Source organism: Biomphalaria glabrata, chromosome 14 (genome assembly GCF_947242115.1).
Source record: "Biomphalaria glabrata chromosome 14, xgBioGlab47.1, whole genome shotgun sequence".
NCBI lineage: Eukaryota > Metazoa > Mollusca > Gastropoda > Planorbidae > Biomphalaria > Biomphalaria glabrata.
This window is the reverse complement of record NC_074724.1, coordinates 7273858-7562215: the sequence shown is the minus strand read 5'-3', so window position 1 is coordinate 7562215 and position 288358 is coordinate 7273858. Positions and strand designations below refer to the sequence as shown.

The window sequence follows — 288358 nt, the reverse complement described above, 5'->3', positions numbered from 1 at the left end:
CACTGTGTTACCTACACTAGCAACCACCCACCAGAATCAAAGTACACTCTAGGTTATAAAGTCTGTAATAACGAAAAGAAATCAGAATTCTTCATCTGCAATGTTTCTAATGGTAAATTAATGCTACTCTAATATCGCATTTCATAATTAGAACATGAATTTATATTATACAGTAGCTACATTTAAATTATAATAAATTCTACTTTTCTTTATTATGCTAAATTTATAATAGTACTTATACTGAATTATAACAAAATAAATTGTCTTTTGTTTTCACAGCTTTTCCCTTAAGTGCTTACTCAGGTTCAATCATCTTTGTTTTAATTTTGAGAAAAGTGTTTATGACAATTTTTACATAAAGTCTGGTAAAACAAGGAATACTAACTAAACGAATTTCAAAGGTATTTTTGAGACTGTGATCATTGCATTAATTATAGGCGTAAAGTGAGCTGTCAGGTATTAGATTTTAAAAGAGAAGTGGATTTATTTTTGCATTTAACTATTGTTTATTTGATGAGGTGTTGAATTGATACCTTATGTATGTTTGCCTTTGTTAGACAGTGAAATAAATGCTATTGGGCCATTGTAAATTTTTTTTCGGTTCCAGACATAATGCTCTGCTATGATATGCAGGGACTTTTATATTATTTTATTTACCACTTAGTTTGATTTTGATACATTTATATAGATAGTATTCCTATAATTTGCTATTTAAAGATATTTTTTACTTGTAAAATCTGGCATACAAGGCTTTGATATGTGTCCCGAAGATGTAGGTATTGGCAGTATTTCACTTATACACGCCAACTAATTTTAGGCTTGCCTATTCTGCAACATCTGAAGCAGAAAATCCTTAGGCCGTTGACTTCGGCGTCTATTTAAGTTTTCCCTTCTACTTTTGCACTTGTCTTTGTGACGGTGTTTTCTTTGGGCCTCAAAAGTGTCTACAGTGACATTCTTGAGAGCACTTCATCTGTCTCTTTCAATGGCCGTGGACTGCTGCTTTTCTTTGCGCCAGTGATGACAAAATGATGCTTGAAAATCTTGGATATAATATTTTTTTATTAAATGTTTCTTAAAGACTTTTTTTTTCAACTTTGATGTATAAAATATATTGACAGAAATGTAAAATACAGGTGTGGGCATGGTTTGTTAATTTATCTTTATTTCTCTACTTTGAACAAATAAGTTTAATTTAAAGATTCTTATGCTTTCTTTAGTGAGAAACGGATTTAGTGCTTATATAGTGCACTCAAAAAAAGAAAGACAAAATTAACTAAATTAAAACTATTTTATGCATACCTTACATTACAATGAGCACGATTTAAAATGTATTGCCTAGTATATTTTAAAAAAAAACAAATCATGTCCTTTTTGCAAACAGAGTATTCTAAAGTTGTTGGTGTCAGAGAATAAAACACATTGATTATTTTACTTTCATACCCTGCCAAAAGATCATATTTCATTTTGGTGCTTCTATGTTACACATTTATATTATATATGAAATATATTTCAAAAAGATTAATTTATTAAATATTGAATGAGCTTAAATGCATTTCACGTAATGTACAAAGATAGTTTTGGGCTGACATTTTTAAAATTTGAGTATCCATTCAGATGTTATTTATAGAAAAATAAAGTGTAACGACTCTTTGTATCCGGGCTCATTGCAATCGCTGCTCAATACGACGCCATCACCCAAAGAACCTGACAACCTATGCTCCAAAAAACGTAAAAATTTAATGACCATTAAATCAATTTCAATACTGTACAATTGGTAACTGTAACACTGACTGTACAAATGCTTCAAAGTCAATATCCATACTGCCATATAGACTCTGCACTGCCGTATCAAATTGTGCTGACCGCCTCCTACTGGACAAGTATAAGATTCAACTGTTCCGGACAGACTTAACATTGGACTTACTGTACCGGTTTGGATCTTAAGTCGTGACTTCCTCGATAACGAATTGTGAAGTGGCTTGACACCTTCGCTTTTGTATTGCGTCCCCAAAGACCTTCTCGATTCTAACAGAAGATATTCAGTTTTTCTCTGGATGATCACATGACCATATTCGACGTGAATCGCGTGGGTAGAATTCACAACACAGATCTTTCCTGAAAGTCTCCGCGTCGCTACCCAAGATGGTTGGCCTCTTTTCTAGCTCTGGCCTGTTTTCATCCGTGTCCGCTGATTAAACACACACACGATTACCCTTGTCCGCGTCTACATCATAGTTATAATAATATATTTATGTTTGACCGTTAGTTGTATGGTGGTTAGTTCAGGTTGTTAGATCGTGGTACTGATAACGCGAACATTGTGGGCTTAATTCTCATACAAACTTTATTTAGGTCTTTATTTATCAATGATCCATTAAACTTTAATGAGAAAAAATAAATAAAATTAGAGTACGGTTAGTCAACATTCTGTTTACCACACAGAATTTTAATGTTATCTTTGTCAATTTCGTGACACTCTGTGGATTTCGAACTAGGGGACCCGGGTTAAAATCCTTGTGAACTCCTGGAATTTGAATTTCTGGTTCTTTAGGTCGCCTCTGAGTCCACCCAACTTTAATGTGTACCTGACGTTAGTTGGGGAAAATAAAGGCGTTTGGTCGTTGTGCTGGCCACATGCCACCTTCGTTAACCCTGTGCAACAAAATACAGATGACCTTTACATCATCTGCCTTATAAATCATAAGGTCTTAAAGGGACACTGTCTATTTTGACACTTATGTGATATGTTTATATTTTTATTTTAATTGTTAAAAAATTATGAAACATACAATTTTAACGTTCTACCCTACTGCAGTCAACAAGTTGTACTCGCTTTACTTTTAGAAGGAAACCAAAATGGTCACACAAAAACGACAGACAGACAAGAGAAGTTAAATAAATTGCCAATAAAAAAAAGTATTCTAGAGTTTAAACATTTTTAAGCTAGTCAAAAATGTCTTCACTCAAATTGTTGATATTGGTGTTATGTATATGTTTATATTTTGTTGTTGTTGTTTCAATTTTTTTGTAAAGATGACACCAAATTATGAGGCTTAAAAAGTGCAATTAAAAAAAAATTTAATTCATCAGTGTTTGATCTTTATTTATCTCCTTAAGTGCATCAGAAAGTCTTTGTTCATTTTTGTATTCTGAGTTCTCGTCTTATCAATCCATGTCGTTAATTCTGTTCAAAACTATGCACATCATTAGTCTAGTTTTCTTCCATGGCGTTATTGATGATCTTTTGTCAAGGACAGAACACACAAAAAAAATATCGTGCATACACCCAGATGCCATAAAGCAGGGATTTTCAACCTGTGGATCGCGACCCATTTAAGGGTCGAATGACAATTTTCCAGGGTTCGCCTGAGACCCACAGGAACAAAATACTATTTTCTCTAAAAAGAAACTTGACACTGTAAAAAATCTATTGTTAGTTACTATTTTGTTTTGTATTTTGTGTACTATCATTGGTATTTACGTATAGATGATTTTAAAAAAAAACTGAAACAGAATCATTTCTAGCATTGTAATCGTCGCAGCATTAACATTTGTAACAGTTTCAATGACTGTCAAACAAACGGCTCATCGAAATGCAAAATTGCGCTATTGCAGAATCAAAGGTAATGTTTCTATGGCGAAAATGTACCCACGTTATTAAAAAGCACACCCGTTTATTACCCAGTAATATGCCATTATATTATTGTAGATTATATTTTTATAATGAGATAACCCAGTTGCATCCATGGCGCGAAGGGGGTTCAATGAACCCGGGCCCACGACCATTAGGGGCCTAGAGACGCTGGTGTTGGAACCAGTTGGGGCTTACATGAGAACTTGGGGATGATATCAAAGTGAAAAGTAATTGCAATTTTGTCAAAAAAAAAAAAAAAAAAAGATTATAGAGCGTGTAACACGTTACACGAAGCTTTCGATTTGTCGTATTCCTTTTATTGTAGACTGACTAACTAACGTGAATAGCAATTATACTTTCCATGAAATAATAATGATACTCTAATACTTTAATGATATCCAAAGGAGCACAAATAATGGCATCAATTTCAATAGATATTTAATACACAAAACACAAGTCCAGGATAACAGAAACAACCGATTACCAATTTAACTCTATCATACAGGAAAACTCATTCAAAACATCACATTCATGTCTGGGGAAAATAAACAAAGGCATATAACTCTTTCATACTTAAATAGTAACAAAGAAATAACACATTTGTTCTCATCATACCTGCTCCTGACAAAATTCAATTAATAATAATTTACCCTTGTTTCGCGGATTGCATTTTCGTAGAGTAAGTTACTACTTTCACCAGGTTTCTGGTAATGGCCATCCATTTCTATGATTTATGGTTAACGAGGATGACATGTGGACAGTACAAACCCCTTTACTTTTCCCCATCTAATGTCGGGCACACATGGGAGCTCGGTGGACTCAGAGGCATCCTAAAAAATACAAGTAAACACAACTCTGCTTAAGTCGGGTTTAAAACCTCGAAGCCACTTCATAGCTAAGCCAAGCTGTGTTCAAGCGTACTTAGCCTTTCGCCCACGCTTCATAACTTTTTTTTCTTTATGCTGTTGTGGCACGATTTGGATTTTGGCGGGAAAACTTCTGGATTCGGAATGTAAACACTAATGACTTCTGACAAGCATTTAGTAATGTTGGCGTTAGTATCTGAAGTAGAGATTTAGCTTGATGACATTCGACGACTCTTTTGTTATTCTTTAACTTCTTGGTCGACATTCACTATGAGCGTCAATTAACTTATATTGTGGGTCTTTAGTCTGTGTTATTTCATTTTTGTTATTTGAGTGTTACTTTGACTTATCTGCCTAACACACAGCGGAAGTATTTCAGGAATTTGGGGAGCGGGGGTAGAGAGAGTTTGGTCAAGAAAATATTGATGTGTTGCACAGAAAAATGGAGGGAACGACAATGACAGTTGGGTCTATATGGATAGTCCTGATAGTCACGAAAAAAAAAATTGGCACAGCTGCTAAATATTCAATTTACTGTCCTCGTCCAATGTTAGTGAAAAAGCATTAACTATGTTTTATCACACTCACATCTGCAATATTTTAAGTTTTAATATGACTGCATGGTATGGCAAACTGAGCATAAGAAATAAAAATAAACTCCATAGAATACTAAATGCTGCTGGTAAAGTTATTGGCAAAAAACAAATCCCATATGGGCAGCTGTTTGAGACAAACATCTATAAAAAAAACTAATAGATTCTAGAAATAAAGAATCACCCTTTGGGTCAGGATTTTGTGATTTTACCATCACAAAAGAGATACAAGACACCGATAGCAAAGACAAACAGACACAAACACTCTTTTGTTCCCCTGGCAATCAAATCATTAAATAGAAACAATTTGATTTAAACTTTTTCCACATGTAAGCTATGAGTGAGACAGGTATGAATGTACATTTTTTTTTTAGTAACAATGTTTTGTTTGGTGTAATGCACAAATTGTAAGACAAATTTCCTTATGGACAATAAAGATTATTATTATAAAAGAACGAGTATTCATTCTCTGGCGAAGCCAGGGTCGAATTTCGTTAAAGGGAAACAAAATTCATCGCAGTCCCTTTATCAGTTTCCACCGAGGAATTTTCTGGTGATGTGGCAGGTCTGCAGAAGTATCACCCTCTGACAGGCAACGAGAATGTTCCTAGGAATGCCAAGGGCCTTAAAGGTATCTGTGAGGTCAGTTGTTATTATCCCCTCGGCTGATATGACAGTGGGGTATATTGTTGTTTTAGATAATTTCCATAAACGCTTAATCTCCAAGCCAAGGTTCCCATATTTTCGTTGTTTTTCCAGCTCTGTTTTTTTGTTAATTTTGAGATAGTGGTACGGCGATGTCAATAATGGTAGCGGCCTTTTCTTTTTTAGCGATGAGCAGCTAATCAGGGCGATTAAAATCTACCGTTTTGTCAGTCAAGATAGGCCTATCACAGTACAGTAGATGATGGATAGACTCGAGTACCTCTTGTGGTGAGTATTATTATTATTATTATCAATATTATTTGTATTATTATTATTTGTATTATTTTTTTAATTATTATTTTATTATCATTATTATTAAAATTACTCAAGGATCATTCTGTTTCTTTCATTTTCAAGTTTTCCTAACATTGTCGCGGCATACATGTTCTGTTTGACTTTGCGTCAATTTGTTCAGTATTAGGTCATGCTCAAAGTTTCGATTGATTAAAAATTATTTAAGAATTTTAATAACAGAAATCAAAGTTGGCTTCACTTGGTGTTCTTTCAATTGAACTAGAAACAGCAACAAGCTAATAATAGTTGCATTAGTTTCTAACTTTGCTTTTTAAAAGGCCAGAAATATTTAAGTAAATAAATGTTAGATCAATAGTTTTACACCTAGAAGTATTTTTGTAATGTAAATGTGTACAATGAGAAAAGAACTTATATGTTTGTTCATTGGAAACACATTTAAGTCGTTTAATTCTAAGACGTTTTACCAACATTGAATTTTAAGACACTATCACTGAATCAAATGTAATGACATTATTACTTATTTAAAAAAAAGGTACGCCTATTTCATTGGAATGTCATTTGATACCGATAAACTCAAAATACTCAATTGTTTTGGCATACACTGAATCCTATTGGGGGAGGAGGGGCCCACCAAGATATTCTTGAACCTGGGCCAATGTGTACCTTGCTACGCCACTGAAATAACCTTTAACATATAACATTAGCGAAAACACAGATAAATTTACGGCTGGGGGGTCGCCACATAGTGAAAAATTGTAAAAAGGGGTCGGGGAACTCAAAAGGTTGAGAATCACTGTTCTAAAATTTCCACCACCTCTCGATACCCTAGTTAAAAATAAATAACTTTTTTTTTGAATACCAGATAATATCTGCGAAATGAAAATTTAACACAAGTAGTTTTAAAAGACTTGACTTAGTCCTTTTGCTCAGTGGAGCAAAAGGCCGTATTTGACCATCTGACTTTGTTCTGGGCAATATCCCTCAGTTGGGTCCATGTCAATCCTGCCTCTTGGTCTACCACTCTCCTTTATGTTTGCTTTGGCCACCCAGTCTTTCTCTTCCCTTGTAGGTTTCAATTTAAAGACTGTTTTCTGTTGTTCTTTGGCGTTGTGTTCCCAATCCATCTTTATTTGCGTGGTTTGATTTCTTGTTCTATTTTTGTTTGCTATGAGTTATTTCTCACTGGATGTAGTTTGAAAATTTGTTAAGCAATCTGACACCAATTATATTACGCATATAGGCACAGACACTATACCCTCGTCAAAATGATTTTTTGAATCTTCACCTCCATCTTATCTCTGCCTGTGGTCCAGTCTGAGGCATAGGCCACCAACCAACCAGTTTCTTCCAGGCGTCTTGGTTCCGAGCAAGTCTCTCCAACCGAGATCAATTATTATAGAAGGCCTGAACACTAATCTAAACGTAATAACCTTGCAAGAAAAATGACTCATACATCCAGAACAAAGATATGGACTTGGCTATGTTGACTTTTGTATATTCAGATCTTGTTGGTATTATTAGACTATGTTTATTTAGTAAACTGTGTTATGTTTGACTTGGTTAGTCTTCTGGTATGTTGAAATAATCTCGCTAGAGCATTCTATGTAGACAAGAGAAAAAAATGTTTTCTGCTGAAATAGTTTAACAAAAGGGTGGAGGGGTAGTCAACCATAAGCGTTGTTCCTATATGTATATCTACTCCCAACAAAGATAAACAAACAAAAATTTAAAAAATCTACATAATTAAAGTTAATGCAAATATATATATATATATATATATATATATATATATATATATATATATATATATATATATATATATAAAAGAAATAAAATGTATGTATACTAGTATATATATGAACGATTTTATTTAAATTTTAATTTCAATTGCTTAATTATAAGAATATGTTTTGTTTCTAAGGTTATGAATTGATTTATTATATTACAACGATAACTAACATTCATCTTAATTTTCATTCTCTATGGCAGGACTATGTAAGATTTATAATGTATTTTTACATGATAATAAAGTGCCTATTATGCGCTGTCGATTACTTCGTAGAAATGGTTGTCTTGATCATTCTGGCGTTTCCGTAACCTTCTACAGATGACTGATAAAAAAAAGGATGAAAAAAAAAAAAGGGAAACAAAATGCACATAGCTCGGAATTCTATTGAAAGAAACAAAAGAATCTAAATCATTGTAATATATGAAATTTATTTCGACATATCATTTGCAATGAATATATATATATATATATATATATATATATATATATATATATATATATATATGTAATATATATGTATGTATTTAGACAATAAATTATAATAAAGTATAAATATATAAACGCAAAAAGTGTCAGAGTTTTTTGCAAGATGTATTGTACCTACCAAGTTTATGTACAACGAGTCCTAAGGACACAAGCATTACACAAGTTAAGCTAATCGTTACAAATGCGTGCTCGTTAATTAAATCTGTTGATTCAGAAGATTCCTCATGAGACGTCTTATCTGACAAAGAAATAATTTAAAAAAGATATTAATTTCCTCTCTCTCTTCATTTCCCTATCTATCTATCTATCTATCTATCTATCTATCTATCTATCTATCTATCTATCTATCTATCTATATCTATATATCTATCTATCTATCTATTTCTATATCTATATCTATCTATCTATCTATCTATCATATGTGCGTGTATATGTGATTGCATAATGTGTGTGAGTGGGTTTGTGTGAGGGGGATTGTAAGGATACATTATTTTTATAATACACATATGTAATACAAATTGTAATTTTGGATGTTGAGAAAGATATAGGTTAAAAATTAACTAGGATTAAAAATAGTTGCAAGTGTATAAAGAAAAGACGATATATTCCTATGTAAAATGATGAAAGTTATTTTTAATAAGAAAAACGTCCTGTAAAGTGTCTAATGTTTGATGATCGAGCAGCTGAATTCCAAATCGTATCATAATAGTATGTAGATAGATGTGTAAAATTCAAGCTTTTTAAAATTTCATTCTTGGAACATCTAATTGTAGCACACACACTTTATTTAGCTCTTAGATAGGGTAACTTAGTTCCTTCTTGATTCTCACTTGATGTTTTGGTAATTATCTCTAAATCGTGACTCGCAAGCTGAAAAGCGAGCAGCTGAAACTTGTATCTGAAGTATACGAAGTAAACTGTGTTGTTATGTCAAAATTAGCGTTGGAAGTTTGGTCTTGGCGGCCTTTGCATTAAAGTCATCCTGATAAGTTCAAGTAAACAAATAGGCCATCAAAATTGTAGTGTTCACAAGTGTCGAGCCAAAACCTTTGAGTTCCTTGACAAAAGGAAAGGTAAGGAGGCATGGATTAAATAAAACCCTCTGTCCGGGAGCACATCAACCTTTTAGGCTCGGTGACCCCTTTTTACCATCCCCCACTCTGCCGCGACCCCCCCCCCCCCCCCGCCAACACACACACAGCAATAGAAGAATAGACAATAACAATCCATTTTTTTCGATGGTCTTATGTGACCCCTGGCAAATCGTCAATCGACCCCCAAAGGGGTCGCGACCCACAGGTTGATAACCCCTGTGTTAGAGTCTAGATTTTCAATCGATCACCTCGTTTTTGTGGTAAATTCTACATTTAACAGCCTTTAATGCCAATAAACCAGTTTACATTTTGGTCCAATGTTTTCAGTTTATGTGGAATTCATTAGAAACTTTTTGAGAAGCAGAAAATAGGTGTAGGCAATATAAACTCCGTGGTGCAAATGTTAAATACCAACCTTCTGTTACTAATTTCGTAAACAGAGTGCTCTCTAATGGAAGGTTCATGTTCACCGTCTTTTGTTCTGCCTCAGGGGTAGTATCAACGAACTCTCGTACAGTACATAAAGTGTGTGTTTCAATTCCGTGTTGTTCTAGATAGAGAGATATTTTTAAGATGAAGCAAAATAGGCTGCACAAAAAATATAATAATATTAATAGGGGATAAACTGATAAGGAATTCATCAATTATAAACATACACATCTGGACAACATGGTTTAGTGATTTTTTTTACAAAACTCTGGTAAAAAGGCTGTACGCGTTATTTCTCACACATCCAATGTCGGATCAAGCTGAAACTTCGCACAATTATTTCGTTTACCTGACAAAAAAAAAAAATAAGAATAAAAAAAAAACACAATATATCAAGTATATCAAGGGAAAATAATCGTGTCTCGAGACTTAAAAATGCCACTGATTAAACTGTATGACTAGATTGAGATTGACACATGAAATGATTTAATTATCTTCTTAGTTGTTGTTTTTAAAATTAACATCTGTAATCTATAAGATAAGAAGACATGATTTGTTTTTGTCAAACTCAGCCTTGGAGTCTTCCGAAGGGAGGGGCAAGAGTTGGGGGGGGGGGGGGAGGGATTAGTATTCTTGAACTCTTTACTGTCTCTACTTTCCTACGCCTCTGAAACACATTTTTTTTTGTTTTTTTTCGCTTTTTATCATCTCAGACCAACGCTTCACTACATTCCAGAAGAACATTCAGGCAGGCCCGTTCAAAACTTTTGTAGATTGGTTTGCCATTTTTACTATCGTGTTTTTAATTGTTATTTTATAAGAACGCATTGAGCTTGACGCTTGTTAACAGCACTACATATAGTACTATAATTTTATTATTGTATCTGCAAAGCGAAAAATGAGAATTTTTATCAGCTTAATAAAATCATCTCACAAATGCTGCGGGACAAACATTTGAGACTCAAAGAAAAGCCATAAGTGAAGACGGTCGCCAAAGACGGAAAGAAAACTTAAATAGATCGCCAACTTACAACGGCTTTGTCCGCACGAGATGTGGGGAAATATCCAGGTCGCAACTGAGTTTGCTTAGCCAGGTGAAACTCTGCACTCATCTTCTATCTTCGGATACGAAGACATTGACATAATTATAGGCCTAATTATACCATCGCATCTTTTTTGGTCACACTAAACATTGTATTTACAATTAAATGAAATGAATTACCTATTAGGTTGTAGTGCAAAGACTTAACTTCTCCATAGTTCAAGTCCTGCGGTGTGTTAGTAACATTTGGGTACATTGTGACGTTAACGCCCAATTCCTTTGGAGCTAAGTTCGAAATATTTATAGATATAAAACATGTTGACCGAAAATAGGAGCTGGTATCTTCCAAGAATGATTCGTGTGTGTAATCTATACGTACTAGCTCATGTGTTGAATCCTTTTTAAGAAAAAAATAAAAAGCTTTTCAATCATCAACAGTGAAGAACAAAAGTTTTACTAATTATAATAAACTGCATCAGTATATATCATGGGCGTAGCCAGGATTTTTTTTTCCGGGGGGGGGGGAAGGAAAAATCCCCCCCTCCCTTGCGAAAACAAAATTATATGTATTTATGTGTGTGTGTGTACATAATTTTTATTACATTCTGACCCTTCATTCTTTCGGAAGACGTTTATTGTGCCCTAGAATAGGTTCTTCCATGAGTTAGTGGAAAAATTGTAGATTCCTTGCCATTACTAGCAAGGGGGTCTGGGGGAGCGCTAGCAGCTCCCCCAACGCGGGGCGAAGCCCCGCCACCAAGCACTATTTCTGGTATTGAAAGCCAACAAAATGCATATTCGGAAGTATCTACACTGCATTTTCCTGCTATTAAAAAGCTTTATTTCAAAAACCTAATGTGCTATTCTTACTGACTTACACCCTCCCGCGTCGATCGGAGCATTTGACGTCCAGCTGTTTCCATAAAAATCTGTCACTGGTAATGTCTAAAGCCTCTTCCCACCTGCCATGAGGACTATGAATGAGTGGCGTCAAGTTGTACTAGGATATCATTGCAACTATTCTTATGCGTAATTGATTTTGTCGGAGAACATGTCCCGCAAACCTCATGCGTCGCTCTCTCACAATCTTACTAAGGGGTCGACTCCCAGTTCAGCATAGGATTTCCTTGATTTAGACCCGATCTCTATAACTGACTCCTAAAATGTCTTAGCCATCTTTGTTGAGCCACATTTAGTGTTTTTCAATTTCGGCAGATGACTATTCACTGCAGTTTATTAATGGAGCCCAGCCACTGGTAAAAATGTGTAACCTCTCTTGAATACGCTCTTGGAATTAAGTGACTGTAGTTTGCTTTAGATTTTATATCGAAAAGAGAAGTTTTATCGTCAAAATCAACTGTTGTTGTTTTTTTTACCTCAAAATGCTCTGTAGGGGGATCTTAAACTCAAAACCATCTGGAGTGGTTTTAAACTTTAAAAAAAAAAGCGATCTGTAGAAGAGGGGTTTAAACTCAAAACTCCCCATTGACTTGGCTACGCTCAAATAATTTAAGTGTGTAATTTGCTTTCTTTTTATATTGAAGAGGTATTTTTAGCATCAAACCCCTCTGAATTGGGGGTTTAAACTCAAAACCCCTTTTGGCAACGCTCATAGCATTTTGAGTGCGTAATTTGCTTTTTTTTTTCTTACACTGAAGATGTATTTTTTTATCCTCAAACCTCCCTGGCGGGGGATTTAAACTCAAAACCCCTTTGGCTACGCTCATATATTTTAGAGTGAGTAATTTGCTTTTATTTATATTGAAGAGGTACTTTTTAGCTTCAAACTCCACTGGAGTGGAGTTTAAACTGAAAACCCCTTTGACTACACTCATAACATTTTGAGTGTATAAATTGCTTTGTTTTTATTATTAAAGAGGCATTTTTTACCTTCAAACCACGCTGAAGTGGGGTTTAAACTTAAATCTGAGCCAAAAGCCATTTAGCTACGCTCATAATATTTTGAGTGCGTAATTAGCTTTTTTTTATATTCAAGAGGGGGTTTATCGTAAATTGTAGAGGAAGTTTTAAAATTAAAATCTTCCTTAACTGTGCTCTTGGAATTAGGGGATTTTCGTTTGCATTTTTTTTTGTTTTGTTTTATAGAAGAGGGGGAGTTAACTGCAAAAACCCCAGGTATAGGATTTAAAACTCAATACCCCTGGTAGGGGGTTTTAAACTCAAAACCCCTGGTAGGGTTTTTTAAACTCGAACCCCCCTGGTAGGGGTTTTTAAACTCGAACCCCCCTGGTAGGGGTTTTTAAACTCGAACCCCCTGGTAGGATGTTTTAAACTCAAAACACCCTGGTAGGGGATTTTAAACTCAAAACCCCTTTGGTTGTGCTGGGGCAAGTGATGGTTTAGTATTAAAAATTCACCTAAAATAAAGCAAAAAATCAGTCATTAAATTCCGACTCCCCCCCTTCGGGGGGGGGGGGGATTTCATTTCGGAGGGGGGGGGGTTTGAACCCCCAAAACCCCCCCCTGGCTACGCCCATGGTATCTATGTATAGTATTATTACATACCTTTGATAATCTAACTACGCATAGAGCTTGTGGGAATGTTTTATGAGTGTTGCATCGAACGTCTAGTATTGCACCGTTGAGTTTAGCCTGACACCAAATGTCTTGTGGTTGGACTAAAATTATATAAATCGTGTTTTAAAACAAACAAATGTAAATGCTTGTTTAAAAATTGTTACAACATGAAAAAATGGCAATAAACTTAGCAAAAGTATTGATTTCAAAATAATCATAGTCTATAACAATGGTCCTCAACCTTTATAGCTCTGCTGCCCTTATAAAACTGTTCACCACAATATTTCGATCATAGTCGTACGTTTTTTTTTTCATTGGCCTGTGTAAAATGTATATTTAAAACAAAGTCCACATTGTAGGTTTCTGAATCTTTTCTCTTACTATTGCAGCATTACTTTTCCATAAAACGTAAGATGTATACACATGTTTTAAAGAGCGTGGTATGTCAACAAGTTAATAAGTGTGGGTCATTCTTGAATTCATAAAATGCGTATAACAGATGAATAACATCATGAACTTCAATCTTCTTAAAGAAAGCTCAATGTGTTTTCTTGATTTTTTCATTTATTTATTTAAAAATTTTAATCATTATCCACAAAACAAGATTTTTGCATCACAGTTTAAATCAACTAAAAGATGACAATGGATAAACGGGCTAGATTCGAACTTCAGATAGTCGTGATGACAGCCAAAAGAGCGGGGAGACATTACGACATAAATGCAGAAACGAGACAAAAAGTGAAAGTCAACTCAAAGTTGTCAATACTTTACTAAGGATAAAGTTCTTTTTTAGCGGCCCCCGAAAGTGGAAAAGACGCTATTAGTTTTGTGTGAAATGTCTGTCCGTCCGTCCCGTTTAGATCTCGTAAACTAGAGAAGATATTGAAAATCCGACATCACAATATTTTAGACCATTCAAAGTTTTGATGCAACGGCTACTTTTTTTTTCTGAAAGTGAAAAATCTAATTTTTAAAATCAGTTATGCAAGCAGTTTTTTTAATGAGAAAAAGCTAATTAGTATGCATCATAAGTTAGACCTAATTTAGCAAATAGTAATCTTATAAATTTAATTTTTATGAACATTTTTTTTATTGCGGATTTTTTTTTTTTTTTTGAGGATTCGAATAAGAGATTGAGCCTTTTTCAAAACAATTAGATCATAAGACTTAGGCCAGGGGAGGCGCGGTGGCTGAGCGGTAAAGCGCTTGGCTTCCGAACCGGGGGTCCCGGGTTTGAATCCTGGTGAAGACTGGGATTTTCAACTTTGGAATCTTTGGGCGCCTCTGAGTCCACTCAGCTCTAATGGGTACCTGACATTAGTTGGGGAAAAGTAAAGGCGGTTGGTCGTTGTGCTGGCTACATGACACCCTCCTTAACCGTAGTCCACAAAAACAGATGAACTTTACATCACCTGCCCTATAGACCACAAAAACAGATGAAGTTTACATCACCTGCCCTATAGACCACAAGGTCTGAAAGGGTAACTAGTTAGGCCAGGTTTACATCTAACTTTACATTCACTTTCACCTATCCTTTGATCTGCTGGACCGTTGGGGCACTACACAAGATCTGTTAACCTTTTTTCTCCATTCTTATCTCTCATTTGTCTGATATAATTTCATTCGGATGTTCTTTCTGAAAATATTGAAGACTGCCTGGGTGGACCACTTCGGGGGCCGATTTTGAGTTTGTGTTTCCACACAAACTGTCTTTTGTAACCTTGTTTTTTTTTAGATTTTTAATTTTGATTTTCGCAAGACATGGAAAGGCAGTGAGAAAAAAAGTAAATTACATGTTTGCTTTTACTGTTTAATGCATTTAGTTCGAGAAAAGGCATTTACTTACCAAATGTTTTCAGATAACAGTTGAGCTCGGGAGATTGATACAATCTACCATTATGTAAATAATTGGTTCTCCAGTTTCCTTGATCGTGCCTTGTGACATTGCGAATCGTGAGTCGAATCGAAATCATACCATCAAGAACTCTGGAAACATCAGTTTGAGCAATCGTCTCGAAATAGTCAATGAAGGAGGAGTCTGTATCGCCAACGGACACCACCACTTCATCTCTCATTATTTGTAACTCAGACAGGTCAAAGAGTCTTTGAATCAATTGGAAATCAAAAGTGTAGGTATTGGTTTCTTGAGCAGGCATACACATATCAATAACTGAAAATGACACCGATGTTCTTAAGGAGACGACAAAGACTAAACCTATTTTTTAATGTTGAAATACTTTTAAATATTTTTCTATAGCGAATCTTTCAAGCTTATAGAATGCTTATTGTGCTATAGTTTGTAATCTTTTGTTTTTTGACTAGTCGGGGAGGGGGTACATGTGAGAATTCTGCCCATTAACAAATCTGCTTGAGTCATGATGCGAGCTCGAAATCGCTTAATCGTTAGCAATTCATTTCAGCCACACAATTAGATGTTTTGTAATGAATATTATTACAATTTATTTCCACTAAAAGTTTCCTTAACAATTTTGTGATAATAAGGCGGAAAATTTTAATGGTCCTAATATGTGATATATGTTTTAGATCTTTGTTATTGGTCAACCGTAAACGTGACAGCTATTGTAGCAAATATCATGCCGAAATACTTGTCTTCCTTTTTACATAGCCTACATAAACTCACTATGTCGGTCTGTCTGTCTGTCTGTCCAGTACAAATTTTAAACACGTTATTTCTTTTACTTCCCTTTTTTTTTTAGATCAAGTTGAAACCTTGGACAATTATTTCAAACAAAACATGAATCAATCAAAAGATTAACCAATTAGTTATTGTAATAGTGTTAATTGATTAAAGTTGTTTTACATCGGAAAGTGCAAATAAATCTTACAATATTGAAATATATGACTTTAAAAATGAACTTTTCCCCTTCAAACAAGCTTTTGTTTTGTTTTAAGCATTTTTATATGCTTGTTTCTTTATAAATTTAAGGAAAAGATTTCTAAAGAACAACAAAAAAGGGGTTGTTTACATTGTATTTATAAAGAATCATATTTTAACAGGGATGACAATCTCACCTAACCGCACCGGGTGACACCGACCCAAGCGACGCCACTGGCTGTAGCTATTAATGCACTTCTTAAACGAATCAAGAGAAATGTATAACAAACCTTGACTTACAGAAGGATCTGTAAGGTGAGACAGCACATAGAGCATCAGCGTTGAAATTTCAATAAAATCCATCCGTGTAGTCTTTATTCTAGTCTTATGATTAGGTGGATATTATAACAGTAAAAGGAGTCACGTGTCATCAAGAAGCTCAATACATTCCTTTGATTTCCTACCAAGATCTTTTAGGACTGCCGAGGAGAGCAAGATAGTTGTGTCAGATTACAACAAAACGTTACATATCTACAAATCGATAATATTAGATTGTTTCTATTGACGATACAAGTTTAGGCAATGGTTTTTATTTCCTAGAAAAAAATGTGCTAAGATTTTAATATACATTTGGATATTTCTTTGAAAAGTTTTTTTTTTTATTTTTCAGTCCTTATCTTATTCAGTATCTGTTAGTTCCTAGTTACTGTAACAATATTTATGTAACATGCTATTTGCTTCTAAGCGTCCAAAGTAAAATAAAACTTACAAATAATAGGCCCCTATAGTACAATAAGACAAATTACTATAGTAGTTTTGATTAATTATACAAAGTCACTCTATATGGTATTTACATAAATAGATATATCATCATTAGATGCTAGAAGCCAAGTGGTCTGAGTGTCATATGAATATTTAGCCACAAAATTCATGATATAAAATATAATACATAAAGTTATCTACTTACATTATCCATACGGAATACACAAATATGTACACAAATAATGCAGTATATAAATGCAAATATATATATATATATATATATATATATATATATATATATATATATATATATATATATATATATATATATATATATATATATATACAACTAAGTAAAATGGTTCTCAAGCACTTTACTAAGTTACATACCACCAATCCAAAGTGTAAGAAATAGGGGGATGAAAATATGTAGAGCTCAAGCAAGAGATCTCAGCAGGTCTTGAGCGTAAATGAAATCTCGGACTGAGAAGTTTGTCCATTTAAAGATGGGTAGGAGGTGGAACAAGGGCGGTGGGGCGATAAGCGCAAATGTGATGTAGACTATCAGGCGTCTTCCATAAAGGATTCCCCGCTTGAACGAGGTGAAAGTTGACATTGAGTGAATTAAAAGACCAGGAAATCGGTCGGCTCGCGTCCCCCTTTCTTCCAGCCCAGGTGGTCAGCGAATGTGAAGGGGAGATTATTAGATCAAGGGAGATTACACCCTGACACTGGCTAGCGCTAGTAGACAGAGAAACTGGCCCGAGGCGTTTGAGCTGAGTGGGCTCTTAGAAGTGACTTGTTACTTCAAGTTCTATAAGTTAAAATATAATACGCTTATAGCGGTTTAGTTGTCTACTAGCAGTATGGTGCTACACGTCAACGGCCGTCAACACCATCCACCAAGAAAGGTGCCAGGCACTTTAAGAACCTTTCAACCAGTGTTTTCTTTATGCATATAATAAATAACTACCACTGAAGGGGATTTTTTTTTGTTTTGTGGTTAGTTTCAATCGATTTTCGATTCCTGGTCTGACTGATATATATATATATATATATATTAACGTTATCTTTATTTTTAGTCACAGTTTTATTAATTTGGTTTTCGAGAAATATTTTGTTTCTCTACATGTTCAGGTAGCTATTAATTTTTCTAAAAAAATTTTTTTATACAAATACTCGTCATCTTTCCAGAAAGCGGACGCACAATTCTTAAAGAGTTCGTGAGTAAATTGTAGTTGATTTTTAAGGTATTTTTTATAAAAGATGTATGTAGGGGAAGCAGTTGAATATCACAATATTTAATTGCTAACTTATTGTTTTTTTTTTTTAAAAACAGATTGCAAACTTAAGATGAAATCGTATAAGAACAAATGTCCAGTACGCCTGCAATCGGTTTTAACAATCTTCTCTCTAATCATCACTCAAGGTATTTATAAAATTACTAAATATTTAATAAATGTTTCGAAATTTATGGAAAAAGTTAAAGTAAACTAACACTGCAATGTTAAATTGTTATTGTCATAAATCTAATTAATGTAAACATAAACTGACTCCTACGGCTTTTTATATTCATGTTGTTAAAGTGTTTATTTACAGGTAAAATGGAAAAAAAAACATTCAAGTAAATGCACCTTATAAGATATCATTAATATCGAATAATCGTTTCGTAAGTAACAAGTTACAATGAAATATACATGAACTTGACTTTAATTAAATATCCTTTAAGAGCTTTTGGTAATGTTCAAAATCAAGAGTCTATAGTTGTCTATACCTATACTTTTTGAAAGAAGTACTAGATTCTTTCTTATCCAGTTAGACATATTCTGTCTATTTTGCTACTGCTACAGGTACAAACTGTTTTCATGCCATATAAGCACTGGCTAAAAATATTATAAGTAGTGGTAAAATGCATTGACTAGTTCTAGATGATTAGCCACAGTTCTTTTTTTTTGTGATGGTACGCACCGGTACAGCGTACCGGCACCTATTCAGTGTGGGGAAAAATATGACTTTTCTTGTATTTTAATGTTTATTATTAATTTATTTTATTATTAATTTGTTACATTTTTTTTAAAGCAATCCATTAGTGAGTACTGGCACATGATTAGACGTTATATTCAAATATAACCAAGAAAGAAAATAATTAAAATTATAATTAATTTACCTACTAATAATGGATGACAATCCAATTGACAAAGATTAGAACATAGCATCTAATAAATGGAATAAAGAGAATAAATGTGTAGCCGATATTTGTTTTTAAATAAAACATCCTAGTTATACGTATGTATAAATGTACCAGACTTTATATCTAAATATAAATTAAAACACGCAATATATAGATTTAGAGGACGCTGAACAAAATATTCGTAAACATTAATTTATTGCATTCTCCCACATTAATTAATAAAGCCTACATTTGGAAATACATTAAGACGTATCATTAGTAAAAGATACATATGTTCTAATTCTCTTGCCATATTTCACTTATTTGTTTTATTATAACGATCAAACTAGGGCTTTCCCAGTATGTCCTACTAGCTAGTTATTGTTTTCCAAACGATATACATCAACTATCAAATGTCTGGGAAAGTCGTTAGAGCCGTTTTCGAGATCCGTGTCCACCCAAGTTTGTGAGTGTTCCACACTTAAAGGTTTTCAGTTTATGGTTTTCATGCGCATCAACGTGGGTATCTAATTCTAAAAGAGTTTAACACTGTTAAGTCATTAATTTTAATTGAATATTCAGACAGCTGTATGCTCTAATGGCATTAGGAAAGGTGATGCACTTGTACGAATTTGTTCTAACATATGGTTTAGAAAATTGCTTTTTAATTGCGTCTTTCTGAATGTTTAACATTTTTTTTTTGTTTTTGTCTTTTGCCCTAAAGTGTTTTTCTATATTGAATAGAAGTATTGTAAAGATAACTACGACGATACTGACAGTGGCGTAGCCAGGAATTTACTGTCATTTGGGTACTCATTTGGCTTTACATCTTTGAGGGCCCTTGCATTTTCAAATTCTTCCCTAACCCTAGCTACGTTACTGGATACTGACAATTCGGTAATCTTTTATTAAAACAGGTGGCGGTGTGCATGGCCAGGACATCGTTATTAAGCCATACAAGCAATCTGAAAGTAAAACCAAGTGTCATTATGGGCTTATTAGTGGCATTGACACAATAGTCATGAAGGCTTCAGTTACATATTGGAACAGTAACCATGAATATGCTCTAAATGTTCAAATGTTTATAACTAAAGACAATAATACTTTAGTAAGTGTTCACATTAAAATAATGAACTGCTTATTTTAAACGTACAGGCAATCAGAGTTAATATTAAAGTAATACTTTTTTAAACTGTTTGTCCCTTTATCATCATTTATTGATTAGTAAAATACATCAGTAAATGTAATTACAATTAAATATAATTGCTTGGTCAGTGGTTCTCAAATTTTTTGACCCAGGCACCGCGTTACATAGTCGAAACAATCTCAAGGACCCCTAAATGAAAAACTATATAAATGTATAGTATATAAATAAAAAAACACACACATTTTGATCGAGTGTTAATTAAAAGTATATCATTTGTTTAAAATAAAATCTTAAAACAAGAAAAAAACTAAAAAATACTTTAAAAGAAAAGGTTATACGAAACGTTGTTGTATCAGTTAGTTTGGATCAGATTTCTAATTAAGTATGAGATAGATCGACACAACAACAAAAAATCTGTGCGATTAATAATATTTTACTAATTGTTTGTCGTATTTTTTTCACCGCTTTTTCATGCTTTTAGCTTTCACAATACGCTATCTGGGCCAGTTGGGAAAACGAAGGAGGTAGGGGAAGAGATATTTGAGTGGATTTTACCGTAATTAATTTATGAAAGCATGTATTTAAAAAAATCGAAAAAGGAAGGGGGGAAACTTTGTGACACAAGCCTCCTCATGTCTCGTACTATGAAATGACATGAAATGATTTTGATGGAAAGTTACTTGCAAAAATAAGAAAGACTGTTGCTAATTTTAAATTTGCTCATATTTTTAGTGCATAATTCACCAAGAAAAATTCTGCGCAGAGCAAATACAGTTCTAATATGCCATAAGACCGGTTTCAGTCGCTCTCAATTTTATTTGTACCCGTATTTTAAATCATCGACAGTTTCTGGATGAAATTGCACACCAATCAATTTGATTGTGTTTCCTACTACACAGAAGTCCGCTGGCTCTCATGTCAAAAAGTATTGAAGAGATTTTTTGCACTGCGTGAAGAAATAGTATTGTTTCTGAACATGAAAGGTGAACCTGTTAAGCATTTCCAAACTGACGAATGTGTTCAGGATTTGGCATTAGCAGTTGATCCCACTGGTCACCTGCAAGACTTGAATTTGAAACTTCAAAGTAAAGACAAAATGGTCACAACTGCGTGTGGTGATGTGAAATGCGTTAAAGCAAAATTACGACTGTGGATAAACCAAATGTCAAGAGAAAATCTTGTTCACTTCTCAACGTGTCAGGAACTAAAAAGATAAAATACAGCTACAACATTTGGTAAATATCTCCTTCACCTGGATTTGTTAGTAGATGCTTTCAATGACCGTTTTCGTGACTTGGTTTTAAGCAGATGAAAGTAAAATTAATTAGTCCTCTAATAGCTTAATGTTTTTAAACATTTTAAGATCTTTGTCAGACCATGCTGTGCGTTGACGCCTAAAGTCTTGACTATTTGTTTTTAAAGTTATCATTAAATAGTACATTGGAATATTTATAAATGCGAATTATGTCGTAATATCTAAATAACATTGAATACTTCTAATTTTTTAGAAGCATTACTCTGTTGACTTGAAGAAACATTGTAACAAAGGGAATAACTTAAATGAAGGATGTTTCTGTGAAAGTCTTCAGAAAGAAGTTTACACTGTGACTTGCAGAATCTACGCTACGACGGAGTTGAGTGAAGCCGAATTGCATGGTGTCCTTTATACATATACCAAATCTAAAATCAGAAGTAATGTAGAGAAGTTACCCAAGGTTTACGGTAGTATATATAGTCAAATTGTCTTTTTTTATTTTTTTTATTTTTTTTTATTTTAGATATATGATTTTAAAATAGGTTTTAATTATAAACTAATAAATATATCCCAAACTACTTTTAATAGTTTTATGGCCAAATCAATAAATCAATTTATATTTCAAATGCAGCTAAGTCTTTTGATGTTTGTATTTTAGATATTTCAAAAATAAGGATTACGGTCAATGATGAATATATTCAGAACAAGAACAGCTGCTCTTTTTTAATGGATAGCCAGAAACCTTCTATATTTTTCTGCTGCGACGACGCTCCATGGCCGTGTGAAACGTTTATTTATAGTAAAGGAATCAGGATGGCTCAAAAGAATCATTGTGTCACATACACAAGCAACGAAACTCCAGAATCAAAGTACACTCTAGGTTATAAAGTCTGTAATATCGAAAAGACTTCAGAATCTTTTATCTGTTATGTTTCTAATGGTAAATTAATGCTACCTCTAGATCTCATTTCATAATTTAAATACAGAATATATAGTAGGCTACCCTAAAATTATAATACATTCTTCTCTTTTGTTATGCTAAATCATAATGTATAATACTATGTTCATTTTTGGGTAAAGTGAAAATGATTCCGACTCCATTATCTATATATATATATATATATAATTCTCTTCTTCCCTCAACAGTTTAAACAAGAAGTAAAGGAAAGATCACTCTCTTACTTCTGCGGAGTCACCCCACGAAATAACAAGAAAGGGAGGGGGGGGGGGAAGAACACGCGCGCTGGACTGTCAAACCCTGCCCGCTCCCATCCCCCTTCGTTATGCGGGAGGTTTGGACTAAACAGTTAACTGTCCTCAACTCTGAAGGAACATCCGAAACATGTAAAACATTTTACAAACAAACATTTTACAAACACTAAATAGCAGCGCCTGACTTAAGCATTTCGGGGCCCTATTCGAAACGTATTTCGCGGGCCGAGTTTGGGTAGGGAAGCGGACAATAAGTGAAATTTAGGAGTTTGAATTAGAAAATAAATTCGTCTGTGAATTTTATTCATTCTTTACTACATACAGAATTACTTTACGAGCCTTGCGTGTAGCAAAGTCATACAGTCATAATAATAAATATGTTTCCTACATAGATCCCGCTCAATAGCAAGAATTACCAAATGTTTCAATCTATCTTTGAGAATTGTTGACCTCAAGTAATTCTTTATTAGTTTGAAGCGCGAGAAGCTTCTTTCACCTGATTACACAATTTCGGGAGATTTTCCCAGAGGTCCTGGTAAATCGACAGAAGGGCACGGGAAATCTGTTTTTAAGTTATAAAATGGTTTAATTTAATAATGTATACACCTTGGATTAGAGCGGGTCCTATGAAAGTGGAGGCCCACTGCGGTAGCATAGGTTGCAGTGGCCTAAGACCGGCCATGCAAAATAACGGCGTATGCTACGCCGCCGGTCGACTAGTTTCTTATGTTTCAAATGGTATGTAAATTTGATTAACACATATCGTTACATTTTTAGAACATATATCCATTTATTAAAAGACTGAAAATACTTTTTCATATTTTGTTATAAAAGCAATATATGATAACTTATAAATAATACACTATCCTTTGTTTCCACAGCATACTCGAAAAGATTTTGTTCAGCTCAACTGATATTAATCTTGGCTTTGAGCATTGTCTTTCCTGGAATGTATTTATAATGGTTGATCAGATATTCAAGTTCTTTGGGCATTTTTAAACACTTTCTTTTAAAAACAATTTAATCCACCCAAATATGTACAAACATTTAAAATTTAGTTTAAAAAGAATGTGTGCACTGATTAATTATGATGCAATTACGTGTGCATTTTTAGATTTTGTTAGTCTTTTTAATAAAGATGCCCTTTTTATCATCCCTCTATATTCGACAACTCCTTTAGGCACCACATTGTAACAAAATTTTAACACAGATTACAATGTGAATAAAAGGCCTATTACATTGTAACACATTAGTATGTAATTCTATATCTATCTATATCTATCTTCTATCTATCTATCTATCTATCTATCTATATATATATATATATATATATATATATATATATATATATATATATATATATATATATATATATATTAGTTTGTGTTTGTGTGTGTTTTCTTATAATGTTAAATATCCAATATATACATTATATATGTATATATATATATATATATATATATATATATATATATATATATATAAATTATATATATATATATATATAGTTCCATATGGTCATGTATTACTACAGTATAGTCACTACATATGGAATGATTTTATTATTTGAAAAATTGTACACATTCTAAAACATATGCAACTCGATTTTTAAGGCAGCTATGTTTTATTTTTTAATGAACTATATATACCTATATTCAATAATGCCGTCAGCGTTCTTGTTAATATCTAGGCGTTAGAGGTGTTCAGACATTAGAAATATTACAAAATCAAATGTCTTTCAAAAGGGCAATTATATTACAATGATTTAACTCTTTCTCTCCGTAGTTTTTTTTCCCCACGTTTTGACTGAATCCTTAATTTTTTATTTAAAAGTAATCGACAGCAGAACATATCTGTATAGGAATTTTAATATTAATATAATTTTCTTTCTTCTTCTTTGCGATGTTTAAAAGGTTAAGGCAGTGGGACTTCAACAAACGAGAATTATAAGAAAAAAAGAAAACTCGATATTAGTGCTGGAACTAATGTCTTTCAAAAGGGCAATTATATTACAATGATTTAACTCTTTCTCTCCGTAGTTTTTTTTTCCCCACGTTTTGACTGAATCGTTAATTTTGCTCATTACTATGTCACTCCCCTGTTATAATAAAGCTTCAATAACATTTTCGTTTGTTATCAGAAAATATTTTATTTGGTCTAGAATTCAAGGGGAACGCATTCTCTTATTATAGAACACAAGGAAAAAGTTTATACAATCAAACAAAAATTTAATTTATTGAGGTCAACTCAACGATGGTATCGTCCATTTAGGAGAGAAAGAGTTAAATCTTGGGAATTAATCTTATTGTTATTCAATCGGGTAATTATGTTAAAAGAAAAAATATATTTTCGTTTTTACTTTTTGGATCTTATTGTCTTTCCAATGGGCATTTAAGGAGACTCCAAAGTTCAGTGTTTGATCTTCATGTCTACTTCTATAATTCACTAAGTGTTTCGTACTTATAAACTGTGCAGGTGTAAAACGCTAATCGATTAGCTTCTTATAAAACTCATTTGAATTCACTCTTTCAGTCTTTCTGGTAAAAGTTTGAACACGTTATTTTTTCCCACACCCAATGTCGGATCAAGTTTAAACTTTGCGCAAATATTCATGGGCGTAAACGTAAGCAAGGCACGAATCAATACAATCAAATAAACCAATTAGTCTGCTAATTTCTGTTAATTAATTTTTTTGCTTGATACCAACAAGGGAAATTATCAACAGTTGATGTTCACTTTTCTTATCTTCATTTTCGAATTTAAAACTAATTGCTTTAATATTTTACTATCTGTAAAATGATTGTTGCAATTTGATTGTTATTAAATCCATTAATTATATTCACCTTCGTCTTAGGCTTTTTCTGTTTTAGAGATAGTACATAACGTTATTTTAATTATAGACATATCTTAAAAAATCAAAGCAATACAGAAAGTGAGACTCACAACATATATAATTAATAATGGCATTATTATTAATGTTACAATGGAATCGACTGAAACTTGTATAACAATGCTGCAATGTCACATCTGACAAAAAGTGGTTTGAGTGCTGGGACAAATCCCAAAAAACTCGTTGAGTCTGGGAGCGCATGAGGCGCCTTGACCGCACTTACCCATGTATTGGTTCGAGACGTTTTGGCGCAGGGTACCTTTTGATGTAAGATATTCTGACTATAATTTATGAAAAAACAGCCTTTATAATAAAGTTATTTCACTAAGCCTTATTTTTGTATGTATAATATGTATGATTCAATTCAACCCCCATCCACAGAATGTTTTTTAAAATTTTTTTGATTATTTCATGAATATGTGACAGATTTCTACCTGAGACTCTGGTAATATTATGCTTCCCTATTCCGAATAAATTAAATGCGATTTATGCCAAACGCATTAGATTACCAGAGACATTTCTAAAAAAATATTAGAATTATCTAAATGTCTGTAAAAGGTGAGAAACTTTTAAAAGATAGATATTAATTGATAAAATTAGTTTGGGTAAGTGTGATTTAGGTGACAGATCTTCTCTAGGCACAGATAAAAGCAAACAACTTAATACAAAACCATACATCATATATTAATTAAATAGCTGGATATATCAGAAAATAATTAAAATAAATAAACCATTTTTTGTGTAAATTAAAAATTGCTTTGATGTTTTTCTCTATCATTGTTTCACATAGTGTCAGACCATATATCAGAGTAATTACTTAAATATTTTTGAAAATAAAAATGTTCCATTCATAAGCAAACGTGCAAAAGTCAACATAGGTGAACCACAAACACACATATACGCGCAATAGATATTGTATCACATTTATTAATTAGCAGAGTGTTAACTATGGAGCTGTGGATGGGTAAACCCATTTAGATCTTATTACAGAAAATTATCTATAGTTTGCTTCAACTGCATAGTATTAGTATGTAAACAATAATCCTATAAAGACGTTAAAATATAAGATCTCATAAGAATGAACACATATTATTATGCACTAAGAGAATAGAGCTTATTCCTTGGCATAACGTTAAAACAATGTTTGCCGATTGCGTCGCAATCAATGGCTCCAACTTTCTTAGAGATTACAGTATACACAATCAGTGGCGTAGCATCCACGGCGCGAAGGGGTTTACTGAACCCGGACCCACGACCATTAGGGGGGCCAACAGCCTGTGGCGTAGCAGCAATGGCGCAAGGGAGTTGATTGCACTAAGTCCCATGACTCTTGACCAGTTGAGGCCCACGTGAGAACTTAGGGATGACAGTAATGGAGTAATACATATGTGCCATGTAGAACTGAAAAGCTCCTTCAAAATATCTTAAACGCTGCACGAAACTTTATATTAGTTTTAAAACAAAAAAAACTTGTTTTCAGCTAGAGTTACTGCACCAACGGCATGGATTACTTTAAAGTAAATATCTGCTCTCCATCAGGTTTAGTGTAAAGGTGGCTAGCCCTTACTGTACGTTTGAGGGGACTATTGCTGCCATTAATGGAAGGAAGAGAGAGAGAGAGAGAGAGAGAGTGTTTGGTTTAGAAAATATTAATGTGTTGTACAGAAAAATAAGCAAAGGGGCGAAGTAACAATACAATAAGGTCTATATGGATAGCCCTGGTGGTCACAAATTAATATTTCGACACATCTGCTAATGATTCAATTTTCTCGAAGGTTTATTTGTTTCTTTTATTTTGCGTATTTAAAATACATAATTTTATCATGTCTTTGTTCAAGTGAGCTTATTTCATTCTTATAACACTGTTACACTTTGCTATTAAAATTGACAGTGACCTGTCAGAGCCTCGATGGCGTCCCTCCTCGCCGCTTTGTGGCTCGGGCCGGAGGAGGTGGGTTCACTGTACAGTTTTAAGAACCCTTTCCTATGGTTCCTGTTTGTTTCCTCACCGGTGGTGAGGGAAAGGTCTTTGGAAGTGAAGACACCTTCAGAGAGGAAGCTACCACCCTGGAGGAAGAGAAAATAAAAGTGACCCTTTATTGGGTATCACCTGCAATTTCTAAAATTAAAAAAGAAGGAACGTTTCAATCAAATTAACTCCCCCCCCCACACACACACACATTTTTATGTTTAACATCATGCACACAAAATTTCAACAAGCATTGCTGTTATTTCTCTTGTCACTGGAAATCACGTATAAGCATCCTTGACTGTCCGTGTGCCTATGTCTATAAATAAACTGTCCTGTCCATTGATGATTACGTCATTCTTTCAACGGGCTACCTCTTGCACTGCCCAATATAAATGATGTCCTTTGAGTAACGTCTCACCATACTACTCTGATTGAGGCTCCTACCAGCAGGAGGTTGCGAAAAACGATCTGCACGACGCCAAAACTCTACGTAATCTGTCGTCATAGCACTGAAATGGGTGAGTAGGATTTTTTCCATAATATATTATAAATAAATAAATAAATAAATATATATATATATATATATATATATATATATATATATATATATATATATATATATATATATAAGGCTAGTCTTCGAGTCCGAAGATTGGTGAGGAATGCAGTATTTCCCATGGCTGCGCAGCCTCAGCTGCTACATATTTTGCCACATCCAGGGAAAGCTTAACCATTGTCAGCATTGTGGTCGATTTAGAATTTCTTTTCGCCGTCTACGTTTGTCCACGGCATCGGATTTTCTTTTGGTCTCAAATGTGTATCCCGCGGCCTGTGTGAGTGACCTCCAGCTGTCTCTTTCTGAGGCCACATGCTACCAGATGCTCTCTTCTATGTCATCTAAGGCAAGTTAACTAACCGGGGACCGGGGTTCGAATCCTGGTGAAGACTAGGATTTTTAAATTCGGGCGCCTCTGATTCCACCCAGCTCTAATAGGTACCTGACATTATTTGGAGAAAAGTAAAGGCGGTTGGTTGTTGTGCTGGCCACATGACACCCTTGTTAACCGTAGGCCCCGAAACAGATGACCTTTACATCATCTGCCCTATAGACCATAATGTCTGAAAGGGAACTTACTTAATGTCAACATCCTTCTCAGTCTAGTCTCTAACAGTGCGCACCTTCTGCACTATATTGAATGGCTTTTTACTTAATAAGCAATATTCATTATTACTTTTTGTTTTGTTTTTCAGTTTCCCTGGTTAGACTTGTACTACTTCTTGTCCTGATACACAGTGTGATTGCATCTCGCCCCTGTGACAGTTGTCCATCTTGCAATACGAAACACAACACAAGCCTTCTAGATCGGTGTAATTACGCTATAAATAGTTGCCGCTGATGTCATTCTTAAAAAGCGATTTGCTTTCTTCAAAGACCTCTTTAAACGTAATCGAATTCCGCACTTGACCATCCAAAAGAGGAATGAAGCCTCAGGAAATTGAAAGTTTTACATATAACATTTGTTAAGTTTCATTTAAGACCAATGGAGTGTACATCTGTACATACAACAATAAAGAAATCAAGCTTTTAAATTTAGTTTCCTCTGTTGTTGTTTATGTTTTTGGTTATTACACACAAGGTCGGATTTTAATTCTGTGGGGTGTGATTTTTTTGAAAGACAATTTTCAAAAGCTTAAATAAAGAAACACTAATGAATAAAAAATACTTATATCTAAAAGCATGCTATAGTTTAAAAAAAAAGAGTATTTGTAAATTAAATCCAACTTTCCTTTAAAAAAAATATTATGAATTTTTATAAGTAAAAAAAAAATAGGTTGAAGTTTGTGAAGGGTATAGCTCTTGGTAGATGCACTGTAGTAAATACCGGCTGTACGGGTATTTACATATTCCGAGCTGGCTACAACTACAAGCGGACACTTCAATCACAGCATTGTTGCTACCCGAGCTAAGATTTAAAGTGTTAGCGTTAAAAATGAGAAAAAAATACTTAAAATTTTACAACTCGTCGAAACTCCGATATATTTCTCTTTTGTGTTGGCCTCTTATTTATGGAGTTCCCGAGGCTGGAAACTTTTAGTTCTTTTGTTTAATGTCTACATTTATATCATTAATTAAGACAAAGAATACAATTAAAAAAAACAAGCATAATATAAAAAAAAAATTTAAGATAATCGAAAGGGGAATAACTCCGCCCTTTAAATTATATCTATCAATAATTTACACATTATTTCCCTTATTTGATATCAAAACAAAATAATTAATTACCAAGAATTAATCGACTTACTGGGTATTTTAAAAAATGATTCATGTTTTGTTAGCTATAAGAAATAATTGCTTTAAATATCAAATTAAGAATATTGTAGTAACTCCAGTGGCGGACCGAAAGGATTAATGTGTGTGCGGCCTACTGACACAAGAGACTAAGGCGAATGACACAGGTCAATGGCTGTTGGACAAGGGACATTACTGCTAGTATGCTAGTACACGCAAGTTTGACCCGTGTTGTGGTCATGTGACCGAGAGCCTTTACGGTCGAGATACAATGTGTTACAAATGACAGAGGAGTCCAGGACAGCAAGGCAGTAAGGACCGTGTGGTCGGACCTTGGGAGTCCTCGAGAATGAAGTTAGTGTAGCCAATTGTGTTGATTTGGCTGTTGATGTATTTGTAATTAAACTGCCCCAATGTTTATTGAAACTCTTGTTGGTTGTCAAGTTCTTGTGTTAGATGTGCTGTGTTGTGTTTAGCAGTGTTTACAGAAGGTCTGGTTGAGAAGATCGTAACAATATGAAAGACTCCTACATCCCTAGAAGACTCCTATATAGTAAATTAAAGAAAAGGAAATGATATATGAATCACCCTAGAAGTGTTTTTGAAAGCCTTCAGAAATGACCCTGCCACCTGGAAGACAGAAGCCCATGATAGAGCAACATGGCGTCACGCTGTGAAAAATGGGCTTTAAAGAATTAGAGGACAAAAGAACAGCGCTGGAAGAAGAAAAGCGCCAGAGAAAAAATCAAGGCAATTTAGCATAAAGAACTTGTTCAGTCTGGGTCGAACATTCCAGGCTCGTATACGTCTCACAAGCATCATATTTAGCCTAATCTCTGAATACTGAAGAATTAATTTCCTTTGTTGGTAGCAAACAAAATACTAGACTAATTGGGTAATTTTGTTTTATTGATTCGGAAATAAATAATAGTGTTAAGTTTCAACTTGATCTGAAAATGGGTGTCATCTTACAGATGGGTAATTGGTCAGCTTGGTCTATGACCTTCCCAAAAGAGAAGATAATTGGTTTTGGGAGAAATAACTTTATCAAAACTTTTACAAGACAAACAGGTAGAATTTTTTTTAAGAATTGTAAAAATAAACGTACATGAGATTATTTTTAGCGAATAGGCCTTGGAGATTTTTAATCACACTCACATCTGAGTTTTTAATATCACTGCCAGATATGGCAATCTGAACACTAAAAATAAAAAGAGACCCCAGAGAATCCTAAATGCTGCTGGTAAAGTCATTGGTAAAAAACAAAACTCCATACTGACAGCTGTTTGATAAAAACATACACAAGAAAGATAAAAATGTTCTAGAAGGGTCAGTATTTAGTGATTTTACCCTCACAAAAGAGATACAAGACACCGAGAGCAAAGACAAACATCAAAACTCTTTTGTCCCCCTAGCAATTAAATCACTAAATAAAATGTAACGATTTTATATACATTTTTCCCATGTAAATGATGAGCGTGTCTGGTGTGAATGTATATTTTGGTTTTCTATAGTTATCACGTTTTATTTGGTGTAATGCACAAATTGTAAGACAAATATCCTTATGGATATTAAGAATTATTATTATTATTCTTATTTAAGCAATTAGATTTGTATGGACAATTAAAACAAAGCAAGCTTTCTTTAAAAGCACGAAGAACCCCCAAACCCTATATATTGCAAGTAACCTAATATTACATGTAGATTAACTAAAACATTTTTACTGATAGTAAGTTCGAGGACTTTGTAAAGATGGAGAAGGAAAATGTTTGACATGTTTCGGATGTTCTTTCAGAGTGGAAGATGATCTACTTCCTAGTCCAAACCTCCCGCAGGACGACCAAGGATGGCAGCGGGCAGGGTATGAGCCTGGGACCATCGAGACAACCGAACGACAGTTCAGCGCGCATACCGCACGACCAGGCAGCTATTAACAGTAAGAAATACGCTTACAATAGTTAAATTGTAGCAGAGGATCTTTTTTTTTCTCTTTCTGCCAACATTGTTATTTTTTCTTCTTCTTCTTCTTTATTGTCATTGTTCTGTTGGAGTGTTCAGATGACTAGACCAATACATGAGATGAACTGCGCAGTGGTTTCCAAATCAGGAAGCTCTCCATATAGTTTTCTTTCTATTGGGGTGATTTGGGGCCAATGTCTTATACGGGCCTCTTGGTAAAGAGAGCAGTTTTGGAGGACGTGGTCGGCATTCTCTGGTGATACTCCACACGGGCAGATTTCACTGGTTCCAATTTTGAGCTTCCGGTACATGTGTTGAACATATTCATGAAGTTGTCATTCTTTATAGACAGATGCACGATGCAGTGGCAATAAAATGAATGATCTGTTGGCATATATTACAGCATCACTTATGTTTAATTTATATATTGTAATTTATTGATTGTAATGCAGTGAATCATTATGCAGCACAATGAATAACAGTTTAATATCTTGCGCTTAATAAATCTTCAAGTCCCCTTACATGACCTATAGGTTGAAGTTATTTTGTTATGTCATAAATTTATACAGAATATCTACATTAATGAACAACTCGAGATATTAAATATCAGAATTTACATTACAAATAAGAATGTAGGATTATGTGTTTAAAATGTGTTAGTTAATATAGTCTATATAAAGTAAACCAAAACCACCAGGCTGCATTCAAACTTGTTGAAAGATAGAATAAAAATGTCTTTACAATCTTTGTAAGAGCTTATTCCATAGTTTTTTTTTATTTTGTCGTTTATATTTATTATAATATTTCTATTCAGGTCACAACTTCATGGATATCGGGTTGAGGGAGGAATCTGGAACCTGGGCAAGCAACTCAAAAAAGGCTCTAACGATTTTCCTATAAATTTAAGAGTTGACGTTTCTCTAGAATTACTAGCTCGTTAAGCATACTAGAAAAACTCTGGTTTGTCCGTTATAGTTTTTTTTTATTAAAAAAAATTAAAATTAAATTTGGCTATAAAACATGGCAAAATTAGAGTAGTGTGCCAATAACTAGGATGTTCATTTAGTTTAATGTTACTTTCTGTTTATTGATCGCTTATTAAAGCTTTGCTGATATTTTTAGGTCAATATAATCTAGATTTGGCCTGCATCTTTATTCTAGATCTAGGAGTACATCTAGATCTAGACTAGATCGAGTTCTATATCAGAAGTTTTGGTAGATCTAGTTCTATATAATGAAATTACCAATAAATAGTTATAAATTTACACAATCGTAGCTTTAGCTCAGTGGCTAGCGGATTGAGACATCGAATTGACGGTGCGTAGTACAAGGTCTATCCAGGACTTGGGATTTTTTTTTTTTTTTTTATTTTAAGTTGTATGATGGAAGCATTGTCTTTTATTCAAATGCATTTTTTTAATGTTTTTTTTAAATTACAAGCCTACTGCTACATGCAATATAGTTTACCTAGAGAGGTTCAACGTATTGTACTGTTGATTGTTCTATTTTTTGTTAATGCTGTTTTCCTTGATGGTAATCCAACAATATACACGTGTATTATAGAATGTTTACTTTTAAAGAAAAGTTGATGTATCTATTAACAGAATGATGAAGCTGTTGGTTTGTATGGTCTATCTGGCGATGTTTCTTGTGACAGTCACATCTCACAGAGTCCTTGTACGTGATTTGTTACGTAGACAAGACGTAAGTATAATAAGATAACAATACCACACTCTTTGTTTCTAGATATTGTAGCCCTTTTATCTATCTTGATTCAGAAACTTTAAAGTACAGACTTTGTAATCTATAGTACTAATGATGTAAATCTTTTTCTGTGGCCCACGTTTAACGAGAGTGTCATGTGGCCAGCTCAACAATTAATTACCTTTTCTTTTCACCAACCAATGTCAGGTACCTATTAAATCTGGGTGGGCTCAGAGAAGCTCAAGGATCCCAAAATTTAAAATCACAGTCTTCATCAGGATCTGACCCGAGACCCCAGGTTCGGAAGCCAAACGCTTTACCGCTCAGCAACCAATATTAGTTTTTACAATTTGAACCACAGCTCAGGGGCATACGCTGAACGACTTTAAAAATTTACTTGTCATCATCATCATCATCATCAAACTTCATTTGAGTGACTGCTTGAGAGGCTCAAATCCTCTCTTGCAAAAGCCATGGACAGAAACCCTGCTGTCTTGCGTAGTGCATAAATGTCGCCATACAGGTCGAGAAATTTGGATTTCCCAGACCTGTCGAGACGGAGATCAGCAAGTCTGGGGAAGTCAAACAGAATATAAGGCAAGGTTTCCCTTCTTCCCCGCAGCGGGGGCACCATGAATCGAAATTTGACCATTGCCGTGAGAAATATGAGCCAACAGGACAATGGCCTGTCCTGCACTGTGCTATAATAGCTTGCTCAGGCCTGGACAGCCTCCACCACAGGGAAGTGCGGTCAGGGCACCTCATGCGCTCCCAGACTCCACGGATTTTTGGGACTTGTCCCAGCACTCAAACCACTTTTCCATTTTTGGAACGTTTACTCGTCTTCCTTTCAACACTACACTAACGCTTGGACAGCATAACAAATAAATAATTTGGTCATATCATTTATGTGCAAGTGTAAGTCAACAACATTGAGTCCTTTGAACGCAATGCCCTCTCCTGGCATCTTTATTCACTTATCCTTAAATGGCTTACAACAAAAATTCCAAACTAAATATTCAGAATAATTGCAATCTATAAGGAAGATGAAGTAAAGGTCATCTCTTTTTGTGGTCCATGGTTAACGAGGGTGTCATGTGGCCAGCACAACGATCGGCCTCCTTTACTAAGGTAAGACCTTAATACTAAGCGGATGACTACCCTGGTGTTGTGTTTCCATCACAATAAACACATTCACTAGCCCAAATTCTTAAGTATTTTTTTTTACTCGAGTAGATATGGTTTTCACCGAAACGTAAAGCAAAGGTATCTTTCTCAGTAGTCACATTGTGTGTATAGAGTTTTCCATCCTGCACAGTTTATTAATAAAAGGTGTTAAAAATTACAATATTTTGTTTGCTTTCTAACAGACTGATCTTTCTGAAAGTGAAGAAAGTTTTGAAAGTGAATTCCATGTAAGCTAACACTTGTACCACTTATCACATATGCTCATTATAAACCTGACGACAATCTATGTCAGACTAAATATAAATGTATTAATAATCTGAAAAAAATGTACATCTATGAATAATTAAGGCAATAGTATATCTTCTGACAGTTTGGGAGGTGCATATTTATTTATGAAGTGTACGATAGTATCACATTAAGAGGCGGATAGGACGCGAACAGCAAAATGTACACTATTAACTTTAGGTATTACAATTGACAAGGATTAGTTATTCTGATCATATTTGTCTAGTAATTATAACATTAAACGTGTAAAGTGAGACATACGAATTCTAGTCTAGAACTAAATATTGTGATATAAATAAAAACATTCTAGCAACAAGGTCTTTATTTTTTCTTGAAAAAAAGTTTAAATCCTAAATAAAATATACTTTTGTAATTAAATGTTAATATTGCATTTTACTAATTGCTAAAACTTACTTGAATATTATTTCTACCTACAGGTTCAACGCTAAATAGACTGGAACTACTTGCAGAGATCTCTAAAAATACATAATACGGATTTTTTTTCTGTATAAATATTGTTGAACGTCTTCACCTTTTCAATAACACAAAAACATGTTCAGGCGAGATATGATGTAATCACCAAATTGTTTGTTTCTATTTCAAAAGATAATAAAATGTGTACATTATTGTACAGAATACTGCGTAGGCCTATGTTTTTGTCTCGAAAGAAAATGGAAACCAGTTATTGCTTGTTTTTAATTTGTGTTTTCAATGAATGTGTAGCTCATCCTCTATATCTATCTATTCTCTATGTTTGTCCCATACGATTGTATCACGTGAAAAGGCCAGTAGACATTCTTCGTAATGACATGCTGCTAGAGATAACGTAAAACGAATCAGCGTATCAGCAGTTTAGTTTTATTTACAACATAACGAGATACTGAAATAAAAAACAAACAACTTTGAAAACAAAAAGCTTACACGAAGTATGGTTGTATCACTTTTCTTGGTGTAAATTATAAAGTGAGAATCAAGGAAGTTTGGTAAATAAATGAACAAATGTTTGTAGTCTTTTACATAATCTTGCTCTATCTATTTAACCGTCTTTTTAATTAAAGTGTGAAGTTTGGGAAGTTTGCTGTAGGCTTATAAAATAATAATTATTACAATTTATCTATGGCAACATAGGGACTTGGCAGACCAATCGCAGAGAGCACACAAAATTCATTCTCCTGAGTCACTATTTTAAGGGTAAATAAACAAGTGATTCTCCTACAAAAACAAATTGAAATTAAAAGGATGAAATTGACACCCAGTTAAACAAGAATAACTTTTAAATTAAATAAACATTATTTCAGTGCACTACAATGCTTTCAAAATTACTTTTAATCACCCTCTGTTTCTGCAAGGTATCTCTGATATTAAATCGTCGAACCGAACAGATATTTTAACTAACAAAATGATAAGAAAAGTAGACATACTTAGATTCTAAGAGTATGAAGATATTAATCTATATTTTGAAGTAAAACTTACAATATAAAGAAAAGAGAGTAGTCTATACATAATTTAATATAAAGAGTTTGAAGAGAAAAGAGTACTTATTAAACTTATTTAATACAAGAAATATGAAAAGAGAAGCGTAGACGATACGTTTGCTTCAGTCTTATGCGCCGCTGGGGCGACTTAATTAAAATCAATTAATTATTAAAACAATATAACTTTGGGGACGTTTGATCATTGTGGAGAAAGCTTGCCACCCAATGCGCCAAAAGGCGAGGAAGGATCTAAGTCAGTCAAAGGCGTTTGGTCTACTGGTTTATAACGACACCATTGACCAACGCCCATTACATGTTGGGAAATATAATGCATATGTGGAATACAATAAAGAAAATGGATTACTTTAGTTTTAAAGTCTAAAATATTTAATACTGTTACAAATGAACAGTGATATGTAGAGGTCAACGTATGACCCCGGCGAGATGACACAGCAGCTAGTGTTCCCTGGAATCTACATGTACAAACAAAGACAGGATGTGACGTGTCCACACGTGTTGTTCCAGGGGACGAACAGATCTAAGTAGGGGGACAGTTACTAATGAACAGTGACAGATAGAGGTCACTACGTGTGACCCCGACTTGATGACACTGCAGCGAGTGTTTTCTGGAATCTACATGTATAAATAAAGACAGGATGTGACGTTTCCTGACATGTTATTCCAGAGGATACTAGGAGTGTTTGTGCAACTTTGGAGAAGCGATTAGGGACTCTATTTAAGCCAGAAAGTTAATGTGAAAGTCAGTCGTATGGAGTCGTGAGTGAGCCGTTACAGTCGATACAGACTATGTAAGACGTGTGCGGCTCTGTGGAAGAGAAATGTGTACGACTCGATGCAAGTTAACTAGGGTAGAGTTAACTGGAGTGGACTACTGTCGTTAAAGTCTATACAGCAAACTACAGTGGACTTAAGCCGTTACAGTCGATACAGTCGATGTAAGACGTGTGCAGCTCTGATGTGGTAGACTTGAGTACGGCTTGGTTCAGCTTTGGGAGACCTGGAGCGACACTGGGAAGTGTGTCGTTGGTCTGTTCTGTGGAATACGGCTCGATGCAAGTTGAGAAGAGATGAATAGCAACGAAGTGAAGAGATGAATTGCAACGAAGTATAGCTAACTGTAAACTGACAGATATTGTACAGTCTTCTACGCTACATGTTACAGTAAGAAATTGTTAGAGTTAATAGTCATTAAAGTTATATGAAGCTGAAAGTTTAGTCGTCAAGTTCTTTGCAGTGTTTTTATTTGTGTGCCAACTAATACATCTAGCCAGAAGATTCAGAAATACGTAACAATACAATAATGGTCAAAGGGATGGGATTACAATGGTGTGGAGAATAATGATGAAATTCTAAAGTTACCTGTGTAAGGATAAGATAAGTGAAATAATCAAATCATCCCATTGACTGCTGATGGTACCAGAAGAAGAGTGCACTATAGTTTGTAAGACTTAACTCCAATGTTCAAGCGTTTAGTTGCTGTCCTCTTAGGTTCTTATCCAACTGTCTTGGTGATGTAGACTGTTCTAGTCCGTTAGCGTATCAGCGTTGGGAGGTGCCAGCTCCAGCTGAGAATTCTGGTTGAGATTAACTCTTTCTCTCCTAATTGACGATACTATCGTTGATGCTTAATTCTATAAACTTTATTTTGTGTTATATAAAAAGAGCATGCATACCCCTTTAATTCTGCACCAAATAAACATTTTCTGATAACAAACAACAAAGGTATTGAAGCTTAATCCTAACAGGGGAGGGGGACACGGTAACGAGCGAAATGAAGAAATCCGTCGAAACGTGAAAAAAATAATTATGGAGAGAAAGAGTTAAGGAGGAAAGTCGATGTTGTACGTCCTCAAGGTGTGATGGACGCAGCGATTCCGGGGTGAAATCAACAATAAAGAGGTAGGCTGCGGGGAATGGGAAATGACTTCAGATGTAGAACTTAATACTCAGTGCTCGCTAAAGTAGGGGGTTCCTTTCTACAGACACCGACATAAGGATGGATATATAGTCTAGTATATAGTCGCAGTTTTAGCTGTCAATCCCAAAAACAGAAATTCAGGAACTGGAACAGGAATTCTAGAAGTTAAAGGAATAAACAACAGGAAGGCTTACAGGAATTTAAAAACAGTAACAGGAATGCGTAAAAATCAGAAACAGGAATCAGCAGGTGTTTTGGGCCGCGATCGGTTTGAAATATATATTTAAAAAATACCGATCTTAATAATCTAATTACACAAAACAGCATTGTGTTATTCTCAGCCTTAACCGTCAATGAGACAATAAGTAAGGCTTACAGGAATTGAGATACAGTAACCAACAGGTTTTTGTGACAGCAATAGGGCTGAAATAATATCCTCTTTTGACAAAACAGCAGTGTGTTTATTCTAGGGCAAAGCTGTCAATCAGAAAATCACATATGGTCAAATTGAACAATGCAATTCAATCAGATCAGACCAATACAAGCGAAGGGAGCGACAATAATTCAGCAGGGAAGAGAAACAGAACCATGAACAATGGATGGTGCTAAGCGACCACGACGTCGTTGTTAACATATGGCCTTCGGCCATAAACAATGGAATGAAACTTAACAAAACAAATGCACAGAGTGCCCGTTCAAGAAGTTAAACTCTTCTATAAACGTAACAAACAAGGGGAAATAATGCTGGAGGTTATTTTCTAAGTAAAGAATCACTGCGTTAGGAAGATCAAGACGATGCTAATTGTAAATTGAGCAATGTAGAAATAATAATGTCGATATCTAGTGGACATAAGTAAATGCAATAAATTGATATGCACACATGAAATAAATAAGTCTAAGTGAATAGAATAAAAGAGCGAGATAAATAGAATCTGTAAATGAACGCCTTTAAACGTTCTACAGTGAATGGAGCGATGACTACCTCCTTGCCCAATAAAGGTGAAAATATGAAAGTATGTGATATCACTTGATTGGTCAAGATAGACAATGCGACATCCGGTTAAGATAAATATCCTCCAACCTATCCGCCAACAAGATCGTCAGAATACTAGAGGTTATGTGTGTCTTGCGCTAAGAGTCCAGACGAAGGAGAAGGGATGTGTCCAGGTAGGATTGTCTTTTCCACCTTGCAGGATGAAAGGATCTCATATCGTCTCGCGCTACGGAGTTGTCAACAAGGTTGATAGATATCATACCTAGACTAATAGAGACATTGCCCAGATGATCAAGCTGACAAGTTAGAGCATGGAATGGGTTGCCTGAGCTAGCCAGGAAAACCAGTGACTTGGCAAGACGCTTAGGACGTATTCTTTTTTGAAGTAACGTCTGTATTACATAAGATAAGATAAGGGTGAATGATAGAAAAATAGGGGGGAAAGGTAGAAAATATGAGGACTTTGGTGCTAATACACATTCTTTTCATGGCCAAATAAAATAATTAATCTTGCGTGATTTATTGATGTAGATTATTTTTGCTCAGTTATAGTACTAACAGTTACATAAATATATTTTATTTTGTTTTTGTAAATGCAATAAAATGTATTAATTTTTTTAATATGGCGCGTGATGGCCGAATGAAAATCTCCAGGCTTTTGGGTCATAGGTTTCTCGAGTTCTGGAGATCTTACTGATGCGTTTAAAAAACTGAAATAAAACATTTAAAATCAATGTTATATAAAGCAATAAATGTCTTTTTTTTTTTTAAAAAAAAACTTTGAAGTGTAATGTATACCCTATCAGGTCCTAGTATTTTTTTTTATTATAGCAACTATACACATTTTAAAGCTATTTTGATCAAACATTTACTTTGGAAATATTAACAGTTTCACCTTTATTGTACGAGAGTATTAAAGAATGCATAACAATAAGGCTTGTCTTTGAGTCCGAAGAATAATAATGAACGCCAAACAGAAAATAAAGTAACAGATTTCTCTTATTTCTTGGTGCTGATTTAACTATCCATTAGTCTGCTGGACCGTTGAAGCAGCACACAAGATCTGTTGACCATCTTTCTCTATTCCTCTTTGTCTTTGCATTTGATAGAATCTCTTTCAATGACAGGCCCGTCCATACTTTTGTCTTCCTATCGCTTTTGTTCTCGAATGCTTACCAGGGGGCTTGATTTCCAATACAGACTCGCGCTGAGTTGTGCAAACTGAGCGGAAACCTATGCCAGATACCTCTCCCCTAAAAATCCACAAAAGAAATAGGACTTTATTGCGCTGATTATATTTTAGTCTGCACTAGGTATAGGACAAGAGTTATTTTTGACATTTGTTTAACTGTACATAATAAGGCGTGTCTGTCCGAAGATAAATGTTGAATGCTGTATTTCTCGTGGCTAAGCAGCCCCATGTATGACCTACATATTTAGCCACATTGTCCACTGGTGGTCGATTAAGATTTTCTTTTCCCCGTCTGTCCTCTGCTACGGGTACTCTACATTTGCCTTTGTGTTTTTGTTCAAGGCGACACAATAATAATAATAATAATGTCACGCATTTCACCGAACAAAACATTATAACTATAAAAAAAAACTAAATGTACATTCACAAAAGATTCACTCATAATTTATATGTGAAACGTTTATGGCAATGAGCATATGGCCTTTGTGTTAATAGTCTGGAAGCTCATAAAATTAAGGAATAGTGTTCCGTTTTATTGCAGTGGAAAGGGTAGGTAATCATTTTTTTCTCTTTCATCCAACATTCTCATAAAGTTGTCATTCTTTTGACAGATGCAGAATGCTGTGGTCATAAAGGGAATAATTTGTTGACATGTATTATTTATATATATTGTAATTTAGTGTCTGTAATGCTGTCTGGCTTTGACTAATAGCATAGCACAATGGTCGTCAGTGTATTACCTTGCGCTCACAAACATCACATTTTACATTTGAAGTCCCCTAACATGACCTACATTTGACGTTATTTGGTTATGTCATAAAAATATACAGATAATCATCACTCATGAACAATACGATGTAGGCCCCTTTTAAAATCAGCATTTATAATACAAATAAGAATGTGCAAGCTAATATAAGCCTATATAAAGTAAACCAAAATAGTAAGGCTGCATTTAAATTTGTCGAAAGATACATAAAGAGGAATATAAAAAAACAACTTGTGGTTACAATAGTTGTAGGTAATTGTTTCATATATTTTGAAATTAACCTTTAACATTTTTATTGTTCATTGTTTACCAGTATCTACAAGTCTACTGCTACATGCTATTTATGTTATTTATAGTGGCTTAACGCTTTGCTAATCTTCTTTTTCTTCTTCTTTATTCTCATTTTCCATGTCGCAGGGTTCAGATCAATAATCGTATAACTAAGATGAACCACGCAGTGGTTTTCCAGATCAGGCAGTTCTCTGTATAGTTTTTGTTCTATAGGGGGTTTTGAGGCCCGACCCTTGTTCTGGCCTCTGATATAGTATGTAGCTTTGAATGATAGGATCTGCATTCTCTGTTGATGCTCCTCAAGGGCAGGTTTCTCTCGTCCCGACCTTAAGCTTGTCTTATTCTGTTATGCTATTATTCTGATTTTAAATACATTTCTTTTTTTTTACGGCTAACTAAAAATGTATCTATTTACATAGTGGCCTGAAAGTAGGTTTACAGTGCCGGACTATGTGTCAGAGTATCCTTGAGAGATTTGGAAAATGTCGCAATGCTGAAAAAGGACATTTTGAGCTTCTAAGAGATTCAATTGTTTTTGTATATGTTAACAGCTATTAAGAATTTCCCGCTGTTCTGGTGACGAATTTTCACACAAATAGTCTAAGTGATAACTGCAAAGCTACTTTTGGGCCACCCTGATATTTTATAATGTTTCACTTTAATATGTTAAAAGAAATGTCTCTTTAAACAGAATCATGAAGCTATTAGTTTATATGGTCTACATCGCAATGTTTCTTGTTATGATCAGTGCAAACAGTGATGTACTTAGACAAGATGTAAGTATAATGAAGGAAATAGACATTTATGTTGCCTCTGGGTTTTAGGTTGGGTTCCTTCTAATCTAGTGCAGATTATCATTGTAGGCTTTTACTTAGTTTAATACAGAAACTTAAATAAAGTTGGAACACACTTTAAAAAAATAATATTTAAATATATACAGCTGCCGATTTCTGAGTAAGTTTTCCCTTTTAGACTTTGTGGTCTATGAGTCTATAGGGCAGGTGTAAAGGTCATCTTTTGCCAACGGTCATGTGACCATAACATCGACCAACTTTACTTTTCCCACAGCTATTATCAAGTACCCATTAGAGCTGGGTGAACTCTAAGGAGCCTTAAAATCTTCAAGATCCAGAAATTAGAAATCCCAGTTTTCATCAGTATTTGAACCCGGGTCTTCCTGTTCGGAAGTAAAGCGAGTAACCCCTTCAATGTCACTGTAGAAATTTATAAAAACACGAGTAAATTCGAAATTTGGCCACCGACAACATCTATTCCTTCTTCTTTTTTGTTTTCTCTTCCATTAGTTAACATCGATAAGAAATAGTTTTCTTCAGAACTTTAATCAAGGATGTCTTTTTTTTTAAATTGTCGTCATTATGTGTGCATTGACTATGATGTAGTGTGTCTATAGTACATATAGTATGTTGCAATAAACATGTAATAATTGAACATATAAAACATATAAGTTATAATTTCGGTGTTGAAAATTAACATATTTTGTTTGTTTTCTAACAGACTAATCTCAAAGAAAGTGAAAAAGTTTTCGAGTAATGTAAGTCAACACTTGTACAACTTGTCTTGTAGGCTTACTGCGGTAAATAAATCATCCCTTGAAGCATTCTCCCTTATGTTATGTCCAACCCCCTTACACAGTGGCGTTCCTAGGAATTTTTCATCGTTTGGTGGCCCGGGGGACGTAGGGCTTGACCACTTTAGGGCCCCCCCCTGCATTTTTGACATTCGAAATCATAACATGAGATATTGGAGTAATATTTAATGTAACAAAAAATAGTTCGAACACTTATTTAGGGCCCGGTGTATTTTAAAATTCCCCCCCATCCTCCTGCCATAGCTACGCCACTGCCCCTACATCAGGATTTAAGTTAACTTAACGTTTTTTTTTTCTGTGACGAAATGTCTGAAGCATAGAAGTCATTTTAAATTAATTTTATATAGCACATTTTTAAGGCTTATAGCAACATCAATTCTTTCAGCAACAATGTTTCAAAATTAAATGCGGGAAAAATTTCGGTGTATATATATATATATATATATTATTATTATTCTATTTCTGAATGGTATTTACCGTTTCACATGTGGTGTATATTTTGAAAAAAGAAACAAAAAAGAAAAAAGTTGGCTAACTACTGAATTGTTTTCAGCCTGCGCAAAGTATTTTCAAAGTGATACTTGGCTCGCGCAGGCCAATACCGATGACAGACGATGACGGAGACATGAAAATCTAAATCGACCACATGCGGAAGTCAGATGGTTATGCTTGCCCTGGGAGTTGCAAAATATGTATGTTACAGCTGGGGCTGCGTAGCCACGGGAAATACTGCATTCCTCACTAATGACAATCGATGAAAATCATTATTATTATTATTATTATTATATAGCTTTGTCTGACTCTTTAAAATAAATACATTTTAAAGGCGAACTCTCACGTGGAACAATCAGCAGTGGAACCTTCTAGGCGGAAGTCAGATTGATTTCTGCGCGGTTGTATTCTCCTGCCCCCTTTCAACTACGATGCTTACCTTTTTTTTTTGGACTACGTTAAAATAAGGCCGAAACATTATCCTTGACCCTATGGCACCCCACAGTCAATTCTATTGCCTCGAATTTTCATATTGCTTCTTAAGGTTCAGTAAAGGAAAAATGTTTGTAAATGTTTGTAAAATGTTTTACATGTTTCGGATGTTCCTTCAGAGTTGAAGATAGTTTACTTCCTAGTTCAAACCTCCCGCAGGACGACGGGGGATGGGAGCGGGCAGGGTTTGAACCCTGAAATCCGAACGAAATCCGAACGACAGTCCAGTGCGCAAACCGCACGACCAGATATTCACTGTTAGCTAGTTCAGGAATAGCGCAACAGGACAGGACAACAATGAATGCAGGGTGTTATGATGTAAACATTTTCTAGAATAATGTCCCCATGCCATAAAATGGCTGTAAAGTATTTAATTTCTCCGCCCAAGCGGACGTATTGAGACGTGTATAATTGACAAATATCGACTTATGTTCTTCTCTCAAAGCCGCATGCTATAAATATATACATTTCAGCAACTGATTAACAATATCTAGCAAATTGTTTTATTTTCTGGGTAATGTAAAATCATAAATAATAAAATAGAGTTTGTACAAAAAAACATTTATATAACATTGTAAAAAGATATTAATATAGCATTGTACTCATTTCTAAAACTTTGTATATTGTTTCTATCTGCAGATTCTGTGCTAAATAGACTGTAACTAGATGCAGTCTCTCTCTAAAATAAATAATACTGATTATTTTTCGTTTTCTTTCTGTATCAATAGTGTTGTACCCCTTCACATGTTCAATAACAACAAACCATTTTCAGGCCAGATAGGATGTAATCACCAAATTGATTGTTTTTATATCAAAAGATAATAAAATGCATACAGAATAGTCCGTATGTTTTTTTTGACGCTAGATGATGGAAATCAGTTAATAATAATAATAATAATAATAATAATATTTTTTTTTTGTCCGTATGGAAATTTGTTTTACAATTTGTGCATTACACCAATCAAAAAAGCATTAAAACTATAAGAAACCAAAATGTACATTCACACCAGACTCACTCATAATTTACATGCGAAAAGTTTATATTGGATTGTTTCTATTTAATGATTTGATTTCCAGGGGAACAAAAGAGTGTTTGTGTCTGTTTGTTTTTGCTATTGGTGTTTTGTATCTATTTTGTGATGATAAAATCACAGAATCCTGACAAAAAGTGTGATTTTTTATTTATAGAATCTTTTTAGCTTTTTTTATTGATGTTTGTCTCAAACAGCTACCCAAATGGGGTTTGTTTTTTTGCCAATGATTTTACCAGTAGCATTTAGGATTCTGTAAAGTTTATTTTCATTTTTAATCCTTAGATTACCATGCCAGACAGTGGTACTAAAACTTAAAATATTGCAGATGTGAGGGTGACAAAACATAGCCAAGGCCTTTTCGCTAACCTTAAACGAGGACCGTTTTCTTAGTAACCGTAATCTTTGCTGCCCTTTGTTGCAGTCTGTCTTCGAGATTATTGAGGAAGAGATTATTTCCCGAGGCTAAGCAGCCATTCTTACTGAACCAACAGTGTATATATAGTTCGTCCATCGTGGTTCGATGATGACCACTTTGTCATCCAGGGGCTGAGCGCTTTGCACTGGGGTTTTATGTCTCCTCGTGTGGCTGGTGAGACCTATGTGAGCCCGGAATGTTCGGCTGCATACTGGGCAGGTTATTCCAGCTGGAGCTTGTGTCGTTTGTCTTGCTTTTCTTTTCTGGCGTTTTTCTTCTGCCATAGTTGTTCTTTTTTCCTCAGCAACCTGTGCGCCAGTTTTCACAGCGCGACGCCATGATGCTCTGTCATGTGCCTCTGTCTCCCAGGTGCCTGGGTCTATGCTGAACGCCTTCAGAGAAGCTTTGAGGGTGTCCCTGAAGCGCTTTTTTTGACCACCTTGCGAGCGCTTTCATTCGCTTAGTTGGCCATACAAGAGTCGTTTAGGGATGCGGTGGTCTTCCATTCTGTAGACGTAACCTGCCCATCGCAGCTGGGACTGCATCAGGATTGTGTGGATGCTTTGCAGACACGCTCTTCGAAGGACTTCTGTATCTAGTATTTTGTCTTGCCATTTGACATTTAGTATACCAACAGTGTACAATAAGCTTATATAGTTCTATATCTACTAATACTATTGTTCTCTGCAGTTGTCTATGATCTTAGAAATTCTTTTGATTCCAAGCATTGGACAAAACGTTTTAATAATATGCTTAAAATATCTACGAGGTAGTTTCAGGTCTGTGTGGATGCCTGACTTAAAATAATCTTCAATTAGAATGCTTATACTGATGTAATGTAACAAATATTAACTAAACATATAAATCATAAACAGGTAGGTTCTGGCCTCTGCTGCGCCGAGTAGGTAATTTCTTCATATACATGTTTGTCTTTGTCTTCGTCGTGTTGCCATATTTTTTTACAAAGTACTGGGGAAACGAAGATTTAATAAATCATGGGTCTAAATAGCTATTATTGTAAGTATCTCAATATTAGAATGTAAGTTATTTTAGGCTATATTGTATTCTAAAATTAACATTATATTATATTTTTTTAAAATTTGTATTAAAAATAATAGTAATTTAATTTTTCATTTATACTTTATTGAAAGTTATAATATTCTGTGCGGTAATATTAAAATATTAATAATATATTAGATCTTAAGAAAGGGAAGTATATTAAAATTATTAAAAATAGTTATAACAAAATTATGCATAGCCACAAACCTAAACGTACCAAACATTATGCAGCCTAGAAAAAGGACAGCAAATATTGTGCTGCAAGAAATAATTACCGTATTCAAGTAGTCAGATGATGTTTCATTACTTGTTTTTTCTGTCGAAAGAAAAATATCAATTAGTTTAAACTAATAATTACTATCAATTTATCTAGATAAAAAAGAGTCTTTCTTGAAGAGAACAATTCAGGGCTGCTCTATATAAATTGTTTATATTATCTATCTATCTATCTATCTATCTATCTATCTATCTATCTATCTATCTATCTATCTATCTATCTGTCTGTCTGTCTGTCCGTCCGTCCGTCCGTCCGTCCATCAATCCATCCATCCATCCATCCATCTATCTATCTATCTATCTATCTATCTATCTATCTATCTATCTATCTATCTATCTATCTATCTATCTAGTTTTTATGCTAAGTGTTAGCGACTATTAACCAGCGAAATGACTGTAAAACATCTACCATTCCCATCTCACCAGACTTCATAACAAACGTAATGTTCTTCATAAAAGTCTTCCCATCTTCTAAAGTCTTTAGAGTAACAGTGAAGATTGTGACACCGGAATGTAACAGATTTGGGCGTATGTTGAATCTGTAAGTAGTCTTGTAGGCATTTTGATCTTCTACAATCGAATCATAATTTAAGAATGTTGATTTTTCGTCAGCTGTTAAAACTTCAAGATACTGTAACTCAACAAATACAAAAAAGGGTCATTAATGATGTATCAGGAAATGCTTCATTTTAAATGAAACCTATTTTTATTACTATTATTTTTCTTTTTTCTTTTTATCTTCTCGATATTTTCCTTAACCAATATTGTTTCATACCATTTCATTTAGTATCATAAGATGGCTTGCAACTTTTTGATTAACTGTGTGTTTTACAAAGCAGGTCACGAAAACGTCCTCATCTGTATGAAGCTCACAACTCCCTATGACACCTGTTTAGTTCACATTACAAAAAAGGCTTTCAAATATTCTTTATCTCATTTACTAACTAAACTGCAATTTCCATTTGTACTATTCATGCAAACAATATAATGGATAATATATCACAATAACACGTAGGTATAGATTTGAAAAGCCCGAGAAGCCTGACAACGCTCGAGAAGCCCTAATCGGACATCTACGGCTTGCATACCTTACTAGGGGGGCTTGAGCTCAAATCCCGACTCTGGCTAAGTTCTGTTTGCTGAGCTCCTAAAGACAGTACAGAAACCTTCGCCTAATACCCTTCTCATACTTGTCTACTAACATGATTGGACCATAGGCGCAATAAACACGATAAAAGCTTAAAATATAAGCTATATAACGGAATTAAACAAAATTTTGAAAAGCAGGGCTTTGTCACTTTGGTTCGTAACTGATCTATTGCAATAGTAAAAGACCTTTTGCTATGATTAGTTTTTATTGTCTTTTGTTTAGATTTATTTTTATGGAACCTCGCTGAGAGCAAAGAAACAAATTTGCATAAGTCAAGAGAAAGAAAAGGAAAGCTGCCCTGTACGCTAACCCTAAAACACATGTATATGCATGCACGAACTGTGGCAAACTCTGCCGCTCCATAATTGACTTGATCAGTCACTCCAGATTGTGCCCCGTCGCAAGACGAAACCAAAACAGTGACTCATCTGGGAGCATCCATTGTCTTCCGAGACAGAAGAAGCCAAATACATACATTTTTATGTTTTTTTTTTGGTTTTTTTTTTTTTTGGGGGGGGGGGGTTTAAGTAGAAAATGATTGTCTGCGTGAGACAATATATGAACATCACAACTCGGAATAATTGCACTCATTCTTAATATTCTTGAGCCTCAGACTCGAAGACAAGAAAATTTGTATTTTTATAATGAGTATTATTATTTTAGTATCGGCTTTTCAATGTGTAATGAGTGACTTACTTGAAAGAGAAAATCAACAGATCAACAAAAATTACTTCATAGCACTGAACTTTTAAAACCAACCTTCTGCTATAAAGGTCGTTGGTATGATGTCTGTCTTGGAGTTCTCCAATGGAATGTCATACTTCATAGTCGAGCCTGCTTCTTCTGGTACAGTATCAATGATCTCTCCATAAGCACAGAGTAAGTGAGTTGAATTAATCGGTAGTTCTAAACAGTCTCTTGGAAGAGGAGTCTCTGCATCTGCAATATATTATGTATTATAGAGTTACAGTAAATCATTTGTAGAGAGCATTTTAGTGCAAAATAAGAAAGGATTATTTTAAGCTTTACAATAGTTTAATAACTATTAATGCTATGCAAAGGTTTATATGGAATGCATGTGTTTCTTTACTACACGATATGTGTTTAACATACTGTTGACTTAAGAAACTAATTTCTATAAGGATTTACTTATTAGTTTGTAGTGCAATGACTTGACTGCTCCATAGTGAATGTCCTGCAATCTATTAGTAATGTTTGGATACATTGTGATGTCAACATCTAAGTCTTTTAGGTGCCTAGTGGTCAGGTCTATTGATATGTGACAAGTTGAACGGAAATAAGAGTCGTTTCCTTCCAAAAACATTTCGTAGGTGTTCTCAGTAGTTAGTTCCTGCTTTGACGAGTTCTAACAGTGTTGTAAACGTTTATAGAAAAAAATATGTAAACAATCTCTTAATGATAACTCTTTCTCTCTCTGTCTCTCTCGACTCTCTCTCTGTCAATCTCTTTTTTTTTCCTCTTTCTCCTTTCTCTTTATCAATGACACTTTTTTTTTCCTTTTTTTCTTCTCTGCTTGTGTGTCTTTCTGTATGTCTCTCTCTCTCTCTCTCTTTATCTATCTATCTATCTATCTATCTATCTATCTATCTATCTATCTATCTATCTATCTATCTATCTATCTATCTATCTATCTATCTATCTATCTATCTATTTATCTATCTATTTACCTTTCTATCTATCTATCTATCTATCTATCTATCTATCTATCTATCTATCTATATATATATCTATTTCTCTCTCTCTCTCTCAATCTCTCTCTACTATATATATATATATATATATATATATATATATATATATATATATATATATATATATATATATATATATATATATATATATATATATATATATATATATATATATATAAACCTAACAACCTACTATGAACCAAAATATTGATGAAATATTAATCTGTACATATTACTTACTGCGAAGTCTGACACCCGAAACACACAAACAGCTTTTGGGAATACTTTATGAGTGCTGCATTGTATGTTGAGTCTTCCCCCATTCAGTTGATTTTGGCATGTAACATCTTGAGGTATAACTTTGGTTGTAGAAAAAAGTTAAGAATAAGAATGACAAGACGTAGAAGAATAACAAAACATAGTTAATAAGGACATAGATTGAATTGCTAAGCTTTCTTCCCATTGACGTCTTTTGGACCGTTGGCGGCACAAGACAAGAACTGTCAACCGTCTTCCTTTATTCCTCTCTGTCCTTTTCCTTGGATAGAATTTCATTCACTGACAGACCTGTCAGTTCTTTGATGTTCTCTTCCCATTGCTTTATATGTCTTCTTCCTCTTCTTCTTCCTGACACTGTTCCCTAAAAGAATGTCTTAGCGAGCCTCGAGGACGTTGTGATGTGACCATAGAGTTTGAGTTTACGTTTTTTGACAGTGGTTAGCAGGTCTTCCTTGAGTCTAATTGCTGTATTAATTCAGTTTCTTATCTCTTCATTCGTGATGTTGTCTTTCTAAATGAGAAGCTCATAACTTTCATTAAACTTACTATAGCAATAACATATAAACGTTATATCATAATAGTAATATACAGCCAAGTATAACAAGTTAAATATATGCAATACGTTTTAGAATCATTGTTTGAACTGCATGAAATAATTTGAATCGTGTAATTGTTAATTGAAACATAAGCCTCATTGAAGGGCAAAGAACGCGTTTTTGCAACTCAGCTATTCAAGAACTAATACATATTGAAGATTTTATTATTTCATTGTTAATTTGAATTTTTTTTATCTAACCATATAATTATAGCAGATTTTTTTTTATAATTGAGTACATTTTCAATGTAAAAAACAAAAAATAAATTGCAACTAAATGATTAACTAATAAGTTTTTTAAAAAATTCATTCCTATGTTGTCATCGACATTGAATAATGTGCAAAGTTTCAACTAGATCCTAGAACGGAAAGTGGGAGAACTAATGTGTATATGACTCCACTCAGACAGACAGACGCACTGAGTTCATGTAATAAGCACAGTAGGAAATAAGAAGCAAAATATCTCGCGTATTGAATCTCGTAATATTTAGTTGAGAACAGTACCTTATTGTAGTCACGTCAAGTGACATATTATCAATTGTTATTGCACCCTTCTTAATTCTAGTTTTAGACTTTAAGGGAAACAAAATTAGTAAATAAGGATAATATTAATAACACTCTCTTTATTGATCAAACAAATTTAAAAACTTTTACTCGAGGAAAATATCGGCCGATGAATTTACCCACGATTTCAAAGAAGAAAGTTACAAATCGATTAAATACCGAGAGTGTACTGTACTGGAGGCGCGGTGGCTGAGGAGTAAAGTGCTTGGCTTCCGAACCGAGTGTCTCGGGTTCGAATCCTGTTGAAGACTGGGATTTTTAATTTCGAGATCTTTGGGCTCCTCTGAGTCCACCCAGCTCTAATGGGTACCTGACTTTAGTTGGGGAAAAGTAAAGGCGGTTGGTCGTTGTGCTGGTGTTTAACAGAAACATCTGCAAGGTCTGAAAGGGAAACATTTTTTTACTGTATTTACAGAAGGTTTTGAGTTGACAGTTGAGTTCCCGAGATCTGTACAACCTGCCGCCTCGATAATACTTAGAACTCCAGGTTCCTTGATCGCGCCTTGTGACATTTTGAAGCGTCATTCTGACTGACACTCTCCCGTCACTTGCTCTGGACACATCAGTCTTGACTATAGCTTCGAAATAGTCTATGAAAGAAAGATCCGTATCGCCAGCTGACACCACCATATGATCTTTCAAGATCTGAAACTCTGACAGATCAAAAATGCTTGGCTGTAATATGAAGTCATTAAAGTTGTATGATTTGTTTTCTTGGGCAGGTCTGCAAAACTCGATAACTGAAATTTCAGAACAAGTTTTGATTTAGCTTCAATAGCTTCATGTTATTTTATAAAATAACAAGAATATTTTTAAAAATTTAAGTACAAAAAAAAAAAAAAAACATTCTTTATAAATATAAAGCTCTTCGGCATATTATAATAACTTGCTGTTTAGTTTTGGGTAATGCGATTGGCTTCCAAACCAAGGGCTCACGAGTTCAAATCTTGATTTATGAACTTGGGAATATGTATAGACGCCCTTGAGTCCACCCAACCTTAATGGGCACGTCACATTTTTCGGGGAATATATAGGCGGTTGTTCGTTTTGTTGGCCACAAAAACCTCATTCATTAACTGCCCATCGTATAAATAGATGACCTTTACAATATATGCCCTATAGATTGCAATGAGTAACGAAAAGTGTTATTGTACTTTTTGCTGTAAAGTTTAGTCCTTTAGCGGCCCCCGAAAGGGGAAAAGACGCTATTAGTTTTGTGTTGCCTGTCTGTCCGTCTGTCCATCCGTCCCGTTTAGATCTTAGAAACTAAAAGAGAAATTAAAATCGGACATCATGATATTTTAGATCATTCAAAGTTCTGATGAAAAGGCTACTTTTGTTTTTCCAAAAAGTGAACCATCTAATTTTTTAAATTAAATATTCAAGCAGATTTTTCAAAAAATTACACCACTTTTGAATAAAAAACTTCAGGGGAAGTAAGGCTTATTAAAAAGTTCACAAGCTTCTTCATTAAAAAATCAAGCTTCATTCAACTAAAGTCACGATTGAAAAAGTATCAATCGATCATTATAAAAAAAAAGATTTTTCATTTATTAACTAACTCTAGGAATAGAATACTGATTCGAATGTTGTTTTTAAAAAGAATTTTAATACGAAATTCGTTTCAATTGTAAGGAAAAAAAACCACAAAACAAGTACTTTTTACCGAGCAGTTTTCACACATCGTCATTAGTCAATACACTTCTTTTGACAACAATCCGAATCTAAATTACAATAAATAGAGGCCAGATCATCATAGATCTATATTCGAGTTCTAGTCTAGATATAGTAGAATATATATCAAGGTTCTATATCTAGATCTAGACTTAGATATAGATTTAGACTTAGAGTCTTAGATATAGACTTAGATATAGATCTAGACTTAGAGTCTTAGATATAGACTTAGATATAGATCTAGACTTAGAGTCTTAGATATAGACTTAGATATAGACAGACTTTGACTTAGAATGACTTAGACTTAGAGACTTAGACTTAGATCTAACTCTAGATCTAGACCTAAGAGTAATTTAGACTTAGAGACTGAGATCTATTTCTACTATTTCTAGATCTAGGCTTAGACTTAGATCTTGAATCTAGATTTAGATCTAAAACAAGGTCTAGATCTACTATCTAGGTAGATTTAGATCAATGTCTAGTTTGTATGAAACTGAAAGTATAAGGAGATTTCAAATATATTGATCATTCAAATAGTGTAGTGTAGTGGTTATCACATCTGCCAAACAAGCAGAAGGTCCTGGATTCGAAACCCAGGTGAGACTTTTTTCTAGTTAATAAATATTTCTACATTTTTTTGTAAGTCACATCCTGTAAAATAAATATGCATTTTTTTATTATTTTTTTTTTACAACCTAATATGTTCTATCCTCTACCAATGTCTAGATCTGTTTATCTGTCTCTTGGTTGACCACTTTGGCGGCCGATTTTAACTTTGTGTGTCCACACAAACTGTCTTTGTAACCTTGTTTTATGTTTAATTGGGTATGTATAACCTATCATTTTTTTAAAAAATATTCCTCTCTCTATGGTCAATGAAAAGTAATAAAATAACTTTCTCTTGTAGACAGCTCTCTTAATTGATGTAGCCTATGTAAAGAGTTCTTGAGATAAATACTTAAGAAAAAAAAAAGATCCGCTTACGAGATCTATAACACTTATTAATATATACACATAGTTCCACTTTCAGACCTTGTGGTCTATAGGGCAGATGATGTAAAGGTCATCTGTTTCTATGCCCTACGGTTAAAGATAGTGTCATGTGGCCAGCACAACGATTAATCGCCTTAACTTTCCCCCAACTCATGTCGGGTACCCATTAGAGCTGGGTGGACTCATAGGCGCCCGAAGATTTCGAAATTGAAAATCCCAGTCTTCACTAGTATTCAAACCCCTGACCTCGGTTTGGACGCCAAGCGCCTTACCGCTCAGCCCCCTAAGTCTGCCAATATATACACATAGACCTATACAAAGGTTACAATTTAAAATTATTACAGTTAACAAAAAAAAAACAAAAAAAATACTAAAATAGTAGTATAATATATACTGTATAATCTGACGGTCAACATTAAAACTTGGATTTTATTATCCCCAGCGTCAATCAAGATTTAACTATATTTCACTATCGTAATCTTCAACTATGATTAACCCTTTCAATTTACAATGATGATTAACTCTCTCAATGTACAACAATGATTATCTCTTTCAATATACGACGATGATTAACGCTCTCAATATAAAACGAAGATTGACCCGCTCATTTTACAATAATGATAAACGCTCTCAATATACAGTAATGATTAACTCACTCAATATACAACGACCATTAACTCTCTCAATGTACAATGATGATTAACTCTCTCAATTTACAGATTTACTCTCCCATTATTCTACTATGACTCACTGTTTAATTCTATAATGTTCGTTAATTGATTAAACATATAAAAAATATATAATTATGGCTTAATTTTTTTTTAATAAAGTACAAACCTTCAGCTACAGAAAAAGCTGTACAGCCTAAGAACACAAACACTAACATTACTTTCATTGCACTTTTTGTTTTTATGAAAAGCGCTATGTACAAAGCATGTATGATATATATATATATCAAGATATATATGGCTCCTTTTGTCTCGAAAGGCAATGGATGCGCCCAAGTGAGTCACTGGTTTTGGCTTAATCTTGAGACGGGGCAGAATCTGGTGTGGCTAATCAAGCCAATTTTAGAACGGCAGACTTTGCCACAATTTGTACATTTGTATGCCTCTGATTTAGGGCTAGCAGACATATATATATGTCACAATCCAGCAGATTACGACATACCTTACGACATAATAAATTTAAAGTTATATATTTTTATTTTTTTTTATTCTAGTAAAAGTAAGATTTATAAGTACCCTTACATTTAGTTCCTGGTTCAATCGATTTTTTGTGTGGAAATTATGTTAGCTTACTTAATCATATGTAAAAGGGGGACGTGGTCGGTGCTAATGCGCTCGGTTTCTGTAAAAGGGATTATGGGTTCAAAATCTGGTGAAGACTGGTATTTTAAATATCTGTAATTTTATAACGCATTTCGATTCCTCTCTATTCTAATGAGTACCTGACAGGGTCTTTAGCTTGCCACATGACACTCTGGTAAACTATGGTTAAAGAAACATATGAACTTTGCATAATTTTTACCACAGATCTCAAGGTCTGATAGGGAACTAGTCGAAAATGATACTGTTAGGGGTTCTATTTATATGCTTGGCTCTTGTGTTTCATGACTTTGTCTTGGCTCGCTAGGGGGTTCTTCAATACTTAATTACAATTACTTAACACTTGCTTAGTTACTCACAAAAGAACAACTACTACTAGATACACTGAAACTCCAACTATAGATATCCATTGAAATACGAATAATACTTTAATATTCAATAAGCACATAATGAAATCAACTCTCAAATATAATTAATCAATAATCACCAATCCATCGACTTTCATGTTATATACATATATAAACACCAGTCCAGGAAGCAACTATCTAACATTCCTGGACCGGGATTAAGACCTCACAAACTTAACACTCTCATGCACATTCAACGAAGACTAAATCATTCAGTTCATAACACGTGCAACACTTCGCAATCATAACAAGGGGATATAACAATCATACCAAAATATCAAAGTAACATTCATTCTCGCCATACCTCCCCCTGACAGATACCATAACTCAAGGAAAGGAAAGTATAAAATTAGTCCTTTTCTATAAAATATCTGAAATAATAATCAAACCGCAGCCCCATTTTTAACATCTCATTTTATGTTATGAAATTACATTAACTATCGGGAACAAAATACCAGGATAAGGCACTAGCTATAAGTAGCCTAAATTGTTAACGGATAGAAATTTGGAAACATAGAATACTTTTTACCAGTGTAAGTCCAGTCCGCAATCTGGTACAAATATAATTGCAGTACAAATTGAAAACGTAAATGGGTTATAATTTTTTAACATGGTTCTTTTGCTTTTCAATTCACCCGGTCAATCATGGAATTAGCTTTCAGGTGCACTCATCAAAAAAAAAGTTTTTTTGGTAGTTTTTTCGATTCAGGAATGCAATGCTTCTTTCACTTCTTCATTCGAGATTAATTTACGGCGTTTTAATGCCCCTTTGAGTGGACAAAACAAAACGGAGGTCTGTTGAGGCCACACATTATTCACGTACTGTATCAAAAGTCTTAGATGAATCATTTTTCGGCCCCTGATAAAACTTTGGATCAACAAAAAACGGATCACTAGACATGACTCTTCCTTGTTGCCAATCGAGAGCATAGCAGCTATTGTTAATAGCACGACAGAGACAACGGAAAAACGGATCTAAACTGTCAGGCTACATTTTAACAGCCCATTAGTCATGTACGCTTTACGACATTACTACCTACATAAATATCACCACATTGCGTATACTTCTTGGCTTACCTTCATGCTTATATCGATACGGAATTTACGAGAATAGGATCTTCCAAGAACAATTAAAACGTCAAATCAATTTATTTATATGTTTATATGTGGGAAGCGTGGTCGAGAGGCCAAGTGCGCTAGAACTTGGCTTGGCTACCTAGAAGGGGGCTCGAGGTTGGACACCCGACTCGGGCAGAGTTGTGTTTACTGAGCTGGCTAGAGGCAGCACGGAAACCCAACTCCTAGATACCCCCTCCCCCAAACTGGTCCACAAATGAGATTGCACATAGAACGCTCTGAGCATGCTAACGTAATCTTTATATTTGGATTTATAAGATTTTTTTTAAATTGATCTTTTTTTTTTTAATGAAATTTTAAAATACATATATTGGTGTTGTTTTTTTTATTTTTACAGTGTCATATCACTTAATGCAATTTTTAAATCTTTCGATATAGCAAGGTAATACTTTTTTTCCATGTGTCTCTAGTTGTGGCTTCATCATTGAACATTAAAGATATAGTTTTCGTTCTGTTGTATATAGTTTAGGAGTTATAGGTAATCTCTCTTTCTGAGACATCTTTTTCATTTTACAGCTTCTTGTGTGACTGAAGAGGGCGATCCACGATAAGTTATACGTAATACTTTAAACAAAATCTAATTCAAGGAACAGTTTAAGTTAAGTCTAAGATTACATTAATTAAGATTGAAGTTAATTTAAAAAATAAATCGTTTTTCATTCTTTTAAACTTGTTAAACATACCTTAAAAAAAAATAAGTGAAATATCCCTTTCTTTCCCGCCAGGTATTTCATGTTTTCAAAGAGTTGTTTTGGCTCGAGAGGGTCTGAAGAAAATAGATAAAATAAAAAAAAATTATAATAGATAATAATTACATATAGTAAACATTCTCCTCCAACCCCTCCGAAAAGAAAATTGTTATAAAATGTTTATATTATTTCATGAATTGCCAACTATGGATGGATGATATTAATCAGTTCTCTTTTTTTTTATTTAAGACAGAATAAAATGAAATATATCATAATGGTTTGCATTATAAATTACATCATTTTTTCTATCATTTTTTTTTCATTTCGTTTGTACACAAAACTAAAAGCAAAAAATATATTATAATGTTAAAGACAAAATAATAATAATAACAATAATATTAATAATACTACATTATAACTATAAAAAGTATCTTCTTCGAGTTCGAAGATTAATCAGGAGTGCAGTATTTCATGTGGCTACATAGCCCCAGCTATAACCGACATATTTGTCAATGATTATATTGAATCACTTCTTGCTAAATTTTGTTTTGTTTTTTTCTTCTGTAGATATTTGCTCTCTCACCATGAAGCTATTTCACCGTATATTATTTATCCATGTCATAATGTTTCCTTACATAAAAGGTATTTTTAAAAAATTGTAATAATTAATTTTACATACATAAGATATAAAAGATTTTTTTTTAATGTATCCATACAATGTTCTCTACCTTTCAAACAATAAACGTACATATGTAAATGTAAGAATGTTGTTTTTTGTTTGTTCCCACGCCATGAACGAAAAAAAAAACACCCCAATAATCTTTTTGTGTTATCTGTCTGTCCGCCCGTGCGTGAGATTAACATGTGCCAGCTCAATAATGGTAGGACAATGTTGACAACATAAACGTACAAAAAAGTCTTATAATATGTTTGATAAATCAAATTAGGAAACGGATGATGGAACTGTAAGATGTAACGATGTAAAATATTGTTAAAGTTGAAGACCTAAGACGAACAGGTGAGGCTATACAAGTTAAGGTATGAAATATTGAAATGAAATAACAAGATATGGCCGACGGCTAACGAAGGAGTAACATGGTGAGCCTAACAAACAACCTCCTTTACTTTCCCCAACTAATGTCAGAGTTGGGTTGACTCAGGGGACGTCCTGAAAATCCCCAAATTCTAAATCCCAGTCGTCGGCAATATTCAAAACTGAGATCCCTCGGTTCGAAGTTCTTTACCTCTCAGCCAACACATCTTCTACGTGTGATTTTACACTGCATACACGTTTCACATAATTTCAAAACTAATGCTTTTTATGCAAAGACATGCACACACAATCTATGAGATATTTATATACAGAACAGTGAGTTCAATAAGAATTTTTGATATCTCCGAAATATTCAGGTATGGACGTTGTGTTCCCGGAGATAGCGATTAAGCCCTACAATCAGCTTGACAGTATCACCAATTGTTTAGAGGGTCTTATCAGTAATTATGACACTCTAGTCATGAAGGTTTCTGTGACCTTTCCTCCAGAGTTAAAAGACTGGGCTTCTTATATTAAACTGTTTATCACTACTGCCTCTGAAACTTTAGTAAGTATATGTATTTAAAATAGTTCTGTTTTATTATAAGGTTATATCAACTCACTCTGTCAGTCTCTTTGGTAAAAAGTGTGTACTCGTTACTTATCCCACACCCATCGTCTGATTGGGCTGAAACAGTAACCAATTAGTTAATTAATTACTGTTTGTTAATTACTTTGTTTGATACCAACAGTGAAACTAATCCTTCAGTATTCAGATATATAACTAAATTTGTTGGGTTTAGACTCCTTAAATAAATGTTAACGCTATCATTCAAGCTCACGTGGACTGCAACTTTGTGTCTATTTAAGAAGGGGTGCTAGTTGTTCATATGCGTCTATTTTTTGAACTTTGTATTTCCAATCGTTATTGAGGACCGTTGACCATAAGATATGACTTATTTCTGAAATCAGGTGTCACACACAGGATCTTCAGATCGATCTTGATGAGGTGTCAATGTCTCAAGATGTTCCTGTGTTACCGGAGATTATTATGTAGATATTATCTCTAAAGATTCCAATAACGAAGATCCTTCAATTCAAAATACAAAACTTTAATTCAGGAACTGGTAATCACTTTCAATATACAAAATGTACAAACAAAAATATATCAAATGAATATCTTCTTTCAAGCTCGATAAGAAATGAATTCAAGAAAATTTTAATTCTACAACTGATAAATAAATGCGACTTGTCTACCCTAGTTTCATCTCCAAAACTAACGCTATTCTCAATTCCCTCAATTCTATCCCATAATTCTTAGGTCAAAAACCCACGTTTTCATCGCATGATCAGAAGACGTCATATGCTTTTTCCGTCCCCAAAATATTCTATCACAAAGGCGGGGCTAAATAGTAAGGCTACGTCTTGGAAGAGTTAAATTTAGATACAGCAAGACTGTTACGTGACTGCAGGAATGAGAGATAAATTCCTCATCACCCCTTAAGTCTGAATGTCACTTATCATCATATATTTATCTCTATTTATAATTCTCTACATGCGGTACACCACGCATACACGCCGACTCTCTAATTATCGGTGAAAAATTCATGGAAAGATATCTCTTTTATTTCTGCAAGTCGGACTAGATTTACTGTGTGCACATAGTCGTTCGCCCAAACCCACCCCATTAGGACAACTGTATGAAAAAAAAATATGACGGCATAGCGTTTTGAGACGCGAAGAAAAGATTGTTTAACTTCGCCCAGAGGTTGGAGGATCAATGGCAACCTTTGCCAAAAAGAGACCAGAAAATCTTCAATTTCGAACACATTTTAATTAGAGAACTAAAGCCATTTTTTCGCCGCGTAAATAAATTCCATAGCGATATTACAAGGTCTTCGGGGATCGCAAAGACCTTTCTTCAGGGAACAGTACTTTAAAAAAAGAGGAAGACGGAGACAGCAATGGAAAGACAAAATCAAAGAATTGACGGGCATGCCATTGTAACAGATTTTATCCAAGGCACATGGATAGGTGAAATGATAAACTTGAAATATCCCATTACTTAATGTAAGTACTAGATTCACAGGTTTTTAAAAATAGTTTCAAGCCAATTTCATTTAGTATTTGTACATTATCTTTTCATTCCATTCGTTTTTACCCCGAAACGGATTGAACATTGTAATGTGGGAGCCCACTGTCGGTTATGGTTCTTTTCCCGCCAGTTAACCAGTCCAACTGTCTCCCTTTCTCTTTCTCCAATCCATCGACTGCTTGTAAGTGAGACTGCCTTTGGTATTCCAAGGCGTGAACTGAATCGAATGACGGACTTGGTCTACAAATAATTTCATACTAGAAAGTGACGGGAACCCAAAATTGGACTTGGCATAAACTTAAAACTAAAATTGTGTGCCGTTAACGATTAAGCAATCAAAGAAGCAATTGTCGCCTAAATTTATTTTTACACCTAACTTAATTTTTGATAATATAATTTAAAAACAAAAACTATCCTGCATAGCCACACTAACGGAAATAAATACATGTATGTATTTTTAGATACCTTACCCAGTGAACTTAAAGAAGAGATCTTGCTACAAACGGAAACACTCTGGCCCAGAATGCTATTGCGAAAGACATCACCATCACGTGTTCAATGTGACGTGCAGATTTCTAGCTACTACAGATATAAGTGAAGCCGAGATTTATGGCGTCCTATATAACTATAACAACTCTGAATTTAGAAGCTCTTCAGAGAAGTTACCCACAATTTACGGTTAGTGTATCTTTTAACATCTTTGCAAATCTTATATCAAATTACTCTGTCTGTCTGTCTGGTCAAACGTTATTTCTTCGACACCCAATATCGTATCAAACTGCAGTTTTGCGCAATTATTTCTTTTACTTGACAACACAACAAATCAATTAAAAAAAAGATTAATTAATTATTGGTAATAAATAACTTTGGTAAATGAAACATGGTAAAGAAATAGTACTTGACTAAAGTAGTGGTATAACCTAAATTTGTCCCATTTATATTAGGCTTAGTGAACACAAACATGAAATAGAAACAATAGATAACTATACAATCTTCCATGTTCATCATGGGCGTAGCCAGAGTGGGGGAGCTCAACCCGATCCCCCCGAAATGAAATCCCCCCCTTCCCGCAGGGGGGAGTGTCGGAGTTTACTGACTGATCTTTTGCTTCAATTTTTGTTTATTTTAGGTGAAATTTTAATATGAAACCATCACTTGCCCTAGCATAGCCAAGGGGGTCTTGAATTTGAAACCCCCTACCAGGGGGTTTTGCATTTCAATCCCCCTCTTCTATAAAACAAAAAAAAATGCAAACGACAATCCCAAAATTCCAAGAGCACATCTAAGGAAGATATTGATTTTAAAAACTCTCTCCAAAATTTACGATAAATCCCTCTTCAATATAAAAAAGCAAATTTCACATTCAAAATTGTATGAACGTAGCCAAAGGGGTTTTGAGTTTAAACCCTCTCTTCAGCAATATTTGAAGCTAAAAATACCTCTTCAGTATAAAAAAGCAAATTATGCACTCAAAATGCTATGAGCTTAGCCAAAAGGGTTTTTGGTTTAACTCCCCCGCCAGCGGGATTGAAAGCTAAAATAAAAATCTTCAAAATAAAAAAAAACAACAAATTTCGCAATCAAAATGCTATAAGCTTAGCCAAGCCTATTGGGTGTTTTGAATTTAAATTTCCCTTCAGAGGGGTTTGATGCTAAAAAATACTTCTTCAAAAAAAAAAAAAAAAAAAAAAGCAAATTACACACTAAAATGCTTTAAGCGTAGCCAAGCCAATGAAGGTTTTTGAGTTTCAACTCCTCTCGTCCAGATGGCTTTTTTAAAAGTTTAAAACCCCTCAAGTTTTGAATTAAAATCTCCCTACAGAGCGTTTTAAGGTTGAAAGCCTCTCTCTTCAATATTATTTCTATCACCAAATTCTATGACCGTAGCTAAATGTGGTTTTAAATTAAAAAAAACAACTCCAAATATATTTAGCTTAAATCCCCCCAACAGATTATTTTGACGATAAAACTTCCCTTTTCGATATAACATCTAAAGCAAAATAGTCACCTAATTCCAAAACTCGTAGTCAAGAGAAGTTACATATGTCTACCAGTGGCTGGGCTCCATTAATAAGGTGCAAGAAATTGAAAAACACAAAATGTGGCAATACAAAGATGGCTAAGACAGATTTTAGGAGTCAGTTATAGAGATCGGGTCTAAATCAAAGAAAATCCTATGCCGAAGTGGGAGTCGACCCCTTAGTATGGTTGTGACAGAGCGTCACATTAGGTTTGCGGGACATGTTCTCCGACAAAACGAATTACGCATAATAAGAGTTGCGCTGACATCCTAGTACAACTTGTCGCCACACTTTCATGGAGGTCCTCTGAGCAGGTGGGAAGAGGCTTGGACATTGCCAGTGACAGATTTTGTGGAAACAGCTTGCCGGAAAATTCGCCGAACGGCGCGGGAGGGTCTAAGTCAGTAAGAATAGCACATTAGGTTTTTGAAATAAAACTTTTTAATAGCAAAATAATGCAATGTAGGTACCTCAGAATATGCATTTTGTGGGCTTTCAAGCTCTCAGCGCTCCCCCAGATCCCTTGCTGTAAACGGCGAGTAGTCTACACTTTTTTCACTAACTCCAGGAAGAAACTATTCTAGGGCACAATAAACGTCTTCCAAAAGAATAAAGGGTCAGAATGTAATAGAGATTAATTATGTACACACGCACACACACATCCATCCATACAAACACATATATATATATATATATACATATGTCTTTTTTTTTCGGGGGGGAATGAGAAAAAAATCCACCCACAAACCCCCCCCCCCGAAAAAAATCCTGGCTACGCCCATGATGTTCATAGACTATTCACTAGCAGAGTGGTTACCGCGTCCCCTTGAAAAGCCTCGGTGGGCTTTAGCCGACAAGTTTGAGTTCAAGTCGTTCCCTTTTTAAAATGTATTTGTATAAATGTTTGTTTGTCTAGATCTATTATACATTTAATTACATGACTGATCCAAAATAATTGATATTAGTAAGCAAATATAATGTTGTTTTTTTTTAATGTTTTTTTTCTATGAATTGCTTGTATTTCAGATCTCTCGAAAATGAGGTTGATAGTCAATGACGTGATCATTCAGGACGTGGACAATTGCTCTTTCCCAATAGACACCCAGAAACCAACGATTTATTTCTGCTGCTCCAATACCCCCTGGCCTTGTGAGACTGTCATTAAAAGTAAAGGCAACACCTTAGCGCAAACCAAACACTGTGTCACCTACACAAGTCAACAGCCTCCAGAACCAAAGTATACAATGGTATATACAGTATGTGACGAGGAAAAGAAATCAGAATCTTTTATCTGTTACATCTCTAATGGTAAATATGTTGTTTTTTTCCTCATCAGTTCATTGATATATGAAGATATATATATAATAATATCTGTTAATTTAACATCATTTATCTCATTTTTATAATGCATTTTATGATCAATTATAATTAATAAATTCGTCTTTGTTTTCACAGCGTTCACGTCAAGTAATTTCTCAAGACAATGGATCATAATCTTAGATTTGATAGTTGTTTTCCGATTAATTATTTGATAAAAGTCTGGTAGAGAAGGCCACTAACGTATTCAATATCCTTGGGCTTTTGCTAATTATTTTTTTTTCTTAATTGTAAAGCATACAAAATACAGGGAAACAATTTAGACAAAATATGTTTTGAAGTTACATGCTAAGAAGACTTTTGTACAGATGTTTATATGCAAGCAATTTATATTTGAAAATTTAGTAACTATATTTTTGGAATGATTTGTTTTGTTCACCTTTAGTAAAACAAAAGCAATGCATTTGTAATTTATACATATACTTAAAACAAATAAAAGATGTTTTGTTATAGTCTAAATAGGATCTTGATAATTAGCTGTTTAATATACTTGTATACCTATAAACATATGAAGGATGCTATAATGTGTGTAGCTTTAGGAAATATACCCAGAGCTCATCTATCTTTCTTCTCGCCCATTACCTTAATATACAACCCTAACCTAGTTTGATTACAGTGTGAGATGTCATGACTAATTTTACTGTAATTGGTTTTTAAAAGCATTTACAACCAAAAAATAACGATCTGGATTGGAAGTGGATGACTATAAAAGTATTTCCCTGAAGCTTATAACTCAACACGAACTTACGTTGGCTAAAAGTGGCTGTATTCGCCTGATGCCTGTTACCCTTGAGTGGTCAGAAGTGGTCCTGTGTTGGCCATAGGCCTGTGACCTTACATTTATTTTTTTTTTACTCTGATGCGTGATTTCCCAAATGAGACAATAGATTTCATTATGGTATATGATATGTATTTAATTGTAATATATGACTTGTTTTGTGTGTCGTAATTTACAATTAAAAAAAAGAGATAAAAGACACCGATAGCAAAGACACAAAAAACTTTTGTTCCGCTGGCAATCTAGTCATTAATAGAAACAATCCAATATAAACTTTTCACATGTAAATTATGAGTGAGTCTGTTGTACATGTACATTTTTTATAGTTGTATAATTTTGTTTGGTGTAATGCACAAATTGTAATACAAATGTCCTTACAATAAAATTATTATTATTTTTATTATTATTATTTTTGACCGTGTACTTTTGCTTTTATTGAGGCCTGTCAGCCTACAGTCAGTTATTTACACATTTATTAAAATTATTTATGTTTACCTAAGACTTTGTTAAGTGTTATTTTTCACATATTAGTGTAATTATATACCTAGAGGTTATACTTCATAACCTAGGAAAAATAAGTAGGGGCTAAAATACCACTGGTTGAACGTGCCAGCACATCTCAAGCACTGATCGGTTTGTCTTAATAACCTAATTCTAGCTAGAAGTCACAAGAGAACTCGTTATTAACCAAAGGTCACACAGGGACTGTTATTTCCGCTACTAGGAAACATTAATATTTTAAATTTGTTATGTAACATGAGGTGCTCTTTTAGAGGCAACCTCTTTTGTGTGTATATAGTTTTAAATCTTATCTTAGCTCTTTAAGAGCAGATGTAATAGCTTTATCGATGCCATAGAAATCGAATCATACCTCCTCTCGTTGAGTTGAATATAATCCCACTTCTGACACCAAAGTGAAAACTTAAGTGAGGCAACTCAACGAGGCACATATATGTTTATTTTCACGACATCATAGCAAAATCAAAAGCAAAATCTTCTCTTAGCACAGTCTCTGCATATTGGCTCTCTCCTTGGGCAGAAATCGTTCTTCTTCCTGATGTTGATATCCTTTTAGGTCTAGTCTATCACAGTGCGCATTCCAGAGTTATAACAATATTTTGCACACTGTACTGTAACGAACCGTTTTAGCTCACTCAAGGTATCACTCAGGTCTAAGTATTTAATTAATATATTTTCACGCTATTAAACATCAATTTTACTAATTTTGCCAACCAAGAGCTAAAAACACAGCCACCACCCCTCCAATCCACCCCCCCCCCCTTTTGGCATCGATGTCACATTTTACTATCCCCACCTTGACACGTGCCACACTAGACTCTTGACAAGAGTACGCTCCCCTTTTCCTATCTCGGCAAACATTCGTTGACCCCCCCTCCTTTCCGGGAACGGCTGGTCACTTCATTGTGGGGTGGTCAGCCACGATTTGGCTGACCAGTTCGCAAAAACCGCGGTCGCAACGGCGCTCGAACATAATGAACCGTGCATGTATGAAAGTGTACGATCCCTAGTCAACCAGCGCATGTTGACACTTTGGCACGACGGCTGGGATTCTTCGGACAAGGGACGTGAGCTTCACAGGGCAATGAGTAGACCAGACAAAAGGGATGCATGGTGGCAATTGAATCGTGCGGAACAGGCGGTCCTAGCCCAGTTCCGGGTCGGACACTGTCCAATTGGTGATTACCTCGGACGGTGGAAGGAGAATTACGACACACGGTGTCGCCATTGCATGGAGGACGATGAAACAATAGACCACATTCTTTATGAATGCAGAGTTCTGCACGAAGGACGATTGGGACAAGGTATAGATAGAGAGAATACTGGTTCATGTACGACACAGAGGCTGTCCTTGTACGGGGACAAGGCAACCTTAAGACTCACTGCTCGCTTCCTCTCACGTGCTCTAAGGGAGTAATTCTCAGCATGTTTTTCGTTGTCAATGGGGTTTCTGACTCGGTCACTTCAAAGAGCCCTATTCTACACTTCGGGCGGCGATGTCTCACCGATCGTCTAGCGCTAGCTATCATCAAGGTATAATCTCCCTTGATCTGGCCGAGCTCTGATTATCTCCCCTTCATATACTTGGGCGAGTATCAGACGTTGATCTCCCCTTCTCATTTATCTAAGCGATGTATGTACTTGCTATTGACCGTGACTGGTGAACATCACTTATCATATATCAATTATTACCGTTTGTTATCTCCCTTTATGGGAGTCCCCAGTATTTTATCCCTTGATGGGACACTATATTCATTTGTTAGTTCCTTTTGACAATTATGAAACTAGCTTATAGTTTCTCTACATCAGTCTGAAGATGTCCTTCACGGAAAGGCATCTACCTCCCAGTGTTATCATTATGGCTAAACCGACGTATAAATCATATCGTTGCAGCTTTTATTTATAGGCAACATCCGCCTGAAATCTTAGCAACTTAAAGCTGATAACAGATTTGCTGGCACCAGATCTGTAGACATCAGCCCTATTCATCCTTCAAGAGTCAGTCCAAGTAACAACGCTAGCCATAGACTCGTCACTGGCTTAACTGAATGGTAGACGCAGCTTAGCTCTGCAACCATACAAGTTGGACTGCACACGGAGCCTGGATCCACTACGCCAGCCCACCAGCAGACAGCATCAGTACCAGCCACACCAGTCTCACCAGTGCAGCACCGGACCTAAAGTTAAGCAACCAGCCTAATGACACTCAGACCACTTGGTTCTCATATCTAATGATGATAGTCTCCTACATGTAAATACTACATGTAAATGTCGTGCGTTAATTAATGTAAGTTAACTTATCGCTACTATTCGTGTTGAACAATTGTTGTTATTCACTAACTGTTCAGTTGAATGACATTTATTCGATGTTTAGCAAGTCACAGTTTCATATGCTGGTATTTTTGTTCTGGTTTTCACTGTTCAGGGGGGTGGGGGACACGGGAACTCAATGCAAGTATATCCACCCCTAGCTAAGTACACGGCAAACCCACCCGACAATAAAGTTACCATAATAAATACAATTTAAAAAATGGAATTTTTTACTTAAAGAAAGAAAAAGATATAGGTAGTCGGTTTTTACATAGAAATTTCATAACCAAAAACAAGCAATACAAACGAAGAAAATGTTAAGGTTCTCAGACATGATGATTATGAAGGTGGTGTCATTATTAATTATTACTATTGCAGATTAGTGAAGTTCCTTGATGTATTAAAAAAAAATTCTAACAAAAGCCATGTCATTACAACTTAGGAATTTTTAAAATATTATATATTGTTAATTGATTAGATATTTCAAGATGATTGCATCCCGAAAAATTATTTAGAAATAATCTAGATTTAAACACATGGAAAAAGAAGATGAAAACGTTACGTTATGTTCAGTGTAAAAAAATAATTATACACTTGATAATGATATGATTGATTCAAATGAGAATTGTCGTCCCTAGTAATACAAACTAAAACAAAGATATAAAATCAAGAAAAGGAAAAATAATTTCGCAAAAAGGCATGGAAAGACATACATCGACGTCTAAGCAATTATAAAAATATACATGATCAGAGAAAAGAAATATTTTTAAGTTAACACTATGCTAGCCTATATATTATATAATTTATATCAAGTTGTCTCATTGTATGCTGTCGATTACTTCGTAGAAGTGGTTTTCTTTGTCATTCTGGTGTTTCCTTAATTTTTTACAGATAACTGAAAAACAAAGGAAAAGCTTATTGCTCAAAAGTTCAAATGTGACAAATCCTACATTGCGAATTTTGTGTCGACATTTTTTTAGCATAACACATTTTCCTTACATTTATATATATATATATAATTAAAAGCTAATAAATCTATAATATAAACCAGAAAGTAAATCTTATGTATGTAGGCTTACGCATGTATGTATGTATGTATGTATGCATGTTCTTATCTATGTATGTGTGTCCGAATGAAAATCTCTCGTAGGCTAGATCTAGAATTAGAACTAATTTTAAGACGATAGATCTATACAACACTTTTACAAATATTCACTATTTATAGTAACAAACGTTGGAGTTTTTTTTAGTAGGGGAGATAACTATTGGCCGAATTTTTAACACATTTATGTAAATGGTTATATATTTTTTGTCAAAAAAATTGTTTTTCTAAGTTAAATAAGTTCAGTCATACTAACTACTACATTTACACAATTTTTTTTTAAAGAGAAAAATCTATTTAGTATGCATATAAGTTGGACATAATTGAAAACAACAATTAATAATTAGGTTTTTATATATTGTAGCCATAAGTCGTAGAACACTTAACTAAAAGCAATTTTTTTTTTTTTCGACGTAAATATGTTTTTCTCGAGGATTTGAATAACAGATTGACCCTTTACAAAACAATTAGATCAATAAGATATTCTTTATAAGACATTAGTTAGGCCAGGGTCACATCTAACTTCACATTCACTTTCACCTATCCTTTGGTCTGCTCGACTGTGGGGCACCACACAAGATCTGTCAACCTTCTTTCTACATTATTCACTGTCATTCTTCTTTGATAGAATTTCATTATGATGTTCTTTCTGAAATTATTGTAACATGCCTTTTTACTTGCCTGGGCGGACCACTTCGGGGGCCGATTTTGAGTTTGTGTTTCCACACAAACTGTCTTTGTAACCTTGTTTTTTAATACACAAAATCAGTGACTATATCAGTGACACGCGAATTAAGACCCGCGGCCCGTTGGTAATATATGGCTAGTAAAAATAAAGCTAATATAAAGGTAAGCTCTCCAACTAAAAGTTTAAAATATAAAAAGATATAAAGATATAGTTTATTTAACCTACCAAGTTTATGCACAATGAAACCTAATAAAACAACTATAAGGCAAATAAAGGCGATCACAATGACTGTATTCTCCTTTACTAAAGCTAATGATTCAGATGGTGTTTGATCAGGTGGGGTATCTGACAAAAAAGACAAAGCAATTAGTTTTATTTAACTGTTATATAATAAAAAAAATTATCTATCTATCTATCTATCTATCTATCTATCTATCTATCTATCATCTATCTATCTATCTATCTATCTATCATCTATCTATCTATCTATCTATCTATCTATCTATCTATCTATCTATCTATCTATCTATCTATCTATCTATCTATCATCTATCTATCTATCTATCTATCTATCTATCTATCTATCTATCTATATATCTATCTATCTATCTATCTATCTATCTATCTATCAATCTATCTTGTCACATATATGTGTGTGTGTGAGCAAAGTTAATTATTTTATTAGTTGTTTTAACGGCTCACCAACAGACTTGACAGTGTACAGACAAAGAGTAGGAATAGTGTGACACTTAGATGTATAGCTTGTAGGGCGACTCGATACCCGTAGTTCGGGACAGACATGGATGATTTAGTAGCGTTAGTTTAGGAGTGGGTTAGGGTCTCCCCTATATAGAGAGAGTGTTTAGGTCAGTCGGGACACAGCGCCATGTAGTGTTAGCAGGGGCGTGTGTCGTGTGCTAGGCGCTTTCTGGTGAACGACACATACAGACATTGGGAGCAAGTCGCCGAGGCTGGCTCGCGATCTTGGCCCCAAGAGGTGTGAGTTGTTTGCCAGAGACAACATGTAGGAATTATTTCTAAGGGACCAGGGTAAGAACAAATGTTTTTATTAGTCATAGCATTAGATGTCAGTTGATTATGAATATAAAGAATGGCGCTTTAGCGAGTTGTTAGCGATATTTTGATTATTTGTCTATTTAGAGTGACAGTCGTAGTGACAGTCTGAGTGGCAGCCATGAGTCGCATTCATAGTCAGAGTCAGTCAGAGTCCGAGGGGTAGACGGCAGTCTGGGTAGCAGTCTTAAGCATGTGACAGTCTAGGCGTAGAGACACAGAATAGATGTTAGTGACAGTGGTGAAGACCGGTCAGCAAGACAATGAACAACATGCAGTGATTGGCATCAGATGACATGGACAGCGGTACTGAACTCTAATGCAGTCTGCAGCGCTGGATCCAGTGAATGGAGGATAAAGTTGCCGTGATGGTCTGATTGGCATGGGTGATAAATTGATGTATTGTTGATTATGTCTTTATTGTTTAATATATTAACAGATACAATAGTTCTATTAGTATATAGTATTGAAGCCACTTGTCTTATGTTATTATTTTATGTTATTCATAATATATGTTTGTAGTTATCAATTCATTTCATAAATCAATCATTACAATTATTACATTATTTATTAGGTCCATCGATGCCCTATTTAGAATATTAAATATTAGTTTTAATTAGAGAGTTTGAGTTTATGAGTATTTCATTATGTGGTCATTGATGTTGTGACATTGTTGTTATTAGTTAATTTAAAACACATTCCAAGTACTCTAATAATCATGCAGAGAAAGTAATTGCACGCACCAAGAGTGAGAGTCATCACTAGACGAATAGAGCCAATGTAATAATGCTGGTATTTATATTAGAGATGAGGTAAAATGAGGTTGATCGTGATTAAACAATTATATGATATCAGATTTGGTTACTCGTATACAACTATATGCCCCGCACACCCTCCCACACTAATGCCGGGTAGCTATAAACACAGCGATCATGTTCCAGGAACGGTTTTGGGTGGCTAGCCTTAACAGGTTGACCATCTGACGTGCACAGGACAATTACTAATATTTGTAATTTCGCAATTTTTTTCATTTACCTCACAACACAAAAATCAATTTAAAAAAACCCAATTAGTTAAATAGCAATTTGTAATTAATTATATTGTTTGGTATGTCAAAGAAGGGAAAAAAAGCTATTGACTGAAGAGATGGTATAAGCTGAATTACCTCCCTTTATATTAGGCTGCCGTCTCGAGATTAATAAATAAAAACATGGAATAGAAACAATAGAAAACTATGCAATCTTCCTTGCTCATATACTTTTCGCTAGCAGAGTGGTTACCGCGTTGGTCTGAGAAGGCTTTAGCCCAAGAGTTCGAATTCAGGTAGTTCCCTTATATATATATATATATATATATATATATATATAAATGCTTTTTTATTAGTATAAATCTATATGAGTTGTAATTAATTGACTAATCCGAAATAATATATACAAGTAATATAAGTTACTTGTTTATTGTTCAAAACTAATTGATACACGTACGCTCAATATAAGCTTCTTTCCTTAAAAAAGTCAATTTAAAATGTTTTTCTTGTTTCGTAGCAGAAGACAGAGCTTATCTATATGAATCGCGTAGATGCTTACTACCAACCTGTTATTAAGTAATATATATTGTACGTCTTAGAGCTCTCTAAAGGGCCCCTGTTCACCTTCATGTGTTCCGCCTCGTTTACAGAAGAGACATTAGTCATATACGTCGATTTTTTTTTCAGCTCTATATAGTCATTTATAAGATGATAGTCTGCACCTAAAATGTATACAAACAAGTCACATAGAGTAAATTAATAAATCGATGTTGTTTTAAATCACTGGCAGATCTGTAGCTACCAACACCTGACAAACCCTTCCTTGTTATTTATACGGGAGTGGAATGCGTGCATATTTTTTTTACGTGCTATTAATTTTTAGTTAGGAAACATTTTAAATATGGTATAGATGCTTTTGAATAACTAGATTTTTGTAAATACAATTAGTAATCATTGTGGTTTTCGCATGTGAAACCTTAGCCGTTAAACTTTGCTTAATTTCACTAAGATGAGAGAAAACTAAAATGTACCGAAAGAGTTACGTCAAAGACTCATGAGACCCTTGTAATTTCTATTACACAAACAAGCAAAATAAAAAAAATACTTTAGAAAAATAAAGCTTATACTAAATGTATCATATAGTTTGGATGGCTGCCTGGTCGTGCGGTTAGCGCGCTGGACTGTCGTTCGGATTTATCGACGGTCGAGGGTTCAAACCCTGCCCGCTGCCATCCCCCGTCGTCCTTCGGGAGGTTTGGACTAGGAAGTAAACTATCTTCAACTCTGAAGGAACATCCGAAACATGTAAAACATTTTACAAACATTTTACATCAGTTATGAAATTACATTTGTAATAAATCTAGATTAACAATAATAAATCTGTATGATGGAAATATTTTTTACCAATTGTTTTTGATTGGGACAAATACATGACTTTAGCTTTCTAAATACGCTTTGATACATGTATTGCCAGTTGGAAAGGGATAGGGGTAGAAAGAACGGGGCATCTGGGTGATCGCTTTTAAAATGTATTAAAAAACGGAAAGACTTGAATTCGAACTTGTAAGCTAATATCTCATGCTTCTGAAACCAACGCGGTCCCCAATCTGATAGCGAAGAGTCTATGAACGTGGAAGATTGTAGAGTTATCTATTGTTTGTATTTCATGTTTGTGTTCACTAAGTCACAGACGACAATCTCTAAAGTTGACCAATTCAGCTTATACCAACACTTCAATCAAGTAATAATTATTTCCCTTATTTTCGAACAAATATTTTATTACCAATAGTTAATTTTTAAAATTGATTTTGTGTTGTTTGATAACAGAAAACAAAGTATTTAAAAAATTCAACTTAATCCGATATTGTGTGTGGAAGAAATAACGTGTACAAACATTTAACCATATAGACAGACAGACATAGTTGATATTAGCTTTGTAATATATATATCAAAAGTTAAGCATTTATTATTCAGTGTTCAAATCCCTACAGTTAGAAAAAAAGGTAAGAACACAAAACACATAGGTTTGATAAGTTTACGAAAATGTATTAACTATGCTTGGGATGTAATGAAAAGCTAGAAGATGGTATGAGGTCAACGAGACATAATGTTTGTAACTTTTATTCTTTTGATGTAGCTAATGCACATATTGCAAAGCATTTGGTGTTGTTGTTTTTTTGTAAATTTATTCTTTTACAAACAAAAAATGTCTTAACCTAATTTTATTATTAGTGATTGTAATGCTGGAATTGCAATAAGTGAAATTATTTACTTATCAGTTTGTAGAACATTGATTTCACCTCTCCAAAGTTCAAGTCCTGCAAAGTATTAGTGACGTTAGGGTACATTGTGATGTTAACATGCACGTCGTTTAGAGATGTATTCGAAATGTCAATAGATACATGACAAGCTGTCCGAAAATATGAGCTTGTACCTTCCACAAAGATTTCGTGTGTGTGGTCTATGCTTGCTAGACGATTGCCTATATCCTTATGAAAATGAATAAACATCATTTAAATGAGTAAACTGTGAAAAACAAGATAACTATATTCAGAGAGGATAATTTTTTTTTAATATATACATTCTACATATGATAAAGCTGCTAATCTCTCTCTCTTTCTTTCACTCTCTCCCTCTCTCTTGCTCTCTCTCCCTCTCCCTTGCTCTCTCTCTTTCTCTCTCTCACTCTTTATATATAAATATTTATATATTAACATATATATTATATACCTTTGAAAACTGAGCTACACATGCAGCTTCTGGGAATACTTTGTTGGTGCTGCAATTAATGTCAAATCTTCCACCATTGACTTTACTATGACACAAGATGTCTTGTGGTTTTACTATAGTTAAATAAATCATATTTTTAAAAATAGTTAAAAGCCTTTTTGAGCTTAATACCCCATGACCAAAATGTGAAAAAGATCTTTACTCAGTGGATTGGTAGACCCTGGTAAACGATATTTAACTCATTAAAATACAATTATGCTTTCAAAAAACAAAAGCCCTTATATTGTATCATTTTCTTTCAATAATTATAAAAATAATACTAGTACTACTACTACTATTAATAATAATTAAATACTAAACCAATAATGTTTTTACTTTTAATAGGTATACACTAGCAATGATATAATGATTTGAAATACGGAATACTTTTGCGAAATTTTATGCCTTTAGTATGTTCAAGTAGGCAAGTTGTTTTTTTTCTGAGAGGGGTGGGAAAGGGAGAAGATTACCATGCTGCATTTTCAGAGGCAACATAGAGAAACGTTGCTCAGTCTGTATTCAAACTTGAGGTCTCGAGCCTCTATGATAGAAAGCCGATGCATTCGCCGCTGAGCTATACTACTACTTATTAAAGTATTAGGTGTTAATTTTAGTTTCAGTTTTGTATCCGGCGATCTAATTTTCTACGCAAATCTTATCTCCCACTAGCTAAAAACTGTCTCTGTATACAACTAAATTTATTAATTACGACTAATTGATAAAATAATTAGTTCATTTTTCGATTGATTCATGTATTGTCAGTGACAATAATATTTTGCAAAATTTCAACTTGATCTTTAAAAGAAAAGTGGGAGAAATAATGTACAAAATTTCTACCAGGCAGAAAAATGAAAATATCAAGCAGTGACTTGGATAGAATTTCCATTCCCAACCAGCGTCTTCTTGTGTCTACATTCTAACTCAGGCTAAAGGCTGTACTGTCCTTTTTATAAAAATTAGTTTTCAGTAATATTTAAATACACAGGTGGGCAACCTTTTTCTATCAAGGGCTGAATTTTTAAAAAATTGAAGGAAGGGGGGGGGCGCCAATATATATATGAAGCTGTGAGGGGAAAGTCGAACGAGTCCTTTGAGGCCGACCACTCTACTTAAATGAAAAAGAAACACTTCCTTATTCAAAAGGCAGCATTTAACTTGGGAACATGGAACGTCCGCACTTTACTAGAACCAGGTAGATGTGCAAAAGTTGCCAAGGAAATGGCCAACTACAAACAACAGATCCTGGGAATGAGTGAAGTTCGATGGAACACATTGCGTGAAACAAGACTGCAATCAGGAGAAACCTTTCTCTTCTCTGGAAAGGAAAATGAGGACGATGTCCATGAACATTGTGTAGAAATATTACTAAACAAGGAGGCTTTCAAAGTCTTTTAGAATGGGAACTAGTTTCAGAACGAATAATTAGAGCCAAATTGTTTGTAAGTTTAAAAAAGTTCACATAATTATGTGCTATGCTCCCACCAAACTTGCAAAGGATACTGACAAAATAACATTTTATGACCATTTGCAAAGTATAGTTGACAAAATACCTATAAGAGATGTTTTGATCGTCATGGGAGACTTGAATGCCAAAGTGGGAAGTGACAACTGAGAGAGAGAGAAAAGTATGGGCATTCATGGACTTGGCACCATAAATGAAAATGGAGACATTTTTGCAGACTTCTGCACATTTAATGAAGGTGATAGGAGGCAGCACCCCCCCCCCCTAAAAAATGCCACTAAGTGACATGTGTCTTACCAGACAATAAGACAGAGATCAAATCGACCACATTATCATACGTCGCAACTGGAGAAACACATTACTAGATGTACGAAACAGAAGAGGAGCAGATATTGGCTCAGACCACCACCTAGTTGTTGCCAAACTAAAAATGAAGCTGGCCAGCAAAAAAACATAAATAAACAAAACAAAAGATTTGACCTAGACAAGCTCCACAACATCCAGATTTAAAAGGACTACCAACCACCCCTTTAAAATAGATTTGCTGTGCTACTAGATGAGGCCGAACAAAGCGTTGATAAATCTTGGCAAAATTAAAAGTTCAAAGAAATAATTACTGAAGTACTAAACCTTAACCCTAAGAAGAAAAAACAAGATTAGTGATGAGGCATGGAAATTTAACGAAGAGAGGAAATACACTAAACAGGCAGTTAACCAAGCAAAAACAAGAAACTACAAGCAAAAATCCAGAAACTTACAATCAGTTTCACAAAAAGTCACTTAAAGCTTAGACGGGAATAACGAGCATTGCGTGTCTAACTAAACAAACAAGCAGAAGAAGCAGAAGGTAATGGAGATATGAAAACAACTGTACAAAATCACCAAATTTCTTAGTACCAAAAGGCTAATTGGAATGTTCCAGTCCGAGACAAATATGGAAAACTTTCTTTAATAAATGAACAGCTTGAAAAATGGAAAGAATATTTTCAACAAGTGCTCAATAGACCCAAACCACTAAATCCACCAGATCCAAATGTAGGACCAACACTAGACATAAACATGGAAGAAGTAACAAAAGAATAAATAAGGAATGCACTCAAACAAATAAAGACAGATAAAGCAGCTTAAATTGACAACATACCCGGTGAGTGAAAAAAGGGCTTGCTAATAAAACCACTGATTAGTGGAGATCTATCACAGTGTGAGAAATGGCGAGGCATCAGTACCAAGCAAGATTTTCATCAAAATCCTGCTGAACAGAATAAAGGGAGCATGTGATGAACGCCTATGGGAAGAACAGGCCGGATACAGAAAAGGAAGATTTTGTGCTGGCGAAACAGCAGCATTCAGAATAATTGTAGAACAATGTGCAAAATGGCAATCTCCTCTTTATGCCACATTTGTCGACTTTGAAAAGGCTTTTGATAGTGTCGACAGATAATCCATCTGGACAGTAATAAGACATTACTGGGCATTACTAATAAAAACCTTTATGATGGTTTCACCGGCCAAGTAGCCCACTGTGGCAAGCTGTCAGATGAATTTTTATCTTATATTATACAGACGTTACTTCAAAAAAGAAGATGATTACGTCCTACGCTTCATGCATGCCAAGTCACTGGTTTTCCTGGCTAGTTCAGGCAACCCATTCCATGCTCTAATAGCACTAGGGAAAATGGAGTATTTGTACAAATTTGTCCTAGCATATGGGATTAGGAATGTGCCTTTATCTTTGTGTCTTTCTGAGTATTTTATTAAATTTTGTTTCCAGTCACAACAGGAGTCAAACAGGAATATCTTTTTTCAACACTCATGTTCCTTCTAGCATTAGATTGGGTCACAAAAGAAGCCTACTCTAATTCAGGGAAATGAATCCAATGGACTCACACAAAAGCTGGAAGATCTGGAGTTTGCTAATGACATAGTTCTATTATCACACAGACTACAGGATAGGCAAGAAAAGGTCACAGCTTTAAGTGAAGTAGGAAAAAGACTAGGCCTCAAAATAAACCACAAAAAAAGTACTTAAAGTAAACAACAAACAAATTGGAGACATAGAACTGGATTCTTAGACCATAGAACAAGTAAATAACTTTTTATACATAGTCAGTGTATCAGGTGGACAGATGAAGACATTGTACTTAGTATAAATCTAGTGCGTCAGACATTTACACAGCTAAAACCAACCTGGAAATCTCCCCACATCTCAAACAAGACTAAACTAAGAATCTTTAACTCTAATGTCAAGGCGGTCCTATTTTATGGTTTTGAAACATGGAGAACAACTGAAGCCACAACAAAATAAAAGTACAGACCTTCATCAACAGATGCCTGAGAAATATCCTAAAAATACACTGGTACGACAAAATAGAAAATAATAACAATAACTTGGCTGAGCGTATGGTTTAGGTATTGTTTTATTTAAAAAAAAGAAACTGTTTTTATTAGCCAGAGCACGAGCTCTTTCAGTTGTTACACTTACTAACAAGCCAACTCAACATTCTCAACACAGTTCTTCATAGCATTGAATAAATTCTGGCCTGAGTTTGTGTCTTGAACTGAATATTTCGAACTAATCTTCGTTTACTTTAAACTGTATTGGATGACATGAAGAGCCTATGTCTCTTTAGTTTCTTCATCAGAAGTGATACGAATCAGAAATTTAATCATTTATTTGGATATTTAAAATATTTAATTTTAGTAAGCCTACTTTTTTTTTTTAATATGTATTAATATGTATTTTCTGTGAGCTGAAAAAATATAACAAAGGCCGAATACGGTGCGCGGTACGTAATTTGCCCACCCCTGTTTTAATACCATTTTTATAGCCCTTCAAATATTTAAGCATAAAATAATTAAAAGGAATGAATTTTAGGATATATCAACATGTAGAATTGTGTCCTTTCATTGTCGTGATTAGAAGAAAAAAAATAATTGAGATCTTCGTCATGTGTTATGGCACGATTACGAATTATTTATTTGTTTCGGAAATAGGGGGAAGTTTTAACGTGACTAGTAATAATAAGGATAGGTTTTTAGGTAGAACGTATATCAGCCGATGTAAACAGACTACTTTCAGGACGCCTTAGAGATAAGAAGCCTTTTATGAACGTAGAGAATTATCTGACATTCGACTGTTCCCTTCAATGCTATTAAACTTGTTCGACATTCAGTATCAGCGTCGACTAACTTTTATTGATTATTCGGCCTTTCGCCGGTTTTATTGGATTACGTATTACGTTGAGTGTTTAATCACGGTTACCTCCATTTGGTTTATGTGCGTTAGACACTGCGTAAGTGCCTAACACATGGAATTTATTACAAGATTATACAAGAACTGAACAAGTTCGAGAAATTAATTCTGCTAGAAGGAATGACAGTTTGTTCTTTAATCACGCGAATAAAGTTTAAACTCCATATTATTGTGATGACAGTAATAAGCTAATGCCAAATGCCAAGGTAAATATTCTTTTAAGATTACAAGTAGTTTGTTATTGGCGTCGAAATCAACATCTGTTCAAAGTGATACATAAAATAAATTTATCAAGGTGTCCATTTTTTTATTTTTAATATGTTTTAAAATGTTTTACGATATAAAAACTAGTTAAAATAACAAAAAAATGTATCTTACCCAATTATCTTACCAAATGTTTTCAGGTAACAACTGAGCTCGGGAGAATAGAGTGATCTACCATTATGCAAATATCTGGTGCTCCACATTCCTTGATCGCGCCGCGTGACACTCTTAATTGTGAGTTTGACAGACACGTTTCCGTCACTTTCTCTGAACACATCTGTTTTCGCAGAGGTCTTGAAGTAGTCTATGAACTGTAAGTCCTCATCGCCAATGGACATCACCAGTTTATTTTTCATTATTTGAAATTCAGACAGGCCAAACATGCTTGGAAACATTACAAAACCAAAACTGTAGACTTTAGTTTCTTCAGCAGGCCTGCATATTTCCATAGCTGAAATCGGATTGCAAACCTTGAGAAATCCACTTTAGGAGATGCAAAAATGATTTAAAGACTGAAAGGGGCATTTTAAATGTTTTATGACTTTCAATAATTAACCCGTTTTAGTTTGGAACGATTATATTTATTTTAAGTTTACTAAAACAGTTTTAGAGCTGAAAGAGGGGGAAATTACAATGATCAAAATTCGTGACTTGTTAATTTTGTGTTGTCCGTCTGTCTGTCCGTCCGTCCCGTTTAGATTTCGTAAACTAGAACAGATATTAAAAATTCGACACTATGATGTTTAAGACCTTTCAAAATTCTGATGCAACGGCTGCTTTCTTTCTTATCAGAAAGCGAATTTTTTTTTTTAAATCAACTATGCAATTAGATTTTTTTTCATAAAAATACACCATTTTGACAACTTTTCAATATTAATATTAAAAAAACACGGAAGACATTTATGCAATCAGTCTTATACTTTTGTCAGTTTTTTTTTTTTATTATATTACTAAATCAAGTAATTTCTGTCATACTATTTATCTACATTTACAAACCAAAAAATGTGTCATTTTTAAAGAGAAAATGCCTATTTATTATGTATATATGTTAAATGGAATAACAACAATTATTAACTAGTGGTAGTAGCGTTTTACATTACACACATGCGCACTGCGGTTCACCCACTACATAAATCAATCAACTAAAGGGATTTTTTTTTTCGTTGTGTTTTGTGGTACTGAATATGCTCCTTTTACAAAGCAATTAGATCTAGATGAATTAGAAAATCATTCAATAACATCAGGCCACGTTTACATTAAACTTTATCTTCACCTATTCCTTAGACTGTTGGCCCATTGTGTTACCACGCATGATCTGTCAACCGTTACTCTTAGTCTCTTGCCTTTGATAGAATTTCATTCAGTGATTGGCTTGTCAATTCTTTAACGCTGTCTTCTCCCAAACTCCATCTCTGACTTTCTCTTTATCTTCTTCCGGATACTGCTTCCTGAAAGGTTTTTGCAAGCCCTGAGGACCTTGTGAAGTGGCCACTGAGTTTAAGTCTACATTAATTGACAGTTTTTTTCTTGTCTCCACGGAAATTCTTTCTGAAACTATTGAAACCTTTTTAACTGCTTGAGTGGACCACTTCGAGGACTGATTTATAGTTTGCGTTTTCACACAATTTGTCTTTGTAACCTTGTTATTGTGATCTAGCTTAAACAACTCATAAAAGCACATTTACTTACTATCTGTGCATTGAAGATAAACATTTTGTCTCATTTGATTATGAGATATTAAAATGTTTTGAACTAAAATTTAATTCGTTAATGAAAGAAGCGTCATTGACATGTGACTTTAATAAATCTGTAATATATCGAATTTCAGTTATTATCTTATCATATATACTTCGTTTATCTATAATTAAAACAAATCTATAATTAAAACAAATTAAAGTAAATGTAGTCTAACTCAAATCGCAAATGAATCTAAACTGGGAATACATTTTACTTTTACTTGTAATTAACTGTTTAAAACTTTTGAAAGACAAACAAAAAGTATTTTTTAAATTAATAAGCTTAGATATTTTTGGACACAATTTCTGGTAATTAAAAAAAGCATATACTATAAATATAAAAAAGCCAACGCTTAATATTGTAGACTTTCTAACAATGTAAAATAATAAGCTTAACTAGTTTTAATGACATATATCTGACATCTGACAACCAGTCCATCTACTGGCTCTCACGTGCGGCTCAAATATTGGCTCTAGCGGGACTGTTATCATTGAAAGAAAGTCGATGGAGGGAAACTGGAGCCCAAACCAGTAAGCTTCAGGGAAGAGGGGCTCATCAGCCCCGGCTGACTAACCAGCTAGAGGAAGGAAAAACTCTGAATTTATTACTATGCAATCTTAAGAAAAAAAAAACCCTGAGAGGATAAAAAAGTTGGAGCTAGCGATAATCAGGCAGTTTGCGATCTACGACGCCGTTAGTTTCAATCGGTGTTGTTACTTGCAATTTCCTTGGACACATCTGATGCGTAGAGAGGTTGAGTGGGAGACGGCTGTATAAATGACATCAACTCAATCACAGCTAAGGTATTTATATTATTTGACGACTGAAGGAGGCCATAAAATAATAATATAAATGCTAAATTACTTCCAAAAGAAATTAATTTAAATGCTTTACAAACCTTCGGTCATAACAGGAAACATACAGTTGGCAAATGCACAGAGAAACAGTACTTTCATTTTAAGCTTGTTTCAAACCTTTTTTTTCAATGCATGGTTTAATCTGGGTTTTATTCTGTGCAACTGACACTTGGCCAATACCTGTATTTATACCATTATTGATTGACCATTTCAATAAGCAAATCAAGACGATTTATTTTCCATTTTTTACAGAAAAAAATTAGCAAAGATTTAAAAATACATTTGGCATTTCTTTGAAAAAAAATTTTATTCAGTTCTTATCTTTTCTAAACTAGTCACTTCCTTAGTGAGAGCTAAAGTATTTACTTGACACCGTTATCAGTTAAAGTTACCTGTTTTCATACAAACAAAGACGTAGGCTTCTATTGAAAGCCTCACATTATGCCAAGTTACTATTAAGTTTTTGAATCATCATACAAAGAAACTATTGTGTTTACTATCGGTTAAATCACAGCCAGCTATTAAAGTGTTAAAAACGTTAGTCCATTCATTCAATTGTAGAAGACATAGCCTTAGACCGCACTAGTTGGAGAGAGACGGTGACCAGGAAAGCTATGGACAGCGAGGAAACACATAGTCTTAGACCGCACTAGTTGGAGAGAGACGGTGACCAGGAAAGCTATGGACAGCGAGGAAACACCTAGCCTTAGACCGCACTAGTTGGAGAGAGACGGTGACCAAGAAAGCTATTGACAGCGAGGAAACATGGGCCCCAGCTCTGGAAGAAAAGCTTAACACACGGAAAATGGCAATCTCCTCCACCACCAAAGCGAAATCCACCTTGACCGGCAATATATGTGGACGGGAGTGTATCTCCAAAAAAAAGTCTCCACAGCAAATAAAACAGTGTTCGAGATGAACTATAGTCGTTCTACGACTGAAAGATCCCAAAACCAAAATTATTTCTTTTTTTTTTCGAATAATAATGCTTACATTTTTCCATAGTTTGGTTCACAGACATGAGTTAAATATATATATATATATATTTTGAAACTAAACTTATGATTTTGTTAACAAAGGACTCAATGATCGGGACAAATCTAAATGTGAGAAATGGAGAATACCATTCTGCTACAAGATAGATGATTATTATTTTTTTTTACAGAAGTACAAAGGTAACTTTGTAAGGAATTTGATAATTGTATTAACAGATTTTCTTCTAGAATATATTTCGCTTCCTACAGATGCAGAGATAACTATGGACCATCATATGGAAATGTGATGATTGCCTTGGCATAAGTTATGGTCAGAGGGATGTCGCCCTCACATCACTTCACCTTCTAGAGTTATGATTTATTTAAAAGAACAATTGAAATAAAAAGTATTTTACTAATAAGTTTTATTCATGAGACTGTGCACTTTCCGTTGGTAATGAGAAATGACTTCAATTGTATAAACTCAATCTGACGAAACTGTCAACGAAAGGCTAGCGAAACCACGAACTCAGTCCAGAACAATAATGTCTTTTATTTAATTGATAAAATTATTTTAACTTATGCATAACGTAGCTGTTTGGTAATATATCTTTTTTGGATTATGTCAATTTAATCGATCTGTTGATTCCTTATCTATCCGTAGTTAATATATGTATTTACTGAATGCATAGCAACATGATGACGTGGTTGCTATTTTTATTCAGTCATATATTTTTTTCCCGAGAAATGTATATTACCCCTAATAATAGAATATTTTAAATTGGTGTATTGGAGTACTAATTTGGTCAGAGCTCTGCAGAAGTCATACACAAAATCGTTTAGGAGTTTGTGAGTAAGACTTAGTTGATTGTAAATGTGTCAATGTGAATTGCAATTTAATTCTAGTTGATTTATTGATATATCTGTTGTGTTTTTTACCAGCTGGTATAAATATGAAGATGGCTCCAAGTCTGATACCTAAACTCTTACAACTCTTTTCCATAATAGGTATTTACTATTTTTCAGAACATTTTAAGACTTATGAAATTTAATTTAAACAAAATTTACAAATAAAACTAAATCACGTAAAGTAGGATTATCTTAAGTGGTATCGCCCGTAGATTTCTGTCTTTTTAAGATATTTTCATCGAAGTCTCAAGCAAAAGTATTTTTAATGATCATCCAATGAGCTCATACTATGTATAGAAAACTAATACATGAAAAAAGATAAATAATACATTTTTTAAAAGACAACATAGACAACCTCCAACATATCACTTAAAACATAATATAAAATAAAAAAAAAAATTAATAAAAAGAAATTGTTCTAACCACATATAGAACTTGTGATTTTGACACCACCAGCTGCTTGAAAGAACGATGGTACTAATTTGGCCAGCGGGCAATGCAAACGTGTTCTATTATTAATTGACACTTTCATTATATCGACATAATATAAAACTCTAAAGATCTAGTTTAGATCTAGATCTATTTCTGTATCTGTAATCTGGATGCCAGTTGTATTATAATTTCGTAAAAATATAAGCAAAGCTGTGATGATCTGTCAATAAACTTAAAGCAACTTAAAATGTAATAAACAACTCGAATAGTTATCATTACATTGCTTCTGATTACGCTATAATTCTTTTTTTTTTATAATTCCTACGATATGCATTTAAATATAAACTTAAAAGACGATGCTAAAAATTTTCCTGAACTAATTAAATATTTTTTGGTATCAATTTTGCCATACACTGGAAACTCCCGAACGCGATAGGCATTTCATAACCGATCTTGGCTCTAGATCTAAGTTATTTTAAAGTCTAGTACTCAAGCCAAATTTATATTTTTTTTTATTTTTAACTATAAAAAATTTAAAAAGGTTAAATTAGGGTTTCCCCCGTGTTGCAAAAGTGCTTGTAATTCTTTTCTCAGCGATTTACATAAACAATAAAATTTCTAGGATAATCGTTAGAGCCGTTTTTGAGATCCGCGTCAAAGTTTCATGCAGGTTCCTGAAGGTTCCATGAAGTTCTAACTTGAATAGAGATATTGTAATAAAAGAACATGAAATTGCATGCAAAAAATGTATTTTTAAAAAGACAATACCGCCATTACATTTTTTTAATGCAATTAAATAACAAAAACATTATACAATAAACTCATCTGGAAGACCTGGATTCTGCAGACATCTACCTTCTCTCCCTCACACAACTAAATGCTCAGACCAAACTCACCAGACTCTTAGAAGTAGCGGAAAAGACTGTACTTCTAATCAAAATAAAGAAACAGAAGTTATGAGGATCAACAACAGACAAGAGAACCCAATCCTGCTACAGGGACAGAACATCCTTGATACGGACCACTTCACTTATCTGAGAGTTAGTAAAGTAGTAAAGACGTTAAAATTAAGGACGATATACTAAATAGAATTACTAAAACTAGATTTTCCTTAACAATTTTCAAAAAATCCGACGCTCCAAATTATGGTCTTTACAGAACAAGATCCGAATCTCTATACGATTCCAAGACATGGAGAGTCATGAAAACAAATGTGAAAAAAATCCAGAACTTCACAAACAGATACCTACACGTAATGCTGGAAATAGGTGGCCTGAAAATATATGTACTGTTAACTTGTAATAGAGAATCAAGCATTATTTTATATTACGGCATATGAAAAAGCAAAAATAGAGCTAAATAGGACCACTAGCGGATCCAGAACTTTGGAGTGTGGGGGCGATTTTTTTTCCAAACCCTAACCCTAACGCCCAGTAACCCTAATCCTATGCATACACGTGCGTACAGCATATTCATATATATATATATATATTTAAAAAGCAGTGTTTTTCAACCTTAGTCGAAAAAAACAAACAAAAAAAAAGTCATTTTGAGGCCTCTCTCTTGCAAGCTTGGGGGTCTGGGGGAGCGATGTAAGCTTCCAAAGTGGGGTACGGGGCAAAGCCCCGACGCCAAAAGCGTTTTTTTGCATTCTTCACTGAAGAAACAATTTCTCCTAACATCTATAGCTTGTTATTCATCAGTGGAAGTCGGGGCAAAGCATCGACGCCAAAAGCGTTTTCTTGAATTCTTCAATGCAGAAACGCATTCTCCTGACATCTATAGCTCATCATTCATCAGTAAGGTTCGACGCCAAAAGCGTTTTCTTGCTTTCGTCACTGCAAAAACGCATTTTTCTGACATCTACAGCTCATTACTCATCAGTTGAGTTCGGAGCTCATTATTCATCCTATTAAAAGAGGACCTTTTAAAATAATGTTGAAGAATATTCTAATATGAATGTACAGGCCCTTAATGCATTGCAAATAAAACTCTTTGAAAAGATAAGATACTCCACCTATTTAGATTAAGTTTTTGAGGCCAAAAAAAAAAAATAGTTAAATAATATTCAATAAAATTCAAGCAAAAATTGTGAGTTTTTGTCCCAAATTTATTTAACTAGAAAAATATCAGATTGAGTAATCGTTGGAAAAAGGCGACTAGGAAAAGTTTATCTTGGTTGAGAACTCATCGCTGGCCTTGGGCGATTCGCGTCGGCTAACTACATACACACACTACCCCTATTCGCACCACCATTACACTTTCATATTATTTTTAGTTATAATTAAATGTAAAAAAATAAATATATAAATTGTGAAATTTTTGTTTCCACAGGTGTCTGTGTGACGTGTCAACAAATCCATCTATCGTACAGTGAAACAAACAGTTTAAGTGGTCAGAACATTATAGTTATCAAAGCAATTGTAACCCTTAGTCGCAAAGATGAAAGCTGGGCCCTCTATTCTAGATGGTTTATAGTTAATGCCACTAATATTTTAGTAAGCATTTGCAGTAAAATGTATGCGTTTGTCTTTTTAAATTTGATAGCTTGTAGAAGTTGATAACATTATAATCCTTTTTTTGTCTTTTAATCATCAGCACAAATACGAAGAGGATGAAGACTACTATTGTATATATAATATTTATTCTTCCACCTTTCCCCTTACACTTTTTTTAAACGTCATCGTCTTTTGTTAAGCTAAAATATCTACGTTTGTAAAACTTTAGAGGAACTAAAACCTTCCTCTCTCTAAGCCGCCAAAAGCATTTTTTTTCTTTATTTCTTTACACATCAAATACTAGTCATGTTTTTCGACTGTCATGGCATTGTCGACAAGCCGAAACGTTACTATTTTGATGAAACAATTTTTTCTTCGCACCAAACTTTTAACAAAATATGTTTAATTATATTCTTACCATTTTTTTAATGGACTATAGAAAATACCCGATAAATTGTGATTGAAAAAGGAAATTCGTGTGTCCAGTGGCATAGCTAGGGATTTCGGAGCTTCAACTACTTAGGGGCCCCTGCATTTTGAAATTCGGAATCATGATTTAAAAAAAATAATAGCGTAATATTTAATGTAAAAACGAATTTGGAACATTTATTTGGGGACCTCCGGTGGGGGCAAGGGGGGATTTTCACATCTGGACCCCTTTAACTACGCCACTGCACGAGTGTTTATATCTTATAACTTTGTAACCAGGTTAGATGGTTGTTTAAGATAAGAAACTATTACACTTCACTATATGATTTTTACAAAGCTTACAGCAACTCACTCTGTCTTTCTAGTGAAAAATGTGTACACGTTATTTACCCAACCCCCAATCTCAGATTAACCTGAAATTTTGCACAATTATTTTATTTTACCTGACAAACCACGAAACATTTAATAAAATTAGCTAATTACTTAACTGACTATTTGTAATTATTTTTATTTATTTATTTATTTTGGTATGGAACAAACGAAAAAAAAAATTTACTTAACGGTTGTGGCGGTATAAATTGAAAATTCCATTTTAAACCTGCTGTTGAGAATTAGATGGTTGCTTAAAAGTAAGAGACTACTAATAGATAACTATGAAACCTTCTATTTTCATATTCACTTTCTTGACAAAGTGGTTTGTGTATTCGCTCGAGGAAGCTTGAGCTTTCGATTTCGATTTCAAGTCTTTTTAGCGGCCCCCGATAGGAGAAAAGACGCTATTAGTTAAATGTCTGTTAGTCTGTCCGTCCATCCCGTTTAGATCTCGTAAACTAGAAGAGATAGTTTAAATCTGACACCATAATATTTTGGACGAATCAAAGTTCTGATGAAACGGCTACTTTTTTCATTTCTGAAAGCGAAAAATCATTTTTTTAAATCAATTATTCAAGCAGTTTTTTTTTTTATAAAAATACACCGCTTTTACTAATATTCACTATTAAACGTAACAAACAAGGGAGGCTCTTTAGAAGACCATTTACCCTATTTTTAACATATTTATGCAAATGGTTTTAGATTTTTTTTGTCAAAATATGTTATGTTAGCTCTGTCTTATTAGCTACTACATTTACACACAAAAAATGTTTACATTTTTTAAAGTGAAATAATATATTTAGTATGCATATAAATTGGGAATTATTAAAAACAACAATTAATAAGTAGTTTTTCATATTATCTCGTGAACTGTATTTATAGCGGATACTATAGAACACTTAATCAAAGGAAAAAAAATACGGAAATGTTTTTTTCTTTAATGAGTAAGAGATTGACCATTTTACAAAACAATTAGATTTATTAAATATTCATTATACGTCATCAGTAAGGCCAGGTTCACGTCTACTTTAACATTCACTTTCACCTAAAGATCTGTCAACAATTCTACATTCTTCTCTGTCATTTGTCTTTCCTGTCTGGTTGGACCACTTCGGGGGCCGATTTTAAGTTTGGGTTTCCACACAAACTGTCTTTCTAACCTTGTTTTTTTTTATAAAACGCATTTAAAAAGCTATCACCATAAACTTTAGGAAGATACCTCCTTCTTTCTCTGTTTTTGGCGGTAGTTGACATTTAGCGCTAAACTGCTAGTAGACAGACAGCTAAACCGATATAGGCGTCTTATATTTTAAAATATATAAAACGTAATAGCATGAATAATTTATTTGTGAACAAGACTAAATATAACTTTTATAACAATTTAGGTAAATACAAGTAGAGATGAAATGAAATACGCGTAGTAAACAGCACACGACAGTGCCGCTTATCTTACATCATTAAATTCGCTTAGCCACCAATCACTCGCTAACTTCTCACCGTCATCTTGGAAAAACACACACAATTTAATAATCTTCCCCACCACTTTTCAAATTGGTGTCAGAAGTGGATCCCGCCCGCTCTACTTACAATGACTACTTCTAAACGCCTTCACGAGCTCCAGATTAATAAAATCCGAAAGGAGCTAAACAGGCGAGACATCGTAGCGTCAGGAAACAAAGAAGCCCTTGTTATATATTCATATTGATAAATAATTTCAATGTATATATATATATATATATATATATATATATATATATATATATATATATATATATATATGCGCATGTGTGTGTGTGTAAATGTATGTACGTATTCATATAATATAAAGAGAGAGAGAGAGAAAAAAGCATTGACATAAGCCATAATAGGAGCTATCTTGTCGGCGCATTTTGTCGTTAGTAATGTCGGGTAACGCATTTTAATTTTATTTTTATTTTCAGAGAAAACAATACATTTTGTCATTAGTATCTATTTAAACCTAAATACTTAAATAGCAGCTTGCAATACTTATTATTGAAAGGTAAAACATACATAAGATCTATTGGGGCCAATGATGTAAAGATTAAATGCGCTTAATTCGAACTAGAAACAGAACGACCAACCACCTTTAATTCATTAATGTATGTAAGGTAGCCCTTTTTATAGATATGTGGTCTCCAAGTATAAAGTCTTAGTCTTCACTGGATTTCAAACTCGAGGCCGCTAGATTTGGAAGCTAAGCGCATCAGTACCACTTCCATAAAATATCTAATTACAATGAATACATACATTTTTTTCAGGATGAGTACCACGTAGACTTCAACAGTTCTTGTGACAACGAAAAAAGTTCTAATAAGTTTGAATGCTACTGCGAACGTCGTTGTGATGATGAGCATTATGTGACTTGTAGATTCCTAGCTACTACAAGCTGGAATGAAGCCGAGATTTATGGTGTCCTTTATGACGAAAACGGTTCTGAATTGAAAAGCGATCGTCTAAAGTTTCCCAAAGTTTACGGTAGTGTATTTATAGAGAATATTAAAACCTTTTTTTTCTAACATTTTTATTTTAAAATATTTTCTTAATTCCCAAAACTTTTAGCAAATTAAAACTAAATATAGCTAGAGATTTCAAGAACAGCAATATTCTATTCCATAAATATAGTTTAATACTAGCAGTGCAGAACTTTTAATATTTTTTTTAAATTAATGGTTTGACATTTAGAACTTAAATCATTGTGTTTTTTTTTTTGTTTAATGGAGAGTAACAAAGAACGCCTGGCCTGGTGAAACTTTTATTGAAACAAAAAGGAAACACGCTAGCACACAAAGCACTGTTAAATACACGGGCCAACCCTCCGCATCAACTAAAGTAATCGCTAGGTTATTGTCTGTAATAAAGTATCTTTTATTTAAGTTGTCTCTATGGTGTCTCTAATGGTAAATAAATTGTACCCTTAACAGCTTAATACAAACCTACAAAATATTTATCTATCTATCCTTGTTTGTCTCTCTCTCTCTCTCTCTGTATATATGTATCTATCTATCTATCTATCTATCTATCTATCTATCTATATATATATATAAATAGGGTAAATGGTCTTCTAAAGAGCCTCCCTTGTTTGTTACGTTTAAAATATATATATATATATATAGAGAGAGAGAGGTAGATAGATAGATAGATAGATAGATAGATAGATAGATAGATAGATAGATAGATAGATAGATAGATAGAAAGATAGATAGATAGATAGATATAGATATATAGATATAGATGTATCAGTCAATCTAGCGACACATTGAAAACATTCCTAATCTTGCATAAATTAATTTAAGTTATAAACCATAAATTGTCCGATTTTTCCACAGCTTCCCCTGCAAGTTTTGGTTCAAGTCATTGGATATGTATCTTTGTTTTGAAAAGTGTATTTCTGGCAATTCTGATTTAAAGACTATTCATTTATTTAATTGCCTTGGGGCTTTTGAAATTTAAATTTGTATCACTTCAATTCATATAACATTGGGGATTTTCATGATAAACTTAATTATGTGAAGGTAGGAAAATTATGCCTTAGAGCTGACATCTAAATGTATATATATATTTTTAAATACGGTAATCTATGATTTTAAGATACACAAATATATTTTATGTTGCTCGTTTGATTTAAATCAGTTTTATTTGCGCTATACACGGAAGCACATAAATCAAACATGATTATCTATCTTTGTTTATTTTGTACCCCAAAATTCTATTTTTTGTAACTTAAGCACTATTAATGAAAATGTACAATATATGCCAAGAATTTAGAATCTATGTTTAATTCTACTTCGGGAAAACGACATATGAAATAATTATTTATTAATTATTTATATAAATTTATATAATAATTATAAGTAATTAGATTTTAAAATATTTAATAAAATAATTAGTAGAAGACTAATAAAAATTAAATTATATATTATCTATCAATAATAATAATTGTAAACGGTACAATATAAAAAAATCACCAGTATATCAATGTAGGATACCATTTTATATATAGGTTGATATGAAATCGAAATGATCATGTTTAAAAACATGTATTAATAATACTTAATTATCATAAAAATATTAAGTGAAGGCAGCCTACAAACCTAACGTTACTTGCTTAGAAAGTGTGGATTGGCGCCCATAATGTCTTATTTTAAATCGTGCTGATATATTTGTGCTTTTAATATTAACATGGGCTTAGCCAGGATTTTTTTTTCGGGGGTATGACGGCAATTTTTCTCCCTCCCCCCTCCTGCCATATAGATATACAGTGCTTTTTTTTTTAAAGAAAACAAAAATAGGTAAATAGGTGCCGGTTCTCAGTGATTAGGTGCCGGTACTCAGAAGTTGATTGCCTAACTTTAAACTACTAAACAAAACACTATTTCCGGTACTGAAAGCCAACAAAATGCACATTTAGATGTATCTACAGTACATTATCCTGCTATTAAAAAGTTTTATTTCAATAACCTAATCTGCTATTCTTACTTACTTAGATCCTCCCGCGCCGTTCGGCGCTTTAGGCGGGAAGCTGTTTCCACAAAAATCTTTCACTGGCAATGTTTGAAGCCTCTTCCCACCTGCTCTGAGAACACCCATGAAAGTGTGGCACCAAGTTGTACTAGGATGTCCCTGTTTGCACTTACCTCGTAATGGCCTCTATGTCATCGCAACTCTTATTATGCGTAATTTATTTTGTTGGAGAACATGTCCTGCGAACATCAAACGACGCTCTGTCACAACCTTACTATGGGTTCGACTCCCAGTTCGACATAGGATTTTCTTGATTGAGACCCACTCTATATAACTGTCTCCTAAAATCCGACTTAGCCATCTTTGTTGTGCCACATTTAGTCTTTCTCAATTTCGGCAGATGACTATTCACTGCACTTTATTTATGTGGCCCATATAGAAAAGGGTGACTTTATTTTGCTTTAGAATAATATTGAATAAAGAGTTTTTCAACCTCAAAACTCTGGGGATTTGAAACTCAAAACCATCTGGAGGGGTTTAAAACTTTTAAAAAGCCCTCTGGAGTAAGAGGATGTTTACTCAAAACTCCCTCTTAGCTTGGCTATGCTCATAAAATTTTGAATGTGTAATTTGCTTTTCTTTTATATATATTGAATAAGTATTTTTGGGCTTCAAATCCCGCTGAAGGAGGTTGAAACTCAAAACCCTTTTGGCTACGCTTATAGAATTTTGAGTAATCTGCTTTCTTTTATTTTTAAGAGGTATTCATTTTCTTCAAACCCCGCTGAAAAAGGGTTTAAACTCAAAACCCAGTTGGCTACGCTCATAAAATTGTATGTATCATTTGCCTTTTTTTTTAATTAAAGAGGTATTTTTTAACAGCCAACCCCACTGGAGGGGGGTTTTAAACACACAAAAAAAACCACACTTGGCTACGCTCAAGTAGACTGAATGGTTTGTTTTATATTGAAGAGCTGGTTTATCGAAAATTTCAAGTAGGTTTTAAAATCAAAATCTTCCTTAACTATGCTCTTGGAATATGGGGATTGTCGTTTGCACTTTTTTTTTTGTTTTGTTTTATAGAAGAGGGGGATTTATCTGCAATACCTCCTGGTAGGGGCAAGTGATGGTTTAGTATTAAAATTTACGTAAAATAAAAAAAAAAAAAATCAAAGCAAAAAATCAGTCACTAAATTCCGAGGGATTTCATTTCGAGCGTTGAACCCCACCCCCCAACCCTGGCTACGCCCATGAATAGTAATATCCCGTGTTAAAATGCCTCTTATTGTGTACATATTGTTACGATCTTTTCCTAATCAGGCATTCTGTAAACACTGCTAAACACACATCACATCAACACATCAAGAACCTGACAAGAGGTCCAAAATAATCTGATACTTAAATGAATGGATAACACCCAATACTAGACAATTGGCAATACAATCAATTACTAGAATGTTACACTGTACATCACCGTACTTTAATCTGATGTCTCTATCTCTTCCTGGACTCATGCGTTTACTCGAGGACTCTACCAGGACGGACATCATGGTCGACTCAGTCTCGGTCTCCTCCGTGTCCTGTCTTGAACTGCACTGCCTTACACCATTAACTATAAGACACACAAACACGTGAGGCTCTTTATTAGGGAAGACGAGTGTTTTCCATATTTGTAACAAATTTATGCAAAACAGTTGTATATTTTTTGTCACAAATTTTTGTTTTTAAATTTGTATTCTTAAGTTATGTAAGTTTTGTTATATTAAGTACTATATTTACACACTAACAAATGTTTACTATTTTTTTAAAGAGAAAATATCTATTTAGTATTTATTATAAGTTAGACATAATATAAAACGAATAAAAATCTTGTAAACGCATTTTTTAAAATACAGAAATGATATGGTCATTGTCACGGGTTAACTATAAAAAATTGAGCCTTTTCAAAACAATACATCAATTATAAGACATCAGTTAGGCCAGGGGAGGCGCGGTGGATGAGCGGCAAAGTGCTTGGCTTCCGAACCGGTGGTCACGGTTTCGAATCCTGGTGAAGACTGGGATTTTCAACTTCGGAATCTTTGGGCGCCTCTGAGTCCACCCAGCTCTAATGGGTACCTGACATAAGTTGGGGAATAGTAAATTTCATTGGTCGTTGTGCTGGCTTTATGACACCCTCGTTAACCGTAGGCCACAGAAACAGATGACCTTTACATCGTCTGCCCTATAGACCACAAGGTCTGAAAGGAAACTAGTTAGGGTTCACATCTAACTTTACATTCACTTGCACCTATCCCTTGATCTGCTGGACCGTTTGGGCATTACACAAGATCTGTCAACCCTCTTTTTCCATTTTTATCTGTCATTTGTCTTTGATATAATTTCATTCAGATGTTCTTTCTTAAATTATTGAAGCCTGCCTGGGTGGACCACTTCGGGGGCCGATTTTGAGTTTGTGTTTCTACACAAACTGTCTTTGTAACCTTTTTAAAATGTATTTTCAAATCTGTAATATAAAAAACAATAATAAATTAATCTTATAGTAAGTATAAATCAATATATATTTTTCTGCTGATGGTCGCCCATCGTCCCATGTCATTTTTGAAAACTGTTTCGCCAAAGTGGTTGTCTATTTAGCACATCGGTCAGTCAATGTTAGATTTAGAAAGTTAAATATCTGATTATTTCGAACGCTTTTTAATATTTTTTGACATGTTATTAATGTGTTTATAATATTTCCCTCTTTCACTTTACATTCTTGATGAGTAATCTTATAATATATTGTAAATCTAGGGGTGTACTTAGCTATAGCGTTTCTATTGAATATGGGGTATGTTATATTATAATATTATCCTGCGAATGCCGTAATGTTCAAAGGCCAAGGTGTGGTGAAAGTAGTGGAGATCATTTAAGAGACGAAAACGATTCGAATATTGATGATCAAGCCGCCGATAACTCCTGACGACCATCTTTCACTTAATTCTATTTTTCATTTTGCTCTATCTTGACAATGGGCGCGTCATTTTTAGCCTAGATATAATAAAGGCTGACTTCACCTATCCACAGGATAACATATAAATATATATATAATTTTTGCTTTAATTATAAACATTAAAGGTGTAAATTGTGTTCTCGGACTTTATCGGTATATATTTCATATTTCTATCAATATTTCATTTCTACATGTATATGTAAGTATGTATTTTGTTTATTGATTTCACTTTAGATAACAACACTGGCATACTTATGTTGACATACCTGTTTATACTATATTTCCGTCATGATGAAGTTTCTATAGCCTGACAATAGCCTTTAAAAATTGATTGAGTGCTTAATGGAAATAGTCTTGCATGTATATAAAGGGTGTGACTTTCTCTCTCTCTGCCAGTTGCCGTCGATCTGATCTGTGGAAATGATGTGTTTAAACACAAAAAAGACACCTCGTATACATGGCCTGTATATTTATGCATGTTACATTTTAAAAAGTTTTCGAGGGCATTAATTTTATTCTTATCTAATGCAACCACTTTTTTTCATGTAAATAGAAACGTTTATATTTACTATTGCTTGTTTCTTGATTTCTCACAGTACCATATGTCAGATAAAATGATTAGATGATCATGACAAAAGATGAAATGACAGGGGATAAAATGACAGGGGATGAAGTGACAGGGGAGGAAATGACCAGGGGTGAAGTGACAGGAGAGGAAATGACCGGGGATGAAATGACCGGGGATGAAATGACCGGGGATGAAATGACAGGGGATGAAATGACCGGGGATGAAATGACCGGGGATGAAATTACAGGGGATGAAATGACAGGGGAGGAAATGACAGGGGATGAAATGACAGAGGATGAAATGACCGGAGATGAAATGACAGGGGATAAAGAGACAGGGGATGAAATGACAGGGGATAAAATGACATGGGATGAAGTTGCAGGGGATGAAATGACAAGGGATGAAATGACAGAGGATGAAATGACCGGAGATGAAATGACAGGGGATAAAGAGACAGGAGATGAAATGACAGGGGATAAAATGACATGGGATGAAGTTGCAGGGGATGAAATGACAGGGGATGAAATGACATGGGATGAAGTGACAGGGCATGAAGTGTTTGAGGAGGAAATGACCGGGGATGAAGTGACAGGGGATGAAATAACCGGAGATGAATTGAAAGGGAAGGAAATGACCGTTGATGAAATGACAGGGGATGAAATGACAGTGGATAAAATGACCGGGGATGAAATGACCGGAGATGAAGTGACAGGGGAGGTAATGACCAGGGGTGAAGTGACAGGGGAGGAAATGACCGGGAATGAAATGACCGGGGATGAAATGACAGGGGAGGAAATGACAGGGGATGAAATGACATGGGATAAAGTGGCAGGGGATGAAATGACAGGGGATGAAATGACATGGGATGAAGTGACAGGGGATGAAGTGTTTGAGGAGGAAATGACCGGGGATGAAGTGACAGGGGATGAAATAACCGGGGATGAAGTGAAAGGGAAGGAAATGACCGTTGATGAAGTGACAGGGGAGGAAATGACAGGGGATGAAATGACAGAGGAAGAAATGACCGGAGATGAAATGACCGGGGATGAAGTGACAGGGGATGAAGTAACAGGAGATGAAATGACAGGGGATGAAGTGACAGGGGATGAAATGACAGGGGATGAAGTGAAAGGGGATAAAGTAAAAGGGAAGGAAATGACCTGGGATGAAGTGACAGGGAATGAAATGACAGGGGATGAAATGACAGGGGATGACATGACAGGGGATAAATTGACAGGGGATGAAATGACATGGGATGAAATGACATGGGATGAAGTGGCAAGGGATGAAATGACAGGGGTCGAAATGACATGGGATGAAGTGACAGGGGATGAAATGACAGGGGATAAAGTGAAAGGGGATGAAATGACAGGGGATGAAATGACAGGGAATGAAATTACATAAGATGAAGTGACATTGGATGAAATGACAGGAGATGAAATGACAAGGGATGAAATGACATGGGATGAAATGACATGGGATGAAATGACAGGGGATGAAATGACAGGGGATGAAGTGACATGGGATGAAATGACAGGGGAGGAAATGACCGGGGATGAAATGACAGAGAATGAAATGACAGGGATGAAATGACCGGGGATGAAGTGACAGAGTGTGAAGTAACAGGGGATGAAATGACAGGGAATGAAATGACCGGGGATAAAGTGGCAGGGTATGAAGTGACAGGGGATGAAATGACAGGGGATGAAATGACCCTGGATGAAGTGACAGGGAATGAAATGACAGGGGATGAAATGACCGGGGATGAAGTGACAGGGGACGAAACGACAGGGGATTAAATGACTGGGATGAAATGACCGGTAATGAAGTGACAGGGGATGAAATGACAGGGGATAAAATGACCGGTAATGAAGTGACCGGGGATGAATTGACAGTGGTTTAAATGACCCGGAACCTAAAAAATTGTACGATTTCCAGCCGTTTTCGAGATCTGTGTCAACCCACCTACGTTTTCTTTTTTAAGTTTTGAATCGATGAAGAATTTTCTAGCTGTTAAGAGGAATATTTATGGCAATATTTTTTTCAAGACCTATCTAGCGCCTTATTAAAACATTATGTACGTTAAAATTAAAACAAGCCTTTCAATAGATCAATCAGAGAAAAATACCAAAATATTGTAATGTCGTCTTTCAACGGTAAATGTTAACAGTCACATAGTCGCTTGGAGTCCAACATATTTGCTAAATACACTTATTTCTGACATACAGCGGCAAATGACAACATTCACCAATCACTAGAAAAGAATGTCGAATATGTCGGAGATACACATTTTCTACTCCGTATTTTATTCGCGATAAAACGTCCCAAGGGTTTAATAATTTGTTTTCCTCTCTTTCTGAGAGGTGTGACCAATCACGTTAAAGAGAAGGGTTCGTCACTCTGCAGAGGAGCTTTTAAATTCTTGACTATTGCCGGAGGGTTTAATTGCCGAGGTAAATATAGTGTGCAGTCCGGGATGTTTTTTTTGTGTGTGTTTGTTTTGTTTTTTGGACTTGCTCTTAGTATCTAGCATGAGAACAAGAGATGCTTGATATTATTTGCTTTTTCTTTGTAATGATAAGCACTGGCTCATGGATACTATTACACTTTAGAATTTTACTTTTAACTTAAGCCAATCTAGAACTTAGCATTTGTAACTTACTAGACTTTTCTTCTATAAAGCATACTTTATCATGCGTGTAGATTATTCAGGACTTTATGTGAAGACTAAGTATATTGCAGGCCCTCTTTAATATTTTTTTTGGAATATGGTTTTTTGGTATGTCCAACTCTAAATTTTTTAGAAGTATAAATAGTTTCTTCAAGTTGTTGTTTCGTTTTAAAAGTATTAGCAATTAGAGTTATTTTTCGGTTTCGGTATTTCTTCACTAGGCTTTGTCTTTTTAGCGGCCCCCGTAAGGGGAAAAAGCCGCTATTAAGTTTGTGCAAAATGTCCGTCTGTCACACTCAGATCTCGAAAACTAGAAGAGATATGAAAAATAGTATTTCACCATGCAATGCGGCTTGAATAGTTTAGGTGCAGCGGCTACTTTTGGTTTTCTAAAATCAAACCATTCAATTAATAAAATTAATTAGGCAAGCGATTTTTTCATAAAAATACACAAATTCTAAAACAATTACGTAAATGTAAGGGAGGCAATGTTATAATATGCTAACAAAGATGGACAATATATGTGTTTTTTCAGTATCACTAAGTCTAATATATTTATAAAATGTACAAGAAATGTTTACAACAAATATAAATAATACTTAATGATGTTTCTTCTGGTCAACTAGCTGCTAGTTTGTTTATAAAGGCTAATAATGCACTTTGTATGTAAATATCACGCACATTTTTTTAAATGGACTCTTTATGCAGAGACTTTCGTGCAGTAGCGTAACGTCGCAGCATGATACATTGACAAACTAATTTCTCAAAAATGTCTAAATAAGCAGATTTTATTTATTTGTTGTTTAGTGTCCCATCAGGATAAAAGCCTCTTATTTTTGTGCATTTGTCTGTTGGTCGGTCTATTCGTCACGTTTAGATTTAAAAAACAACACTAAAAGCAATTGAAAATCTGATTTAACCTTTAATGTTCCTTTGGAAACCTGTCCATTGTTTTAACTATCTATAATAGATTGTTCCAGATGGTTTGTGAAAATAAATCAATGTCAACGAATGTCTGTTTGCTCTTTAAATCTTTATTACATTTAATCTCCATACTTAAACGTTGCAAAAATACATTACCAATAATATGTTGTTCGTTTTTTTTTATGTAAATAACATATAAAGGCTAAATCAAAATCTCTATAATGACTTATATTTCATTAACTGTAAAAATGTTCCGGATATTGTTTTATAACAAATGAATTGATGATTGTTTGAAATCGCAAAATTGACTAATATTACACGTATATTCTTTGACAATCCGTCGTTATAGTTTGATGATCGATATCAAATTCTTCCATATTTACATCTTTAAAGAAATTTTAAAATATCAACAATAGATTGTTCAGGGCTTTAAAAAAAAGAGTAATTTACTAGAAACGATTATTGAAAATCATTTTTTAGACTTATTTTACATTTAATTTTCTTGCTGAAACATAACAAAAGTTTTTTAATCGATAAAGAATGTTCCGCATTTTGTTTTGAAATGAAAACGATCTACATTATTTAAATTTTCTTAAAAATCGTCGCCAAAAATTTTCGAATTTTATTAAATAATCTACTAACGCTAAATAACTGTTTGAAATCCCTCTTCTAATTAATAAAACAAATAATCTTCTCATTTACACTATATTTATGTAAAATCTCACTTCCCTCTTAAAGTACATTTAATTTTCTAGCTAAAACGTTACAAAATCAAATTATCCTAAACACAATATTCAAATGTAAAAGGAAAACAACTTCCGAACACCAAAGTGTATGAAAATATCTACGCAAGGCTGTGGTACATCTAATTTGTATACGAGACCATCTAAAAAATTCAATTAACGGTATTACATTTATCTGGAATTCTCTTTTTATCTTAATATTTATACAAACATTCGGAACAAGCTATTATATATATTAAATCTATTACGTTCATACTTAAAACTATTGCGATGTTTCGAAACGAAATCTAAAGGTTAATCACATTTTCAATAGCTTTTAATTGTGTTTTATATCAAGATGACGGACAGACCGACTGACAGACAAAACGCAAAAACAATGCGGCTTTGAACCTCTTTAAATAAATTCTATTAGATCTCAGTGCACCAATGTCTCTGAACCCTAGTTAAATATCTCGTGTTAATAAAGGCATTGATTATCTATGATTATTTTTTTTTTACATAAATCTTATTTTAATTACATCTACATTGTTCTACATTATTCCAAATTTACATTTTAGATCTAGATCTAATAGACAAAAATCGTAAGAGTGTTCAATCATAAATTTAATTTAGTTAGATCTACCTCATCATTCTAGTTCCATTTAAATGAAAATGCAAATAGCTCTTTAGGTAACTGTGCTTGGACATCGAGCAGACGTTGCCGAAGTATAAGTACAAATCAATACCAAAAGATTATCTAAAATCGCTTGTCTGACATGTTGTACATATCCGGTAGTTGTCATGCCGTAATGTGTAATATATCTCATTATCAATAAGAGGCTACTAGTTTGTTATTAAGTTAACAGCACTGCCTTGTGAATATGTGGTTCTGACAGGGATCCGACTCCGACGGGGCCGCCTCTGAGTTTGTGTAAAAACACAAACTCTCTATGTAATCTTATTTGTTTTTGGTTTATAGCCAAACATGTTTTCATAAGTATTTTGGCGTTTTTCTTTATTGAATGTAGTGTTTCCGCCAAACTGAACAAACGGCTAACATAGGACCCTTTATTATAAACGTATCACAATTGACCATTTCAACTGAGCCTGGTATATGAGTATGACGAGTGTCTCTATGATCTATATTCGCTCTTTCACTGAGTATTAGCCGTGTTTCAATATTCACAGGGGAAAGTCGACTATCACCAGTAACAGTTGTAATAATGTTTAGACGTTACAAAGACATGCATAATACCACAAAACTAAGAGCCACATATTCCTACATTTACACTTTAAAGATAAGGCAACAGACAAACATATGGTCCTAGATTTCTATATATTGACATAAATGTTTTATTACATTTTATTCATTAATTATTATTTTGTGTGGGATTTTTTTTAAAGATAAAGAGCAATAATTATGGAACTTCAACGAATGGCAATTAAGAAACTTATCATTATTATTGTTTGATGTTAATGTCTTCCAAAAGTGAAATTAAAAAAAAATGTTTTCATTCTAAAGGCTATTATATAAAAACATATTTTTTTATGTTAGTGCTAAATCTTATTGTCATTCTAAAGGCTATTATATAAAAAAATATTTTTATATGTTAATGCTAAATCTTATTGTCCAAACAAAATATGTCAATGATTGATATATATGTCCTTTTTTAAATGCTGCCGATATTTTTAAATTGTATAGACAAGAAAAACTGCCGCAAACGACATACTCCAAACATTGAATTGGCCAAACTGTGTTTCCCATGCAGAGATTTTTTTACATTCAAATTATTGATATTTCTGAATTCGATTTGATATTTTGATAACATGTTTTAATGTTATTATGAACATTACATTTTCAAGGCAAGCAATTCTCCGATGAAGTAAATAATTTCACATGTAGACATGATAAACGATATATTGAAGATAAACGAGACGTTTTTCTTTGTTTTCCTTTCACAAAATCGTTAATTTAAGGAAATAAAATTCCTTATTGACTGTAATGGATAGTTCTTCAAACCTAACCTTAAACTGACCTCGATTTTTACTCATAATTTTCCTTTTCAATGTATATGTGTATGTGAATGTTTGAAGATTGTTACTAACATTATTTTGTTCGCATGTAAAAAAATAGATCCTTTTTCAGACCTTGAGATCTTTAGGGCAGATGATGTAAATGTTCTCTGTTTCTGTGGTCCACGGTTAACGAGGGTGTCTTGTAGCCAGCACAACGACCAACCACCTACACCTTTTCCCCATCTAATGTAAGTTACCCATTAGAGCTGGGGGGACAGATGTGCCCTAAATCCAAGCGCTTAACCATTCAGCCAACGCGCCTCCCTAACATGTAAAACATTGCACGCATTTGTTACTTTTGGATTAATAATCACATCGTGATTAATAAATTTGAAATGCAATTGTGAGTGAATCTCATCCTTTTTCATTTCATAGTTCTAAATTGGCTTTTGAACAAGTACGATCAATCTGTATATTACAAGATATATCTAGAACGTTATGTAAAGTAAATGAACATTGATTTATAAATGCAACCTTGTAATCTTCTCGTGCAACAAAATGATAAAAAAAAAAACTATCAAAGTCTTCTTGTAATGATTTGATTTTTGTTTTTCAATGTACTCTTTATGTATTCTGTATTATTATTATAACAAAGCTTATATCAAATGTAAAAAGTTATTTCTCCCACACCCAATCTCGGATCAAGTAAAAATATTTACAATTTTTTCCAGCATCTGACAAAACAATACAAAAAAAAAAAAAAAAAATTAGCAACCTTAATTAACGAATGATAAGTTTTGTATGGTTTCGAACAAGGGAAAGTAGATGTATTTGAACAAAAAGAGAGATTCGAGGAAAAGATTCAAAAGCTTTTTCAAGAAAAATAACTCTAAAGCTTGTTGGGGTGGCTTGAAACAGATTACTTCCTACGAACCAAAGCGCCGAACCAATGTGTGTCGCTGACAATAACAAATTTGACAGCCACAACTATGAAAAAAAACACCATAATTTTTTGGCATCATTTGAAAACAGCAATTTAAACCAATCTCAAGAACTGTTTAATAAACAAAAAAAGTAAAAGTAAAAGTTTCCCTTTCAGACCTTGCGATCTATGGAGCAGATGATGCTAAGGTCATCTGTTTCTATGGCCAACGGTTAACGAGCAGGGTGTCATATGATCAGCATAACGACCAGCAGCCTTTAATTTCCCTAAAAATCCTGAGATTCAAACTCCCAGCGTTCACCGAGATTCGAACCCAGGACCTCAGGTTCAGGTCAAGTTACACTTTGAAGTGAATATTTTTTTTTTGTTAAATAAAAATATAACAAAAGTTTTTGTTGAATAAGGCGTTCTTGTTGTTGGAAAACAAAAATATGATGCAAATTTCTGCCAAAATATTCATTAAAACTTATATCTTATGAAAATACTTTTAAAAAAATGATGATGAGGTGACTGTATAAAACATTACAAAGTTTTTAATATTACCATTTTAAAATAAAATACGAGCGTGGTTGAAGGGTTACAAAGTTTGAGTCTTAAACCATCTTGCTGATATCAAATCTCGAGTAAAGACTACAATTATTAAAAATAATTATTATAAAATGAAATTATAATCGAACCATACATTCTTTTCTTTTAATAAAATACGAACTAATTATTTACCATAATAATTTATACAACAATAAAAGTATATTGCACACATTACATACTTAAGTCAGAATAAAATATTTTTAATGTCGTAAAAGATATTAACTGTCTGCCTTTAGATCCATATTCTCTGTAGTTTCTCTGTCATTGCTGAAAAATATATCATACATTTACATAAAGTTTATAAAACGAAGAAAAAATGACTTTTTTTTTTACTTAAGAGAAAAACAATTTCGTCTATTCATTATTTATCATTTAGTTTAGATTATTTAGATCATTCATGTAAAAATTAATAATACATCTAGACTTAAATATTAGGGTTAGCTACATTATTTCCCGATTGTGTTTGTTTAGCTAAACTAAACAAAATAATTAACGAAAATTAATAAACTAATTGGTAACTTTTTTATTGATTCAGGCTTTGTCAGGTACAGAAAATAAATGTGAATATTGTAAACTTGATCCGTGAGTTTTGGTTTCGGAGAAATAGCGTGTACAAATACTGTATCAGACAGACTGTCCGATTGACACACAGACAACTGACAGAGTGAGATGTTTTAAGCTTTCTAAAAACACCAAAGACAAATTAAGAAGCTGTTAAGGTTCAATGTTGTTTAGCCATGATTCATTTTAATCATCTTTCATTTGGTTACAAAAGAAGACAAGTGAGATTCCTCGATCTTTAAAAATCTCTCACATCATTAAAGAGCCTTGATTAAACTCAGTTTCATTTTTAAATTTTAGAGGCCCCAATACGCAACACTTTTGCTAACATAAACTAATGGCGTGTAGGTACTCACCTTGCTACTTTCTGGGTTAATTTGTATCGCCTTCTTCTTTTCCAGCTAAAATTAACGAAACAATAAAGTAATTATAAAATATACCGCATTATATTCAATCTACTATCAATTGGGATAAAGACAACATTAATCACAGTTAAGCTTGGCAACCGCTGCCATGAGCAAACTGTGAAAAAATCTTGAACATCAGTTTTCCAGTAAAATTACAACTTTTCTTCCTAAATGGTCTTTGTACCCCGATTTGGTTGTGAACGTTGGACTGAATGCAGAGGCTGAAAGAATAATTCGAATCTTAAAGAGCAAATGTTACAGAAAAACGTTGGGTATCAGGTACCAGGATAAGAAGACAAATTATTCTGTATTTTTAAAACTCAACACTGAAGTTGGCAAAGAGAAAAAGTTCCACAGAACTGTAAAGAGACGAAAACTGAGCTGGTTTGGTCAAGACATGACTCAATATCAAAATATATTCTTCAATGTACCGAGGAGGAAACACGAAGAGAGGGTCGTCCAAAGAAAAGTTGGATGGAAAATATAAAAGAATAAAAAGGCCTCTCTCTTGATATCCTTTTTAGAACAGTTGCTGTCCGAGAAAAGTGGGAGGGATTTGGTTACGCGAACAGTGTCTGGCGTGTCAGCACCCCTTCGACGAAAGTCAAGGACAGATGTTGATGATGCAAATCTGGAACGAAGCGGAGATGCCAGTAGAGTTTGATACGGCGGTAAGGTTGTGAAAAATTTGTACAGTTAGTGTTAGTGCCAAATTGTACAGTATTGTGTGTGATTTATTGGTCATTATTTAAATGTTAGGTTATTTTGGAGCACCGAGATGTCAAGTTCTTTAAGTTGGTGGTGTCGTGTGGTACAGTTTGTAGAGAGACTGGATAGTAAGAACCGTTATAATATATATATATATATATTTTCAAATGACCAGTGACAGGAAGAGGTTAACGTGTGACCCCGACGAGATAACACAGCAGCGGGTGTTCCCTGGAATGTACATGTATAAACAGAGACAGGATGTGACGTGTCCTTACATGTTATTCCAAAAGGTACTAGCAATGTCCAGTGACAGATAGAGGTCACAACTTGTGACCCCGGCAAGATGACACTGCAGCCGATGTTTTCTGGAATCTATATGTATAAACAAAGACAGGATGTGACGTTTCCTCACGTGTTATTCCAGAGGATACTAGCCGTGTTTGTGCAACTTTGGACAAGCGATTAGGGACTCCATATAAGCCAGAGAGTTAATGTTAAAGTCAGTCGTATGGAGTCGTGAGTGAGCCGTTACAGTCGATACAGACTATGTAAGACGTGTGCGGCTCTGTGGAAGAGAAATGTGTACGACTCGATGCAAGTTAACTAGGGTAGAGTTAACTGGAGTGGACTACTGTCGTTAAAGTCTATACAGCGAACTACAGTGGACTTGAGCCGTTACAGTCGATACAGTCGATGTAAGACGTGTGCGGCTCTGATTCGGTAGACTTGAGTACGACTTGGTTCAGCTTTGGGAGACCTGGAGCGACACTGGGAAGTGTGTCGTTGGTCTGTTCTGTGGAATACTGCTCGAGGAAAGTTGAGAAGAGATGAATTGCAACGAAGTGAAGAGATGAATTGCAACGAAGTATAGCTAACTGTAAACTGACAGATATTGTACAGTCTTCTACGCTACATGTTACAGTAACGAATTGTTAGAGTTAATAGTCATTAAAGTTATATGAAACTGAAAGTTTAGTCGTCAAGTTCTTTGCTGTGTTTTTATTTGTGAGCCAACTAATACATCTAGCCAGAAAATTCAGAAATACGTAACAATATATATATATATATATATATATATATATATATATATATATATATATATATATATATATATATATATACATATACACTGTACAATCAAAACATATATATTTTCTATAGACATATTTATGTAATCTTTATAGACAAACATATGTACACTTCACTCTAAAGGCTAAACATATCACTCAGTAGAAAAACATATATACTCTCTAAGGACAAATATATATATATAAATTCATGGTGTCAGATGGACAGACCCGCCACAACCGCTGCAAATTATTAGCAACGTAGCAGAAAATTGGAAAAGGTTCAAGCAATCCTTTCAGATATCATATATACACTAACAAGAGGACCGGATACCAAAAGCAGAGAAGTACAGTCTATGATATTATTGAGTGTGATAGGCCAAGAAGCAGTGCAAGTCTATAACACCTTTCAATAAACGGAAATGAGTGTAATGAATGTGAGATAAGCAAGTCCTTCCACACACTTAACTGCATTCTTAATAGGTTTGAGAAGTATTGTCTGCAAAGAAAAAAGGTTACTATTGAAAGACATGTTTTTTTCTAGCGATCTCAACACGAATGTGAGTCATTTGACAGCTTTGTCACTGACATCAAACTCAAGGCAAAGACACGTGAGTTTGATTTGCTTAAAGATTCCCTAATAAAGGATATGACAGATGGTGGCATTAAGAATGAGAACATCCGAGCAAGACTTTTGAGAGAAACAGACCTTATGAAGGCAGAAAATATATGTCGGGCTGCTGAGGCAACTGAATGGAAGCTTAAACTCACGAATGAAGAAAGCGGGGTACAAATCGTGAATTCAGATACCAAAAGCTTTAAAAGAACTAAAGGAAATGTGAGTTGTACCTATTGTGGAACACAAACCACGCCAGTGCCCAGCTTAGACAACCATAATAAAATTTTAAATTGTGGAGACACATTCAAAGCCAATAATGATGGGTCTACCAGGCTGCCAACAAATGAATTTAATCAAAACAGTTGACTTTATAGAGGACAATACACTCTCAGGCTAAGCAGACGTATTTACTGGCTTAGGCTGCATGGAAGAAGAATATACTATAAAGGTCAATTCCAACATTAAACCTGTTGTACAAGCAGTAAGAAAGGTCCCAGAGGCACTACGCGAGGAGTTAAAAAAGGAATTAAGAAGAATGGAAGATGGGGTGTCATAGACAAATATAAAACATATAAAACATGGGTATGTGGTGGTCAAGGGGTAAAGTGCATCCCTTCCGAATCGAGCTGTATTGGGTTCAAATCTTAGTGAAGGCAGAATAACTGAACTCAAGGCTTTTTAGGACGCCTTAGAATCCAGCATACTTTACTGTTTACCTGTCATTAGATGGGTAAAGTAAAGGTGATTGGTCGTAGCGCTGGCCAAATGATACCTTCGTTAATCACCATTGAAACAACCTTTACATCATCTGTCCATTACAGACAAGCATAGATAAGATAAAGATTATACTCTCAATAGAAGCAATACTTACCAAATCAAAATGATTAAAGTGGTAGCCAGTATTAGAATTACAACTAGAGAAATTGAAATAGAAACAATCGTCTTAATGCTGCTACTTTCTGCTGCATCTTCCTTGTACTCTGTAGAGAGAAAACATGAAAAAACGATACAATTATAACTGACATGAATTTATAAAAATCTATTTATGCAGGGGAGTGTTTTATGTTACGCGGGAAAAATGTATTCCCGTTTCTCCAAGCAAGCAAGAAAAAACAGGTTTGACCATTTTCCTTTGCTGAAACTATTTCTTGTGAAAGAGTTGAAAAGTACAGGAATTATTAGGATTCTTTGATCGTGGAATCTGAAAGGACTTTTTAAACAAATTATATATATATATTTATTATATATATATACTAGACAGATATTGCCCTCAGCCCGCGGATCTTAACTTGCGTATTGCTGATGTAATCACGGATATAGTGCATTAGACACCATTAAAGAAAATGATAATGTTATAAGTAAAGCGAATACATGCATTCATAAATAAAAAAAATATTATGAATGGAGCTAAAAATAGCTAAATAACCTGAATTCACGCGATTTTAAGAATAGAGTTGCACTCATGTTATAATGCTTTAGAAAAACAAATTTGAATGACCTAGGAATAGAGAGATGCGTAACCTTTCGGGTAATGTCTGATGAAAGAATGTACGTCAGGAATTCAAAATTCGCAGAAATTTATGTAAAAATGCTTTTGAAACACAAATTTAAAGCTTAACTTTATAAAATAATGATATCAATATACTAACAATCATTAGACCTTCTGGTCTATAGGGCAGATGATGTAAAGGTCATCTGTTTCTGTGGCCTACGGTTAACAAGGGTGTCATGTAGCCTGCACAACGACCAACCGCCTTTACCTTAACTAATGTCAGGTACCCATTAGAGCTGGGTGGACTCAGAGGCGCCCGAAGATCCCGAAATTAAAAATCCCAGTCTTTACTAGGATTCGAACCCCGGTCCCCGGTTCGGAAGGCAAGCGCTTTACCGCTCAGCCATCGCGCCTCAATATACTATATTCGGTATTTTCATATGTCAAAGTAAAAAAAAACAACTAAATGTGCAAAGTGTAGTTCTTAAAATTAGATCTAGTTCTAAATCCTTTCGATCTTTTCTCATGTCAACATGGTAAACATAGCCTAGATTCTTAAAAAAGCATACTTTCATAGAGTTGATCAACTTTTTTTAAGGGTCTTAAGTTTATTTTAGAGCTAGCTAGTACGCAAAGAACATTTCTGCAAAGTTTTATCAAGATTGGTCAAACGGTTTTGATTGCTATTCGGCAAATACATACGCCTTACATTCTACTTTATAGTATAGATATGCAAGCTTCACTCCCACAATTTTTTAAAGCGGCCCTCGATAGAAAAAATGTTGCCACTACTGTGTTAATGGCTATACAGCATAATAACAGCTTTAACTTGAGTAAGAGAAAAAAAACTACTTTTACTTCATTATGGTTGTAATGAATCCATCGTATTATTTATTTGCATATGCAATATACTTATTAGTTTGTTTAGTCGTGTGACCTTCTGATGCCGTAGGGTCCATTTCCACAAGAACTACTAGTAAAGCTTCACAATGTACACATAGTGACCTAGTAAAGGTGAGTGACTTACCTGACCTTGTTTGGATATGAATATGTATATACACACACGTGTCCAATAAAAATAGAGTCATTTTAAGCTAAATGATCCCTATTAGAATACGTAAAGATATGTGATAAAGAAGGCTCAAACAATAATTTACCAATCGACTGTTTAATCAAGTAACGAATACCAAAATGATATAAATTCAGCTATTATAGTTCATGTGGTTCGATGATGACCATTTTGTCATCCAGGGGGCTGAGGGCTTTGCACTGGGGTTTTATGACTCCTCATGTGGCTGGTGAGACCTATGTGAGCCCGGAATGTTCGCCCGCAAACTGGGCAGGTTATTCCAGCTGGAACTAGTGTCATTAACCTTACTTTTCTTCTATGGCGCTTTTCTTTTTGCCAGCATTGTTCTCTTTACCTCAGCAACCTGTGCGCCAGTTTTCACATCGCGACGCCATTATGCTCTGTCACGTGCCTTTGTCTCCAAGGTGGATGGGTCTATGCTGAACGCTTCAGAGAAGCTTTGAGGGTGTCCCTGAAGCGCTTTCTTTGACCACTTTGCGAGCGCTTTCCTTCGCTTAGTTGGTCATACACAATTCTATTAGAGATTTAACAGGGATAAATGGAAATCTATAGGAAGGCAGAAGGGTCCGTCCAGAATTTGTTTAAAGATTTATTGGTGTTGGCTCACACCTATCTTATACAACTAACTTCCGGTCTACAACTGGTAAAGAAATGTAGGAAATAGTCTCAGTCGAATTTCTTGATACTTCCTAGTACGTGAGTAAATAGAAAGCAACTGAATTTGGAAAAAAAAGGGCAACATAAGCAAGATGGACATGGACCCAGCTGAAAATTGTCCAGAACAGAATCCAATGTCGAAGTGCTGTTTCGCCCCCAGTGGCGTAGCTAGGTTGAGGGGAGTGAGACCTAATTCAAAAGTTCCCCTTGGTATTACTTGAGGGGAGCACTCAAATTTATGTCGTTTTTTAACATTAAATATTGAATAATACGCCACTGCCATGTAATCTTGGTATTCACATAGAATCAAAAATACTACACATCATAGATCTAGATGATGTTATAGGTGCCTTTGCTTCACAAAACAGGTTAACGTGAGGCGATAAGAATTGAGATTTGTCACGTGTGCATTATCTCGCCAACAAAATAAGGTATTATTCATTAAAAGAGTCTTAATGATTTTTTTTTTAAATTTTACTTACATGCAGTGGCGTAGCAACCATGGCGCGAAGGAGCTCATTACGCTTGGGCCCATGCCTCAAGGCCATTTGGAGCCCACATTAGAACTTAGGAAGAACATTTGTTTGTTCATTTGAAACATTTTTAAGTAGTTTAACTCTGTTTAGAAGTTGTAAAAACATTGACTTTTAAGACACTAATACTTATATGCGTTATGACATAATTACTTTTTTAACAAAAAGGTACGATCTTTACATTGGAATGTCTTTACATTTAGTTTACTCATTTTTTGTCCCACACTAAATTTGTCCTATTGGCTGGAGAGGAGCCCATCAAGATGTTCTTGAACCCGGAGTACTAGTGTGATATTTATTTGTGTAGCAGGCAGTGGTTACGTCGTCGTATAGTCCTCGCAGTAATGGTGTGGTATTTACTTGTGTAGCAGGCAGTGGTTACGTCCTATAGTCCTCGCAGTACTGGTGTGATATTTACTTGTGTAGCAGGTAGTGGTTACGTCCTATTGGTCTTATTCGCTGGAGTGGGGCCTACCAAGATGTTATTGAACCCGGGCCCACGGGTACCTTGATACGCCACTGCTTACATGCTGTGTAACAGTTGGAAATTTGACTTTTATATTTCTTAAGTACATTATCTCATGTCATGATGTTGATTGTTAAAATGCATGGGGGCCCCTAATAAAGGTCAAGCCCTCCAAATACCTAGCTACGCCATAAAATACCCCATTAAAAAAAGCTACAAATAAAACATTTTAGTGGAATTTCAAGGTTTATGTAGTCACTTACCTAAATAGATACTACACAGCGTCTCGTGGTCTGGAGTGCCCTGGCAGAAGCGCTTTTTAAACCTCCATGTTAAATTCGTGTCCTCACCAAAGGGCTTAGAAAATAGTAAAACATCAGAACCATGTGCTATCGATCTGTTAGACGAACCATCCAGTACTTCCAGATTACACGGCGAGGGCCAATCGATTTCACACTTGTATTGTATCACAACCTTGGAGCCGCTGACGTTTGCTCTACACTCATTCTCATTCATGAGTACATTGTTTATAGTCAAACTGCTCCAGACTTGACTAGGATCTGGAGAATATACGTTCAGAAACATCAATGGGGTACGGTCCATGTACACTGAGGACTAGGATGGTCCCTAAGATTATAAGTAGTTTTGTTTTTAAAAAAAAGATACTTTAGCGTTTTAGAAACAATAAAAAGCGATGGTATAATATTCAACATTGCTCTTAGTATTGTCGCCTTTGTCTTCCCTAAAATGTCATGTACCCATTTCAGATGGCTGGACTCAAGGGCGGCCTAAAATTCCCGATTTTCCAAAATCCAGCCTTAATTGAGATTCGAACCCAAGACTTTCGGCTCAGAAGCCAGGCGCTTTATTATTTAGCGAACACACTCTTAATAAAAATAATATGCATATCGATTTATTTATAATATTAAGAGAATGCATAATAAAATTTGAAACAGGCATGGGGCATCTACTTACTAAAATTCGGCTTTGTCTTCATCGCCAATCTAAACTATATCTTTTATGAAGCCTGACATTTACAAAGTTTATATCAACTCACTCTGTCTGTCTGTCTGGTAAAATGTTTGTACAGGTTATTTCTCCAACATCCAGTCTCGGATCAAGTTAAAACTTTGCACAATTATCGATTATGTAGACAAGACACGAATCAAGGAAAAAAAAAAGAAATCTATTCTATTAATTACTGGTAATTATATATTTTGTTTCAGACCAACGAGGGAAAGTAATCCTTCAGTATTCACAAATACTATTTAATATGTAGGGTTTCAACCCTTTAGATAATTTAATACGTTTTTCTCATGTAAAATTATCTGGTCAATTTGAAACTTTAAACAATTATTTATTGTACCTAACAAAACATCAATCAATAAAAAAATAACCAATAGTCAATAAATTAATTTGTTAATATCGAATAAAGAATATAATTTCTACATTATTGAGAGATATAGTTGTAGGTGCAGATAGATAAGCTTTATTTTTTTAGAAAAGGTTTTTCTTTATATATATATTGCTTCTTTTATCATACGGAACTAGAAAAGTCTAACGAAATATCTAGTTTATTGAAATACTAACATGCTTAAGGCTTTCTAAGACAAAGATTTTGTTTGGAAAATGGTCCTAGGTCGGTGCTGATGTTTACCGTATATTGAGGGCATTGTTATGCTGTCGCTGTGGAGAACTGATAAGTTTTTCAGCATTGCTAATACTCTGAGTTGACCTCGACTGTAGATGTCGTCTGCTGTGGCATTCAATACAAACAGGTAAAGATGACGGACATTTGTGCTTACACAGTAGCACTCTCTGTCCGAGTAGACGTCTCTACACATTAAGGGAACTTTAAGAAAACAGATCTGTGGAGTTCATTAAAACAAGCGAAATAAAACAAAAAAACTCCTTTAAAAAAAAAAAGCTTTTCTAAGAGAAAGAACTTCCCACTTACAGCTTTAACTCTTAATAAAGGTAGACGTTATTTCCCCTTTTCGATATCAAAATAAAGCATGAATTGCCAATAATTAATTGACTTAATGGTGAACATTTTTTTTTATTAATTCATGTTTTATAGGTACTATAAAAAGTGTGGTAAAGATTCAACTTGATCCGAGACTGGATGTGGGAGAAGTAACGTGTACAATTATTTAAGGACACAAAACTCGACATAATGAAATATAACAGAGAATACCGAAGAATTAATTTCCCTTGTTGGTATTAAGCAAATAATTAATAACCAGTATTTGATTGACACATTTTTTATGACTCATGTATTGTCTACGACAATAAATAATTATACAAAGTTTGAACTTGATCCGATAATCGTAGTGGGAGAAATAACGTGTTCAAACTTTTTAACAGACATACAGAAAGACAGACAGACAGAGTGAGTTGATATAATACAAATTATTAGTTATCTACCTCGTGATTTGTTTTTCCCTTTTATCCTGTGAACATACACCAACACACAGACACAACACAAACACATAGACACAAACACATAGACAAAAACACACAACACTAACCTTTTTAAAGAATGCACTGGAAGACTTTTTCACTTCATAAGCTACAGATCTCAGCGTGTCATTAAACACCGCTAGATTTATTCGAGTTTTATAGACCATCTTGTCCAGTAATGTGATGAGTCCCTTTCGACATGACGTCACGCTGTCTAGCTCAGAAAACGCTTGTAAGGTCACGCCATTAACAGCAGTAACGTTACCTGGAAAAAAAAAATAAGGCTAGTCTTTGAGTCCGAAGATAAACAAGGGATGTAGTATTTACACTGGCTGGAAATATAGGTAACTAACAAATAGCGATTATTTCTTTATATGCCAGTAATCTAGTACAGTGATGCCCAAAGTACGGCCCGCGGGTCAGATCCGGCCCGCAACGTGAGTTTATCCGGCCCGCCGAAAAGTGTCGAAAATCCCCCATTTTCCAAAACAAAAATTGAATTGTAAAAATGTATCTTTACTTACGTTAGGGGCTTAGGGCCCTCAATTTTTCTCCTGATGTTTTCCATGACATTTAACATTTGTGCGTTTATGAATTAGGTATCTGAGTGTAGAATGTACATTTTCTACCAGGAAAAGTGAACGGTTCTTTACTTTTTTGTGGAACATGATAATAAGCCAACATATTTTGTTTTATAAAGAAAGTGTGGTTATTTAATAAACAACAAAAACATATAAACGACATTATGAAACAAATATGACGGCATTCTTGGTTTGAGCCGCGAATAAAATATTGTTAAACTACGCCTAGAAATTGGAGGATTGGTGGGAATATTTACCAAAAAGAGACAGGAAAACGACTCGGATGTAAAGCTAGCTACAATGTTGCTGATATTTTAAGTAGAGAAATGAAGCCATCTTCAGACGCGGGGAAAAAGGATACATTTCAAATATCCCATTAATTAAGGTCAATATCGTTTTTGTAGGCCTTTTTGTTCATGTGGCCCGCGACACGACTGTCGGAAATAAAAATGGCCCGCAGGTCGAGTTGGGCTGGGCATCACTGATCTAGTAGATGCAGCAACGAGATGAGGAAAATATGCTAGTGGGTTGATGTAGTCATGTGAAACGCTGCACTCACCCTTAATCTTCGGAATCGAAGCCATTACCATTACTAGTAGGTACTGTATTGCTCAGTGGCGTTGTAACCATGGAGGGAAGGAGCTCATTGAGCCCAGTCCATGAATGTTAGGACACATAGGAACTTAAAGGGTCCCTATTAAAAATAAAGGGGAAAAATGTTTTACTTTAGAGTTTAGAGTTTATATTAGGCTATCCAATTAGTTCCCCTAATTCTCGTTAGACCTCAACCTGTATTGAATTTAATGACTTTTACCTGCACACAAGTTATGAATTAATATGCCTCATGTTGATGTCCCGGTAGATACATGTGACTAAATTTGACTTTTCGTCACACTCAATCTACGCGAGGGTGGCCCATTCTTTAGCCCGGTCACATCAATACCTTGCTACGTTACTTACTATTGCGAATCTATATAAGTTGGTGGGGGGGGGGGGATTTATTGAATAATTGGATAGATTAAATATTTTGTGTACAATGATTTGCATAAAAATGCTAAGCATTCGGCAATGCACTACAGAAAGGTATGGAAATTGGGTTACGTTTGGTGCACTGGCGGATCCAGGGGGGGGGGGCGGTAGGGGCGATCGCCCCCCCCACTCGGCCGACCCCCCCCCCCCGGGGGGGGGAGCGGACGAATTTTAGTATAGAATTCACACAATTTGTATACGAATTTATTACTTATGTTAATAATATATACTAATTATTTATATTTCAACCTATTTTTTAGATTATTTCGCCCCCCCCCTCTAGTATGTTGGCCGATTTGGTGGGGTCGGGAGGGGGCGATGGTATCAATCCCGCCCCCCCCCCCCACCCATACACTTTCGAGTGGGGGGGGCGGTCCAATTTATTTGTAGAAATCACAGCTTGCTAACAGAAACAATTAAATATATATATATATATATAGGCCTATATGATTAAAACTTGTTATTAATATTTTAACCGATCTTTATATTATGTCGTTCCCTGTTTGCCGATTGGGGGAGGGGGGGGGGCGAATACCTCTACTGCCTAAACCCTTTGAGTGGGGGGGGCGGTCCTACTTTTATGGAGAAATCATAGTTTGTGAACAAAATTAATTCAATTAATATATAAATTTTATATTATGTCAATCCCCTTCTGGTATCTTGGCCGATTCGGTGGAGTTGGGGGGAGAGTGATTGCGTGTACTGCCCTCCCACTCTAGCCCTCTGAGTGGGGGGGGGGGCGGTCCTATTTTTATGGAGAATCATAGTTTGTAAACAATATTAGTTGAGTCGCCCCACTCCTATTCTTTAATGCCAAATGCAATCTTTAGCAGAAATTATTAAAGGAGCGAGGATTAATCGTTTCCACTCTACCGCTCTCTCATTTCCAGACAAATTTTATGTAATTTCACATGAATTTATCATAATTATTTTAAGAAAGTTAGAATTCAAACGAAATTTTCAGTATAAGAGTCATGATTGAGAAGTTCTAAACTCAATTAATGAGAAACATAGTCGCCTTTTCCCAACCTTTACTCAATCTGAAATTTTTCTAGTTAAATAAATTTGAGACTATAATTCACAATTTATACTTTAATTTTATTGAATATTATTTATCGAATAATTCTTTTTTCGACGGCGATCCTCAAAGCCAAATCTAAATATGTGGGGTATCATATCTTCTCAAGGAACAATTCGGTTTTATTTGCAATGTATTAAGGGCCTATAAATTCATATTAGAATATTTTTCAAGTACAACATTATTCGAAAGGTCCTTTTTTAATAGTATGAAAAATGAGCTTTAGGTCAGGGAATGCGTTTCTTCAATGAAGTATGCAAGAAAAGGTTTTTGGCGTCGGAACCCCACTTATGAATAATGAGCTGTAGTTGTCGGGAGAATGCGTTTCTGCAGTGAAGAAAACGCTTTTGACGAACTCCATTGATAAATAATGAGCTGTAGATGTCAGGAGAATGGGTTTCTGCATTGAAGAATGCAAGAAAACGCTTTTGACGAACTCCATTGATGAATAATGAGCTGTAGATGTCAGGAGAATGGGTTTCTGCATTGAAGAATGCAAGAAAACGCTTTTGGCGTCGGGGCTTCGCCCCGAATTCTTTTTATGAATAATGAGCTGTATATGTCAGGAGAATGCGTTTCTGCAGTGAAGAATGCAAGAAAACGCTTTTGGCGTCGGGGCTTCGCCCCGAATTCTTTTTATGAATAATGAGCTCTATATGTCAGGAGAATTCGTTTCTGCATTGAAGAATGCAAAAAATACGCTTTTGGCGACGGGGCTTCGCCCCGAACTCCATTGATAAATAATGAGCTGTATATGTCAGGAGAATGCGTTTCTGCATTGAAGAATGAAAGAAAACGCTTTTGGCGTCGGGGCTTCGCCCCGAATTCTTTTTTGAATAATGAGCTGTATATGTCAGGAGAATGCGTTTCTTCAGTGAAAAAAGCAAGAAAACGCTTTTGGCGTCGGAGCTTTGCCCCGAAACCAACTATGGAACCTTATAGCGCTGCCCCAGTTGTTTTGTTTTTCGCCGAAGGTTGAGAAATACTGCGCTTTTTATCTCATATATATATGTATATATATATATATTATATATATATATATATATATATATATATATATATATATATATATATATATATATATATATATATATATATATATATATATATATATATGCTGTACGCACGTTTATGCATAGGGTTAGGGTTTACTGGGCTTTAGGGTTAGGGTTTGGAAAAAAATCGCCCCCCCCACTCCAAAGTTCTGGATCCGCTAGTGGTTTGGTGGGTCATGTGTGTGTGTGAGTGTGTATACTAGATAACCCTAGGGACCTTGAGTAGACCAGTGCGACACAATTTTAACTTGAATTGGTATTGCGGATAAACATGTTTTGTTAGAAGGTCATTGTTAGTAGATAAAATAATGAGTAATATACTAATGAACAAGCATAGTTTAAATGTGTACAAGAAAGTTTTCTTTTTAAATATACTTGAGTGAATTTTACATTTGAGAGAGTACTGTAGGCCTAGATACTATAGAAATTTACTGCTCGTAAAAGGACCGGATTAAGACTTGATGAGGCCCTAAGCTTTTTAAGATAAGTGGCCTCTGAAAATCAAATAAGGCTTTTTTGTTTGTTTTTTTTGTTTTTTTTTTGCTCTTTCTTAAAAATGATTGAAAATATCCCTGGAACTATTTCGTGGGCAAGTGCAAGCCATAAGCTATAGCAGCGGTTCTCAACCTTTTAAGCTCGGCGACTTCTTTTTACAATCCCCCACTCTGCCTGGAACCCCCCCCTTCCCGACACACACATACAGCAATAGAAGAGTAGACAATAACAATCCATTTTTTCGATGGTCGTAAGCGACCCCTGGCAAATGATCAAACGACCCCCAAAGGCGTCGCGATCCACAGGTTGAGAACCCCTGAGCTAAAGCTATAGTGAGACCTATAAATAAATCAGCCACTGTGGTCGAAGTAAGATTTAAGTTGAAACAGTTAAACAAGTAAAAGTTATCTTTGCTGATCAAGAATAAAAGAAAACGACTCGTACACCACAAATACAAATATATATAAACGTATAGTATAAACGATTTAATTAAAATTAACAATGGAATACTGCACTTTGCCTTCCCAATATAACTCTAGAACTTTCATTGCCCATTGTTTTGGAGTCGATCTAAAGCAGGGGTTCTCAGCCTGTGGAAGCGACCGACTTGGGGGTCGATTGAGAATTTGCCAGGGGTTGCCTAAGACCATCGAAAAAATGAATTGTTTTTGTCTATTCTTCTATTGCTATATGTGTGTGTGTAAAAGGGGGGGGGGGGGTCGCGGCAGAATGGGGGATTCTAAAAAGGGGTCGCCGAGCTTAAAAGGTTGAGAACCGCTGATCTAAAGGCATGGGTGTGTAGTAACTCTTGGAAAAAGCAACAGATTCTTAGAGGCTATCTATTTTAAAGGTTGTTCATGATTTAGATCTAGTTTTATTAACATATCTACAGTATTCTTAGTATTAGCATATAAACAGTAACCATATCAAGACGTTAAAATATATGATCACTTAAGAATGAACACATTATCTCGCACTAAGACAATAGTGATATAGAGATTATTCCTCGGCATAACCTTAAGACAATGTTCGCCTATTGCGTCGCATTCAATGGCTCTTACTTTCATAGAGCCCACTGTATACACAGTCACTCTCATTTACACACTAACAGCTAATCAATTGCATTACCTTTATGGAGAAAAATAAGATACGATAAATAAGCCAGTAGTGCTCCCTTGAGCGAGGAATTGTGCACCATTTTTTTTGTTTATTCTTAATTAAACACGCTGCTAAATATAGATCTAGGTGTGTTGTAGGTCTGTGACATCTGCACAGGGGAGCTCACACAGCAGGTATCGGATGCTGGTCTGCGTCGCAGAGTTGTCTCCCTTCGCTTTGTAGGCGAGAAATAAATACGTAACAATTGAATTCACGTCAAGGACGATAATTCTTCCATGTCGATCGAAAATAGTTAATTTAGATGGATTACTTCGCTTTATTTAACAGACATTTAAAAAAAAAAGTTCTCTGTAAGAAAAAACAAACTATTGATGTAAAAAACAAAACAATACAAAAGCTATGGATTCGCGATTTCTCTTTGTTTTAGATATTATAAACAATTTCTTCCTGGGTTTGAAAAGATTTTCAAATAATGGGTGCAACCTGGACACTTCGACATATCGAAAGTTGCTTTATCGCAATTACTTTAAAGTACTGTGTTAAATAGAAATTAGTTCAATTACTAAGGAATGTTACATTTTTTTAAAGTTACATTTTTTTACCCCGTGTGGCCAACGGAAAAGTAACTATTTTCCTACAGATATATATCAACTGTCAAATGTCTAAAAACAATGTAAATGACACATTTTGGAAATCCGTGTCCTGGTTTTTGAACTCTAGAGACACGCGTAGGACGTAGTCATCGTCTTTTTGGAAGTAACGTCTGTATTTTATAAGATAAGGCAATGGACCTCATTCACCAATCTTAAACAAACAACATTTAGTCACGTGATCTTATTGATAAAACAACGAAAAAAAAACTGTCACGTGACAATCATCATGAATTAAACATTAGATCGTAAATTATATAGAAGAGATAGAGCACCAAATGGCTAAATGTTGTTTGTTTCCGATTGGTGAATGAGGTCTATTGTCATTGGTATTTTTTTTTTTTTTTTGAGAATCACTGAAATAGCACATTTGTTCTTAATAGTTTTTGGTGCATTCGATTTTCACCATCATTTATATTGAAACATACAGTTTCTAAAAGATTAAATCCTTTTGACAAGTATATGTATATAGATACACCATTAGAGCCGTAGAACTCATTTATTACCTGATTAGTCATTCTATGTCTAAGCCCAACCAAAAGTCTGTGTAGTAAGTTGCAAATCCATTTCTGCTTTATTTTGTTAAAAATAAAACAACTCATCCTTGTACTTTCGTAGATCTTTTCTAATTTACTTTTAGAGCGAATATAGCTTAGGAGGTGATATCACGTGGCTGAGTGGCAAGGCGCTTGGCTTTTGAACCGAAGCGTCCCGGGTTCAAATCCTGGGGAAGACTGGTATTTTTCGGGATCATTAGAACGCTTCTAAGTCTACCCTGTTCTATTGGGAAACTGACATTATTTGTGGAAAAATAAAGGCTGTTGGTCTTTGCGCATGACACTTCCGTTACAGAAACAGCTGACTTTTACATCATCTACCCTAAAGACAGCGTGGTCTGTAAGGGAAACTTAATAGAAGTAAGTTCGGTAACAGAAGTAGTAGAAAGAATAGGATAATTACATATGCCCCACTGTTGTTTTTTTCTAGTTCTTGTCAAATGTCCCACTCTCAGTGGGCCATAATAATTAGGACCGATTGATTTTAAGTCGAATGTCTAACTTTGTGTTCCTTTTCGTAATTCCTAAATTTTAAAGAACTATATACTACATTTTAACAGCCAGTTATTTCCAAACAAAAAAAAAGGATCAACTTAAAATTGTTTTTCACAGCATCAGAAGCAGGGCTACGGGGTACACGTTCCTCATTAGACCACAACCAGGGACTAAACAAAGACATTTCGTAGATGAGAATTGGGGATGACACCCAAGTGAAAATATAAATGCACTTTTGTAAAAACCGATTAAAAAAATAGAATTTAAAAAGCTCCCTCAAAATATCCTGAACTTACTTAGACTTCGGTCCTCTCGCGCCTTTCTTATTCGGCACACTACTTCATGGTAGGCTTCCCCATCATTTGTTATGATGCTGCCAAGGTACGTGAACTTGTCCAACTCTTCAAGCTTTGACTCGCCAAGTCTGAAGGGGCACCCTTTGCCTTATATCCCACACGCAAAATTTTAGTCTTATTCAAGTTTATGCGAAGGCCAATTTTGGGTGCCTCTCTATCTAGGCTCTCCGTCATTTCTTGTATACATTTATTTGTAGCTCCGAGTAGTGCAACGTCATCGGCAAAGTCCAAGCCCGTCATTTGGTTTTGTTCACGCCATGGAATACCAAAGGCAGTCTGGTTCATTGCAGTCTTTATTATGTAGTCGATGGCTAGAAGGAAGAGGAAGAGAGATAAGATGCACCCCTGTCTCACACCTGTCTCGATGCTGAAAAACTCGATTCTTCCTCCTTCAGCTTTAATGCAGCAATTAGATTGACTATTTAAGTGTCGAAGAAGCTGGACACATTTTTTCTGTGATGACGTATTTTCTAACTATTTTCCATAGTGATTCTCGGTGGACACTATCAAACGCTTTCTTAAAGTATACGAAGCTGATCGTTAGCCGTTGTTGGTACTCGAGAGTTTGTTCTTTGATATTTCTTAGAACATAGATCTACTCTGCACATGATCTGCCTCTTCGGAAGCCTGCTTGTTCTTCTCTGAGTCTCCCATCTGCAGACTGTTGATGCCGTCTCAACAAAACAGTCCTGAACGTTGTATGAAAATATATATGAAATTCAAAACCAGTGTTTTAAGCTTTAATTTAAGGATTTGCTTTCCTTTAGGTGTTGTAAATTGTAATGGTGGCTAGCTCTAATCGTGCGTTTGATGTGACAATCGTTTCAATTTTGTCGCATTCTTTTTTCCATCATAAACTATATTTAAACAGATGCTAATTATTCAATTTTCTCAAAGCTTAATCTGTTTTTAATTTTGTTTAGTATTTAAAATATGAAATTTAAACTTATGTAGTGTTCCAATTGTACAGATCACTAATCTAATCCTGATATTGTAACTGTATTTGTAGTATGTTTAGTAGACATTAAAAGGTCTAAGCCAGTGATGCCCAAGATAAGCCCCGCAATATGATTTCATTGTGGCACAAAATGTTTAAAATTCTCTCTACACAAATAAAAAGTTTTGAAAACAAAATCTTTCCCTACGTTATGGTAAATGTATTGGCACCGATAGCAAGCTAACATATTTGGTTTATAAAGAAAGAATGGCTCTTTTTAAAGAATGTAACATTAAAGAGCTTTAAGAATAAATAAGGCAACATTCTTGGTTTGAGATGCGATTGTAAGGGTATAGGATTGATGAAAATTTTTACCAAAAAGAAACAACAGAATGAGTAGGCCATAAAGCTAGCCAGCTATAGAGCTGTTCACATTGTAAGTAGAGACATAATGTCGTTTTACGATAACGAAGGCATAAAAAAGTGCTTACTTGCAATGATGGGAGAAAAGATTCCTGAAAAAAAGAATACTCTCGAAGCCGTCAGACTTTTTCACAATTATTAAAAGGCAAGTAAAAGAAATGAGTAAAAATCTACATTCAAAACTAACAAACAATCCAGATTTCGAAGTTTTCTATTATCGACAGTTTTTGAAATTAATTAATAACTATGAGGAGCATTCATACATAAAACATGTACAGTACGGAGCTCAGCCTGAACCATGTGATGATGATCGTGTTCAGATTGAACAACGTTTGTGGTTTCCAAACTCCATCTGCGGCCAATGTGTCAAGTGTCCAGACAGAGCTGCAACTGGAAACTGATTGACTTAACAAAGCTAGACATTCCTGCTTAACAAATATTAAGTGATGCAGACAATTGATTTGTAATCTGTGTTGCTTGAAGAAACTTTTCTAAATCTCCAAAAAACAAAAGCTGTTTGTGAGGACAAATCTTTTCAGTGTTGAATCTTTTTAAATCCATGTTTTGTAATCATCCAACGGACGAGCCATCTAGAATTCTAGATTTAGTGCTCATCTCATGCAGCCCTGTATTTAAAACTTGGTTTAAGAATAAACTCATAAATTAATGTACTACGTTCATTGGGTTACATATAAACAAATGGTTCTAGATCTATTTCCTCTTTTTTAAACTTTTTTTGTTGACGTGGCCCGCGACATGTGTGTTGGAAATTAAAAATGGCCCTCAGGCCGAATAAGGATGAGCATCACAGAACTAAATTGTTGTTTCAAAAACTCGATGAAGTTGATATTATAAAGTTGTGTCACACATTCAATCAAGGACGACTGCGTCCTCGGAAGTCTTTATTACATTGTTTTGTTGTCTTCTGTATTGTGTATAAAATGTTTATGTTATCATTGTATCAGAATAAAAAGGAGATGAAATCTAAACAGAAACAAAACACAATAAAAATAACATGAAATATTAAGCAAGCCAAAGAAACATCAGAGTGTTACATAGGAATCTTCAAAGTTGAATAGGCTTGTGCACTTGCAATTAAAGAGAAAACCGCATTGAGGAGCAGGTTTATAACAAAGATCTTGAAGATAGAGAGATGACTAAATTGATCTTGAAATAGTGTCTTTCTCTGGCCAATGCTTAGTATTTAGTTGATATTTGGTTCAAAGCTCTCAAAAAAATTTAACACAATATCTTTATAAAAAAATCTAAGAAAATTGCTATGAATATTCAAATTTGACAGGAAATCAAAGCCTCACAGATTCAAGACGAAATAATAGACCTTTTGAGAAATGCAGTTCTAGCGAAAATAACGGTACTATATAGAACATCCATTCTGAACCATTTCTTTTTCTTTCATTGGTGACAGCAATCAGGACATATAAAAAGTTGATCAATTTAGTATTTTTTTAATACTGTTTAGTGATCCCCGATGTCATTACAAGGTTTTCATATTTGTGAGAACCAGACATATTTGTATTGCCATTATTATAGTAACATATCATATTTTCAGTCCAGGTTATTAATAATCCACTGTAGCATCGCGATATACTCCCTTGAGATAAGGCTAAGAGGTGGTAATAACAGATTGTGTGGACTTTATTTCTCACTGCGTGGCATTGCTTCGGGTCATGAGCCACACCAGAGTTCCCTTTGGCAAAATTGATCCTTCCTGTCCGAGCGAATAACGAATGAGTCCTTCAATGTTAGAGGTGAAAAATAATATTAAGTATGAAGTTACATTAAGTTTGTATATTGTTGCAATTTTTTTTTATGTGTGATGAACTAAACCAAAACGTCCCCCAGGTAAATTAAGAAATTATTTATTTTTCATTATGTTTCCCCGTACTCTGTAAATTATCGTTTTAATGTTGTTCCTCAAGTATATGTGATGTAGATACTGCCGTTGTAAAGCTTCAAGAACTTGAAATTATATACAATTAATCAACAATCCACGTCAAATATTTCAAAATAGTATAGAAAGAAATCACTTTTTTTTTCATTTGATTTTTACAGAGCTTAAAATCCCTAGTGATAAAGCGCTTGTCTTCCTAACCGAGGAGTCATGGGTTCAAACCTCAGTGAAGAATAGGATTTTCGGTATCTTTAGGACGCTCCAGATTCAGCCCAAAGCAAATGTTACATGGGGCTTGGTGGTTCTGCTGGTCACATCATCCCATGACACTCTCGTTAAACGTCAGCCATTAAAATCGATGACCTTTACATAGATCTCAAGATATGGAAAAGTACTTTACTTTACTTTGGGAACCAAAAATAGTTATTTTGTTGTAATTAGTGGTAAATAGCGTTACGAGTTCTAATTATATTCCCGAATAAAAACAAGAAAAGAAATATTTGTTATATTTTGTTTTCAAAATCTTTCATTTATTGTACACGTTTTTGCATAATATTATATATTGTTAGTTATAAATACAATTAAGTTCACAGATTATACTTTACAATGAGAAACCGTAAAGATACGTATATAGTTCTATGGAAAAACAAAAGTAAACAATATATGTATGTATACAGATTGAGTTGTGATGTGAATTCGCATCTTGGTGAAGAGTAATCTTTATCTGTTCAAAGTTAAGAAGAAAGCAACTGCATTGCCTTCGTAACAGATCTCAATAAATACATTGTGGAAATAGACAACTACTCTATTACACACACACACAAAATTGTGTAAATAGACAATCAACTGATTTGAAATATTTGCAAGCAAAGTCTAGCGAAAATAAATTAACTTTCTCTTTTTATTAACGATGTCAACTTTGATTCGACACCCATTAAACTAAATTGGTTTTCGGATTTATAAACTTTAATTTGCGTTGTGTAAAAAGAGGGTTCAATCTCCTATAATTCAATATCAAATAAAACGAGAAAACTATTTACGGAAATAAAAGAGTGAAAAAATAAATAAATAAATGCACAAAAAAAAGATATAACTTTTGGATAATTAAAAAAAAATAACTTTATAAAAAAAATATACAGTAACCAAGACTTCACATGAAAAACTATACATTTTTGTTTTATTAACCATTAATTATATCAGGTAATAAAGTGTTAAAGCCTTATACACATGTTAAAAATGGCGTATTCACAAGTCAGCTATTCACCTTTGCCCACATTAAACACATACTAACTACTAGACTAACTACACAGAATATTGACTAGCATGAAAAGGGATGTGCCAGCAAGATGTGAAAATGTTTTAACTAATATAGTAGAGTTGGCGTATAGTGAAGAGAGGCCTTCCCGTTTTTAATACCAGTACTTCTCTAGCATTGGAGGCGCAGTGGCTGGGCGTTAAAGCGCTTGGCTTCCGAACCGGGGTCATTGGTTCAAATCCTGGAGAAGACTGAAATTTTTAATTTTGGATCTTTGGGCGCCCATGGCTGCCTCTGAGTTCCCCCAGCTCTAATGGGTGCCTGACATTAGTTGGGAAAGTAAAGGCGGTTGGTCATTAGGCGCCTCCGCTCTGTGTCTTGCGTAGACAAGTCTAAACGCAGATAACACTCGAATAAGCAAACCAATAAACACAGGCGAAAGGCGATCACTATAAAGGTACTTGATTCTGATGTTGACAAAAAGGTTTAATACGTAATGAAGGGAATCGTTGAATGTCGACTATTTCAAAATATCTACTTCAGAAACTAAAGCCAAAAGTCTTCTGTGTTTAATTTCGCCTAGATTTAAATCTCGGCACTGTCTCCAGGCAAAACTTTTCCTTCTTATGAAACAAATAACTTTTCGCGCCAACTTCCTAATGAGGCCATAAGAACTAGTTTATTTGGTAGGGTACGAAGACAATGTTAATACAGATATCAGAAGACATAACATATCCATCCTTGATTAAGAGACTGCTTACTAAAATTGTCATCATGTTCTTTAAACCAATAAATGTCACAAAAGTAAACATGGTACAGAAAATAGAATAGAAAATGCAGATATAAGGGTAACATTCAATACTGGACGGCTTTTTGATCATGTGGTATGTGCTCTGGACAGTCGTTCGATGGTCAAGAAGGTATGGGGCTCAATCCCTGCCTTCAGCCATCCCCCACTGTCCTGTGGGAGGTCCGGGCTAGGATGCAATTATCTTCAAATATAAAGGTAATGCCAAAATGAGACACAAACTACTTGCATCTCGAATCAATTTTGGTTCACTAAAACAACATCGAAACCTTCAACATTTGTACACAAAGAAATTTTGTTTTATAAACAATAATGCTGCAAGAAAATGCTTTGTAAACAAATGTAACAGAGAAAATTGTGAACACTTTACAGCTGGAATAAACAGAAATAGAATAAATCAATGTACACAACCAAGATTGTTCAACGTCAAATTTCTGGCTGAGGCTTGGTAGGTTATATACTTGAAGATAGGTACTTTTGAAAACTTATACAATTTAAGGGTTTCAAAGTCTTCCACCTGGTGTTAATGGTGTATTTTTTTTATGTTAATTGCATACTGACTTCTTACGCATATTAACTCGAATGAAGGGGAAAAATCCAACAACAAACAAAAACCTGATTTTGATGTTGATTTTCTGGTCTTCTTTCTCTGGAATATGCCTTTCGTTTTGAATTATTTTAAGTTGTTAAGTATTACAATAAACATATACAGAGAAAGTGAGAGAGAGAGAGAGAGAGAGAGAGAGAGGGGAAAAAAGTGGGAAAAGAGGAAAGAGAGCTGTCAATCTGGTGGGCTGATAGTCAGAATGACATAACATATATAAAGATACAGATATGCAGTGGCGTAGCTAGAAATTTTGCAGCCCGGGAAGTTTGCTCTCATTTGGGGCCCCTGCAATTTGACATTCGATACCATGTTATGAGATAATAGCGTAATATTTAATGTAAAAAAAAACACATTCATTTGGGGGCCCCCTTCAAATAATGGCCCGTGGCTATTTTCCTCACCCTCCACCCATCCTAGCTACGCCACTGCAATACGTTATTGAGATATAAAGTGCATATCATTCTAAAGATATGGGAAGCGTAGTAGCGAAATGTTAGTATATAGTTCTGTTTACAAAAGTGTAGAACCATTGCTTTAGTGCTTTCACAACACATCTATTTTGTGTAGCTCTTGTCTGATATTATGAATATTGTTTAAGCAGATAGTACATCTTCATTATAATTGTATTATAATTGTATCCATGGACCAAAACTAAATCTTGGATTTTTTCTTAGTCATCATGAAGAGAGTCTGCAGCGTTTTATAGTAGTCTCTAAGATCTGAAGTACAATCAGTTCTTATGTTGAAATCACGTGACTGGGCTTTAAGTGACTGGTTTCAATCTCCTCTAAAAGAGTTTAGTTCCGTTTCCTCCTCATTGTTAATACTAGAGAAAAAAAATCATAAGCAAAGTCAGATAAATATGATAATGTTATTTAACAGTTTTTATTTTAATAATCGTTTCAAAAAGAGTCTAAATACAAGCTAGAGGTTATTCCAACATGTGTGAATCTCCAGTTCACATTATAATGTGACTATATATTGCCATTTCGTGTACTGTAGGTGTGGTAGAATTAAGAAAGTCAGTGTTTTGCTTATCTTTCAATGTTAAGATACACATTTTTGGCTTTGACTGTTTGCGTATTTATATTCTTTTATTACAAAACACTGCACTATCAACAAGAAACTAATGCATTTTCTGCATCAACCATTATCGATTTTGATACCACGACGGGTTACGGGTTAGTGTTAATAGGTCAAGGAGAAATACGGAGGTACCGGTAACTGATAAAGACTATTTATTGCTCCCAGACACCCATTTGCTGTCAGGCACTAAACCTGTTGAGAGACATTCTTTACTGTTCAAGTAGAATTTTTTTTTATGATCTGTTAAAATATTTCATTTCCGGTTTAACAAAAAAAATGTCAAAATTTAACTGTTGGAGCTTTAGTTTTCGGTGTATTTCCCAACTTTATTGCCTTACTTGACTTTCCACTGTCAGAAATAGCATTCTCCACTATAGTAAAATGCGGATAAATGAATAAACATTTTTCTAAATACTGATATTGTTTTAAAGAAAGTGTTCCTTTTCTTCACCTAGGTCCTATAAGCACCACTTAAACTTTTTTTCATTGATTTGTCGACTGCGGGCATCCTTTTTTTTTATGATGTCATTCTACTTTACCTTCAGAAAAAAAAGATCAATTTTACGTATGGCTAACTATTTAAACATTGTTTTATTTCAAAATTTCTCCCAAAAGTTTTAACTTCTCCTATTCTTATGTTTTTATTTAACTTAAATATCATGGCTAGCTGCTATTCGGCCCCACGATAACCCCTCACCCCAAACTACTGCCAAAACAAAAACAAAAAACAACTAATATTTGATGACCATATCACAAGGTCCTCAGGCCTCGCAAAGTCCTTCCTTCAGGGAACAGGATCAGGAAAACGAAGAGGCAGACAGAGAAAGCGAGGGAAACACAACATGAAAGAATGGAAAGGTATGTCATTGAATGAATGACAAAAGACATATAATAAAGACATGTAAAAAAAAGACTTTAAAAAAACATAACAAAGCTTATATAAGTGAAAGAACTTTACATTTATAACCATATCTCTCAAATGTAAAATATATTTTCCCTTTTTATACCAAAAGAATACAATAATTTAATACACAAAGACAGAATGTGTGAAAACACAAACTGAAAATGGGCCCCCGAATTGGTACACCCAGGTAGGTAAAAAGGCGGGTTTCTATATTATCAGAATGAAATTCTATCAAAGACAAATGAAAGAGAAGAATGGAGGGAAAAGGTTAACAGATCTTGTGTGGTGCCCCAGCGGTCCAGCTGACCAAAAGATAGGTGAAAGTGAATTTGAAGTTAGATGTGAACCAGGCCTAACTGATGACTTATAATGAATATCTAAATGATCTAATTGTTTTGTAAAGGGTCAATCTCTTATTCCTCAAGAAAAAAACATTTCCGTAAATATATATATTGTTACGAATCTCACTATCCAGGCTCTCTGCAAACTGTACCATACACCACCAACTTAAAGAACTTGACAACTCAGGGCTCCAAAGTAACGTAACACTTTAATAGTTGAATAAATAACAGCCAATACTGTACAATTGGCAACACGTACACTGTACAAATATCTCTCCGATAACACCGTACCGCCGTATCAACTCTTGCACTGGCCTCTCCGTCTCGTTCCGGGCTTACACTGGGTTCAACAGTTCAGGACTGACTTCACACACTAGGCTCGTTGTGTCGGACTCGATCACAGACCAAGATCAAGACGCCAGTCGTCTCAACTGTACTTGACAGTACTCCGCACTGAACCGTCGTAATGCTCCGTACAGAACCACACCGCTGAACTGTGCTGTAGTCGACCGGACTGTAGTGAACCGGGCTCTGAACCCCTGCCGTGAACCCGCTTTCTGAACCGTCTTGACTGCGTCGCCTCCGCTCTTATATACTGGCCTTCTCGAACCGGACAGAACGCCGCTCGACGTTTCTAGGTGGTTAGATGACTACAACTCTCGTGACGCTCCTGAGCTCTTGTTCACGACGGCGATCTTTCCCGAACTTTCCTGTTGACACTCGACTCGGCTGACCGTCGTAGCTCGTCACGGTTTACCGCTCGTCTAGCGCTGGCCTGGGGCGATTTGCGTCGGCTGACTACACACACACCACTACCCCTCTCTGTGCCACCACCAAGTTTATAACAATATATATATATATATATATATATATATATATATATATATATATATATATATATATATATATATATATATATATATATATTCCTTTGGTTAAGTCAGCGGTTCTCAACCTTTTTAGCTCCGCGACCCCCTAATACAGTTTCCACTAAGTGGCGACCCCCAACCATTAAAAAAAAACACCTTCCTTTGGGTAAGGTAAATGTTATTTAGCTAGTGTTAAAATCGTGTTTCTCAAAGATATATTGTTGGAAATGGAAGAGGAAATGACTGCAAACAATTGATCCAGAATTGAAGAGAAATCATATAAGACCACGATCTGTGCAGACACCACAACTATTTTTCCAAGAGGTCCAAGATCTCATTTACTTTTCCAAAAATTAATCAACTTTGTCAATTACTTCTAATGCTTTTGAGATCTTTAAGAGGTTAGCATTCTATCTTTAAACTCGTCATTATGTATGTATCTCGAGTAAACCAGTAACTGTGAACAAATTACAACGTCTGTGGACTCATCAAGCTGGATGCTAAATATTGAAGGAGGAGTAGGAGTTATTTCCTGAATTACCTGATAGATAATATCAAGCCATGTCTATTCTCCTGTAAATATTGTCATTAGATATGAAAATTAGATATGAAAATTGCAATGAATTTATTGGAAAATTCAGCTCTAATCATAACTTGTGCAATCTATTTGGCTGCTGACAGTAACTCAATGTTGTGAGGTTTCAGAACTCTGGCAATTCTGAAAGCCATGTAATAAGAAGCTCTTGGGCTGTTATATTTTAATTTAGTCTGAATTTCTTGACTCCATCAACCTGCAAAACTAAAATACTGGATGTCCTTATCGGCAAAGCTCTGACAATTGTTCCGCCTCATATATTCGACAGAGAGCAATTCTTTACAAATGAAGTATTGGGGTATTTCAATATCTGTTTAAACTATTGAAGTAAAACATGTCGCAAAGAATTGTCGTTTTGTTTTCTCAGCGTTCTTTTGTCCGTGGTCATGGGTTGTTCCATAATGAATGTATTTACTTTTAAAACATACGATGGCATTTTATTTCATAAACTTTCATTCACGACCTGATTAGATCTTCCCCATAGAAATTGTTGATCCCGCAATGGTGTTGCGATGCATTTAAAGGACAGATCTTACAATAGTTAAAAAAATGTATTCTGCAAGAACAGGCATTTTCGAATAACAATTATAAAAAACAAAAAAAAAAAAACAAAGAAGTAACTACCAAAAAAAAAAAGAATGTACACATTAAAAAAAATGTCATTTGTATCATGTGGCTTTATATCCATTCTCATAGATCTGTATTAATTTTGGTATTGTTAAGTTATGTAAGTTCTATTATACTAAGTACTATATTGACACACAAAAAATGTTTACTATTTTTTTTCCATATTTTTAACACATTTATGCAAACGGTTGTAGATTTTTAAAAAAATTAATCAATTGGTATTTATGATGGATTCATGTTTTTTTTAGGGGTAATGAGTAATCTTGCAAAAATTTAACTTAACTGTGAAAGGGAACGGGACAAATAAGGTATAAAAATTTTGTACCGACAGACAGAGGAGTGAATCACTATAAAGATAAGTTTTGAACCGTGCAATCAAATTTTTACAGGTTATGATTGTCAATAACTTTTACACCTTCAAAATGAAAAAAGTGCTTCTTTGTACTGACCTTTTTTCTTTTCTGTGACTTGCTCGTTTTATTTTCTTTTTCCAACTGAAGAACGTAAGTAGAAAGGAAAAAAAATCAATTCATTAATTAATATAATATGCATACGTCTATATAACTCACACTATTTCATAATTTTAAAACAAAGCATTTTATGTGCATGTTACTGTATGTCATATAACAGAGCTTTAAGTGTAGAAACATGCTTCCTTCACTAATATAGAGATCTAATTTTAAATATTCATTTATAATTATCTCTATATATAATTCTCTTCATTGCCCAACCATGAAAAATTCATGGAAAGATCACTCTTTTGTTTCTGCAAGTCGGACTAGAGTTACCCAACGTAACTTTCGAGGTAACCAAGAGCGAGACTCAGAAAAAAAAGAGGGGGGGGGGGGGGGGCTACGCCGCGGGTCGGCTCAGCCTCGTGCTACAGAAAAAAAAAAAGCTTGGCATGTACATTTATATTTGTGTAATACAAACAAACAAACAACAATATCACATTTTTATTTCGTCCAGTACACTTTCTACTTACCAGAGACATGAGACTAGTGTAACAACCAAGACTAAAACAAACAAGATGGCTACTGAATAAATTATGGTTAGTCCTGTGCTACTCATCATGACCTCTTCTCTTGATTCTGAAACATTCAATTCATATGTTTGATTTATATAAAAACATATATGGAATATTTCTTAATTAAAAAGGATCCCCCGGTTCAGTTTCAAGCCCTTTAACCCTTAGCCACCGCGCCTCCTACAAAATTTTACAGTTTAAATATAATTGCCATACAAATTTGTTATTTACAATTTCAAAGTCTTCAGAATAGCACGCGTGTAGGTTTAATCTATTTGAGACGAGAGCTTAGAGAGCCTATCGGATTACTTTTCTCCTGCAATACAACTTGAAATGAGTAAAGCACAGGACAAATAAGAGAATAGAAAATCAAAGTACATTAATTTATAATCAAACAAATATAACACTCAAAATATTGAATGATAACACTAAACATATTGAACACATAAAATATATTTCTGAAGCTAAACTAATAATACTAATTAGAGGCGCAGTGGCTGAGTTGTAAAGAGCTTGGCTTCTGAACCGAGGGGTTTCCGAGTTAAAATCCTGGTCAAGACTGGGATTTTTCATTTCGGGATCTTTAGGGCGCCTCTGAGCTGACATTGGTTGAGGAAAAGTAAAGGCGATTGGTCCACGTGCTGGCAACATGGCACTCTTATTAACCGTGTGCCACAGAAACAGATGACCTCTACATCTTGCTCATAGATCGCAATGTCTGAAAAGGGGCAATTTATTTAGTAATACCAATGAAGTGGCTGTTACGATGGTAAAATGATTTCTTAACGCGGCTTCAACATATAGACTCTACATCAATTTTTAAATGAAAACATATTCCAGAGAAAAAAATATAAAGGGGTGCCACAAAGAGCAATATGACATGCAGCTTAACTTTATTAGTAGATCTAATGTTAAAAATATTTCAAAATCATGTAATACATTAGTATATTTAAACTATTTTAGATTGAAATTTAATATGGCCTCTAAGACTGCATGCAGAAATTAAATACATTAGGTATTCCATGAATAAATAAAATTTCGATACTTTATCAAATTTTCCCTATGACATGAACGAAAGGTTACCCCTTATACGCCACGGTAGATGCAGAAAGGTAGTATGTAATGCAAGAGCCTATTTCGGCCACCAGTCCGCCCAAGCTGATAACTTTGTAGATATGACTGAAATCGAGCAGTTTCTCACAGTTCACCCCGTGGGTAGGCGCGAAGTATTCTCAAAGACAACTGGGGGAGGGGGGGGGTAAGGATGCACAGAGAGAAAAACGTTGTCATTGTAGTATCTGGGTTAAGAATTTTGAGAAGCACTGACCTACTGCTTACCTACATGAATGAAACAGTGGAACGTGTGCTCTTCAGTGCCATGACAGTACTGCTTCTTGAGAACCCACGTCAAATTTGTGGGACCGTCGAACGACTTTGTGCTTTTGATGACATTAGATCCTCGCAGTACGGTATCATTAGTAGATGCATCGAGTATTTCTAGCCTGCAGGGTGAAGGCCAATCAATATCGCATGTGTATTCTATCTTCACCTCTTTCCCGCTGACCATCGCCCTGCATTTTGTCTCCTGCAGGAAAACGTTGTTTATACTGAAACTACTCCATATATAGCTGGGATCTAAAAGATTAGAAAAATTATTATTATTGTTATTATTATTATTATTATTATTATTACAGAAAAACAAGCAGGGGCTAAACAGCAATTTCGCGAAGGTGTTTCATGGAATATTCCTCTGGTCAATAGGAACCCACATTGAAAACTTAATAATCGAAAGCAAAAGGTGTAAGAATTTAAGTGCATCAAATTTGCATAAAATGTAACTAAGTAATACAGCGTTATTTGAGTTTTAAATAAATAATAATGTGTTCAGACAGTCAGATGGAGGCAAGCTTCGATAGACCAAGAGTTCCAAAAGTCTTAGGCTCAACTCTTATGTCAATTATGAAGAAGAAGGACCCGGGCCCATGAGCACTTTGCTACACTCCACTGCAAACAAGCAAAGCTAATAGGAAAAACTAATGTCAACAAGTTTTGAAAACTTTCAGGGGTTGGCAAATTACGGTCGGCGGGTCACATGCGGCCCGCCGAGCCATTTCATGCGACCCTCGGACACCTACTAATATTAGGTGTGCTAACAGAGTATGCATATAAAATATGCCTGTATATTGCAAATATAACTATTAAAGCTTCTGACTCTTATGATGAAGAGACTAAAGAATCATTGTCAATACATGTCATTAAAATAAGTTTTAAGTACTCGAAGATTTTTTTTTTAAATTGGCACTATATCGAAACATTCAAAGATGCAAACTCAGGCAAGTATTTATTCGATGAAGAGCTGTGTGGAAAGTGTGTTGGCATGGGACCAGATAACAAGTGTAACAAATGACGGTGCAGTCACGAGAAGTACTTGAAGATGTTTGGTACCACAGTAGTATCAACTTGCTTAATATATATATATATATATATATATATATAGTTCGTCAATCGTGATTCAATGATGACCACTTTGTCATCCAGGGGGCTGAGGGCTTTGCACGTGAATTGCATATGCATGTAAAATCTGTTCCAACAAAGCTTTTCCATTTCTCCAGGCAAGCAAGGTTTTGTCATTTTCCTTTCCTGATATGTGAAACTAGTTCTAGTGAAATGGTTAAAAATTTTAATATTTATTTGGATTCTTTGATTGTGTAATTTGAAAGCAAATTTTTAGACGTGAAGAACTTGGAACCAGTTTACAAACCCCTCATTTCACCATTTAGTGAAGAAGCTGATTCAGCTCCAGAGGACATACCTCAAAGAAAATAATGACCTGAAAGAGAAGTTCAAATCAGTTCTTCCGCAGAAGTTTTATCGATCTTTGCTAGAAACTGCCTTCCCACACTTAAAAAACTTTACTTTTAAACTTTCACCATATTTGGGTCAAAGTACATCTGTAAAGAAGCCGTTCCTTGTTTGAAAGATAAATAAATGTAACAAGTAAATGCTGACTGACAGTCATTTGAAAACAGTCACGAGGACAACAACTATTAAGCTGATTTAACAGTTCTGGAACATTATGCAGGAATTCAAACAGTTCAATGACACAAGAATATAAATCTGAGTTATTATAAGGAATGTTTTCATCAAGTGTATATGTACAATTGTGATAAATTGTTATGATGTAAAAGGCAATATTATTGTAAAATACAAAAATATTAGTAAAATTTGTTTCAGAAATTGCTAATTCTTGTAGTACAACAATTAAATGTAAGCGTATAATGCAGTATAAATGTGAATTAAAAGACATTGTATATAGTTAGCTATCGTATTTTTCTAAGTAGTAAGTAGGCTACATATTTATATATATATATATATATATATATATATATATATGTGTATACGGCCCCCCCCTTTCCCAAAATGTGTATGCCGCCCTCGATAGAAAAAGGTTGCCCAGCCTGTCCTAAACAAAGTGTTGTTGTTGTTTTTTTTTAAGGTATCATAGCATCTGGTCTGGTTGTGTTACTTACCGTAAATAGGAGGTATGTTTATCGTATCAGTAGAAAGAATAGACAAGTTCTTCAGCATGACTGATACTTTGACGAAACCGCGGCTGTAGATCTCATAGGCAGTGGCGTTGAGAACGAACAGATATAAGTTCTCTGTTTGTGTGGGCTGACAGTAACATTCCTTGGTGTTATATCCTTTACACATTGAAGGAATCTTTAAGAAGCAAACCTATTCAATAGAAACGTTAGAATCCAGCGTCTTAATAAAAATAAATGCAGTGAATTAATGTATTTACTAAATAGTTTGGTCGCTTTGAGGAGTCAGCGCCAATACTCTGTTTGATAAATCTTTCTTCAACCCTTGTCTGATATTTACCCTTTCCGCGCGATGTAAAGGCCTATTGTTTGTGTGCGCCAAGGTTAAAGATGGTGTCATTTCGGCAGCACAACGACCAACCGCCTTTATTTTTCCCAAGCAATGTCATTAGAGCTCGGTGGACCTCAAGGAGGTGCCCGAAGATCCCGAAATTAAAAATACCAGTCTTTACCAGGATTCGAACCCTGGACCCCACTCAGCCAACGCACCTCCATGTCTTTAGATTTAAATATAGGCTTTGCATGTTTCATGCTTATGACATGTTCAGAGAGTTATCGACCAATCTCTTGTGGATCAGTGGGGGGAGGGAATATCTGGGAGAAGGTTTCCATGCTGCCATTAGGCCCTCAGAAAACACAGCTCGGCTCGAGTTGGATATTAAAATCGATCCCTCTTGATTTGTAGCCAAGTGGTTTTTATCTCTCAGTCAAACATTACTGGCAATGCTCTTGCCACAGTCTCGGTTGACATTGCCAGTTATATGTTCACCTCAGGTTAAGAGGGTGAAAAGACACGTGAAACTCCTGATATAGAAACAGGAAGTAAGGATGACTAAATGGACTTTTAATGAAGTCAGTAGTATCTTTTGGTCCGGTGCAGACAGTAATGACTTAGAGAGCGGAGTAGTAACTTTGAGTTAAGAAGTATCTTTTGGGCAGTTGAAGCCAGTAGTCTTTTAGAGACAGTACACGTATTTTGATAGTTTTTCTCTGGTCAAGTAATAACTCTGAAGTTTATTGTTACCCGCTGTGATGCGGATGTGATTTAATAAGATTTAGTATATTGGATACGTTTAATTTCGCTGTTATGCGGACGTTACTTGCAGTCTGTTCTGGAGAACTTAACATGTTTGATATATTTGATACCGCTGTTATGCGGATGTGATTATGTTTTTATTGGATGATGTAACTACCAAGAAGTGCGTTATTATTATAAAATAAACTTTATATTTTGTCTGCCAACGTGGATGTAAGTCAGTCTGTAATATCTATGTTGGTCACGTGTGACTCCAGGAAGCACGAACCCAGCATTCTAAGACATTCGCGACACACTAATAGTAACCGAGTCTCATGTGTAATATTATACTACTACGTCAACACACACTTATCGTTGACACACTTTATTCCGCTAGTTACCTTGATAGGCTAGGATACATTCGTACGACATGCTTTTTTTTTGTCTTCCCTGGTGACACTAGAGCCTGGATCGAGTTGCCAAAGTTTTCCAAGAAAACCAACGAATTAGAAGAATTGAAGTCCCAATTAACATGCAGATCTAGATAAGCACGGGGATACGTGAATGCCTATATATATATATCTATATTGTTGTAACTCTAGGTTAGGCACTCAACGAATAGGCATGCAACTCAACACAGTGTAACAGGAAATAAATACAGGTGTTTATTCACTAGGACAAACACATAGCATCCTTCAGCTTCCTCAGAGTCTTCCTGTTTTCGTTCACTAGTGCGCTAGTGCGCACCTCAAGCACTGGTGCAAGGCAGGGTTACAACACTACCCCCACCTTAGTCTTTTCGTCCCGAAAAGAAACATGTTCACGGTTGGCCAGTGCAGGTGGAGGTCGGTCAGTGGGAGTCACAGATTGCATTGATCGTGCTCCCCACAAAGCAATCCACACTGCTCTCTGCAGGTGTCGCTTTCTCCTTCTGCTCCAATTGACCTGCCTTTGGTTAAGGGGAAGTCGTTTTCGTTGTCTGGCCTTTCTCTTAGTTACAACCGACGGCAGACTCATGGCAAGAAGCGATGCAGTGGATGTCATAGCGTAGGTCATCAAGACCATTTGTCTTACACGTTGCTCCAGCAGGCTTTCTCGATGTGCCGTGGGCCCCCAGGAGGCCAGGTTGTCAAACACGGTATAATCTTTAAGCTTGTCTGAAAGACATATCTGTGGGGCACGTTTACAACGTCCTATGTGTCCATCTGCTGTACCACCATCAGCGCTTCTTTTGCTGATACTGGTATCAGGACAAATACTTAGTTGGCAGGTCTTCCGGTGCTCGTATTCTCCCTTTGAGGCGGTCCCGTCAGCACAGTTCTTATTGAACGTCTGAGTGCAGGCAGGAATCACGATGACATGATCAGATCTATTCTCAGCGCTTTCACAACAAATGTTAGGATTCTTGTCGTAGGAGCCAAGCTTGCACGGCTCGCTATTACAGTCATAGACAGCGCCACCATCAACGGCGTCTCCGTTGAGTAACGGATTGTTTATACCTGTCGACATGGTAGCCATCTGATCGTCGGTCCTGCTCATCACGGTATCAAACGTATCATCAGTCTTGTTCAGCGAGGTACTGATACCTATCTGTTTAATCATGGTACAGATCTGCTCGTTGACCTCTTTTAGCTGTACCTGGAACGAGTTCATCTGATCTGTCACGGTATTCATGAGCTCTCTGATATCTGGTTGTACTTCGAACAGATACGAGTCCGGATCTTCATCTTCGTCCAGCAAGGCTTGTCGAAGGCGTTCTCTCATTTTTTCTTTGGCACAGAAGATCCTCAGCTCCCTGGCTCGGAGCTCCTCTTTTAACTGTTTACAGCTAAGTTCATCTAGCTTCCTCAGCGTTGTCATTGTTTCCTTTCGTTGAGCTGCCTAAATCCCACTTCTGATACCAATTGTTGTAACTCTAGGTTAGGCACTCAACGAATAGGCATGCAACTCAACGCAGTGTAACAGGAAATAAATACAGGTGTTTATTCACTAGGACAAACACATAGCATCCTTCAGCTTCCTCAGAGTCTTCCTGTTTTCGTTCACTAGTGCGCTAGTGCGCACCTCAAGCACTGGTGCAAGGCAGGGTTACAACAATATTTATCTTATCTTTCTCTCTCTCTCTCTCTCTCTCTCTCTATATATATATATATATATATATATATATCTTTATGTATCTGGTTATCTATCCCTCTATCTATCCATCCATCCATCCATGTATCTATCTTTTTCTGTCACTATCTCCCTCTCTCTCTCTCTCCCTCTCTCTATATATTTGTCTCACTCTCTCTCTCTCTCTCTCTCTCTATCTATCCATATAAATGATTAGTATATGAATTATAATTCTATTTTCCCCTGGAATTGTCATTCTCCTGCAATGTCCCAATAAGAAGAATGACGCAATCACTTATTAATAGTAATTCGAATATTTGTTTCATAGCAAATCGCGACTTTTCAAGTAAAAACTACGTCACTAGATTAAACAGAACAATAAAAGCTTAAACTTAGACTGAAAAAGATGTGTTCAAACTAAAACTCCAACTCATTCTGACCTGTCCAACTAGCCTGGGAGGAAAAGGTTATTTCATGACCTTTATAAACGGCTGGTTTGAGTTGAGCATGTGTCTGTGTTGTTAAATTTTCGCTTCTGTTTCTCTTTTACTTAGAAAGTCAACAGGAGCCTCATTGGTGGCTTCGATTGTACTCGTGATCAGGGGCGGACTGGGTATCAAAATCGGCCCGGGCATTACCATATAGACCGGCCCACAAATGGCATGTTATATATTTTCGGTTTGGGGTGTGTGTCTGATTTGAATTTTTTTTCTTTGGGCGCGACCAGACCGGCCCATTTGGTACCGGCCCACCTGGCATTTGCCCGTTTGCCCATATAGCCAGTTCGCCCCTGCTCGTGATGTTTCTGTCCCAATTAGCGCCACCTGGCTATACACATTTGGCTGTTTTTAAATAGTCCACAATTATTAATGCGTTTATGCCAAACCACTGGCGATTGGGCAGATACTCAGTGGCGTCACTAGGGAGGGTGCTGGGGGGATGCGGTCCGCACCTGGTGACACCCACCCTTGTGACGCCACTGCAGATACTGACAGCGTTTAAGCTCGAGACAATGTTAACAGCAGTCTCAAACACACAGCATACTACTAGGCGCATGGGCGTAGCCAGGGGGGGTTCTTGGGGTTCAAACCCCCCCCGAAATGAAATCCCCCCCCCGCAGGGGGGACGGGATAAAGTCACTGATTTTTGCTTGCATTTTATTTATTTTAGGTGAGATTTTAATACTAAATCATCACTTACCACAGCACAGCCGAGGCAGTTTTGAGTTAAAAACCCTCTACCAGGGGGTTTTGAGTTTAAATCCCCCTACCAGGGGGTTTTGAGATTTTAAAAACCCCTATCCGGGGTTTTGAGATACAAATCACTCTACCAGGGGGCTTTGAGTTTAAAACCCCCTACAGGGGGTTTTGAATTTTAAACCCACTACCAGAGGTTTTTTGCAGTTAAATCCCCCTCTTCTATAAAACAAAACAAAAAAAAATGCAAACAACAATCCCCAAATTCCAACAGCACAGTTATGGAAGATTTTGATTTTAAAACCCCATCCAAAATTTACGATAACCCCATCTTCAATATAAAAAAAGCAAATTACACACTCAAAATTCTATGAGCGTAGCCAAAGGGGTTTTGAGTTTAACCCCCCTCCCCCTTCCAGTTGGGGTTTGAAGCTAAAAAGTACCTCTTCAATATAAAAAAAAAGCAAATTACACACTATAAAATCTATGAGCGTAGCCAAAGGGGGTTTTGAGTTTAAATCCCCCTCCTCCAGATGGCTTTTTCTTTACAGTTTAAAACCCCTCCAGATGGTTTTGAGTTTAAAATTCCCCTACAGAGCGTTTAGAGGTGAAAACCTCTCTCTTCAATATTATTTTAAAGCAAACTACAGTCACCAAATTCTATGATCATAGCTAAATGGGGTTTTGAATTAAAAACAAAACAAAAAAAAACTCCAGAGATTTCTTAGTTTAAAACCCCTCAACAGATGATTTGACGAAAAAACTTTCCTTGTCGATATAAAATCTAAAGCGAAATACAGGCATGTAATTCCAAGAGCGTAGTCAAGAAAGGTTACAAATTTCTACCAGTGGCTTGGTCGCCATTAATTAAGTGTGAATAGTCTTCTGCCGAAATTGAAAATCATTAAATGTCTCAACAAAAATGGCTAAGACAGTTTTAGGAGTCAGTCATAGAGATCGGGTCTAAATCAAAGAAATCATATGCCGAACTGGGAGTCGAATCCTTAGTAAGGTTGTGACAGAGCGTCGCATGAGGTTTTGCGGGACATGTTTTCCGACAAAATGAATTACGCAAAATAAGAGTTGCGGAAACAGCTTGCCGGAAAATGCGCCGAACGGCGCGAGAGGGTCTAAGTCAGTAAGAATAGCACATTAGTTTTTTGAAATAAAACTTTTTAATAGCAAGATAATGCACTGTAGATACCTCAGAATATGCATTTTGTTGGCTTTCAATACCAGAAATAGTGCTCGGCGGCGGGGCTTCGCCCCGCGCTGGAGGAGCGCTGCGAACTCACCCAGACCCCCTTGCTAGCAAGGGCGGGGAGTCTACAATAAACAATAAACGTCTTCCGAAAGGGTCAGAATGTAATAAATATTAATTATGTACACACACACACACACATATATATATATAATTTATTTTGCGGGGGGGGAATCCCCCCCCAAACCCTCCCCGAAAAAAAATCCTGGCTACGCCCATGGAGTACTAGCCATCAAAATGTCTGGGAATGAATGTGTTAGAATTTCATAATAAAATAATTCTCATTTGGCCAACTTTCAAACCTGTCTCGAACCAAATAAACACAAAAGTTTTAATCGGCTTACCGCTAGATTACGTTCCCCTTAGACTGAGTGTAGTAATGGGGATTGAAATAAATTTACAACTTATTTGCCCTGAATCTAGTGAAATCTGCCCTGGTGAAGTGTCACCAGAGAATGCAGACCATGTCCTTCAAAACTGCATTTTTTTATATTCAGGCCCGAACAAGACACTGGCCCTAAAACAAAACTAAAGAAAGAAACTATTTGGAGAGCTCCCTGATTTGGAAACCACTGCGCAGTTCATCTCATTTATTGGTCTAGTCATCTGAACGAAGAAAAAGAATTTTGTATAAGTTACAAATTCGAACAAGAAATAGCTGTTCAACGCTTGTGGTTATTCTGTTTCTGATTATCCGTTTTAGCCAGAACAATTTAAGTATTTTTCAACTGTTTCTATTGTTTTAAAACAAAAGCATGGATTTCATTACATCTCTTAATACAAAGGAATGAGCTGCAAAAAAAAAAAAAAGGAACGGCAATACACTGTTCGTCATTTAGTTTTTCTCGACATAATATAGGATCCTTTAGAAAAGGGGGGGGGGAGTTTAAAACAGCACACAATCTAGGGACAGATTTATGACAAGATCGTAGGCCCGCCGATTCGGCAACTCACTGGAAAGGGTTTAAACCCAGGAACAAAATGTAGGACTGGGGAACTTTGTGGAAATACGGATTGCAGGTTAGTGGCTTGATCCTCTACTTGTCTCAAGGGCGGCGGCTGAACAATTAAAGTATTAACTCTAAACCCAGACTGATACAGTTCTTACCCCTGACGAGTGTGCAAGTACCTTGTCATTGCGAAGTCATTTTAAACGCAAGATTATATAACGCCTTATAAACACTTTTGTATTGGTTGTTTTTTGTTCAAGGCAATTTAGACGGCCCAAAGACTTTGCGGCTTTTGAGTGGCTTCATCCGTTTTCTTTTCAATTAAGAAACAAACTTGAACCCTCTAGTCTAGACGAGTTACTTTATCTTTGCGTACCATAAAAATGCAATATAGAAATAATAACTCGTAATAAAAGGGGGAATAATCAAAAACACTATAATATAAATATTTAAATAGCAAAAATTAAAGTTCACTTTTCAGATCATAGGGTCTCTAGGAGAGATGGTGTAAAAGTTGTTTTGATTCCAAGCACAAGGTTAATAAAGGTGTCATGTGGGTAGCACAACGACCAACGCCTTTTCCAACTAATGTCAGGCCCCCAGTAGAGCTGGTAAAATGTAAAGTTACCCTTTCAGACCTTGTCATCTTTGTAAAGGTCAACTGTTTCCAGGGTGTCATGTGGCCATCACAACTACCAAACGATTTTAATCGACTAATGTCAGGTACCCATTAGACCTGTGTGAACTCAAAGGCATCCAAAGATCCAGAAATTAAAAATCCCAGTCTTCACCAGGATTCGAACCCGATTCAGATGCCGCGCAATTTACCACTCAGCACCACCGCGCTTCCAACTAAATTTAAAAGTTAAAATATAAATCTCTAACTATAAATCACTTGAAATAAATCACTAAACAAAAAACTAAAATTGCTCACACTTTTGAAATAGAATCTCGTGTGTCTCTTCACCTCGTAAGACACAGATCTCAGCGTGTTGTTAAACGCTGTGAGGTCAACAAGTGTTCTAAACACCATCTTGTCCTGCAAGGTGATGAGTCCCTCAAGGCATGACGTCACGCTGTCCTGCTGAGTATACTTTTGTAACGTAACACCGCTTACAGCGTTCGCTAGATCCAGATCTGTTAAATGAACATGCAAACAATGTTCAATCTTCACTGGCATAGATTTTGAAGTATATTCGTATAGGTCTAGATAACACTAAAAACTTATTTCTAATACCAATTTGGCAAGAGTCGTTCGGATTTATCGATGGTCTAGGGTTCAAATCCTTCCCGCTCCCATCCCCCGTCGTCCTGCGGGAGGTTTGGACTAGGATGTAAACTATCTTCAACTCTGAAGGAACATCCGAAACATGTAAAACATTTTACAAACAAACAAACAAACAAGAGTTGAAAAATAAATCTTTCTCATTAGAAGACACTACATCTAGATCTTATAGATGTATAAATAATTCCTTTTTAAATGTCATTGGTTAATAAGTATTTTAGTTCTAATTTATAATAATAATAATGAAAATGTCTTCGATTCCAAAGATTAAAGATGATTGCAGTGTTTCATATGGCTACGCATAGCTCCATTGGGAACTACATATCATTTTTTATGAAAACAAAGCCGTTCTCCGAAGCAGTGGGGGGTTCTATGTAAGTTTTCTCTTGAGATTAAGTTATATGGGTCTAGAGAAGTGTTTCACAAACTTTTGACCTATGTGTACCACTTCTATAATTTTTGTAATGCTGAGTACCCCTCGCCCCCCCCCCCCTTCACCACACTTTAATGTATTAACAGAACATAATCAATACGTATTTTAAACAATCTGCGTGGTTAATGAGGTGCAAGGCGTACCCCCTCCAAAGTCTTCCCCTACCACTGGCGGTACGCTTACTCCACTTTGGGAAACACTGTCCTAGAAGGCAAGAATGAGAAACTGTCATTTTTCTTACAAATATGAAAATATTCGAAAGTTAAAAAGCTATGGACAAATAGAGAAAAAGCGATATCCTAACCACTGGATGTAAAATGTTGCCTGCTTGAATCAGTATTGTTTATAAGCTTCAAATATTCCTCTAGAAATTGTTATTACATCTTCGCCCAAACCACCTGCAGGACTACATGGGATTAAAAAGGACAGGGTTTAAACTCGGGACCATCGAGAAAAACCGTCCGATGCGAATACTACATGAGCTTTACCACTGCCATTTGCCATTTTGTAAGCAAATTAGTAGAATAACGAGTGTTACTTGTAAATTTAACTCTTAAAGTGCTGAACTTTTTTTACAATGAGTATAAAAAAAACAATGCTAGTGTTTAGAGGCTAAAGTACCACACGCGTGTAAAGGGTTAAAGACATTTCAAGTATTATACAAGGTTTTCAAGTTAATTTAGATATTGAGGAGGATTAGGTCGGTGCGAATGCGTGAATTGGTGCGCATGGGTGAAATGGTGCAGATGCGTGGAATAGTGCGAATGCTAGAGGATGTAATAAATGAAAGAGAAACAGGAGAAAGGAATGAACAGACACATGCATTATTTACATCGCCCGAAATGTAAACAAGATATAATTACTTAAACAAATAGAAATTGACAGTTGTGTGTGGTTTTGATATTATGAGTTCTACGTAGTCCTAAAAAGGCTACACGACCAGTGCTAAATTTTTAGTTTAGTATATACACTTTATTTTACCCGTAGGTCCGGGTTTACAGTATAGAATGGCGCACCCTCTCCCAAAAGATGTATTTCAGTAAAAAGTTTGAGTGTGACAGAAAAAGTGTCATTCTGTATGTGTCAGTACCTTTACTAAAAGACATACAGACTGTTTTTTCAAATAATAGTGTCATGTCACCCCATTCAGTTATTTTATAAAAGTAATGCTGTCATAACAAAGTTATGTTTCTTCTTTAAAAAAATAGTTTAATGACACCCGATTCAGTTACTTCATAAAAGAAACAAGTGTCACCCAATTTTTATAAAAGTGATAGTATCATCAGACAATTCGGTTTCTTCTTTAAAAATGGTGTCATGACCTCCGATTCGGTTACTTCTTGAAGGTAATATTGTTATGACACGCGTGTACGTTGCACCTACTCTTAAGAGTACTAAATGATTATCTTTCAATGATCCATGTGAGAATCTGATCAGCTGGGGCGCAATGAACCCCACTGCTAGTAATAATACATCTTTGAAGGTTAGACTATACACACACATTCATTTGTAATCACAAATAAAATAACAAAAGTAAATAGTAAATCTCTATCAATTAGACAACATAATAAATTATATTTGTTAATGCTCGAACAACTATCTCGAGAAATACTAATTCTAGGTACATTTACACCAATATATGCACATTTGTGCTACTCAATTGACAATAACTGTTTCTTTTGGTTGTTTATATATACTAACAAATGTGTTCATATTACATAATATATATATAAGAAGTAAGAATTCTCTTTAGGAAGATTATATACGCTTACCTATTTGTAGTTTAACACAACTAAAAAAAATTCTCTTATAATTAGATTAATATAACAAACTAATTCAGGCTTATTTGTAATACTGAACTGTGAACTAATCAACTAATGTACTAATAGGCTATATATCTATAGGTTCAGTGTATATTTAGAAGCTCTACAACTACACATGTTATTATAGGTCTATATAAGACATAAGAGATTGCCTCAACTAATGTAATAATAAGCTACATCTCTATAGGTTCAGTGTATATCTAGAAGCTCTACATCTACACATGTTATTATAGGTCTATATAAGACATAAGAGATTGCCTTGTTTGTAAACACGGTACGCTCACGCGCGCACAGACAGCTGTACATTACCTGTATGAATGAATAGAACCAGCATGAGCTTAACTGACGGCAGGAGAGACAGTGTCATACAATGCACCATTTTATCCAACACACGTCTAAATATAGCTGTGTATAAGCTTGGAAAGTCAACACGGAGTTGACACACAGCAGGTAACATGGGAGTCTGTGACACAGACACGGCTGTCCACAATGAACAGTAGTGCGTGAATGAACAGCAATGAAAAATAAATATCCCGTTTCAATTACTTCCTTCTCTCTCGTCAGAGGACAGGTTGTAGTCACTGTAATACATTGACTCCATTTAAAGTCTTATTCGACCCCAACTGTTTCGTTAAAAAAAAATAAAATTCCTGCATCTTATGTTTTCCTCGAATTCCCCAGTAGACGCCACTAAAATCGATTCCTTTTTGTAGTATCGTTAACACTATCACTACAGATTGCCCACTTCCAATCTTAACATTTCAACTGAGATGAAACCATTGCCATTCTTATAAACACGTGGAAGCTAAAAACATTTGAGAAAAGTATCGATTCTATTGCAGTATTCAAAGTACACTGTTTCATTAGTTAGATCTATAGGGCAAAGGATGTAAAGGTCATGTTTCTATGACCCATGGTTAACGAGGGTGTCATTTGACCAGCACAGCCACCAACCAAACATAAGACTTTCGCAATGTTTACGTTTTAAAATAAAAATACTACATGCTTAGCTTAATATTTACGCTAAGAACAGAATTTTTTTTTATAGCGGTCGAGGGTCGCCGCTTACTGGGGAATGTAAAAAGGGATATCAGAACTTTGAGAATCGATGATTTATTTAGACTCCAGATCTAAATATATGCAGACCTACAAGCAAATGTTTTTATTTTAAAAACAATGGATTTAGGTCGATTAGCTATTTTGATAGCTCCATTAATACTATTTTTTTAATTCACGCATTCGCTTTCTTATAGCATTATTATTTCGTTTAATTGTTTCCAAAAAACTCTCAGCGACTATACTGACAGTGATACGCAAATTAAGACCCGCGGTCCGCGGGGTAAATTATGTCTAGTAACATTCTAAAACAAACAGGGGGGGGGGGGGGAGCATATTTCAGTCTACTAGAGAAAGGAACGAGGATTGTAGGGAAAACTGAAAGACCTAACTAAAACTTTTTGGAAGTTTGTAAATGGTCATAAGACTTCTGCGGCGTTTACGTCTCGACAGACCATCTTATCCCTTTGCAACTTCTTGTGTGACTAAAGAGGCCAATCCCTGATGCACAGCTGCGGTCACAGGTTGGGCATATGTAATCACCAGGCGCCGTTGCATTTTCACCCTTCTTTCTACTACTGATCTGCAATGCGGGACCATTCCTTTTCGCTCGCTCTCCGTGTGGATCTTTCCAGTACCACTTTTTCCCAGCTGCTAGTGTCGATTTTGAAGAGCTTCATGTCACGTTTTCATATATCCGTATAACGTAAAAGTGGATGATCAGCAGCTCTCCTGCCTTCTGTTAGATCGCCATGCCGAATGTCTTTTGGAGGTCGTCCTACTGGCATTCTATGAACTCGGCCAAGCCAGACAAGGTAACAGAGCTGATAAAAAAGCGTATGTCAATAGACTTAATTGTCATAAAACTGTTTCATGAGAATCAAGGCTCCCCTGGACCGTCTTGGATGAAGTCAATCTTATCACACGTTAAAAAATAATTAAAGACCTCTAGGCTAAATAGTTGATATTTTTAAAGCTTAGATCAACTCACTCTGTGTCTTGTACACTTTTTGTACACGTTATTTCTCCCTGCTCCAATTTTAGATGAAGTTGAAGTTTTGAACAATTATTTCTTGTACCAAACAAAATAAGAATCAATTAAAGAATTGGCCGATAAGTTAATAATTTATTGGTAATTAAATACATTTCGTTTGGTATCGAACAAGGGAAATAAATGGTTCTTTGCAGAATTGGAGGAATTGATTGAATTAGTTCCCTATAATAATAGTGAGTAATTTCAGGGAAATTGCCTATTAAAAAGTGCAGCCCAACCAAACATATTGAGACTCCATGGTATATCACTCCTGTATTATAATCATAAATCTTTTTTTTTTTCCATTTCGTTGAGTTGCAGACATCAAAGTGTCTCCTTCTATAGTTTGGTAACGTTGATAAAGTCTACAGGGCTATATCTCATCCACGAGTGACTAAATTGTTAAATAATTATACAAATATAAATGGAAAGAATCTTTAAAGTATTTATGATAAGATAGAATGCAAGGCAAGGATCATAATAAGATAAAAAAGCTTATATTAGGCGTACTTGTATCAATTAGTTTGGATCAGTCTTGTAATTCAATTTGTAAAATATCTACAATAATAATAAACAAGGTTATAAAGACTGTTTGTGTGGAAACACAAACTCAAAATCGGCCCCAAAGTTTTCCACCCAGGCAGGTAAAAAGACAGGTTTTAACATTATCAGAAAGAATATCACTATGAAGTTCTATCAAAGGCAAAAGACAGAGAAAAAAGGAGAAAAAATATTGACTGATCCTATGTTGTGCCCCAACGGTCTAGCAGACCAAGGGATAGGTGAAAGTGAAGGTGAAGTTAGATGTGAACCTGGCCTGACTGATGTGATATGGTATATAATAAGCTTTCATTCAAAGCCTCAAGAAAAAAAACATTATATAAAAAAAAATGTAGTTGCATATTAAATAGATTTTTTCTCTTTAAAAAAAATAATTTCTAAATGTAACAGTTAGTATAACAGAGCTTACTTAACTTAGCAATACACTTCTACAAAAAATGTTTTTGGACACAAGATCTAAAATCGTTTGCATAAATGTGTTAAAAATATGGTAAATAATCAGCACCCTTACTAAATAGCCTCCCGTGTTTGTTACTATTAATACTGAATAGTTGTACAAATGATGTATTTTTATGAAAAAAAATGCTTGCATAGTTGATTTTTTTCTGTAATTTAAATTTTCGCTTTCAGAAAAGAAAAAGTAGCCGTTGAACTTTAAAAGGTATAAAATATCATGATGTCCGATTTTCAATATCTTTTCTAGTTTACGAGATCTAAACGGGACGGACGGTGGAACGGACGGAAGGACAGACAGACCATACAAAACTATTAGCTCAAAATCCAAATTCGGGGGCCGTTACGGAGCATTTATAAAAATAAATAGATAAGTAAACGACCTGAATTCGATCTCATGGCTCAAGCCTTCTCAGGTCAACACGGTAACCACTCTGCCAGTGGAGAGCTTATGAACATGGAAGTTTGCATAGTTATCTATTGTTTCTATAATCCCGTCCTATTTATCATGTTGTGTTCATAAGACTCAGGGGTACAGACGACGAGGTATAAGGAGGACTAATTCCTTTATACCACCACATCTGTCAAGTACTAATTATTTCCCTTGTTTGAGGTACCAAACAATATATTTAATTACCAATAATTAATGAACTAGATATATATTTTTTAAAGGAGAAAAAAAGTGTACAAACTTTTGGCAAGGCAGACAGACAGACAAACAGAATGAGTTGAAATAAAGTTTGTAAAAAAAATATTTTTATCACTCTATGGCTTTGTGATAAAGCGATTTGCTTCTGAACGAGTTATCCCGGATTCGAATCCTGGTAAAGAGTGGGATTTTTAATTGCGGGATCTTTAAAGCACCTCTGAGTCCATCCATCTCTAATGGGAGCCAAAGTAAGGAAAAGGTAAGGGCGGTTTCTCTTTGTCTTGACCAAATAACACCCTTAACAACCTCTGAGTTTGTGTGATAGCACAAGCTCTCTTTGTAATCTTGTTGATAATGCTTTCATCCGTTTACGGTCTGAAACCTGTACAAGGAATATATCATGCAGGTCGCCATACGGTATTATATCCCATATAGCTATATCTACTTCTAATGTAATAACGTTTCTCTAATAAGTACAATATTTAAGATTGTTTTGTTATACCTATTTTTGGTAAACTTTTTAAAAGTATATGTTTTTTTTTTTTAAATGTTAATATCCCCTTTGTATTTCTTTTTTTTTTTTTTAGTCACACAAACACACACACACACATAGACTTTTGCTATGGGCATTGGATTATAAGGTAATTTATATGTCTTGGGCATTGGATTATAAGGTAATTTATATGTCTTGGGCATTGGATTATAAGGTAATTTATATGTCTTGGGCATTGGATTTTAAGGTAATTTATATGTCTTGGGCATTGGATTATGAGGTAATTTATATGTCTTGGGCATTGGATTCTAAGGTAATTTATATGTCTTGGGCATTGGATTATAAGGTAATTTATATGTCTTGGGCATTGGATTTTAAGGTAATTTATATGTCTTGGGCATTGGATTATAAAGTAATTTATATGTCTTGGGCATTGGATTCTAAGGTAATTTATATGTCTTGGCATTGGATTCTAAGGTAATTTATATGTCTTGGGCATTGGATTATAAGGTAATTTATATGTCTTGGGGGAAGGTAGTTGTCCGGAACAAATTGATCCAGCACTAGGTGATTGGACGAGAGGATTGATCTAACAAACATGTGCGTAAATATACATTTCGTTTTTCTTATTTAAAGTCAACATTGTGTTTGATTTATTTTCGAACAAGATTTGTGCGTCAGGGTGTAGCCGAATGTGTCAACTTAGCAAGACAGTCTGGTGACATTTATCAAAGATAAAAAGAGATAAGAATCAAGATATCACAATAATAACACTATTTTTTTTTCATTCTGCCGTAGAAGAGATAAGTTAGGATAGGGTTCGAAAAGGACCCTTAAGTCTGAAATATTTGTCCCGAGATCTGAACAAGAGTTATTCCTCTGCCTACTTCGGAAAACGGTGGAAAATAAAATTAAAATCGGCCTTATAATAATAATAATAATCTTTATTGTCCGTATGGAAATTTGTCTCACAATTTGTGCATTACACCAAACAAAAAACATTATAACTATAAGAAACCAAAGTGTACATTCACACCAGACCCACTCATAATTTACATGTGACAAACTTGATACCAGATTGTTCCTATTTAATGATTTGATTGCCAGGGGAACAAAAGCGTGTTTGTGTCTGTTTGTCTTTGCTTGTCTTCTTGTCTAATGAATGTATTCGTCTGCTTTATATTTGACAAAATATGCAGGTCATCGCCGACATTGTGTAGCTGCACTTAGTATTAGGACCTGAAGACAAGCGTGAACAATCTCCTCTTGCACAAAGCAAACATTTTCTTTTTACAAAGCTTGAATCAATTCTGTCTGTTTGTCTGTCTAGTTTGTACACGTTATTTCTCTATCACCTACTCTTCTTTCAAATTGAAACTTTGCACAATTAATCAGTGGCTTAGACAATACATGAATCAATAAGTAAATTAGTTTATCTTGTAGTTCATTATATTGTCAGATACCAACAAAGGAAATTAAAACTTTAGTATTTAAAGATATGGGGGCGCGGTGGCTGAGCGGTAAAGCACTTGACTTCCGAAGCGGGGACCTGGGTTCGAATCCTGGTGAAGACTTGGATTTTTAATTTCGGGATCTTCGGGCGCCTCTGAGTCCACCCAGCTCTAATGGGTATTTGACATTAGTAAGGGAAAAGTAAAGGCGGTTGGTAGTTATGCTGGCCACATGACACCCTTGTTAACCGTAGGCCACAGAAACAGATGACCTTTACATCATCTACCCCTATAGAGCACAAGGTCTGAAAGGGGGAACCTACGTTCACAGATATGATTAAATAAATAGGGCTTTCTCCCCTTAGAATTCAGCGGTTCTCAACCTTTTATGCGACCCCTTTTTACAACCCCCTATTCTGCCGCCCCCCCAGACACACACACACAGCAATAGAAGAATAGACAAAACAATTCATCTTTGCGATGGTCTTTGGCGACCCCTGGCAAATCGTCTATCGACCCCCTATGGATTCGCGATCCACAGGTAGAGAACCCCTGCCTTAGATAATTGAATTTCTCCCACACCGATTCTAAGATCAAGTTGAAACTTTTAGCAGTTATATTTTGCACCATAAGAAAATAGGAATCTATTTTTTTTTTTAAATCAATTATTCAGTTATTTGTTGTTAATTAATTATTTTGTTTTGATATCGAATGAGGAGATAACTTCTACATTCTTGAGTGATATAATTTGAAGTGAGGATTTCTTTCCCTTAGCTTTTCCTTTTATTTGTATTTTGTTGGGATGTTGCTATCAACGCACTGCCTGAAGTTGGAATTATAAAAGAACGCTGGGGTACATCTCTGACTTCTCTTACCTAGTAATAGTCACGCCCCTGCTTGTTGTGTTATTGTCAAGGAATAGTTTCAATAAATAGAATTTGTGTGCTTTGGGTATGTAATACATTACAACATAACTTATACTAATGCCAGCAGTATCTCTGAAAAACGTAGAGTGCCATCAAAGGGAGGGCGAAGAGCAGACGCAGATCAAAATCAGAAGCTTCATGGGAACGGACAGGTTGTAACACTCTTAGGTGCAAAGCTGCGCAAGGGTAACCGACTCCCGAAGATTTACAACATTGTAGTAAAACTGCCATTCAACGGAAACTTGGGTTCTGACTTTTCCTTCTCTTTGGCCAGTTACTAACGAATACCTCCTGTCTTCATCTTTTCATAAAAAAGAAACTATATTTGTATGTTTAATAATAATCTTTTTTTTTTAAATTATGGTTTAATAATTGGACTTGACGTTTAGACAAATACAGGTCTATAAAATCTTAAAGACAGTCCTGTTTAAGTATTTTGTTATTGCAAAGCTTATATCAACTCACTCTATTTCTCCCACACCCAATCTGGCACTTTGAAGAATTCGTTTCTTTTGCATGACAACACAATAATCAATTTAAAAATGTACCCAGTTAGTTAACTTACAATAATTAATTATTTTGTTTAGTATCTTTAACAAAAGGGAGAAATAGTATTTGATAGATGTGTTGGTATTAGTTGCATTAGTCCTCTTCAGGATCCTTGAACCCTTAGTGAAGATTTTGTATGCATTTAAAAAAACGATCATGTAAACATTCACCGAGAAACCCTCAACTTCCCTCCCCTTTCCCAGTGTTCCAGACAAGCGATGGGGCATTAAGAAAGCTAAAATTTCAACAAAAACAATTGTTAAAAATATTTCTAAATGCACTGATTTATTCTGTCAGTCAATAACGGACATAATTGCAAAACTGATCCAATTACACTTACTTTGTTTTTTTTAAAGTATTTTGTTTTGTATATGTTTTTTTATTTGAGTAGGCAATTTGGACTTTTATGGGCAAAAATAATTGTATTATTCTTAGTGTTAGACACTTTGTAAAAGAAACATCTTAAGGATTCAGTATTATAATTCTTGATATCATGTGTGTTGAAGAATATTCATTTATGTAAACACAAAAGAATACGAGGTGTCCTTTGGTCTGCACTGCATCCAAGATTCATTTATTTAGAGAGACTTTAAGAAAACACTTAAATAGACAGAGGTGTAGCCTACCTAGTGTGCTAGAGGGATGGGAGATTTAAAAAGCCCCTCTGTACCCCACTTGAGGGGGGCTTCCAAATGAGTGATATTTACATTATTATTAAATGTTACACAAAATGTAGGGGCCCCAAAAGAGGTCAAGGACACGGGCCCCCAAATGATGGCTAATTCCTAGCTACGCCACTGTAAATAGGGAATGTTTGATGTCTGTGTGTGTATGCTCGGATATGGGTGACACCAATAAACTTTCAAGTTGATTTACTACTCTAATTCTAGAGAGAGAGCCTCTTTGAGTGCCTCTTTGAGTGCCTCTTTGAGTGCCTCTTTGAGTGCCTCTTTGAGTGCCTCTTTGAGTGCCTCTTTGAGTGCCTCTTTGAGTGCCTCTTTGAGACATTGCCATCTATGGCGCAGGTGATATATAATGTCGTCTATTTTTGTGGCCCCAGAGAAAACGAGGGTTTCATGTGGCCAGCAGTCTTCATATTTCCATAAAGAATTTTAGGCAGGCCCGGTCCTACAGATTGTGGGGCCCTATGCGAAACGGATTGCGCGGGGCCCAGTCTGGGTAGGGAAAAGGATAATAAGTGAAAATTAAGATATTTTGTAATTATTCATACTTTACTGAGTACAAAATCACGGTCAAATTAACTTTACAGTAGATTGTAGTTTTCCAATAAAAAGCCGATAAACTTTAAGATCTTTTAGATTTACTATCGACTAGCAAAATATCGCTTTTGGTTCTTTAAAGAGATCGAAAATAGATGTATATTTATGTGCCAGTTGTGGGAAGCGTGGTCAAGAGGCCAAGTGCGCTTGAACTTGGCGCTCTTGAACTTGGCTTGACTACCTAGAAGGGGGCTCGAGGTTCGACACCCGACTCGGGCAGAGTTGTGTTTACTGAGCGCTTAAAGGCAACTCCTAGATACCCCCTCCCCCCCCCCCCCCCAACTGGTCCACAAATGAGATTGGACCAAAAGCGCTCTGAGCAAGTTATAAGCATGAAAGTAGAGCTATATAAAAGCTATAATAATAATTTTAAAAAAGTTGAGTTACATTATATTAATAGTAAATTATTGGAATTTCCTGTTTTGGGTTAAATATTCGGCTTATTTTTACATTTTATTTAACGAAAGCTGGCAATGCCTTTTTCTTTTAAATCGAGAGTAGGACTGGCGTTTTTCATATTGAATGACACCCCAATATGACAATTCGGTCTATTTTTCAGGACATTTGTGAGTTTTCAGAATATTTTAATAATTTCAGATTTTCATGAATTTTTTCATATACTTTTGCAATTTTTCCTGGAGCCCTTGAAAAATCAGGAGGCCGCGGAACACTGTTATAAGTTAAAATTGTTTAATTTAATAATTTAATTTACAACTAGAGTTAGTGCGGGGCCCGTGAAAGTGCAGGGCCCACTACGGCCGAATAGACTGATTTTAGGTACCCATTTGAGTTGAGTGGACTCAGGGGCGCCCTAAAGGTCTCTAAATTCTTTACCAGGATTCGAACACGAAACCAACCGCCATTACCTTTCCCTACCTAATGTTGAATAAACATAAAAAAATGGGTCAGGGGCGACCTAAAAAAAACTCTATTGGATTCGAACCCGATACACTCTCGATCCGGAAGCCAGGTACTTTTTCTCTAATCTCCAGCAAACTTCTGCTTGTTTGCACAGTAGTGTGTGGTAGTTCCAGACGTAAATCTGATACAACTTTGTAGTTGAGATAGTTCTGATATGAAACATTATAAGCAGACGATCTCAAATGTTCTATCATGCCATATTATACTCGTCGAATAGAACTAGAATTATCCAGAATCTCTATTTTTGCCAAAAATTATGTTTAATTTATCTTTTTTTTTAATTATCTTATTTTACATCAGTTTTCAGTTTGTTGTATGTTAATGTTTTTTTCTTTAATTTTCGGATGTTCTTTCAGATAAGAATATGACCACATCCTGACTCTAACCTTAGAATGTACAACAGGATGGAAGCGGGAATAATGAGGACAGCCAGATGTGCATACCATACGACTAGACAGACAAAACACACACATAACTCTAGTTGCGATTACAACCATGTTTAATTCATGATGGTTGTCACGTGACAGTTTTTTTTCCCATTGTTTTATCAATAAGATCACGTGACTAAATGTTGTTTGTTTACGATTGGTGAATGAGGTCCATTGCATGGATGCTAGTATAACTGGCTTTCAAAATTGGCTAGTAAACTTTATCAAGTGTTATGGTGTGTGTGTGTGTGTGTTTCTAGGTGAAAATGAAGAAAACTAGCATTAATTAAGCTTTGTAGAATGATGCAAGATATGCGGCTCTGTTATAATCTATGCTAAGAACGAGAGACGCCTCCAGTATGCCAGAGAGTAAGGACATGTTTTTAAAGTGAGTTGTAATCTTGACCTCTGACTCGAGAAGAGGATCCTAGCAATGGAAATAAGATGCTTTAGAAGATCTTAGCTGTCACTTACTAAAACCTCACCACGAATGAGAAGATAAGAAGCAGGATTAATACTGCTAACCACTGTCCAAAAACGTAACCTCGAGCTCTATGGCCATATCACAAGTTCCTCAGGGCTCGCAAAGACCTTCCTTCATGGAACAGTACCAGGAAGAAGAATAAGAATAGGAGGACTGAGAAAGCGATGGGAAGACAACACCCAAGGATGGACAGGCCTGTCATTGAAGGAGATTCTATCCAAGGCAAAAGTCAGAGAGGAATGGAGAAAGACGTTTGACAAATCTTGTGTGGTGCCCCAACGGTACTAAAGGCTAAGGGATAGATGAAGGTGAAAATGTTTTAATATCAGTTTAACAGACTTTTGTATCTAAATAAACAGACTTCTGTAACTGAATAAACATGGTTTTTTTAACTAAATTAACATTGTAACTGAATGAATAGGCAATTATGACCAAATTACCAACATATGTAATTAGATTAATAGAATTTTGTAACTACATTATAAGATTGTTGTAACTAAATAAACAGACTTTTGTAACCTAATTAACAGACTTTTGTAACTAAACTGACAAATTATTGTAACTGAATGAATAGACTTTTGTAACTAAATTAACAAGCGTTTGTAATTAAATTAACTAAACTAAATAATAACCTTATAGAAAACCCTGAAATATGTTTTTAAGAGGAATTTCTGGGCTCATCCAATGTCTCTCAAAACAGGCGGTTTCGTGATAATATTAGAAACAGGAAAGACCGAATAGTAATTCATTTGTTTGTCTATCTTTACTTTTCTAGAAAATATCTACAGTTCTACCCTTGTAAGACCTTAAGGTCAAAGAGTTTACAAAGACAGTGTAAGAGTGACTCTTTCCCATTATGCCCTTATCTCTCCTGTGATATGTGGTCATTAATTATGCAATTTTCTTGTAGTGTCTAAACATGTACCTGTTGTTACATCCTGTTTATGTGTGTGTCTGCTTACATTCTTTAACAGGGGTTCTCCAACCAGATGTCCACATGACGCCCGTAAGGGTTCAAAGAAAATTGAGCATTTTAAACAATCAAATTTAACTTCATCGTTGAAATCCAGATCCTATAACTTGAATAAATAACTTGTTCCTTACTACTCTTGTATATATCTATTCTATGACGTCCGAAATAAAAGATTTGAAGACATTCTTTCCTCGTATATGTTTGTTTTGTAAAATGTTGTTTTTACATGTTTCTGATGTTCCTTCAGAGTTAAAGATGATTACTTTCTAGTCCAAACATCCCGCAGGAAGACGGGGGATGGGAACCTCATCACAAACCTCATCACAACTCATCACAAACCTTATCACAAACCTCATCACAAACCTCATCACAAACCTCATCATAAACCTCATCACAAACCTTATCACAAACATTATCACAAACTTCATCACAAACCTCATCACAAACCTTATCACAAACCTCATCACAAACCTCATCACAAACCTCATCACAAACCTCATCACAAACCTCATCACAAACCTCATCACAAGCCTTATCACAAACCTCATCACAAACCTCATCACAAACCTCATGATAAACCTTATCACAAACCTCATCACAAACTTCATCACAAACCTCATCACAAACCTCATCAGAAAGGAAAGAAACCGACTAGAAAGTTTCACTTAGGCGTTCGTTGATAAGTTTTATTATTAAAAGGGTCCCTGGTCATAACAGCTTGAGAACCAATATTCTAAAAGAAATAAAATAGAACAAAGGCAGACCTCATCATTGAATTGCGCTTGAAAGACATTTGACTAATTTCAGTGTCAAAGTCAATGAATGGTTTATTGTAGTTAAACATGTCTAGTAATATGTTTCTTGTAGGAGAAGATACTTTCAGTGTCAAAGTCAATGAATGGTTTATTGTAGTTAAACATGTCTAGTGATATGCTTTATGTAGGAGAAGATACTTTCAGTGTCAAAGTCAATGAATGGTTTATTGTAGTTAAACATGTCTAGTAATCTGTTCTATGTAGGAGAAGATACTTTCAGTATCAAAGTCAATGAATGGTTTATTGTAGTTAAACATGTCTAGTAGTATGTTTTACGTAGGAGAAGATACTTTCAGTGTCAAAGTCAATGAATGGTTTATTGTAGTTAAACATGTCTAGTGATATGTTTTATGTAAGAGAAGATACTTTCAGTATCAAAGTCAATGAATGGTTTATTGTAGTTTTACATGTCTAGTGATATGTTTTATGTAAGAGAAGATACTTATCTTTCGTAGTGGTGGATTAAACTGATAACTTAGCGTTTTTGCTGAGCGGTAAAGCGCTTGGCTTCCTAACCACGGGTTAGGTCCCCGGGTTCGAATCCTGTTGAAGACTGGGATTATCTTTGGACGACTCTGAGTCCACCCTAAACCTAACCATACAGATTACAAGATCTCAAAGCGAAACTTTACTTTTAAATAGTGAACTACTAGGTAATTGTTTAGTTTATTGATTCGTTTGTTGTCAGGTTAAAAAAAAAATGATTAGGAAAAGAAAGATAATTTTGGCCGATTTTCAAATTCCTGTAAAATAGTTAATACAATTTACTCCGCTAACTGTAAAGAGAAGGTGTTAAATAACGTTGTAAATATCTATTTATTTATTTTTAATTTCATCTTTATAGAACATCATAGAGAATTAAATAAAACATTTTTTAGCTCAGTGTTTCTAAAACATTAGTTTTTCACGCTCCTTAAAAGAAAATGTTAGGTTCGCCCTACCTCCTTTTCATTCAATAGGTGGGCAGCATTTATCCGGAGGTCAGTTTACTGAAAATAAGCGACGACCTTTTTGTTTATTTTGCAGTACGATAACTAAGTATGGGGTATCTAGGAGGGGTAGCACATCTAGTGGACAGGCTTTTTGAGGATAACTTGGCTCACTTTTGGTTCCCACTCGGTACCCAACTCTCATCTGTGGCTCCCAGAAGCTGTAGCATGCGCAGCGCCACACCCCAGAAACGGCTTTAACTGGCCGGCTAAACCATCCTCTCACGTTCTCTAAGGGAGTAATTCCCAGCATGTGTTTCGCTGCCAATGGAGTTTCTGATTCGGCTAGTATCTATGTATATTAAAGTACACACCTAATAACAACGACGATCCACGTTGGTGCAGCGAAAGATCAGTGATTCTTTCTCTAGATAATAGTGGGCTACGCTTTTCCCTGGTATATATTATTTGATTTTTATGTTAATGTACGGCACGATACCACCATAGCAATTTTCTTTTAACTGTTGATGAAATGTACCAATTATAATATAACTAATTCAATTATCCGGGTTATCGAATATCTGGACAGGCAGGTTCCCAATTAATCCGGATAATGGATGTTATACTGTAGATGGTTTGGAGGAGTGTTCAAAGGGCCGCGGTAAAGAGAACGAGTTGGTCATCCTCTGTAGTGGTGCCTCTGTGGTTGTTTCTTGACATGAACAGAACGAAATTATGCCATTAGGGGAAATAATAAAATTATGGTGTAAGAAATTTGAATAAACTCTAGAATCACAGTATCGAAGACGTATAGAAATCTTTTCTGTTGTTTTGTTTTCTCAAATGCAAATTTCTCTCTTAAAGGACCTCCCTTTGCTTTCCCCATGTCCTGCCTTCCTACCTCTAATGAAAATACAACGGAATTTTGTCCTCTAAGGACCTCCCTTTCCTTTCCCCATGTCCTGCCTTCCTACCTCCAATGAAAATACAACAGAATTTTGTCCTTTAAGGGCCTACCTTTGTTTCATCCGTGTCCTGCCTTCCTACCTCTAATGAAAATACAACGGAATTTCGTCCTTTAAGGGCCTACCTTTGCTTTCCCCATGTCCTGCCTTCCTACCTCCAATGAAAATACAACAGAATTTTGTCCTTTAAGGGCCTACCTTTGCTTTCCCCATGTCCTGCCTTCCTACCTATAATGAAAATACAACAGAATTTTGTCCTTTAAGGGCCTACCTTTGTTTCATCCGTGTCCTGCCTTCCTAGCTCTGATGAAAATAAAATACAACAGAATTTTGTCTTTTAAGGGCCTACCTTTGCTTTCCCCATGTCCTGCCTTCCTACCTATAATGAAAATACAACAGAATTTTGTCCTTTAAGGGCCTACCTTTGTTTCATCCGTGTCCTGCCTTCCTAGCTCTGATGAAAATACAACAGAATTTTGTCCTTTAAGGGCCTACCTTTGCTTTCCCCATGTCCTGCCTTCCTACCTCTAATGAAAATACAATGGAATTTCGTCCTTTAAGGACCTCCCTTTGTTTTATCCGTGTCCTGCTTTCCTACCTCTAATGAAAATACAACAGAATTTTGTCCTTTAAGGACCTACCTTTGCTTTCCCCATGTCCTGCCTTCCTATCTAATACGACAGATGAAAAAAAAACATTGCTCTTCCATGTTGCACCTCCCAGCCCCCTTTTAGTTTCACGAGATATCTTTTCGTTCACGAGACGTCTTTGTTGTAGTGTTGCATGATCTATTACACTTTCTCAGAGGCTATAAATAAGTCCTGATCGTTGGGTCACAATGACACTACATTCAGTTATCGAGCCTTGACCTACTGACCTGTTTGCACGAAATATGCAGTTAAAAAAAATTGTTGTGTCTGGGCCCAGTCTTGGGGGTTTTTTTAACGAAAAAAAAAATATAAAATGGCCACTTTGTACACTTTATGGCCACTTTGTACCCTTCATGACCACACCGTTAACTACTTGGTCGCCTTCTACACTGCTAGGCCACTTTGTACACTACATGGCCAGAGGAATATTTCTTTTCTTTCGCAACCTCTCTACTCCCATAATTTCTAATTTTTATTATATATTATATTTATAAGGTCCTAACGCACACAAAAAATCTAATAAAATACTATGAAAGACACTAAGATAAAGGCTCATCCCTTGTCCCATATGCTAGGACAAATTTGTAGAAATACTCCTTCTTCCCTAGTGCTATTAGAGCATGGAATGGGTTGCCTTGAGCCAGCCAGAAAAACCAGTGACTTGGCAGAATTTAAGCTATTGGTTAACATGCATGACTAGATGCATGACGCTTTGGACGTAATCATCTTCTTTTGTGAAGTAAAGTCTGCATTTTATAAGATAACATAAGATTAAGTTAATATAAGCTTTATATAATATAACTTTCCTTTCTTTTGTTTTCTTAGACAATATCCGCAGCTCTACCCAAGTGATAGCCTGGGAATGAATGACCACGACTTAAACACGTTACAGAGACATTTGTTGTAGTGGGGTTTTTTTCCCACTTCACTTCCCTTCTATGTCATCATTAAATATGCACAGCATGTCGTGTCAAAACCTTTCCATGTTGTTATATCATAATGAAGTTGTGTTCTAAGACAAAGGCAATGAAGCAAGACAGCACCTAAGACATATGTTCATTGTTAATTATTTAATGGCATGGACAACGTTTGATTACTTGTGTCACGGTGTTTATTTGAAGAGATAGAGTTGCATCTTCTCCAAAGCATCTGACGTGCGGGTCAGGAGTTGCCATTGATAGGCCTATTAGATAGTTACTGCTAAGATGCACTAAAACAAACTAGAGTATATAATTTTATTGAGTGTGATGCTCTTAAACTTGAACTTGCAACAAAAATATAAACACAGTCATACAGGATACTATGATATTAGTAATGATCACATAAACTAACTTTGTTCATTAAGGAGAGGCCTCTAGTTTGAACATTTTTTTTCTCCCAATTCCTATTCTTGGGAATCAAGTTAAAACTTTTCACAAGTATTCCTTGAGTATGACAAGACATGAATCAATGAAAAGGTAACCAGTTAGTTAATTAATTATTGGCGATTAAATATTTCGTTTAATATTGAAACAAATGCTATTAAATGAGAAATGTGGATGTATATATGGAGTTAATCCCTTTCTTACGTTTGACACTATTTTTCTCCATCTTTCCTTTCTGGGATAAAATTGAAATTTTGCAAAATTATTTATAGTCAAAGATAATACAGAAATCAATCCCAAAATTCACCAATTAGTTAATCATTGAGCACGAATCAATTAATTTTGTTTCATATAGCTGAAATAAAGCTAAATCCTGTAATTCAGTAAATGTTAGTAATTAGCGGTTCTTTCCCTTAGATTAGATCCTTTTTGTTTCTTTTTTGTTTTTCTCTATTGCTATTTTTTTCATTTGTAAAAAATATTTTTCTCCAAGGGATTATCTTAGTCTTTCAGTTTAAAGATAAAAAAAGGAGAACAGACGTCGCTGAACATCACATAGGTTTCACAGATAAGATGAGAAATGGAAGAGATCACTGTCAGTTGAACAACTTTGGATGTTTTAAAGTAGGTTGTTATTGAACTGGTTAGCGATCAGCTTGTCATCTATAGGGCAGATGATGTAAAGGTAATCTATTTATGTGGTCTAAGGTTTACGATATGATGTGAATGCCATCTGTTTCTGTGGCAAATTACATAAAGAAAATAGTGTCTTTTTAGCGGCCCCCGAAAAGGGAAAAGACGCTATTAGTTTCATGTGGTCTGTCTGTCTGTCCGTCTGCCTGTCCGTCCCGTTTAGATCTCGTAACTAGGAAAGAAAGTAAAAATTCGACATCATAATATTTTATACCATCCAAAGTTCTGATGCAACTGCTAAATTTTTTTTTCTGAAAGAAATCTGAAAGTCTAATTTTTTAAATCAATTATATGCAAGCGGTTGTATAAAAAAATACACCATTTTTACAACTTTTCACTATTTATTAAGGGTGACAACTATTTACCATTTTTTAAACACATCTATGGAAACGGTTTTAGATATTTTTATACATTTTTTTTACAATTATATTGCTAAGTTAAATAAGTACTGTCATACTAATTACTACATTTACAACTAAAAATGTTTACTTTAAAAAAAAAGAAAAAAAAATCTATTTAGTATACCAATAAGTGGAACATAATTTGAAACAACAATTAATAAGTAGTTTTTCATATTATCGCGTGAACTACAGTGCTACATTATAACCATAACATAGATCTCTAAACTAAAGAATTATTTTTTTTTACCGACAGTTTTTTTTATTGTCGTAAGGATTTGAATAAGAGATTGACCCTTTACAAAACAAAACAATTAGATCAATTAGATACTCATTATAAGGCATAAGTTAGGTGAGGTTCACATCTAACCACATTCGCTTTCACCTAGCCGTTGGTCTGTGGACCGTTGTGGCACCACACAAGATCTGTCAATCTTCTTTCTCCATTTGATAGAATTTCATTCTGATACTCTTTCTGAAAATATTGAGACCCGCCTTTTTTTTACCTGCCTGGGCTGACAACTTCTGATATTATTTCTGAAAATATTGAAACCTGCGTATTGACCTGCCTTGGTGGACCACTTCGTGGCCGAATTTGAGTTTGTGTTTCCACACAAATTGTCTTTGTAACCTTGTTAAAAGTATTTTTAATGTTTATCTTTTCTTCTACTTGTGCAGGTAGTGAAATCATACCCTGATTGTCTAGTGTTTAGTTCGTACCTTGACTGGCCATAAACAGAAAAACATCGACATTAGGTGATTAATCAAGATTGATTGTAGTTCTTAAGATTGGATATTATAATTGTGTGGGCCAGGTTGTTGTGTCATTTGTTGATCCCAAGATTTTGTAGTCATGTTGATCCTAAGAATGTGTAGTCATGTTGATCCTAAGATTGTGTAGTCATGTTGATCCTAATAATGTGTAGTCATGTTGATCCTAATAATGTGTAGTCATGTTGATCCTAAGATTGTGTAGTCATGTTGATCCTAAGATTGTGTAGCCATGTTGATCCTAAGATTGTGTAGCCATGTTGATCCTAAGATTGTGTAGTCATGTTGATCCTAATAATGTGTAGTCATGTTGATCCTAAGAAATGCGTAGCCATGTTGATCCTAAGAAATGTGTAGTCATGTTGATCCTAAGAAATGCGTAGTCATGTTGATCCTAATAATGTGTAGTCATGTTGATCCTAAGAAATGCGTAGTCATGTTGATCCCAAGATTGTGTAGGCATGTTCGTGCTAAGATTCTGTAGTCATGTTGTTCCTAAGATTGCGTAGTACGGTAGAGCACAACAACGGGCCCCTAAAAAGAAATTAGTAGTTCTGTCAACGTGACCTTAAAACATTAAAAAATTGTGACCCTAAACTTAATTATTTAATCATAAAAAAAAAGAATTTAAAGATCTATTTCAAAATGTTCGCAACAGAGGGTTAACATGCTTACCTGAAACGGACTTCAAGACTTTTAGTAACACAAGCTCGACCTGCCTAAATTAGAGGAAGCAGAACATCCTCAGCGAATCTGGAAAGCGTCTCAACCAATCGAATCTGGCTTGTTCTTATCATCACAAACTTGTGCTAAAGGTGCTAAATGATGGCATGAAGGCTCGTGTCCAAGAAAGTGGAGAACCATCAGAGCCCTTCGAAGTATCAAACGGGGTAAAACAAGGCTGTGTCCTAGCACCTACACTGTTCAGTATCATGTTCTCCGCTATGCTGACAGATGCATTCACAAATAGAGAAAACAACGGGATAAATATATCATACAGATTTGATGGTGGCCTATTCAACCCGAGGCGGCTTAAAGCAAAATCAAAAACAAATGCAGCAGTAATCAGAGACTTGCTATTTGCTGATGACTGTGCCCTAAATGCCTGCTCTGAAAACGATCTGCAGAGCATCGTCAGTGACTTCTCAAGAGCATGCTCAGACTTTGGCCTTACCATCAATACGAACAAGACTGAAGTCTTATATCTACCTGCTCCTGGGAAAGCCTACTCGGATCCAAGCATTTCTATAAATGGACAGGATATAAACGCAGTGGACAAATTCACATATCTTGGCAGCACACTCTCCAGAAATGGAAAAATCGATAGTGAAATCGACCTGCGTATCGCCAAGGCCAGTGCATCCTATGGCAGACTGTCTACAAATGTCTGGAACAGACGTGGTATCACCACAAACACCAAGCTATGGGTCTACAGAGCCGTCATCCTCCCTACATTGCTCTATGCCTCAGAAACATGGACAGTGTACAGTAAACATGCAAAGAGACTAAACCGCTTCCACATGACATGTCTGAGAAAAATACTAAATGTCAAATAGCAAGACAAAATACCAGATACAGAAGTCCTTCGAAGAGCGTGTCTGCAAAGAATCCACACAATCCTGATGCAGTCCCAGCTGCGATGGGCAGGTCACGTCTACAGAATGGAAGACCACCGCATCCCAAAACGACTCTTGTATGGCCAACTAAGCAAAGGAAAGCGCTCGCAAGGTGGGCAAAGAAAGCGCTTCAGGGACACCCTCAAAGCTTCTCTGAAGGCGTTAAGCATAGACCCTGGCACCTGGGAGACAGAGGCACACGACAGAGCATCATGGCGTCGCGCTGTGAAAACTGGCGCACAGGTTGCTGAGGAAAAACGAACAACGCAGGCAGAAGAAAAACGCCACAAAAGAAAAGCAAGACAAACGACACTAGCTCCAGCTGGAATAACCTGCCCAGTGTGCAGCCGAACATTCCGGGCTCACATAGGTCTCACCAGCCACATGAGGAGGCATAAAACCCCAGTGCAAAGCCCTCAGCCCCCTGGATGACAAAGTGGTCATCATCGAACCACGATGGACGAACTATATAGACAGATAAACAACATAAGATTCTTCTGCACGATTTAGAGAACTATCATTTGAGTTAACTATGAGGCATTTGCGGTTTAGCGGTAAATCGTTTGACTTTCAAACAAGTCTCGAGTTTGAATCAGAAGATTTTTAATTTTGGGATTTTTAGTGTTTGTGTTCGTGTTTCTTTCGTGACGGAGAAAAAAAGTTAGCGATTGGTTGGTGTCTATGCAGTGTGAATGATGCAAGATTAGTGACACTGTCGTAAGCTGTCTTGGGTAATCCAGACGAGTTCAGGATGCCAGAATGTAAAGACGTATTTTTTTTTCTGCCGATTAGATTTGTTTAAGATATAAGTTTATTTCCTCTCAAGTTAAATTTGACTAAATTCTATTAAAAGTTAACGGTTGACAAGGAAGCTACTCAAGTTATTTCAAGTCTTATAAGTTAAAATAGTCTACGCCTACAACGGTTTAGTTGTCTACCAACATTTTGGTACTTTAAGTCAACGAACGTCTATAACATAACTGAGTCCATCCAACTCTATTAATACTTAATATTAGTTGGAGAAAGTAAAGGTGGTTGGTCATTGTGCTGGCCACATGACACCCCCGTTAACCGTAGGCCTTATAGACAGATGATCTTTACTTCATCTGCCCAATAAATCGCATGGTCTGAAAAAAGCAATTTACTTTTTACATTACTATCTAATCTAGCTGTTGATCAGGTGAAATTCTTATAAGTTTCATTTTTTTTTAAATGTTAACGATTAGGGTTCAGAAAGCAAATGTTGACCTTTAATAAAATTCAAAACGTTTTAAAATATTTACAAATAAATTTCATAACTTTAAATTTTAAAAAAAGTTTGCATTGTAATGTAGAGTTTTAAATGTTCTGAGGTATTATATGTCGTGACAAACAGTGGGCATTGTGTATTGAATGGTACATTTTATATGGTGATTTTTTGTATTTGTAAATGGATGTGTGAAGTGATTTCAATATAAAGATTTCTTGAAGCAGATAAAGACGAATAAAACGAAAAAAAAATGGAAGAAAAGAGTTTTAAGATAGAAAAATAAAATAAAAAAGTATAATAAAAGAGAGACAGAGAATGCAATAGAGAGAGAGAAAGCGAGAAAGAGAGAGAAATCGAGTGTGAAAATGAGACATAGAGAGACACAGAAAGAGAGAGAGAGAGGCAGAGAAAGAGAAACAGAGAGAGAGAGAAAAAAAAATACAACAAGAGAAAGATCATTGGTAAAAAACATATCTCAGAATCGAGAAAAAAATAATCTACTAAAAGAAAAATAAGCTCCTTAAGGCCAGGAAGTACTAAATGAAAAAAAAAATTATCAAAAAGGAAAGAAAGAAGCCAAATTTTAAAATGTGTCAACCAACCTTTAGTGACGTCAACGCTGACTGTTCGTCTGATAGCAAACCTACTTGAATGTGTTATATTGACATGCTCTGGGTATAAGTATGCAGTGACGTTCAACGCGTTTGTCTCAAGGTGTGCGTCCTTTAAATGCATACCACACAGAGTTGTATAGTACAGCGGATGCCTTGAAACAATTGTGTGCTTATAACTAACATTCTCTATTTGTCTTCTTGGTTTCTGTAAAACATCGAAACCAAGTATAACGGTTAAAATAAATATAACTTTTAATAAGAACATAAAAGCCATGTGTTTATGAAAATCTAAAAAGTAGGATTGAAACAAATAATAATAATGAAAACTTAATATTAAACATTGCATTCTCATTAAAGAAACCATTATTGCCTGTTGGTGATGTGCACGATAACTAATCAATGTCAAAGCGGCTAATTAAGCTTTCAATGACGCCAAATTTATAACAAAGAAAATATTAAACAAAAAACTTTTTAAAAACTAAATTTATATAGAGTGACGCGTGAGCACCCTTTAATCTCTGCCATATCTTTCAATAATGCAAGATTTAGCTTCCCTTAGCTCAGTGCTTTTTTCTATATTAACAAAATTAATCAGTTACATTGAATGGATGAACAAATTGGTTACTTTTTTTTAAATGGATATAATATAAGACTTACCTTATCTGTGTATTGGAAAAATTTACATTTGGCTCTTGGGTAAATTCTTCCTGTAGTGCAGCTAATGTTTGCTGATCCATCGTGATGGAGAATTGTGTCGCATGAAACGTTATGAATTTTAGCTGTAAGTGAAAGGTATGCCACTACATTTCTAAAGCTGAGATTAAGTATCAATCTCTGATATTACAGTGGTTAAAAAATTGATATCTTAAACGTTTCCGAAAATAAAATGACAACCTAATCAATAACTCTAATTATTTACCTGATTTTTATTTGGTGAAAGTAAATACCGTCGGTCGTTGTGCTGGCCACATGACAGCTCATTAGATGTGTAGCTTTTCCCAAGTAAAAATCAGATAACAAGTTAGTTTTTGGTGGACTTAGGGGCGTACTAAAAATCCCAGTCTTCACTGAGATTCGAACCCAAAACCCCATTGGTTCGTAAGCCATGTTCTTTACCACTCAGCCACAAAGCCCCTATTGTATATATATATATATATATATATATATATATATATATATATATATATATAATTGGACTGTAAATGTTGATTATAAAAGGCAACTTACAGACAACGAAAGGTAAAAAAACTAAAGCAAAATACTCCGTTCCTTGAAAAGCTTTAGCTACACAGGTTAATTCTGGAGAATAAATAAAACATTCATAAATTAGATATTACATTTATCAAAGTCACACAGATGTCTATTCACGAAATATTACCACGTCCACGGCTCATCTCTTGGAAGACGAAGTGAATGCCTGGGAATCGGATATGATCAGAAGTTTGTCACCCACACAGCATTACCCCAATCCCCACTTATCTGTTGGATATAAGTCAACGGATATTGCCGAGACAGCTTGTGTTCAGCAGCTTTGCAGACTCTGCCAGGGCTCACTACTGTGTGCTTCCAGCTGCTTAAATGTCGCAAGCCTCTGATTTTTCCCCAAGGTGGACTCCCAATGTTTTCCCCATGTTTTGATATTGCAGAAAGGCAGTAGACGTTTAAATACTGAGTTTTCCTTCATTTTTGAATACCCAGCAAATACAAGCCCGAATTCTACATTTCCTTAGTATGTGGATTCTAGGTATGTGATAATTTAGTCAATCCATTTAATAAAAAAAAAAGTGAAACTGTAATTAGTCATTGTTTGTCGTAGTAAAGTAAAATCCCCTCCAGATCTTGAGATTTATAGAATAGATGATGCAATCATTTGCTTTTATGACCGACGGTTACAAGGGTGTGATGTGTCCAGGACAACTACCAACCCATAAGAGAAGGGTGAACTCCTTAAAAATCCCAAAATAAAAACTCCCAATCTTCACTAAAATTCGAATCCGGGACCTCTTGTTTCAGAAGCCAATAGCGTTACCACTTAACCGCCACTCCTTCATTATATTTCTGGCTGGTATACATTTTTAAAAAGTCATAGGCTTGCACCTTGTTGGGGTATCCTAGCGATAAATGAAACTGTAGCTGACGCCTTCAGATTTAGTTGGTGCTGGCTGGTGTTCCAGGAGACAGCATGTTTGTTGGATGCCGATCGAGACAAGGTACATGTGCATGTAACAATTTCACCTTCTGCTACTAAAGTTGTACAATTTTCAAGCATCATTCTCGAACAGTTCTCTTTTTCAAAAAAAAAAAAAAAAAAAGAAATTGTATAAATAGACAATAAAATTTGTGTACTATGTTTAATAAAAATATAAGATGGCATTAATTTGATTGAAATTTATTTATTTGAAATTATAGACTAATCTTATACATACGTTAATTAAAAAAAAAAGAAAAGAAGTATTTCTTCCTGGGCTAATTGTTTTTAATCTAGCCTTGCATGTTAAAAAGAAACGTAAACTTTTGTTTTCCTGGATAATTCAGACAACTTGTGCCTTGCTTAAATGACATTAACGAAGAAGGAGCTCTTGTATGAATTTGTCCCATCATATGGAACAAGAAATGTGCACTTATCTTTGTGTCTTTTTCAATATTTTATTAAGTTGTGTTTTTGTATTTGAAGTTTATGTATTATTGCAAATTTACATTTGTCGTCTGACCTGGTGTATCTCTAACCTTTATTTATCACGTGTCTTAACGTTTTCTCGGCTTGAAAGTCATCGATAACTATATACCTGATCTTTCTCCATTCCTTCCAATACTACGACTCCGTAAACTCCGCATTGTCAGTCCATAATACTTGCATTAGTCATTTAACTGCTTACACTGGATTTCGTTTTGCGCTGGTAAAAAAGTGTGTACACGTTATTTCTCCCACACCCATTCTCGGATCAAGCTGAAACTTCGCATAATTATTTATTGACATAGACAAGACATGTATGAATATTAAAACGTACGATGGTGTAGACACTGTTACTGGTAATTCATTATTGTTTTTAATAGCAACAAAAGAAACTAATATTTTGGTACTCACAGAGATAGCTAAATTTGTTAAGTTTAGTCCCATTAAATAATTGTTTACGTTATTTCTCCTTCACGCGTTCACCGATCAAGTTGAGACTTTAAACAATGATTTATTGTACCTAACAAAATATGAATCAATAAACAAAAATAATTAATTAGTTAATTCATTATTGGTAATTAATAGTTTTGTTTGATATCAAATATGGGAAATAAATGGTAAATTCTTGTTAGATATAATTTTTAGGACGGACGGAGTTCTCCCCCTTTACGTAAGCTTTTTTTAAAATCTTATATTAAACTTTGCTAAAGGCGCTGCGAGATATGATTAACTATTTCTGACAAGATATACGTATTACTTAGTACTAGATAAACCAGATTTGTTTAATGATCACGGCATTAAGATAATGGTTTTGAAAGGTTTTCAGTCATGAAATACACATTCGTGAGATTATTGGTACTTGACCTGAAAATGTTCATTGCTAATAAGCTGATAATCCAAAAGTTGTAGCCATTCTGAGTAGGATAAAGTCAGGTGTTCCTTCACATTAGAAAACACTTACATCCTAGGCCAAACCTCCCGCAGGAATGCGGGCGATGGTGGTAGCCCAAACCTCCCGCAGGAATGCGGGCGATGGTGGTAAGGAGGATAGGGAGTTTGTCAAACTCGGAACCATCGAGACACAGTCCAGAGCGCATACCACCCATACAGAATATGAAATTTTTCCTCGTTGTTATTAGTTTCTGGCAGGGTTTCTGTCCAGGACTTTTGCAAAAGAGGATTTCAGCCTCTCAAGCCCTTACTCAAATGGAGTTTGATGATGATGATTAGTTTCGTTAATCATTTCATCAAAACTACATTTAAAAAAAGGGTCTCAGAAAATTACTTACTTGAAATCGCAGGAAGTTGTATTACTTGACTCTCTATGCAGACATCTTTATTTTTAGTATACAATTTTGCAGACAGCTTATTCTGGTCTAATAATGTTGTTGCTGTGATATTGATTGCAAACGAAATGTTTCTTTCTTCATTACACCAGCAGTAACAGTCTTGATTGAGGTGGTCCATGCATGTGTTTAAATCCATTCCACACAAAGTTATAAAAGTCTGGACAATAATATTGATAAATGTTAATTGTTAAAAAAATATGGGTATGCTTATTGTAATCAAAGTTTTACATAACAAATATAAGACACTTGTAAAACAGCTGATCGATAAAATGGTGGGATTATAATGATTTTCGCTGCATATGTATCTACATCCAATTCTTTTCAGTGCTGAATTTAGAAAGCACTCTTTGTTGTACTGTTTTTACTGTTTAGGGCGAGTATTTAAACCATTTCTACAAGATGTCATAGTTTTTTGTTTTTTTTTTACACAGGAATATTATAAACACTTTGTCTGTTTACGCCAATACTGGGAGTTAGTGATGGGACTGTAGCTTGGGCCCGCATTAGAACCAGCTGTGAGCTAATGTTGTGTCATTTGTTGTCTGGGGTGTTGAGGATGTGGTGACAAGGATGCTGAGTTTGACTTTGGTGCTGAATATTTTCTTGAATGTTATATTATATATAAATAAATATATCTATATCTAAATAGGGGCCTATATATATATAAATAGTTAGATTTATATTGACTTTGTTAACAGTTCATCAGTTAGTCATTATTAGTAAGATTGTGTATATTGAGTGTCAGAGTACCCTGGCAAACAAGCTAAGTTTTGTAAGCCAACCCTGACACTAATTAAGTCAAATACATTTGAAAGTATTACTGAACGTAAGAATTGTATAATGGGCTGAATTAAGAATATATATATTTTTTTTGCGATCATTACTAACGGTAAACTACCACATGATTTTAAAAGTATCGAGGCATGTTGTAGATGGCCCAACACCGGCACCATACTATAAGGTGTTGTTTTTATGACAAACTACTTTTATTTTTAATTTTTTACATAATTATATATTTTTTTATGTGTATAACTAGTCCCTATTGCTGGAGATGTCAACTGATCGATGACCTATGGTATTAAATTTCTGGTAGACAACTAAACTAAACTAATAAAAGTTCAAATAGCTTGAATAACTTCCTTATGTGAACAAAACTAAATTTATATTTATTATTTATATCGAACCCCCTTCTAGCCTAGGCAAGCCAAGTTCAACTGCAGTTAGCCTCTTAACCACGCTTCCCACCGTAACTAAGACCAAGTGACGCAAATGCCTCCTAGGTTGCATCATTCACAAACAATCGCTAACCTCTTCACACCGTCACCATATCAACACACACACACGCACTCCATAATACCCGATTAATAAGCGTAAGATAAAAACAAATACAAGATTAACTTACTCTGTTCAGTCCGATGATAATCTCAACATACCCTTTTTGAAAAACAGCACTCAACGTGATTCTACCATAAACTACTAATTTATCCTTACCAAGAATAAGACCACTTGCACATGATGTAATACTATCATACTGGCTGTATGGCATTACCTCAATGGAAGCATCTGGTGAACAATCATTACAAAATTATAAAAAGATATAATAATTTAGTTTGCATCATGCAGTTGTTATCTCTAATAATGTATTAAGTACTCCAGGTCACTATTGCGTCTGAGCTAATTTGAGCTTATGTTTCGTAAGCTTATTGCATTCTCCATAATTTACAAAATTAATTTATTAATAATGACAAATTGATTAACTAATTGAATTTTTTTTTTTATTTATTTCATGTGTTGTCATCGACTATAAATATTTATGCAACGTTTCAGCTTGATCGGTGTAAAAGAATTTGACCAGACAGAAGATGTCATTTGATTTTATCTTTGGGCTAAAAAAGAAAACAAACTAAATATATAGGTATGAAATTAAAAGACTAAAGTAAATGACTAAATCATTATACGACAGAAAAACGGTTCCCCGACAAAGTTGTAATGTACCTCTTACTTAACAGACGTCTTGCAGCTGTATTGCCAAAGTGTGAGAACAATCCACTGATGGGCTTTTTACGTGATATTGCATACACTTTAACTCTTTCTCTCCTAACTGACGATACCAACGTTGATTCCGCCAGAATGTGGTAAATAATTACGGAGAAAAAGAGTTAAGTTTGTGAAAAATTTTTTGCTGTTTGTGTGTAAATCTGACTAGTATAGAAGTATCTTCGCGTGTTTTTGAAACGCAATTTTGGAATATTATTAAATACTATATTTAGAAATTATTCATTCTAGCTTATTATAATTTCATTCATAATGTTTGCATATTTATATTTTAATATAGCTAAAGTGTTGCCGGTTAAATGACTGAAAAATAATGATAACATTAAAATATAGAAAAAAAACATTTCTTCTATTCTTATTTTAAATATCAAAAGTATTTCTAAACAATATTTTGTCGGGTCACCCAGAAAAACAATAATAGATAGATAGATAGATAGATAGATAGATAGATAGATAAATAGATAAAAAGATAAAAATATAGATAAAAAGATAGATAGATAGATAGATAGATAGATAGATAGATAGATAGATAGATAGATAGACATAATAACATAACAAAATAATGAAGAATGAGTCGCTTACCAGGTAATGAAATCTTTACCGTAATTTTAAAAGACACTAAATACATCAGAGTACCAAGGTTTCTCCTCGATAACATGCTGGCGATTGGTGCTAATTGTTACACTTTTTTTTTTAATTTCAAACTTTTTGTTTTTCATATACTTCAAACTTTGCAACAATTTTCATTTAGGAATATAATAAAATGAGTACTAATAAAACTAAATAGTTTAAACTGTGTTGATAAATAGGAAGTTTAAATTTTTAAAAATATATATTTATTGTCCTTCTTAATCACTAGTACTAAAAGTTCATGAAAAATATTCATTTGTATTATAAGTGAACTAAATATTTCATAAATGACTGTATACATTACCAGCTTTTTAAGTGTGCTGTTAAAGGATATCAATAAAAACTTTCACTATGACTAATGTTCATTGCAGTACTTGAAATCTTGAACAGACATCTAGAGACACTTATATTTTCAATTGGAATTAGTCAAAAAAAAACAACTCGATAGTGTTTTAAGTTTAGTAACTCGCAACTTTATGTAGGCACAACTCATTTTCAAGCTCATTAAATCTGTAGTGGTTATCACAAGCCGGGTGGTGGCTATGAAAAATACGACCCATTTAAAGTCAGCGTTGTGGTTGTCACAAGTAGGGGTTGCGGTTGTCACAAGTCAGGGTTTTGGTTGTCACAAGTCAGAGTTTTGGTTGTCACAAGTTGGGGTTTTGGTTGTCACAAGTAGGGGTTGCGGTTGTCACAAGTCAGGGTTTTGGTTGTCACTAGTTAGTGCTTTGGTTGTCACAAGTTAGGGTTTTGGTTGTCACAAGTCAGGGTTTTGGTTGTCACAAGTCAGAGTTTTGGTTGTCACAAGTTGGGGTTTTGGTTGTCACAAGTCAGGGTTTTGGTTGTCACAAGACAGTGTTTTGGTTGTTACAAGTCAGGATTTTGGTTGTCACAAGTCAGGGCTTTGGTTGTCACAAGTCAGGGTTTTGGTTGTCACAAATCAGGGTTTTGGTTGTCACAAGTCAGGGTTTTGGTTGTAACAAGTTAGTGCTTTGGTTGTCACAAGTCAGGGTTTTGGTTGTCACAAGTCAGGGTTTTGGTTGTTACAAGTCAGGATTTTGGTTGTCACAAGTCAGGGCTTTGGTTGTCACAAGTCAGGGTTTTGGTTGTCACAAGTCAGGGTTTTGGTTGTCACAAGTCAGGATTTTGGTTGTCACAAGTCAGGGCTTTGGTTGTCGCAAGTCAGGGTTTTGGTTGTCACAAGTCAGGGTTTTGGTTGTCACAAGTCAGGGCTTTGGTTGTCACAAGTCAGGGTTTTGGTTGTCACAAGTCAGGGCTTTGGTTGTCACAAGTCAGGTGGTTGTTACAAGTCAGGATTTTGGTTGTCACAAGTCAGGGTTTGTAGATCCTCGTGATATTTGAGTTATACTGTAATTCCTTTGGCAGTAAACTGGCCATGTGTCATCTGTTGTGGACAAAGGGTCTCCATATTCTCTTTTCAAGAACGAGGTACACAAGTTATCAGCATGATATTTCGTGAGAGAGACCAAAGTAGAGAGTAAAGAGCCTTAACTTTTTGAATGTGTGCCAGAAAAGCAGGACCGCTCTCCCATTTATTGACAGAGTATTTGTTTAGCCTTTACAACTTCTCTTATTTTCTTGCGAATTCATGTTTGGAACTTGTTTAGCATCTACCTGAGTGGACTCGGGATTTTGAAAACGGTTTAATGATTTTCCTAGAAATTTGATAGTTTATGTATATCTTTGGGGAAAAATACTTCTTAATTGGCCAATAATTAAAAAATTTGGTTTGATCGTAATAATTTTTTTTAAATATAATCATCCTAAAATTAAATGTGGTCTTTATTTAATACGATATTCAATAAAGACGTTTCATAAATTCCAGAGGGTTAGAAAAACTACGCAAAGCATTTTACGTCGAGTTCACTAGCTGTACTGCTAGAGTCTGTGACAATATACATTTGTATATGACACTATACTTTTTTTTTTTTAATACACAATATCAAAACTATTTCTTTAACTATGTCTATAAAAAACTATATTACTAACTAGATCCAGTATACTATTCTAGACTATTGTTTTTAATGTTTCCTAGTCTGTATCAATATCACCAAACTAGAAGATAAGATAATAAAAGAGATAAGATAATTTTTATTGACCCAATAAAATGGAAATTCAGTTTGACTACAATTGACAACCTCAGCGTAACTACTGTACAATAACAGTTTAGATGAAAATACGAACAACATTCACACACGAAACACATACACACTCAGAGCCAGCGCTTAATAAATTAGACTTCTATGTACTTCTCGATGACGACAAATGACCTTTAACACTCTGACCGAAAGTGGGATGAAGGAGTTTTTAAATCTTTCTGTTTTAAGTCCTAATGGAAAGTAGACGACCACTTCGTTTAGATCTTATGTAATGGGTGCAGGTTATTTATTAAGTATCGTGAGTGTTTTGGAAAGGCATCTTTCAAGAAAAAGCTCTTCTAGAAACGTTAGCTATTTTCGAGTGATATACGATGCTTTTTTAATTAGTCTATTTAGTCTTAGTCTTTGTGCCAGTAAAGTATTACCATACGAACAGGTGATGACAAAGTTAATTAGACTGCTGATAATTGCTGTATAAAAAAAGTTTAATTATTGTTTTGTCGATGTTAAATTTTTTAAACTTTCTAAGATAGAAAAACTTTGAGTAGATTTCTACATGGGCTTTACCAGGAGTCTTTAGGGCGGGGGATAAAAAAAATTTAAAAAAATCAACCAATAACATAAAACAATAATGCTTTTTAACTTTAGTAGGCCATAATAGAATATGCATTCTTGGTTTTAGTTCCCTAAACTCAAGAAAATATGAAGAGTCTAGAACTAATACAAAATAGAGCAGTGAGTTTAAAAAAAAAAAAAAAAAAAAAACAACGAATATTCCAATTCGATTAGAGTAAGACCATTAGTAAAATCCCCAAACCTAGAGACACCTTCAGGACAGAAGACTATAAAGTAGCTATAATAAATAAAACACTTAACCATAATTTTAAAAATAGAAAAACAAAACCTAATGAAATACTCAGTACATGCATGACTAGATTGACACACACATGAAGTGCGTAAGACATAACTATCTTCTTTTATCGTCTGTAATATATAAGATACTATATAGTGGTAGGTTATTTTTTTGTACTAGTTATTGAGAGTGAGCAAGCACTTTATTAGAAACGTATCAACTTTTTAAACTTTTTTTGTATGTTACTAGTTATTTGTAAATGCTAGCTTATATTTACTTAAATTACAACATATTGACTACATGGACGAGATGTTGTTTTTTTTTACAGATTGTTAACGTGCAGAAATACATTAATCTCATACGATTGAATCCTCTTGGCAAGCGATTGAACCGGTGCTTTCAAGCTATTATAAATTATAGACCTTGATGCGCCTTCAAAACTACGCCTAAAGAATATTTATTTGTGATGACAATGCGGCCACACAATCAAACAACTAGTATACTTTGACACATTCTTTCTCTTCCAGCCAGTCTAATACTTAAGTAAAACTCAATAGATCCAGCAGCTAAACCTCTCGTGACTCATTGATAAAAGTAATAGTTACTGAAAATCTTGTGATTGAGTCCAATATCACAGCTTGTAACGTCATAGTTATTCTAACATATATTTAAGAAAAATCTAGTAATTTTATGTGGCTAATTATTAGAATAGTTATAAGTCAATATTCGTTTCAGATAGGCTACCTGTTTCTTGTTTCCTTCTTCTTCTTCTTCGATCTCATTTTTATGTTGGACGTTCAGATGACCAATACATGAGATGAACTGCGCAGTGGTTTCCAAATCAGGGAGCTCTCCATATGGTTTTATTTCTTTTAATCTGTTTTGGGGCCAGTGTCTTGTACGGGACATGGTCTGCATTATCATAACCAAAAGGCAGGCGACCCAAAGGCAGACCCCGAATGCGATGGATTGATGATGTGGAAGCAGATCTGCATCAGTTTGGGGTTAGGGCGTGGAGACGAAAGGCCCAGGAGAGATCTGAATGGAAGAATGTGTTGAAGCAGGCCTAAGTCCTCCATGGACTGTAGCGCCACTGGGATGGATGGATGGATGGATGGATGGATGGTAAGCATTATCTGGTTACACTGCACATGAGCAGATTTCACTGGTTAGGATTTTTATACTTTTGGTCTTGAAGTGTTTTTACATTCTTAATCCCTGCTCCTGGCTCCACAGGCAGAGATAGAAGAACCACCAGCTCGTTTGTGTGGGTTCCTTCGAGGCGGAGAGCCCTCCCTCTTACCTGGTGGCGGGATTCCACAGGCATGACGCCAGATCTATTAGAATCGGTACAGTACAGTACTGTTATTATGCTACAGTACTCTGTATGAATGTATGATCGACTTACGTCGAAATTCGGTTTACGTCGCCGCGTAGGAACGGAACACCGTCGTAAGTCGAGGACTACCTTTATAATTAAATTCTTCTTCTTCTTCTAGCCAGCTTTATTGCTGCTGAGCTGTGAGCTCTTTATAATTGAATTCCAAATGTTTTTCCCATTATTGTAATGACTTTGCCAGAATATATCGGGAAAACCCTCAATCTATATAACTATTCACTCCTTTTATAGTTATGATGAAATCTGTAATTTTAGCTGCATTAAAGATCAATAGAATTAAATGTTTTAATTACAGCATTTACAGTTCAACTTATAAAACTAGGATAGGAACAATGGATGCCTTGAAAGTCTTATTCATTGTGTATATTCTATTTGGATTTACTATTGGTAAATAGGCCTATATGCCTCGACATTTATATATAAGCTTCAGTGTATATTCATATATTTATTCTTATGCAATCCTATGCTTAGTACTCTCTCTTAAACATAGAATAAACCTGAAAAAAAAAAGTGTCATAATGATATAATTAATAATATGAAAACTAATATTACAACTAATTATATAAGGAGTAATTAGATACATAAAAATATTAAAAATAATAAGATGTTTAAATAAAGTTTGTATAAAAAAGGTCAGGCCTTGACCTTCGTTGTCAAGTCAAACACAGTACTTTTCTTAATCCTCGTTGTTGCCTGGTCAGCGGTATGCGCCTCGACTGTCATTGGAATTACCTGGGTTTATACCCAGCCCACTGCCATCCCCCGTCGTCCTGTGAAAGGTTTGGACTAGGAAGGAGATTATCTTAAACTCTGAATGGACATCCGAAGCAAGTAAAGTATTGAACAAAACAAGCCAACATTTTTGCACTCGTATCGAAGAGATCAATTTATTTATTCATTTTATTCACAATTATTTTTTTTTCTCAGTAAATCTTTAAGTCCCTGAGTCTCATAATATTAGGTCATTAAGGCCTCAAGGAGACTAGCACCGTAGACAGACGAAGATGTAGAAAAAAGAACTTGATCGACCTCTGGCGAACAATGGTGTTGCCTACCATTCGTGTTGCTAAATAAGTAGATGATATATGGGTCTGCGTATCTAGACTTTCTACAGCATGTTTTTCAATAATAAAATTCAAAGACAAAGTATTGTAAGTGTTCAATTTATTATCAGAAGTGTTTTTACAAGCCAAGCAATCAGTGGGATAATGGCGCCTTCGGTGCCAATTCCATACTGGACTTTTTTCTCAAGGTACGTCTGTCAGATTTTATTTTGTGTGCATGTAGGTGCATTCTCATTAAAATTTGATCGATTAAAAACAAAAAAATGATTTTAAACTTTTTTTTTATTTCTAGGAACCAGTGGCCACTATATTAAGTTCTTTCCTATACAAAAGTCAAATGAGAACACATCTACCTGTAATGGTTTTGTTCAAGATGAGACTATATATATCCGAGGCGAGGCAAAAGTCAACGGGTATTCAGATACCACTATACAAATTATCATCCACAAGCATTTCCAATCTAATCAGGTATGTTGTTAACAACAAGTATTTTTACAATACCTCTATTCAACTCGCATCTTCGTGGAGACAAACCTTTCTGGGTGGAAACGTTTGGATAAGCAAAACCAGGACACGGATCTTGAAATTGGCTCTAATGATTTGCTGTATATTGTTGGGATAAGATTTTCAAGCACGTCGGTCGCAGTGGGAAAACTCTAGTTTGACCTTTCAAATTTTTCAAAGTAAAAAAAAAAAACAAAAGAAAGAAATTTTAATTTGGCTTGAGAACCTCCAAATATTTATCTTTAACGTCATCGGGTACTTCTGCTTGTAGTGTTATATTAGTAAAGAGTTTAATAGAAACATTTTGCGCATCGGCTTCTAAGATCTAAAGGCCTATCATTAGAGGATTATAAGATCTAAAGGCCTATCATTAGAGGATTATAAGATCTAAAGGCCTATCATCAGAGGATTATAAGATCTAAAGGCCTATCATTAGAGGATTATAAGATCTAAAGGCCTATCATCAGAGGATTATAAGATCTAAAGGCCTATCATTAGAGGATTATAAGATCTAAAGGCCTATCATCAGAGGATTATAAGATCTAAAGGCCTATCATTAGAGGATTATAAGGTGTATTATATTTATACATTCGCTTAACCATAAATTGTTTTCACCTAGAGGGTGGGGGTTGGGCCGGTTGAATAATGTTCCTTTTATTTAAAAAAATCTTACATTTATTAGTTATTTATATCTAAATAATCGATCAATAAGTATATAAATAGGTAATGTCTTTAAAAAAAATATTTTTCTTGTTGATTATCATGAATAATTCCGTCAAATAATCTATGTTGTCACCAAGAAAAAGTAGAAGTATTTGTAGAAATATGTCCTAGCATATGGAACAAGAAATGTGCCTTTATCTTTGTGTCTTTCTGAGTATTTTAATAGGTTGTGTTTTTGTATTTGAAGATTATGGTTAAAAAAATCTATGTTTTCATTTCATTTTGCTTAATGTAAACATATCCTTTTTATCTATAGTACTTATTTTGTGAGATTGAGTTAAAGTCCAACCATACGACCGAGGGCTGTTCTTACGATGTCACTGAACAAGACAATGTATTCAGTATCGCCGTTACTTTGAAAGCTACAACAGATTTAAGTTTTGGAAAGATTAGCGGCAAACTATTAAATAATAAAGAGATCAAAGATTCTTATGAAGTTGATCTGCCTGGTATTTACGGTAAACACTTACATATCTATCTATCTATCTATCTATCCATCTATCTATCTATCTATCTATCTATCTATCTATCTATCTATCTATATATATATATATATATATCTAAATATATATAAATATAAATTTAATTAATTTATATATAAAAATCTGATTTTCTTACATAAGTTAGTTATCTTATCTTATATAATACAAACGTTACTTAAAAAAAGAAGATGATTACGTCCTAGTTGACCTGAATGAGTGAATCACCGAAACTGTGATAGAGACCTGAGAGTTGTCCAGTTGATATTGTGTGATAGATATGTATATATATATGACATCACACAATATCAACTTGACAACTCTCAGGTCTCTCGGGTTACGACGGTCTCGACTTACGTCGTTTCATGGTTACGACGCTGTTACGACTACCAGTCATCTGGAAGTCTAATAGGAAGGCATGGGTGACAATTGCAGTTTTTGATGACTGGTTCATCAACCATTTTGTGCCAGGTGTGAAGCGTTATTGTACCTCCAAGGATATTCCTTTTAATATGTTGCTAATTCTGGACAATGCCCCTGGACACCCTGCCCATCTCGATGGCTGTAACCCTAATATCAAGGTGGTTTACCTTCCACCTAATACAACTTCCCTAATACAGCCTACGGACCAAGGAGTCATTGCTACATTCAAGGCCTACTACCTCCGAAGAGTCATTAATAATGCTTTAGCAGCAACTGTTACAAGGTGTTACAAGGAGATCTTGGAGGAGAAGAAGATGGTCTCCTTCCAAAGTAACCTGCAGCAGTACTTCAAGAAGGTAGACAGGCCTGCAGCAGAGCCTGCAGCAGTACTTCAAGAAGGTAGACAGGCCTGCAACAGAGCCTGCAGCAGTACTTCAAGAAGGTAGACAGGCCTGCAACAGAGCCTGCAGCAGTACTTCAAGAAGGTAGACAGGCCTGCAACAGAGCCTGCAGCAGTACTTCAAGAAGGTAGACAGGCCTCTAACAGAGCCTGTACTTGTACCCTCTACCTCACCTGCCCCTCTTGACTCACCTGCCCCTCTTGACTCACCTGCCCCAGTATCTCCGGCAAGTTCTGTAGCTTCCTCTCAATAAGCTTGTTCTCTCTTTGGCATTGTTTTTTTTTGTTTATTACAGTACACTGTTTATTACTGTTACAGCACTTACAGTACTGTATAGTACAGTACAGTATTTCATTATTAAAATTACTTTTCTGCACAATATTTTACTGTTTTTATTGATAATTATGTATTAGAACAGGTGTTTGCAGTACAGTACAGTACTGTTATTATGCTACAGTACTCTGTATGAATATATGATCTGACTTAGGTCGAAATTCGGTTTACGCCGCGTAGGAACGGAACACCGTCGTAAGTCGAGGACTACCTATATATAAATTAAAAAGAGGTTCTATCCAAGGCAAAAGACGAGAAGGAATGGAGAAATATAGTCGATAAATCTTGAGTGGTGCCCTAACGGTCCAACAGACTAAGGGATTGGTGAAAATAAAGGTGAAGCCGCGTGACTATCAAAAGTTATTCTTTAAGATACAGTGGAAGTAGTACGAAGAAAGGGTCGTCCAAACATGGATGGAGAACATAAGAGAATGAACTGTTCTGTCATTTGACAACTTCATTAGAACAGATGCTGACAGGAAAAAGTGCAGGGATTTAGTTTCTCCAACTGTCATGGCACAAATGACTTTAGCACTGAACAACATGACACAGCTAACTATAGGAACGCAAATTTAAAATAATGTGATACTTTATTGAGTCTAATGACTGTAACTGTGTAACCGTTGAGCTGTACTGAACCGTACTGTGGTTTTTCACAAAGCTGATATCAACTCAATCTGTCACTATATCTGTACACCTTATTTCTCCCACACCTAATATCGGATCAAGCTGAAATTTTTACACACTTATTTCTTTTCATAAAAAAAAAATAAATATTTACCAATCAGGCCTTTCTAAACCATCCCAAGACCGTGATTAGCATGACATGTTAAGACAAGTGTCCTCAATAGCACTTAGCTAAGCTTTGCTGCTTATAGTAAACTAGCCAGAGTTTTTTTATATTTCAGCCGGTCATACAAAAAACAGGCGTCTAACCCAGCGTCGCAAATTCAGTAATATAATAAAATTATGTGTATATTGTTTTTTTTTTTTCAGAACATGATTCAGTGAATGCTTCAGTTGTTATAAACCAACAAAATGTAGAAAGCCAAAATTACCTCAACTTTTCCGACAATGTCCTACAAATTTCCTCAACTTGCCAAAGTCTAGTAGGATCATGTCATCTACAGCTCAGGTTAAATGACACACCTACCTTGCTGGAAACAGATGATAAACTGCAATTTGAAGCTAGCTATCCCCAACCTAGATATGTGTCCATTATTCTGACGGTCTACAACTGCAACAGAAACAAGGTTCTAAAAATATATACATACCATGTACTAATAGGTAAGTATACGTACCGTTACAATTAGCTTCATTCCCTTTATTATAAATCTAAGAATAGGACATAATTCACCACACCTCAGATGTGTCCCATGAGACCCGAATAGGTGTTTCATGAACTCTTGAATAATTAACTAGTAGGTGTTCAAGAGAAAGACGTCCAACAACACACACCATTAGGGTCCGACGAGAGGCGCTTGAAGAGGTGGAAAGCTTCACCTATCTCGGGAATATTGTAGGCAACCATGGAGAAATAGATGCAGATGTCAGAACCCGCAATTTTGCAAAGCCCGAGCTGCCTTCCATCAGCCGAAGAACTCCTAGGGATCTAGGGAAATTAGCACCACCTGAGGTTCATTCTCTTCCGGGAACGCTGTTCTGCCTCAGCGTGGCGCCCGGGTGGAAACGGCTACTTGAGGTAGTAACTAGGCTAAATGAATGGCAAAAAAAAAACTCCTGTGGGAGTGTCCAAGGGTACGCGAGATTGGACCCATTGCACGGACGGAGTTGAAAGAGAGCTCTCACGACCCTGTCGATAATCCATGCGCCGTTCCTCAAGGGACCGTTACATGAATGGCGAGTTACCCCACGGTTAGCTTGGTAGAACATAGAAAGATGGCGGAGACTCCCGGTAAACTCGGTCCTTTGGCCATGTCTAGCCCATGCGTCCAGAGGCCAGTTTTGTCTGAAATAGCAATGCTTTATATAGGCATTGACTTGGGTCTCTTCCAGACAGAACTGCGGTTCACGCAGGTTTTTTTTTTTTTACTTTTTGACGCTCAAACAGGTTTTTTTTTTCAAACTTAGAGCTTGAAGAGCCTTCGGCTCATCTCTTAGACGATCAAACGATTCCTTCTCTTCACAACAATTATTAAGCCAATACTACTTTATCGAGCAGAGACCTGAATAGCCACGATCTACACCATGACAAAAAATCCAGGTATTCATCAATATTTGCATGAGGAAGATTCTTATTGTTAATTTAATCATACATACAATTAGAAATAGATAAACGACAAAGCCGATTTACAAAACACACACACAGGCTTTATTCAAACATATTAAATAACATACAGCAGCACACACTTCCATATCCGCTAAAGGAAACCTACTCTCACACAACATTACATCATATATCAACATCCTTCTTTCTCTACAAAACTAACATAATACATCTGATCACATATTCTATAAAATCAAATCACATACCTTCCCTTTTTTTATTCATTATAATATATCATGTATACTCTAATACTTTTATACATGTATCACTAGCACATCACATCGAAGAAAGAAGTGCAATAGCTTTTGTCGTCATTCTGGCTCCTATGTTGTAAGTATGTGCGAGAGAAAAAGTTTTAACTTCATGTACAAACAAGCAAACTATAAAAATCCTTTAAAAAATATTCTAAATAAGGGTAATAGTTCCACCCTCACTATACATATCGCAACAGAATATAAAAGTTATTTCTTATAAGCCACAGCAAACAAAATAATGTATTTTCAATAATTAATTTTTTTTTTTTTTTTTTTTTAATTGGTTCATATCTTGTTAGGTATAATAAATAATTGTTAAAAGTATTAACTTGCTCAGAGAATGATAATGGGAGAAATAGCTTTAACAGTCAATTAAAGGGACTAAACCCTAGAAACAGAACCATATCTGTAAGAACTGATAGATTTATTTCCCTTGTAGATATCAAACACAATAATGAGTTACCAATAATTAAATATATCCTACACTTTTCGTATAATATCCATATTCTCCACTCTATAACATATATATTTACAGGTGAATTAGATATGTTACAACTTGTCTTACCATTCAAACAAATTTTTTTGCAGCTATCCCTTGGCAATGATTATACTGTTTTGGGTTTGTTTCCGCAGAAGCTCAGTAAGTATGGCTTACCTCTTTCAAATGGTTTTAATATACAGTTGTTTGATGAAGACTATGTCTTTTTAGTTAAGTATGTTTTTGAGAGTCTTTAAATGCACACATTACATGTGTTAAAATTAAATGCTGCCAGTCAAGGAGAGATAAATCTTCCGGGATCATTTGAACTATTGTTTTTTTATAACTGTCTGTACTCTGGTAAAACAGTTAAGATATTTCTTCTTTCCAGCCCTTTACATATGATTCTTGAAAATGTCAAATAAAAATAACCTCCCAGCGATTGACTGTTACACATTGCAATCATGGGGGCTAGTAAAAAAGACATTGATTTCTATGTCGTCTGACTTTCATTAGTTTATTGTTATGTAGGGATCTTATCTTATTAATAAATATCAATTTCATTACTCATACGCAACTAGCAAATTGTTTAATTACCCAGAATAAGATTAGCTCTACTTTAGTCTTCATGTACTTTAAGTAACAAAAAATATATAGATTGATATTTTGCCGCTGGCAGAATATTTATGTTGAACATTATGGGGAAGGGGGAGTGCATATGTCCTGCATTTTCAGAATGTCTCTCTCTCTCTCTCTTTATACATATATATATATATATGTATAAGTATATATATGTATTAACGTCTGTCACTATTCAAAAAGAGAATAATTTCAAATCCATGTCTGAACGTCAGGTCTAAATCAAATTACAAGTCGAAATACAATGTTCCAAAGTCACTTCAAAATGCTTTCTATAAATGTAAAGTCTGCATGTCATATCTTAATGTCACGACATCTTTAAATATATCTTAATGCTATAAATAAAAGCCATGTCTTAATTTCATATGTATTTCTCATGCTTAAATGTCGTATCGAAATGCATTCTATAGATGTCATGTCTGAATGGCATGTGTAAACGTCATGTATGATTATGAATCAAAATGGCATGTGTAAACGTCATGTATGATTATGAATCAAAATGGCATGTGTAAACGTCATGTATGATTATGAATCAAAATGGCATGTGTAAACGTCATGTATGATTATGAATCAAAATGGCATGTGTAAACGTCATGTATGATTATGAATCAAAATGGCATGTGTAAACGTCATGTATGATTATGAATCAAAATGGCATGTGTAAACGTCATATATGATTATGAATCGAAATGGCATGTCCCACTCATGCTTTTAACATCATAATTAAGCTAACAACTTTCGAGACTCACATGGTTATGATAAAAAATTAAACTATTTTTTTTTTTCGTTTTCCATATCTTTGTAATAGAGACTAAACCATTCGCCATTGAATTTCCACAGGTTTGACTTTTGACATGGTAAAGCTGAAGACTGGAGTTTGTTTTTTTTTTTTGGTACTAACACGACTATTTGTGACTAATTGTTTAACCTTATAAATAATGTTTTATAACTGTAAACCGGTATAACAACTAACAATATTGAAACTATAAGAGCGTTTAGTTTGATATTTAACGTTTATTGTCTTAAATCAAATTATAATGTTTGTTAGATACCTTTGAATATAAATTGTGATCATTATGTACTTAAACAAAATATATATAATTCTTTTTTACTTAAAACTTGATAGAAAATGGGGCATTGACTAATTTTGTGTTATGGTTTATTAAGCTAAATCAAAGGCAAAAAGCTTTATAAAAACACTAAATGTGAGAATGGTATTATTTTTGTTCCTAATTTGGTGACCAATATTATATTCTTTATATATTTCAAACTTCACTTCTTAGTTTTGGTGGCTAAGCTCTTGCATAGTGATCATTTCAGGATGTTTGCCTTTTTTTGTAGTATGCGTTCTGGAGTGTCATTTTGATGGTCCTGGGTTCAATCTCTGCCCGACGCCATCTCCCGCCGTGCTGAAATAACATTCAAAACATTTAAAACATTCCTCAGAATGACAATTTAAATATAAAAAATAAGATTGATTTTACACAGATATATCCATATTTATACAATTGATAGTCAAAATTATGATGAGTGTAATCCATGGTGCGTCACAATGTGAATCAACCAAAGATGACGTCATAGTGTAACTAGTGAAATACCTTTTTATTAGTTAGTCATGACTAGCTGTCAATACGTTAATTTAGTTCACAGATAAATGAAACATAGGCCTATTAATACAATGTTATAGTCGTGTATATATCAACATTCTCTTAACCAGGATTTTTTCTCGGGTGAAGGGAAATAGGGCATTATAAAAAAGTACTTTTTTTTTGTATAAATAGAGCATTAATTAGTTATTAAGAGTAAAAAAAAAAACGCTCCCTAAAATCGTATTTTTTTTAAAAAGTATTTTGTTTAAGTTATGCATGTCTTGAAATTGTATTATATTTAAACAAGAATCATTATGCACATTCCATTATTTATAATTCGTTTTTGTATTTTTATACAATAAAATTTTTTTTAGATATTTTTTAAAATATGGCATTGTTTGTTGTATTTGTAGAAGAATATTCGTTTACATAAAAACACAGTTTCAACATTTTCAATTAAATTGTGTTCTGACTCAGTTAACGTAATAGAGTCCTCTAGATATTGTTTTAAAAGGAGGAAGGTAAAAAGTATTTTTCTGGAAATGTTTGCAGAGCTTTTCAAATAAACATAAAACGCTGAAAACGCCTCATTATTATTATTATTATTGTACTTCTCTACGCCTCACTTGCTCACACTGAACATGATATCTAGCTAGCGGTCAACGACTTTGCGTACGCTGCAGCCTCTTTTGATTTAACAATAAACCTCGGTAAAAAGCTTGGTGTTAGGGCGTGGAAGGATGTGTTGAAGCAGCTCATAGCCCTCCACGGGCTGTTTCACCACTGGCATGGATGGATGGCAAAAGCCGTTATAAACTTCTTATAGTCCGACGGTCAGGCTGGGCAGGGCACGTACCCAATATCGAGGACGAACATATTGTACGGCGTAACAGAGGTGCCCCACGGAAACGTTTCTTTAGAAAACTAATGCAAACATTTAAGTCTAGTAAGAAAATATACGCCATTTTACTTTGTTACAATGTGCCTGTTTTACCCTATAACGTAGAGATTTGCGTCATAATGAATATACTAATTGCATTATTAAATGTTTGAACGTAACCATCTCAGAAGTTACACTGCAAAGACTTTCTTCCAAGCCAATAATAGTATAATAATTGTATGCAAAAGATGCAATGTATAACTACACTACGTGAGCTGTGGTTAGTCTAGACTGTAGGAGGACTTAAGAGACTTTATATTGTTACGTATTTCTGGATTTTCTGGCTAGATGTATTAGTTGGCACACAAATAAAAACACAGCAAAGAACTTGACGACTCAACTTTCAGTTTCATATAACTTTAATGACTATTAACTCTAACAATTCGTTAGTGTAACATGTAGCGTAGAAGACTGTACAATATCTGTCAGTTTACAGTTAGCTATACTTCGTTGCTATTCATCTCTTCACTTCGTTGCAATTCATCTCTTCTCAACTTTCCTCGAGCCGTATTCCACAGAACAGACCGACACACTTCCCAGTGTCGCTCCAGGTCTCCCAAAGCTGAACCAAGTCGTACTCAAGTCTACCGAATCAGAGCCGCACACGTCTTACACCGACTGTATCGACTGTAACGGCTCAAGTCCACTGTAGTTCGCTGTATAGACTTTAACGACAGTAGTCCACTCCAGTTAATTCTACCCTAGTTAACTTGCATCGAGTCGTACACATTTGTCTTCCACAGAGCCGCACACGTCTTACATAGTCTGTATCGACTGTAACGGCTCACTCACGACTCCATACGACTGACTTTCACATTAACTTTCTGGCTTATATTGAGTCCCTAATCGCTTCTCCAAAGTTGCACAAACACTGCTTGTATCTTCTGGAATAACACGTGAGGAAACGTCACATCCTGTCTTTGTTTATACATGTAGATTCCAGAAAACATCAGCTACAGTGTCATCTTGCCGGGGTCACAAGTTGTGACCTCTATCTGTCACTGGACATTGCTAGTACCTTTTGGAATAACATGTAAGGACACGTCACATCCTGTCTCTGTTTATACATGTACATTCCAGGGAACACCCGCTGCTGTGTTATCTCGTCGGGGTCACACGTTAACCTCTTTCTGTCACTGGTCATTTGTAACAATATTTAATCGCCATGTACAATTACATTGAGAACTAGCAGAACATTAAAGCAACTCTTCAGATTGATAGTCTTTACCCGATCGTTCATTTCCGTAATTTCAAAAATTTTACCCAAATGACTTCGGGTTGATAACCTTCATTAAGAAATTATTGAACAGAGCGAGGCTCGGCCACCTGGTACTAACTATTATGAAAACTTGAAAATGTTAAATAGGTCAAGATTACGCCTACGACATTCCTTACGTATGATATATATTTACGGGAAAATCCGTATTTACTATTTCCCCCCCCCCCCCCAAAAAAAAAAAAAAGTAGGAAGTAGGTCCAAAATTTAACTCGTACTTTATGTCACTAAGATAAATGTAAATTATCACTAAATTATTTATTTTTTTTGCAATTATGTTTTAAATATAGATCTCTATAATTGTAATGCAGAATACATTTATACCACGTTCTTAATTTCCTTTTGGTAAAGTTACTTCCCTTTCTATGTTTCCAATGTAAATAGAACAGCGCCGGCCTGACCCACGTGTTACTTGATGATGCAATGACAACACGGCTTCAAACATGGAGTCCACGGAGGCTTTGATGTTTGTGTGCTGGCTGTTCGGATCGCTGCTTGGTAACCAATACATCATAGTTTAGTTTTAATACAATGTTTACATTTACAGTGATGTAACTTATACATATATCTTCAGTATCTAGTCTATACATTATTAAACTTTAAAGAGGGCATTAATTACGAAATTAATTAGAAATGGCTTTATATTTTAAAAGTGTATGAATTCAAACATTGAACATTCCAGGTACCAGATGTGACAATATTGAACTACAACAGCCAGAATGTCGCTATTCTAGCACTGGATTTTCACAAAACAACACAATACTTGTCAGAGGTGTGGCTAGAGTCCAGGACTATTCAAATGCCTCTATACAAATACTTATCAACACGCACGCAAGCTTAAACGCGTCGCTGGTAAGTAGCGTAAGTACTTCTATTCTGTTTAGTTTTGTTAGTAATACTATTAATAGTGTTACATCTTACGTATAGCCACTATCGCTTTTGACAAACCTTTTGGGGCTAATGACGTCATGACTTCGTGAGTCATTTCTTTTGTTGCAAAGACAGTACACAAATGAATGACGTCATATCTGTGTATTATCCTTTTGAGTTATGAGATACAAAGACCTAGTTCAATGCTATATTGATTTTTAGAAAAGAAGGTTTATAGATAATGATTTGTTGAGAGAATGGGAGAGAGGGGAGGGGGAGTTAATGAATGTAATGGGGGAATATAAAATGACAGTTAAACATTTGCCTACTCCCGTCTTAAGCTGCTACACTGATCAGACGCGCGCGCCCTGTTGAAGTGTTAATTCCACACAGTGATTTCATGGGCTAGTCAAGCCTCGTGTGTGTATTGATTTTGTTTCTTCCTGGCCCGTGCTGCGCGCTTGTGTTTATTAACTTTGTCCGCGTGCTTTGTGTTGACTTCCCGCCGTCAGCATCGTTCTGTTAAGTAACGCTAGACATCTGAGAGAAGAAGATTGGGGTCACAACACAACACATCATACGTCTCATTTTTTTTTCTTACATAAAAACGATTTATCACTATGGGGAATGGGGAAAATATGTATCAAGATGAAAAAGCTACGAATTTTCCAGTAATAATAGACATAAATAAAATGTAGTTATTTAATATCGAATTCAGTATTAGAGATATTATGTGTCTTTTTTTTGTGTGACATCTGGATGTGATTTTAACACTCCTCGTACGTTATATCCGGTTAGTAAGAACACAGATCCGGCTTAATGTGTTGCATTTGTTTACTTGTGTGCGAAAAGAGGCTTATAGCGTGTGGTCAACGATAGGTCAGAAGAGGTAACTTGTCATTGAAAACATAGTGGTCGATATGGTGTGGTGAGTAGGGAATAATATATATGTCTCGCACCATGATGGTTGTGGATCAGCATAAAAAAACCTGGTCGTCTCTTAGCACGCGGACAACAAACCGAATGACATGGGTTCAAGCCCTGGTGGTTGGGGGCAAGATTTACGATAACCCCTTGACCCATAAAGACATGAAATCGACCTAAGGAAATAAACATATCTGTGAAGGCTGGAAATTATCAGATATAATCCTAGTGCAGTGACCTACAAACATGCATTATTGATTCATTTGAATTGGGTGTGTAGTTTATCTGACAAGAGGGAGGGGATAAGGAGTTTCTACGTCAGTAGTTGAACACTCCCAGTCCCGGATATCATATACACAACAGCCCCAAACTGGATTATAAGCATGCAGAACGGGGCCTTGAAAAAGATTTTTTTTTATTAGAAAAAAAAAAAAGACATTTAAGAAGTCTGTCCTTTACAAGCGTTTAGGTTATGTATAATACAGTGTTCCTTGACGCCGGTAAACTGCAGAACCGTTTCAATAAAATGTAAAAGAATTTAAAGTGTTAGAAATACGTATTTAGCTAACGTGAAGTCTGTTTGCAATTTTAATAATCATAATTTGACTGTATGAAGTAACTATCAATACAATGCCCCCCCCCCCACTTACTTAACATTAGAAAAAAAATGACATTCATTTTACAGATATGCAACAATAAATTAATGTAGATAATGTGCTCTCTCTACCTGTCTGCAGTCTCTATCTCTGTCTGTCTGTGTCTGTCTCTCTCTCTGTCTCACTCTCTCGATCTCTCTCTGCCTATCTCTCTGTCTGTCTCTCTCTCTCTCTCTCGATTTGTCTCTGCCTATCTCTCTGTCTCTCTCTCTTTCTCTCTGTCTCTTTCTCTATTGGTCTCTCTGTCAGTCTATGTCTCTCTCTGTCTCTCTCTCTCTATTAGTCTTTCTTCTTTCAGTCTATGTCTCTCTCTGTCTCTCTATTGGTCTCTCTGTCAGTCTATATCTCTCTATTGGTCTCTCTGTCAGTCTATGTCTCTCTCTGTCTCTCTCTATTGGTGTCTCTGTCAGTCGATGTCTCTCTCTCTATTGGTCTCTCTGTCAGTCTCCATCTCTCTTTGCCTCCCTCTCTCTATATATACAAAGAGCAAATAGACGATATTATTTATTTGAAAAGTGTTAGGGGGTTGGGAAAACCAGAGCTAACAGTACCTGGCGACACCAACCCTTGTCACTCCACTGCCTGAAATCACAATTGGGAATATTGAAATTTTAGTTACATTGCAAAGCCATTTTTATCGTTTTTAATATTTTATTTATTATTATAAATTGTAATACAACTTTCCAACCTTTCGATCCATGGTAAACAAGTGTGTCATGTGGCCAGCACAGCGACCAACCATGTACCCATCAGATTTGGGTGGACTCAAGGGCGTCCTGAATATCTGAATAACAATCTCCACAGGGATTTGAACCCAAGCTACTCAGCCAGCATGTCCCCATTATAACTATTCATAATACTATTGTCGCTGGTTTTCACTCTTGAAATAACATATAATTGTGCTATATTGCAGTACTGTGTCATGAGGTTGGACGATTCCAATGCTACAGCCACTGTAGGGGATTGCTCTCTCCATGTCAGTGAAGGAAACAATGTAGTCACATTTACTATCACATTGCCAAGTAGCCCAGGTGTGTGTCTGGGTAAAATTGCTGCAAGATTGATAAACGATAAAGAGCATAAAGACTCAAATGAACTGGATCTATCAGGAGTATGCGGTGAGTACATTTATCTAGATAACATATTACAGAAACAAAAGGGTGCCAGAAGGCCAGGATATATATATATATATATGTTACGTGAGTTAGATGATAAGAAATGTAAAAAAAAAAAGAAGGTTTAATGTACATACGTAATTGGAAAGATAGTTTTACCTTTAATGAGTTTCATTCAGAGATTGTGTAAATACAATCTTGATCTATTGAGTTCAGGGTCGGTCCTAGCAATTGCGGGGTCCTATGCGAAACGAATTGCGCGGGGCCCAGTATGGGTAGAGATAAGGATAATAAATGAAAATAAAGGTTTTTATAAGAAAAAAAAAACACTCGTCTTTGCATTTTATACATTCTTAACTAAGTACATGATAAGTTGCTTCAACAGAATTGTGGACATTGTAAATTCAATCCATGCAGCCGAGATTTGGGTTTTGTGTCAGCTTCAAGAAGAAAGCTAAATTGCGCTCCGCTAGAAATTGTACAATCGCAACTAGTCTTTGAAAAACTTGACTCCAACGTTTAGTCTCAGAATAAAGCATCTTCTGGTGAACTTTGTCAATGCCTGTTGTTTATACTTATTCTTGTTTCAGCTTCACAGCAACTAGTCAAGGCGTCTAAATGCCCTTATTTAAATATGAAAGCTGACAAAGCTTTTTTTTTCGCGTAAGATTTGTATTTTCGACATTGAATGACACCCCAAAATAACGATTTTGTCTATTTTTTAGGAGATTTTAATAACTTCAGGAGATTTCCACGACTTTTTCGTACATTTTGCATCATTATACAATTTCAAATATAATTAGCGCGGGGCCTATCAAAGCGCGGGGCCCACTGCGGCCGCATAGGTTGCAGTGGCTTAAAACCGGCCCTGATTGAGTTATCATTCATATCATACAGCTGATCTATGAGAAACAAGGACATAGTCCTTGGCCTTGTGTAGTTGTGGTATTTATTGTATGTAGAAATAGGTAGCTGAAAGAACCTTGGTACTAGTAATGTCTTTATGTATTGTAGGTCATAGGTCAGCCTTCACACCAATTGTTCTTTGGACATCATTTTTTATATTACCTCTTTTAATGACAGTGATATACAAATATGACCTTTTGTGACCTATGTATTCACTTATAAAATTTTATCTTTAGAAGAAGAATGTGGCTTCCCATTGGCTTTTTAAAAACTTGAAGAATTTGTGAAAAATTAAATTATCCATTGCATGCTTTTATTTTTATTTTTTTTGTTAAATAAATCATTCATTGAAATATTTAACAAAGTTTTAGTTTTTAAAAAATTTGTACAAAAAGAATTCCTCATGCAAGAAATTCGCCAGTTTTTTACTGCTGTAAGAGGCCTACAGAGAAAGCTTAGGACAGTTTTCTCAACATTTTCCCTTAACTGAGAACTTTGCATATCATGTATTTAGCGGAACATGCATTTAGCGGAATACGTTGCTTATTTTTATTAGAGAGATAAATACACATGATTGTGTACTAGTTAATTATTTTAGTTGTTCGCGGAACACCTATTCAGGACTCGCGGAACACTAGGGTTCCTCGGAACACGGTTCGGGAAACACTAGCTTAGAAAATGACGGAAGAGTTTTAAAGTCATCTTTACAATATTTTTTTTAAGCAACAATTTTTTTCTTCCTTTCTTTGGTATATAAATAGGGCGTAACCTGTGGGTAAAAGTTAGTTTGAAATATTAAATTTTTTTTTTTTTTTTTAGAAACCAATCAGATCACAGCAGACATGCTTATCAATGGACAAAACGTCAGTCATGGAGGCTACCTAAAAGTCAACACTGACACTTTAAGTATTCGGGCAATATGTCAGAGTCCACTCTCCCCCTGCAAGCTACATCTTTCCTTCAACGACAGAACACAGATACAAGAAGCAGAGAGTATCTTACAGTATGAAGTCACTTATCCCATGCCCAAGTCTACGTCTATAACTCTGGCAGTGTACGTCTGCAATAACAATCAACCTTCCCAGAAGTATACATATAATGTCGCTGTTGGTAAGTTTTAAAATAATTTTCTTTCAATGAACATATGTTTTCTTACAAAACTAAACATTGAAATAATTTCTTGACAAAAAATCGAAAAGTTCATGTAACAAACAATATACTATTAGGCTGATAGCCTTAATGTTACTATAGTAAAAGTACTTATACTACTTACTGTACATTATACTGTATTCTCTCTTCATTCCAGACTTCACTAAAGACAAAGCTGGAAGTATCGTTGTTGTCGTTATTTGTTGTATACTAGGGCCTATCATGTAAGTAGTGTACACTAATAAGGTGTTTACAGTACCGTATCTACCCAACGTGTTAAATCTAAGACATTAATTACATAGCAACAACAGCTAATTTGTCCGTGAAATTCTATCACCGATTCCATTCACGTGCTCCTTCTTCTCAAGTCCCAATAGAACATAAAACTGGCTGTCTGAAAGGGGCCAGGTAAACCAGTGTCTATAAACAACATGCATAACATGGCAAAATATGCAGGTCGCAAATGGGTCGGCATAGTCACGTGAGATGCTGCACTTATCATTAATCTTCTTACACAAAGACAAATCTATTATTTGTATTAGTTTTAAGACTTCATTGCGTCACGTGTTTACAGAAAGACTTAACTGTTCATGCTTTCGAAATGATAGTAAAAAAAATTTATACTTGTTTAAGCTTGTTTTTTATAGTCATTATTATTAGTAAGGGCATTTATTAGCTCTGATTGACCCAATAGCATCAAAGCGTAATTGAGGTCTACTACTTTGACTGTGCTCAAATGTCTGATTGTGAGTAGGTTGAGTGTACTGTGTATATATCCAATCTGTAATCATAAATAATCTAAAATATTCATTAATTCTGTAATATAGTTAAGGTTTTCATGCTATTTTGTTCTTTTGTTTTTCAGTTATCCAATGTCTCTGGTAGTCATTTATTTAATACGTAATGCCCTATTTTAAGTAAGTACTTTCATTTTTGTTTCTAATATACTTATCTATATATCTTTTGAATTAAAAAAAAAGAATTACATAAATACATTAACAAACAGAAGAAAACTTAAATAATTATCTCTGTATTAAAAAGATGATTTATGCTATAGAGCAGGTGTGGGAAAATTACGACCGCGGGTCACATGCGGTCCGCCGAAATGTTTTATGCGGCCGCGGACACCCAAAGAAATCAGTGTGCCCACACATTACACATATATAAAAATGCAAATATATTAAAAATAAATAATTGTAAATATCTTTAATTTATTAAAACTTTTGATTATCACTTATAATGAAGAGACTAAAGAAACAATGTCTCTAAACGTCATTCTAAAAAGTTTAAAGTAAAAGAAGATTATTTTAAATGTCAATAATTCAAAAAATTCAGTCAAAGACACAAGTTCATGCCAGCTACATTAAATATAAAGTTAAAAGATGCAATCATTTCATGCATGTTAAAGCATAGGACCGACCTTAATCATAGGCAGCTGCCTAGGGCCTACGAATGTTGCGGGCCTCGTACGAAACTTTCATGCCCTGCAGATTAAGTGAAGAAATATCGAAACTAATCATCATTGTTATTGTTGAAGTACACTAGGTTTTTAATAAATTGCATACTTTTAGTTTTTTCACAGTTAATTTAAATTTTTAATTTTATTTGGTGCTGCCAAATTCACTTTGCCTAGGGCCTCCAATTATCTAAGACCGGCCCTGACTGGCTACTCCGAAAAGTAATTGAAGATTTGGTAACAAAACATTATGATGTTCGGTAACACAGTAGTATCCACTGGCCTAGCAATAGAATAATATGGAATCTCAATGAAGATAGTGTTAGGTTTCTTGAAGGATATTGACTGACTTTGTTACTAATTTTTCTAATGAAGAGTTGAAGGTAGACTTCATGTTTATCATCTGAAACACCTAAACACGTTGTTTGCACATGAAATGTATGTGCGTCTTAAATCTTTTCAAACAAAGCTATTCCATTTTTAGAGGCCAACAAGTGCATTCAGGTTTTCTTATTTTCATTGGTGAAAGTGAAACTATTCCTAGTGAAATGGTTGATAAGTACAAGACTTATTTGGATTCCTTGATTGTGGAATTTGAAAGCAAATTTTAAGACGTCAAGAACTTGGAATCAGTTTTCAATACCCTCAGCTTACCATCTAGTGCAGAAGCTGATTCAGCTCCAGAGGAAATACCTCCAAGCAAATTATGATCTGAAAAAAATGTTCCTGCCAGTTATTTTGCGAAGTTTAAAAAAAATGCTGTTAAACTTTCACATTATTTGGAACCTTATTCATCTGTGAACAAACCTTTTTTGTTTGAAAATTATCAAGTGTTAGAACAGATCGATGATGATTGACTGTAATCGACAGCGGTCATAAGAAAAACAACAACTAGTTAGCTAGTTCCAGAATTCCGGAAAATCATGCACAAGATTAACAGTTATATACTTTATATTAAGTATTACTATACATTTGTGGTGAAATTGTGTGATGTATACATGCATTTATGAAGTCTAAAAAGATCGTTCGTATAATTATTTCAAGGAATAGCGAACTCTTGTATAGATGTATATGTATGCAGCACCTCAGTCCCAAAATTTTTTTTTTGATGCGGCAGAAAAGGTTGCCCGCCTCTGCTGTAGAGGCTTTTCACAACTCTATAAAATCCAGTTTTTGATATACCTTTAGTACAGAATATGGAAGTATGATCTATACTATAAAGTAGAATGTGAGGTGTATGTATGTTACTTATAGACATCAAAACCGCTTGACCAATCTTGATAAAACTAGGCAGGAATGTTTCTTGGGTACTAACTTAGACCGTAGTGTATGTATAATAGCCCTAAAACAAACTTAAGACCCTAAAAAAATAAAGTTGTCCGACTCTATTACAGCTATAGTATTTTATGGATCTAGGCCATGTCTACAATGTTGACATGAGAAAAGATAGAAAGGATTTAGACCTAGATCTAATTTTAAGAAATACACTTTGCGCAGATAGTTTTTTACTTTGACACATGAAAATACAAAAGAAGATCCACTGATTTCATTATATAATAAAATTAACCTTCAATTTTGTGTTTCAAAAGCATTTTTTGCATTAATTAGTTCCTTATATCTGTGACTACAGATTTCCTGGCGAACATTCTTTCATTAGACAATACCGTAATGAATCGCGTACTAAAAATTAATTCGTTTAATTGTTTACTTTATAATCCCATCCCTAGATCTAAAACTCTAATTCAACACTAAGATGATAAAACTTCTCTTCGCACAGATAGTTTTATACTTTAACACATGAACATACTAATTATAGTCCATTCATTTCATATTTTGATCAAATAAACATTCAAATTTGGTTTTCTAAAGCATTATTTTTAGGAGACTACATTCGTTTACAAAAGCTGCGAAGCCGAGTTGAGATAGGCCTAGATCTATATTCATTCATGAATCGCGTACTAATCGTTTACTTTATAATCCCATTCATTTAACAAAGCTATCGCTCTTTTCGTTTTTAATAGATATGAATGTATCGGCTTCTGGTAAACCCATTTTCGCAAAACTAATTTTATTTTCGTAGCGAAAGAGAAATAACGTGAAAGGATCATTAGCTAAGTTTAACATAGGCCTACATCTAAATCCAATCCACTACATTAGTAAACACAAACTTAGACCCGCAGGCCGCGGGTAATGTCAGGCTAGTATATATATATATATTAAAGCATATCAAAGTTGTTTTAGTGCAGTTATAAGTAAAATAGTAGCAAACACGGCATGAAGGCTACAAAAAGGCCTATCCTACGAGACGACCAATAGGGCTCTGAAGGGAAATAAAATACAAAATAAAAAAGATGCGTACTGATGACACGACCCTTCAAAGGATGACATGTCGTCATTTTGCTTGGATATTTGGTACCCCTATAATGAAATGCCTTTTAGTAATTGTAGGTTAGTAATACATGCAGTATGGCTCCGTTTGGTTTCCGATACAGTCAACTAAGAGGGGGGTGGACATCATTACATTTTTGAACCCTGGCAATGTGTATCCTTCTTCGCCCCTGGTTATTAGCTAAATAGTATAGCGCTTTCGATCCGAGAGGTCACAGGTTCGTATCGTGGTGAAGACTGGGATATATAATACGCTATTTTTAGAACACCTCTGAGTCAAGCCAGCTGAAATAGGTAACGAACAATAGTTGGGGAAAGTAATTGCGGTTGGTGGATGCGCTGGCCACATGACACCCTCGTTAACCGTGTCCCACATAAACATATGACCTCTACATCATCTGCCCCATAGATATACATCGCAATGTCTGAGAGGGGAACTTTCCTTTTCTTTATATATTATCTAGCTGGCTACAGTAATCTTCCACAAAGGTGACCTCGACATAGTTTAATTGTCTAAGTCTTTATTTTATTTAACATGCATTGATGTATCCGTTGTACAGAATATGTAAGTACGTAAGGGACGGTCTTAAGCTTTGGCAAACTATGTAGCCACCAAAGGGCTTCCTATTGGTGGGGGCCTTGACAAGACCAAAAAAAAATATTTTTAGAGAAAAAAATTGCGAAACATGGAACAAATCTCAAACATGGCAGACACCCGATGACTCTATGCCTGCCTGCCTAGCTCTAAGTCTCTACCTGCCTGCCTAGCTCTAAGTCTCTACCTGCCTGCCTAGCTCTAAGTCTCTACCTGCCTGCCTAACTCTAAGCCTGTACCATGTATCAAGGTTGATTCATGAATGTTTTCATCTGTTTGTTAGACTACATATGTTAGGAGACCATTGTTCCTTCCTTCTAGTGAAATGTCAAAACTGTATCGGCACTGCCGTTCCTTTGGATACATCAGCTGCGTGGAGAGGGGGCAACTAATGTGTGGGCGACATCGTTCCGACCACAGCTGATGCCCAGGCATTCATCTCATGTCCATAGTCGCTTCGCGACTAAAGGAGGCCATAGATTTCTAGTCTGGTGATAACTTGTCGTTCATGAAGCATATTTGTGCTATCGTCGCTATCCGAATTTAACTTATTTCTTGATCTAGGACAGGTATAGATACGAACGACTCATAATTCAATGCGCGTTTTTCGGTCTTAATTTTTTGTTTTACTTTTTTCATTTGGGGCTACCCTATTTCACTTCATCATGGGCCTCCCTATTCATTTGGTCTAGGGCCTCAATATTTGCTTCACCTTGGGCCTCTAATTACCTAATGCCGGCCCTGGTATCAGGTACCATCTTATCGCTGCCTTATTTTCTCCATTTCTCTTTCACTTCTTTCTTTCTATTTGTGTAGTGTATTGCTTAAAGCAGATTAACCGGATCTATGTAAACAAAGAGAGAAGATTAGTGTGATTAAGCTTTTAATATGAAAATCTCCATTCTCTGTGTTAAAATTTACTCCCAGTGTTAAATATCTCATTTAAATGCTCAAGCGATTTGTTTTTTCTAATATATTTTGATTATTTGTTTTTTTCGCAGGCTTCTAATATACAACTTCTAGCTGGGAGATTTATTATTTATTAATTTCATTGTAGAACTGTAAGTATGATTGTACGTGTGGATGGCTTTACATTTTAAAAGTTTTAAATTAAATTCCTTTAACTATGTCATTGTTTAGAACCTTAAAGTTTACATGATTTTTAATTATTTTATTTATTGTATATTGGATTGTATATTTTCCCAAAGATATATACAGTGTTTTTTTTTTCTGTATTTTGAAAAGCGCATATCTAGTTCATAATTTCCATTTCAATCAATTGAGTATACTGCGAAATATTTGCAATTATACAATTTTTGCTTTGTTTTTTTTTTCACGTGTTTTACGGTTCCATTTTGCTATGTATTTTCTTTTCTTGAAATTAACATTTTGTAAAAATCTTTGTTGAAGATGAAAGCTCAATACAAACACATGTAAGATAATTTGTAAAAAATGTAATTATTTGCCATTACCCGTTTTGTTATTGGGAAAGATTTTAAACAACTGCAAAGCGTGAACCTGAAGCTCTTCACTTAAAGTCATGTCTGAAGGTCCCACAATAACAGCCATCATTGCTGTTTCCGGTCGTACCATATCTTCATTGCACGACTTACGGATCCGGCTAGCTATCTACAGCGGAATTTCTGTAAAAGGCTACCTGTGCCAGACTCCTGCTCTCTGAAAGGAGTCAAAAAAAAAAAAGATGACAAATATAAAATTCCAAAACTCGGCTGGTTTTGTAATTATTGATAAATATTAGTAAATAAAAGGCTGCAAAGTTGTGTATTTTCTCACAAGAAACAGCTTTACGTTGAAACATATCACTGGCGTAAATATAATTGTGGACTTCTATGTTTGTTCTCTTCAGTTTATGCTTTGTGAAAAAAAAAGCCTATCTCTTTTGTCCACTGGATGATCAGTAAAATTGCTCATCCAACTTTTGCATTATGCGCAAGATTACAAAAATATCACTGATCTTATGAAGCTTGCAAGAAAAGGTTTTAAATGAAGTAAATATGCAAACACACGTTTCTGATATATTTATTAGTCAGTTTGTGTGTTCCATCTAAAAGAAATTAAGGAAATAATTTGATTAACAGAAAAGATATTAATGCAGTAAACCAAATGGTGAAAGGCAGAACTTTTTTTACTTTTAGTCAAAAAGCCTACCAGGAGGTAATGTCCTTATTACCCTTTTTACATTCTGCTGGACAGTTGACAAACTGCATTGTCTTAGCGTATTCCTTAGTAGAAATACAGACATAATTACAAAGTGTATGATTTTAAATACACATAGCTTTAACCCACTTACATTGGGTTGTATTTAAACATGCCCAAGCTCTAAAAAGTGTCATATCTAATGATCTCCCGTTAGAATTTTATTGATATATTTATATTATTTATAAAAAAAAACGGGTGACGTATTGTTGTTGTGTGTTTATTTATAATTTGTGCAAACTTTGTTCCACGTGTGACTTGCAAATAAAACTAGTAAAACTATTTTAATAGAGTATCGTCTCTTTTGAAGTAACGTTTTTAATCTGTAAGATACGATGTCTCAAGGCAGCAAAAGCGTTTTACTTGTAGTAGAAATGTGTGTTCTTTGAAGCTTGCTTTTAGTGTTCGTATATATCAACTAAAAATATTCTTATGAATTGAACAAAATTGAAAATAAACTTCATCATTTTTTAAGATATGTTTATATTTTGTTTTATTTTATTTTAACATTGAGTCTAGTATATAAGCCTGGTCCAAGCTGAACAAAAAATTTACATCAAGATAAGTATGCACCTCATAAAAACAACTTTTCAAAAATAAAGATATATACATAGAAATTTGTCCCATTTAGTATTTTCATAAGCAATCAACTATTATAAACATTATAAACATAATGTTTCACTAGGTTAAATGCATAACTTAGATTGTTCCAATTTAAATCAAATATAAAAAGCTGTAATTTCTCTTCACAAACACCGTATAACAAATCCTCAAATGTTGTTATAATAATTTAAAATAAAACAACACTTTATGTAAAACAATTTAAATAAAAAAATATTTTTAAAAATAATCATTAAATACAAATGTTTGTTTTTTTTTAAATATGAACATTCTGAAATATATATATAGTTCGTCCATCGTGGTTCGATGATGACCACTTTGTCATCCAGGGGGCTGAGGGCTTTGCACTGGGGTTTTATGCCTCCTCATGTGGCTGTTGAGACATGTGTGGGCCCGGAATGTTCGGCCGCACACTGGGCAGGTTATTCCAGCTGGAGCTAGTGTCGTTTGCCCTGCTTTTCTTTTCTGGCGTTTTTCTTCTGCCAGCGTTGTTCTTTTTTCCTCAGCAACCTGTGCGCCAGTTTTCACAGCGCGACGCCATGATGCTCTGTCATGTGCCTCTGTCTCCCAGGTGCCTGGGTCTATGCTGAACGCCTTCAGAGAAGCTTTGAGGGTGTCCCTGAAGCGCTTCATTTGAAATATAAAAGTACTAACAACATGCTGTTACAAAGCATTTCGTCAAAATACGCTACAACACTTTAACACTAGTTCCTACCATTTCTCATTTATAAAATGACATATTGATAGACATTATATTATAGCTTGAGGTGTTTTTAGCCTCATCAATGTCATAGACTACTGCGAGATTATTAGATTCTAAAAAAAGTTAAATAAATAACAGTTTTGCTAAGATTGTGTAGTTCATACAAAATAATCGTACTAGATTCTAATTGTCACTAGCTGAACTGGAAAATATATTATACATACAAAACTGTGAGAGCTGTAACATTTGGAACATTCGGATTAATTATTTAAAATGTCTTTCAAATATGGTTGGCAAATAAAGTGGGCTAAATACTTATATATAAAATGTTAATGTTTAAAAAGAAATAGCGATAGGCTACAGTTATAGAGGAGCTCATAAAGACTAAAAATCCTTTGTATAACATTTTTAATATTATGAAATTTAAGACATTTTGGTGTTCATTATTATTATAATAATAACTAGCTGATACCTTTGAAAAAACGCTACGGTTTTAAGAGTTGGTATATATTTTTTTTTAAGGAACACTATTAACTCTTTCTCTCCTAATCGACGATATCATCGTTGATTTGGCCTAATAAAATTAAATTAGTATTTAATTTTTTAAACTTGACTTTGAATTATGTAAAAAGAGCATGCATTTCCCTTTAATTCTACACTGAATACAACATTTTCTAATTATAATAAACAACAAAGCTATTAAAGCCCAATCATAACAGGGTAGTGAAATAGTAATGAGCAAAATGAGGAATTCCTTTTAAATGTGGAAAAATAATTACGGAGAGAAAGAGTTAAAACCTCAATAAAACGTTCCTCATTACAACGCTCCCACACCCAGTAGCGAACATAGTGGATGGCAAGTGGCGCAACTGACCCAGGTCCTTCGCCTTAGGCTGGGGGGCCCGCGATCGTATATTTCCTTGTCACCTTCTGCTTCGCAATCCAGATAATTTCTCAGATACAACTTTTGTACAATTGATTTTTTAAATGAAAATTAATAATGAAATATAATGTTTTTTTGTTTTTTTTTTTACTTTTTAGGGGATATGTCCCAAGACCGCCCGTGAAATTAAAATTCTCGCAGTATTTAATTTCATAATTGTACACTAATTTTGTATATGAACAGTATCACAAAACATACCCTAACACTTTAATCTCCTAAATAACTATTCCCCATTCGCTGTATAATCATTACATGTCACATGTTTCTGCCGTCACGATAGAATTACGAGCTATTGGTCTACACAGGTTGCGACGTTGCAGATCGACATTTGGACAGCGCATCTGGAGAGAAGATACATAATATTATTGTTACTGTAAAGCGACAAGCCAGGAAAGTTCCGTGAATTAATCCGTTTGGACCGTCTAAGCAATTATTTGGTTATTGAATGTGTTCTAGTTCTTCGTAATAATTAGTAACTTTCCGATTCCTTCGTGCTTAGCAAAGATTATTATTATCTAGTTTGTTCATTTTTCATGCAAAATGTTTCTGAATCATTAATTACGTTTATTAACCTTTAAAGGCGAATCATTTCATGCAGAACAATTAAAATACAGTGTGTAATTAGTGACAGGCCAATATTACGTAATGTACTATGTTTTGTAGCAAAAAAAAGGCCTACAGCGTTAAAAGTGGACTAGCCCGTTTGCGTACTGTGTTGCGGTATATATAGGCTCAGTGCCCCGTATATGATACACTGCTAAGGCCGCCTCTGCCCCCATCCCAAAGTTGACTAGCCTTCATAAGTCCCCTTTTTTGTTTTCTCATTATTCAATCTAACGATCAACAAACCCTTATTGTGGAATATAAACAAACACTTTATTGGAACATGAGCGCTAGCCTTCCATCTCCCTACATTTCACTAAAATCCCCCCCCCCCCAACTGTCACACATGCAAGTTCAAAAAGTTCAAACAATATTTTCATATGAAACTCCCCTTCTGACTGAACAGTTTGAAAGAAGAAACAATCACTATTTACAACTAAGTCTAGCCTTTAAATTTTCTAGATCTAGAGATGCACCTTTTTTTTTTTTTAATCATCGATATTCACATTAACATCTCATTATCGTATTTTATCGTTCATGGCAAATGAAATGATTATTGATTATCAATTAATAAATGAATAAATGACCAGGATCAATAAATTTATATTATAGATTAATATTCATCTTTTGTGGTCTTAGAGGGCCTTTCAAATTATATCATTCCCACGTCAGATTTAGGTCTTGTATCACTACTACGCACACAGTTCGAATTTAAAAACATGACTCGTGACATCAAAAGCGTGTGAGCAATCAATTATAATTTGTAAATGTCTTTTTTTTAGACAAATGTTATGTCGTTTTTTTTTTTCACGTGTCACTGTGTCATGAGAATAGAGCAGAAATAAAAAAAAGGGCACAATCTATTAAGAAATATTTTCCGATGACGTCTTTATTTCCAGATCTATAAATTATCACAATTCATATTTATACAGCAGGGGCGTAACTAGGGATTTGGGGGCCCGGGGGGATTGACCTCTTTGGGGGCCCCTTGCATTTTGACATTCGACATATGACCTGAGATAATGTACGCAAATACATATAAGCCCAAAATCAAATTGGTTCAGTATATCAGTAAACTTAACAAAAAAATAATCATGAAGACTCTTTTAATGAATATTGCCGTTGTTTATTAGTTAAATAATGCACAAGTGACAGCTCTCAATTGATATCGCTTCAAGTCGTTCATTCTGTGCAGCAAAGACATCTATAACATCAACTACATCGATACTTTCTAGTATTTGTGACTTCAATGACATTAAAACCATGATAAGCCTTTCTTGCGTCATTGTGCTCCTGAGATACTTTTTGATGAACTTGAGCTTTGAGAATGATCTCTCACATGACGTAATGGAAGTGGCCTGAGTTAGCGGTATTCGGAGGAGGTTGCAAAGTTTGAGCACACGTAATTCCCATATGAAGCCTTTTTCCTAAATATGTCTATTGGTGATTGTATTACTGGTTTGTTGATGAAAAGTGCTCGTGCATCAATGACATCATTGAAAAAGCGATTTGCCATTTATTTCATCATACAAACAGGAAAAGTAGTACAGTTTGTCATAAGCGTGTCTTCATCTAACAGGTGTCTTGGTTCAAGAAGAAACCCAAAGGTATCCATTTTCTTTCCAGCCTTTGGAATCTGCCCTTCATCTCCATATGAAATCTGTCCAGCACTTCTGTCGCAACACGTTTGAATTGCAGTTCTATTGACAGTACTACATTAGAACTCAATTTCCCATCAAGTCTTTTCTTTCTTCTGATTGTTTTGATTACAGGGCATCCATAGTATTCACTACCTTCTTTTGCCTTTTCGATGGATTGGGTTTTTGTCTGTTTCTCATCATTTTGCAGAAAGCATGAAAGGGTACTAATTTCTTTAGCAGCTTCCCGTATATGCAGTCCAGACTTTTGTAGTTTCTTCCGAACTATATTAATTAAGCGCAAGGGCTTTGACCAGAATTCAAGATAGGCAAAAAATTCTTAATTTTCCACTGCATGAAGAATATTCTGTGCTAATATTATATGGTATTACGTCATTGTTGGTTGTTTATGTTTTGTGCGAAAGCAAAAGGATTCAGAGCATACAAAAGTGGGAAAGATCCATATCTCGTTATGCTCGAGTATAGAAATACTCCGATAATCGGACTGCCGTATTCACCATCACAACTGATGACGAGTAGAAGACTCAGGGAATCATTCCAACTGATCCCAAACTATTGAAACCATCGGTAGCTGAAAATGCAGAGACATTAATCAACGAACGACAGATGAAAAGCAAAGTGAAATACGATGCAAAAGCTAGACTACCTAAATATTATTCTGTCGGAGAGTTCGTCTATGTCAAACATGGCAGAAAGATGTTGAAATAAAAAAAACATCCAGCACCCAGATTTTACATCATAAAGACAAACGATGGAAAAATATACAGAAGAAATCAACGCTTTTTGAATAAGAGTTTCGATGAAGACATCTCTGAGTACTATGATACCGATGAAGACAATGAACTACAAACTGTTGGAACAAACGAAACAGACAGTAATAGACCAATGTCTAGAGAACTTGTTGTGCCAGTCAAGACAACCAGAAGTGGACGAATTGTTAAAGTAGACAGGGCCGGCCTTAGGCCTCTGCAGCCTATGCCCCGCGCTAATTCTAAGTATTAAATTAAACCATTATAACGTAAATAAATTAACAGGGTTTTCGCGACCTCCTGATTTTCCAGGGCCTCCAGGAAATCTCACGAAAAGGCAAAATATGCGATAAAGTCCTGAACTTTTTTTGAATTTATTCAGATCTCCTGAAATAGACGAAATTGACATTTTGGGGTGCCAATAAATAAAAAGTGGCATTGCGAGCCTTCATTTGATAAAAATTTATTGCAAGACGAAAGTAGGCCTATTTTCTAATTCAAAGAAAATAATTTTGACATTATGCTTATCCCTACCCAGAATAGGCCCCGCGCGATCCATTTCGCATAGGGCCCCGCAAATGCTAATGCAGGCCTTCTTAGTAGATATCACTCTTAAGAACTTTAAAAGGAAGGGTGTGATAATATTATATGATATTATGTCATTGTTTGTTGTTTATGTTTTGTGCGAAAGCAAAAGGATTAGATGGAAATAAAAAGGGATTTTCCATTGAATGGAGGAAAGATAAATAGAGGGGTAATAACTCGAGTGTGAAGTTTAATTCTGAAATTATAGACGCCAAACCCGAATAATGGACTATCTTAGCGTTGTTAAGAATAACTTTTAGATCTGTTATACTCGATTCTGTAAATTTTGGTTCAAGGTTAATTAGTTTAGCCACAAAATACTCGCCATTTAGATCTATTATTAGTAAAGGTAACAAGATAACTGGAATTCGCTGTATATCAGGCAGTTTTATTCGTGGCAACAAAGTTTAAAATGTAAAACTAACTTTAAAAAACAACTTTGATCTCTGTGGTAAAAAATATTTTTAGAATGTCAACAAAGTCAACGTACTGATAGACCTAGATCTAGGTTTAGTCTTTGTGATAAATTTAATCCTGTTGACACTTTTGTCAATCAAATATATTAATTTATGTATTTGCAAATTTATTTCGGCACCCATTTGGCCCCCCCCCCTAGGTGGGGGCCCGGGGGGATTTTAAAATTCTCCCCCCCATGCCCCGCCCCCTTGTTACGCCACTGTTTATACAAATAAAATTAGGAACCTGAAAAAATAATATCGGGAATTTCCGATATTCTTTTGAATAATTAAATAGATCTCGATAGATCATAAGTAGAAACTTCCGTATATCTAAGTATTTTTTTTTATTCAGAAAAGATAAAATGAATTATAATTCGGCATTATTCACTCTCATTGTAATACAATCTTCTGCAGTTCTCTTAAGAGGCAAGTAGATCTAGAGTCTAGATCTAATATCTATTGGATATCTGCTTATATGATAATTTAATATTCTGATCATATCTGAACGAGGCTATTTACTAGCTAAAAATAGTTTTTTAGCCGAAAAATGTCTATTGCTACAGTCGATTTATTTGCAAAGTTAACAGATCCATGTCCTCCTTCGGTTCCAAAGCATCTATGGATCATCTCATAAAAATTATTTAGCAATATTAGAAATCTCTCTCTTTCTCTCTCTCTCTCTCTTTTTCTCTTTCTCTCTTTCTCTCAAGATGGCTATCTAGTTGTGTGGTTTGCATTTTTAATTTGGGTTCTGAGTATCTATCTATCTATCTATCTATCTATCTATCTATCTATCTATCTATCTATCTATCTATCTATCTATCTATCTATCTATCTATCTATCTATCTATCTATCTATCTATCTTTCTCCCTGCGTTTTGTATTTTCTCATTTTCTGTTCCACATCTCTATGATAGTAGTAGTGTAAATGAGGCTAAGGTAATGAGAAAATACAGTGAAACACGATAAAATGGAAGCAACCTGAGATTATATATATCTTGGAAATGAATATAGACCACGAGCACAATCAGGGGGTAGCACTTCTACTCTCAATAGAGGCATCAGAAGCTTTCTTAGGAAGGGAGCCAGTTTCCTCGTGATATTGTCAGTGAGAGATAAGAATAAATATCATTGAGTGTTTTACACCCACAAACGCAGCACCAGTAGAGAAGAAAGAATAATTGTATAACGGTCCATAGCTTTTACTAGAGCAAACACCTAAAAATAATATCAAGCTTATTATTATGCTGGTAAGGAGCTCTTATTGAGAAAACATGGTAAGTCACATGTATTGAAAAAGGGGACCTATTAGCTGATTTCTGCGCATTCAATGATGTCATCATTAGAGGAACCATTCTTCCACACAAAAAAACATACAACCCGATCGGTAAAAATGAAAATCAAATTGACCTTATTGCAATCTCTAGGAAATCGAGGAGAAGTCTACTTAATGTTAGGGTGAGACGAAGAACAGATGTAGGCTCTGTTATCATCTGCTAATTACAACAGCAAGATCAAACTCAAATTCTTTGATGATTTTTCAGACAGACCACACTTCAAAGTCAATACCTAGTACTTGAAGAGCGAGAAAAACAAGGCTGTAATCCAAGAACAGAAAGAGATAGAAGATATAAACCAATGCCCAAATATAAAGCAACACGCTTATCTTAGAATCCAATATGACGTAGTAAACAATTCTGCATGAAAATGCAAAAAGTGGAAAAGCGTCAGGTCCAGATGGAATACCAATGGAAAAACTTAAAACACACCTCAATACAGAAACTGAAATGCTAAATCCACTGCCATGCAAGATTTGGGAAAAAGAACACGCTCCTAAATTCTAAAAGCTGGATTATCCATTTAATTAACCCCGACAAGGTGACCTCACTCAATGACACGACTGGCGAGGAATCAGGCTACTATCAACGCTAAGACAGTTCTTCACTAGGATAATACTGGAACGCCTAAGACCAGAGCTGGCTAAATACTTTCGGTCTTGTCTCGTGTAAATATGGCTATATGACCTGGATCCATGAAATAGTACTACTTTCAGAGAGTTGGGCACGTTTTTTTCGTTTTTTTTTAAGCTCTTAAGCTTGTTTTAGGGCTACTTTACTGTTTCATTTAGTACGCAACGAACATTTAAAGCAAGTTTTTTTCAAAATTGGTCAAACGGTTTTGATTTCCATTCGGAACATAAACACATGAATACATACATACTCCTATATACATACAAACATACATACATACATATTTATTTACTTTCTTACGCATTATATTCTAACTCTTTAACATACTTGTAATTTTTTTTTTTTTAGATGACAAAGTTGTTGAACGCCTAACAATAAATGATAACTTACGAAGTTCTGTAGAATGTGGATCTAATTTTACCAAAGGAGTGGAGCAACTAACAATCCATGGTGCAGTCAATATTTCTGGTATAGAGGTTTACTCTATTGCATTTGAAATTCTGCATTCTGGGAGCAAAGAGCCTTTAGTAAGATTTGTTTTCTTTTATCCATCATTTCATCTAGACTCTAAGGCAGTGGTGTCCAAAGTTGGTCGTTGTGCTAACCGTCGGTCATAGAAACAGATAAATTTTACAGCATCGTCAGGTCTTAAAGGGTCCACTTTACTATGCTTTGATGCATTGCTAGGAAAGAAAATGATTTTCAACTTAAAACTCAAAAAATGGTATAGGTTATCTGTTTGATTTTATTTACCGTTTTAATATAAGTAATTTAAAACTGCAAATAGACCTTATAAATGTAAAACTAAACGCACATTACCTGCGTTTGTTGTTAAATCTTTTCTGAACACAGAAAACTTGCAAAGAGGTGCATGATGTAATTTTTTAAAATGTGTAGACTTTAAAAAAAACAAAATTATCCTACTCACTGTTAACACTTAGCGACCCTTTCATGCAGGTTTCAACCATTTTTTTTTCTAAATGATCATATGATGGTGAAGTTTATTTGAAGAGTTTATACTATCACTTATTATAGGTGCCTCCCTCGTCCTGTAATACAATAACCGCTAGAAGAAGGCTGATATATTTCACAAGTGTTATTTCTACCCGTGTTACAATCAGTTATAACACTGCCCCTTTATACAGCTGTCCGTCCCAGACTGAATGTACCAGGCTGTAAATGTTTATCGGTGAAAGTAGAGGGTAGGGTCGATCGATGGCATAGAAATGGGCTTGTAGCTTGAGTTTTATTGGGATATCTACTTTGCACTTTGCAAGCGTCACTTTATCCGTTACTTTCAGTTGATCTTTCTATGGTTGAGGAGATCATGTATGTGGTATTCATTGACTTGCTTTTCTCTTAGTGAGGTGAGTAGAGAGGTGGTAGCTATGATCATCAAGACACTTGGTCTAATACGTTGGTTCAACAGGCGACTTAAGTGATGCCTTTCAAATAAGTTGTAAGACCACAAGACAACAGTTTTGACAAATGGATCATATTCTTCAGCCGTGTCTCAAGGACAAGGCTGTGGACCCTAGATGTCTTTTTATTAACTTCTGTTTCATATAATTAATTTATCTTCTTTACAATATAAAAACGTAAAAAAAAAATCTATCGGGATTGGAAATAATTTTTTTTTTAAGTTATTGTCATTGTACGAGGTGTGATAGAAGTAGTAAAATTCTCATGATATATAAAATGTTAATGATAAAAAGAAATATAATCTTTAATTGACATCGATTTCAATGATGGTTTTCTTTCCACTTGTCATCATTTGTTAAAAAGTGTAACAAGTGAACATAAATTGTTGTGATTGATAAACAAATAGTATGTTATTTAGAGGATAACTGCCTGGTCGTGCCCTATGCGCGCTGGACTATCATTCGAAATTTTTGAAGGTCCCGGGTTCATACATTGCCGCTACCATTCCCCTTCGCCTTGCGGGAGGTTCGGACAAGGAAGTAAATTATCTGCAACTCTTAATGAACATCCTATAGAAACATGTAAACATTTTACAAACATTTATTTACAATATAAGTAATACAAAAGATAAACAGCACGAGACTCTGTAGAGTATTGTAAGTTCGACCTCAAAAGCGACTACCACCAGATACCTATCAGGGACGATCAGAAGCAGTAAAGGTGTTCTTACTCCTTGCATTGATGCAGACTGGTCCTGAAACTCTAGTCCTGAGAGCTTTAAGCTTGATCGAAAGTATTTGTGTGACTCACCCTCGACGGTACGGGTGGAGAGCTATTGGAGTCTCTTTTAAGGCAACAAACACGCCAGCCTTGACGCGGTTAGCCATTGGATGAGACGTGAAACGAGCCGAAATTAATAAATTATACAGGCTGGTTGGCGTTACACGCATCCTTGTTAGGAGCGTCTCCCTCATACTAACTAATGAAATACGTACTAAGAATAATTTGCCTAATATGTTAAAATTTGCTATACTGGAGCATAACTTAAATATACGTATTAAAGGCAGGGGCATAACTAAAGAAGGAAACAGTGGCATCTTAGTAGGGTGTTGCATTCCTTTTAACCTCATTTATCGACAGGTAAACAAGTGTCCGCGGCTACTAATGACAAAAGAACCGAAACAAGACAGTGGGGGTGGGGGAGGCAAAAAGCCATTGCGGGTCTGGCCCACCAAATATAATTTGCGTATCATTGTCAATATAGTCACTGAGAGTGTTTTGTAAAGAAGTAGACGAAATAATATTATTATAAGTTTGTACATTGGTTTTCATAACTCACCCCCCTTGTTTATCCCACAATCTGGATTTTTACTTTCAAAGTGCAGTCTTGCTGTTGTCCGTATTTCTTTAAAGTTTTGTTTTTTTATTTCTTTGGTCTTACGGAAAAAAATGCAGAATTTTTTTTTTTTTTTTTTTTAAGGAATGCAATATTATAAACCAAACAACCAATCTGAGTTCGAACCGACCTGAATGCGGATATCAACAAGACCCCACAGACTTAAATATAGGGAAATTCACCTATCGGATTGCCCTTACAGAAAAGTATAGTTTGGCAGTTTTCAAGGCAACTCTTAATTTTAAAAAGGGTTCCGAAGACGACAGCGAGATAAAAAATATCAAGTTGCCTAAAGTTCTTCATTTCCGTAAGTTCAATGTACTTTTTCACATTCATTGATACGTTAAATATATTTGATATTTAAATATATATATATATATATATTTATAGATTGTTGAGAGAGTGACCAAGCCCTATTTAAAAAAAATATGGATTATTTTGTCAATATTTAGAAAACAAATAATCTCACAAACTTTTAAATACCTTGGTACTATCTTTGGCAATAAACTAAATTTTCCTTCAAATACTAATTATATCAGAAAAAAAGGGCAGCAAAGGTTACAATTACTGAGAAAACTGTCTTCGTTTAATTTTAGTGAAAATGGCTTGGCTATGTTTTATCACGCTCACATCTGCAGTATTTTGAGTTTTTATATCACTGCCTGGTATGGCAATCTGAGCATTAGAAATAAAAATGAACTCTGAATAATCCTAAATATTTATGTTAAAGTAATAAAGTAATAATCCCATTTGGACAGCTGTTTGAGAAAAACATTCATAAAAAAGCTAAAAAGATTCTAGAAATAAAAAATCACTCTTTTGGTCAGGATTTTGTGATTTTACCATCTCAAAAGAAACACAAGACACCGATAGCAAAGACAGACAAACACAAAAACTTTTTTGTGTATCCATCATGGGCGTAGCCAGGATTTTTTTTCGGCGGGGGGGTTTAAGAACCCCCCCCCCCCCTCGGGAAAAAAATATTTGTATATATGTATGTGTGTGTGTGTGTTCATAATCTTTATTACATTCTGACCCTTTATTCTTTCGGAACACGTTTATTGTGCCCTAGAATAGGTTCTTTAGTTAGTGGAAAAATTGTTGACTCCTCGCCATTGCCAGCAAGGGGCTCTGGGGGAGCTCTAGAAGCTCACCATAGCGGGGCGAAGCCCCGCCGCCAAGAACTATTTCTGGCATAGAATGCCAACAAAATGCATATTCTGAGGTATCTACAGTGCATTTTCATGCTATTAAAAAGTCTTATTTCAAAAATGTATGTGCTATTTTTACTGACTAAAACCCTGCCGCGCCGTTCGGCGCATTTGCCGTCAAGCTGTTTCCACAAAAATCTGTCACTGGCAATTTCTGAAGCCTCTTCCCACCTGCTCTGAGGTCCTCCATGAATGACTGGTGCCAAGTTGTACTATGATGTCATCGCAACTCTTATTATGCGTAATTTATTGTGTCGTAGAACATGCCCCGCAAACCTCATGCGACGCTCTGTCACAATTTTACTAAGGGGTTGACTCCCAGTTTGGCATAGGATTTCCTTGATTTAGACTCGATCTCAATAACTAACTCCTAAAATCTGTCTTAGCCATCTTTGTTGAGCCACATTTAGTGTTTTTCAATTTCGGCAGATGACTATTCACTGCACTTTATTAATGGAGCCCCGCCACTGGTAGAAATGTGTAACCTCTCTTGGATACGCTCTTGGAATTGGGTGACTGTAGTTTGCTTTAGATTATATATTGAAAAGTGAAGTTTTATCGTCAAAATCATCTGTTAGAGGTTTTAAACTAAAAATCGCAGGACTTTGTTGATGTTTTTTAAATTCAAAACCCCATTTAGCTACGATCATAGAATTTGGTAACTGTAGTTTGCTTTAGAGTAATATTGAAGATAGAGGTTTTCCACCGCAAAATGCTCCGTAGGGTGATTTGAAACACAAAACCATCTGGAGGAAAGGAGTTTAAACTCAAAACCCCCAATTCGCTTGGCTACGCTCAAATAATTTTAGTATGTAATTTGCTTTTTTTTTATATTGAAGAAGTATTTTTTAGCATCAAACCCTTGTGAGGGGGGATATGAACTCAAAACCCCTTTTGGTAACGCTCATAGCATTTTGAGTGCGTAATTTGCTTTTTTTTTACATTGAAGATGTATTTTTAACTTCAAACCCCGCTAGCCGGGGGTTTAAACTCAAAACCCATATGGCTACGCTCTTAGATTTTAGAGTGTGTAATTTGCTTTTTTTTTTTATTGATGATGTATTTTTTAGCTTCAAACTCCACTAGAGGGGAGTTTAAACTTAAAACTGAGTCAAAACCCATTTAGCTAAGCTCATAACATTTTGAGTGCATAATTTGCTTTTTTTTTCATATTGAAGAGGGGGTCTATCGTAAATTTTGGAGGGGGTTTTAAAATCAAAATCTTCCTTAACTGTGCACTTGGAATTTGGGGATTATCGTTTGCATTTTTTGTGTGTTTTGTTTTATAGAAGAGGGGGATTTAACTGCAAAAACCCCTGGTAGGGGAGTTTTAAACTCAAAACCCCTGGTAGGGGGTTTTAAACTCAAAACCCCCTGTAAGGGTTTTAAACTCAAAATCCCCTGGTAGGGGTTTTAAACTCTAAACCCCCTAGTAGGGGTTTTAAACTCAAAACCCCTTTGGCTGCGCTGGGGCAAGTGATGGTTTAGTATTAAAATCTCACCTAAAATAAAGAAAATCAAAGCAAAAAATCAGTCACTTAAGTCCGTCTCCCCCCCCCCCCTCTCGGGGGGATTTCATTTCGGGGGGGGGGTTGAACCCCCAAACCCCCCCCCCCCTGGCTACGCCCATGGTATCCATGGCAATCAAATCATCAAATAGAAACAATTTGATACAAACTTTTTACATGTAAATTATCAAGTGTTTTCTGTGAATATAGGATTTTTTTTTTTTTTATAGTTATAATGTTTTGTTTGGTGTAATGCACACATTGTAAGACAGATTTCCTTATGAACAAAGATTATTATTATTCGTAGTAGTATTATTTCATCAAATATTTGCAAAAGCACTTTTACACATTTAATACATTAATAAAAAAGTGCTAAACATAATGTGCGTCTTTTTTTTTTCTAAAAAAAACAACAACAACAAAAGATCGATATTTGTTATTGCCCGTAGACTACCAAAACCTTTCCGACGGACCTATGATTATTACCTGCTTTAATAATTAACGTTGAAAAACAACAAAACAACAAAAAAAACCCCTGTAATACTGGAATTAAAGCACCCAAATTTTGAGTTCGTGTAAAATAAAGAGAGAGAGAGAGGGAGAAAGAGAGTAGAGAAAAGAGAGATCGGGAAATGAAATTTTATTATTATTATTATAGCTTTTATATAGCGCTACTTTCATGCTTATAGCAATTTGTGGACCGGTGGGGGGGGGAGGAGGGGTATCTAGGCCTTTAGGCTACACGCAAGGCTCGTAAAGTAATTCTGTACGTAGTAAAGAATGAATACAATGCATAGACGAATTTATTTTCTAATACAAACTCTTAAATTTCACTTATTATCCGCTTCCCTACCCAAACTTGGCCCCGCGAACTCCGTTTTGCATAGGGCCCCACAATGGTTAAGTCCGGCCCTGCTATTTACTAGATTACTTAGATTAGTTTCTAGTCCAAACCTTCCGCTGGACAAAGGGTGATGGGATCAGGCAGGGTTTGATAAATTTAAAAGACAGTTCATCGCGCAGCCAGTCATCCGTAGTGTGAATACTACTCTTGTTTTCTCGTGGACTATCCGCAGAAATAAGAGAGTGATCTTTCCTTTACTTCTTGTTTGACCTGTTGAGGGAAGAAGAGAATTATATATATAGAAGATAGTTATAATTATAGGTATGTTAGTTAAAGATCTATTCTACTCTAGAATTATCAGTTATATTTTGTTTACAAGTTTGGTGATAAATCTTACCTTTGTTTTTAAATATTGTACATTAATTTTAGATATTGTTCAAATGTTTTTTGGTCGTTTACTAGCATTCTTAAATTGTAAGAGTGGCAAAATAAAATATTATAAACGAAAAGCATAATTTAAATCTATTCTTATGCCAAAATAAATGTTGCAGTGGTTTTTTATTGCTCTTTCAAAGAATTTTAGACATGTTTGGTCACCAAAAGATTGGCAATTCGTGTTTCCTATCCTAAAGAATAACCTACGAATTGTATGAAAAATATAATGTTTCTTTCTTTCTATATTTTTCTAGAACCAGAAGATTTAAGATATGAAATTTACATTGATGATCAGCCACTTGGCAACAAAACCAACGTCTCTATGCCAGACCATAAAAGCAACTTAAAAATCAAGTATCATAGTTTGCATGGGAAAAAGTTCACAACTAAAATGGAAATAACATACAGTAATAGAACATATACTTTAAAAGACGGCAAAGAATATTGGCTTAATTGGAGTATTTCCGATTGTAGAGAATGTAATGTCACTGTAAGATTTTTCATCTGCACTAATTTGACCAATGAGACATGTATCATTTTTATAAATAGAAGTACCGGTAAGTTTATTTTTTATTAATCTTATATAAACTGTCTATGTCTGTCTGTCTGTCTGTCTGGTAAAACGTTTTTTCTCTCATTTCCCAGACTCGGATCGAGTAGAAATATTTGAGCACAATTATTCATTGTGCCTTACAAGATATGTTAAATTTACCAAGTAGTTAATTAATTGTTGGTGAATAATTATTTTGTATATTTTTGTAATTAAGAAAATGAACGATCGGGTAAAGACTACCAATCTGAAGTGTTGCTTTTGTGTTCTGTTAGCTCTAAATGTAATTGTAAATGGCAATTAGGATAGAAAGTCTCTTAAAAATCAAAACAGTCTATAACAGCGGTTCTCAACCTTTTAAGCTCGGCGACCCCTTTTTACAATATACCACACTGCCGCGACCCCCCCCCCCCCGCCAATAGACACACACAGCAATAAAAGAAAAGACAATAACAATCCTTATTTTTGATGGTCTTAGGCGACCCCTGGCAAATCGTCAATCGACCTCCAAAGGGGTCGCGACCCACAGGTTGAGAACCCCTGGTCTAGAACAAGGTTACAAAGACAGTTTGTGTGGAAACAAAAACTAAACAGGGCCCTTGGAGTGGTCCACACAGGCAGGTAAAAAGGCTGGTTTCAATATTTTCAGCAAGAACATCAGAATGAAACTCTACAAAAGACAAATGACAGTGAAAGTGAATGTGAAGTTAGATGTGAACCTGGCCTAACTGATGTCTTATAATGAATATCTAATTATCAAATTGTTTTGTAAAGGGTCATTTTCTTATTCCTCAAAATGAAAAAAAATCCCGTAAAAAAAAAATCATTTAGTTAAGTGTTATGTGTTTATCATTCGACACTGCGGTTCACGCGATAATATGAAAACTACTTATTTATTGTTGTTTGAAATTATATTCAACTTATATGCATAATAAAAAGATTTTTTCTTTAAAAAAAAAGGAAAATTTTGTGTGTGCGTAAATGTAGTAGTTAGTTTAACAGAACTTAATTAACTTAGCAATACATATAATAAAAAATTGACAAAGAACCTAAAACTGTTTGCATAAATGTGTTAAAATATGGTAAATAGTCTTCTTCTCTACTAACGAGCCTCCCATGAAAAAAACGTTTGCATACGTGAATTTTTACTTTCAGAAAAGAAAAAATAAAAAGTAATAGTTACAGACAGACATTGCAAACAAAAATAATAGCGTCTTTTCCCCCTCTCGGTGGCCACTAAAAATTAAAGCTCATCTTTTGTGTAAAATGTTTGGGCTATTATTGGCTGAGAAGAAAGTTTTTGCAGTGTAACATCGCAAATGGTAAGGTTCAGACATTTGATAGTATATTCATTATGGCTTTAGTACGAAACATCAAGTGATTTGATAGTTAGTATATTCATTATGGCTTTAGTACGAAACATCAAGTGATTTGATAGTTAGTATATTCATTATGGCTTTAGTACGAAACATCAAGTGATTTGATAGTTAGTATATTCATTATGGCTTTAGTACGAAACATCAAGTGATTTGATAGTTAGTATATTCATTATGGCTTTAGTACGAAACATCAAGTGATTTGATAGTTAGTATATTCATTATGGCTTTAGTACGAAACATCAAGTGATTTGATAGTTAGTATATTCATTATGGCTTTAGTACGAAACATCAAGTGATTTGATAGTTAGTATATTCATTATGGCTTTAGTACGAAACATCAAGTGATTTGATAGTTAGTATATTCATTATGGCTTTAGTACGAAACATCAAGTGATTTGATAGTTAGTATATTCATTATGGCTTTAGTACGAAACATCAAGTGATTCGAAATCCCTACGTTCTAGGGTAAAACAGGCACTTTGTAACACGGTTAAATGGCGTATTCTTATCTAAGAGACTTAAAACCATTTCATTTATTGTTACGCCGACCACCTTTCAGTTCACTAAAAAAAGATTGCTTTTAGCGTGACTGTCGGACTATAGGAGGTTCATACCAGAATTCGCAAGAACATCGCTGTTTGTAGTGCAGCCTTTACAACTATTCACTATGAAAACACGGGAGACTATATTAATAACTGAGTCGTTTTGTCAGCATATTTTAACACATTTAAAAAAAAACGATTTAGATTTTTAAAATTTTGAGTATTTTTTTTTCAATACATAATTACATAATACTTAATTATTTTTCTGTCATAAAAGCTACTTAACGTTAAACATAATGTTTACTTTTGTTTTAAAAAGAAACATATTTAGATAGTATATAAGTCAAATTAATAAAAAAAAAATAAACAGCATTTCATACGACACACTAATATACAAAAAGTACAGTATCGGAAATTCTAAATACACTTGAACATTTAAGGGAACTCCAACATAGTCCAAAGCTCAACAACACCAGCAAAAAAAAAAAGAACTGTTATTCAATGGATACCAGTTCATGTACAACTAGAAGAAGATGAGAAGGCTGACACACTTGCCAAGAGTGGGAGAACAAACTCACAATTAAACATTGCAATCTATCCAGAAGAATTGAAGAAATTAATTGTAAATAAAATGAATGAGAAATGGACGAGCTCTCACGAAATCACAAGAAAGATGACGCCTATTGTAAGCTATCCCGACAATAAGACCAACGTTTAATCTTTCGACTCAGGACCGGACTCAACAGAATGCGACAACACATGTACCGGAAGGTCAAAATTGGAACCAGTGAAATCTGCCCATGTGGAGTGTCACCAGAGAATGGTGACCACGTCCTCCAAAACTGCTCTCTTTATCAAGAGGCCCGTACAAGACACTCCCCAAAAAACCCCAATAGAAAGAAAACTATATGGAGAGCTTCCTGATTTGGAAACCACTGTGCAGTTCATCTCATATATTGGTCTAGTCATCTGAACCCCCCAACATAAAAAATAGGAATGAAGAAGAAGAAGAAGATTTAAGGGAAAACTTTTTCGTTTAGGTCTTGACTGAGAGATTAGCCTATTTACAAAACAATTAAATCAATTAAATAATCGTTCAATAACATTAATTAGGCCAGCTTATTATTGAAGATTAAGATTAAACCGTATTTTGTGTATCATGTCGTTAGTCGAACTTACAATATTATAGTAATGGCAACACTTTTGATAATCGTAGGTCTCATCTTTTTGTAAGGACGGAAGTAGCATTTTAATGTTGGTATTTTGTAGTTCAGTTTTCGTTATTCTTGCCAAAAATAGTGCATTACTGCCTTTTTGTCTGCCTAAGTGGAACAATTAGGAGGCCGATTTCGAATTTATGTTTCCACACAAACTGTCTTTGTAATCCTGTTTATTAATATACTTTTTTCTTTATTTATAATTATATACTAGGAGGCGCGGTGGCTGAACGATAAAGCGCTCGGCTTCCGAACATAGTGTCCTGGAATCAAATCTCGGTGAAGACTGGGATTTTTAATTTCGAGATATTTGGGCGCCTATGAGTGCACCTAACTCTAATGGGTACCTGACATTAGTTGGGTTAAGTAAAGGCAGTTGGTCATTGTGTTGGCCAGATGACATCTTCGTTAACCGTGGGCCTCAGAAACAGATCACCTTTACTTCATCTGCTCTGTTGACTGCAAGTCTGAAAGGGAATTTTACTTTACTATTATTTTTCAGCATAAAGCCTTTTCATTTTTTTTTTATCATATGAGTTGCAGTTTTTAATTTACAAAACAAAACGTTTTATGAAAGCACGGAATTTTATAAATTGTTTCATTTTTCCTCTTGTATAATTATTAAGAAAAATTTATTGTGTTCATAATATACATGCAGAAATTTTAGAAAACTGCACTTTTTTTGTTAAACGCTTTTGTATTTCATTTTCGGTATTCCACAGATTAGCAAAATGTTATATTCATATGTTTAAAACAATATAAAACCATATAAAACAGTTTTTTCTTTTCCTCATAAATAGGAACATACGCTTGAAATCACAATGCAATGTATTTTTAGTGTGCCTGATTGGTAATGAATAATTTGATTCTTTTATAATTATGGCTCTAATTTCATTTCATCTTTCTTTTATCTTATAAGTTAATTACTCAGTTTCACGATTAAAATTATGAAACAATTTTATAAAGCGAATTTCTGTAAGAAATATAAACGGCAATATGTAATTTATAAACATGTGTTATTCATTTTTCATAATTCATATATATTCATATATTATTATTATTATTATTATAGCTTTTATATAGCGCTACTTTCATGCTTATAGAATGCTCAGAGCGCTATGGTCCAATCTCATTTGTGGACCAGTGGGGGGACATCTCGGAGAAGTAAACGCAACTCTACTTGAGCCAGGCCAAGTTTAAGCGTACTTAGCTTCTCGAACACGCTTCCACACACGCAACCACAACATACAAATGCACACCCACATATTTATATACATACATACATGCATAGATGAATACATACATATGCATATATATATATATATATATATATATATATATATATATATATATATATATATATATCGAGAGAGAGAGAAAGAGAGAGAGAGAGAGAGAGATAGAGAGAGAGAGAGAGAGAGACATATAAATATTTATTTTTCTTTATTGCATAATTTCTATTTTCGTATTTTATTTTACAGGGTCAAGAGAAAGCTTGAATTATAACTATTTCTACATTGGATTTGTGATTTTACCTCCAATAATAGTTTTGTAAGATGTGAATCTGGCATTTATTCAAAATTCGATTGAATTTTAATGTAAAATTAAAAGTAATAAAAAAAGAAATTAGGACATTTAAATGTAATCACTGAGACATAAAAAAAAAGGTCCAATATATTAGGTATTTTTTTCTTTTCATTGTATATATTTATGTTAAGTTTAAAATGTGTTAAAAATATTAATTTTAATAATTTTTTACAGAGCAATTTTATGCAAGAAACGAAAATGTAAAGGAAAAAAAGTGAGTTTTCATTTTTTAAAATAAAATTTCTAAAATATAGTTCATCTAAACTCCAATAAGGAATCTCAAGAGCCTAAAAGTTGTCACTTAAATAATAAACAATAAGGGCTGACATTCCTATTTTATCTTTAAAATATGCACTAGCTATAATTCTAAAAAAAAAATTCAAACAGATGTAGTTTTAATGCAATGACAATGCAATGCTATTATTTTCAGAAAATCTGATAACATTTGTCTTTCTTTTTGTTTAAAAGATACAATTATCTACATAGTCTAGATCTATTGTAGACCTATAATTTTTGACAATATTACTATTTTACATTTACATGGCTTAGTAGTAGTTGCGTCACTACAAGTATGAGGAGGTTGTAAATGTATAAAAATATAGCTTGACAAATGTACACAAGTAAAACAAAATACAATCTCCAAACGTGCCGAGGTGCATGTACTTTACTAGGCTAGATCTATAAATTTTATTTTAGGCCTGATATATATATAACTAAGTTAACCGCACGAGGTGACACATACATTAGTGTCACCACTGATGAGATGTTTTCGTTTGAGATCACACTGGAACTTTTTTTTTTCTTGATAACTAAATCTTAAGCGTAGCAATGGTTATTTGTAGTTAACTCTGCTTAGTTTATTTTGTGGTACAAAGGTAGGAGGCAGGGGAATTTGAGTCCATCATGCTTAAAAATTGCAAATTAATATATCTTTCTACTTCTAAAACAAAGATAGCTCATAAACACTTTTATTGTGTACACTATATACTTCAAAAGATTTGCTATTTTTTAGTTTTTCAGCCATGTCTTAAAATCTCCAATTGCACAGCATGTTCAGTGCGCTATATTATCTCATTTGTTTACTTACTGCCTTTAAGAAATGGAAAAGAGAAGATAACTACGCCTGTTCTTCTTTTATAGGCAGCCAAACGGTTTATGCAATTCAGCTACACTTCTAATTTTTTTAAAGTATGTAACAAAAATAGTTAGAGCAAGAAATAAACAATTTTTTGAACAATGATTTATACAGTGTCAATTTTTTTTTTTAATTCATAAAATCATATTTTACATTTGTTAATTCGATTGTTTAAACACTAATGGTAGTAATTTTATGAATTTTAAATTAACTGTTGTCAATAACTTTATGTCCTTGAAGGAAATTAAGGTAGAACTCTAATAACGAACAAAAAAAGAGGATTGTAAGTTTGTTTTAATTTGTATATGTGAATGTTGCTCGTATTTGCATATATATTGTTATTATTATAGTAGTTACACTAGGGTGGTCAATTGTTATCAAATTGAATCTCTATTTGTTTTAACTAATACAAATTATCTTATCTTATTTTTTGGTGATATTACGTGTGCATATTGAGTAACGAAAGTAAGGGTCAATGCTAGGTCATAGGGTAAAATAATGTCTTTAATTAAAATAAGATTTCAGATAAGTTCTCAAGGAAAACATAAAAGTTTGCACATGGAAGATAATAATAATGTGTAATGTGTATTGAGTCATTAAATTAAAGATATGTGTATATATATATATATATATATATATATTAGAATAACTATAAAAATATGTATTTTAAAAATGTATAAACATTTGTGCAATAAATTAAACTTGATATTTGCAGAGAATATTTTAATGGGGACCTGCATTATTAGTTTGAGAGTTCTGAAAAATGTTTGTATGTATTACCTCTACTTAATTTATGTAATGACTATTATTTTTTCCTTTCTTGATAAAGAATAATTCAAATATGTCTACCTTTTTATTTTAAACAGAAATCTAACACCAGCGAAAAGCCTGATTCAAAAGGTACTGTAAATCGTATAAATATTTTCCGTTAATATTATTGTACTAATTTAAAGCATTAAAGTATACTTTTAATTTTTCTCTTTGCATTTCTAACATGTAACATACATTTTATATTTTATAATTCTTTTAAAAGCAATTTAAACCATCTATATCTTTTGGTAATCTGTAACCTATGCCGAAATTAGTAATGAGGTTTGACAAATATAAAGCTATTAATAATTTTCATTTAATAAACCAATTAAATTATAAGAATTTAAATTAATATTATTTCTAAAAGTTCAGATTTTAACGAAAACATAAAAATACACAGTTTTCTTGTTACACCAGTCTCAAAACTGCACATACCTACAAAAACTATAGCGTTCGACTCTGAAAAAGAAATGATTTTTATTAGAAGCGAATATTACGGTTAAGATGAGTTAAGACGATTGGTAAAATCAATTAAAATACTAAATATCAAATTAATAAAGCATATTAGTATAAATTAAAATTAAATTCATGACCTGCAAATAAAAAAAAAAAATTCTTATTACATACCAGAAATTATGAATTTACATGCATACTGTTGTTGACGGTCGTTGACGTGTAGCACCAAACTGCTGGTAGACAACTAAACCGCTGTAGGCGTATTATATTTTAACTTGTAAAACTTTAATTAACTTTTAAAAAAATCTTTGTTAACAAAATTAAATATATCTTTTACTAAAATATAGACCATTCAACAAATTCTGGCATTGTGGAGTCGTCTGACGTAAGCAAGACAGCTTACAACAGTGCCGCTTACTTGCATCGTTCAAACTGCTTCGCCACCAATCAATGACTAGCTTTTTTTCACAGTCATCATAGAAACACACACACACACACACACAAACTTCATTATACATACATAAAACCTGTTTCCAAAAGAAAAAAAAATAAAAAAAAATAATCAACTTGTATATTTTGTTTATGTGATCAGTATGAAATATGCTTTACAAATGACTATGCAGATACTTAATTTTTTTTTTAAACTACGAAAAAAAAAGTGGTATATAAAAAAAATTCGAGAAATGTTATTATTATTACTTTTTAAATAATCGTAGAATAGTTATTAAATTATTTTCTGCTCTTGTCCTGTTTGTTACTTGTCTTTAGAACGTAGTCACATTTGAAAGCTACCAAAGCGAATTAGTTTCAAATTAATTGTTTTATTTTGTCTAATAGTCTAATAGTAAGCAAATAGCCGCTATCTTTTATATTTTTCTAAGGCTTTTGACAAAGTTCACCACCAGTTTTGTGTGGCCTGTCTGTCCGCCCGTCTGTCTGTTCGTCCGTCCCATTTAGATCTCAGAAACTAGAAGGATATCAAAATTGGACATCATGATATTTTAGATAATTCAAAGTTCTGCAACGGCTACTTTTTTTTCCGAATGTGAACCATCTAATTTTTTAAATTATATATGCAAACAGATTTTTCAAAAAATTACGCTACTTTTTAATGACAAACTTTAGGGGGAGTAAGTCTAATTAAAAAGCTTCACAAGCTTCTTCATTAATAAATCAAGCTTCATTCATAGATTCGGGCATTGGTACAAAATAATGCATCTAAGGTCACGATGGAAAAAAATATCAATGGATCATTATAAAATAGATTTTCCATTTATTAACAAACTCAGGGAATACAATTTTAATACGAACTTTGTTTCAATTATAAGTTTAAGAAAATACAAAAACAAAAAAAAAAAAAACAAAAAAAAAACACTATTATACACCGCGCAGTTTTCACACATCCTCATTAGACTATACACTTAACAACAATCTGAATTACAATAAATAGAGGCCAGATCTAAATAGATCTATATTTATAATACGAGTTCTAGTCTAAATATAATAGATTCTATATTAAGATTCTATATGGATATAGACTTAGACCTAATTCTAGATCTAGACTTAGAGACGACTGAGATCTATTTCTAGATCTAGACTTAAAGGGACTTAGATCTATTTCTACATCTAGGCTTAGACTTAGATCTTGAATCTAGATTTAGATCTAAAACTAGGTCTAGATCTAGCTAGATCAATCTTTAGTTTGTATGACAAATGACAATGGAGATATTAATTTTTATTTGCGAGGTAAAAGTCTTGTCATCTGTACACAATTGTAGCTTAAAGTAGGTCATTTTTTTGCGTGTCGCCAATTTATCAAATTTTTTAAAAGAATAAATATTTTTTTAGTTTCTCTTTATTACATTGTAACATGTTATTAATTTTGAATTAATAGATAAGGTTAATAATTATAATTGAAAAAAAATATAAGTGTACGCTAAATGAATATATGGAGATGCTGTGGCTGAGGAACTGGAACTGGAAGTCCCGTTATAAAATCCTGATGAAAACTCTAGGTGGACAGCTTCGGGGTCTGATTTTGAGTTTGTGTTTCACACAAACTATCTTTTTTTTTGGTGTGGCGGGAATATAGGGTCCAGGACTATGATGTATATATGAGTGACGAGAGGACTTCAGCACTGTAGACTTTCAGTTTTGTCCTATCCGTTGCCACACTTGTCCTTGAAGTCTGCCAAAAGAGGCACTGGCACGAGCAACACGGACGTCAACCTCATCTTCTAGGTTGGCGTTTGCTGATATGGTGCTTCCCAGATAGACAAACGTTTTATGCGATATAATATTTATAGTGCATACATAACTGACGAGTTAAAAAGTATTGCTAAACTTGGAAAACTTATAATTGTGTTTTATTCAGTAAACTACATTGCTAAAGAATTGTTGCGACAGTATTCTTAAGTTCCCATTTCAGACCTTGTGGTCTATAGGACAGATGATGTAAAGGTCATCTGTGTCCGTGGCGTATGGTTAACGAGTGTCATGTGGCCAGCACAACGACCGACAGTATTTTTAATACGCCTTTATTAGTGTGAAGGTTTAGCTTGTTTCCGTTTCACTAGATTTGGAATTCACATATTCTGTGTTAAGTTTATTTTTTTTTTTCAAACTTCATAACTATCAGTCAGAAAAAAAAACATGTTTAATAATGATAATTTGTTGCAAATGAAAGAGGATGTCGCGAAAAAAATATTAAATAAAGCAAACAATTGATCCATAATTCTATAGCTATTATTATAGAGAAATCATGTTTTTACTGAGTTGCTATTGATAAAAACGCTCATAGAAGTGTCGATGAATCTTAAAGTGAGACGACAAATTGTTATGACTCATTCTGTACAAACATTGAAATCCAGACCAATATCCTGGCATACTTACATCTGTGCAGAAAACACAAATAATTTTCATAATTGTCAATTATATCACATGCTGTAGAGGTCATTTTAAGAGCTTTGCATAGAAACTAATCTTACTATTATGTAATGATTATAAAGATTAGTAAGCCAGTCATTGTGAACAATGTACGTCCGTGAATTCATCAAGCCGGAGGTTAAATATTCTTTACGTTCTTTGTTTGTAAGTTGTTCCCAGAGGCATAGTAAGGGGGAAAGGGGGCCCTCAGGGGGACGCTAAACGCAGAAGGGCGCAAAAAAAAAACAACAACAAACATTTTCAAAAACAAAAAATAAAAAATAAATAAAAATATTGCATTACTTGAATGAAGGGTAAGAATGTAATAAAGATGATGTACACACGCATACATACATATACATTTTAATCGCGGGGGGTTCCCCTCCCCCTGCAGAAAAAAAATCCTGGCTACGCCAATGATATATATATATATATATATATATATATATATATATATATATATATATATATATATATATATATATATATTAATTTGGAATATAATTGTTACTCTAAATTTATGTCATATGTTATGTATGCTCTCAATTTCTTAGTAGTGGCTTAACTTCGATTCTTTCTAAATACTGTGTTGTTGTGAACATAATATTCAATTTTATCTAATGTAGCCTAGTTATATTGTACCTCTTTCTCTATGTAATTGAATATACCTATTATTTCCTCCTAACAGATTACAACCAATCTGAGCCAAAGAATAGTAAAATATATATTGTTTTTCTTGTTTACCTGATGACGATAAACTCACACCAAATCAAGGCTTTAGCTAAATGTATTCAGAAATTGGAACATGAAAGTCCATATTTAGTAATAGTAGTACACATGTTAAGCAACGGAGCAAAGGAAATAAATGCGTATATTCATTCTAAAACATGTTTAACAGACATATTCATTTATGAAGTGAATGCACCTGTTGAAGAATATTTCGCAAAAAAAGAAGATATCTTGCTTAATTTACGGAAATTTATTGATGATGATGAGATATACACAGATATACACACGTCCCTCAACCAAAATATTGTTATTATTGACGTTTCTGAAAAACTTATAACAACAACAGAGAAGTCTATATTGTCTCTTTTTTCTAAAGAAAAAGGAAAATTAATTGAAAAAGTACCTTTAAATACTGGAGCAGAAATAACAAATAAAATAATCTCTAACAATGTGAAGGTTGATACTAAAAGAAACATTCTTTCTCGAGTAAGTATAGATTTTTTTTTTTTTACTTTTAATAAAATTTGGCTATTTTATTCTTAGTATTTCTTTCTAGAATTTAATTTCTAACTATTCAATCTAGACAGTCGTAGGTGACTGGTTATTTCATCCCCAATTAAATATTTTTTTTCTTATTCATTATTTTATTGTGCTGTTAAGGTTTTGACTTATAAGCCCTCATTTCATCTAATATATCAATACGAGCCGACTGACGGCGTAGCATAAGCCCCACCATTCTTATTTTCTTTTTCTGAGCTGAGCCTCGCTCTTTGTCACTGCGAAAGTTACTTGGGGTAACTGTAGTCCGTCTTATAAAAGTAAAAGAAATATAATTCCATAACTTTTTCATCGTGGTGTACCGTATGGTCTGGCCACGAAGAGACTTATAGATATCATATAGGCAAGATGGTGGTTTGTGAGCGTCTTACAAGGTTGTTATTGCCTTAAGTGGTAATGGATGTAAGCACTCAATTGCCTGTGCAACGCTTCTTAATGGTATGCGTCTGAAAGAGCCTCTGTCCAACTCCTGGCTTTCACGTGTGACTCAGATATTGAGCTCGGCGGAACTGTTCTCACTAACATGAGAAATAGCAAAGGCGAAACTTAACTAGTAAGCTTCGTTCAGTAGGGGCTCTTTAGCCATTGCCTGACTACCCATCTAGGAGAAAGAAAAATCTGAATACAGGGATGACTCAAGAAACCTTTCCCATGTTTGGGTATAGCTTCAAAGAAGAAGTTTGAATTCGGTTTTTCTTTCTGCTAGGTGGGTTGCAATCCAAAACTAATGAGTCCCTCCTGCCCATAGCTTACTGGTTAATGTGCCAGTTACTCACCTTCTCGTCCTTCTCTTGTTGCGCACCCAATATTTGAATCAGACATAAAAGATCAAAAGATACACCGAAAACTGCTCTTTGCGAAAACTTTTAGATTAATTAGACAAATTAAGTAATTAATTAATATTGAATGTTTAAAGGGCTATTTCATTTAACAACAAATTTCTATATGAAACAACATCCGTAGCCAGGATGATGAACCTGCAAAAAAAAAAGTGTGTTGGTGATGTCAGAAATTTATATTGTTATTTCTTTTGGTTCAAATTTGAATTTTATTAATAAACAAGGTTACAAAGACAGTCTGTGTGGAAACACAAACTCAAAATCTGCCTTCAAATGGTCCACCTAGGCAGATAAAAAGGCAGGTTTCAATATTTTCAGAAAGAACATCAGAATGAAATTCTATCAAAGAATAATGACATAGAAAAATGGAGAAAAAAGGTTGACAGATCTTGTGTGGTACCCCAGCGGTCCAGCAGACCAAAAGGATAGATTAAAGTGAATGTGAAGTTAGATGTGAATATGGCCTAACTGATGCCTTATAATGAATATCTAATTGATCTGATTTTTTTTTGTTAAAGGTTAATCTCTTATTCAAATCCTCAAGATAAAAAACATTTCCGGAAACAAAAAATTCTTTGGTTGAGTATTCCATGGCTACATTGCAACGCTAAAGTTTATGTGATAATATGAAAAACTACTTATTAATTGTTTTTTAAATTCTGTATAACTTATATGAATATTAAATACATGGGTTATCTTTTAGAAAAAAGTAAACATGTTTGTTACTATTAATAATGAATAGTTGTAAAAATGGTGTATTTTTATGAAAAAATCTACTTGCATAAATAAAATTTTTCGCTTTCAGAAAAGAAAAATGCAGTGGTTGCATCAGAACTTTCAATGATCTAAAATATTATGATGCCTGATTTTCATTTTCTCTTCGGGGCGGACGAACAGACTGGCCACACAAAACTAATAGGGTCTTATTTCTTTCGGAAGCCGCTAAAAATGAAAGATCTTTATAACTTATGATGTAGCTTTATATTACTTTTCACTCTTCGAATCACTATAGTTAGAAATTTGTGTTAAAAAAAACAGAGTTGATTGATTTGCAAAAATGCAATATATGTTAAGCAGGGGGTCTACCGAAATCCAGAACACATGGTAAAGGATCTACGAGACAAAAAAGTTTGAGAACCACTGATATATATATATATATATATATATATATATATATATATATATATATATATATATATATATATATATATATATATATATATATATATATATATATATATATATATTTCTCTTCATAGCTTAAAGGAAAGATAACTCTTTTATTTCTGCAAGTCGGACTAGATTAAGCCACGTTACTTTAGCGGCGAAAAAAAGGAGAGGGGGGAACAAGCAGTATTCACCCCTCACTAAATAGCAGGGCCGGACTTAACCATTGCGACCAAGAAGTCATGGAAAGTTCACTCTTTTATTTCGGACTAGTTACCCAACGTAACTTTAGCGGCGAAAAAAAAAAGTATGGGGGGGGGGGGGGGACAAGTAATTTACTCTGTATTCACCAATTACTAAATAGCAGGGCCAAAGTTAACCATAGTGGGGCCCTATGCGAAAAGGATTTCGCGGGGCCAAGTTTGGGTACGGATACGGATAATTAGTGAAAAGTAAGAGTTTGTATTAGAAAATAATTCTTCTTTGCATTTATTTATTCTTTATTACTAGGTACAGAATAACTTTACGAACCTTTCATGTAGGGATGTCATATAGTATATCACAAAAATTCTGTTTCCTACGCATATCACGCTCAATAGCAAGAATTACCAAATGTTTCAATCTATCCTAGAGAATTGTTGATCTCAAGTAATTCTTCATTAGTTTGAGGCCCGAGAAGCTTCTTTTACCAGATTCCACAATTACGGGTATTGTTTAATGCCGTTTTTTTTATCGCGCATGGGATTGTCGTTTTTCATTTTAAATGACACCCCAAAATGACAATTTTTTTGTATATATATTTCAGGAGATTTTTACTAGTTTTCAAACCATATTAATAATTTCCGGAGATTTCCAGCCTTTTTCGTAATTTTTGAAATTTCAGGAGATTTCCTGGAGCTCCTGGTAAATATGGAGGCAGTAGGAAATTATTTATAAGTTATAAAATGGTTTAATTTACACCTAGAATTAGCGCGGGTCCTATGAAAGTGCGGGCCCACTGCGGTCGCATAGGTTGCAGTGGCCTAATAGCGGCATATGCTACGCCGTGGGTCGACTAGTAAGTATTAAAATGTGATTTCTAGTCGAGATAATAGATAATTATTATAAGATTATTGTTTTACATAGGATATAGTATACTAGCTCTAAAATTTAGATCAGTATTAAAAGTAATGTAACTATTGGTTGGATATAGATCTAGGTCCACATCTACCAGATCCAATATTTACATAATTGTTAACCCAGTGAGAAAAGAATTAGCCGAAAAGTGAATAAGATATAATAATTAGCACAAAAAAAAATGCTTCATTAAATTACAGTTATTATTTCAAATATTCAATTTCTTATTTAACTTGATTTTTAAAAAATATGCTTTTGATTTAAATAGAAAAAAAACGTAGGCTAAAACTTTGCTTATCATAGATTACTGAGTACAGTAGGCCATTTGTTTTACAAATATAACTATAATTTCGCTGTTTAGTTGTTTTTTTTCTTCTATGAAGCCTTCTAATTTTTAAAAATATCTTTCAGAACAACAGCTGTTCAAATCAAGTCACTAGTAAGTGAAATTATGACATAATTTCTACTATTGCTAAATTTGTGGAACAATTTAATATAGATCTAGGTTAATTTTGCACTATTCCTTTCTTAAATCAATGTGAATAGAGCTTAAGTATGATAACAAAATGTAATAACCCGAAATGCCACTACTGGCCATTAGGTCAGCAAAGTAGGTTAAAAGTGGAAATTTTTATAGTTTCTAAAGAAATAGTCAATTGAGTTCGTGAACTGTTTGCTTGAAACAAAAGATAGAATTATTTTAGTTTCTGGAAAAGACTTTTAAAAATGTTATTAAAAAAAAGACCGAGATGTGAGGTTATTTCGTTACTTTAAACAATAACTTATTATTGCTTGTTCACTTTACTAATATTTATGCAGTTTTATAATGGTGTTATGAATGTTCTTACTGCACAAGCAAGGGCGTACTTAACTATATTCGGATAATGCGGGCCCCATGGGGTATCAAGTGATTTTGTATGTGTTTCATGTGTGAATGATGTTCGTATTTGCATCTATATTGTTATTGTACAGTAGTTACGCTGAGGTTGCATACAATCATCAAACACACTGGGAAAGTTTTGTTTTTCAAAGTTTGCAAGCTCACCATTTGTTGCTATTGAGATAAGATTTCATTTAAGGATTTTCTTGACGATTTGGGGAATATTACGACAAATGGTGTCGTTAATGTGTGGAGGACGAAAAAACATTAGATTATATTCCTGACCGATGCAAAAAAAGTTCTCCAACGATTAAGAAACTCTGATTTCTCTTTTGTGAAACTACTCAGGACAGTACTTATAAAGCTTAATAACAACAGCGAGAAAAGTATTCTTCAATGGATGCCACCACATATTGAACTAAGGAAAAGAAAAGACTGGCACACTCGCCAAGTGTAAGAGAGCAAACACACAACTAAATATTGCACTCTATCCAGAAAAATTGAAGAAACTAACAGTGAAGAGAAAAAAAAAAGAGAAATTGACAAGCTCTTATCCTAATTACAAGAAACTATCCCAAAACGACCAACATAAAATGTTTCACATAAGACCAGTCATAATTACTTCCCCGAAGCATTGAAAGTTCATTGCTTGTACAGTCTTGAATTTCATTGTATTTCGCAACACTTATGGAGATCATATGCACTGAATCCTCTGTTAATTCACATACCTGTGTATCAGTATCTAGTACGTGTGCACACAAAAGTGTATAGGAGAAAAAAATCTCCTTGCCTTTTTTGTAACAGACTTTCAGATCATACCACTATTGTCTCATTAGCATCTTCTGTTTACTCATCGGTGCTGACAATAAAGGTTTCTTACAGATTATCTCCAGAGGTTTGTGGTTATTTTAAACTGTTACTTCTTTACTAAATATGTAGCAGTGAAATTCCCTTGTATTATACACAATTGAGAGCATTTTCTTCTCAATTTGAGCATATCTTGTTTCTGTATCGGTGAGAGCTCTTGATGCGTATGCAATTATACGACCATCCTAAAGTAATACTGCTCCCAGTCCATCTTTACTTGCATCACATTCTATCTCTACGTTCTTGTTGACATCATAATATGCCAATACTGGAGGGTTTGTACAAAGATGTTTCAACTCCTCGAAACTCTTGTTTGTACGTGATTCCGTTAAACTTTTATTTAATCTTTTAGAAGCTTCCGTATTGCAGCCTCTGCTTGACTAAGATTAGGAATAAATTTCGCTAGGTACAGAGTTAAACCTAGAAATCTTCTGAATTCATCTTCGTCTTGAGGAGCTGGTATGTAAATAATTGCCTTTAGCATTGTAGAATCTGGTTCTAAACCTATTGCTGACAAGATAATGAGCCATATACTGTGTTTTGCCTTATTTTGCACTTGTCATAGTTCAGCTTTAGATTGTACTTCGTTGCTCTTTGCCTGACTTGTTTCAAACTGAGGTCATGATGCTCAATATCTCTACCAGCTACTAGAATGTCGTCTATAATGATATTTGCTCCTTCAATACCTTGATGCATTCCATCCAAAATTCTGATAAATCTCTGGCGATGATTTTATTCCGAAAGGTAATCGTAACCATCTATATCTTCATAGAGGAGTGTTGAAAGTTGTCAGAAAAGAGAATTATATTTCAATTTCAATTGCGCACTAAAACTGAAGTTTGATGGTTGTCGAAAGATTAATGAGTGACAGAGGTTTTTTATTGATTTGAAACTGTTTCAGAAATCTTGTTTGCTAAAGATCTAATTTTAAATCAACATATTTCTTTTTACCATGTTGAATATCGGTATTGCCATGATTAGTAAAAAGTAAAGTCACCCTTTCTGACGTTGTGATCTATAGATCATATGCTGTTAAAGTAATCTGTTTCCTTTGCCAACTGTTAACGATGGGTGTCATGTGGCCAGCACAACGACCAATCGCATGGTTTCGGTAACTATAGTCAGGTATCCATTAGAGTTGAGTGGACAAGGGCATCCTAAAAATCCCTAAATTATAAATTCTAGTCTTCATCGATATTCGAACACAGGACCCAAGGTTCTTCGCTTCAGTGTGATTAGGCCCACGTAAATGTAATAAAAACTCCATAATTTCGGCGTTTATTGCGAGAATAAAATTATAGAATTAAAACACTGGAAAGGTTAAATTTTTCCAATTGCCAAATTTAAAACTAAAAGCCTTTAAGAAGATGAATTTTTGACTTATGTTGAACATTTAAATGTCCTCAATTCTGATTTTGAAAAAAAAAAGGGTTAAGGGTAATCTTATATGATGATGATATAGAAATGACGGTTGCAATATCACATGAAGAAATGCTCGTACTAAGTAAAGAAAGAAGAACTTAAAGTACATTTTAAGGATATCAGCCTATCTGACTTTATGAAGATTACACATGGTACTACTTCAATAGAATGAAATACACTATAAAAATTGTAGTTTCATTTTATCTTCATATTTTGTGGTTTCAGCTCCACTATTCGTCTTCTGATAATAATAAAGAAGAATCTAACTGGACATCACTAAATGAGATTAATCATAGCCTAAATTTTAAGTTCTATATGGACATTTATTATAAAAGCATCAGGTTCATATCATCTTCTCAAAAGCAGTTATTGTTTCGTTAAATGATTTATTTGTATTCTTTTTTATTGGATTCTCTTTAATAAATAAATTCGAATTCAATATGTTTATTGACATGCTAGTTATTTCAATCTTCACCACACTACAGTTAGAAATCAATAAAAAAAACATACATTTAGTTTTGTGAATTAGCTAAAAAAAAAAAAGCATTGGATACATAGTGGGTCTACCAAAAACCGGAAAACATGACAAGGGGTCTACAACACAATAAAGTTTGGGAACCACTCCGCTGACTTGAAACAATGTATTTATAAAGAGCATGCAAAGTTAGTCAGTCGTAATTAAACAAATTCTACACTTTAAAGAAACAGGCTTTTTTTTTTTTAAAAAAGTAACTTTACTCAAAAACTATACTAGTCTTTCTATAGAATGCCAGTGCATTCTTTACATTGCTTAGATAAAGTAGATAACTAATACATTATTTCGCGATAACATTTATACATGTAATTAAAATGTATATTTGGTTTAGGTTTGTATATTTTCTGAATACCCTTTATATCTTATCATTGTTTACGAATTTGTTTCAGAATATGAACAATAAACATACATATATTATATTGTGTATTCAACTTAATAATTTTATTGTTATTTCACAGCAGCGCCAGATGTGTCCTTACCTGGATCTCAAAGTTTGTGTTCGCCATCTCATCCAACCAACTTCCAACCTTTTATTGTTAAGCAAGCTGAATGTCAATCAAATTATATTAATATTGAAAACGAGAGTTTTGCTAAAGATGAAGATAACCATAAAAAAAGTATTAGTGTAAATGAAATATCTAAAAAGGGTTTGGATTTTTTTTCAAATCTTTTTAATGTAAAGAAGCCACAAGAAATCACAAGAAATAATGTTGAATTAGACAGGAATCATCCAAAAGTAACTTACATGGACGACAATGTTAAAATCAAAACTGCTGAAAGAACGCCCCTTGTCAACCCTTCTAAAAGTACAGAAAGAAAAAATGAAATAGAAACTGCAGTAAAACAAAGCATGCTTGGAAGAAGAAATTCCAGTAAAAGTATCGATTTAAAGGAGTCGATTGAAAAACAATTACTAGAGGAAAAAAATACATCAGAGACAGATCCACAAAACAAGTTAAATGATCATGTAAAACTTTTTGTTAGTAATATATTAACTGACATAGACCCAGATAGTGAACAATTAAATGATATTTTTTATTTATTTTTAAGAAAAGCAGAGTCGTCAAAAATCAAGGACTACAAAGATACATATTGGTTAGTTGAATTAATTCAATTTATTTTTAAAACTTTTGAAAAAAATAATGCAAATGCATCTAATTTTTTGAGCAATTTTTTATATCATATGTTAACAATTCTTATAAATAAAAAATTAGCTGACGCATATTTGGTTGTCGAAATAAAAAACAAGATATTAAATCTAACACCAAATGAGATGGAAAACAACATTCCAAAGAAAAATGATAATTTCAATTTAAATCAAGTGGATAAAAAAAGGACAGAAAATGGTAAATACAAAAGTAGAATCGATGGCAAGGAAAATCTAAGAGCTGACGAAAATGAAACTACATAGTTCGAATTCCCCAAATTTATTGTACTGTTTTTCCATTTTGTCAATTTTAATGATGACCTTTCAAAAATAGTTTTTTTTTCTAAGGTGTACAAATATAAATATTTATGTGTATGACTTAGAACAGATTTTAAAAGTAAATGTTTTGTTTAACTTCTCAATACATAATTGTTGATGTTTTTTTTATGTGTAATATTACTTTTCGATTAATAGACGAATTCAAGAGACTAAACATGACACATAATTACCCATAAATTTCTAAAATATAAATACACTCCAAACTAGAAATACACTGGGCGAAAATGTTCTTTTCTTTTCAGATTTTTTTAGCTGCATGAAACGAGTTTGTTTTCTTGTTTGTCAAATCCACATTTCCATCTTTTATCAATATTTGTAGAAGTAAATTTTAATTTAGATTTTAAATAGTCGTCACATCATTGTTTGTTAGTCAATGGCATGTAATGGTTGTGAAACACTTTTTGGGGTTATGAGGTACGCTTGTTTATGGAGAATATGATGTTGCACGGTATAAATTCTTATATTTTTGTGTTTCACGTGAGAGACAAGAGCCCACGATTGAATTGTGGGGTATTGATCACATGGGCAGGTAGTAGACCCCAGAGATTTTAAAGAAGACAGACGTGTCCTGTATTAAAGTTGAAAGTATTACTTGATATGTACTTATGGTATTTCATTTTGGATTATTGTGTTATTTTGGATTATATGGAAGATATGTTATTTGATTCATTGATGGCTGAGATAGCCAATTATTGTATGCTATCTTTTTATGAAGAATAAATGTCGTCTGCTACACATTGTGTATTTTATTTGAGGCTATATGTTGTGGTGATACTACTCAGAAACTCCAGTGTACATACGCAACAACAAGTTTGGCGTGGATAAAGGTGTTTAATTAATGCACGAGGAACACTCTCATACTAGAAGAGGTATCCATAATAATACAAGAAGCATTCATCCAAATAAAGCCTGACAATAGTCTATTCACAACTGTCATTATTTAAATACTGTGCTAAATTATCAATACTAACAAAATGTAATGGATAAATATATAGAAAGTGTGGAAACTAAATTATACATTACTGTATTACTAACTCTTAAATATTTATGTTAGAAATTTGTTTAAAATTTCTAGAAAGTACATCTAAAAAATAAATTCCATTGTCCAATAGATAGAGATGTGGCATCTCTTTGATAAAGTTTTAAAAATGTTACTATATATTTCTGACGACACGTTTTTGCATCGTATTTCACTTTACTTTTCATCTGTCGTTCGTTGAATAATGTCTCTGCATTTTCATCTACCGATGGTTTCAATAGTTTGGGATCAGTTGGAATGATTCCCTGAGTCTTCTACTCGTCAGCAGTTGTGATGGTGAATACGGCTGTCCACTTATCGGAGTATTTCTATACTCGAGCATAACGAGATATGGATCTTTCCCACTTTTGTATGCTCTGAATCCATTCTGCCAAGCAATTTATAAAAAATAAACCTGTAAGGTTTGGCTACAAAGTATGGAGTTTAGCCACCCCTTCAGGCTATGTCGCTCAGTTTGATCCTTATGTTGGTGCCTCAGCAACAATCGATAGACATGAACTTGGGCTAGGCCCTGGCGTTGTGCTGAATCTTATAGCCTGCCTTCCTCCAAAACCCTACAGACTATATTTTGATAATTACTTCACAACTCTAGCACTGATGGACAGATTATCAGAAAAGGGAATTGGAGCTACAGGCACTATCAGAGCCAACAGGCTTGAACAATGTCCACTGTTGCCTGGGACTGAAATGAAGAAAAAAGAAAGAGGATTTTATGACTACAGATCTGATAAACATAGCAATTTAATTATTTTACAGTGGAATGACAACAGTGTGGTTTCTATTGCTTCCAACTTTGCTGGTGACATGCCATTGAAAGCAGTTCAGCGATGGTCAAAAAAGGAAAAAAAAATTATTCAGGTTACACAACCAAACATCATTTCACTTTACAACCAAAATATGGGAGGAGTTGATAGAGCTGACCAAAATGTAGCCAAATACAGGATCTCTATCAGAACCAAAAAGTGGTGGTGGCCCTTTTTTGCCTGGCCAATCGATTTATGTGTACAAAATGCTTGGCTACTTTATCGTCAGTCTGAGTTGTTCACATCACAGCCTCTGGACTTGTTGGCTTTCAGAAGACATGTTGTGAACTCTTGGTTTCTGCAGTGGGACACCCAAAAAAGTAGAAGCACCACTCCTTCAAAGTCTGCAATTTGCAAAAGAGTGCCATTGGAAATGAGGTTGTGGGAAGCCAAACATATGAGAATTGACCTCAGCACAACCAGACGATGTGCGATTTGCAAAAAGACATGCAATAAAGGATGCTCAGTGTGCCCTGTTGGGCTACATTTTAAATGTTTTAATCTTTTTCATGGCCATACAATGTAAATAATTCTGGTTTTGGTTTCATTGTTTTCTTTGTACAAAAATGTACTTTCTAAAAAAAAAAAAAAAAAAAATGTTTTTTCTACTGAATCTTCATATAATTTTTGTTAATAAAAATTAAAATTTAACTTTAAATGAACATATTTTTTATTAATTTTTGTTTTTAAATGTTACAAATAATGTACTTTAAATATAAATAGCAAAAAAAAAAAAAAAAAAAGTTATATAATATTCCTCACGGGGCCACTTCCTGCTATGTACACTGGCAGTGTACGTCTTGTAAAATCTATACTAGGTGGAATTTTTCAAAAATTTTTTTTGCAATGTCTTAGTTAGACCAATAGAGATTGATAAACACTAAAATGAATATGTTTACACCAATAATAAAGTTTTGAAAAGCGATAAAATAATAATAAATGGCTGCAAGAAGTAAAGAGCAGTTTAAAAATGTATAAAAATATGTACCTGAACAGAAACGAAACAAAAAGTTAAAAAAAAACTCTTCCTTAATTAAATATATTTTTTTTAGAAACGTACACTCCCAGTGTACAAAGTAGGATATGGGTTAAAAGAGTCTTAATGATAATTTTTGTTAAGTTTACTGATATACTGAACCAATTAGATTTTGGGCTTATACATTTTTGCGTACATTATCTCATCATATGTCAAAATGCAAGGGGCCCCCAAAGAGGTCAATCCCCCCGGGCCCCAAAATCCCTAGTTACGCCCCTGCTAGATCTACATCTGGATCTAATTCTACGATGATAGATATACTCTGTTTCAAATATTTTTATACTTTAATACATGAACATATAGAATATAGTCCATTCATTTCATATTTTAATCAAATAAACCTTCGAATTTGTGATTCTAAAGCATTTTTACATAATTAGCTGCGACTTAGCCCATTCGTGATTCATGATATCACACGCATCTCATATTAGTACATTTAAAAAATTATATTTAGGACGATAAGCTATATTTATTTTATCTCCCTTGACACTTTTACGCAATTGCTTTTTTTTTTAATTATTATTTTGTTTTATTATTTCTAATACACTATATCGGTGATTATACCAGTGATACGCAAATTAAGACAGCGGGCCACGGGTAATATATGTCAAGTATGAACATATTATAAATTATTTACTTAAGATAGAACAAAGAAACGTAAAATGTAGCATGCAAAATAGGAATAGAAGTAATTAACAATATATAAAAATGTAATTTTGAATAGACGAAAGTTGTACAAGACTTTAAATGATTTACTCAAACAATCAAAACTTGATTGAAGTGATGTCGTAAGTCCTCTAAAGTCTATTAGCTTACACAAAAGTATCAAACTCAACAACTGTTTCTCGTTCACTTTTTTTCACGTCTTGGGTTATATAGAGTGTTTTACTCTTCTCACTTATCAGTTGCCGTTAACATACAGAGTTTCTAGTGAAGAAGACACTGGTCCTAAAAAAAAAATTAAAACAAATAGATATAATCTAATTCTAACTAATTAAACCAGTGGTGGGCAAATTACGGCCAACATATGACATGCGGCCTGTCAGATCGTTTTATGTACTCTGCGGACACCTACAGAAATGACGTATCCACATATAGTATCAATAAAATGCAGTTCAGTGAACTAACAAAGATTTAATGCTTATGGTGTAAGTTTCTTCATGTATGACTATTTTAAAGTATAATTTTAAAGTTGTCCATCTTTTTAAAAAAGGCCAGCTGTTTATTAACCCTTTAAGTGCTGAGCTGTTTTACAATGAGTGCATACAAAATGGAATTACAATTCTGATGTTTAGAGGCTAAATTACCACACGCGTTGTAAGGGTTAATTTGTTTGACTCTTATTTTAAATAGGCTTATTTGTATATTAATGTTTACTTGTGACTATTAGTCTTATAGTTGCTATTTCATAATTATAATCATATACCTAGAGACTATACCTAATAACCTAGGGAGTATGGCTTGACTTACTTCAATTAATGCTCTGAACTCCAAGGGAACCATAGGGCCGCAACCACACCTCTCCAGCAAGTTCATATTAATGAAGCAGCTAAGCAGCTTTCTTCATCCAGTATCCTCAGCTTCCCTGATGACTCACCTCTTCCACGTTTGCTAGGTCCTGCCCAATTTCCTCTTTTCTTGTAAATTCCACGTTCGCTTTCGATATTTTGTGCAATATGTTTTTGCCTTGTTCTCCACCACATATTGAAAGTAGATATTTTTTCCGGCCTACTTATAATACTAATAACCAGCATAAGCATCTTTTAACAAACATCTGGAGTTTGTCTAGATTTGTTTTAGTAACTCTAAATGTCTCTGAACTGTACAAAAAGACCGACTTGACGGATTAAGCTGAAAATTTTCACAATTATTTCTTTTACTAAGACTTCGACTAAGCCTACATAATTGATCCTTATGGAAATTTGTTTTGATTACTTTGGCTCCCTTCTCATATAAAGGCAACCGCAACAGAAACATACACATAAATAGAACAGAGACAATAAAAAAAGAGTTCATTGAGTGACTAAATACAGGCATCTTGATCCTTTTTTATGGCGTTGATATAGTCTGACCGAGTACGGTACAAACGTTTTTTTGTACTGCTCTGTTCTTCTTTTAATTAACAGAAGTCGCCCACTTCGAGACTTGACGTAATTATGATGGAGGTGGTGGCTGTTGTTTTCAAAGATTTTTCAGATTTTGCTGAGACTTTTTTTTTTCAAAAAGCTCTTTTAAATATGGTAGTGTGAAGAAAGGGTCGTCCAAAGAAAAGCAGACTGGATAACATAAAAGACTAAACTGGTCTGACTCTTGATATCCTGCTAAGAACTGCTGCTGACTGGGTAAAATGAGAGGATTGGGTTACCAAACTTTCTTTGCAACCCTACGTCAAAAGTCGACAGTTTATTGGACTCAGATATCTAAGCCCTAAAAAATATCCCTTTAGACATGATCCACAAGCTAACTTTCGGATACAAAAAAAAAGAAGAGGGGGATACATATAAACGTAATCAAACAATATCAATAATATGCAAAATTTTGTTTTTAATTTACTGATAATTGACAAAAATCGAGAGTTTTATCCGCAAAATTATGACCACTGTAACAGATGTATGTATACATGTGTGCATGATCTATTTTTATTTGTGTATGTCTGTTAAAATGTATGAGGGAATTACCAGAATAATTAAGTGTCAGTTTGCATAATCACAGAGTCCAGAGACATGGTATCAAGAATAATTAAGTTTTGTGTTCGTTATTTAGTGAATTGTAATTACAGCTAAACCCAAACATAGACAATTGATGAGAAACTAAGGTAGTTTATATAATGCTAGATATAAAAGAAAGTTGTAAAAACCAACTCTACTGGTATGGTTGACAGACTACGGATATTCAAAATTGCTCTTTCCCCATACCTCGATCCGACAATGATTTAAACTGCAGCCATTTTATTTTTTTAAAGCGTCTATTTAAATATACAATATTTATAACGCATTATTTAAGTGTATACGTCATCAATTTTAATTAGAGCTCTATATATTATAGTCTATTTTTATGTTTCCCGAGTAGACAAAGAGTTCTTTGTTGCTATAAGCAAGTATGACTCACAATAACCATGAACATTGACTAAGGCAGTAGAAACTACAAAAACGTAAATATTTGAAGTGACCTTCTTTCCCCACTGACAGGAAATAAAAACTTAATTATTCACGCGAGCAACTCTACTCAAGTTTAAGAAAAATACGCGTTGGTCAATAAAGTAAGGTTAAAAACTTTATATTATTTAAGTAGCCCAGCTAAACTAGCAGTACATACACAAAAAAAGATAACATGAACTATTATATGGTAATCGATTTCCTTGTAATATTTTGGTTGCGAATATTTTGTGGTAAGTATTAGGTTTTGTTTTTGTTTATTTATTTTTTGTTCTTATTCTGTATCATGACATTATAAATCATATTAAAAGGGGACTTTTGCACTCTTTTTTGGACAGCAGTAATCATTTAAACAATGCAGTGTTTCCCTGTGTTAGAAGGAACTCAAAGGTTCCGCGAAGTATCAGTCTGTGTTCCACGTACAATTAAAGTTATTTTCTACAAGACCTGTAAAAGAAACTGATATTACAAGCTCTACCAAAACAATTTTTTATAATCATTTAAATAACCTAAATTATGGGCGATTGATTTAAATCACGATATAAAATTTATTTAAACAAATTGATAATCTGGAAGTTTTCCTACAGCTTCCCAAATCTATTGGGGGTCCTATGTTACTTTGTCTAAAGTTAAATCCAATAACTAACTGTCGAACATCTTTATGTAAAGGACTTTATGTGACACAAAAGGGCAACGACAACGTCTTAATAAACACGAAGATGATCTTACGACGATGCAGCCCAGTAATTCACAAAATATGGCCCGTTGTTTCATCCGGCCTGCCAAAACGTCGACCAAAGTTTAGGAAATCCCACCGCCCACCCAAAAAAAAAAGATTTAAACATGTAAACATGTATCTTTACCTACGTTAGAGTCCTCATCTTTTCTCTAATGGATTGATACCATTACTTTTAACATATTTTACATTCATGAAATGGGAATGTAGTCTACCATGAAAAGTGGATGGATCCTTAATTTTTTTGTAGAACATAGTAATAAGCCAACAGATTAAATCAGATAAACAAAATAGTAAAATAATATTTTGCACTCTATACTTTTTCGGCTTACCTGTTATTTCTCTCTCTTTTCTTCCCTTTGAATCTTTCACTATGTATCTCTAAATATTGTTAATTCTTTTATTTTATTTGCTTAGTTTCAGAAGTGAATATAGCATGTCGTCATGTAGAAGAAATGTCTCCAGTAGTCATAGATATTTTATGGGTAACTTTCGATTCCAACGACAGCCTCGTTGTTTATGAAAACACTTCATTAATAATGATTTGTATTATTCCTTTCTTCTGTAAACTGACGAATAGCAAGTGGGTGCTACAAAATAAAGAGAACTCAGAACCACCATACAAGATTGAGGTTCATCAAGGTACAGCATTAGCGCAAAGAAATTTGGTACCCAAAATAGGCGAATGGGAAGTAATCGATGTTGTGACATTGAAACAAGAGGTGTGTCGATATCAAGTATATGGTTAGTAAGAATTTAATGGAAATGATTAGAATAAAAAAAAGAACCTAAGAGTTAACTGTTAAAAATATTTTCGAAATACCTATTAGGCCTACTTTACACATTTTCGTGTTTTCGTCACATCGTTTATGTGTAAACAATTTTTAAGACATATTTTCTAGAATGTATAACTTGTTTACCTGGTTCATAGATGTGATGTAACAATGTTATGGTATGTTAGTTTAGTTTTTCTTGATTTCAATTCCAATATTAAATATGTTCTTTTTCGTAATGACGATTTCAGTAATTTCGTCATCTAAATAAGTTTAATTTGTAGAAGTTCTGTAAATAATAAGGCACATTATCCCTTTATAAATTACGGTCGTTTTCCTAGTCTATACCTATATGGTTCACAAATGAAATAGTCAAAAATATAATAAAAGCTCTATGAGAGATAACGGAAGATGTCACTTAGAAAATGAATTAATTGGTTCTAAGCTTAGTCAACTCTGCACAATTATTCATTGGCATAGATAATGCATGAGTCAATAGAAAAATAAACCAATTTGTTCATTAATTACTATTTATTTAGATTTTTTTATACCAAGAAGGGTATATTTTTAAACACATTTTAGCTTGTTATTGTAACAAACAAGCCCAACATGGCAATAATAATGCAGTGCCTAAACAATTTATTGTTATAGAGATTCGGTTTGGTGATACAAAAATAGCAATCATTGAACTTGGTTATCCTTTATAGTACCGTGGAAAACACACACACACACACATATATGAATATAAACCTATTTGGAGTCGGTAAAGATATAGAAAATATGTGCTTTTGATTACGGAGGTATTGTAATAGAAAGAGAGTAGAGCTGAATTGGCTTTGCAAATCACAAAACACCAGATGACATGTTATTGTCTCTCATGTCTCTCTCTATATATACTACCTAAATATTTAGTTTATAAAAAGATATTGATAAAGTGTAAAATTTTAGTGATTTTGGTTCCCGGTCACTTTATTCCCTGTCATTTTATCGCCTGGTTATTTCATCCTCTGGTCATTTCCCATCTGTTCTTTTCATCATCTTATCATTTTATCTAACAAATGGTAATTGTAAAAATAATGAAATAAATAATATTTAATACATTCCTTTTTATTGACTGGACAAAAAAAATAAAATTAAATGTCATTACGAACTATAAAAATTGAACAAGCGTAAATATAGAGGTCGTGTAAAAAATGTGTTTTTGTGTTCATCTTCATTAATAAGTACACAAGACGATTCATCGATTCATATTGCTGAACACGTGTTTGTTATTCTTTTTGTTTACAACAAAGTTTACAATTTTAATGTTTAAAAAGAATGAAAGCAAAACTTAATTAGGCGACATGATATCCTGAGGATGGGTGAAGTCAGTCTTTATTTGAAAAAATAAAACTATATTTCCATGCTAAAAATTATGCGCCCATCATCAAAAAAGAGCGATTGTAAAATACAATAAAGTGAAAGATGGTCGTCAAGAGTTCTCAGCGTCATGATCATAAGGATTCTAATCGTTCCCATCTCTCAAAAGATTTCCACTACTTCCATAACACACCTTGGCCTTTGATCACTACGTCATGCGTAGGGTAATATTAAAATATTACACCCAGCACATCCAATATTATTATTATTATTATCATTATTATTATTATTTTAACGTATTACTTCTATTCAGAAAGCTAGTTAATGATAAAAGCAGTAAAAAAAAATAAATAAATTCTAGTTCCCCTTTCAGACCTTCCGTAAGAATGATGTGTTTTAGTCAACGGTTAACGAGCAGGTTGTCATGAGGTCAGCACAACGACATACCACTTTAATTTCCGATTAGAGTTGAGTGGCACCATTAAAAGAAAAATTCAAAACAACCGTCTTTTTAAAAATTTCTATCTACAAAAAAAAGGATGCATGTTTTATCTTTTTTTTTTTCTTTTCTATTGCAGTCAAACCAGTTGAAAATCAATGTCTCTCTTTGAGTAAAGATGAAATTAATATATTTTGCACCACAAAAAGAGTGTATCCAAAGGCTAAATGTACATTTTATATAAGTTACAATGGGGTAAGTAGACATAAATAATAAATTGTCCATTAATTTGTAATTTGTATCCAGTGTGATTGTAATTTTAAAAAAAATTAACTTCATGCCTTTTTTTCTCGTTTTAGCAAAGAGCTTTTGAATTTGAAAATGTGATCTACTCTCACAAAAACGAGACGGGTTACTCTGTGTCCAACTGTAATGCTATAAAACCAATACAATTAACAGAAATAGGTACTTATAGAGTTGAGGCAATCATTTATCCTAATATATCCAATGATAAAAGTGACGTCGTATATGGGACAAACATTTCAACGGAAATTATCTTCAGTAAGTCAAAATAATTTTTAAGCGCACAATTTTTATTTTAACATTAAGTTGCCATTCTAAAAGGTGCAATCGATTTGTTTTTTGGGGGGTAAAAACACTTATTAAACGTTCCATGTCACAACGTTTAATAAAATATAAGCTAAAACATATCTGAATTATTTTAAAGCAAGTAAGAATGTCTTTAATGCATTGCATTTTCGTTTCACAAAAATATTGACCTTATACTAAAGATCAAAAAGGTCAATGCATAAAGAAAACGATTAAATAGATTACATTCTTTAACTGAGTAATAGCAGTACACAATGGCCATGTTTTAACGATCAACCTAAAGTACGTTTTTATCCAGTGAATGTATCTGTTACAATGAAACTTGACGTCTCACTCTCTTTCCTTCTCTCTCTCTCTCTCTCTTTCTTTCGCTCTCTGGAACCCCTATTTTTTTTTCTTAACTTGCACATCGTAATTTCTACCACATAGACTATCGACCTGAATTGAAAAGACCTTCCTCATTCGTTATGCGCCCCAGACAAATATGCGCACTTGTATGGTTTCCTCTGGCCTCTAATTCACTCTACATTATAATTCAAGCATTGCACGGCATTAGAAACCAAAAATATTTCTTCATACGGTTACTTCAGTTAGGCCTAAAGAAAAAAAGCATAATGAATAAATATCAACTTATTAGTCGTTTGTCTGAATAACTAATTCAGTATAGAGAAACTTTTTAGTGAGGTTGTTATTTTTTAAAGTCATTTGACGTTATTTAAAATTAGTTATATAAAACATGTTTCTTCTCATTTCTCATTTCTTCTTATTTTCTCTCATTTCCTCTCTAATATACGTATGTGTATTACTAAATGTACCCAAGTCCTGGGCAATACCACAACGACACATACAACGACAGAACCAAGATTCAGAATGCCAACTCCCAGACATATAACATGTTTATTACATTATCTGTACTATAATACAGAATCAGTTCAGACATTTGAAATATCCAGTATCAATTAAAAATATAACAGCTTAATATTCCATAGACTGAATAGTGACAACACAGAGAAATAATTAGAGTCTACACTTAGACTATCTATATCCAAAAGTCCAACTGTCCTGGACTAGGAACAAAACCACACTGCCTTATTATGAGTTACATTATGTTCAATAAAAAACATCTCACATAATCCACAACAATAACAGTTTTGAAGTCAACAACCTGAATTGCCCCCCTTCTCCTCTACAGTAAACAGGAGACTCAGGCTGACCAGAACTCAGTCCTGACAGTTGGGCAGGCTTGAACCTTTCTGTGGGTAGAGTTGGAATAGATAATATAATTATTGTTTCGAAGATTGCAATAGAAATATATGTATATATATGTATATATATATATATATATATATATATATATATATATATATATATATATATATATATATATATATATATATATATATATATATATATATATATATATATATTCTTTGTTACGTATTTTAAAAAAGCGTTTAAGAGATACAAAGGGGAGACCTGGCAGATCAGTGGTTATGCGATATAATTCATTACCGAAGATCGAGTTCAAACCTCAATGAAAACTGAGATCTTTAGTTTTGGTATATTTTGGCTCCTTAAAGTCTACCCAACTTTTATAGAAAGCTGACATTATTTGGGGAAAAAAAGTAAAAACGATTGGTCGTTTCGCTGGTTACTTAAAGAGCTCGTTAACTGTTGGCCATAGAAAGAGATTACTGGGTCTGAAAGTGTTAATGTACGTATTTTTTAACCTAAACGATGCAAGAGTGGTGGTCTTGATTTTCACTTTCTTTAGATTAAATAGTTTGTTATACAGTAATATGAACTTGAAATAAAATAAAAATCCTACCGAGACCTACATTTTCATTCTTTTGATGTTATAAAGTTGTTTTTATCTCAAACATCCCTAAACGATAATAACACTATGAAAAGCCCTTTGACATTTTCTTTGCCTTCGTAGTCCCAAGAATTCATTGTAACATAGATAGGATATAGGGCCTCAATTGAAGCCTCTTATCACAAAAAGAATACGATTTCACCGAAGTTACCACTGGTTAGGCTGGCTCTCTCTCTCTTTTTTTTTTCTATTTATATCACTATGTCTCTCTTATTTCTGGTTTTCATTGTATTATTTCTTCTCTCGCTTATATTTCTCTCTCTCTCTCTCTCTCTCTCTCTCTCTCTCTCTCTCTCTCTCTCTCTCTCTCTATATATATATATATATATATATATATATATATATATATATATATATATATATATATATATATATATTACTTTTAATATTCTCTCCATTTTTATGTTAACTTTAGCTCCTTGTCTCTTTCTCTCTCTCTCTTTCTTTCTCTCTTTCTCTGTCTCTCCCTTTACGGATGTTACATAGTGATTTACCTAGTCATATGTATTACCTACCGCCATTTTTTGTAAGTCTTTAGGTTGGATTGTTTTCTTTCATACATAGACGCCATTGACTTTAATATTTAAAAAAAAATTGTTTTATTTAATGACGTTTGTATTCATATCTCTTTTCAGAGAGTCCTTATATTACATTAGTAAACTGTCCTACACATGTGAAGAAATATATTCTGATAGACTGCGAATGTGTATTAAATGAATTAGGCTCAACAAATGTGCTATACTCATGGATCAATGCTAGCACTAATGAAAGCATATCCTACTCTAACCATTTAAGATTTGCAGTTGATAATTATAACACTGGTAATTTCATACCAAAAATAATACATATTTTTTTTTGTTTTGTTTTTTTACTAGCATTCATATTTAACACACCATTCACGTATTTCATTTTTTATTGCATAATTGTAAAACTAATTTCCTCATGCATAACAGTGATTATTATTATTATTATTATTAAATTATGGAAGGACCCAGAGGCTTAACAATCATAATTGGCGCTATGTGCATGACACTTTTGTTGGCGCCCCGTACTGGTTTTCCCTGAACACGAAGTAATATTAGCTAATTTATTGAATGTACATATCAATCTGATATATAGCCTCATTCTGTCGCGAAGTGACTATGGATAATCCCATAGAGTGAGATGAAAGCCTGTGCATTAGTTAGGGTTGGACCAATGTCGCCCACAAAGCTGTTCACAAATATCTTCGCAGTTTGGGACCAGCAATATTGCATGATCTGCAAGAGTTTAGCAGTGTGAGATGCAAGCTGCCCAACAATAGCAAGTCGGTACGTGACGTTTTGGCGCCGCCTTTTTGGCGACGCCGTTTTGGCCCCGCCGTTTTGGCGACGGGACGTTTTGGCGCGAGCCGTTTTGGCGACGGGACGTTTTGGCGCGAGATATCATTTGACGATTATTTAATAAGCACGTAGCTTTTATAACAATGTTTATTTCAATCTACCATAATATTGTATGTATAGTGTGAATTCTAACACCGTTTTGTTTTTTTTAATTATAAAGGTTTTGCTTATTTCATGAATATAGGCCTATAATAAGTCAGATTCCTGAATGGAAATGACATGCTAATGCTATATGTTCTGCTAATCGCACTGGATGACATTTTTGGATTTCTTTCCAAAGGATATTTTTTATTTGACATTAGTGTAACTAGCTAAGTGTCACACTTTAATATAACAAAAACCATGTTAACATCTAAAACTTTTTTGAAAATAAAAGTGTGCCTCTTAATAAACACACATACACAAGCCAAAATGTTTATGAAAGAAAATGATGTGAAAAACAAACACACATTTACATTTAGTACGTGAAAAATATGTCTTAACACAAACACTCATGCAAAACATAGATATGAATAATTCTTTTAAAAGAAATAATACAATAAACGTACATAATGTATTTAGCGCCAAAACGTCCCGTCGCCAAAACGGCTCGCGCCAAAACGACCTTCGCGCCAAAACGGCGGGGCCAAAACGGCGTCGCCAAAACGGCGGCGCCAAAACGTCCTGCTTCGATAGCAAGTATCTCCTAACTCAAAATATACTTGACCTAAATTTTGTTTTATTAAGTACAATACTGTGTTGTGATATATAGCCACGAATATTACGATTATACAAATTCTTCCTGTAAAGCTATCATGTAAAAATAAACCTAATAATTTCGAAAACCTATTCACCATTCTTTAACTTCTAGCTTACTTGTATCCACTACAGACAGAAGAGAAACAGAAAAGAATGAGATTCATAACAAACGAATATTCACATTCGACTAGAGTAAAGCCTTTAGTAAAATCACTAAATTTAGAAAGCCTTCAGGATAAAAAAAAAAGTTCCGCTTTCAGACCTTGTGGTTTACAGGGCAATATTCGACTTCTGTTATCGCTCATCGATACCAAAAGTTAAAAGTCTTAAGAATAGGAGATATTGTTTTTACCAACATGATTTTTTTAAATCAAAGAATTATTTGGGGGATTTTAAGAAATACTTGTTCAAGAATACTTCTTTAAACCGATCATTTTTTATTAAGAAAATATAGATCACACTATTATTATAATATTGCTTCAGATACTAAACCTCATATCTGGCGTATAACAGAGAATGAGGTTGAAAAAAATATAACATAATTTGGAATTATGCACAATATGTAATTGTTGCAAGATTAGTGTTTCAATTTATTTGGAGCTACTGTAGCTAAATTAGAATTATTTGAAACTATTTACCTCTTCTTTTCACGTACAGTAATAAGATTGATGGTCTACAACACACGTTTTCTTACTATAATAAATTTGCAGGCCAAAAACAATTTTTTTCAAAGTTTTAATACATCCCAAAATGAAGTTTCATTAAAGAAGGCATTGGATATGTTAATACTAAACTCTGAAAGACGTTTAAATCAGTTGAGTATCTAATAGTAGTGCAGTGAGTCCCAAAATATGGCCCGTGGGCCAAATCCGGCACTCGACGTGATTACATTAGGCCCGCCGAAACGTTGGTACAAAGTAAACAAAATCCCTCTAAAATAAAAGTTGAAAAATGTATCTTTGACTTCATTAGAGTGCTAACGTTTTCTCTGATGGATTGGCTCAATGACCTTTAACATTTGTACGCTTATGAAATGGGACTCTGAATGTAAAATCTACCAGAAAAGTTTAACGATTTTTACTTTTCTGTGAAATATGATTCTAAGCCAACATATTTGATTTGTCAATAAAGTAGGGCTGTTACAAAAACAACAACGGCATAGAAACGCATTATGAAAGTAATATGACGGCATTCTTGGTTTTAGCCGCGAACAAAAGATTGTTAAACTACGCCTAGAGATCGGAGAATTTACGAGAATATTTAAAAACAAAAAAAAAAAGAAAATGAGTCGGTGACTGCTCATAATTTAAGTAAAGAAATGATGCCATTTTGCAAATCTAAAAAAAAAGATTAACTTCAAATATTCCATTAATTAATGTAAGTACACGATTCATTGGTTTCTAAAAAAAAATAATTTAATTTCGTATTTGTATCTATTCTTTGATATGGCCGCGACATAAAATGAAAATGGCTAGCAAGGTCACATTTGGTTTGGAATCTCTGTACTAGTGTAATGGACGTGATAGTTAGATCTTACTCGTTTTCACAAATCTGCACTGTCTAATTACGTAAAAAGCGTCAACTGAACTATGTTGCGTACATAGGAGGAAATGTGACCATACTGGTGTACAAAGTAGAGACTAGAATCGTTTTCTTTTATCTTGCTTATGATATAAAAGGTCCCATTGGGGAGATAAAATAAAGACTTTACTTCAACTGGGGATGATCTCGACAGTTGTAGAAACGCTGACCTCAAATATATATATATATATATATATATATATATATATATATATATATATATATATATATATATATATATATATATATATATATATATACCACACACACAAAATATAAGAACTTACATTAATTAAATCTTATCTGCATACAATACAGATTTAAGAGTTAGAATATGGGTCTAGATCTAGCTAAAAAAATAATATTGTTTTCTAATATTTATTTTATTGTTTATTGAACACTAATAGCAATTTCATTCAAACACTGGTCTTTAAATTGTAATATAGAATCATGTTTGAAATAAAATATGTTTTCATTATAAAACAAGACATTAAATTTGTGATGCACAGTATATCTTATGCAGCATAATGATTACATCAGAAATAGCACTAGCCTTCACTACGCCTCTGGGACGACCTGTTTTATTTCTTTTAGATTAGTCTACATTGATTATTTTAAATATGATTTTGTTCTGAACTTTTTATAACAAATATTTTACAGAATTTATTTGCAAAGCAAACAGTTTTAAAATAGACAATGTGCTTTACGAGAACTACAACATCTTTTTATTATCAGGTAATTCCTTTGAATCAATGTTTTGATGTCAATTTAGATTTTAATCTTGGTATATGTAATAGAAGTAGGTTATGCAAAGTTAATAGTGAAAAATATATATTTAGGTGTATATTTAAGCCGTAAAACTCAGTATAAATCTACCTAATGAAGTATACATTTAGGGTTCTAGTCATAATATTAGCAGAGAAAACAAATCAGTAAGTCTGAACTACATTATGGAGCATGAGGTAGATTTTTTAAAATAAATATGACAGTACCTCTTTTTTTAATTATGTCCCGAGACCATACATTAAACGTAAGTAAAGTAGATGATACGGAGAACTTGACATTATATACGTATTTTAAACTCATTCAATTAAAGTCGTCGTCTTCATGGGTTTTTAAGTCAATTAGATTTGAGTCCACAAACGTGGTCAACAGAAAATCGACTCTCATAAAACTGGACACGTCAGTTACATATTAAAAAAATAGATAAAAATATCTAAATGTTGCCAGTAAATGTCTTTACCGTTTTTGAATCTCATTTGAAAAGAAGATGGAAATACTAGTAACAAGAAAAAAAAAAGAGAAAAAAAAAAGAAAAAAAATAACTGTTTATAGTAGATTTTATATTTTCATCAATTCAAAGACTATCCATGGCAAAATTTACAAACACCATGCGACATAACTAACTGAAAGAAATTAACAACTAATGATTAAAGTAACTTAAATCTTTGTCTTAATACTACACCATTCTCATTACGATACACTGATTTTACATATGCTTCATCGTGCATAACAATACTACCATTTAAACTCAGTGTTTCTGTACCAAACAATATTGGCCTCTTCGTCTCGTCTTTGACTTGAACTGGATTCTACAGTAGTGGACAGAATCGGACAGAATCTGAATTCCGAATAGTCTTGACTCATTTACTCTTATTATAGGGTCCCAAAAGGTCTTTCTGGGTGATCGAATTACCATATAAAGCTTGAAATGCACGAGTGTGCTCAGATTATTGTAGTTTCCTAAAGCTTCGCCCGTCGTCACGGTTGACCGTTGGCACAGTGCTGGCCTGCTGGCGTTCTTAATAACGCTTCATATAACGAATACTATTTATGACGTCCTATGTAAATGGTGTAAAAATTGAACTAAAAACTTGTCGAATTTTACGACATTGTAGTTCTCATTCAGGTAAGTAAATATTTTTGTATGTTAAATATATTTTTTATGTTTGTTTAAATTTACACTTTTAATATGCTAATAAGTAGTAGCATAAAAATTTTTTGCACGGTTTTTATTTCCCTACTTTTACATGAGTTCAAACAATATTAATAGGGATAGTTGATAAAATTACATAGATATTCATTTCCAGCAGTCATACCTGAAACTCAAGACTTAGGCCTAAATACAACGCCTAGTTAATACGAAAATACAAATACAGTTTATGCTCATCGTTTGTTTTGCATTTTATTTTTCATCTAAATTTATAGATTATTCATAAAACGAATATAAATATATTTTACTATATTTTACTAATTTTGGTCTCTGTTTTTGTATATGAGCTCATAAACAGCTTGAAAGAAATGAGAAGGCTGACACACTCGATGCCAAGAATGGGAGAACAAAATCACAATTAAACTCTGCACTAAATCCAAATATAACTGAAGAAATTAATCGTAATTAAAATAAATGAGAAAGGACGAGCTCTCATCCAAATCACAAGGAAGATAATACTTACATAAGCTATTCCGACATGATCAACGTCTAATCGTTCGACTTATGACCGGATACAACAGATTGCCACCACACATGTACCGGAAGCTAAAAATTGGAACCAGTTAGGTCTGCCCATGTGGAGTGTCACCAGAGAATGCCGACCACGTCCTCCCAAACTGCTCTCTTTACCAAGAGGCCCACACAAGACACTGGCCCCAAATCATCCCTATAGAAAGAAAACTATATGAAGAGCTCCCTGATACCACTACGCAGTTCATCTCATGTATTGGTCTAGTCATCTGAACGCTCCAACATAAAAATGAGAACGAAGAAGAAGAAGTCTTTTTTTAAATACAATTTCAATGAGCATATTTATTGTTTTGTTGACGCTTTTGATAAGACAATTCTTGCAGCTGTAAGACGTTTGTCTAAGCATTGGTAGATTTATGCGAAGATTAAGCCCATTACAAACATACAAGCATCAGCCACTCAAACGCATTCCTGATTGAATCACCTTTAACTTTGCCGTCTTCTTACTTTGAGGGATAGTGCCTTGTAACTCTAGTGTCTTAGACTTAGTCTTCGTTTGGGACTAGATTTAAGTCTAGTATACTATATTAGTATATTAAGTAGATCAATAAAAAGAAGTATATTCTATATTGTGTAGATGGTAGTCTACTAAGTCTGATCTAGACTTGCTATAAATTTATCTAGATCTAGATATATACTGTATATCACTAGCGGATCCAGAACTTTGGAGTGGGGGGGGCGATTTTTTCCAAACCCTAACTCTAACGCCCAGTAAACCCTAACCCTATACATAAACGTGTGTACAGCACACACACACACACACACACACACACACACACACACACACACACACAGATATATATATATATATATATCCTATACTCTTAAGCGAGCAATTCTTGTATGTATGTATGTATATATATTTATATTTATATATATATATATAAATTTTATTTCGAAAACGGCTCTAACGATTTTCTTTAAAAGTTCACGGTATGTGCATAATAGTGAGAAAAAAATTCTCAACTCATTGGCCACATCGGGAAAACTCAAGGTCGACCGTTATATCGGTTTGAAAATGGCTCATTATCGAAAAATTTATTTTGGCTAGAATGTTTTATGAATGAAATTTTCTATATGACGTCAATGGGAAAAAAAACTTGACACCGCTTACGTCACTAGGCTCACAGCAGTACACTAAGACATTTCTTCGCAAACAAGAAAAAAGTTTTAATGATTCAATTGGCGTAATTAAACATTTGCGCACCATCTTAATTTACATTGATCCATTATGAAACTATGGAAGAAAAATAATGAAATATCTTTATGTATGATTAGTTATTGTGTTTTAAAGGCTTTATAAATTGTTTACACTTGAATTGCTTACACCCATAGGTAGCTTTTACTTTGTTATTATTTTGCTGGTGAATTATTGCAATGTGTTTAAGCTTCGAAGTCTGCTGTCCAATACCAAAACGTAGGAAATGTTCACAACACAGCTTATCTATGCCTTACTTGCACAATCAGGGCCGGCCCTAACATTTGCGGGGCCCTATGTGAAAAAAATGAGGATTGCGCGTGGACCAGTAAGGGTATTTATAAGGATAATAAGTGAACATAAAGATTTTGTATTAGAAAATAAATTCGTATTTGCATTACATTTTTATTAAATGAAAGCTGACGATGCCGTTTTTTTATATCACGCGTAGGACTGGCGTTTACCATATTGATTGACACCCCAAAGTGACAATTTTGTCTTTTTAAGGACATTTTTATGAGTTTCAGGAGATTTCCAGGAGCTCCTTGAAAACAAGGAGACCACGGGAACCCTATTATAAATTATAATGGTTTAATTTAATAATTTACACCTAGAATTAGCGCGGGGCTTTTGAACCTTCGGGGTCCACCACTGTGACAGCATAGGCCTAGGGCTGGCCCTGATGATATCCAGCTCGCGGTCAACGAATTTTCATCACGCTGCTGCCTTTTTTTTATTTGTTAACCTATAAACCTCGGTAAAACAGAAGTCATGTTCCAAAAGTCACCCAATAAAACCTACTCAGCCCAAAGATCACTGCCATAGACATCCCTTAAAGTGGTAGATAACTTCACATTATCTGGGAAGCATTGAATCAATTGACGCATTGCTTTAAAGAGAGTTTGATATGTGATCATGGATAGTCGTGCTTTTGGACGCCTCCAAGCGAGAGTGTGGCGAAATAAATCGCTCGCCTGTCTACGAAAATCAGTGTCAACCAGTATTCTCTCAACTCATCTATGTGGATCTGAGACATGAGTACTTTATAGAAAGCAACTAAGACTTCTTGAACGACTTCACCAAAGACCACAATACAAACAGCGATATTCTTGCAAAATGGTATGAAATTCGAGTCCGAAGATAAGTGAGGAATGCAGTATTTCCCTTTGCTGTGCAGCCCCAACTGTGACCTACATATTTTGCCACATCCAGGGCAAGCATAACCATTGTCCGCAGGTGGCCGATTTAGATTTTCTTTTCGCCGTCTGCGTTTGTTCTCGGGAGCAGATTTTCTTTTTGTCTCAAATGTGTATCCCGCGGCCTTCGTGAGAGACCTCCAGCTGTCTCGTTCGGAGGCCGCATACAACCAGGTGCTCTCTTCTATGTCAGCCAAGAAAAGTTGACGACTAAGCTGGTCTTTGAAGAATTTCCGTGGAGCGCTTCTGTCACGTCGACCACATTTTAGCTCACAAAAAAAGACTGCCTTTGGCATTCGTTCGTCTCCCATACGGGATACGTGCCCTACCCAGTGCAACTGTCGGACCATAAGAAGTCCCTCTATACTGTCCATACCGGCGTTGGCAAGGACATCGCTGGTTGTAGTGCGGGTCCTGCCACCGTATGTCCATGATGGAGCGCAAGCATCTTTAATGAAAGCACTCAAGAAGTCTTAGTTTTTCCTGTAAAGTGTCCATGTCTCAGAGCCATAATGAATATACTAATTGCAGTATTAAATGTCATGAAGTAACCATTTTAGAAGTTATACTGCAAAGACTTTCTTACAAGCCTATAATAGCCCAATAGTTCTACATGAAAGAAGCAATGTAAAACGTTAAGACGTGAGCTGTGGTTTTCTATAGGGACTTTCTATTCTTATCGCCATGTACAATTACATTGAGAACTGAAAGAACTAAAAAGCAACTCTTCGGATTGATAGTGTTTACCCGATAGTTCATTTTCGTAATTACAACAATATTCCCAAAATAACTTCGGGTAAATATCCTTCCTTAACAAATTATTCATCCGAGCGAGGCTCGGTCACCTGATATTATAACAATAAATAAGCAGTATTTCTCAGTATTTTCATGCATTCTTCACTGAAGAAACGCATTCTCCTGACATCTACAGCTCTTTATCCATCAGTGGAGTTCGGGGCGAAGCCCCGACGCCAAAAAGCGTTTTCTTGCATTTTTCACTGCAGAAACGCCTGCTCCTGACATCTACAGCTCACTATTCATCTGTGAGTTTCGGGGCGTAGCCCCGACGCATAAAGCGTTTTCATGCATTCTTCACTGAAGAAAAGCATTCTCCTGACATCTACAGCTCATTATTAATCAGTGGAGTTCGGGGCGAAGCCCCGACGCCAAAAAGCGTTTTATTGCATTTTTCACTGCAGAAACGCCTGCTCCTGACATCTACAGCTCACTATTCATCAGTGAGTTTCGGGGCGTAGCCCCGACGCATAAAGCGTTTTCATGCATTCTTCACTGAAGAAACGCATTCTCCTGACATCTACAGCTCATTATTAATCAGTGGAGTTCGGGGCGAAGCCCCGACGCCAAAAACCGTTTTCTTGCATTTTTCACTGCAGAAACGCCTGCTCCTGACAACTACAGCTCACTATTCATCAGTGATTTTCGGGGCGAAGCCCCGAAGCTAAAAGCATTTTCTTGCATTCTTCACTGAAGAAACGCATTCTCCTTACCTAAAGCTCATTATTCACCCTATTAAAAAAGGAGCTTTTGAATAATATTGTAATTGAAAAATATTCTAATTTGAATGTATACGCCCTTAATACATTGCAAATAAAACCGATTTGTTCCTTGAAAAGATCAGACACCCCACATATTTAGATTAAGGCTTTGAGGATCGCCGCCGAAAAAAAAAATTCGATAAATAATATTCAATAAAATTCAAGCATAAATTGTGAGTTATAGTCCCAAATTTAACTAGAAAAATATTAGATTGAGTAGAGGTTGGAAAAAAGGCTACTCATCTCAATCGTGACTCTTATATTGAAAATTTTTGTTAGAATTCTAATTTTTCCAAAGCAAAGTCTTTCTTAAAATAATTATGATAAATTCATGTGAAATTACATATTATAAACTCTGTCTGGAAATGGGAGGGGCGGTAGAATGAAAACGATTTATCCTCGCTCCTTTTTATAATTTCTGCTAATGATTGCATTTGGCATTAAAGAATAAGGGTGGGGCCACTCGATACGAGAATTTAATTTATAGCATATATAAATTATATTAGTGGCTGATTTTTTTTTACATTTTGTAATTTCTTAACTGTAATACAAAAAGAAAAATTATTGCTTCGTCCGATGAGGGAAAGGAGATTGCATGTATCGCCCCTTCCACCTTTTTCCTTTCATATTTACTAATCATAAAATTTGAGATTAGAGTGTGGTGCGACATAATGTACAAATGGTTTCACATATCAATTATATAGAAATTCAACTATTTTTGTTCACAAACTATGATTCCTCCATAAAAATATGACCGCCCCCCCCACTCATAGGGCTAGAGCGGGGAGGGCAGTACATGCAATCGCCCCCCCCCCTTACCCCACCGTATCGGCCAAGATACCCGAAGGAGAGCGACATAATATCAAATTTATATATCAATGCAACTAATCTTGCTCACAAACTATGATTTCTCCATAAAAGTAGGACCGCCCCCCCCCACTCAAAGGGTTTAGGTGGGAAGGGCAGTAGAGGTTTGGCCCCCCCCCCCCCCCCACACACACACCAATCGGACAACAGGGGAACGACATAATATAAATATCGGTTAAAATATCAATAACAAGTTTTAATCATAAAGATATTTAATTGATTCTTTTGGCAAGCTGTGATTTCTACAAATAAATTGGACCGCCCCCCCCACTCAAAAGTTTATGGTTGGGGGGGGGGGGGCGGATTGATGCTATCGCCCCCTCCCGACCCCACCTAATCGGCCAACATACTAGAGGGGGGGCGAAATAATCTAAAAAAAGTTTGAAATAGAAATAATTAGTATATATTATTAACATAAGTAATAAATTCGTATACAAATTGTGTGACTTCTATACTAAAATTCGTCCGCCCCCCTGGATCCGCCAGTGCTGTATATGGAATTTATCTGGATAGTAGATGTAGACATTTTAATAAATAATTAAACACTTTAGTCAGGTAGAGCTAGATCTAGATGAATGACAATCAAGTCTGAAGATAAAATCTAGATTTCTTATCTAGAACCGATCTGAAATGTGGATATAGATATGGATTCTACCTAATGACAATACCATTGATTCCAGAGATTTATGATGAGTGCAGTGTTCACTATATATTTGATTGTTTCGGGAATCACATGCCCTGTGTGGTGATATGACTATGCCTACGGTATACGCAGAACCGTGAATAGCGTAAACAGTATACGTAGAACCTATTTAGATTCTAAAATTTAGAACAATAGATTTATTCCACTTAATTTATTAACATAAATCTACTAATCTCATCTATAGTATGTAGTTCTAGATCTACAGCCTAATAGTAGCAAAGCAGTTAGCACACAGAAAAAAAATTCCCTTGTAATAAACTTTAAACTTACTTTACATAATATTATTTAAAAAATACAGTAAACGTTATGATATTAACGATCAATACCAATGAATCGCACACTAAACAATGACCCCCGATAGTTGACTTCTTTCGTTATATATTCTCGTATGAAGACTTTTCTTATGTTTGCATACATATTTATCAAATGACGCTTTCAGGACCGGACACAACAGAATGAGACAACATATTTACCGGAAGCTCAAATTTGAACCAGTGAAATCTGCCCATGTGGAGTATCACCAGAAAATGCCGACCACGTCCTCCAAAACTGCTCTCTTTACCAAGAGGCCTGTATAAGACACTGGCTCCAAAACACCCCAATAGAAAGAAAACTATATGGAGAGCTCCCTGATTTGGAAACCACTGCGCAGTTTATCTCATGTATTGGTCTAGTCATCTGAACACTCCAACATAACAATGAGAATGAAGAAGAAGAAGAAATGACGCTTAATTACATCTATTTAAGGTCTTAAAAAAACTGATCTGACATAAACAAGTTCATTATTATACACATACACAATGTGATCCAATAACCCGGTCAGCCTCCTTGACAGTGGCGTTTACATAATTTTGAAACAGATATTCTCTCTATCCTCCATTCTTGAATTACCTTAAAACTTTATAATTCCAAAAGTTAAATTGCATAGACGTAAATATTTGAACAATTTGCAGTTGGCACCAATATTTGAAATTGGGAAAAAGTATACGATATCGATGATCTCCATTGACAATGACCTGAACGTTATTGTCTATGTATATTGACCGTGCAAACGGATTTGTTACATATCTTAAACACTGGGTTGTATGCCGAACCCAACAACAATTGTTATATCTAATGATCTCCCGTTAAATGTTATTTATGTAATTTATAAAAACTTGTGATATATTTTTTTTTTGTATTTATATAATTTTGTGTAAAATGTGTTCTTCGCTTGACTTGCAAATAAATCTACTAATACTATTAGAAGAAATTATTTTGTCTTTTGAAGTGACATCTGTAATTTATGAGGTTTGATTTGACAAGGCAGCATAAACGTTTTTCTTGTAATAGAAATTGATTGTTTTCTTTTAAGCTTGCTTCTAGCGTTAAAATATCTCAATTAAAAATGTTCTAAAGATTTAAATAAGACAGAAAATAAACTCAATGTTTTTTTTTTATGTGTTTTATTTTATTTCTACACTTAGTCTAGTATGAAGCCTTATCCAAGTTAAATAAAAAAATTACATCAAGATATGTTCTTAGTTAATAAAAGCAACTTGAAATTATACAACGTAAAGGATATACTTAACAATATATTTTTGTTAAATTCTAATAAGCCGGAAATAATAACATTACATTAAAAATAATGCTTCACTGCGTCACACTCATAATAGAAAATTATTCAGATTAAATCGAAGGTAAGGGGCAGTAATTCTTTTTCAACAAATATCACATAGCACATCCTGAAATGTAGCTATAATGTTTATAAATTAAATAATGCTTATTAATAAAAAGTTTAATTTAAAATGTTAAAGAAATAATCGTTCAATTCATAATTGTAAAATAATTAAAAAAATAATAGTTCCATTTCATGTTCGCAGTGTCCAACCTTTATATGTGTTACATAAAATTGTAGTGTACCAAAGTTTCACATTATATTTTACAGTTTACATGACAGTATTCAATGAAAAATAAAATTAAAGAAATTATTAGAATATCCATAAAGCACTATAAATATTAAAATACCCATAAAGCACTATAAACATTAGAATACCCATAAAGCACTATAAACTTTAGAATACCTATAGCAGTCCCTCTACCATCACAAAATTCTTTTTTTTTTCTCTGATTTTTATTTTGGAGTAAGTCGTTTAATATTTCGCTATAATCTATTTGGGCGCTATGCGAATATACATACCTAGTACTGTAGTACATGTAATATAAAGATATTGGTTCGCAGAATATATTAACAACAAAACAGATGTATTTAAAATAAAGTCAATACATGACTACAAAATAGTGCAGATAATAACTTTGAAAAAGTGTATTGTAAGTTATTACAACACCAATAGGTGAACACTGTATTATACTTGTAAAAGTGTTTTAAAGATTTACCCTAAAGTATAAGTTCCAAAAAGGTTTTGAAATATACACATGCAAATTATTAAACTAGATTTAGATTAATGATTGTATGATGTTCAATGCAAAGAAACATTACGATTATGAAACATAGAAAAATGAATGAAGTAAAAAAAAATAAAAATTCCCCACTTTTAGACGTTGCGATCTATGTGGCATATGATGCACATGTCATCTGTTTCTGTGACCAAATTTAACGAGGATGTCATGTGACTTGCACAACGACCAACCGACTTTATTTTTGTCCGCAATTGTCACCCATTAAAGCTGGGTGGACTCAGAGGCGCCCCAAAGATCCCAAAATTAAATATGTTTACCAGGACTCGAAATCCTTGGTAAAGCCAATATCTTTAACTCTTAGGCATGGAAAAATGAATAGGAGATATAAAATACAAGATCACAATCTTTATAATACAATGATCTCAATGCTTTTGACAGTAATGTTTCTGATGACACTTTTCGGTATATTCTATTTTGAAATTCTTTTTCATTTTATAATAAGCCTTGTCATGTTTCAATTAATGTCAAAATCTCACTGTGCTAATTTGTGTCTAAAAAAGTCTATTATTGTTTTCAAATGTTTGGTACTTTAACTTCGAATATCTATTTTTTTTAATTAAGCAAGTCATGCATTAAACAATTTTGCTTATATCCATATATCCTTATATCCTGTTACTTTAGAATATAAATCTAATATAGTTGGTATTTAGACAATAGTAATATCATTCTTTTCGCCAAATAGAGCTTCTTCCTAATTCATTGTGATTCGACATGTGCAACAGAGCTCTACTTTCTAGATCTAAATGTTTATTAAAATCTGCGACCAATTTTGCTATATCTCTGGCATTTTCATGTCCACTGTGAACATACTCTTCTTTATACCAGTTCATCCCAAGGGCGTATACTGGTCCACCAGTACACCCATCGCAAACAGGGGCATTATAAATAAATCTATCGAAACCTAAGCCTAAAAGTTTTCCCAGATTCACACCCCCACCTATCGATATACACTTACGTAATCCGTGTACATATGATACCACAATTATCAATCTTTCTGTTTTACTCTCTAAGTGTTTAAATATTTTGTGCAATCCTTTCCAGATTTTATTCAAATGTAATATTACTGAAAATATTTTGTTACAAAGCATTTCGTCGCAACACGCTGCTTCAATCAAACAAAGATCACTTTCATCACACTTCCACAGCATCTTACAATTTTGTAATGTGCTAAACAGATTAGTGTCCTCTTGAAAAACCGAGCACGAGGTGTTTCTAGCCTCGTCATTGTCAAAGACTACTGAAACTGATGTAAATATCTTAATTGACCACCACTTTCGACTGGGAGAGTCGCTATTTATGCATTTCATACACCTGCAAAAAAACACTTTATTTTGTTCTTCAACGTCGGAAATTCTACCGCTACCATTACTACAGAAATCTTGTCCTCTTTTATCATACAGTGGAAATGGTATCGACGTGTTTGGGAAATATGTTGGTCTTGTATCACTGACATGTTTTACGAGAAGGCGGACAGTGAGAGAGGCAATGGCTTTCGTTAATTCAAAAATATCTCTCTGACGGTACTCTGTTGGTAGATGTTCAATTGTAAATTGGTCTTCGGCGATCATTTCATTATGTCTCCCTTCACAATTTAGGTCTTGATCTCTGAGTGAGGCTGCACAGGCCGAGTCATGACAATCCACTGCAAAGACACACATACACAAATATAGCCCATAAAACAGTGTTTGATCACAAATATTGACTAATACAAATTAATGTTTTAAAATAGAGGGATTCTATGATCAAGTGTGGGAAAAAGTGAGGTATAAAAGAGAGAGAGAGAGATTAGAATTATGTATAAAGTATTCAAACTACAAACCTTCATAAAGCTGTGCAGCTTTCTCAGCTCTGTTAAAAGGTCTTGCACGTGTTGAGGCTACAAAAACATGCATTTATCTAATCACTTACTTGAGTTTGGACATAAATATTATTTATATACGTAATAAAAATGCCTAATATTGTTAAAAAAAACGCGTATGCATAATAAATGTTACTTGCAAAATTCGAATTTTGGCAATGTACAGCATAAGAAGTACATATTTACGCAAGTGCGAAATGTTATTTTAGTAAATTATTATTTAATAACATATAATTTACAAAATAGTATTTCTAATCGCCAGTAATTCCAGTAGTTCGGAGAATTTAATGTTATTTCTAAATGTAGATTAGAATAATGAAGAAAATCATGACTGTCTAGTCAAGTGTGGTGCATAAACTGTATACATCTTAAGAAACATATGATCAATGTTTATGTCACATTTTTTTCTGGAATAAGAGGTGAAAGTTTAACTTAGTGACGAATAACGTGATAGATCTTTAAAAAGTAAGAACACTCTACTTTACACTATCAACGAGATGCTTTTCATTAGGACAGTTCGAAATAAGAAGTAATATACAGACGGCTTGTAACAGTGGTCATTTGACGGATCCCTTCTTAAATATTAAAAGAGTTTGTTGTTTCAACACTAGTGTCGGCTACCTATATTGATTGTTTGGCATTTCGCCGGTGTTTGAAGGTTACCTTCTGTTTATTGTGTTGGTCACCTCGGCAGTACCACAACACACTACAAAAATGTTCTTCATGATTAGGTATTAAATCTATTGGAGATCTTCACGATAAACAATGTCAAGGACACTAAATTGAACATCACTGTTGCCAACTCAAAAAAAAGGAATTGAGCTAAAATTTTAAAACCATGGCACTTGATCTTTATTACCGCTAGTTGTTTGCCCATTTTGTTTAATTAAGTTATAAGTTATAGCGTGAAAGTCTAATGCTTCTTTCGTATTGAAATTAGTTAGTGCTACTTCTTCGGTCTCTGCTATAGGAGGGTTTAGGAGCCAAAGTCTTGTTCTTGTAGTATGCAACTTTGAAGGACATGGTCAGCAATCTCTGGTGATGCTTCACAAGGGCAAGTTTTGCAAGTCCCGAATATAGCTTCCGGAATACATGTTATGTCCTTCTGTTATGTCCAGTTCTTAGTCGAAAAGATATGCGTTGGTCATGTTGAGATAGCTTATAATAGACGTCCTTTTTCTTGTAATAGGAATGTGAGCTGGTCCTATTCTCATTTATTCTACACTCTTTTATCCTTTGATCCTGACAAATGAGAGATATCTTTCTACAGTTTTCATAGTACGACATAGCACTAATATTTTGTGTAGTATATTTTTACCCTTGTCTGGTTTGTCATGAGGTAGGATGACGTATACTACTAGCTCTTATTTTATGGTGCATTTTGTGCATTTTCGCCAATTCGTAATTGATAGACAAGCTGTGCTTATTGTGGTCCTGAATGATTCTTTGTTCTCTACTACTGAACAGCCTTAGCATATTGACTTGGATTTATTCTTGGTAGGACTATTTGACCCTATTTAGCTTGAGTGTAATTCATAATTTATTGATGTATTTTTACAAATTCGTTCGTATTTGTAGTTTTATATCCGACTTTGGAGTGTCGGTTATTTTTTTCTATAGGTTTTCAGTGTTGGCGTTACATATTGATAGTTCTTCTATGTTACTATCAAGATTGATATTCATTCACATTTTCTACAGTACATGTTACAAAGACGAATCTTTGGCATTAGTTATGAAACTGTATGTATATATATATATATATATATATATATATATATATATATATATATATATATATATATATATATATATATATATATATATATATACATATAACTCCAGTGGCGGATTGATCGGGTTAAGGTGTGTGTGACCTAGTGACACGCGAGTCTGAGGCGTATCACTTTGGTCAACGGCTTTTGAACAAGAGACATTACTGCTAGTACATGCAAATATGACCCGTGTTATGGTTATGTGATTGATTGCCTTTACGGTCGAGAGACAATGTGTAAGAAAGGACAGTTGAGTCCGGGACAGCAAGGCAGTAAGGACTGTGCGGTACCATGTAAGTCCTCGAAAATGTACGAGTCCAGGAGTAGAAAAAGAGACTTCTAGTGTTTAGTAGGCAGTTCTGTTGTGTAGCGAAACATTTGAAGTTAGTGTTGCCAATTGTGTTATGTTTGTCATTAAACCACAACATTGTTATCTGAAACTCTTGTTGTCAATTTCTTGTGTTTTTGTGTTGTGTTGAGCAGTGTTTACAGAAGGCCTTGTCCAGAAGATCGTTATATATATATATATATATATATATATATATATATATATATATATATATATATATATATATATATATATATATATAAAATTACTATTTTATTTTCAATCATAATGCAGTTGTTTATTAATAAATGTACAATGGAGTGTGTATGGTGTGTCTGTTAGGCTGAATTTCGGGACTAGTATGATGTACAAGCAAAAAGAAAACATATTATTATTTCATACACACACACACACACACATATTTTAATTTTCATTATACTTTACAACCTAGACATTTCAATTTCTAATAATAAATAACCAAACTCCTGACAGTAACTAAGCAGAAAAAAAAATTTCAATGTAGGTTTAAACATAATTTCATAGGATACAAGATGCTAATCTTTAAGGAGACTAAAATTCTATTTTTAAAAAATCTGTATTATAGGTTTAGCTAGCCAACCGTATTCAGCTTTCGACTGCTTAAAGTCTGGTTGATTTAATTCCACTATTTCATCTGCTTCATCTATATAAAAAAAGAAGGAAATACATGTATTAAGAATTATATTTAAAAAGCTAGATGGCAATTCATTTTGGAAATAAAAATTCAAACATTTTCTTGTTCTCTTCTGTCTTTAACTCTTTCTCTCCGTAATTACTTCTCTCATTCCGATAATATTATATGTTTTGCTCATTTGTATTTGACTATCCTGTTACGATTAAACGTTAACAACTTATTTTTGGTTGTTATCAGGCAATATTATATTTGGTATTGATTTATAGGAGAATGCATGCTATTTTACACAACACAAATTAAAGTTTATAAATGTAAAAATCAATTTAGTTTAATTAATGAGGTCAAATCAACGTTGCAATTGTCAATTTGGAGAGAAAGAGTTAAAATACCAATAGTGCATTGACAATGTCATTGTATAAAAAGATAGATATAGCCACAGTGGCTGAGTGGTAAAGCGCTTGGCTTAAAAACCAGTTGTCCCGAGTTCGAAGCCTTGTAAAGACTAGGATTTTTAATTTCGGGATCATTGGGTGCATCTGAGTTCATCCAGCTATAATGGGTACCTGACATTAGTTTGAGAAATGTTAAGGCGGTTGGTCGTTGTGCTGGCTACATGACACCCTCGTTAACCGTAGGCCACAGAAACAGATGACCTTTACATCATCTGCACTATAGAACACAAGGTCTGAAAATGGAACTTTTTGAAAATGAAAAATCTGAAATAGATTATATATGTAGATCTAGACATCTTTGTTTTGTTACATGGGCGTAGCCAGGATTTTTTTTTTTCGGGAGATGGATTTGGGGGAGGATTTTTTTTATATATGTATGTATGTATGCGTGTATGTGTATACATAACTAATCTTTATTTCATACTGACCCTTTATTCTTTCGAAAGACGTTTATTATTGTCAGGAAAGGGGTCTGTGGGAGCTCCCCCAGCGAGGAGCAGAGAGCCCCCGCTGCCAAGAACTATTTCCGGTATCGAAAGCCAACAAAATTCATATTCTGTGGTATCTACCCTGCTATTAAAAATTTTTATTTCAAAAACCTAATGTGCTATTCTTACTGACCTAGACTCTACCGCGCAATTCGACGCATTTGGCGACAAGCTGTTTTCACAAAAAACTGTCTCTGGAAATGTCTTAAAAATCTTCCCACCTGCTCAAAGGACCTCCATGAAAGTGTGGCGCCAAGTTGTACTAGGATGCCATCGCAACTCTTATTATGCGTAATTCATTTTGTCGGAGAACATGTTTCGCAAACGTTATGCAAAGCTATGTCATAAACTTACTAAGGGGTCGACTCCCAGTTCGGCAAGGAATTTCCTTCATTTAGACCCGATCTCTGTAACTGACTCCTGAAATCTGTCTTAGCCATCTCCTTTTGAGCCACATTTAGTGTTGTTGTGGTTTAAAATCAAAATCTTCATTAGCTATGCTCTTGTATTATGGATATTGTCGTTCGCTTTATTTATTTTTGTTTTGTAGAAGAGGGGGTTTTAATTGCAAACCCCCTGGTAGGGGGTTTTAAATTCCAAACCCCCTTGGCTGCGCTGGGGCAAGTAATGGTTTAGTATTAAACTCTCACATAAAGTAAACAAAATCAGTCACTAAACTCCGACCACCCCCTGCGTGGGAGGGGATTTTATTTCGGGGTTGGTGGCCCCCCCCCCTCGCTATGCCCATGTTTTGTTATATACTTTGTTTAAAAACTAGTAACCTTGTTTTAACAAAAATGCTTAGGCAATATATAGACTGTATGTAGCAATCTTGTCTAAGTTGTCTCAAAATGTCCAAATCAAAAAGATTTTAAATAGCAAACTATCTACAAAAATATTTAAAACAAAAACAAACAATTTGAAAAATAAAATAAAATAAATCAAACCTAATCGCAGAATGCGTTCCTTAACATGTTTATATTGTCTTTCTAATGACTTGATAAAGTGATTAAAAGCATCTCCAGGACCAGAATTTAGAATAGTCATAAGAAGATATTCGTTTCTTTCACTTTGATTTTTTCCTTGGCTGATTTTCTCTTTGTCATCCAGCGTAATCACTTCAGATTGAAACAAATAGTCTAGTAAATACAACGCTTCTATGTTTTCTTTTATAAAAAGATAGTTACGTTGAATGCATTTGTGATCCTTCTCTTTGAGTCTTCCCTTCGACATGGCTCTGACAATAGGTTCTTGTTCTCTTATTTAGTAAAACATGATTATTTGTTCTCTTATTAAACAAAATTCAATCACATATAATAACAAATAGGTCTATTACAAGAAATATCTGCATTTTTTAAAAGACTATTTTTTCTATCAAAATGGCTGCCTATACATAGTTTCTCCGATTTGGGGCCATACAGTTTATATTGGAAATTCCCAAACACATAGAATATAGATCAAGCAAAAACCTATTTAATTAAATAAAATTTATTAAGTGTTCAATTTTTTCATAATTGTTCATTCATTTTTAAATGGCTTAATATTAATGACACATACAATAAAATAACATTGAATAGGTTTATGTAATTAACTTTTTTTTAAACCTTGGAAAGATATGAAAACAAGTCAATCTCTTTTTCTTACTAAAAAATTCTCAACAAGATTACGAAGAGAGTGTTTATACAATGACCTGTGCGGCTTCTTAACTTTGATTGTGGTATATGGGAACACTTTTTGGTAAGCAATTGAGGTAAAAAGGAAGTTTGTGATATTTCAGAAAAAAAATATATATAAAGCTAAGAATTACAAATAATGGCAGCAGTCCTTTACACTCGCATATAAAATAATTATATATAGCATGATTGCCTGCGACAACTAACTCTAAATATACGCTGTCCTGCTTGTTGAGTGCCACAATACAGCCATTAATAAAAATTATCTTATCTTATCATATATAGGCAAACAGAAGGAAAAAATTAATTGTTGTGAACATGAAGAAGATTCGGTGCATGAATTATTTCTTTTAAATGAGAATACTATAATCAATATATATGGCCCATTGGGGGGAATAAATATATATCCACATCTCACATGAAGTAGCATTTTTTCCTTTATATCGAAATTTAACAAAATATTTATTCCTTCACCTTCACCTATCCTTTAGTCTGTGGCACCGTTGGGGCACCACACAAAATTCGTCAACGTCTTTCTCCATTCCTTTCTGTATTTTGACCTGGATAGTACTTCTTTCAATGGCAGAGTCGTCCATTCCTTTATGTTGTCTTCACATTGCTTTCTCTATCTGCCTTTTCTTCTTTTACTGGTACTGTCCCCTGAAGGAAGGTCATTGCAAGCCCGTAGACCTTGTAATATTTCCAAAGAGTTGTTTTTTTATTTTAAATAATAGTTAGCAGGTCATCGCGGGGTATTAACCTAGTCTCTTGGTTTGTGATGCGGTATATTTGATACCTACGATCCTACTGTAGCATCTCATCAGTCATCTTCGAGTCCATAGGAAATGAGAAATGTGCTCATCTTCGACTACGAAGGAGGAGCTATATATAAAGCATCGCATCCATTGCAAGGTTCCTCCTCTTTAGCTCTGCAGTATGCGTTAAAATCTTGAAAGCATAAGATATAAGAGGGTGTTCTGAACAAAATCTAAATCACTTCAATAACTCGTCCTTTTAATCTGGCCGTATGGAGTCGTCCCTCCTTTCTAAGACCGCTGACGACAATGCCGTTTATCTTTCACCATTCATAACCAATCGCTAACTTCTTCCCACCTTCACCATAGAAAAACACATACACTCCATAACAAGCATGTCTGTAATCATATGATTTAAATAAACAATAAGTGTATCATATTTGTCCCAGTCACTCAATAAAATATTACGTTGGGAACTCTTTGCTCCAAATTGGCTTACAATAGTTATTCTTTGAGTGAAAAAACTATTGCCTCTCGCTTTAAAATTGTATGCCATATATTTTCTTTACATAGATTGGACTTTCAGTCAATTATATTAAACTGAGAAAAATAAATAAATCGTAAAACATCTTATCATACTTTGAATATCATGTATTTCTAATAGCATAGCTGAAAAAGTTGATTATAAAGTTCAATGTAATGGTGCAAGCTCTTTCATAATGTTTTTTTCTAAATGACGTTTGACCCAATAGCATTGAAAATCGTAACACATTTCAATTATTGGTCTTTTAATCATTTTAAAAATATTAACCAAGATATTTTTTTGGTAATTAATTGAGGTCAAACACAAGTATATAAATGTGTAGTAGAACTTTATCAAGGTTAAAACCATAGACTATATATATTGTAATAACTGAAGTGAGGCAACTCAACGAGACATAGACGTTTATTTACACAAAGACATGACAAACGCAAAGGGGCATCTGCCTTGAGCACAGCATCTCCATTTTGGCTCTCTCTCCTTGCGGAAATCGTTAGTCTCTTCATGTCAACATCCTGTTCTAGTCTGGTTACTAGAGGTGCGCATCTCTGCACTAGCCTGGATGGTGGTGCGCATGGCAAATACATAACAATATATACAGGAATGCCAACTATGCGCACCAAGCCTATGTTTCTCAATTAAATAAGTGCCGTCCACCGAGGCGTCCTTGGTTGCATGGTATTATAGGTAGAGTGACTTCCGGTGAATTTGTTTACTATATAAAGAATCCATCACTAAAGATTTTAATCACCACTTTTACACCAAATGATGAATGTTAAGTCAATTGTCATAGATAATTTTTCAGAGGTTTACCTTTACCTTTACCTATCCCTTAGTCTGATGGACCGTTGGGGCACCAGGCAAGATTTGTCGACCGTCTTTCTCCATTCCTCCCTTTTTTTTTTGCCTTGTTTAGAACCTCTCTCAATGGCAGGCCCGTCCATTCTTTAATGTAGTCCTCCCATCGCTTTTTCTGTCTGCCTCTTCTTCTTCCCTGGCACTGTTCCCTGAAGGAAGGTCTTTGCGAGTCCGTAGATCTTGTAATGTGGAGATAGGCTTTCAGCTTTCATCTTTTTACGATAGTTAGCAGGTCGTCATGGGCTCCGATCGCTGCAGTAACCCTGTCTCTGATTTCTTGGTTTGTGATGCGGTCTTTGAATGTGATGCCTAGGATCCTTCAGAGGTATGTGTACACAAATCAATTTGTGACTTAAATCTATAAATGTAAACTTATTTTCTTAGCCAATATAGACTAATATATTAGTCCAGCATGTAGTTCGTGTAATTTCTTGTTTACGACATTGATTAAAACCATGTTCTTGAGAAAGATTTAGTATGAGCTAAGGCACATTTATATGCTCTTACTATATTAGGCCTAAATGAAATTTCGTTTATAAGTTTAAAAATAGTTCTATATTAGGCCAATGTGTAATGTGAAAGTAACAGATGTAGGCCTATAAAGTGGTCTTCAAGTTGAAGTGTAAGCAAAATATTGTTATAACTCTGCCATTCGCACCGCCAGCTAAGCTAGAAGGTGCGCACTGTAATAAACTAGACTGAGAAGGATGTCAACATTAGGAAGAGAAAGAGAACGATTTCCGCCCAAGTAGAAAGCCAATATGGAGATGCTGTACTCAAGGCAGATGCCCTTTGTGTTTGTCATGCCTCACTTAAGTTATTACAATTGGTGTCAGAAGTGGGATTATAGGCAACTCAACGAGAGGAGGTAGGCTGTGATTACAATGACATATTTGAAGCTTTTACATCAGCTCTCAATTAAAGAGCTAAGACAAGATCTTCAGTACCGAGGTTTAAGACCCGTCGGTAGCAGAGAAACGCTCACAGCTCGTCTCCTGCAAGCCTTAGTCGAAGAAGAAGAAGATCCGGAAACCTACCAATTTGAATTTGAACCTGGGATTGTTGAAATCATTGGCGAGTACCAGGTCTTTAGGGATGCATTTAATGAACCATTGAACATGATTATGAATATGATGAGGAGCACGATGTGGAACAAAGTAGATGAAAGTGTAATGCAAGTAGAAGACCGAATAGACCAAAGTGATAAAATTGTGTCGCAAGCAAAAGGATAAATAAACTCGTTAGGGAAGGAGCAGGACTGTGGCTGCACAAACAGTGGTGATGGAGGCGCTAGGGATTGGAGCGCTGTCTGTGACTGTGTTGTGGGCAAGTCTGGCGGGGATGACTGTCAGGGCGAGAAACGTGACAACGATTGCTGCGACGATCTCAATGGGATATACAGAATTGAAAGAAAAGAAACAAATGAAGAAACTAGAGAAGTCTGTTATGTGCCTGAAACTTTTGTTCCTGGTATACCTGCAACGAGGCGGACAGATCAAGACAACGTTGGGTCTGCGTCCAAGCTTTCTGCTGTGGACCTTAAAGACCTCTGTTTATCTGCACGTACATTTGACGGGACCTCGAACCATGAAAGCCTCAAGACCGTTTCTGATTCCTTGCCTTGGATGACGTCGGGTGAAATTGTGAATACGGGCCCCAACAATGGTCGAGACAGAAACAACGAATTTGACTTTGGCAGCCGCATAAGAGAGAACTCGATGCTTGGCAACTGCATCCAGACGATTGACATGAACTGTATATGCAGCGCCATGCGGGGACAGTGCCCATGCCAAGAAACCCAGCTACAAGGTCTGAACTTAACAGACTTTTGTACTTCTGCCTACATCAGTGAAAGTGACTTGAACGATGGTGAATTAATTCTAGCAGAACCTGATGCAGTGATGGATAAACATTTGCTTATGGAACATTACAAGGGTGCTTCATGGGCATACCTTACAGATGAGGCTGAGAAAGACTGTGTTTGAAACCATGGCTACCTGTGGGCCTACAACTGTGTCACGAGACGTCCATGGAAAACGTCCGCTGACTTGGCGTCTTAAAACAATGTCCCTGGAAACTACAGTGATCGCCACAACCTCCATTTGTGTTAAGTGGCTGGCATCAGAGACTATCGTCATTAATTCAAAGCAGCGACCACGACATCGTCTCAAGCGTAGACTGGCCAACTGGAAGAAGAGGAAGCGACGGTCGCGGAGTACTGTGCAGATGGCTTCGTGGGCAACAGGCTCCCTGCCGTCTGTGGCTCCCACCGATCGACCTCCACCTGAACCGGCAAATCTCCACTGCACTGTTTCTTTTCCGGACGAAAAGCTCTAAGAAGGGGAGCAATGTTATAACTCTGCCATTCGCACCGCCAGCTAAGCTAGAAGGTGCGCACTGTGATAAACTAGACTGAGAAGGATGTCAACATTAGGAAGAGAAAGAGAACGATTTCCGCTCAAGTAGAGAGCCAATATGGAGATGCTGTACTCAAGGCAGATGCCCTTTGTGTTTGTCAAGTCTCCGTGTAAATAAACGTCTATGTCTCGTTGAGTTGCCTCACTTAAGTTATTACAATATGTTTGTTTGAAAAAAGACTATATATGTCATCTATTTATATGTTTCTCTCTCTTTCTCTCTTGTTTTTTTCTACGTAGCCTATGTATGTCTCCTTTAGTCTCGAAAGAAAATGGATGCGCTCAGATGAATTACTGGTGTTGGTTTATTCTGTGACGTTTCATGCCCTTTTTTCTGTCTTGAAGAGACATATTGTAAAACTGAACTATTTACCTGCAGCTGTCAAATAATTTACTAGCCATTGTAATATTTATTGCAATAAACGAAACAGAAAACCTATTGTAGTAGATATCCTTCAGAGACGCTGGAGATTGATAGGTCACACACTTCGCAAGCCTGCATCCAACATAACAAGGCAAGCCCTAATCTGGAACCCCCAAGGAAAGAAGAAGATTTGGAAGCAGATGCCAAGCAGGTGGGCAAGATATGGTGACATCTGGAGAGACTCGCCCAGAACCGAGACTCATGAAGTAAGATGGTTGGTGGCTTATGCTCAGGAAGGGACCAGATGAGGTAACCCCTTGAATTAATCTCGCTAAAGAAAAGAATCAGTGTTCCACTAAATACTCAGAATATCCGAAGTTCTCCGTTAATGAAAAAGATTCGGAAACACTACCTTAGCCTGTCGTCGGGCACCACACATGATCTTTCGGTAATTTTTGTCCATTCTTCTCTGGGTTTTCTTCTTTTTTTTTTTGCTTTCAATGGAATTTCTCTTAATGGCAGTCCAGTTCATTCTTTGATGTGTACCAGTTGATTTATTAATATATACATAAACTTTTGATTATAATATATCATTTATACTCAAATACTTGTATACATGTATCACTAGCACATCACATCGAAGAAAGATGTGGAATAGCTCCTGTCGTCATTCTGGCTCCTATGTTGTAAGTATGTGCGAGAGAAAAAGTTTTAACTTCATGCACAAACAAAGCAAACTATAAGAATCATTTTTTTTTAAAAAATTATCTAAGGGGAATAGTCTCACTCTTAGAATATACTATACCACATAATATAGAAGTTATTTCTCATAAGCCACATCAAACAAAATAATTAATTATCTATAATTAATTTACTAACTGTTTTTTTATTTGGTTCATATTTTATAGGTATAATAAATAATTGTGAAAGTATCAACTTGCTCAGAGAATAATAGTGGGAGAAATAGCTTTAACAGTCAATTAAAGTGACTAATTCCTAGAAACAGAACCATATCTGTTAAAAAATATAGATTAATTTCTTTAGTATATATCAAACACAATAATGAGTTACCAATAATTAAATATATCTTACACTTTTCGTATAATATCCACATTATTCACTCACTATATAACATATGTATGTATATATAATATTTACAGGTGAATTAAATATGTCATTGCTTATCTTACCGTTAAAAAATATTTTTGCAGCTATCCCATGGTAATGATTGTACTATTTTGGTTTTGTTTCCGCAGAAGCTCAGTAAGTATGGCTCACCTCTTTCAAATGGTTTTAATATACAGTTGTTGGATGATAACATTGTCTTTTTAGTTAAGTATGTTTTTGAGAGTCTTTAAATGCACACTACTTGGGCTAAAATTAAATGCTGCCAGTAAACGAGAGATAACTCTTCAGGGCTCATTTGATCTATTGTTATTTTATAACTTTGTTCTCTGGTAATAACAGTTAAGATATTTCTTCTTTCCAACCCTTTACATATGATTCTTGGTAATGTAAAATAAAAATAACCTCCCAACTCCCAGCAATTGACTGTTACAAATTTGCAAACATGGGGTTAGTAAAACAGACATTGCTTTTTATGATTGAAAAGTCCAGTGGGAAATCCGCCCGGAAGTGGAATAGTACCCGATTGGCCGTTGGGAAGGATTCTATTCAACAGTAAGGCGTGGACCTGAAGCTCTTCATTGCTGTTCTGGATTAGAATCTATGTCATAAATAGAGCCATCAATATGAATATGAAGCCGGTAAACTTAACTATATTATTCCATCTCTCCATCTCAATAGTAAAAGAAATAGGCGCCACAAGAAATTATGGAAAATGAGCATTTCTTAATAAAACCATCTTACATATGGCTACCTAAGCGAAAAGTCCAGCTGCTAGTCCGCCTCGAAGTGGCATTTTACCCGTTTGGCCGTTGGGAAGGATTCTATCCAAAATTGGACCTGGAGCTTCCACAATAACAGCGGCCATTGCTGTTTTAGCGTCATATTTTAGCGCAGGCTTCCGGATCCGGCCCTCTATCTACTGTAGAATTTCTTTATAAGGCTACCAGTCTCAGACGCCAGCATTCTAAAATGAGTACAAAAAAAAAAGGATGGCAAGTGTAAAATTAAAAAACTTGGCTTGTATTGAATTGAACTAGATATATAAAGAAATAAAAGGCTGTCGAAGTAAAGTTGTGTAACTTCTTAAAAGAAACAACTTTACGTTTAAACATATCACTTGTGTAAATTTGATTGTGGACATTAGCAGTCTATGTTCGTTCTCTTCAGGTTATGCTTTATGAGAAAACAAATCATTCTTTGGTCCACTGTTGGCTGGTCAGTCCAGTACACCCATCGCAAACAGGGACATTATAAATAAATCTACCGAAACATAAGCCTAAAAGTTTTTCAAGATTAACACCCCGACCTACAGAGATACACGAAATCCGTGTACATATGATACCACAATTATCAATCTTTCTGTGTTCCTCTCTAAGTGTTTAAATATTTTGTGCAATCCTTTCCAGATTTTATTCAAATGTAATATTACTGAAAACAAAATTGTTACAAAGCATTTTGTCACAACACGCTGCTTCAATCAAACAGAGATCACTTTGGTCACACTTCCACAGCATCTTACAATTTTGTAATGTGATAAACAGATTAGTGTCCTCTTCAAAAACCGAGCACGAGGTGTTTCTAGCCTCTTCATTGTTATAGACTACTGAAACTGATGTACATATCTTAATTGACCACCACTTTCGACTGGAAGAGTCGCTAATAATGCATTTAATACACCTGCAAAACAACAATTTATTTTGTTCTTCAACGTCAGTAATTCTACCGCTACCATTAGTACAGAAAAAGTTCCCTATGTTATCATACAATGGAAATGATATCGACTTGTTCGGGAAATATGTTGGTCTTCTGTCACTGACATATATTGTACATTAGAATAGTTGGTGGGAAGCGTGGTCGGGAGACTAAGCACGCTCTAACTTGGCTTTGGCGTGGTTATCTTTAGAAATATAAGAGTTCAGGCCTCCAAATGAGAAGAAAATAGTTTATTAGATCTAGATCTATCAATGAAACTAAAGCTTATATATCAATTTTAAAAATGTGTATTACTTAAGGGTATAGTCACGTATATAAGAGAGTAGGCTATATTGGACTCTCATTGATTTAAATTAATAAATAACGCAAAATAGAGTTAAAAAATTCAATTTATTATTCAAATGTCAACATCTGTTTTTTATATATATTTTTTTTTGTAGCTCTGTGAGTTCATGACCCCTTGACGCGTCGCCTTGGTGACAAAAAAAAAGCGATAACATATATTTTATAATTAAAGCAAGCGCGTAAATGTAACTGTTAATATAACATTGTTAGTTTAATTTTATTTAGATATAGATCTAGACTCTAAACAATTCGGATGCCATAGTAGTCTAGTCTATAGGCCTAACTAAACACTTTAAGCTTGGGTCGACCTATATAGATGTAAATCAATACGCTAAAGCCCTTCACATCTATAGCGCATCCGTGACCTTTTTGGTGCGCGATATGAATGAAAAATGTTGTCAACACGGTAAATGTATATGTGTAGATATGTTGTAAAGAAGTCAAGTAATGGTGCGCGCGAGCCATGGAAAAGTGTGTCAATGTAGCTACGAGCCCCCACTTTGTGAGTACTGTGACTCTCGCCTCACCGGGGAACATATCCTCGTTTATTGCCCCAGATACCAGGATGTCAGGGAGAAATATTTAAGAGCCATAACTTAAAAACACTATTAGATAATGTCGACTCTGGGAAGGTACTGGGCTTTATCCGGGATGTGGGGTTGTCTACGAAGATCTGATTTAAGAATTTGTGAACATGTACTATTTACATTAGATTTTTACCAAATTACTAAATTTTTACTACCTTTACTATTTTAACTGTGAATAGACCTTGATTTTAATGATTTAACTCAGAGGTGGGGAAATTACGGCCCGCGGGCCACATGCAGCCCGCTGAAGTGTTTTATGCGGCCCGCGAATACCTACAGAAATCATGTGTACCCACAGTATATACATATAAAAATGCTAATCTATTAAAAATAATTCTATATTTCCCTACAAATTATCGAAACTCTCTCATTATATAAATTCAAAGACACAATCTCAGGCCAGTATTTCTTCAATGCTTTGAAGAACTGTGTTGAATTTTGGGTATGATTGGAACAAGATGGCAAGTGTAACAACTGATGGAGCTTGATCTTTGACTGAGAAAAACTTTTTTTTAAAAGAATATCCCAACCATAAACTCTAAACAGAAAAGTTTGCACAAAGCTGCATGAATTCTCATCATATTATGCGAAAGAATAAATATTAGACTTACGGTCATAACCACAAGCAGTATAGAAAAGTACTTGTAGATATATAAACTAAATATTCCGATGCATCCGCTGGCTTAGCATGGGCAAGGTAATGAGAAGAATATAAATTCTCAAAGTAGAAATGTCCATATTGTTAGAAGGATATTGACTGTGACTTTGAAACTAATATTTCTAATGAAGAGTGGAAGATATTTTACGTTTTTCATGGTAGCTATTGCAATGGGCTGCTTGCTTATATAATGCATGTTAAATTTTTCAAACAAGGCTTTCCAATTTCTCCAGGCCAGCAGTGGAAAATAGGTTTTGTCATTTTCCTTTGTTGAAAGGTGAAAATATTTCTAGTGAAATGGTTAATATTACCAGACTTATTTGGATTCCTTAATTATGAAATTTATGAAGGCAAATTATAAGACGTCAAGAACAAGTTTTCAATACCATCAGCTAACCATTTAGTGCATAAGCTGATTCAGCTCCAGAGAACATAACGCCATGCAAATTATAACCTGCAAGAGAAGTTCAAGTCAGTACTTCCACTGTAGCTTAATGGGTGCCAGAAGCTGTATTTCCACACTTTAAAAAAACTTTGCAGCTAAGTTTTAACATTATTTTGGTACACATACATATGTGAACAAGTATTTTTCTTGTGGAAAATAAACAAGTGTAATAACAGGCCGATAGTGAACGACTATAATTTGACAGCAGTCACAAGTATAACAACTAGAAAGCTAGCTCCACAATTCAGGAACATTACGCACGAGTGTAAATAGTTAGATTCCTCACATTAAGTACAACTGTACATTTGTGGTGAAATGTAATATGAAAAGACAATAGCAAATTTAAAAAAAATTGTTAAATTGGTTTCAGAAATTGCTAACTCTAGTAATTCCTCAATTTGAAATGTGAAAAAAAGGAAAAGTGAATGTATGATACAGTATAAATCTGAATTAAAAGACATTATACAGTTAACTAGCGTATTTTTCTAAGTTGTAAGTATACACACACACACACACACACACACACACATATATATATATATATATATGCGGCCCCCCATTCCCAAAATTTTGTTAATGCGGCCCTCGATACAAAAAGATTGCCCACCCCTGATTTAACTGTATAGAATTTAGCCCTTGTTATCTAGAGAGAGAGAGAGTAGTCCTTAAGGGAATGCAGGCACGACATGGCCTAAAATTGTGCCAATGTGCTTAAAACCAAAACCAAACCAAACCAAATCAATGTAGCTAAAGCTATTCACATTTAGAGCGAACGATTTTATGTAAAAAATGTTTTGTAAACTCAAATTTGAAGGTAAATTTTCATTAAAAAAATGAAATGAATAGACACTAATTTGTATGTTCATGTGTAAAAGTACAAAATTATGTTTTTTTTTTTAATTAGGGCTAATTTAAATCTAAGAAATTTTCCTCTCTGTGCATGCGTGACCTTTTCGTTTGGTCTCATTATTTAGTCACATCATGTAAACATGGCCTAGATCCATAAATACTATAGCATTAATAGAGTCGAACAACTTTATTTTTTTTAGGGTCTTAAGTTTGTTTTAGGGCTACATTACATACACTACGGTTTAAGTTAGTACCCAAGGAACACTCCTGCCAAGTTTTATCAAGATTGGTCAAGCGGTTTTGATTTCTCTTTGTCACATTCATACATACATACATACATACACACATACATACATACATACATACATTCATACATACAATACATACATACATACATACATACATACATACATACATACATACATACAATACATACATACTTTATAGTATAAGATATATCTATCAATATCTATATATCTATATTTATGTATATATATCTTGAACAATTCAAATTGGTGTTGTAAAATGGAGGGAGCAAAAGATCAAGTATAAAAAAAAATGACTATACAAGAGAGAGAGAAATTGGAAATATGTATAACATAGTCAAACTACAAACCTTTTATTAAAGCTATGTAGCTTTCTCAGCTCTGCTAAAAGGTCCTGCTTATGTTGATACTACAAAAACATGAAAGACACAGATTTGTCTATTAACCTACTAGAAGTTGTACAAATATATTATTTATATATGTATTAGAAATGCCTATTATAAATGGGCTAGGATAATAAATATTACCTTCAAAATACGAAAATCGGCAATTTATCACATAACTAGTACAGATTCGCACACATTTGTAGCGACACAGAAAGGGGAAAAGACGCTATTAGTTTTGTGAGAAATGTCGGTCCGGCTGTCCGTTCGTCCCGTTTAGGTCTCGTAAACTAGAATAGATAGTGAAATTCAGACTTCACAATATTTTAGAACATTTAAAGTTCTGATGCAACGGCTACTTTTTTCTTTTCTGAAAGCGAAAAACCTAATTTTTTAAATCACTTATGCAAGCACCTTTTTTTTTTATAAAAATACACCATTTTTACAACTATTAACTATTAAACACTTAAACACTTGAGGCTCTTTATTAGGGAAGACATTAGTTTGCCATATTTTTAACACATTTATGCAAAAATTGTCAAAAATTGTGTTTTTATATTTGTATTGTAAGTTCTGTTATACTAAGTAATATATTTACATACGAACAAAGTTTACTATTTTTAAAGAGAAAAAATCTATTTAATATGCATTATAAGTTAGACACAATTTAAAACAAATCTTGTACACTGCATATTCTACAAATTTTCTCTTCTTCCACTCTTAGGGATTCTATTAAGAGAATGAGACTTCTCACTACAATTAAATCAATAACAAGATATCAGTTAGGCCAGGTTTACATCTAACTTTACATTTATTTATCTTATCTTATCTTATATAATACTTCGAAAAAAAAAAGATGATTACGTCCTGCGCGTCATGCTTTTAGACATGCATATTAACCAATGACTTAAATTCTGCCAAGTCACTGGTTTTCCTGGCTAGCTCAGGCAACCCATTCCATGCTCTAATAGCACTAGGGAAGAAGGAGTATTTGTACAAATTTGTCCTAGCATATGAGACGAGGAATGTGCCTTTATCTTTGTGTCTTTCAGAGTATTTTATTAAATTTTGTTTTTGTATTTGAAGATTATGGTTCAGTGTTTCATGTATAATTGCTACTTTACTTCTGAGTCTTCTTATTTGATTTATAGAAATTTCTTTTAATAAACCCTAATGGTTTGTTTGATTTTTTTGTAGTTTCATCAATATGTGGATTCCATGACAGTTTTTCATTTATTATAACACCTAGGTATTTTGCGTTTTTAGTCTGTGTTACTGGTTTGCCATGAATAAGATAAGTGGAATTAATTTGTCTTAGTTTTTTTGTTACTCTTAACAACTGACATTTTACTGGGTGGAAAGACATGCTCCAATTTGATTCCCATTTCTGTAATTCATCTAATTCTCTTTGTAAAATATGTGTCTTGTTTTTTTTATTGTTCTATATATTATGCAATTGTCTGCAAATAATCTAACTTTTGTTCCTGAAGTAATGCAATTTGGTAAATCATTATGTAAATTAAGAATAGTAGTGGACCTTAGACTGTTCCTTGAGGTACACCTGAGTTTACTGTTATTGGTGTTGATTTAGAGCCATTTATTATTACAGTTTGTTCTCTCCCTATCAGAAAATCTTTAATCCACTGATGCAATGGACCATTAATGCCGAAATATTTTAATTTTTTAAGCAAGCTATGGTGATGAACTTTGTCAAAAGCCTTTGAAAAATCTAGTAAGATAGCATCTATTTGTTCACTATTATCTAAACCTTTCGAAAAATCATCAATTAGTCCTATTAGTTGTGTTTCACATGATCTATATTTCCTAAAGCCATGTTGGTATGGGGTGAGGACATTATGTTTGTCTAAGTGGTTTATGATATCACTACATATTATGTGTTCTAGGATTTTACATGTGATGCTGGTAAGTGAAACTGATCTGTAGTTTCCTAGGTCAGATTTTTCTCCTTTTTTAAATAGGGGGGTGACATTAGCTTCTTTCCAGTCCTTTGGTACTCTGCCCTGTTAAGCGATGCCTGAAAGAGTATTTTGAACACTAGGGCTAGCTCATTGCTTAGTTCTTTGAGTAGTCTAGCTGGAATACCATCAGGTCCAGACGCTTTATTTGGTTTGGCGTTGGCTAATAGTTTTTGAATTCCATTTTCTTGTACTACTATATCTTCTATGTTGTCCTTTTGGTTCAAATTCAGTAATATGTCTTTGTCTCCTGGGGCTTATAATGCTGATGCAAAGTATTTGTTTAGGATGTTTGCTTTAGTTTCATTATCATTATGTATTATGTTATGTTCATTTTTTAATGACGCTATGCCTGTCGTTTCCATTTTCTTAGACTTAATGTAATACCATAGGTTTTTGTTGTTATCTTTAGATATTACATTGTTTATGTATTCACTCTGCAGCTGTCTGCTTACTTTTTGGGTTAGGAGTTTAATTTTTATATACTTTTGTAAACTCTTTCTGCCTTAGTTTCTTTAAATTTTCTATATAGATTTTCCTTCTGTTTACAAAGCTTCTTTAGTCTATTATTAAACCAATATTCATTTATTTTGTATACCTATTATTTAGTTGGTATATGATTTTCTATAATGCTTTTAAGATGGTTTTTAATGAAATTCGAAAAGTCATCGACTGGTTGGTTAATGTCTTTTTCTAATAAAAATGTTTGTTGAAAATTTAATGCAGCTTGGAGTAGTTGTGTTAGGTTACATTTATTCCAGGGTATAATTGCTCTTTTGGGTTTTGTATTGGCTACTGCTTCTATCTGACAGTGTATTTTTATGATCTCATGGTCTGATAGACCAGGGATAATATCATATCATATATCTTTTGCTTTGCGTAGGTGGACCATGATTCAGTGCCATACAGCTGTGTACACATAACGCATGCCTTGTAGACTTCCATAGGCTGGAACTTACTCTGGTTATAGTAAGACCGAAGAAATTTTTTTTTTAATTAAGTTTTTTATGCTTATTTGTCTTTCAAATGTTTATTTATTTGCTTCCCTTATATACCATGCTAAATTAGCAGTGCATCACATTTAATATCATAGAATATGTATAGGAAACTGATGATGGCTCACAAAGTAAATAACGTATATTTTTTTATGTATTATCATTTCAGCTGTCAAAACATATAAGCATGAAAGTAGTGCTATATAAAAGCAATATTTTATTTTAATTTTAAACACTCAGCTTCTCATTTTTAGATTTATTATAATTATAAATAATGCCAAGACGAGTCTCCCTTTCAGCCCACATCTCAAGATTTATAATTGATAAACTAGTCTGTCACAACACTTTAATAGATGCAATTAGGCTTTGGTTAAGACATAACGGGCATCAAAACCTTTCATACACATTCAAAATCACCATCTCATGCTGTCTATAGGGCATTAGTTTCATTCTAACAGGGAAAAAAATAAGATGAAAAGTAATAAAGTAGAAATAAAAGGGGTGGAATGGAATGAAAATAAACTGTGACAAATGTTATCTTTGAATCTTTGAGCTTGTTTCTTTATTTTTTTTGTTTTCTTGTATACGCTTTTGGTAGTCATTTGAGAGAATCAACTTTTTTTAAATGACCCAAAGCAGTTATTTTCATTTACTGTGTTATATGTTAAAAGGGTTTCATTCTGCTTTTAATGTTTTTTTTTTAAATCTTGTGTTTCAATAATGTCCTTTTTCATATATTTGTTAATATATGCAGCTGTAACTATAGAATATTTGGTCTATGGTTCTAAGATGTATAATTACAAAAATAGTAATATGTTGAAATGTTTCAATGTTATCATGAATTGGAGTCTAAATAAATTGATGATTAAAATATATAACTTGTAAAAGTTTTTATCTAACCTTTTTTTCTGATTCTGTCAATTTCACATTTGAAGAAAAATCTTGGATATTCTTTAAGGAGTTTTTTCTGGCCAAATTATGTTAGAGTTTATTTGTACTGTTATTTGTTTTAAAGCTTTTTATCTAGGCTTTGTTTATATTTTTTCAAACATTTGTTGTCAGTGTCAAACACATTAGAGTTAGCAATTTAAGCTTACGTAGCTAGTTTCATTTTAATCAAAATGCTAAACAATAATTTATACACTTGTGTTCACCTGTATCTCTTAGATTTAGATAGATAGAAGTCTGATCTGCTCAGCCTAAGGTACTGAGAACTGAATCAGTTCAGCCTAAATTGATAGCACTAAGTCCTGTTATTTTTAAAATTGGGTCTTTAGTTGTAGACCAAGTTATGGATAGCTACTCTGAAGAAAAAAAAATGCAATATTAAGATTTTCTTTTTTAACTAGTTATAAAAAAAATGTATATTCAACTTCTATTTTCTCTCTCTATGGGAGTTGGCTGATTGGTGAAGCACGTCTGATTTGAGGAATCTTGGGTTCAAGTCCTGATGAAGACTGGGATTTTAAATTCTAAGATTTTTTGATGCCCCTGAGTCCACTCAACCCTAAAGGGTAACATATTAATTGGGGGGAAGTAAATGGTGGTTGGTCATTGTGCTGGACACATGATACCCTTGTTAACTATGCTTCATAGAAATACATGATCTTTACATCATCTGTATATTTTAACAAATTTTTAAAAGGTGTACTTATTTATTTTCTCTCTTTACATCCTTTATCTTCCTCTTTATTATTATTTTTTTTTTTATATTTAATTGTGATATTTTTTAAGTGTATAAGCATTGAAATAACTTTTAAAAAATCTAAACACGAACATCTTTGAACAGTTCATTACTTCATTTTTTTACAGTTAGACTTATAGTTACAATTAAATTCTTTTTTTTTTTTTGTAAATAAGGAAAAAATGGTGGGTTCCTGGTAATGTGGTATTCACTTCTGAATGTCGTTACAATGGTTCTAAGTTGATACCCTGCTGGCTTGAACCCCCTTACGTCCTGCAGGAGATGTGTATTAAATACAATTTTTGGAAATGTACTTTATAAGACTTGTATTCCAAAATCAAAAGTACATACACTTGTAGGATTCAGTTTTTTGTTTAAATCTTTATTCATGGAATAATAAACCAACACAAATATAAGGATACAAGATATCAAGACATAATTTTCATTCAATTTGTATCCTCCACAGCAGGCAGACTTCAACCCCGTTTGCTTGGAATTCGGAGGCTTTTGGAGAAAATGTGATAAAAGTTGAAGCCTCATTTATTCTAGACAGCATTCCATTTTTATAAATGATTACATGGCTCGTTTCGCCTGCCATCTTTCTCTAGTGGCGATACGTAATTAGAGTTCTTAGATCTGAAAACATGTTTTCAGTAAAGGTACTACTATAGCTTCAGCGATATCCTCCCGACCAGTAGAAACAAATGTCTTCAATGTTTTCGGTTTTAATACGCAGTCTGGTATTGCCAATCCTTGTTTCTGAAGGTAGACGTGTGTCATTTATTTCAGTTAATAATGGGGCTTGTAACCAGAGATACGTAAAAAAAAATATAAAACAATAAGCACTTTTTGTTTAATTTATATTGCAACATAAATTAAAAAAAAAAACAACAAAAAAACAAAACCTTACTACTCGGTCGCAAATCAACAAAATTCAAAGTTAAAATTATCGTTAAAAATGACACTTAATAATCACCCTTTGTTCATCCGCATTTTCTTTTTTAAACATTTATCAGTAAAGGATCCAGTAAATAACACCATGAAGCCAATATGTTGTTACATTTCGGGCTTCTGTTCAGCCACCGTTCAAAATTTTTAGACATGATAATGTGCTAAAAAAATGTGATCTACTAATGAGGCCTGTTTTCAATGAAACAAATGGCTACATCTGTAAGACTTTTTATTTATTTTTGACACGATCGTTTAAGGTCTTAAAGAAAATCAGTATTGTATCATTTAACAGGTCTTTTTTCCCCTTCATTTTATGAAAAGCACCCATAAATCTTCAATGAACTCCCTAAAGAATTCCTAAATTTAAAGTCACTGTCTCAACGATGTATCTATTAATTAGAATAATACCAAACAGTTATTTCCCTTTCCACTAGCGGATCCAGAACGTTTGAGTGGGGGGGGGGGGATTTTTTTCCGAAACCCTAGCGCCTAGTAAACCCTAACCATATGTATAAACGCATATACACAGCCAAGCATTTCTTGCATTTTTCTCTGCAAAAAAAAAAGTGCATTCTCCTGACATCTACAGCTCATTATTCATCCTATTAAAAAAGGCAGGTCAAATTTTGTAAAATAAAGTAACTTGGGGGCAAGGGTCAAACCTGAATTGTTACTGACAATCGAGGCACAAG

The 288358-nt window shown here is 34.5% G+C and overlaps 14 protein-coding genes and 1 long non-coding RNA gene across 32 annotated transcripts in view; 9 read left to right on the top strand and 6 right to left on the bottom strand.

Moving 5' to 3' along the window:
- LOC106061406 (uncharacterized) overlaps positions 1-35745 on the top strand; it is an 83340-nt gene extending 47595 nt beyond the window's left edge. The window contains exons 5-6 of the mRNA XM_056009733.1: positions 35002-35046; positions 35542-35745. Coding sequence (XP_055865708.1) covers positions 35002-35046; positions 35542-35553 — 57 coding nt within the window. The 3' untranslated portion in view covers positions 35554-35745. The remainder of the gene's footprint in view (positions 1-35001; positions 35047-35541) is intronic.
- Positions 7638-17566, bottom strand: LOC129922760 (uncharacterized). 4 transcript variants are annotated; one of them, XM_056009727.1, is made up of 8 exons: positions 16561-16803; positions 15281-15604; positions 13423-13535; positions 11077-11293; positions 9841-9975; positions 8450-8569; positions 8076-8167; positions 7638-7656 (listed from the first exon to the last, which is right to left on the bottom strand). In XM_056009727.1, the coding sequence occupies exons 1-7, from the start codon at positions 16631-16633 to the stop codon at positions 8094-8096; spliced, it is 1056 nt and encodes a 351-aa protein (XP_055865702.1). In that variant the 5' UTR covers positions 16634-16803; the 3' UTR covers positions 7638-7656; positions 8076-8093. The 4 variants fall into 4 exon arrangements, with proteins under 4 accessions (XP_055865702.1, XP_055865701.1, XP_055865700.1 ...); XM_056009726.1 differs by lacking the exon at positions 7638-7656 and adding an exon at positions 17423-17566 and having other exon boundaries at positions 7938-8167; positions 16561-16749; XM_056009725.1 differs by lacking the exon at positions 7638-7656 and having other exon boundaries at positions 7938-8167.
- Positions 18140-24163, top strand: LOC106061408 (uncharacterized). Of its 2 annotated transcripts, none has more exons than XM_056009729.1 (6): positions 18140-18255; positions 18372-18461; positions 20120-20310; positions 21858-22074; positions 22263-22544; positions 23698-24163. In XM_056009729.1, the coding sequence occupies exons 2-6, from the start codon at positions 18386-18388 to the stop codon at positions 23775-23777; spliced, it is 846 nt and encodes a 281-aa protein (XP_055865704.1). In that variant the 5' UTR covers positions 18140-18255; positions 18372-18385; the 3' UTR covers positions 23778-24163. The 2 variants fall into 2 exon arrangements, with proteins under 2 accessions (XP_055865704.1, XP_055865705.1); XM_056009730.1 differs by having other exon boundaries at positions 21858-22071; positions 23698-24162.
- Positions 35746-41551: 5806 nt separating the features above from the next.
- On the top strand, positions 41552-45058 carry LOC129922901 (uncharacterized). Of its 2 annotated transcripts, none has more exons than XR_008774858.1 (4): positions 41552-41722; positions 42453-42537; positions 43277-43313; positions 44994-45058. It is a non-coding gene; the product is annotated as an uncharacterized LOC129922901 (long non-coding RNA). The 2 variants fall into 2 exon arrangements; XR_008774857.1 differs by having other exon boundaries at positions 41564-41718.
- Positions 45059-45153: 95 nt separating this feature from the next.
- LOC129922899 (uncharacterized) lies at positions 45154-57750 on the bottom strand. Of its 4 annotated transcripts, none has more exons than XR_008774856.1 (9): positions 54943-55019; positions 51852-52178; positions 50241-50359; positions 49438-49654; positions 49048-49227; positions 47914-48026; positions 47548-47769; positions 47080-47178; positions 45154-46772 (listed from the first exon to the last, which is right to left on the bottom strand). XR_008774856.1 is itself a non-coding variant. In XM_056011088.1 (9 exons), the coding sequence occupies exons 2-9, from the start codon at positions 52066-52068 to the stop codon at positions 46669-46671; spliced, it is 1257 nt and encodes a 418-aa protein (XP_055867063.1). In that variant the 5' UTR covers positions 52069-52178; positions 57661-57750; the 3' UTR covers positions 45154-46668. The 4 variants fall into 4 exon arrangements, 3 of the variants coding, with proteins under 3 accessions (XP_055867063.1, XP_055867061.1, XP_055867062.1); XM_056011088.1 differs by lacking the exon at positions 54943-55019 and adding an exon at positions 57661-57750 and having other exon boundaries at positions 47562-47769; XM_056011086.1 differs by having other exon boundaries at positions 47562-47769.
- Positions 57337-65469, top strand: LOC129922900 (uncharacterized). Of its 2 annotated transcripts, XM_056011090.1 has the most exons (6): positions 57337-57359; positions 58234-58308; positions 59077-59267; positions 61256-61472; positions 63842-64123; positions 64271-65469. In XM_056011090.1, exons 2-6 carry the CDS (start codon positions 58251-58253, stop codon positions 64345-64347), a joined length of 825 nt encoding a protein of 274 aa, XP_055867065.1. In that variant the 5' UTR covers positions 57337-57359; positions 58234-58250; the 3' UTR covers positions 64348-65469. The 2 variants fall into 2 exon arrangements, with proteins under 2 accessions (XP_055867065.1, XP_055867064.1); XM_056011089.1 differs by lacking the exon at positions 57337-57359 and having other exon boundaries at positions 58061-58308.
- A 2590-nt stretch (positions 65470-68059) lies between these two features.
- LOC129922950 (uncharacterized) lies at positions 68060-82191 on the bottom strand. Of its 2 annotated transcripts, XM_056011295.1 has the most exons (7): positions 82074-82191; positions 79566-79889; positions 74421-74533; positions 73963-74179; positions 72257-72412; positions 69815-69934; positions 68060-68694 (listed from the first exon to the last, which is right to left on the bottom strand). In XM_056011295.1, the coding sequence occupies exons 1-7, from the start codon at positions 82129-82131 to the stop codon at positions 68618-68620; spliced, it is 1065 nt and encodes a 354-aa protein (XP_055867270.1). In that variant the 5' UTR covers positions 82132-82191; the 3' UTR covers positions 68060-68617. The 2 variants fall into 2 exon arrangements, with proteins under 2 accessions (XP_055867270.1, XP_055867271.1); XM_056011296.1 differs by lacking the exon at positions 72257-72412.
- Positions 82192-86674: 4483 nt separating this feature from the next.
- Positions 86675-101246, top strand: LOC129922886 (sperm acrosomal protein FSA-ACR.1-like). Of its 2 annotated transcripts, XM_056010962.1 has the most exons (3): positions 86675-86845; positions 89926-90142; positions 90994-101246. In XM_056010962.1, the coding sequence occupies exon 3, from the start codon at positions 95743-95745 to the stop codon at positions 97090-97092; it is 1350 nt and encodes a 449-aa protein (XP_055866937.1). In that variant the 5' UTR covers positions 86675-86845; positions 89926-90142; positions 90994-95742; the 3' UTR covers positions 97093-101246. The 2 variants fall into 2 exon arrangements, with proteins under 2 accessions (XP_055866937.1, XP_055866939.1); XM_056010964.1 differs by lacking the exons at positions 86675-86845; positions 89926-90142 and adding an exon at positions 90152-90496.
- Positions 101247-103408: 2162 nt separating this feature from the next.
- LOC106065659 (uncharacterized) lies at positions 103409-119146 on the bottom strand. Its single transcript, XM_056010965.1, has 7 exons — positions 118985-119146; positions 113687-113883; positions 112813-113023; positions 111419-111715; positions 107789-107897; positions 104470-104514; positions 103409-103819 (listed from the first exon to the last, which is right to left on the bottom strand). Exons 1-7 carry the CDS (start codon positions 119052-119054, stop codon positions 103771-103773), a joined length of 978 nt encoding a protein of 325 aa, XP_055866940.1. The 5' UTR covers positions 119055-119146; the 3' UTR covers positions 103409-103770.
- Positions 119147-124802: 5656 nt separating this feature from the next.
- On the bottom strand, positions 124803-171664 carry LOC106053879 (uncharacterized). Of its 2 annotated transcripts, XM_056010608.1 has the most exons (11): positions 171389-171641; positions 169523-169711; positions 168653-168724; positions 168083-168204; positions 167414-167630; positions 143498-143700; positions 135955-136162; positions 133763-134059; positions 132383-132488; positions 131847-131891; positions 124803-127801 (listed from the first exon to the last, which is right to left on the bottom strand). In XM_056010608.1, exons 1-11 carry the CDS (start codon positions 171582-171584, stop codon positions 127753-127755), a joined length of 1704 nt encoding a protein of 567 aa, XP_055866583.1. In that variant the 5' UTR covers positions 171585-171641; the 3' UTR covers positions 124803-127752. The 2 variants fall into 2 exon arrangements, 1 of the variants encoding a protein (XP_055866583.1); XR_008774769.1 differs by lacking the exon at positions 124803-127801 and having other exon boundaries at positions 131842-131891; positions 133767-134059; positions 171389-171664.
- Positions 171665-178725: 7061 nt separating this feature from the next.
- On the top strand, positions 178726-186058 carry LOC106053878 (uncharacterized). The gene is made up of 6 exons (XM_056011566.1): positions 178726-178892; positions 179862-180037; positions 181053-181254; positions 183429-183719; positions 184992-185049; positions 185562-186058. Exons 1-6 carry the CDS (start codon positions 178739-178741, stop codon positions 185680-185682), a joined length of 1002 nt encoding a protein of 333 aa, XP_055867541.1. The 5' UTR covers positions 178726-178738; the 3' UTR covers positions 185683-186058.
- Positions 186059-190238: 4180 nt separating this feature from the next.
- Positions 190239-202649, top strand: LOC106066224 (uncharacterized). Of its 2 annotated transcripts, none has more exons than XM_056010431.1 (7): positions 190239-190393; positions 190578-190747; positions 193259-193463; positions 195186-195476; positions 195673-195739; positions 196381-196432; positions 200956-202649. In XM_056010431.1, exons 1-6 carry the CDS (start codon positions 190339-190341, stop codon positions 196430-196432), a joined length of 840 nt encoding a protein of 279 aa, XP_055866406.1. In that variant the 5' UTR covers positions 190239-190338; the 3' UTR covers positions 200956-202649. The 2 variants fall into 2 exon arrangements, with proteins under 2 accessions (XP_055866406.1, XP_055866405.1); XM_056010430.1 differs by having other exon boundaries at positions 190578-190756.
- A 6126-nt stretch (positions 202650-208775) lies between these two features.
- On the top strand, positions 208776-238212 carry LOC106072373 (uncharacterized). 2 transcript variants are annotated; one of them, XM_056010429.1, is made up of 10 exons: positions 208776-208917; positions 210810-210988; positions 213364-213586; positions 217532-217834; positions 222447-222516; positions 222727-222766; positions 224554-224587; positions 228567-229093; positions 232699-232726; positions 236453-238212. In XM_056010429.1, the coding sequence occupies exons 1-10, from the start codon at positions 208854-208856 to the stop codon at positions 237400-237402; spliced, it is 2418 nt and encodes an 805-aa protein (XP_055866404.1). In that variant the 5' UTR covers positions 208776-208853; the 3' UTR covers positions 237403-238212. The 2 variants fall into 2 exon arrangements, with proteins under 2 accessions (XP_055866404.1, XP_055866403.1); XM_056010428.1 differs by having other exon boundaries at positions 236450-238212.
- A 5318-nt stretch (positions 238213-243530) lies between these two features.
- LOC106073608 (uncharacterized) lies at positions 243531-262457 on the top strand. 3 transcript variants are annotated; one of them, XM_056011014.1, is made up of 7 exons: positions 243532-243743; positions 244664-244990; positions 246957-247072; positions 247177-247378; positions 249938-250123; positions 253664-253738; positions 261487-262457. In XM_056011014.1, exons 1-7 carry the CDS (start codon positions 243686-243688, stop codon positions 261504-261506), a joined length of 984 nt encoding a protein of 327 aa, XP_055866989.1. In that variant the 5' UTR covers positions 243532-243685; the 3' UTR covers positions 261507-262457. The 3 variants fall into 3 exon arrangements, with proteins under 3 accessions (XP_055866990.1, XP_055866989.1, XP_055866988.1); XM_056011015.1 differs by lacking the exon at positions 261487-262457 and having other exon boundaries at positions 243531-243743; positions 244664-244888; positions 253664-256238; XM_056011013.1 differs by lacking the exon at positions 261487-262457 and having other exon boundaries at positions 243533-243743; positions 253664-256238.
- Positions 262458-262460: 3 nt separating this feature from the next.
- Positions 262461-270504, bottom strand: LOC106071167 (uncharacterized). 2 transcript variants are annotated; one of them, XM_056011012.1, is made up of 4 exons: positions 270266-270504; positions 268085-268147; positions 265327-265383; positions 262461-265149 (listed from the first exon to the last, which is right to left on the bottom strand). In XM_056011012.1, the coding sequence occupies exons 1-4, from the start codon at positions 270309-270311 to the stop codon at positions 264170-264172; spliced, it is 1146 nt and encodes a 381-aa protein (XP_055866987.1). In that variant the 5' UTR covers positions 270312-270504; the 3' UTR covers positions 262461-264169. The 2 variants fall into 2 exon arrangements, with proteins under 2 accessions (XP_055866987.1, XP_013086663.2); XM_013231209.2 differs by having other exon boundaries at positions 262463-265149; positions 270026-270504.
- Positions 270505-288358: the final 17854 nt, after the last annotated feature.

Bases quoted from the DNA above. Each gene is read 5' to 3' on its own strand.
- LOC129922760 (XM_056009726.1), bottom strand. From the start codon at position 16,633: ATGGATTTTATTGAAATTTCAACGCTGATGCTCTATGTGCTGTCTCAC. The intron at 15,605-16,560 runs GTTTGTTATACA...TGTCATTTTCAG, and splicing joins AGATCCTTCTGTAAGTCAAG to TTATTGATATGTGTATGCCT. The intron at 8,570-9,840 runs GTTGGTATTTAA...TTTCTTTGTCAG, and splicing joins TACGAAATTAGTAACAGAAG to ATAAGACGTCTCATGAGGAA.
- LOC106061408 (XM_056009729.1), top strand. From the start codon at position 18,386: ATGAAATCGTATAAGAACAAATGTCCAGTACGCCTGCAATCGGTTTTA. The intron at 18,462-20,119 runs GTATTTATAAAA...TTATTAAAACAG, and splicing joins CTCTCTAATCATCACTCAAG to GTGGCGGTGTGCATGGCCAG. The intron at 22,545-23,697 runs GTAAATTAATGC...TTGTTTCCACAG, and splicing joins TATCTGTTATGTTTCTAATG to CATACTCGAAAAGATTTTGT.
- LOC129922899 (XM_056011086.1), bottom strand. From the start codon at position 55,000: ATGAAAGTAATGTTAGTGTTTGTGTTCTTAGGCTGTACAGCTTTTTCT. The intron at 50,360-51,851 runs GTAAATACAGTA...CTACAACCAAAG, and splicing joins CTGTCAACTCAAAACCTTCT to TTATACCTCAAGATGTTACA. The intron at 49,228-49,437 runs GTAAATCCTTAT...AATATATTGCAG, and splicing joins ATTGCACTACAAACTAATAA to ATGCAGAGACTCCTCTTCCA.
- LOC129922900 (XM_056011089.1), top strand. From the start codon at position 58,179: ATGATTATATTGAATCACTTCTTGCTAAATTTTGTTTTGTTTTTTTCT. The intron at 61,473-63,841 runs GTTAGTGTATCT...CTTGTATTTCAG, and splicing joins GAAGTTACCCACAATTTACG to ATCTCTCGAAAATGAGGTTG. The intron at 64,124-64,270 runs GTAAATATGTTG...TTGTTTTCACAG, and splicing joins TATCTGTTACATCTCTAATG to CGTTCACGTCAAGTAATTTC.
- LOC129922950 (XM_056011295.1), bottom strand. From the start codon at position 82,131: ATGAAAGTACTGTTTCTCTGTGCATTTGCCAACTGTATGTTTCCTGTT. The intron at 74,534-79,565 runs GTAAGATAATTG...ATTTAACTATAG, and splicing joins TTGTTACCTGAAAACATTTG to TAAAACCACAAGACATCTTG. The intron at 69,935-72,256 runs GTTGGTAGTAAG...CTTTTTTGTCAG, and splicing joins TATATATTACTTAATAACAG to ATACCCCACCTGATCAAACA.
- LOC129922886 (XM_056010962.1), top strand. From the start codon at position 95,743: ATGATCATGACAAAAGATGAAATGACAGGGGATAAAATGACAGGGGAT.
- LOC106065659 (XM_056010965.1), bottom strand. From the start codon at position 119,054: ATGGTGCACAATTCCTCGCTCAAGGGAGCACTACTGGCTTATTTATCG. The intron at 113,024-113,686 runs GTTAGTGTTGTG...TGAACTCCACAG, and splicing joins CCAGTGCATTCTTTAAAAAG to ATCTGTTTTCTTAAAGTTCC. The intron at 111,716-112,812 runs GTAAACATCAGC...TATATTCTCCAG, and splicing joins AACAATGCCCTCAATATACG to ATCCTAGTCAAGTCTGGAGC.
- LOC106053879 (XM_056010608.1), bottom strand. From the start codon at position 171,584: ATGGATTTAAACACATGCATGGACCACCTCAATCAAGACTGTTACTGC. The intron at 169,712-171,388 runs GTAAGTAATTTT...TTTTTGAAAAAG, and splicing joins ACAACTTCCTGCGATTTCAA to AGAACTGTTCGAGAATGATG. The intron at 131,892-132,382 runs GTAAGTAGAAAG...TACGTTCTTCAG, and splicing joins ACACTAGTCTCATGTCTCTG to TTGGAAAAAGAAAATAAAAC.
- LOC106053878 (XM_056011566.1), top strand. From the start codon at position 178,739: ATGATGAAATCTGTAATTTTAGCTGCATTAAAGATCAATAGAATTAAA. The intron at 180,038-181,052 runs GTATGTTGTTAA...TTTTATCTATAG, and splicing joins AGCATTTCCAATCTAATCAG to TACTTATTTTGTGAGATTGA. The intron at 181,255-183,428 runs GTAAACACTTAC...TTTTTTTTTCAG, and splicing joins TGATCTGCCTGGTATTTACG to AACATGATTCAGTGAATGCT.
- LOC106066224 (XM_056010430.1), top strand. From the start codon at position 190,339: ATGGAGTCCACGGAGGCTTTGATGTTTGTGTGCTGGCTGTTCGGATCG. The intron at 193,464-195,185 runs GTGAGTACATTT...TTTTTTTTTTAG, and splicing joins GGATCTATCAGGAGTATGCG to AAACCAATCAGATCACAGCA. The intron at 195,740-196,380 runs GTAAGTAGTGTA...TTTGTTTTTCAG, and splicing joins TGTATACTAGGGCCTATCAT to TTATCCAATGTCTCTGGTAG.
- LOC106072373 (XM_056010428.1), top strand. From the start codon at position 208,854: ATGAATTATAATTCGGCATTATTCACTCTCATTGTAATACAATCTTCT. The intron at 210,989-213,363 runs GTAAGATTTGTT...TTTTTTTTTAAG, and splicing joins CTGGGAGCAAAGAGCCTTTA to GAATGCAATATTATAAACCA. The intron at 222,767-224,553 runs GTGAGTTTTCAT...TATTTTAAACAG, and splicing joins GAAAATGTAAAGGAAAAAAA to AAATCTAACACCAGCGAAAA.
- LOC106073608 (XM_056011013.1), top strand. From the start codon at position 243,686: ATGAACTATTATATGGTAATCGATTTCCTTGTAATATTTTGGTTGCGA. The intron at 243,744-244,663 runs GTAAGTATTAGG...TTATTTGCTTAG, and splicing joins TTGGTTGCGAATATTTTGTG to TTTCAGAAGTGAATATAGCA. The intron at 247,073-247,176 runs GTAAGTAGACAT...TTCTCGTTTTAG, and splicing joins TTTATATAAGTTACAATGGG to CAAAGAGCTTTTGAATTTGA.
- LOC106071167 (XM_013231209.2), bottom strand. From the start codon at position 270,311: ATGTCGAAGGGAAGACTCAAAGAGAAGGATCACAAATGCATTCAACGT. The intron at 265,384-268,084 runs GTTGGCTAGCTA...ATGTTTTTGTAG, and splicing joins GCAGTCGAAAGCTGAATACG to CCTCAACACGTGCAAGACCT. The intron at 265,150-265,326 runs GTTTGTAGTTTG...GTGTCTTTGCAG, and splicing joins AGCTGCACAGCTTTATGAAG to TGGATTGTCATGACTCGGCC.